The 237,121-nt window shown below is 43.8% G+C and overlaps 2 long non-coding RNA genes across 3 annotated transcripts; both read right to left on the reverse strand.

Moving 5' to 3' along the window:
* Positions 1-6,898: 6,898 nt before the first annotated feature.
* LOC141125916 (uncharacterized) lies at positions 6,899-15,623 on the reverse strand. The gene is made up of 3 exons (XR_012241403.1): positions 15,513-15,623; positions 11,092-11,152; positions 6,899-7,762 (listed from the first exon to the last, which is right to left on the reverse strand). It is a non-coding gene; the product is annotated as an uncharacterized lncRNA (long non-coding RNA).
* Positions 15,624-58,335: 42,712 nt separating this feature from the next.
* On the reverse strand, positions 58,336-202,033 carry LOC141120215 (uncharacterized). Of its 2 annotated transcripts, none has more exons than XR_012239552.1 (7): positions 201,901-202,033; positions 166,356-166,442; positions 156,934-156,994; positions 152,940-153,565; positions 141,491-141,576; positions 135,923-135,983; positions 58,336-59,090 (listed from the first exon to the last, which is right to left on the reverse strand). It is a non-coding gene; the product is annotated as an uncharacterized lncRNA (long non-coding RNA). The 2 variants fall into 2 exon arrangements; XR_012239546.1 differs by lacking the exon at positions 58,336-59,090 and adding an exon at positions 129,638-130,606.
* Between the last annotated feature and the right edge of the window lie 35,088 nt (positions 202,034-237,121).

Below are 237,121 nucleotides of genomic sequence, written 5' to 3' on the forward strand. Positions count from 1 at the left end.
ATATAAAACAAAGGCAAACTATAGTGCTCTCTGCTAATAACATTTATTAAAACTATAACTTAGGGATAAAATACTCACATACAAATGTGAAAAATATGCATATCATCAATCATGATGTGAACGGAGAAAACATTCTGAATGGTGACACCTCACACCTGAACGTGTTACGATCTCTGATGAGCTTCTTCTTCTTCTGTAAGGACGTTTTCTCCATACTCGGTCTCAAACAAATGGTATCGGTGCAACCCTAATGTCATGTAATAAAATATACAGGGAAATCACTTCACAGTTCCTATATGTAAATCAGAAAACGTGCCAATACCCCCTGCATAGACATCAAGTACAAAATCATTATAGGTGTCACATAGTGAAAGTTGTTTTTACCTCAACTGTCAAACATTTCCTGTGATCCTTCATAGGAGGCAGGTATACAGTACTCCAATGTCCATCAATCGCACAGAAGATGACCTCACCACAAAATACATATATGAATAGAATAAAATAGAACAGGATCTAATGCTCTCTGTTTGACTCAATTTATTGAAAAAAAAAATGGTAAAAGCACTTACAAATAAAGCATTTGTCCCTAGTGCATGGATAAATTGCTCTGGTATACAAATTGAAACCAATAAGATGGCCGCGGGTGATGTCATATGTAGCTCCTCCTCCGTACACGTCATGTCCGTAGGCGGAACTTCGTCAACCCTGCGCTGCTGACGAAGTCCTGCCTACGGACGTAATGCATACGGTGGAGGAGCTACATATGACATCACCCGCGGCCATCTTATTGGTTTCCATTTGTATACCAGAGCGATTTATCCATGCACTTGGGACAAGTGTTTTATTTGTAAGTGCTTTTACCTTTTTTTAAATAAGTCAAACAGAGAGCATTAGATCCTGTTCTATTTTATTTTATTTATATACTAATTTCATGGTGAGATCCTCTTCTGTGCCATTGATGGACATTGGAGGACTGATATCCCGACTATGTGGGAAGGCTTATCCAGATCTTTGGCTCATTATTGTGAGGTGAGCGTCTACTCATGTCTTTGGTGGATGGGCTGGACTCACTCTGACACCTGCATGCTTGGTTTGGATGCACATTATCACTGTGGCATTGAGTCTTTACCATAAATTGTTCATACAATATATGGACTTTTTTTAGCTGTTTATGAATTATTATCATTTACAGTTTTTGGTTATTTGCGTTGCACTGTTTTGAGCTTAAACTACTGTTGAGGTGTTGTGTATTGACCTTAGCATTCAGCTTGCATATTAACTATAATAACGCATTGAGGTCATTATTTGCGCTGAATACTTATCTTTTTTTAAGGTATACAGTACATAAGAATATTTTTCATATCATTGTAAAACCCAACTCTACTTTAAAATGAAAAACAAAAATCATGTGAACAGTCAGTATAAAAAAGCAGCTTTTGCCACAATATGTACCTGCTCTGTGGTGCTGTCCCTCAAAGACCTAGGGATCTGTATGTATAAAACGCTCATTGTGTGGATGTAAAAAACTTCAGCACACTCAGAACAAACATTTCTGTACTTCTCTATAATGTGTTGTTCCTATATTGTCAGCGCCATCTAGTGACCACAATACACTTTTTTTGTTTCCTGATTGCGATATTTCTGGAAAAAAGCACATTATGGCAAAGGGGGTGCTGACAATATAGGAACTACACATATTAGAGAAAATATTGTCATTTTCCAACTAACTGTCTAGATGTTTGTTAGAAAATTGTATACATAGATCCTTTAACCACTTGCATACTGGGCACTTTTACCCCCTTCCTGCCAGTCCAATTTTCAGCTTTCAGCTCTGTCACACTTTGGCTGACAATTGTACCCATATGAAATTGTTATCACCTTTTTCACACAAATAGAGCTTTCTTTTGGTAGTATTTAATCACCACTGGGTTTTTTTATTTTTTGCTAAACAGATGAAAAAAGACCGAACAATTTTGAAAAAATTTGTTTTAACATTTTGCAAACAGGTAATTTTCTTCTTCAGTGATGTGTGTTGATGAGGCTGCACTGATGGGTACTGATAGGCTGCACTGATGTGCATTGATGAGGTGGCACTGGTGGGCACTGGTGGGCACTGATGAGGCTGCACTTATAGGCAGCACTGATAGGCACCAGTAGGTGGCACTGAAGGGCACTGATAGGTGGTACTGCTGGGCACTGATAGGCAGCACTAATGGGCAATGATAATTAGCATTGATAGGTGACACTGATGAGGAGGCACTGCTGGGCACTGATTGTCAGCACTGTTTGGACTGCACTGATAATCAGGATACTGATAATCAGTACCCTGATTATCAGTGTAGATGTCCCTTTAACACAAGCTGGTTATCGGCTCTCTTCTCCCTTCCTCACTGTCAGCGTGACGAAAGGAATGCCGATAACCAGCTTGTGTTTACATCGTGAATAGGAATGAGCTTTATGTTCGGGTCGCATATGAGTTTGACTCGAACATTGGCTGTTCGCCTAATAGCGAACAATTTGGGGTGTTCGCAGCAAATTCGTAAGCCCAAAGCCCAGAACACCCATTAAAAGTCTATGGGAGAAATCAAAAGTGCTAATTTTAAAGGTTAATATGCAAGTTATTGTCATAAAAAGTGTTTGGGGACCTGGGTCCTACCTCAGGAGACATGGATCAATGCAAATAAAGTTTTCTAAACGGCCGTTTTTTCGGGAGCAGTGATTTTAATAATGCTTAAAGTGAAACAATAAAAATGAAATATTCCTTTAAATTTTATACCTGGGGGGTGTCTATAGTATGCCTGTAAAGTGGCGCATGTTTCCCGTGTTTAGAACAGTCCGAGAGCAAAATTACATTTCTAAAGGAAAAAAAGTTATTTAAAATTACTTGTGGCTATAATGAATTGTCGGTCCCGGCAATACACATAAAAGTCAATGAAAAAAACGGCATGGGATTCCCCCACAGTCCATTACCAGGCCCTTTGGGCCTTCAGGTCTGGTATGGATTTTAAGGGAAACCCCACGCCAAAAATGTAAAAAAAAATGGCATGGGGGCCCCCCCAAAAATCCATACCAGCCCCTTATCCATGCACGCAACCTAGCAGGCCGCAGGAAAAGAAGGGGGGACGAGAGAGCGCCCCCCTACCCTCCTGAACCGTACCAGGCCACATGCCCTCAACATGGGGAGGGTGCTTTGGGGTAGCCCCCCAAAACGCTGTGTCCCCATGTTGATGGGGACAAGGGCCTCATCCCCACAACCCTTGCCCAGTGATTGTGGGGGTATGCGGGCGGGGGGCTTATCAGAATCTGGAAGCCTTTAACAAGGGGACCCCCAGATGGAGGCAGGACTTTGTCTGAGGACAGCGGCTGTGCTAGGTAAACAGGAGATCCCCTCTCGGTGTAATCCGTCTGCTCTTCAATCACTATGCACTGGTCAGACTGCATTGATGACCACAGCTAAGGCTGTGCTGTTGGGCACTGAACACGCTACATTTATGGGCACTGAACAGGCTGAGCTGATGGGCACTGAACAAGCTGAGCTAATGGGCACTGATCAGGCTGCATAGATGGGCACTGTACAGGCTGCATTGATAAGCTGCATTGATAGGCATTGAACAGGCTGCGCTGAAGGCCACTGAACAGGCTGAGCTGATGGGCACTGAACAGGCTGAGCTGATGGGCACTGAAAAGGCTGCATTTACAGTGCCTTGCAAAAGTATTCACCCCCTTGGCATTTTTCCTGTTTTGTTGCCCACAACTTTGAAGCTGTTTTTTTATTTTTTATTGTGAAGCAAACAACAAATAGAACAAAATAACAGAAAACATAAATGTGCATAACTATTCACCCCCCTAAAGTCAATACTTTGTAGAGCCACCTTTTGCGGCCATCACAGCTCCAAGTTGCTTTGAATAAGTCTCTATGAGCTTGCCACATCTTACCACTGGGATTTTTGCCCATTCCTCCTTGTAAAACTGCTCTAGCTCCTTCAAGTTGGATGGTTTGTGCTTGTGAACAGCAATCTTTAAGTCTGACCACAGATTTTCTATTGGATTGAGGTCTGGGCTTTGACTAGGCCGCCATTTACATGTATCCCCTTAAACCACTCAAGTGCTGCTTTAGCAGTGTGTTTGGGGTCATTGTCCTGCTGGAAGGAGAACCTCCATACTAGCCTCAAATCACACACAGAGTGGTACAGGTTTTGCTCAAGAATATCCCTGTATTTTGCACAATCCATCTTTCCCTCAAATTTGACCAGTTTCCCAGTCCCGACTGCTGAAAAACATCCCCACAGCACGATGCTGCCACCACCATGTTTCACTGTGGGGATGGTGTTCTTTGGGTGATGTGATGTGTTGGGTTTGCGCCAGACATAGCGTTTTCTTTGATGGCCAAAAAGATTAATTTTAGTCTCCTCAGACCAGAGCACCTTCCTCCATACATTTTGGGAGTCTCCCACATGCCTTTTCGCAAACTCAAAACGTGACATTTTTTTTTGCTGAAAGTAATGGCTTTCTTCTGGCCACTCTGCCATAAAGCCCAACTCTATGGAGCGTACGGCTTATTGTCGTCCTATGTACAGATACTCCAGTCCCTGCTATGGAACTCTGCAGCTCCGCCAGGGTTACCTTAGGTCTCTGTGCTGCCTCTCTGATTAATGCCCTCCTTGCCCGGTCCGTGAATTTTGGTGTGCGGCCGCCTCTTGACAGGTTTACTGTTGTGCCATGTTCTTTCCATTTGGTTATGATAGATTTAATGGTGCTCCTAGGGATCATCAAAGATTTGGATGGTTTTTTTTTATAACCTAACCCTGACTTGTACTTCTCAACAACATTGTCCCTTACTTGTTTGGAGAGTTTCTTGGTCTTCATGGCAGTGTTTGGTTAGTGGTGCCTCTTGCTTAGGTGTTGCAGCCTCTGGGGCCTTTCAAAAAGGTGTGTATATGTAATGACAGATCGTGTGCACTTAGATTGCACACAGGAGGACATCATTTCACTAATTATGTGACTTCTGAAGGTAATTGGTTGCACCAGAGCTTTTTAGGGGCTTCATAACAAAGGGGGTGAATACATACGTACATGTCAATTATCAGTTTTAAATTTCTGAAAAATTGTTTTATGTATATATTTTTCTAATTTTACTTCACCAACTTACCGACTATTGTGTTCTGGTCCATCACATATAATTCAGATTAAAAAAACATTGAACTAAATGTAATGTAACAAAATAGGTAAAAAGCCAAGGGGGTGAATACTTTTGCAAGGCACTGTATGGGCACTGAACAGGCTGCATTTATGGATACTGAACAGGCCACATTTATGGATACTGAACAGGCTGCATTGATGTGGCACTGAACAGGCTGAGCTGATGGGCACTGAACAGGCTGCATTTATGGGCACTGAACAGGCTGAGCTGATGGGCACTAAACAGGCTGCAGAGATGGGCACTGAACAGGTTGCATTGATGAGCACTGAACAGGATGAGCTGATGGGGACTGAAAAGGCTCCATTGATGGGCACTGAACAGGTGGAGCTGTTGGGCACTGAACAGGCTGCATTGAGGGGCACTTAACAGGCTGCATTGATGGGCACTGAACAGGCTGCACTGATGTGCACTGAACAGACTAACCTGATGGGCACTGAACAGGCTGCATTTATGGGCACTGAACAGGCTGAGCTGATGGGCACTGAACAGGCTGAGCTGATGGGCACTAAACGGGCTGCAGAGATGGGCACTGAACAGGCTGCATTGATGGGCACTGAACAGGATGAGCTGACGGGGACTGAAAAGGCTCCATTGATGGGCACTGAACAGGTGGAGCTGATGGGCACTGAACAGGCTGCATTGAGGGGCAATTAACAGGCTGCATTGATGGGCACTGAACAGGCTGCGCTGATGTGCACTGAACAGGCTAACCTGATGGGCACTGAACAGGCTGCATTGATGGGCACTGTATAGGCTGAGCGCATGGGCACTGAACAGGCTGAGCTGATGGGCACTGAACAGACTGCATTTATTGGCACTGAAAAGGCTGCATTGATGGACACTGAACAGGCTGCGCTGAAGGGCACTGAACAGGCTGAGCTGATGGGCACTGAACAGACTGCATTTATTGGCACTGAACAGGCTGTATTGATGGACACTGAACAGGCTGCATTGATGGGCACTGAACAGGCTGAGCTGATGGGCACTGAACAGGCTGAGGTGGTGGGCAATGAACAGGCTGCATTTATGGACACTGAATAGGCTGCATTGATGGACACTGAACAGGCTGCATTAATGGGCACTGATAAGACTGAGCTAATGGGCACTGAACAGGCTGCATTGATGGGCACTGATCAGGCTGCATTGGTGGGCACTGGTGAGGCTACATTGATTGACACTGGTGAGACTGCATAAATGGGCACTGATGAGGCTGCACTGATGGGCACTGGTGAGTATAATACACTCTTCAAACATGCTTTAAAATGCATGGTTTTCCTTTTTATGAACAAGAAAATAATGACGTTATGCAGTTGGGCTGGTATAATAAAGCTATGGGGCTGATATAAAATTATTTCCAGAAATAACGTAAATATCATACAATCATTACTTAAACACATACAACATACATTAAGATAAAAAACCTTCTGTGTGTAGCAGCCCCCCCCCCCCCAGCACCCTCCCCAATTACCTACCTGAGCCCCTTCTCTCTCCAGCTTTGTCCACGATCCCCTCAGCCATCCAGTACACTCCTCCTGATCGGCTGAGACAGAGCAGTGGAGCAATTGGCTCACACAGCTGTCAGTCAGCCAGTCAGGGGAGAGAGGGGGAAGGGCAAGGTCGTGGCTCTGTGTCTGAATGGCTACATGGAGCTCTGACTCTGCTTGGGTGCCCCCTGTAGCAAACTGCTGGCTGAGGGGACACTCAAAGGAAGGAGGGGCTAGGAGCAGCAAAGAGGCGCCCAAGAAGAGGAGAATCCAGGCTGTTCTGTGCAAAACCCACTGCACAGAGGAGGTAAGTATAACATGTTTGTTATTTTTTTTTTTTAAAAGAGCCTTTACAATCACTTCTTACAATTCTAGCTCTTCCTGGACTCAAAATTCTGGCTATGAATGACTCTCGAATTGCAATGCCTAAAGGTTTATTATAACCCCTGAGGGTGCCTGTTATACAGTGAGATTAGGTGGTTGGCTATTTTCTATGTATTTACTGATGACAGGTATGTTCTAAATCTTCCTGTCTCATAAAGTACATAGTACAGTAATTGAGTTGGAGACAATGCGTTAGGGTCATAGTCTCCAGTATAGCTTCACTTCTCTACATGGCTCAGGGATCACCTTCCATTTCATTCTAGGTGGATAACTGTAAGATGAAGATCCTTAGGTTTAGGAAGTATATACAGATTTCATGCATACTAATACACAGGCACACATGCAGAAGGTGTTTGTACAGCTCCATATCACTGTGTGTTCGGACGTTCTTTGCGCTGCTGGCAGTAATAGTCACCTGCATCCGGTATTTCAGAGTTGGCAATTTTAAGAATGACATCAGGTATAGATACAGTGTGACTGTTTTGGTCTGGAACCCCGGTATTTTGGCGATAGGCATGATATATAATTAGAGGTGGAGATTGTTCCGGTTTCTGATGGTTCCGGGGTAAGACACGGAACTTTGGATTTGCATCATTTACAGCTTCATGGGTTCTACAGGAGAGGGTGACTGTCACTCTTGGTAATGTAGAGATGACATTTGGAGTCTTAGCCATTCTAATCTGTCCAAGGGATCCTAAAAAATAAACCATTATATTATTTGCTTTACCTGACAAGTAATAAATACATACATAACAGAGGTACATACTTCTAATACTGAGTCAGTTGAAGTTTTATACCATTTCACAATACCTCATATGTAAAGACAAAACATACAGATCAGATACAATGAAAGCATCCTGAGATTTTTGGATTGCCACATGCAGATTGTTGGCTTTTAAGATTAACAGATCTTTTTCTTTTTTATCTCCAGTAATGAGGGCGGTTTATGTAAAGTAGAATAATATGCAAAATGATGGGAATTCCTTTGGTAATGTAAAGAGAGGGACTATGGTACAGAGTTGGTAGGAAGTATACTGTGTGTAATAAATTAATACACAATGTTTTTAGAAAAATCCAATAAATCAAACATTTAATCAAAAATAAGTGAAGCCTTCATGTGACATTTCTCCATTGTATTCACTGATTTTCTGTCCACTCCTTCAAACCCTATAAAGTAATTGACCACCTATTATAGTTCTCTTGTACTTTGTAGACAGAGAACTGACCCAACTAATGGTAGTCATATATGCTTCAGTTTTATTATCCGATCAATGTGTGATTCAACATCAACAGTCAAATCGCCATGACTTCCCTTCCGATCGGTGTAGGCTACTTTCACACTGCTCCTTTACAAAAATGTAATTCCCAGCATTCCCTTTTAATCAGGGTTCCCAGAGCCCCTGTTAGTTCGGAGTCTGCAGAATTTCCACTTGCACTATAAGGGCATGTGCAAAGTGATCGGACAACCCCTTGTTCTATGCGGGGAGGTGGATGTAAACCGACATGTCTCCATTTACACCTGCCTGCATCCGATCCAATGAAACAGATAGATGGAGATCAAGTCACCATCCATCTAGTGGATTGGATGACAGTCAGACCGGCCCATAGAGAACAGTGAGCTGTGTCCGTGTCCACTCTGCACAAGTGGAGCAGACACGCACCTATCATCTGCCTGCTCGGGGGGGATCAGTGAAGAGATCTCCTGCTGAGCAGGTGGATCCGATTGGCAGAGTCCAGCCATGTGAAAGGGCTCTAAGGGGGAGCTCTGTGGATTGTAATATAAAGGGGAACTCTGATGTAAGGGGTACTCTGGGAATCCTGATGTAAGGTGGTCTCTACTCACCAAAGCCCCCACTTACATCAGAGTCCCCCTTTACATTACAGCCTCTCCCTTACATTAGTGTGCTCAAAGGCTGGTGAGATAAGAGAGGAAGGGAAGGACGCTTCACTCACCATTGATGGAGGCTTGGGCCCTGGAGTTCCACCACTGTGGTCAGCAAGCAAGGTCTACCAGCCTGTGCTATACATACACATAGGATAGCAGAGCATGCTGGGGCTTGTAGTGCACCACACCAGGGAAACCCCAGCAGAATGCTGTGTTGTTAGAGGGGCTCTGGAGGTGACAATGCACTCTCTTCAGTCCCCTCAATGACTGACCCACCTGTGTGTTGCTTTCTTTTCAATCACTGAGAAGTTTGATTAGGAAGGAAGGCTGTCCTGGAGAGCTGTGGATCCCCTGTGGAGGGTTGCAGCATCCATAGTACATGCTGGCCTTTCCTCCACTATCTAGCTGCTGGCTGTTTGATTTTCACTTTGCAAGGCATTGAGCTGCCAGGGATTGGCATGTGAGCGGGGCCATGAGGACACACAGGAGGAGGGGAGCGATATGAGGAGGAGGAGAAGATCCTGCTCTCTCTAGTTCTTTCCTCTCCTGTCTGAGTGTCTGTGTGAGGAGGATAGGGGCAGGCTGTCAGTGCGGGGTCTGGGCAGTGTGAGAGAGAGTGTAATAGACACTCTGTGCTCATAACTGCGGCCAGAAACCCTGGAGCCACATCCCAGGCTTTTGGACCTCCCCCACAGTGGTGAAACTCCAGGGCTCAGTCGCAAGTACAAAGAAGAGAGAAAAAAGGTTTCTCCCAAGGGGGCCAATTAGGACACTAGAATTGAATTAATGTTTTATTGTAGAAAAAACACACAACAACAATTTAATGAAACAGTAATAGACCTGATGTGTACCTCATAGATTATTAAAAAAGACAACGTTGTCATATTAAAACTGGGGGACGCAGCTGCGCATGCACCATACACTCACTCACACACACTGTCATACGCACAAATTGATCATCAAAAGTTTCCAAAGATGAATTAAGCAGGAATACAGTCCTCTGGATGGTATGATAATTCCTTAGTGCTAAGCAGCATTTTTTGCTAATGGGTATGGATAATCAAATGGCGATATTCGGCGTTTGTGGTGTCTGGAGCAAAGCGATCAATACCTGTGGACGTACTATTTGAATTCCATGACACTGTCAGGTTTGAACATTGAGTGCAATTTACAGTCCTTTTTGCCCAAATAATATCTGAGTAACTATGCACTATTAGCTATATATTGTCTCATTGTCATTAGTCTGTTGTTCAAAGTCCATCTTCTCTCTTTCTCTTCGTCTGTTTATGACTAAAAATATTTTTAAAAAATGCCTATGCATTCATGTAGTTCCCTGCTGAAAGTTGTGTATGGGAGGTAGTATGGTTGGCATCTTGTGGCCAAATTTTGGTATTAATAATAATAATAATTAATAATTTTATGGTTATTTAAGCCATCTCCCCCAAACTCCTCCCAGGTTTGAGGAAGATAGCGTTCTGATTGGCTAGCGAAACGCGTCAGTGCTGCTAGGACTGCAGCTCTGGGGATATTCCCAGAGTTGAATGATTGATTAAACTATCGAACCTATGAATTAATATCTATACTTTGGTTAATCCGGGCATCCAATCCATTTTTTTCTCAGTCGCAAGTATGACTGCTGCGACCCTGGTAGTTCCGCCACTGCCACATACTGAACATTGCTACCATTCAAGAAACATTTTTCAACCTGCTTCTTCGAATTTTCTTATCACTGTGGTCGAATACGAACATCTATTTGACCCCACTAATGATTAGAAAAACGAACAAACTTTTTTAAAACCTGCTTTTCCTAATTTTCATTCGAAATTCTGGCAAAATCACCAGGTCAAAAAAGAAAAAAAAAAAACCTTGAAACATTTTAAAATTATTGGTGAGCTGCAGTATATTACGTTTTAGTTTTTTTGAGGTTTTTAGATATGTATTGTAAAATCTCACTTTTGTGAGATACTGAATGATCATAAATCCAGGCTGGGCCTGGTAAACGCTAAACTTTTTTTCTAATTTTCCAAAATTGGACACAGATAAATATAAGTTTTAAAGACAGAGTCCATGTATGCTTTAGTCTTTGCTTTTACATTTGGTGTTCCCTGCAACTAAGTCATTTGGTTAGGAAGACATACCTAGAGAAAAGAGCAGGAAAAGTAGGAAGAATCCCGCAGACATTTCCATTTTAGCACCCTCCTGTGAAAATAAAAAATATAGCAGAAAACTGAAATTCGGTATAACATTATTAAATGACAGAGCTGACATACAGCAGACATATGGGACTAAACCACTCATCTGCAATCTATCTTCTTCTTTGATGCTATTCATGGTAGCCCTTCAGCAGCTGGTTAATACCTTTGTATCTGAAAATCTGCTGCATTATATACTTTTTGCAAGCATATTTACAGGCATACGTTAATAATAACGTTGTCACTGTCTTCATCTCTTGCGTTGGTATTGGCCTTGTAAAGTTGTCTGCAGAACATTTTATGGAAATAGCAACTTCAAGGTGAGTGTTGTTTGTCCGCATTCCTTATTATTGTTTGGCAGCCCCTGTCATTCAGTTTCGGTGTTTGGCCATTATTTGGTGGCTCTAATAAAGGCTTGCCATGCTTTGTGTATGCAGTCATTCCTATGGACACTGTTGCTTTTGAAAAAAAATTAACTTTGGACTAAACTAAAATTTTGAATACATAAGCTCTATATGAACAATTATTATAGTTTTTTTTTGTTTTTTCAGTGTAGCCTACACTAATGAAAGGAAGCTTGCCATGTGAGTCTGAAGAGCAAAAAAATGTAATATACTCGATGGACAGATATATCAACTGTAGTGGGGATGTTGCAAAATTTTATTGTAAGTAAAATAGAATGCAGAATTTGAACTTACAGTAAAACCTTGGTTTGAGAGTAATTTGGTTTGAGAGTACTTTGCAAGACAAGCAAAATGTTTTAAAACATTTGACTTGATATACAAGTGATGTCTTGATATACAAGTAGCATCATGTCACAACTGAGTATAAAAGAGAAGAGAGGCGCCTCTAGGTGTAGCAATATGGTTACATTTAATGAAGGTAAAACATTTAGCAACTCACATGGTTGATGATTAAAACAGGCACATCTAAGTATGCAGGCATCTGGGGTAAAGCTGTCCACATAGACCATCCTCCTCACCACCATCAACCTCCCTTCCACGCTGCGCTCCATGAGCGGTTCAAGCTTTCAGATCACTCTACTGCAGGGTAGTCTTCCCCGTCACGATTGCAGACTGACATCGGTGAGAGCCGGCGGTGTGGGGGATGCCATGTGCCTCTTTTAACCATCAATCATGTGAGTTGCTAAATGATGTAGCTTCATTAAATGTAACCATATTGCTACAGCTCCTGATGTATTTTGCTCCTAATCCACTTGTGGAGGCTTTCATTTGTGGATGGACTTTTTATGGTTAAGCAACCCATCACATTGCTATAATCTTTTTATATGGACTATAAACTGAAGGAATTATGAATAAATGGTTGTGGAATGAATCATCTGAGTTTCCATTATTTCTTATGGGGAAATTTGCTTTGATATACTAGTGCTTTGGATTACAAGCATGTTTCTGGAATGAATTATGCTCGCAATCCTAGGTTTTACTGTATTATGGTATGGTATTTTGGAAGTTGAATATTGTTCAGCACAGAAGAATGCACTAAATAAACTCTTTTGACAATCAGAAGGCACTCAAAGCTCTCTCTTTTTGCAAACATCGACCTGATCTATATTTTTTGTGTCTCCATCATCCTGACAATGGTGGTGTTCTTGTCTGAGGATGACCAGAATGATTTTGAAAACATGGAGTTTGCTGTAAAAATATCAACTACTAAAACTTTGCTAAACTAAAAACTCAGTTTCTCTCATTAAGCTGCTTAGGTAAATTTATTTCCAAAAACAATTGCTCTTCTATATTAGATTATGCCGTTATCTCATTGCAGAGCTGTATTATGATATGTGATCAAATGTGCTCAAAAACATAACATGCCAAACCAACATCAAAATAACAAATTCCATTCATAAAATATTCACTTAAATAACATGCATAATGTCCTTCTTTATAAACGAATGTCATTAATCAATCAGTGCTGTATAGTCCTCCTATGTCACCTGTGTGACTCAAAGTATTGGTGCTGATATATAAACGTGCCAAACATGTTATTCATGTCCTAATTAATTCATGCAAGTTGATTGATTAATGTGCAATCCTTATATTTCACTTGTGATTGTTCCACCAACAAATGGAAGATGGAAGATTATATTTTTTGCCACAAGTTTTTGGAAAATGCCAAATTTTTTTTTTTAGACAAAGTTGTGAGTTTGAATTGCACTCCAAAACACATTTTGCTACTTCTCCCGAGTATGGGGATACCATATGTGTGAGACTTTTTGACAGCCTAGCCACATACCCAAAATCCAATGACCACCTTCAGGCTTTGGGCTTTAAACCTTCAGGCTTTCAAGGGGATTGAATTTCCTGACTACCTATCACATTTTTGGAGGCCCTAAAATGCCAAGACAGTAGAAACACCCCCAAATGACCCCGTTTTGGAAAGTAGACACCCCAAGGTATTAGCTGAAAGGCACATTGAGCCTTTAGAAGATTTTATTTTTGCCACAAATCTTTGGAAAAATTACAAAAAAAAGATGTTTCACACAAAGTTGTCACTTTAATGAGATATTTCTCACATCATGGGTATATGTGGCATTACACCCCAAAACACATTCTGCTACTTCTACTGAGTATGGGGATACCACACGTGTGACACATTTTGGGAACCTAGCCACTTACAGGGGCCCAAAATCCAATGACCACCTTAAGGCTTTCAAAGGGTGTAACTTGCACATTTCACTTCCTGATTACCTATCACAGTTTCAGAGGTCCTAAAATGCCAGGATAGTACAAACACCCCCCAAATTACCCCTTTTTGGAAAGTAGACCCTCTACGGTATTTGCTAAGGGGCAGTATTTCGCAGATCTTTGCTGCTACAAGTTTTTGGAAAATGAAGAAATAAAACGAAAATGTATTTTTCATCTTCTTTTTTTTCATTTTTCAAAACCTCTCTGCTTGCTGAAAACTGAAAAATGAGTGATCAGCAGTCTTTTATTGGTAATTTCTTGGTGTAGAGCTGGCGGGGGACAGCTTCAGCATCGGGTCGATGCTGCAGCTATCTAGGTGAGTATGTATGTTTATTTTTTGTAAACCCACACTTCTCTTTTAAGAAATGACAAGGCTATTGCTGAATAAATAGGCCCATAGCATACATGTAAAATGTGCTTTTGTTTATACGGAATGTACAGGTGACCGACAGGAAGTGTTTAAAGGGAATGCTATCACAAGGAGTAGGGGGATTCTTAGCCTTGTTTAAAGTATAACTAAGGGCAAAACTTTTTTGTTGAGTGGAGAGAGATTAGAATACCTGTCAGGTTTTCCTTACTGCCTGTGCCCCCATTAGGGAGATTCACCTGTGTTATTTGTCCTATTTATCGTTATTACTGAAGATGAAAAATATTTGGGTTGTCCCCAGAGCAGGAATAGAGGGGAAATCATCCAATGGGGACACTAGTTCTGGTGATGACCAGGGATTCCCTTTTACTTTTGAGGGATTTCGTCTGACTTTCTGTTTTTGGCAATGGGACAGTAAATAAAGGAAAATCTCCCCAATGAGACATAGATGGCAAAAAAAATTGACAGGAATTATAACCCTCGCTTACTTTATCCAAATGAAAAAAAAATGCTTTTAGTTCTCTGTTAAGTTCCGATTTATTGTTGGCCCATAAATTACATTTAAAAAAATGTGATGGACTTCCGATGATAAGCAGTGTGACAGGGGAACTCATGGAAAGGAAAGTTTGCATCCTCCCTGCTCTAAAGCAAAGATCATCATCATTTATACTGATTAAAATGCTAGTTTTCTTGAAAGTCAAACTGAATAAATCAGTATATGCATAATGTATAGAGCTACTGCTAACATTAAGGCTGCTCTCACACTGGGGCGGCAGGTCCGTTAGCAGTAAAGCGCTTACCGCTGTTTAAGTGGCGCTTTTCGGCTGCTAGTGGGGCGCTTTTAACCCCTGTTATCTGCCAAAGAAAGGGTTAAAACTGTGCATGTTGCGACGTTTCCGAAGTGCTGCCCATTCATTCCAATGGGCAGCGGCGGTGTAGGAGCGCTGTATACACTGCTCCCAACCCGCCCCAAAGATGCTGCTTGCAGGACTCTTTTTCCCGTCCCTCAAGCGCACCGCCTCAGAGTGAAAGCACTCGGGCTTTCACACTGGGAGGCATGAGAGGTGCTTTACAGGTGCTATTTTTAGTGCTAAAATACCTGAAAAGCGCCTCAGTGTGAAAGTAGCCTTAAATATAAGTATGTAAAAGTTATCACGCCTGTACAGAAACTGACACTTAAGTGAAAATTGGCAACACGTTAATGTAAGGTATAGTGGGCTTTTAAATTAACCTAATATCCCATTTACTAAATCATATATGACTGTATATAATACAACAACAAATATGAAGGTACTTACCACTACCAGTTTGTACTTTACGGATTACCAAAAGGTAGTTTGTTTCAGTAAAATATTCTGATTCCAGAGAGCAGCTGACTTGCAGACTGTCAGATGATATAATAGGACAACATCACATTTTACATTCAAAATCCTCAATAATAATACTGTTAGAAGAAACATAAACAGTTCTGTTTGGAATGACAGCCCTGAGGGGTCTATCGATACTTTATTATGTGAACTGTCACGTAGGCACGCCGGGGCCACGGACCCTATCCAGAAGTGCTGGATCACATATCTAGTACAGGATCAAGCGCAGGAGAGCCGATCTGCCGTCGTAGTCGTACACCTATGTCAGGCTGTCAGCAAGCAGTTAATGTATGTTTCATTTCACAATTAGAAGCACACATCTGCCATTCTCAAACCAATCATTACAATTCCCATTCATGCGAGCAACATGACCAGCCAATTACATAATTTTCTTTTTTCTTTTTTTTTACAAAGAAACCTTGAGGTACAGTAATACATGCAGGGAGAGAAGATCACTCATCATCATCAATACGGTGCTGTCACCTTACTTAAAGTAAAACTATAGGAAAATCATGTGTCCCCAGTGGAGTCCCTCTTAAATCATGTGTCCCCAGTGGAGTGCCTCTTACATCATGTGTCCCCAGTGGAGTGCCTCTTACACCTCTTACATTATGTGTCCCCAGTGGAGGGCTTCTTACATCATGTGTCCCCAGTGGAGTCCCTCCTTACATCATGTGTCCCCAGTGGAGTGCCTCTTACATCATGTGCCCCCAGTGGAGTGCCTCTTACATCATGTCTCCCCAGTGGAGTGCCTCTTAAATCATGTGTCCCCAGTGGAGTCCCTCTTACATCATGTGTCCCCAGTGGAGTCCCTCTTACATAATGTGTCCCCAGTGGAGTGCCTATAACATCATGTGTCCCCAGTAGAGTGCTTCTTACATCATGTGTCCCCAGTGGAGTTCCTCTTACATCATGTGTCCCCAGTGGAGTTCCTCTTACATCATGTGTCCCCAATGGAGTGCCTCTTTACATCATGTGTCTCCAGTGGAGTGCCTCTTACATCATGTGTCCCCAGTGGAGTGCCTCTTACATCATGTGTGCCCAGTGGAGTGCCTTTTACATCATGTGTCCCCAGTGGAGTACCTCTTACGTCATGTGTCCCCGGTGGAGTCCCTCTTACATCATGTGTCCCCAGTGGAGTGCCTCTTACATCATGTGTCCCCAGTGGAGTCCCTCTTACATCATGTGTCCCCAGTGGAGAGCCTCTTACATTATGTGTCCCTAGTGGAGTCCCTCTTACATCATGTGTCCCCAGTGGCGTGCCTCTTTACATCATGTGTCCCCAGCGGAGTGCCTCTTTACATCATGTGTCTCCAGTGGAGTGACTCTTTACATCATGTGTCCCCAGTGCAGTGCCTCTTTACATCATGTGTCCCCAGTGCAGTCTGCTCCTCACAGATCGGCATTCTGTCAAAAGCTCCAACCTGTCAAAAACTCCAACCAAGACAGCACGCCATGGGATGAAGGCTTGGCGGCAGCTACATGTGTCTGTCTCGTTCCCCTGTGTTCAGTGGAGAGGGGCTAATCCGTGCAGCTAAACCCCGGCTTTAGTGTACAAGAGAATTGTGAAGAGAGAAGCCGATTCATTGGCTCCCCTCTCTACTGAACACAAGGGGAAAGAACCTGCTAGCCCGGAAAGAGATCTCGCAGAGGTGTCGCCGGCCATTTTTTTGGAGCCAGCTACGGTGGCAAAAACATTTCCCGGGACAAAAGCAAAATCCCAGGATTTTAATCGGGACAGCCTCCGATCGGGACGAGGGTCCCATAATCGGGATTGTCCCAGGAAAATCGTGACTCTTGGCAAATATGAGCATTGTGCCTGAGTGGCCACAGGCCAGATATCAGTCCTGAACACAAAGATGGATGGGGTCTGTACTTAGCCTTGTCTAAGCTCCTACTGAGTATATGAGACTGTGATAAGGTTGATGGTACTTACCTCTAGCACTTTGCCCTGTAACGATGTTCAAGGCATACAGGTAGTATATCAGTCAGTGTCAGTATATAATGACCAATGTACTGTTTGCAGAGAGCACCTGACTTGCAGACAATGGGGGTGATTTACTAAGAAGAAGGCACTGCACCAGTTCATACATTAATTGGTACGCCGGAAAAGTCATTAATCGGACGGGCGAACCGACACACATTGAAGTGCAAATAGCGATAATAAATACCCGCATATGTAAACTGTAACTGTCGCTAGGGTAACTGCAGTTTTCTCATTGATAATAGCGCACGCTCAATACAATTAGTTAATTTCATCTCATTGGATGTATCTTGTTAGGCAATTAGTAGGTGTTCTCAGTTAATTAACCCTTTTGTCGCTAATTTCATTCCTATCACTTTTAATATATCTTTGAAATGTGTTTTTTTTTCTTTTTTTATCCAAATCTTTCAATACATTACAAAGAACAGAGAAGTGTTTCTAAACCCAATACATTTTTTTTCCAATCTTGATCTTTAAAGGTGACAATACACTGCAATTATTTAGATCTTAAATAAATTAGATTTAGTGCAAGAGCCTGTTTGATTTCCTATCATTTTAATTAATCGTTCAAGTACGTCTTCCTATTTTGCTTAAATATCAAGTTGTACAGAGATCGGCCAATCAGATTGCATAGTGCATGACTATCCTCAATGCCAAATTTGGAATGTAGATGTGCCATGACCCACTTGTATTTTCCTAACTATATTTCTTGGGCATTATACAAGGCACATGAAAAACCACCTTTTTTCAAGACATGCTAGAGTGATCAGGAATCTTCAACCTACGGCACTCCAGCTGTTGCGGAACTACACATCCCATGAGGCATTGTAAAACTCTGATATTCACAGACATAACTAGGCATGATGGGAATTGTAGTTCCTGAACAACTGGAGGGCCGTAGTTTGAAGACCCCTGTGCTAGACCATTATTATGCCTCCAGAATTGGAGTGTGGCATCTACCCAACTTCTCTCTATCTATACATCTATAGATATATCTATATATACATACACACATGACCCACACAAACACCACCCCATGTAAAAATAAATAAAAAATGATCTTAATTTGCAAATAAAGATCATCTCTTTCTCAGAGAACAGTGATCAGGGCATGGTGGTGGGAAGAAATTAGCAGCAGCACAAGCAACTTCCTGGAGGGGCTTGATGTCATTCCTGTGTGCTGGCCACCACTTCCGGGAAACAGATATGCGCCACAGGTACATACCTCCGCGCACACAGCAGTTGCGCATCTCACATACACAGCGGTCACGCATCTAGATGCATTTGGCGCATCTAGCTGCAGGAACCCAATTTTTATGGGAATTAATAGTAAAGCAGATGCAGATTTCCAGGACTGGACTAACAAATGTTTCTAGTGAAAGGCAACTGGTATTTTCTATTAAACAAGGTCTAAATGGGCCATTGACATGCATCACAGTTGAACTTAGGAATGTGTCTTTGCAGAGTTAAGCTAAATTAAATCCTTTCTTATTTTTCTTGTGGACAGAGTGCAGAGGGATTAGAAGTCTTGTCAGTTTTTGTGAAGACGTCTCACAAATTTTGCCACTTTCTCCTTTAAATTTATTCACATAGCCAAACAGGAAGTGAGGGTAAAACCCTACCAATGTCTTTCCTTGGAGACACACAGGTCAATCTAAATAGTTTCCCCATTAGGTAAATTGCACTATAGCATTTTGCTCTGTACACCCCAAATTATTAGGTATCTTGGACTTCGGGGTTTATTTACTAAAGGCAAATCCACTTTGCACTACACGTGCACTTGGAAGTGCAGTTGCTGGAGATCCAAAGGGGGTCATGCAAGGTAAATAAAAAAAACATCATCTTTGCTTCTACATGATTGTATGATGAAATCACCAGTGCTTCACCTCAGATTTACAGTGAGTACACTGCAAACCACCATTGCAAATCAATGCAGCCTCACCATTGCAAATCAATTCAGCCTCACCATTGCAAATCAATGCAGCCTCACCATTGCAAATCAATGCAGCCTCACTGCAGTCAATGCAGCCTCACTATTGCAATCAATGCAGCTTCACCATTGCAATCAATGCAGCCTCACCTTTGCAATCAATGCAGCCTCATTGCAATCAATGCAGCCTCACCATTGCAATCAATGCAGCCTCACCATTGCAATCAATGCAGTCTTACCATTGCCTTGAATGCAGCCTCACCATTGACATGAATTCAGCCTCACCATTGACATGAATGCAGCCTCACCATTGACATCAGTGCATTCTGATCAATACCCATCTGCAGCCTAGAAGGGGACAGGGAGGGGGGTGTTACGAGCGCCAACAGATTATATACAGGAAAATCTCCTGTTTACTCATGGGCCTCTTTAATACAAAGTCTCGCCTCCTATGATAGACAGAACAGTTGTCCAATGGCAGCCCAGGACACAGGACTTCCTATTACAGACGCCCCTGAGTAAACAGAAGATTCTCCTGTATGTAATCTGACGGCACTCGCCCCACCCCCTCCAAGGCAGCACCAATAAATGCGGTATATATCTTTTGTGGCCCTGGGGGCCACAAAAGGTATATATAGCCAAATCACCAGGGGGGCCGTATTAAACCGGAACACAGGCCGCACTTTGGACATGCCTGCTGTAGACTCAGATGTAACGGAGAACACTGGGGACTCTAATATAAGGGGGAACACTGATGTAAGTAGGAATACTGCAGACTCTGGTGTAAAGGGGGCACTGTCATATAAGGAGTTCCCAGCAGTCCCCTTTAATCAGGGTTCCCAGAGCCCCCCCTCCCCTTACCTAGGCAGGCAGCATGACAGAGCCATAGAGCTGGTGGGCGGGCAGCACAGGAGATCTGGAGAGTCGGCGGGCAGCATGACAGCCGTAGAGCCGGCGGGCGGGCAGCATGGAAGAGCCGGAGAGCCAGCGAGTGGGCAGCACTGGAGAGCCGGCAGGCCAGCAGATGGATGAGAGAGCAGAGGGATGACATCATCTCTCACCACCCGCCCTGCATCACTGCAATTCTGCCCTCACTTTGCACCTGCAGGCAGCAGAGAGATTTCATCATCTCTCACTGCCCGCCCTCTCTCTGGGACTCAGTCAATGCACATGTGCTGCATCTGGTGACAGGTGATACAGCAAGTGACAATCCGCATTTGGTGGCAGGTGACGTGGCAAGTGACAAGCTGCATCTTTTGGCAGGTGGCATGGCAAGTAATGTGGCAAGGGACAATGCGCATCTGGTGGCAGGTGACGCGGCAAGTGATAATCCTCATCTGGTGGCAGGTGACGTGGTAAGTGACAAGCTGCATCTTGTGACAAGCGACATGGCAAGGAACAATCTGCATCTGGTGGCAGGTGACGTGGCAAGTGACAATCCGCATCTGGTGGCAGGTGACTTGGCAAGTGACAAGCTGCATCTTGTGGCAGGTGACGTGGCAAGTCATGTGGCAAGGGATAATCTGCATCTGGTGGCAGGTGATGTGAAAAGCTGCATCTGGTGGCGGGCGACGTGGCAAGTGACAAGCTGCATCTGGTGGCAGGTGACGTAGCAAGTGACAAGCTGCATCTGGTGGTAGGTGAAGTGGCAAGGGACAATCCGCATCTTGTGGCAGGTGATGTGACAAGCTGCATCTGGTGGCAGGTGATGTGGCAAGTGACAAGCTTCATCTGGTGTCAGGTGATGTGGGGCTCTCTGGAGACCCTGATGTAATGAGGGGGGCTCTGGACCCACATGTAAGTGGGGGGGCTCTCTGGGGACCCTGATGTAACAAGGAGGGCTCTTGGGATCCTGATGTAAGGAGGGTCAATAATAACAATAATAACAAACCATGGGATCCGCACCCAGATATGTAACAATTATATATATATATATATATATATATATATATATATATATATATATATATACACACACATATACAGTATCTCACTAAAGTGAGTACACCCCTCACATTTTTGTAAATATTTTAATATATCTTTTCATGTGACAACACTGAAGAAATTACACTTTGCTACAATGTAAAGTAGTGAGAGTACTGCTTGTATAAAAGTGTAAATTTGCTGTCCCCTCAAAATAATGCAACACACAGCCATTAATGTCTAAACCGCTGACAACAAAAGTGAGTACACCTCTAAGTGAAAATGTCCAAATTGGGCCCAATTAGCCATTTTCCCTCCCCGGTGTCATGTGACTCGTTAGTGTGAATGGGGAGCAGGTGTGTTAAATTTGGTGTTATCGCTCTCACTCTCTCATAGTGATAACTGGAAGTTCAACATGGCACCTCATGGCAAAGAGCTCTTTGAGGATCTGAAAAAAAGAATTGTTGCTCTACATACACCCTGTTCCAAATTATTATGCCAATGATATTTCTCTCATTTACCTAAAAAATTTATGTAAACAACAGTCAGCATAATTCTCATGTTATCAACTATTAAGAGTACAATTCAAATTTTATTGAACAAACCTCCTAATGATTTTTTCTAAATAAAAAACTTACAATGCACTGTTCCAAATGATTACGCACAATAAGTTTCAAAACACTTTATAGGTTGTAAAGAACTGAAAATTGTCATTTGTTGTGTTTGCAGCATATTTACTGAAATCAAAAGCTATTTCAATCAAACTTTGAACAACATTTTAACTTTTTAAACATTTTAACAGGTCACGTTACATTTTAACATAGGACCCCTTATTTGATAGCAGCTTCACAAGTCTTGCATCCATTGAACTTGTGAGTTTTTGGACAGTTTCTGCTTAAATTTGTTTGCAAGATGTCAGAATAGCCTCCCAGAGCTGCTGTTTGGATGTAAACTGCCTCCCACCCTCATAGATCTTTTGCTTGAGGATGCTCCAAAGGTTCTCGATAGGGTTGAGGTCAGGGGAGGATGGAGGCCACACCATGACTTTCTCTCCTTTTATCCCCATAGCAGCCATTGACACAGAGGTATTCTTTGCAGCATGAGATGGTGCATTGTCATGCATGAAGATGATTTTATTATGGAAAGCATAGTTCTTCCTTCTGTACCAGGGAAGGAAGTGGTCAGTCAGGAACTCCACATACTTTGCAGAGGTCATCTTTACACCTTCGGGGACCCTAAATGGGCTGACCAGTTCTCTTCCCATGAATCTGGCCCAAAACATGACTCCACCACCACCTTGCTGATGTTGCAGCCTTGTTGGAACAGGGTGGCTGTCCACAACCATCCACTACTCCATCTATCTGGACCATCCATTGTTGCACGACACTCATCAGTGAACAGGACTGTTTAGTCTTCATGTATTTTTCTGCCCAATGCAGCCGTTTCTGCTTGTGAGCATTGGTTAGTGGTGGCCGAATGGAAGGTTTATGCACAGTTGCAAGACTCTGGAGGTCTCTACACCTTGATGTCCGTGGGACTCCAGAGGCACCAGCAGCTTCAAATATCTGTTTGCTGCTATGTAATGGTGTTTTAGCAGCTGCTCTCTTGATCCAGTGCATGGATCTGGCAGAAATCTTCCTCAATGTGCCTTTATCTGCACGAAACCGTCTGTGCTCTGAATCAGCCAAAAATCTCTTAATAGTGCGATGATCACACTTAAGTTTTCGTGAAATATCTAATGTTTTCATACCTCATCCAAGGCATTGAACCATTTCACTCTTTTTGGCAGCAGAGAGATCCTTTTTCTTCCCCATATTGCTTGAAAATAGTGCTCTGCTTAATAATGTGGAACACCCTCCTTTAGTAGTTTTTCCTTTAATTGGGCTCACCTGGCAATCTAATTATCACAGGTGTCCAAGATTGTTTTCAGTGATCAAAAGAGCCCTGAGACACAATGCCATCCATGAGTTAAACTGAAAAACAAAATATTTAATCTTTGTGACACTGAAATAGAATTTGAATAATAATGTGGAACAGGGTGTAAAGACGGTCTAGACTATATGAAGATTGCCAAGACCCTGAAACTGAGCTGCAGCATGGTGGCCAAGACCATACAGCGGTTTAACAGGACAGATTTCACTCAGAACAGGCCTCGCCATGGTCAACCAAAGAAGTTGATCGCACATGCTCAGCGTCATATCCAGAGGTTGTATTTGGGAAAAAGACATATGAGTGCTGCCAGCATTGCTGCAGAGGTTGAAGGGGTGGGGGTCAGCCTGTCAGGGCTCAGACCATACACCGCACACTGCATCAAATTGGTCTGCATGGCTGTCGTCCCAGAAGGAAGCCTCTTCTAAAGATGATGCACAAGAAAGCCTGCAAAGTTTGCTGAAGACAAGCAGACTAAGGACATGGATTACTGGAACCATGCCCTGTGGTCTGATGAGGCCAAGATAAACTTATTTGGTTCAGATGGTGTCAAGCATGTGTGGCGGCAACCAGGTGAGGAGTACAAAGACAAGTGTGTCTTGCCTACAGTCAAGCATGGTGGTGGGAGTGTCATGGTCTGGGGCTGCATGAGTGCTGCTGGCACTGGAAAGCTACAGTTCATTGAGGGAACCATGAATGCCAACATGTACTGTGACATACTGAAGCAGAGCATGATCCTCTCCCTTCGGCGACTGTGCCGCAGGGCTATATTCCAACATGATAACGATTACAAACACACCTCCAAGATGACCACTGCCTTGCTACGGAAGCTGAGGGTAAAGGTGATGGACTGACCAAGCATGTCTGCAGACCTAAACCCTATTGAGCATCTGTGGGGCATCCTCAAATGGAAGGTGGAGGAGCACAAGGTCTCTAACATCCACCAGCCCTGTGATGTCGTCATGGAGGAGTGGAAGAGGACTCCAGTGGCAACCTGTGAAGCTCTGGTGAACTCCATGCCCAAGAGGGTTAAGGCAGTGCTGTAAAATAATGGTGGCCACACAAAATATTGACACTTTGGGCCCAATTTGGACATTTTCACTTAGGGGTGTACTCACTTTTGTTGCCAGCGATTTAGACATTAATGGCTGTGTGTTGAGTTATTTTGAGGGGACAGCAAATTGACACTGTTACACAAGCTGTACACTCACTACTTTACATTGTAGCAAAGTGTCATTTCTTCAGTGTTGTCACATGAAAAGATATAATAAAATATTTACAAAAATGTGAGGGGTGTACTCACTTTTGTGAGATACTGTATATATTTAGATCTATATCTATACATAGATATATATATATCTATAGATATATAATATCTATAGATATATATATTCACACACACGTATATTGTATACATGTGTATGACCGCCCAAGTGTATGACTTTCTTGGCTTCGCTGCTATAGGCTCTAGCCCTAGATCTTTTGTAGACCTAGCAATGCCCCTGGTGACCTTAATGCTGAGAAATACAAGCAGATACTAACCCATCATGCCATACCATCAGGGAGGTGTGTGATTGACTCCAAATGTATTCTGCAGCAGGACAACAAACCCAAACACGCAGCCAATGTCATTAAGAACTATTTTCAATGTAAATAAGAACAAAGAGTCCTGGAATTGATGGGTTAGCTACCACAGAGCCCTGATCTCAACATCATCCAGTCAGATGAACAGAAGGATTTGATACAGCCTACATCTACAGAGGATCTGTGGCTAGTTCTATAGGATGTCTGGAACAACCTACCTGCTGAGTTCCTTCAAAAACTGTGTGCAAGTGTACCTAGAATAACTGATGCTGTTTTGAAGGCAAAGGGCGGTCACACCGAATATTGATTTGATTTGGATTTCTCTCCGTTAATTTATTTCCATTTTGTTAATTTATAAAAATAAAATTTGACCCTTTCTATTTCTGAAAGCATTCTTCATTTACAGAATTGTTTTACACCTGCCTACAACCTTTGCACTGTACTCTATATAATATAGGTATGTCATTTTGATGTTTGTTTTGTTTCACATATTTTAAGAATGTGTGTTGTATAATTTTAACGTCACACTTTTTTCACATTATGTTTTTTTTTTTTTTAACTGTTCTCCAAAGAATGGAGGTGGTGAAGTGGACTTTTTTACTTTTGGGTGAAGCACCATGCTGGGGTTAATTTACTAAAAGGCAAATAGACTTTTCACTTTGGAAGGAAATCTTCCCTTAGAGAATGAGACGTTCTTATCCATCCATTATCCAACGACTTTGCAAGGGACGTTTCCCCAGTAATTAGCGAATGAGGTGAAGCTGTGCTGACTTCCATCGTCCAATCCTGTGCAAACAAAAATAATTTTATTTTTTATCTTTCTTGCGCGTCATTGGATATTATTTGCAAAGTGAAACTTCGATCCAATTCACTAAGTTCTGGGGAAAATTCCCTTGTAAGGTCAGCAGCCTTGACTTTAGTAAATCAACTCCTTTGCCTTGAGAATTGTGGACTATATTGTGTCACTATATTATTCATTCACATAACACTTTTTATGTAATGATAAGCTGAATTTTTAATTTAGCATTATTTATGTGTGGATATAGATAGCTTCTTATGTTGTCAGTCCCCACCAAAGATAAAGTATATTATATATACTGTATATATCACTGTTATGTGAACAATGCTTTGAACAATCACTACTAGCTCAATGCAGCAGAGTAGATTATACAACTTTACATACTATAATAGCAGTACCATCATTTCTGTATGTAAAAAGATGCATAAAAAAATCATCCGCACAGCAAAATATAAAAGAGGAAGGAGGTTTTTGTACGGCTCTGTATCACTGTGTGAAAGGTCTGCTCCAACTCTGCTGACAGTAATAGTTGGCTTCATCTTCTGCCAGAGCTCCATTGATTGTAAAAGTGAAATCTCTATATGGAGATCCGGATCTACTGCCACTGATCCTGTCCGGGACTCCAGATTGGCGATTGATTGCCCGATTGATAAGAAGTGTTGGGGGCTGACCTGGTTTCTTCTGGTACCAATGTATGTAACTTACATCAGAGCTACTAGTAACATCAGAACTTGATTTACAATGTAGGACCACATTCTCTCCTGGAGACACTGAGATAGATCCCGGGGTTTGAGTCGTTGTAATCTCTCCATAACAGGCTTGGGAAACAGAAAAACATCTGGTTAGTTACAATTACAACACACTGAAAAATAATTATAATCATATATCATCCAATGGCAACAAAAAAATCACCTGCATTTTATATAAATATAAAAGAGACCGAGCAGATAAGTCAGATAAACCATCTTGTATCTGGACTGTCACACACACATATTATAGGCTGTTACAAGAGCCTATTTATATCAGAAATTACAATAAAATGTACAGGAAAATCACTTTACAGTTTCAATATGTAAATCAGAAATCATGCAAATACCCCCTGTATAGACATCAAGTCAAAGAAATCATTGTAAGCATCAAATAGTGAAAGCTGTTTTTACTTAAATTGTAAAACATTTCCTGTGATCCTTCATACTGAGGTTGGTATATATAAGAATTATCATAGTATTGTAAAACCCAACTCTACTTCAAAATAAAAGACAACAATTTTTATTTATGTGACCAGTAAAAAAATCATCAGTCAGCAATAAAGCAGATTTTTGCATTAATACTCACCTCCTCTGCGGTGCTGTTCTTCAGGCTGGGTTCACACCAGGGGCGGACTGACAACTCATGGGGTCCCCGGGCAATAGAAGATCATGGGGACTCCGTGGGGGGACGACACAGGGGAATGCCGGGGGGACATGGGGACACCATGGGGGGGGAGGACACAGGGGGATACCATGGGGGGGGACGCCATGGGAGGGACACAGGAGGACGCCTTGGGGGGGACACAGGGGGATACCGTGGGGGGTACAGGGGGATGCAATGGGGGGCACAGGGGGGTGCCATGGGGGGGCACAGGGTGACGCCATGGGGGGAGGACACAGAGGGACGCCATGGGGGAACACAGAAGGATGTTGTGGGGGGGAACACAGGGGGATGCCATGGGGGGACACAGGAGAATGCTTGGCGGGAATGCAGAGGGATGCCGTGGGGGGGAAGAAACAGGGGGACACAATGGGGTGGACACAGGAAGACACCGTGGGGGGAGAACACAGTGGGATGCCATGTAGGGGACACAGGAGGACACCGTGGGGGGAGGACACAGGGGGATGCCATGGTGAAGACACAGGAGGACGCCGTGGGGAGGAGGACACAGGGGGATGCCATGGGGGGGACACGGGGACACCATGGGAGGAGGACACAGGGGGATACCATGGGGGGGACACGGGAACACCATGGGGGGAGGACACAGGGGGATACCATGGGGGGACACCATGGGAGGGACACAGGAGGACGCCTTGGGGGGGACACAGGGGTATGCCGTGGGGGGCACAGGGGGATGCAATGGGGGACACAGGGGGGTGCAATGGGGGGGCACAGGGGGACGCCATGGGGGGAGGACACAGAGGGACGCCATGGGGGAACACAGGAGGATATTGTGGGGGGGAACACAGGAGGATGCCATGGGGGGACACAGGAGAATGCGTGGTGGGAATGCAGAGGGATGCCGTGGGGGGGGAGAAACAGGGGGACACAATGGGGTGGACACAGGAAGACACCGTGGGGGGAGAACACAGTGGGATGCCATGTAGGGGACACAGGAGGACGCCGTGGGGGGAGGACACAGGGGGATGCCATGGTGGGGACACAGGAGGACGCCGTGGGGGGAACACAGAGGGACGCTGTGGGGGGTGGGACACTGGGGGACGCCATGGGGGGGAAGGTCCTCTGTGGCAGGCGGCATCTCTTTGATTTGGGGGAAGAGGATTTGTGCTGGGAGTACTTTGGGAAGGGAGAGGACCTAAAATCTCCCCACCTCCCAGCACAAATCCTCCCCCCATCATCAGTCCTTCATGTGTGCTGTGCATATAGAGTGACAGTTCTCACATCATCAGCCAGCTCCAGCAGTGCATTGTCCCTTGTCCCTCCTCCCCCTCCTATCTATGAGAACACCGGAGCTGAGGAGGGGGAGGGGGGTTTTCTCAGTAGCTTTGTGTGTTGTGCAGGCTGTCCTGTTGGGGCCCAGGCCCCCTACACCTGTACTGGCTGCCCCTCACCGATGGTGGCCCTGTTGTCTCACCTGATGCCTGTAATAATTTGAACTGTCAATGTGTGGTGCACGTTGCTCGCCACCGGCCCCTCCGCTCTTCTCGTCCATCCCAGGTGATGTCATGTACAAGTACCTGGGGTGGACAAGAGGGAAGGAGGAGCCGGCGGGGAGGAGCCGGTGGGGAGCAGCGCACGCCACGTGGTGACAGTTCTTATTATTATAGGTGCTTCCTGCGCTAGAGTTGATGTGTGTTTAAGAGCCTCTCAGGCAGTGCCCGATGGGTCAGCCCGCCCCTGGTTCACTCTATCTACGCATGCAGCTCTCAGCAGGGGTCCGGTGCGTCCCTGTTCACCGTTTCAGGTCCTATTTCAGCCAGAATTTTTGGCTGAATTTGGACCTGAAATGGACCAAAAGACACACAGGGCTCCTGTGCAAATTCGCACCAGAGCCACAGCGGAGATATGTGAACTGGCTCCATAGACAGCCAGTCAAAAATTACTGCTATTGCGAATTGGATGCGGGGCACCTGCATCCAATTCGCAATAGTGTTAACCCAGCCTCAAAGACTTCGGGGTCAGTATGTATAAAACATTCATTGTGTGAATGTAACAAACATCCACACAATCAGAATGAAAATTTCTGTACTTCCTCTATTATGTGTGGTTCCTATATCATCAGCACCATCTAGTGGCCACAGTAGGTTTTTGTTTCCTTATTGAGGTATTTCTGGAAAAAAACACATTATGGCCACTAGGTGGCACTGAAGATGTAGGAACCATACATATTAAAGAAAATACAGCAATTTTCATCCTCACTGTGCAGATGTTTGTCAGAAGACATTTACACATAGATCCCTTAAAGGGGTTGTAAACCCTTTGAGTTTTTTCACCTTAATGCATTGTATGTATTAAGGTGAAAAACCTCCTGTACTGCAGCAGCCCCTCAGAGACCCCCTTTTACTTACCTGAGCATGATCGTTTCAGCGACAGGGACGAGCAGCTCCAGTCTCTGTCTCGGGTCCTCATTGGATAGATTAATAGCAGCAGGAACCATTGGCTCCCGCTACTGTCAATCAAATCCAATGATTCGGGATCCTGGGGCGGAGCCGAGTCCTGCTGTCTGTGTCAATGGACGCTGCAGCAGGACTCGGGAGCGTGCCTGCATGTGTGCCCCGAGGGAGATTGGCTCTCCAACAGGGCACTCGAGAAAAGGAGGAGCCAGGAGCGCTGCTGAGGGACCCCAGAAGAGGAGGATCGGGCCACTCTGTGCAAAACCAACTGCACAGAGGAGGTAAGTATAACATGTTTGTTTTTTTTTTTTTCGTTTTTTAAAAACAGACCTTTACATATCCTTTAACCCTTTCACTGCCAGAGGCGTTTTTGCATTTTTTGCAATCATTTTAGTCCTGAAGGTTACATGAAACCCCCAAAACTTTATATATTTTCTGAAAGCAGACACCCTAGAAAATAAAACAGTGGTAGTTCCGATTTTTTATGTTACACAATATTACTGCAAAGGTCTAGTAAAAGTTCTAGTCTAGGTTCAGTAAAAAATACAATTAATTTTAGGGCACACAAACGCAATAAATTACCCAATTTTTGGTAAAATATAAAATACGAGGTTGCACCAAGTATGCTGATACCCAGTCAAAACCTTAACCTCTTCCAGACCGCCCACTGTATATATACGTCATTACTTTGACATTATATAATGTTGTTATGGCAGCAGCTAGCTGCCATAACCCCAGCATTTTTTTTTATACAGTGGGTGATTCGGCATCTGATAAAAGTAGTCCCAGTGGCATATTCCTTACGGGATCACTTTTATAGGCAGCAGGAGAGGTGCTCCACCCCCCGTGCTCGCTTCCCGGACGTTTCCCCGCCTACCGGAGTCATAGGGAAAGGGGGACTGATCCAATCCCCCTTGGAGCGATGGACAAGATGGCCCCCACTCAGCTCTATGCCCTTGAAGGACCAGAGCGACGTCTGACGTCACTTCCTCCTCTAGGCCTTAAAGGGCCTTTTTTTTAAGTAAATGTAAAAAAAAAAAATTTCTTTCATTTTTGTTTTTTAAGTGTAAATGTGAGATCTGAGGTTTTTTTATTTTGCAATAAGGAGGACCTGTCATGCTTATTTCTATTACAAGGGATGTTTACATTCCTTGTAATGGGAATAAAAGAGATTAAAAAAAAACAAAAGAGACAGTGTAAAAATAAAAAATAAAAAGTAAAAGAAATAAGAAAAAAAGAAAAGAAAAATCTAAAGCGCCCCGTCCCTCCGAGCTCACATGCAGAAGCGAGCGCATACATAATTTGTGCCACGATTGATAGTACAAAAGCAATAATTCTAGCACTAGATCTCCTCTGAACCTTCATGGTTCAGATGGTAGACGCATCAACTGGAAATAAAGTGTTACTGGATCTACTGATTACCAACAATACAGACATGATCACGGATGTGGAAATACGGGGCAATTTAGGAAACAGCGATCACAGGTCAACTGGCTTCAGTATAAATCACACAAATAAGAAACACAAGGGGAATACAAAGACACTGAATTTCAAAAGAGCCAACTTCCCTAAACTACGAACCTTGCTAGAAGGCATAAACTGGGATAAAATCTTAGGAACAAAGAACACAGAGGAGAGATGGGTTTGCTTTAAGAGCATATTAAATAAAGGCATTAGCCAATTCATCCCATTGGGCAATAAATTTAAAAGAACGAACAAAAGTCCTGGATGGCTTAACTCCAATGTAAAAATGCATATAAAAGCAAAGGAGAAGGCCTTCAAAAAATACAAGATTGAGGGATCATCTTCAGCATTCAGACTTTATAAAGAATGCAACAAGAAATTTAAGGGTGCAATTAGGGCGGCTAAGATAGAACACGAAAGACACATAGCGGAGGAAAGCAAACAAAAAACCCAAGAAATTCTTTAAGTATGTAAACAGTAAAAAAGGGAGGACAGACCATTTTGGCCCCATAAAGAATGAGGAAGGTCATCTAGTTACAAAGGACGGGGAGATGGCGAAGGTATTGAATTTATTCTCCTCAGTCTTCACAAGGGAATCGGGGGGCTTCAATAACCAAAACTGCAGTGTTTATCCTCATGACACATCACAGGAAGCACCTCCATGGTTAACAGAGGACAGAATTAAAATTAGACTTGAGAAACTTAACATTAATAAATCACCGGGACCAGATGGCTTGCACCCGAGGGTACTTAGGGAACTCAGTCAAGTAATTGCAAGACCATTGTTCCTAATTTTTACTGATAGCCTATGGTACCAGCTGATTGGAGAAAATCCATTGTAGCACCAATATTTAAAAAGGGCCCAAAATACATCCCTGTGAATTACAGATCAGTTAGCCTAACATCAATAGTATGCAAGCTCTTGGAGGGGATGATAAGGAACTATATACATGATTTTAGTAATGAGAACGGTATCATTAGCAGTAATCAGCATGGATTCATGAAGAATTGTTCTTGCCAAACCAATTTATTAACCTTCTATGAGGAGGTGAGTTGCCATCTAGATAAAGGAAGGCCCGTAGACGTGGTGTATCTTTGCAAAAGCATTTGACACAGTTCCCCATAAACTTTTACTGTACAATGATCCGTTGACATGGACCATAGGGGGAGTACATGGATTGAAAACTGTCTTTACAGGCGAGTTCAGAGGGTAGTGATAAATGGGGAGTACTCGGAATGGTCAGGGGTGGGTAGTGGGGTTCCCCAGGGTTCTGTGCTGGGACTAATCCTATTTAATTTGTTCATAAACAACATGGAGGATGAGATAAACAGTTCAATCTCTGTATTTGCAGACGATATTAAGCTAAGCAGGGCAATAACTTCTCTTTTCAGGATGTGGAAGCCTTGCAAAAAGATCTGAACAAATTAATGAGGTGGGCAACTACATGGTAAATGAGGTTTAATGTAGAAAATTGTAAAATAATGCATTTGGGTGGCAAAAATATGAATGCAATCTATACACTGGGGGGAGAACCTCTGGGGGAATCTAGAATGGAAAAGGACCTGGGGTCCTAGTAGATGATAGGCTCAGTAATGGCATGCAATGCCAAGCTGCTGCTAACAAAGCAAACAGAATATTAGCATGCATTAAAAAGGGGATTAACTCCAGAGATAAAACGATAATTCTCCCGCTCTACAAGACTCTGGTCCAGCCGCACCTGGAGTATGCTGTCCAGTTCTGGGCACCAGTCCTCAGGAAGGATGTACTGGAAATGGAGCGAGTACAAAGAAGGCCAAAAAAGTTAATAAAGGGTCTGGAGGATGTTAGTTATGAGGAAAGAATAAATAATGATATTTGAAGCGCTTCACAATGTGCATAAAAATGAATATATATGAATAAAAATAAATAAATAAATATAAAAAATTTTATATATATAAATAAATATAAAAAATTTTAGTGCCACCAAATGTGTAAAAAATCCACATAAAAAATCAACATAAAAATAAATATATAGGGATGTATTCAGAAGGTTCAATTATACAAGTGTAGAATCCGATTGGTATAAAGCTTTGATCCAGTCCCACTAGCAAAGCTGTTTAAAAACACTTGCTTAATTAAGGTGCTCATTGACATTTATAGTAACAATATTTCTTTTGCTTCTGTTCACAACCAATGTGAGAATCATAAACAGATCTCATTTAACAGGCAGATAAGAGAAAAAAACAATCATTGTGCAATAGTTAGGATACCAAGGTACACAGGCAAACTTCAATCCACTCACGTGTGCCTTATAATGATAAGGCATATGCAGGTTTTACTATAGCAGTCAGCCGCCTTAGACAGGAGCAGATTCACTGCAGTACACTGTGTGATACTGCTGATCTGCACAGAGCTTCCTTGGCTCCTCCTAAATTATATATAAATATTTTTATTTATTTATTTTTATTCATATATATTCATTTTTATGCACATTGTGAAGCGCTTCAAATATCATTATTTATTCTTTTTTAAGTGACTCTGAAAACACTCTCTTTTGATAGCAGCCTCACTTGGTTTTATGTGTAATTATCAGCTATTTAGCATCACAGCGCTTTGTGTTTTATATATTCTTTTTCAGTTATGAGGAAAGGTTGCGAGCACTGAACTTATTCTCTCTGGAGAAGAGATGCTTGAGAGGGGATATGATTTCAATTTACAAATACTGTACTGGTGACCCCACAATAGGGATAAAACTTTTTTTGCGGAAGGGAATTTAACAAGCGCATGGCCACTCATTAAAATTAGAGGAAAAGAGGTTTAACCTTAAACCACGTAGATGGTTCTTTACTGTAAGAGCGGCAAGGATGTGGAATTCCCTTCCACAGGTGCTGGTCTCAGCGGGGGGCATCGATAGTTTAAAAAAACTAATAAATAAGCACCTGAACGACCACAACATACAGGGATATACAATGTAATACTGACAAATAATCACACACATAGGTTGGACTTGATGGTGTCTTTTTTCAATCTCACCTACTATGTACCTATGTAGCTCTAAACAGGCAACCTGTAAACATTTTTAAAGCATTGCCAATGGAGATTTTTAAGTACCGTAGTTTGTCGCCATTCCACGAGCGTTAGGTATCTATTTACTTGGCATAACATCATTTTTCACAATATATAGAAAATTGGGCTAACTTTACTGTTTCCTTATTTTTAAGTTAATTTTTTCAAAAAAATTGTGTTTCTTAGACCGCTGTGCAAATACGATGTGACATAAAATATTGCAATGATCTCCATTTTATTCTCTAGGGTCTCTGCAAAAAAAAAAAAATATATATATATATATATATATATATATATATATATATATACTGTTTGGGGGTTATAGGTAATTTTCTAGCAAAAAATACAGATTTTAACTTGTAAACAACAAATGTCAGAAATAGACCTGGTCCTTAAGTGGTTTTGTGCGCTGGTGAAATGGGTTGGGATTTTACGTGCTTGAGTGAAACTTACATTTTTAGAATTTAATTTTTTTTAATTTTAATTATTTTTTTTCTTATCACATAGGGGACAAAAGGTCCCCAATGGTCGTTTTAACCATCCTGTTTCAGCCTTATGGATGTGGATCATCTAGGACGCTCACGTTCACTGCAGTCTGTCATTCGGCTTTGAACTGCAGCGATCTATCTCTCGTCCACAGCGGCTGACTGCGGCTGACTGCAATCTGCATAGCTATATGTCTTTCTATAACGGGGCGCACGTGAGAGTAATTCTAAGTGGTTTGCTGGTGTCCTACAATTTAGTTCACTGCGCAATGATGGTTTTTCCCTGTTTGTCTTACATATAATTGCCGGTATTGGGAATCAGGTGATCCAAATCCATAAGGCTGAAACAGGATAGTTAAAACGTTCAGGAATTGCGAGTGAACACTCCAATTAAGTAAATAGGATACCAACCAATCATATATCCTCTTTTAATAACTCTCTCCTATATATTTTTTACTTAGTAGCACTGACATCAGAGTGGCTGTGTATTTATTTTGATATTGTGTTTTTAAGTTCACATATATTAGGTATATGGCACGTTTTAGTATGTTATTCACTGATTAATTTCAACATTTTTTAAATTCCTTTGGGCGGACTGCAGCACCGGCTTTTTATTTAATATTTTTATTTTATCTAATTCACTTATGTGCCATATTATTCCACATTCCACAGAGGGGGGCGGGGCCACTCTGTGACCCCGCCCCCCTCTGACGCATGGTGACTTGACGGGACTTCCCTGTGACGTCACTGGGAATGCCACAGGGAAGTCCCATCATGTCCCGTGCGTCATTTAAGAACCGTCAGAAGAGGAGACGCGTCACACAGCGGGAGCCTCCCTCCATGCCAGCATGGACGCGGAGCGGCCCAGAGAAGAAGATGAAGAAGAGAAGAAGAGAAGAAGAGAAGAGGATGAAGAAGAGAAGAAGATGAAGAGAAGAGCGGGAGCCTCCCCCCATGCCATGGGTGCGGAGCGGCCCGAGGAGAAGAAGATAGAAGACGAAGCGGAGGAGATGCTGGACGAGAACACCGGAGGAAGAACCAGGAGAGCCAGAAGAACCAGAAGAAGTAGAAGAAGATGAAGGAAGATAGAAGAAAGAAGAGGCATTTAAATAAAGGAATTGTCAAAAACTGTCTCTTGTCATTTTTAACATTTTTGACAGTTTTTTAGTGAAATGGTAGGACCCCCTTACCATTTCACACAGGGGGGCGGGATCTGGGGGTCCCCTTGTTAAAGGGGGCTTCCAGATTCCGATAAGCCCCCCGCCCGCAGACCCCCACAACCACCGGCCAGGGTTGTGGGGATGAGGCCCTTGTCCTCATCAACATGGGGACAAAGTGTTTGGGGGGCTACCCCAAAGCACCCTCCCAATGTTGAGGGCATGTGGCCTGGTACGGTTCAGGAGGGGGGGCGCTCTCTCGTCCTCCCCTCTTTTCCTGCGGCCTGCCAGGTTGCGTGCTCAGATAAGGGTCTGGTATGGATTTTTGGGGGACCCCACGCCGTTTTTTTTTTTTAATTTTGGCCGGGGTTCCCCTTAATATCCATACAAGACCTGAAGGGCCTGGTATGGAATTTAGGGGGACCCCCATGTCATTTTTTTTTTAAATTTTAGTTCGGGGTTCCCTGTGGGGAATTCCCATGCCGTTTTTATCAATGAACTTTTATGTGTATTGTCGGGACCGGCAATTCATTAATAGCCGCAAGTAGTTTTAAATGACTTTTTCCTTTGAAATGCCATTTTGCTGTCAGACTGTTCTAAACACGGGAAACATGCGCCCCTTTACAGGCATACTATAGACACCCCCAGCTACGAAATTTAAAGGGATATTACACTTTTATTTTTTCACTTTAAGCATTATTAAAATCACTGCTCCTGAAAAAACGGACATTTTTAAAACTTTTTTTGCATTGATCCATGTCCCCTGGGGCAGGACCCAGGTCCCCAAACACTTTTTATGACAATAACTTGCATATAAGCCTTTAAAATTAGCACTTTTGATTTCTCCCATAGACTTTTAAAGGGTGTTCCGCACCCCAAATTGTTCGCTGTTCGGCGAACTTGCGAACAGCCGATGTTCGAGTCGAACATGAGTTCGACTCGAACTCGAAGCTCATCCCTAGTTACTACTGGGAATACCATAGCTTTGATTATACAGCACTTTGTCGGTAGGGTGATATCTCTGCTTTTTATAATGTTGTCTAGGCTCTAGATGCTTGTTTTTTGGGAGGAAAGCAATGGCAAACCTAGGAGGGTTTAGTTCCACTTTTAATTTAGCATTATTTTTGGCGTTGTTTCTTCGCAATTCGTTTTTTTACATGCAAACACTGCACACAGAAATATTATTAAACTGTGAAAACTTCTAGGGTGCTTTCATTCACAGAACAATCTTCCGCTGGAGAAATGTTACAATTTATTTTCATTTCTGAGCTCAGGGCAGAACATTTCCACACACACATTGGGGTTGATTTACTAAAACTGAAGAGTGCAAAATATGGTGCAGGTGTGCATAGAAGCCAATCAGCTTCCAGGTTTTTTTGTTGTTAAAACTTAACTTAACAAGCTGATTGGCTACAATGCACAGCTGCACCAGACTTTGCACTCTCCAGTTTTAGTAAATCAACCCCATTGCATTCATTTAACTGACTGGCCAGTGCAGAGTTCTCCTCATTGTTATTTTGTACTACAACACCAACTGCCTACGGGCAGGTGATAAATAAGGAATGTGTGTGTTCTTAGTGAATTGGCTTTAGGCTCCATTCACACTAGTGCGACTCCAAAGTCTTGCAATTTGGATAGCCACTTAGATGTTTCTTTGATGCGACATTACACTCTCTGGCACTTAAGTCATATCAAAGTAGTGCTGGAACTACTCACTGCAAGTTTACGTCGTATAGATTGGAAAGTGTGCCTTTGAAATCAATGGGCTGCGACTTGTCATGGACTTTATGTGTCCAAAGTCGCACTAGTGTGAATGGAGTCTAAATCATTTATCTCTTTTTTTTTTCGGTATTCACCTCACATTCAATATTTTACTTTGGTAAATTTACCCTTTTTTTAATCTCATGCGATATTTCTAAAAAAAAATGGGTCACGTGACCTTCATATCGCATGTGAAATTCTTTAGTGAATTGACCCCAATGTGTCCTATTACATTGATGGTCAGTGAGAGAAGAAATCCCCTCTTGCACCAAAACTTTGCTTGTACTGTTAAGCAAGAAATCAATCCCACCAGCTTACTTTTTAAATTACATTCTAAATTCCAATCTGGAACCACTAAGAATATTATTAGGCATGGATGGCTTGACAATTAAGGATGCTAGAGAGTGTGGGGAGGCTTACTGCCTCTTTTCTTAGGACTTAACTAGATTCAGGGTTCAGGTACATAGACATCTATCCACTTGTAATTTTAAAAAATAAACATTTTCACACACATCTTAAAATCTGCTAGAAAATTGCTTAGAACCTCAAAACATTATATGTTTTCTGAAAGAAGAGGCCCTAGCGAATAAAATAGTGGTGGTTGCAAATTTTTTTGTGTCGCACAATATTTGCACAGATATTCATTAAACACAAACGTTTAGGAAAAAATGCACTAAAATGAATTTTAGTGCACATAAATCCAAATAACACCCAATGTTTTGGTAAAATCTAAAAGATGACGTTGCATCGAGTAAATAGATACCAAACCTGTCAAGATTCAAAATTGCATTCACCCGAGAAATGATGACAAACTACAAGACCTACATTTTTTCATAGGTGATGTTTTAAAAGCTTAAAGTGGAGTTCCACTGCCATATTACAATTTATTTTCTAAAGGCATCTGTTAGTATCATCCTAATAGCGCCACTATATTTCTTATTTTATTTATAAAACTAACCTTATATTTCTCTCTGTTCCATCTTACTTGTGGGCATGTGAAGCCCACTAGGACACTCTTCCAGATATGGTGCTGCTGAATAACCAGCATGCACTACCAGATCTCACGCATGCGCATTATCCACAACTTGCAGCGCAGGAAACTTCTCTTTTCCCATCACAATGGGTGGCATTACGGTCGTCGTCGTAGGAAATGCCCAGCCCGTTGTTATGGCAAACAAGGTAACCTCGCGATGATGAGAATCGGCGATGGCCACTGACTCCTGGGAACTATGACAAACCTCTCCCAGGAGCCAGTGCGCGGCCAGATATTGCGCACATAGCCGTGGGTGGGAGACACAGGAAGTGCTGAAGAATGCCTTATAAACAAGGTAAAAACAGTGGGGAGAATAAAAAAATGTCTGGCAAGGTCTGAAGCGGGTGATGTGGAGATCGAAAAGTGGGTGGAGCTCCGCTTTAACAGGTTAACAGTGTGGAGTTAATCATGAATGATGTCCTTAACATTATTGTTCTCACTTGTATTTGGAGATACCTCACAAGCATGGGGAAATTGCTGTTTACATAGACATGCAGGATCTATGTGCATCTTTGCATTTGTGTGTATGTGCGGGGGTGGGGGTTACTTTAACATTTTTTTTAATCATTTTTATTTATTTTTTTAACCCCTTGAAGACTAAGCCTTTTTCTGCCACTTGTTGCTTTCAAGTTAAAATCAGTATTTTTTGCTAGAAAATTACTCAGAACCCCAAACATTATATATTTTCTTAGCAGAGACCCTAGAGAATAAAATGGCAGTTCTCACAATATTTTATGTGAGAAAATAAGTGCAGCGCTATACCTGTGTACAATATCCAGAACTTAAACCGGATAAACCAAAACTCAGTGTTAAACGAAATATGAGTGGTAAACAATGTTGTGAACAGTGTGAATCAAATACAAATGAAGTGTCCTAAAAACAATATAAATCAAATACTAAGCGCCCTAAAAATTAGTGCAATAATGAGATGCCAAAAAGGTCAGTGTCTTGAACATCAGATGGTTGTGATACCATGCAAACATATATATAGTCCAAAACAAACAAAATATAATCACAAAATTTCTTAGTGAATAAAATGTCGCCCAAATGCATTTAAGGCATAATGAAAGTCCATCCAACATTGAATAGCAAGGTGTGCTCTTCCACATGTGTATCAACAAGACTTTAAGGACAATAGTATTGCCGTGTAGTTCAACCACCAGGGATAAGTGCTTCCACCACCAAGGGAGAGGGGCAGGTACTCTTACCAGAAGACGTGGACCCACAAGCCAGCGGCGGTGAGTCAAACAAGCAAATACCGATATCCAAAATCCTAGATGGCGGTCTCCAACAGAAGAGAGGTTCAGGCACACCTGCTCAGCAGAAAGATGGATGGACTGAACAGAAGACGACCACAATCTCTAATGCCCCGTACACACGGTCGGACTTTGTTCGGACATTCCGACAACAAAATCCTAGGATTTTTTCCGACGGATGTTGGCTCAAACTTGTTTTGCCTACACACGGTCGCACAAAGTTGTCGGAATTTCCGATCGACAACCACGCGGTCACGTACACCACGTACGACGAGACTAGAAAAGGCCGGTTCAGAACCAAGCGTGGCACCCTTTGGGCTCCTTTTGCTAATCTCGTGTTAGTAAAAGTTTGGTAAGAGACGATTCGCGCTTTTTCAGACTCGTGGCTTTCAGATCGTTTTCTGCCGTTTGGTTTGTGCTTGTGGGTTTGTATCTGCTCTTCAGTGCGTGCAGTGAGTTCATATCAGAGTTTTCTGTGTGATCTTGCCTGCTCGTTGCTGTTTTTCAGGTCGCTCTTCACAGGCCTTGCTGTTCTTCAGTGCGTTCTGTTACTTCGTTCTGAGCAGCCGACCGTTTTCTAGCCATGTTTCGTATGCGTACTCCTCGTAGAGTTCGTGCTGTGCGGGGGCTTGGTGTTGGGGTCCTGACCTTGACACAAGTCCAGTCCATGAACAGGGTGGGGAGGAGTTCATGGACCAAGAATTGGTTGCTTCAGCGTGACCAGTTCTCTCATATGCCTTTGCTCCGTGAGATCCGTGAGAATAATCCTGATGATTTCAGGAACCTTCTCAGGATGACGGACCCTGTATTTCACCATTTTTTGGCTTCGCTGACCCCCTATATTAGCAGGCAGGATACCTGCATGAGGCAAGCCATCACTCCGGAGCAGAGGTTGGTCGCTACCCTGCGGTATTTGGCGACAGGGAGAAGCCTGCAGGACTTGAAGTTCTCGACAGGCATCTCCCCCCAGGCTCTGGGTATCATTATCCCAGAGACCTGTTCTGCCATCATCCAGGTCCTACAGAAGGAGTATATGAAGGTAAGATTTTTATCCTTTTATATCACATTTTATTGTATTGAATGTTTGATAATATATTGTATTTCTCTCCTCATTCCCTAATTACCATGATTGGAATATGCTGTGAATGTCCCCTTTGTCCTCATGCATGCTGGATTTTTATGTAATTATTATTTTCGGTCCTTCATACATATTTGCTCTTCAATAACCTCCCCAGCATGGTGTCTCCTGCCCTATATTCACCTCATGTAGTCACTTAACAATGTATTTTATCAGCTCTATAGTAGTGCTTTACCCCAAACACCCCCTAAAATGTTTGCTAATGTTATTTTTGATTTAAATTCAGGCAGAGTGGCAGAGGCTTTTTTTTGTGGTGTCCCAAAATAATTTTTAGTAACCCTCCCTCCCCCCAACTGCTAAGTCAGCTGATCCCAATTCTCTATCCTCAATCATCTATCTGCTGACTTTGCCAAACCCATACACACTATACCCATCTCTTTAGTGCTCAGATGTATGGATGAATTCCCCAAAGCATGTAGTGCAAGGGCCTGCCTGTATACTTTTCAATGGTACTGTTTAAAGTTTTTGTAATAGCAGAATGTCCAAATGTCCTCAAATGTGTACAATGTGTATTTATATCTTTGTATTATGACACTTCTTACCTGTCCAGTGGTCTGCCAATAGTGTAACTAAGGAGGGGATGTTCCAAGTAATACCCTGTATTTAGGCATTCATCTCTCAATGAAGTGAAGAGGGTTACCTGTCCAAGAGTCCCCCCCCTATAATGTTAGAAATGGCCCATGAGAGGGGGGGAGGAGGAATATGATAGGTGTACCTTATACTTTGGCCTTGTTAAATTCCCCTTAATAAATGCTATCTGGAGGTTGCCCCATAATGTTTGTGTATAATCTGCTTGCCATGTTTACTGTGAAAAAATAGTAATGTTTATTGTTTTTTCCTCAACAGTTTCCTTCCACGCCACAGGAATGGCAGACTGTGGCCTCCCACTTTGCCCAGCGGTGGGACTTTCCTAACTGCGGAGGGGCAATTGATGGGAAACACGTCCACATTGTCCCACCACCCAACTCGGGGTCGTACTATTATAATTACAAGGGGTTTAATAGTATAGTGATGTTGGCGGTGGTGTCGGCTAATTACGACTTCTTGTATGTGGACATGGGGAAGAATGGCCGGATGTCCGATGGTGGAGTCATCGCCCAGACGGAGTTCTACAGGCGTCTCCAGAATGGCAGCTTGGACTTGCCAACTCCAGAGTACAATGTGGAAGGTCTCCCATTTGTGTTCGTTGCTGATGAAGCGTTTGCGCTGGGGGACCACCTGATGCGGCCATTCCCGATGAGGACCCTCACCCCGGAACAGAGGGTTTTTAATTACCGGCTGGCCATAGCCCGAAGAGTGGTGGAGAACACATTTGGAATCCTGGCCAGCCGGTTCCGACTATTTCTGACACCCATCCATATGGCGGAGTATAAACTGAACCATATAATACTGGCGTGCCGTGTTCTCCATAATTTTTTAAGAAAACATTCTGCCAACTATGCTGGCTCAGTTGGGCCTGAGGCCGGAATCCTACATCCAACAACACTGACGGCGCTTGAAAGTGGCCGTCCTGGCTTGCCCTCCATGAGTGCCCGTGATGTCCGGTTACGATACCTGGAGTTCTTTGCGGGTAGGGGGGCTATCAATATGCCAGACAATATGTGAAGCCTTTTTCAAATTAAAAAAAAAAAAGAAATTCTTTGTGGACATTTACTGCTTGTGTTTGTTTTAGCTGACCCTGACAGAAATGTGTGGAGTCCAGAAAATGTCGTGATTGTGTAACCTTATTATACAAAGCACTGTTGGCTGGTATTTCCTAAATGCAAAAACACATTTCACTCCAAGTGCACTTGCAACTGCACTGAAACTGCACTTGTAGTGCAAAGTGGATTTGCCCTTAGAAAATAACCGCCATTTTTGCATAAAACAGCAATTACATCACCCCAAAAGTGTTGTAGTGTTGAGACAATAATCCACACATTCTTGAGTAAGCCACTTTTTTATACCTGCACAATCACATGTGCATTTACCAAAGGTTTTTAAAACAAAACAACATGTTTGTTGTATAACAATTTTTGCAGTAGCATTATCAAAAATCGAAATATCCATTTCAGATAAAACAGGCCTGTGTAAAACCAACAAGAAAGCCAAAAAACTTGAACTTACAAAGTTCACATTAGGTAAAACCTGAAGGCTATATCAGACATCAGTATTTAGGAACTGGGTTTGATATAGCGTTCAGATGGGGGAAAATCACCCCTGGAAAAGCCAAATTTGGAAGATGCACACCAAGTTCAGAATGTCAATATGTGCTATCTGCCATCAGGGGGGATCAAGGGACGTGTTTTGGGGGAGCAAGCCCTTCCTCACCGCGACTTTATAATTGAGGAAGGGGTTGCACCCCCAAAACGCGTCCATTGATCTCCCGTGATGGCAGATAGCACATGTTGGCACACTGTGTGCATCCTCCAAATTTGGCTTTTCAAAACATTGAAAAAAATTTTTAAAGATTGGACCACAATAAAACAAGTGATTTTGTGGGGTTTAAATTCGCCCCAAAACATCAATGATGTTATTATTTTTTTTAATCACATCATTGATTTTTTGCTGGATGTTTTGCAGTTCGGCATTACACCCCATGATCTCCCCGATCAGGATCTGGGCACTTTCAGAAGTAAAGCGTTCTCTATCCCTCACATCACGATCACCTAAAAAGAGATAAAGAACAAAAAAAAAGGTCTCAAAAATCTGCCACCATCCATCTCTTTTACCTGAGCCTGTGGTCGCAGACACTCACCTGTTGTGGTGCCAATCTCCACCACATCTTCTTCTTCCTCCTGCTCTTCTTCTTGGGTTTGGGGTATTTCACCTTCTTCCATAGGTGGGGGGTCTATGTTCTCCTGGGATGAGGGGTGTCCTCCGAGTCTTTTCTCCCCTATGTAAAACAAAAATGGTATAATTAGCACACAGATATTTGATGGCAGAACTAGAAATAGGAAACATTGCTTGGAAGTGGGGTACAATTGTCTATTTTAGCCGAGTTCCAAGATGTATATTTTTTATTGCCCTTTGTCAAGCTGCAATACTTTACCTGTTTAGTACAAGCTTCACAGATGTAGCCCCCCCTATAGTATACACTGGAGCACCTGTGTGGCCCCCCTAATAAAAATGGTGTTCTGGGGTCCCACACTAGTGCTCCAGTGTCCAGATGTGAAAAAAGCTGCTCAGTGTCCTCTCCTTACACACAATCTAGTTGGCATTTCATTCTAGTAACAAACCCATCTACACAAACAAATATTTGGCATCCAAGTAGGCCCCAAAAAATGTGTGAAAATGCATATGGCCTAAACAATGGTGTTCTAGAGGACGAAAGAAAAATGTTTGATACGAACGAATAATGGGCCCATGAACATTAAAGTTGCCCTTTTAAACGTTACAATTAATAAAAGCATATGGAGCAGAACGAACGGAATAAAGACAGAAAGAATAGAAACACAGCACAACCACTTACTTTTTTGCAGCACTCTCCGGATCTTTCCGTACTGCTCTGGCTCTCTCAACTTCAGGTCCGACCACCGCTTCCTGAGCTGATCTTTAGATCTTCGTACCCCGAAATTCCTGTGAAGGCTTTTGATCACTTTAGCAATGATTTTTGCCTTTCGGATGTTGGGGTGTGGGTAAGGCCCATATTTTCCGTCATAGTCGGACTTCCTCATGATGTCGACCATCTCCAACATCTCCCCAAAGGACATATTTGTGGCCTTAAAACATCTCCTTCTGGATCGGGACGTGCCTGGATCCGGGCTTTCCTCCTCCTCCTCCTTGTTGCTATAATTAGCACACACCTGCTCTAAATCCGCCATCATGCTCTTCACCCACTGCGCCAAATGAAAAGGGGCGGGGAATAGACTAGAAAGAACGTCAGGGGCGGGCGGAGTTACACGCATGCGCAGTGTGTATGAAGCGTAACACGCGTGCGTATTACGTACAATCTATGAGCGGAGGAAGGAGCATTGGACGCGCCGATCGTAAGAACGAAGGTAAGAGACAAACTTGTGCCTATACTGCTTCTAGATTGAGGCCTATATTGTAACAAGATTAGGAGAGTTTTGTCTGACATTAGGCTTTGTCTTGTGTTGTGTCTTGCAGTGAACATGGATATGCTACTCAAAGATAATGACTTCATGTCAGTATTCCTAGAGATGCTAAGGGAGCTGCCCTGTCTGTGGGAGATTAAACACCCCCATTTCAAGAACCAAGCAAAGAGGAAGGCAGCACTGGAGCAATTGTGTGAAATTGTGAAGCAGGTGATCCCCACGGCAGACATCACCTATTTAAAGATATTTATTGGTGGCCTGAGGAGCACATATCTAAGGGAGCGCAAGAAAGTCCAGGATTCACAGAGATCCGGAGCAGCAGATGACATCTATGTCCCCAGGATGTTGTACTACAACAGGCTGCACTTTCTGGCAGGCCAGACTGAACCCAGGTCATCCCTCTCCAGTCTTCCTTCCACGCTTCCTTCCCCCCCGGCTGAGGCTTCTGACGCCCAACCTGGGCCTTCCAGGCCGCATGTGGAGGAGCCCAGATTGAGCCAGGTATAGCATTTCTGTAAATATTTCTGCTTGTACAATCAATGATGTTAACTAGATGTTAGTTTGGAGTAGTAATTTAGGATTGTGATTGATGAAGCAAAAACTAAAACCATGTCCCTTTTTCATACACAGGGAAGTCTCAGCCAGGAGGTGGCCAGCCGGCTGGCTGATCTGCAGGTCCCTCCACCCCCCCTAAAAAGAGAAAGTGGCAGTAGGAGGAGTACCCTAGAGGAGGCTGCTATAGGATTCTTTTGGAGGGCTACAGAGGTCCTGGGAGCACCCCACACCATGGAGGAGAACATTGCTGCCTTCATAGCATATAAAATGCAGTGGATGGAGGAGGGCCAAAAAGTCATGTGTGAGGCCCTCATATCGGAGGCTCTGGAGAAAGGTATGAGGGGCCAAATTACGCCTCAGACACACCTTCGCGTTGGTCCTCCTCCTCCTCCTGCAGGTCCTCCTCCTCCTCCTCCCTCTCCTCCAGGTCCCCCCAGTCCTCCTCCAGGTCCCCCCAGTCCTCCTCCTCCTCCAGGTCCTACTCCTCCTCCTGCCACATCTCCAACTGCACAGCCACAGCCCGGAAGGAAGCGTGGAAGGAAGACCAGACAGTGATTGCCCTGAATCCAGTCTGGTCAGCCAAAAAATGCAGCCTCTTGTGGTACCACAGCCTGGGAACATAGATGTCATCAGCTGCTTTCCAGATCTCTGCGAATTCTGGACCAGACTGCCCTCCCTTACATATGGACTCCTCAGGCCACCAATTTTGATGTTCAAGAATTGATGTCTGCCGTGGGGATCCCAGGCTTCGCTAATTTCTCATGTTGATCCAGTGTTGCCTTCCTCTTTGTTTGGTTCTGATCCCTTAATAAAGGATTTTTGTTTTGAATTATACTCTCCTATGTGTTTTACTTCAAAAAGGACAGTTTGTTTGTGAGGATTCAGGTACATTTCAAATATACAATGTGAAATGAACAAGGGACACCAACACCAAACAATCTCCTGGAGATTAAATAATACAAGATATCAATGGTGTTGGGGTAACTTGACACACAAAACACACACAAAAATATTCTGGAGTAAAAATAAAAATAACATTAAACAAAGATCAGCCTTGGAAAAAATCCAAACATTAAAGAAAAAAAAAGGCTGAAAATACAAAAAAAAAAAAAAAAAAAGTCAGATGTGACAACTAATAACAATTTATTCAGGGAATCCCACTAAAAAAACACAAATAAAAGTTTGTGAGAAGTGTGTGTGAATATGAGCAACAAAACGACTTAATTCTTGTCACATTATAAAGAAGAAGAGAGTGCGCTGTATTAAACCATTTTGAACATTGCAGCGTGACGAAAGTGCTGTATCCATTGCGAACGCTAAGTTTACCAGAACGAGCTGTCCCATCTCGGAATTTCTTCTGAGCATGCTTGGCACTTTGTGCGTCGGAACAGGCCACACACGGTCGGAATTGACGCGATCGGATTTTATCTCCTGCTGTCCAACTTTGTGTGTCGGAAAATCCGATGGAAAATGTCCGATGGCGCCCACACACGGTCGGAATTTCCGACAACACGCTCCGATCGGACATTATCCATCGGAAAATCCGACCGTGTGTACGGGGCATTAGTGTGGTGTCTATGTAAAAAGTTCTCCAACGGTGGATCAGAGTATTCATGAAAAACAAAAAGAAGGCTTCCACATGGTGTACATCAAAATTGGCAAATTCAGTAATTAATAAAAAATACAGACATCATAGGGGATGTATGCAAATAAAAAATAATCATAAAAATTATGTAAAACTCCATGAAAGTGGGCACAGTGTGTATGGCTCAGCAGACAATGACCTGATGCGTTTTGTCCTTTTGGACCTCTACTCACTACTCAGGGAACCACCATGGTCAACAGTGAGAGGGGTGACAGCCTTTCTCTGTACTATAAGAGTGATTGGGCGGCTGTAGAGCCACCCAGATCACTTTTACTAGACAACCAATTGCCATCTGTAAGAAACAATTCCAACATCATAGCTGCAGTTGCAACCATGCTCTTGGTATAACCACTTGATGACATACCTATAGATATATATACATATCTATAGATATATATATACTATATTACCAAAAGTATTGGCACACCGACCTTTACAACCAAATGAACTTTAAAAGCATCCCAGTTTTAGTCCGCAGGATTCAGTATTGAGTTATCCCACCCTTTGCAACTATAACAGCTTCAATTATTCTGGGAGGGCTGTCCACAAGGTTTAGGAGTGTGCCTATGGGAATTTTTGACCTTTCTTCCAGAAGTACATTTATGAGGTCAGGCACTGATGTTGGGGAGAAGGCCTGGCTCGCAGTCTCCGCTCTAATTCATCACAAAGGTGTTATATCGGGTTGAGGTCAGGACTCTATGCAAGCCAGTCAAGTTCCTCCACCTTTGAATGAATGATTTGAATGAATGATTTGTAAAGCGCTGCAATTGCGAACTGAATCGCCTCAAGGCGCTAGATGTATTCTCTGTAGCCAGCTTCTAGAAAAGGAAGGTCTTTAGTTTTTTCCTGAAGGCCTGGTGGTTTTCTTCCAATTATTTGGTGGAGGGGGGGATGTGTGGGGTCGTTTTTCAGGGGTTGGGCTTGGCCCCTAAGTTCCAGTGAAGGGAACTCTTAAGGCATCAGCATACCAAGACATTTTGGACAATTTCATGCTCCCAACTTTGTGAGAACAGTTTTTTGGGTTGACCCTTCCTGTTCCAACATGACCAGTTCACAAAGCAATGCGCTTCTGGAAGAATGGTCAAACATTCCCATAGACACACTCCTAAACCTTGTGGACAGTCTTCCCAGAAGAGTTGAAGCTGTTATAGCTGCAAAGGCTGGGCCAACTCATAATCGAACCCTACGGACTAAGACTGGGATGCCATTAAAATTCATGTGCGTGTAAAGGTAGGTGTTCCAATACTTTTGGTAATATAGTGTATATACCTATGGCAGCCAGTAAGTGGTTAAAGAGGTCCTCTCATTGGTTGTGATGTTATACAAATGTGTTTTCTGTCATTGCATATTGTTTTTGCCATTCAGAATGTTCTCTTTCTTTAGCCTTTGTGTGTCAGAGGGTGTGACATTACCAGAAAGTAAGTTGTCATCTGGAATCAGGGGACCCATTCATCAGCAGATCCTTTAGGGGTAAGCGCTACATACTATAATTGCAGTACAATCATATCTGCTAATATAATGCTAATAAAATAATCATCTGCATAGAAATATATAAAAGAGGAAGGAGGTTTTTGTACGGCTCTGTATCACAGTGTGAAAGGGCGATCCCAACTCTGCTAACAGTAATAGTCGGCTTCATCTTCTGCCAGAGCTCCATTGATTGTAATGCCCCGTACACACGGTCGGACTTTGTTCGGACATTCCGACAACAAAATCCTAGGATTTTTTCCGACGGATGTTGGCTCAAACTTGTCTTGCATACACACGGTCACACAAAGTTGTCGGAAAATCCGATCGTTTTAAACGCGGTGACGTAAAACATGTACGTCGGGACTATAAATGGGGCAGTGGCCAATAGCTTTCATCTCTTTATTTATTCTGAGCATGCGTGGCACTTTGTCCGTCGGATTTGTGTACACACGATCGGAATTTCCGACAACGGATTTTGTTGTCAGAAAATTTTATCTCCTGCTCTCCAACTTTGTGTGTCGGAAACTCCGATGGAAAATGTCCGATGGAGCCCACACACGGTTGGAATTTCCAACAACACGCTCCGATCGGACATTTTCCATCGGAAAATCCGACCGTGTGTACGGGGCATAAGAGTGAAATCTCTGTATGGAGATCTGGATCTACTGCCACTGAACCTGTCCGGGACTCCAGATTGGCGATTGATTGCCCGATTGATAAGGAGTGTTGGGGGCTGACCTGGTTTCTTCTGGTACCAATGTATGAATCTTGTATTAGAGCCACTAACATCAGAACTTGATATACAATGTATGACCATATTCTGTCCTGGAAACACTGAGATATATTCCAGAGTCTGAGTCAGCACAATCCTCCCATAACAGGCTTGGGAAACAGGGAAAAAAAATCTAGTTAAATACAATTACAGCACATTGAAAAATTAATAATAAAAATAATGTCTCATCACTGGCAACAAAATAATCACATACATTCTATATAAAAGTAAAAGATTCCGGAGTAGATAAGTCAGATAAACCAAAAATAGTGAAAAAATATATAATCAGCACAATAATCAATATAATAATATGAAAACAATATATAATGTAATTAGCCTATTAATAAGCTTAATGTGATTGCTGCCCACACCACTTATCCACATGTGACTCTCAATATATTAAACAAAACAAAATATAGTGTAGCACAACCGTAAGTCCAAATATAACAGTGACAGTTCTTAAATTTCCAGTAACTACAGTGACCACCACCTCTAGCTGGAATGCCTGCTCACCTCCAAAGCACACGCCTGTGATTATATCTCTCAGGATGCCTTTGGGAAAACAACTCCTCCTCCTGGTGTTCCTGGACAAGACAGACCTCCTCCCGTGTTCTCCCTATGTAGACCCCACTGTAGAGTCACACACGCTTAGTGTAATATCTCTCAGGATCTTTCGGGAACACGAATCCTCATCACAGAACACTTATGCTCTGTACACACGGTCGGATTTTCCGACAGAAAAAGTGCAATCGGATTGTGTGTGGGCTCCATCTGACTTTTTCCGTCGGAATTTCCGACACACAAAGTTTGAGAGCAGGCTATAAAATTTTCTAACAACAAAATCCGATCATTTAAATTCCAATCATGTGTACACAAATCCGACGTACAAAGTGCCACGCATGCTCAGAATAAATTAAGAGACAAAAGCTATTGGCTACTGCCCCATTTATAGTCCCGACGTATGTGTTTTACGTCACTGCGTTCAGAACAATCGGATTTTCCGACAACTTTGTGCGACCGTGTGTATGCAAGACAAGTTTGAGCCAACATCCGTCGGAATACCAATAAGATGGCCGCGGGTGATGTCATATGTAGCTCCTCCTCCGTACACGTCATGTCCGTAGGCGGAACTTCGTCAACCCTGCGCTGCTGACGAAGTCCTGCCTACGGACGTAATGCGTACGGTGGAGGAGCTACATATGACATCACCCGCGGCCATCTTATTGGTTTCCATTTGTATACCAGCGCGATTTATCCATGCACTAGGGACAAGTGTTTTATTTGTTTGTCTGAGTCAAACAGAGAGCATTAGATCCTGTTCTATTTTATTTTATTTATATACTAATTTCATGGTGAGATCTTCTTCTGTGCCATTGATGGACATTGGAGGACTGATATCCCGACTATGTGGGAAGGCTTATCCAGATCTTTGGCTCATTATTGTGAGGTGAGTGTCTACTCATGTCTTTGGTGGATGGGCTGGACTCACTCTGACACCTGCATGCTTGATTTGGATGCACATTATCACTGTGGCATTGAGTCTTTACCATAAATTGTTCATATATGGACTTTTTTTAGCTGTTTATGAATTATTATCATTTACAGTTTTTGGTTATTTGCGTTGCACTGTTTTGAGCTTAAACTACTGTTGAGGTGTTGTGTATTGACCTTAGCATTCAGCTTGTATATTAACTATAATAACGCATTGAGGTCATTATTTGCGCTGAATACTTATCTTTTTTTAAGGTATACAGTACATAAGAATATTTTTCATATCATTGTAAAACCCAACTCTACTTTAAAATGAAAAACAAAAATCACGTGAACAGTCAGTAAAAAAAAGCAGCTTTTGCCACAATATGTACCTGCTCTGTGGTGCTGTCCCTCAAAGACCTATGGATCTGTATGAGCCCTTGCACACTGGGGCGGTTTGCAGGCGCCATTGCACTAATAATAGCGCCTGCAAACTGCCCCGAAAGTGCCGCTACTTTCATTCCAGTGTGCAAGCCCCGAGGGCTTGCACACTGGAGCGATGCGCTGGCAGGACGGTAAAAAAAGTCCTGCTAGCAGCATCTTCGGAGCGGTGAAGGAGCGGTGTGTATACCGCTCCTTTACCGCTCCTGCCCATTAAAATCAATGGGACGGCGCGGCTATACCACCGGCAAAGCGCCTCTGCAGAGGCGCTTTGCGGTGGTATTAAACCGCCCCGCTAGCGGCCGCATACCGACGGTAAAACGCCGCTAATAATAGCGGCGTTTTACCGCCGACGCCGCCCCCCGCCCCAGTGTGCAAGGGCTCTTAGTATAAAACTCTCATTGTGTGGATGTAAAAAACTTCAGCACACTCAGAACAAAAATTTCTGTACTTCTCTATTATGTGTTGTTCCTATATTGTCAGCGCCATCTAGTGACCACAATACACTTTTATGTTTCCTGATTGCGATATTTCTGGAAAAAAGCGCATTATGGCAAAGGGGGTGCTGACAATATAGGAACTACACATATTAGAGAAAATATTGTCATTTTCCACCTAACTGTCTAGATGTTTGTTAGAAAATTGTATACGTAGATCCTTTAACCACTTGCATACTGGGCACTTTTACCCCCTTCCTGCCAGTCCAATTTTCAGCGTTCAGCTCTGTCACATTTTGGCTGCCAATTGTGCGGTAATGCTACACTGTACCCATATGAAATTGTTATCACCTTTTTCACACAAATAGAGCTTTCTTTTGGTAGTATTTAATCACCACTGGGTTTTTTTATTTTTTGCTAAACAAATGGAAAAAGACCGAACAATTTTGAAAAAATTTGTTTTAACATTTTGCAAACAGGTAATTTTTCTTCTTCAGTGATGTGTGTTGATGAGGCTGCACTGATGGGTACTGATAGGCTGCACTGATGTGCATTGATGAGGTGGCACTGGTGGGCACTGATGAGGCTGCACTGATAGGCAGCACTGATAGGCACCAGTAGGTGGCACTGATGATCACTGATAGGTGGCACTGAAGGGCACTGATAGGCGGTACTGCTGGGCACTGATAGGCAGCACTAATGGGCAATCATAATTAGCACTGATAGGTGACACTGATGAGGAGGCACTGCTGGGCACTGATTGACAGCACTGTTGGGACTGCACTGGTAATCAGGATACTGATAATCAGTACCCTGATTACCAGTGTAGATGTCCCTTTAACACAAGCCGGTTATGGGCTCTCTTCTCCCTTCCTCACGCTGTCAGCGTTACAAAAGGAATGCCGATAACCAGCTTGTGTTTACATCGTGATTAGGAATGAGCTTTATGTTCGGGTCGCATATGAGTTTGACTCAAACATTGGCTGTTCGCCTAATAGCGAACAATTTGGGGTGTTCACAGCAAATTCGAAAGCCCAAAGCCCAGAACACCCATTAAAAGTCTATGGGAGAAATCAAAAGTGCTAATTTTAAAGGTTAATATGCAAGTTATTGTCATAAAAAGTGTTTGGGGACCTGGGTCCTGCCCCAGGGGACATGTATCAATGCAAATAAAGTTTTATAAACGGCCGTTTTTTCGGGAGCAGTGATTTTAATAATGCTTAAAGTGAAACAATAAAAATGAAATATTCCTTTAAATTTTATACCTGGGGGGTGTCTATAGTATGTCTGTAAAGTGGCGCATGTTTCCCGTGTTTAGAACAGTCCGAGAGTAAAATGACATTTCTAAAGGAAAAAAAGTAATTTAAAATAATGAATTGTCGGTCCCGGCAATACACATAAAAGTCAATGAAAAAAACGGCATGGAATTCCTCCACAGTCCATTACCAGGCCCTTTGGGCCTTCAGGTCTGGTATGGATTTTAAGGGAAACCCCAAGCCAAAAATGTAAAAAAAAAAATGGCATGGGGGGTCCCCCCAAAAATCCATACCAGACCCTTATCCGAGCACGCAACCTAGCAGGCCGCAGGAAAAGAGGGGGGGACGAGAGAGCGCCCCCCTCCCCTTCTGAACCATACCAGGTCACATGCCCTCAACATGGGGAGGGTGCTTTGGGGTAGCCCCCCAAAACGCCGTGTCCCCATGTAGATGGGGACAAGGGCCTCATCCCCACAACCCTTGCCCAGTGGTTGTGGGGGTATGCGGGCAGGGGGCTTATCGGAATCTGGAAGCCTTTAACAAGGGGATCCCCAGATGGAGGCAGGACTTTGTCTGAGGACAGCGGCTGTGCTGGGTAAACAGGAGATTCCATCTCGGTGTAATCGTCTGCTCTTCAATCACTATGCACTGGTCAGACTGCATTGATGACCACAGGGAAGGCTGCGCTGTTGGGCACTGAACAGGCTACATTTATGGGCACTGAACAGGCTGAGCTGATGGGCACTGAACAAGCTGAGCTAATGGGCACTGATCAGGCTGCATAGATGGGCACTGAACAGGCTGCATTGATAAGCTGCATTGATAGGCATTGAACAGGCTGCGCTGAAGGCCACTGAACACTGAACAGGCTGAGCTGATGGGCACTGAACAGGCTGCATTTACAGTGCCTTGCAAAAGTATTCACCCCCCTTGGCATTTTTCCTGTTTTGTTGCCCACAACTTTGAAGCAGTTTTTTTATTTTTTTATTGTGAAGCAAATAACAAATAGGACAAAATAACAGAAAACATAAATGTGCATAACTATTCACCCCCCTAAAGTCAATACATTGTAGAGCCACCTTTTGCGGCTATCACAGCTCCAAGTTACTTTGAATAAGTCTCTATGAGCTTGCCACATCTTACCACTGGGATTGTTGCCCATTCCTCCTTGTAAAACTGCTCCAGCTCCTTCAAGTTGGATGGTTTGTGCTTGTGAACAGTAATCTTTAAGTCTGACCACAGATTTTCTATTGGATTGAGGTCTGGGCTTTGACTAGGCCATTCCAACACATTTACATGTTTCCCCTTAAACCATTTAAGTGTTGTTTTAGCGGTGTGTTTGGGGTCATTGTCCTGCTGGAAGGAGAACCTCCATCCTAGCCTCAAATCACACACAGAGCGGTACAGGTTTTGCTCAAGAATATCCCTGTATTTTGCACAATCCATCTTTCCCTCAAATTTGACCAGTTTCCCAGTCCTGACTGCTGAAAAACATCCCCACAGCATGATGCTGCCACCACCATGTTTCACTGTGGGGATGGTGTTCTTTGGGTGATGTGATGTGTTGGGTTTGCGCCAGACATAGCGTTTTCTTTGATGGCCAAAAAGATCAATTTTAGTCTCATCAGACCAGAGCACCTTCCACCATACATTTTGGGAGTCTCCCACATGCCTTTTCGCAAACTCAAAACGTGACATTTTGTTTTTTGCTGAAAGTAATGGCTTTCTTCTGGCCACTCTGCCATAAAGCCCAACTCTATGGAGCGTATGGCTTATTGTCGTCCTATGTACAGTAGGGCTGTTGAAATTAATCGCCGAATCGATGTATCGGCATTCGACCGTCCACGATGCGGCATCGATGCTATAGCTTTAATGCAACGATTGAGGATGACGTCATCCTCGGGCCGCGTTATGCCCCTCCTCTGCGACCAAATGGAGCCGAAAGCCGCCGAAGAGCCGCGGGAGTAAGCCGCGCCAGCTTTTCCCGCTTGCTGCCCCTGACTAATGTCATCCCCCTGCTGCCCTGTGAGGAGTGATGCTGTGTGCATGTTTGCGGGGACATGGAGCGCCGGTGGCTGGAGCTGCTGCTGCTAAGACTGGCGGCGGTGGCAGCCGGCTTGTGGAGCACGGAGCTCCGAGGAGGAGGGAGGAGCTGCGGAATGTCAAGCGGGTGTGAAGGAGACGAGGAAGAGAGTGGAGCTGCGACATATCAAGCCAGGTGAGGGGGCCGCATGAAGGACACCTCTGCTCTTCCCCCACCTCTACACAATGAACATGCAGATAGGGCAATAAAACAAAAAATTGTGTGCAGTGCTTTGTGGTGATAATAAATGCACAAAAAAAGTCTCATTAAGTAGTGAATAAATATAGCCCTGAAATATATAATCTGTGATCTGATTAAAAGAAATCTTTTGTGTATTCAAAGCAATTCCAGTGCTGAGTGTTCTCTGCTGTGTTCAAATCATTCACCAGAAATCAGGAATGACACAGCAGAGAACACTCAGCACTGGAATGACTTTGAATACACAAAAGATTTCTTTTAATCAGATCACAGATTATATATTTCAGGGCTATGTTTATTCACTACTTAATAAGACTTTTTTTGTGCATTTATTATCACCACAAAGCACTGCACACAATTTTTTGTTTTATTGCCCTATCTGCATGTTCACTGTGTAGAAGTGGGGGAAGAGCAGAGGACTGTGTGGATGCTGGTCGAGAAGGATGGGAATTGGTCCTTGGTGACACTGGGCAGGGGAGAGCTATGGTAATAGTATTATATGGGGCAGGTTAGTGGTGAGGGCGGCGGGGTATTAGTCATCTTGGATAGGACAGTCTGACACCTCCCTTACCACGTCCAGCAGGTCTGCAGTCTCTGACCATCTCCTGTATCATGTCTGCAGTCTCTGACCCTCTCCTGTATCATGTCTGCAGTCTCTGACCATCTTCTGTAGTCATTTGGGGGCAGTCTGGAGCTCCTCTTTAAGTTGTCTGCTGTGTTTACACTTTGCTACATGCAGGGAGTGTTGTCTTTTTTTTTAAGAACAGATAAAATTTTAAAAATTTAAATTCTTCTTTAAGTTCTTCTGACTACTTACATTTTTTGGATGAAAACCGCACGCAGTAATCGTGATGCATCGTGAATCGTGGACCTGATAATCGTAATCAAATCGAATCGTGAGGCCAGTGAAGATGCGCACCCCTAATGTACAGATACTCCAGTCCCTGCTATGGAACTCTGCAGCTCCTCCAGGGTTACCTTAGGTCTCTGTGCTGCCTCTCTGATTAATGCCCTCCTTGCCCGGTCTGTGAGTTTTGGTGTGCGGCCGTCTCTTGACAGGTTTGCTGTTGTGCCATGTTCTTTCCATTTGGTTATGATAGATTTGATGGTGCTCCTAGGGATCATCAAAGAATTGGATATTTTTTTTATAACCTATCCCTGACTTGTACTTCTCAACAACATTGTCCTTTACTTGTTTGGCGAGTTCCTTGGTCTTCATGGTAGTTTTTGGTTAGTGGTGCCTCTTGCTTAGGTGTTGCAGCCTCTGGGGCCTTTCAAAAAGGTGTGTATATGTAATGACAGATCATGCGCACTTAGATTGCACACAGGAGGACATCATTTCACTAATTATGTGACTTCTGAAGGTAATTGGTTGCACCAGAGCTTTTTAGGGGCTTCATAACAAAGGGGGTGAATACATACGCAGATGTCAATTATCAGTTTTACATTTCTGAAAAATAGTTTTATGTATATATTTTTCTAATTTTACTTCACCAACTTAGACTATTGTGTTCTGGTCCATCACATATAATTCAGATTAAAAAAACATTGAACTAAAGGCTGTAATGTAACAAAATGGGTAAAAAGCCAAGGGGGGTGAATACTTTTGCAAGGCACTGTATGGGCACTGAACAGGCTGCATTTATGGATACTGAACAGGCTGCATTTATGGATACTGAACAGGCTGCATTGATGGGCACTGAACAGGCTGAGCTGATGGGCACTGAACAGAATGCATTTATGGGCACTGAACAGGCTGAGCTGATGGGCACTGAACAGGCTGAGCTGATGGGCACTAAACAGGCTGCATTGAGGGGCACTTAACAGGCTGCATTGATGGGCACTGAACAGGCTACATTGATGGGCACTGAACAGGCTACATTGATGACGCTGAACAGGCTGCATTTATGGGCACTAAACAGGCAGCATTGATAGACACTGGTGAGGCTGCATTGACGGGCACTGATCAGGCCAAATTGATGGACACTGGTGAGGCTGCATTGATGGACACTGGTGAGGCTACATTGATGGGCACTGGTGAAGCTGAGCTGATGGGCACTTGTGAGGCTGCGCTGATGGGCACTGGTGAGGCTGCATTGATGGGCACTGATCAGGCTGCATTGATGGACACTGGTGTGGCTGCATTGATGGGCACTGATCAGGCTGCATTCATGGACACTGGTGTGGCTGCATTGATGGGCACTGATGAAGCTGAGCTGATGGGCACTGATGAGGCTGCATTGATGGGCAAAGGCGGGGCTGCATTGGATGGGAACTGGTGAGGCTGCATTGGATGGGCACTGGTGAGGTTGCATTGGATGGGCACTGGTGAAGATGCATTGATGGACACTGGTGAGGCTGCATTATTGGGCACTGATCAGACTGCATTAATGGGCACTGGTGAGACTGGATTGATGGCCACTGGTGAGGCTACATTGATTGACACTGGTGAGACTGCATAAATGGGCACTGATGAGGCTGCACTGATGGGCACTGGTGAGTATAATACACTCTTCAAACATGCTTTAAAATGCATGGTTTTCCCTTTTATGAACAAGAAAATAATGACGTTATGCAGTTGGGCTGGTATAATAATGCTATGGGGCTGATATAAAATGATTTCCAGAAATAACGTAAATATCATACAATCATTACATAAACACATACCACATACATTAAGATAAAAAACCTTCTGTGTGTAGCAGCCCCCCAGCACCCTCCCCAATTACTTACCTGAGCCCCTTTTCTCTCCAGCGTTGTCCACGATCCCCTCAGCCATCCAATACACTCCTCCTGATTGGCTGAGACAGAGCAGTGGCGCAATTGGCTCACATAGCTGTCAGTCAGCCAGTCAGGGGAGAGAGGGGGAGGGACAAGGTCGTGGCTCTGTGTCTGAATGGCTACATGGAGCTCTGACTCTGCTTGGGTTCCCCCTGTAGCAAACTGCTGGCTGAGGGGGCACTCAAAGGAAGGAGGGGCTAGGAGCAGCAAAGAGGCACCCAAGAAGAGGAGGATCCAGGCTGCTCTGTGCAAAACCTACTGCACAGAGGAGGTAAGTATGACATGTTTGTTACAATTCTAGCTCTTCCTGGACTCAAAATTCTGAATGACTTTCTAATTGCAATGCCTAAAGGTTTACTATGGCCCCTGAGGGTGCCTGTTATACAGTGATATTAGGTGGTTGGCTATTTTCTATGTACTTACTGATGACAGGTATGTTCTAAATCTTCCTGTTTCATAAAGTGGTAGCTCACATAGTACAGACATGGCAGAGAAAATACAATTTCAAAAGTATGCCTTTGTTTAATTTGGAGTTGGAGACAATGCGTTAGGGTCATAGTCTCCAGTATAGCTTCACTTCTCTATATGGTCCGGGATCACCTTCCATTTCATTCTAGATGCATAACTGTAAGATGAAGATCCTTAGGTTCAGGAAGTATATACAGATTTCATGCATACTAATACACAGGCACACATGCAGAAGGTGTTTGTACAGCTCCATATCACTATGTGTTCGGACGTTCTTTGCGCGGCAGGCAGTAATAGACACCTTCATCCGATATTTCAAAGTTGACAATTTTAAGAATGATTTCAGGTATAGATACAGTGTGACTGATTTGGTCTGGAAACCCGGTATTTTGGCGATAGGCATGATATATAATTAGAGGTGGAGATTGTTCCAGTTTCTTATGGTTCCAGGGTAAGGCATGGAACTTTGGATTTGCATCATTTACAGGTTCATGGGTTCTACAGGTGATGGAGATTGTTTCTCTTGGTAATGTAGAGATGACATTTGGAGTCTTAGCCATTCTAATCTGTCCAATGGATCCTAAAAAATAAACCATTATATTATTTGCTTTACCTGACAAGTAATAAATACATACATAACGGAGGTACATACTTCTATTACTGAGTCAGTTGAAGTTTTATATCATTTCACAATACCCCATATGTAAAGACAAAACATACAGATCACATACAATGAAAGCATCCTGAGATTTTTGGATTGCCACATGCAGATTGTTGGCTTTTAAGATTAACAGATCTTTTTCTTTTTTATCTCCAGTAATGAGGGAGGTTTATGTAAAGCAGAATATTATGCAAAATGATGGGACTTCCTTTGGTAATGTAAAGAGAGGGACCATGGTACAGAGTTGTTAGGAAGTATACTGTGTGTAATAAAGTGATACACAATGTTTTTAGAAAAATCCAATAAATCAAACATTTCATCAAAAATAAATGAAGCCTTCATGTGACATTTCTCAATTGTATTCACTGACTTTCTGTCCACTCCTTCACACCCTATAAAGTAATTGACCACCTATTATAGTTCTCTTGTACTTTGTAGACAGAGAACTGACCCAACTAATGGTAGTCATACATGCTTCAGCTTTATCTGATCAATGTGTGATTCAACATCAACAGTCAAAGAACCATGGCTTCCCTTCCAATCGGTGTAGGCTTCTTTCACACTGCTCCTTTGCAAAAATGTGGCTAAAACACATATGTGTTTTTACCGCTTCTTTGCCGCATTTCTGGTGTATTTTTCACCTGTGAAAAAAGGACATGAGACTCAAACACCGCACCAAAAATTTGCATTTTGGGTGCATTTTTTACATCATTTTGATGCGTCTTTCATTAATGTCTTTGGGGAGGTGCATTTCTAGAGCTTTTTTTTTTTTTTTTTTTTTTACAAATGTTTATTGAAAAAAATCAGACTGTTACGTAGAAAAGATATCACAAATACATTGATCAGAATTGAGAGTGTTATGCAGATCTAGAATTTAGGCATTTATGTCTAGTCAGCAATAAAGAGAGCTAATATACAAATGTTGTGTAGTTAGCACTCAAAATGTATGAATTCTTGTATTGCTCTACGTTAACTTTTTTACAAATCAAGGATTTAAAAACAATAAAGTAAAAATAAGATACTGCTACTAGTGCAAAAAGTTTTATATTAAGTTTACTTCTCATTTATCAAGACTACTTTATCTGCATAAGTTCACTTATAGGCAAAGCACTATTGGTGTGAATCATGAAAGAGAGCAGGTCAACCACCAATCCTGCTGCCAACCCTATAGGTGCCCTCTGGTGCACTTGGGGCAAGGACCGTCTCCCGAGCCCGCTAAGATGTTGGCCAGGAGTCCCACTTTCTATAAAAGATTCGCATAGAGTCCGTAAGAGTGTGGTGGATACGTTCCATCAGTCTCCCCAACTCCATGCGATGAAGCACTTGGGACCATGGGGCCGTGCGTTTACGCCAGTTGAGGGCTATTGCCCACTGTACAGCTCCTAACAGCGTGTGGACCAGCTTTTGTTCTGGGGGTATGACCTCAGGGAGGTCTGCAATCAGAATACACATTTGAAATGTCAAGGTGATGTTTGAACCTGTTATTTGTAGTACTTTCGTAGTTGTCTGCTGCCAGAGGGAGCTCAACTCCCTACAGCTCCAGAAAGTATGGAGTAGAGTACCCCTCTCTCCACAGTCTCTGAAACATCTATCTGGAATGGTGGGGAACATTTTGTGAATTCTAACTGGCGTATAATACCATCTAGTATGCAATTTCATTACAGTTTCCTTAACAGCTACTGAGCGGGTACATTTATGCATATTATCAATCATATCACGCCAATCCTCTGCTGAAAACTCCAGGCCCACCTCTGCCTCCCATCCCAACATTGCCTGGGACTTAGCCTCTGTGTGGTGATCATTCAGTTACATATATAATGTTGATATTGTCCCTCTATCACTGGACCCCTCGTGGCACAAGTCCTCAAAAGGTGTTCTAGCATCCCCCTTAATTTGAGAGATAGCCTTTTGGAAGAAGTGTTGTATCTGTAGGTATTTATATAGATCCGAGTTGGGTATGGCAAAGTTATAGGTTAGATGTTCAAATCAGCAGAATGTGGTGCCCTGTAGAAACGAGAGCAGCGTCGCCAGTCCTTGTAAGGACCATTGTGCAAAGTCTATTTCTGTGTTAAATGCCACAGGGAAGCCAGGGTCATCCAAAAATTAAGTCAACAGGGATGGTTTAGAGAAGAGCTCAAATCTCTCTTTGTATAAGGTCCAGAGATACAGGGACTGCCCAACAATTCCATTGAGCTGGGAGATCATTCTATAGTTTACTGCATTAGTCAACAGAATGCCCAGAAGAAAGTATGGTTTAATGGAGGCTCTCTCAAACTGCAGCCATGGTATGTGAGACGGGGAAGTGTGCCATTGGGCTAGTTGTACCAACCTGGACGCCAAGTAATACTTCCATAGGTTTGGGCAGCCCAGGCCCCCTCTATCTCGGGACCTAAACATTAAAGGCCTGCCCATGCGTGGTTTTTTACCCTGCCATATAAATTTTAATAGAGCTAGTTGAATGGCGTGTATGGTGGATTTGGACACATATAATGGCAGGGCCCTGAAATAGAACAATAATTTTGGTAGGACCGACATTTTGACTGCCTGTATGCGGCCCAAAAATGAAATGTAATATAGGGACCACTGAGCTAGTAACCGTTTGATATTAGAGAAGGCTTGGGGATAATTATGGGTATATAATAGTTTCAAAGTTGGTGCTTGTCTTATACCCAGGTACTGTAATGATTCCATGTTCCAGGAGAACTCAAAGCTGCTCTTCAGGGATGAGACCAAGCAGGGGCGTCGGGAGGGGGTGGCTAGGGGGGCTGAAGCCCCGAATTGGTCCCCAAAAAGCCCCGAGTGTCAAGAAGGCACCGTTCAATTGTTAGCCCCGAGCGCCGCCGGCTGCTGACGAGCGGGGACCGATCTGATCTGCCGAGTGCGGCCGAGTGTGGCCGAATGACATACAGGTCCCGCCTTCTGGAGCTATGATGGACGTCCCACTGGTCCAATGCTAGGACTGCGGGACGTGTGACGTCCATCATAGGCGCTGCAGGCTCCAGAAGGCGGGAATTACAATCCGCCGCGCCACATGACTGCGATCCCCACTCGGCGCTCAGATAGATCAGGGCAGCGGAGGAGCAATCTGGCGAGATGTGCCAGTGACTGCACTGATGATTGTAGAGGAGGGGATGAGGATAACCTGAAGAGGAGCCAGGTGCTGGGGTGTGTTGGTGACCTGAGCTGTGCTGGTGCGGACGGCAGAGTGAAGAGCTCCGGATCTCGGTGTGTCTGATCATCGGCACCGGAGTGTGCAGCAGGAGGCAGAAGAGTCTTCTCCATACCGCCTTGTGCCTGCTGGCTGTGCTGGGACTGGGAGGCAGGCTCTACTTTGTATAACTACATACAGGACAAAGCCCGGAGCTCCAAGGTCCAGGCAATGAAATTCAAGCAGTCTCCTCTTCTCTGGCTGCCTGCTGTGCCACATGATGCGTGGGCTGCACACCGCACACTACGGCTGAACTAAACTGCAGGACACCTGGACACATGAAGTCTGTCTCCTGTTCAGGTAGGTGAGTGTATTATGTATGTCACGGTATGTTAGGTAAGTCAGTGTATGTCAGGTCAGTGTATGTTAGGTAGGTCAGTGTATGTTAGGTAGGTGTATGTATGTATGTCAGGTCAGTGTATGTTAGGCAGGTCAGTGTATGTTAGGTAGATGTATGTATGTATGAATGTCAGGTCAGTGTATGTTAGGTAGGTGTATGTATGTATGTATGTCAGGTCAGTGTATGTCAGGTAGGTGTATGTATGTCAGGTCAGGTCAGTGTATGTTAGGTAGGTGTATGTATGTCATGTCAGGTGAGTGTATGTATGTCAGGTAGGTGTATGTAGGTCAGTGTATGTTAGGTAGGTCAGTGTATGTTAGGTAGGTGTATGTATGTCAGGTCAGTGTATGTTAGGTAGGTGTATGTAGGTCAGTGTATGTTAGGTAGGTCAGTGTATGTTAGGTAGGTGTATGTATGTCAGGTCAGTGTATGTTAGGTGTACGTCATGTCCGGTAGGTGTATGTATGTCAGGTAAGTGTATGTTAGGTAGGTCAGTGTATGTTAGGTAGGTCAGTGTATGTTAGGTCAGTGTATGTTAGGTAGGTGTATGTATGTCAGGTCAGTGTATGTTAGGTAGGTCAGTGTGTCAGGTACCTGAGATTAGTGGTCAAAATTGATGGGCACTGCTAAGCCCCAGGCAGCAACCAGCAAGTAAGCTTACCCCCCGCCACACAACCCCAGCGCTCAGCCAAAAAACCCCATGCCATGACCACTCTCAACCCCCCCCCCCCATCGGTGCCAGCATCGGACTTCGGGCTGAAGCCCCTGGTCTTTTTGCCACCTAGCAACGCCCCTGAGACCAAGGGATGCACGGTAAGTTTATAGGCATAGCTACGCATTTAGAGGGGTTAACCCCCAGACCTGATATATTACTAAATGTGTCTAATGTTGTGAAAAGATTGGGCAAAGAGATTATGGGGTCGGTAAGAAACAGGAGGACGTCGTCCGCATATAGACTTAACTTATATTCTTGATTATTATTGCAGTATCCTCTAATGCTGGGGTTGTTATTAATATATCTAGCCAAGGGCTCTATTGCGACTGCAAATAAGAGAGGGGATAGGGGGCAGCCCTGTCTAGTCCCCCTTCCCAGGGGAAAGTATCCTGATGAACAGCCAGGTAGATTAAATCTGGTTTGAGGTTGGCGATACAGAGCTCGGAAACCGCTTACAAATTCCCCATGCATCCCAAATTTGGATAGGATAGCATCCAAATATGGCCAGAGGACACTATCAAAGGCCTTGTTAATATCTAAATTCAGCATCAAGACTTGTGTGTGTGTAAATCAGCATCTTGTATAATATTCGATGCGAGGCGTATGTTATCAGTGATTTGTCTAGTAGGGATAAATCCCGTTTGATCAGGGGATATTAATGTTGTGATGATGGATGCTAGGCGGTCTGCTAACAGGCGGCTAAATATTTTTAAGTTATTATTAATGACTGATATGGGTCTATAGTTCTGGGGAAGAGAGTGATCTTTTCCTGGCTTTGGGATCAATGACATGTTGGCCATAAGTATATCAGTAGGAAATGACTCTCCAGCTAAAACCCTACTAAAAAGCTTTGTCAACTTTGGGGTCAGCAATCCAGAAAACTTTTTATAATAAAGGGCTGTAAAGCCATCTGGGCCTGGGGCCTTTGAAGGTTTTAGTTTGGATATGACAGAAGAAACCTCCTCCTCTGTGCAAGGGGCATTCAGGGATTGTAGTTGCTCTTCTGTAAGCTTAGGTAGGGGAATGACCTCCAACCATGATAGGGATGCTGGAGCAACAGGAATCCGAGGGTCAGCAAGTAATGTCTGATAGTATGTGGAGAACAGTTGTAAAACCTCCTTCGGATGAGAGGTGAGGTTCCCTGTCCTATCCCTCAGCTTGTAGCCATGTGTGGGTTGTAAGGATTGTTTTAATTTCCTTGCAAACATCGTCGAAGCCGAACCGCTATACAGTAAGAAACGAGCCTTGGACCATGTAAGTGATTTTTCCGTTTGTTCTGATAGGATAGTGAGGCCCGGAATGATGGAAAGAAGAGGAATAGTGCAGGGCCGGGCATGACAGTGTGTCTAGTGACACACATAGGGTTAATGTTTCAAGGAAAAGTGTGGGAGGAGATAACAGGAAAGTAAGGAGGAGTGGCCTTATAAAAGAGGGGAGGAGCAAAAACGGAACAGTGTGCTGGGAAGGAGACACGAGGAGGCAGAATTTCTCTGCTCCTCAGACACAATGGCGGACGTTGAGGCGATTTTGGCGCGGTTGCGGCAGGCGGCGGCGAACGGATCCGACTGGCTTCGCAGCCAGGTCACAGCGATGCTCGGGGGAGAAGCAAGCCATGCAGGGGGTGAAGGTGAGCCGTCTGTGCGTGCGCGGAGATCGCGGCCTCCGGCGCGCTATTCACCAGGGCCAGGACATGGACAGGGTCGTCTGACACGGAGCCCAAGGGGGGAACAATCGGCACCGCCGGCCAAGAGGAGCCACACTGGTGATTCGGTGGGGCCCGGGCGGGTTACACGCCGCGGTCACGGAGCGGTGGGCGGGGCCACGGGCCAACATGGCGCCACTTCCCCGCACGCTGGCACTGCACGGAGGATTTTGAACAGCCCCTCAGTACCTCTGCACGAGTGTGAGCGGGTGGACAGAAGGGGGAGAACGGCGCCGAGAGCAGCAGCGTCCGGGTCGCGTGGATCGAGCGGCACCGCGGGTGGGCGGAGCTTACCGGGCGAGGGGGACGTGTCCCAAGATGGCGATGGAAACAGTGCCCAGGCTGGCCCGGTAGCTGGAAGTTCAGGGCAGCAGGGAGCAGCAGTGACTCATCGCACGGTGCAGGCCTCACACCAGCGTGGGCTTCCGGCCTCCAGGAGGGCTTCTCCTGGGGGGCTACCTCTAACGCCAATCCCAGTGCAAGGGGAACAGTCCGAAGACGAGGTGTCCGATGAGGAAGATGGGCTACAGCAGCCGGAACCAGCAAGAGAGAGCAGCACAGCGGCTGTTGGGAGGAATCCTGGTCAGCCCGGTAAGTCTAGTGATAACTTTTCCTTTACCAATGCTTTGCAGGGCTTGCTGGGGGGGATAGCAACAACTGCAGGAGGGATGGTGACACCTTTGCAGAGCAGGGTGGGTCAGGTTACTGACCAACAACTGGCGAGTACTGCACCCGCCAGTTCGGGGTCAGGGGGACAGCTCCAGGAGCTATTGGAGGGTTTAAGGGCCCTGGTTGGTCGCTTTGGAGAGGGACCAGGGCAGGCTCCGCAAGGGGATGCACAAAGGGCGACAGGGGCTGCGGTTACAGAGGTGCCAGCTACCACAACGCCAGAGAAGGGGGCAGACAAGGAAACAGCAGGTGAGAAGGGGGCTGCAGAAACAAAAGGCAGGACTGATGTGGTTAGGCTGGCAGATGCTGCAAAATGTGAGATATATGTTTGTTTTGAAGGCCCGTTAGGGGCACACTTGAAACCTGAAGTGAGAGAAAAAATTCATAAAGGTGAGTACGTGGAAATTTTCTCCTTGTTGCCATTGGAAAAGTTTAACCTGGATAGGGTTAAACCCGACGATTCCAAGAAGGAGGATGAGGAGAAGAGGAGATATAGATTGATACCGCGGACGTTTGTGAATTGGTTGCAAGCGTTCGCTATCATGGCTAGTGTCATTGGCGAAAAGAACCCTGAACATTGTTCGGGGTTGTTTTGTTATATGGATGCTATAGGTGAGGCACATAGAGTGTACGGGGGAACTGCGTGGTTACGTTACGATGAGCAGTTTCGTCAACGCAGAGCGGTGCGTCCGGCTCTGCGTTGGGACCATAAGGATATTAGCCTATGGATGAAGCTGATGTCGTCGGCTAGGACCCCGCCTCAGTTATTTCAAGGGGGGGCCGGGGGTACTAACTCCTCAGGACTACCGGCCGGCAGAAAATGGGGGGTATGCTGGCAGTATAATGAAGGATCCTGTAAATTTGGGGGGTCCTGCAAATTCAAGCACGAGTGTTCAGGCTGTGGGGGAGCCCACACCCTGTCTCGGTGTTTCAAAAAAGGTAAACGTACCGGGGAGTTTGCTCACAAGAGGGATGACGCCGGTGAAGGTGGAAAGGATGCAACCTTTCCTAAGTAAGTATCCGGATAGGAAAGCGGCGTTACTGATCACTGAGGGTTTTAGAGAGGGGTTCAAAATTCCATGTTCATTGGCGGTGGTTCCTCCAGTAGCACGGAATTTAAAATCTGCGTTGCAACACCCGGGGGTGGTGGGGGAGAAATTGGAAAAGGAAGTGGCTTTAGGACGGATGGGGGGGCCATTTGAGGCAAAACCATTGAATGACTTGGTGGTGTCCCCTCTGGGGGTGGTGCCCAAGAAAGAGCCGAATAAGTTTTGGCTCATTCACCACTTATCATTTCCAAAAGGGGGTTCGGTTAACGATTTCATTGACCCGGACGTCTGCACCGTGTCATACACTTCGTTTGATGCGTCGGTTCGATGGGTCAGGCGCTATGGAAAAGGGGCACTGATGGCAAAAGCTGATATTGAGGCAGCGTTTAGGCTGCTGCCAGTACACCCGGACAGTTTTTGGCTGCTGGGTTGCAAGTGGCAGGAACAATTTTATGTGGACAAATGCTTGCCTATGGGTTGCTCCATTTCCTGCGCCATGTTTGAAGTTTTCAGTTCCTTTTTGGAGTGGGTGGTAAGAGATTTGTCCGGCCTTGAATCTATGATACACTATTTAGATGATTTCCTATGCATAGGCCCACCGTCTTCCAGTGTGTGTGCGATTTTATTGTCAACGTTGCAACACACTGCAGAACGGTTTGGTGTTCCCCTGGCTGCTGACAAAACTGAGGGCCCCACCACGGAGATTAGCTTTTTGGGCATTGTTATTGATTCAATGGCAATGGAATGTAGGTTACCGCAAGGAAAGTTACTGGATCTGCAGACGGAAATAAGGCGGGTCCATGGGATGAAAAAAAATACAGCTGAGGGATCTCCAATCTTTGCTTGGTAAGTTGAACTTTGCTTGTAGAATCATATCCATGGGTAGGGTTTTTTGCCGACGGCTGTCTGCAGCTATGGCTGGGGTAAAAGCACCGGCCCATTTCATTAGGCTTACTAAGGATCATCGTGAGGATTTAAAGGTATGGTATCAATTTTTGTCGGAATACAACGGGAGGTCAGTGTGGATGTCTGGTCCGGTAAGCAACTTCGATGTAGAATTAGTTACTGACGCGGCGGGATCTACTGGATATGGGGCGTTCTTTAAGGGTCAATGGAGTGCAGAACCATGGCCAAAATCCTGGGTTGAAGCAGGTTTCCTTCGTAACTTGGTACTATTGGAATTGTTTCCAGTAGTTCTGGCTATGGAATTATGGGGCAAGGCTTGTCAGAATTTAAAGTTGCGGTTGAACTGTGATAATATGGGAGTGGTGCAGGTAGTCAATCGCTTGTCAGCGTCTTCTCAACCTGTCATAAGACTATTGCGACAGTTGGTATTACGGTGCTTGCAATTGAATATTTTTATATATGCTGTGCATATACCTGGGATTGAAAATACGCTGGCTGATTCACTGTCTCGCTTTCAGTGGGACAAGTTCAGGGAATTAGCTCCGGCTGCAGAGAAGGAAGGGATTCCTTGCCCGGGTTGGATCTGGGAGCTGGCATTGGAGTCATCGCAGGATGGATACAACAGTCTGTGAGTGAGTCCACGTGGTCGGCCTATGTGAAGGTATGGGGAGAATGGTTGGGACTTGTACGGGAATCCGGAGCAAAGGATGACGGGGGAGAGTTGAGATTATTGGTCATTTATTTTGTGTCCAGGAATATGGAAAATGGGGTGGGGGTATCGTCTATTGGTAAGAAATTGGCGGCGCTGTCGTTTCTGTTTAAGTTACAGGGGATGGAGGATTGGACGAAGGAATTTTGGGTACGGCGGGCATTAAAAGGGTACCGGAAAGGGCACAAGAAAAAAGATAACCGTAGACCGGTCACTTTTGCCAACCTGTTGGCAATTTGTGATCAGCTAGGGTTGGTGTGCAGCTCAAGTTATGAATGTTTACTTTTTACAGCGGCTTTTTCGCTGGCGTTTTTTGGGGCGTTTCGGGTAGGGGAGTTGGTCAGCCCATCCAAAAAGGAAGCGGGGGGTATTTTGGTGCAAGACGTGCGGGCACGCACGGGAAGTGTGTGTTTACGGCTGAGGAGGTCGAAAACAGACCAATTGGGAAAGGGCATAGATGTGTGGCTGCATGCATTACCGGGATCGCCAGTATGTCCGGTGAGGACGGTTAATGAATTTGGGAAGATTAGACCGGTAGGTGAGGGTCCATTTTTATGTCATGAGAATGGTGCTTACCTTTCAAAGTTTCAATTTGTGGCGGTGTTTCGAAAATGCTTATCGATGATAGGTTTGGATGAGAAAGCATACGCCTCACACTCCTTCCGCATTGGGGCGGCCACAGAAGCTGCCAGATGCGGGTTGGATGAAGCAGCGGTGCGGAGGATCGGTAGATGGGAATCAAAGAGATTCCGTTCATACATTCGCCCTCAATTAGTAGTGGAATAATAAAAAAAAAAAAAATAATAATATATATAAATAAATAAATAAATGAAAAATAAATGAAACCCGTATGTTGTATAAGTTGGGTTTTCACATATAGGTAGTGGGTGTTTTTGGTCTGTTGCGTTGGTGATATCACCCTGCCTTGTTGTCTTTTCGTTTCAGATGGAGTGTCTCCACGCCTCGTCTGGATACTGGGACACTCCTACGTTTGTTGGGGGGCAAGGAGAGGTGATGCGAGACCAGATGGGCGCCAGTTAGGCATATCGAGAAGGGAGGCTTTTATCAAGTGGCTGGGGAGACCAGGAATGATGTGGGGCAGAGTGGTTTCAGAGGTGGAACGATTTGCCTGGCTAGATAGACCTCCGGATGTGTTGGTCATACACGCTGGAGGTAACGATTTGGGGGTGAGGACGGTCCGGGACCTGATAGAGGATGTAAAAGCAGATTTGTTGCACTTGCACACTAATTATCCGAACACTTTGTTACTATGGTCTGATATTGTGGCACGAACTTCGTGGCGCAATGCTAGGTCTGTGGTAAGGATTAACAAGGCTCGTATACGTGTCAACAGGGTGGTGGGGAGGTTTTTGGTTCAACAAGGGGGCATGGTGATTCGGCACAGAGAGCTTGAGATAAATGTAGGCCTCTATTTGAGGAGGGATGGGGTCCACCTCACAGATGTGGGGACGGATCTTTGGACCATGGGTTTGCAGGAAGGAATAGAACGGGCCTTGAGGGTGTGGAGGGGCCCTTAAGGATAAGGTTTCATCCTTTCGGCTGTGGCTGGTTTGTTGTTGTTGGTCGGTGACGGTAGCGGTAAATAAAAGGTTAAAAGGGGTGGGGGGTCAGCAATAGTATGGCCCCTCCTGTGTATTCCTGAAAGGAATACCGGTATGTTGCACTGCGGGAGGGGGTTGTCTCCGAGCGGTACAGCTGGAGGCCTTATCAGTTTTGAAACATGTTCCTGCAGTGCCCTCTTGTGGATATGTGGTAAACTGGGGTAGCTCCGTCATTGACCAACAGATTGTTTAAAACATGTTGTTTTATCTGAGTTTATATGTTATTCATATTGAAGTTAATATTGGAGGTAATTTTATACAGTTGTTTAATAAAAGGCTGTTATGGCCATTTATACTCCAGATGAAAGGTGTGGTCTCGTTATTTAAGTTGGTAAGAGGGTGGAGTATGGTGGCTAACAGTATGGGTAAAATTGGGGTACATCTGGACTACACTAGTCAAGTGAGGCCCGGAATGATGGAAAGAAGAGGAATAGTGCAGGGCCGGGCATGACAGTGTGTCTAGTGACACACATAGGGTTAATGTTTCAAGGAAAAGTGTGGGAGGAGATAACAGGAAAGTAAGGAGGAGTGGCCTTATAAAAGAGGGGAGGAGCAAAAACGGAACAGTGTGCTGGGAAGGAGACACGAGGAGGCAGAATTTCCCACCCTCCCTCCCTGGGTAATGTGTTGTTGGTGTTGTTAATGTGTGTGTTTATTTTTCAGGTTTGGAAGCATTTGGTCGTCATGACAGCTGGATGGTTGGCTGGTTTGTTGTTGTTGGTCGGTGACGGTAGCGGTAAATAAAAGGTTAAAAGGGGTGGGGGGTCAGCAATAGTATGGCCCCTCCTGTGTATTCCTGAAAGGAATACCGGTATGTTGCACTGCGGGAGGGGGTTGTCTCCGAGCGGTACAGCTGGAGGCCTTATCAGTTTTGAAACATGTTCCTGCAGTGCCCTCTTGTGGATATGTGGTAAACTGGGGTAGCTCCGTCATTGACCAACAGATTGTTTAAAACATGTTGTTTTATCTGAGTTTATATGTTATTCATATTGAAGTTAATATTGGAGGTAATTTTATACAGTTGTTTAATAAAAGGCTGTTATGGCCATTTATACTCCAGATGAAAGGTGTGGTCTCGTTATTTAAGTTGGTAAGAGGGGGGAGTATGGTGGCTAACAGTATGGGTAAAATTGGGGTACATCTGGACTACACTAGTCAAGCATCTAGTGTTTTCCTTTTTTGAGTAATCTGATTAAGCAAATCTTGTGTTGGAGTCCGACCATGTTGATGATAGAGTTTTTCTAAATCAGCTGTGAGGGAGGTAATATCTAAAAGCTTTTGGCGTTTACGCTCCGAGGCTAACTGCATAAGCCGTCCCCTCAGAACCGCCTTGTGTGCTGCCCACAACGACGCAGGGGAAATCTCCCCTACATCATTGTGTGCAAAGTATTCTGAGATGTATTCTGTTATCTGGGACAATGCTATGGGGTCCGTGAGCATGGAGTCATTGAGCCTCCAGGCCCCTGCCTCCCTGGAGAGTCCAATGTGAGAAAAGACACAGGATACTATATGATGATCCGACCACGGGCAAGCATGAATTCTGGCTGAGGTGGAATTGGCCATCAGTACTGCTGTGGAGAATATGTGGTCCAACTTGGAGTAGCTGTTGTGGGGGTGGGAGTAAAACGTGTACTCCCTGCTCCCCACGTTATGAGCCCTTCAGGTGTCCAGCAGCTGATGGTATTTCAATTGGTACTGAAGCGATTTTGGGAAGGCATTTGTGGTCTGGCCCCTGCTACTCCTGTCTAGCTCTGAATGCGCCACCAGGTTAAAGTCCCCTCCTATGAGCATATGTGGAGAATGGTATTTTTATAGTGTTAGGAAAAAGCTTTTAAAAAAGGAAGCCTGAGAGTCATTAGGTGTGTAAACTGATGCCATGGTGATGCTTTTACCCTGAATACTTCCCTTAACAATCACATAATGGCTATCTGGGTCTCTATAGATATGTTGTACATCAAACATTACCATATTCCTAATAAAAATTGCAGCTTCACGTGTCCTGGACTCATATGTGGTATAATATCCTTGTTGGAAGGCCCTGTCAAAATAGTGTAGGTGGTTTTGGGATGAGAAATGCGTCTCCTGGAGAAGCAGGACATCCGCCCCCAATCTCTTGTACTCCCGAAAGGCTTTTCTCCTTTTATTGGGGAAGTTAAAACCTTTCAGGTTGTGGGAAATTATTTTAATACCCATAATTTGTGGGAACTGGGAAGCGCATGGTTAAAGATAAGTCCAGGACACGTTGGCGGCTGTGGTTTAAACATTGCAAACCGATCTACTATGACCATGTGCATTAAGTGTCTGGCGCCATAAGCAATATAAGAAACTTTACATATCCACTCAAACCTATATAATATGGCAGAGTTACCATCAGATAGCTTATTTGTATAAAATGATGTGTGCAGCAGTATAAGGCACAAACACAAATTCTTGCAACAGTTAGTCATGTCAGCTTTTCTGCTATGGGGGTCAGGGGAAAAACAATCGCCCTGACCAGAAGAAACCTCCTAAATCAGACCAAATGGTCTACACCTCCAATCAAGTGGTGAACACTATCCCTGCGATCCATTGATCGCACGGCCAAAACTTGAGCAGGGTTCTCAATCTCGGACCGACTTGATTGAAGTGAGGGGTAAATCAAACGGGCACAACAGAACTTCAGCCGGGGGTAGAGACTGAACGTGGGAAAATGTATATGTGGGCAATTTGTTGGTCAAATCTGCCAGCGTGGGCCCGATTGGGCCTAGTGTTGGTTGCAGCGCTCCCTCCTGGGATATGGGGTAGCCCGTATGGCAGACGAGCGCGGGGTAGATGGCATTCTAGGGTGATCCGCTGCATCCAAGAGACCGAGCTTCACCAGCAGATCTTTCCTCTTTGGTATCGTGGTGACCGTATAGGTGGTGCCATTATGTGGGACTTGCAGCTTGAAGAGGAAGCCACAATGGTATCTAATTCTGGCAGCTTGAAGCAGTGTTGTTATCTCCTTCATTCTCCTGCGTTTGTCAAGGGTGGTGGGAGATATATCCAGATATATCTGAATAGCAATGCCCTCCAGCTGGATATTCGGAGTGTTTCGCGAAGCACAACAATATCCCTGGGAGGCCTGTCAGGGGGACGCTTCGGGTGCAGGGCTCTGTGTATTCTATCACAAGTAAAGGAGGCTGCTGGTGGAGAAGTGACAAAAACAATTTCTGCATGGCTTGGGGGAGGTCTGTCACTGTCTCTGGGACCCCTCACGCTCTCAAGTTATTCCTCCTATTTCGGTTATCAAGGTCCTCAAGGTGGGCTTGCAAAAGCTGTACCGATTCAGTGAGGGATTCATGATCCTTTCTCAGGACTGAATGAGAGAAGCTCATCATGCTTGGTTTCTAGTAGATCAGCTCTGGTACCAAGAGCCGCTATCTCCAGGGATAGGGTGTTTGTGGACTTGTGCAGCTCGGATTGAAATTTTCTAGCAAGTCGGTCATACATGCAGGAGAGGCTGTCCTCCAGATCAGCTTTTGTAAGCTGTGTAGTATACTCACAGTCCCTCGTGCAGTGCTCCGGAGATAAGGCTGCAGTCTGTGTGCATGCTGGAGCAGTCTCTGACTGAGCGCCATCTTGAGACATCCTGCTCTGCTCCCTCATGTGGAGTAAATAGTTTGTTAGTGATCTTTGGGCCGATTTACCACGGCGGTTCTTTGGGCCCGGCATGCACTATGTGTCCCTCCAGGGGTGCTGGGTCTTTTAGTGCTTGTAAAGCTGTTTAATAGCCCCGGGGAATCGGCTTTAATCTCTGGTCCTTGCTGAGCTCTTATCCCCTGCTTCCGTCCAGGATCGCACTGCGCATGCGCCCCCCTTTAGGGCATTATTTTACCATGCCAAACATGTACCAAAAACATAGCAAGCAGGACTATGGAAATGCAACAGACCTGAAACTGACCAGTGTGAAGAGTTCCATAGGATTTAATGGTCATGTGTTTTTCTTCCCCATTTTCTTCCAGAAGAAAAGCTGATCAGTGTGAAAGAAGCTTTAGATCAGAAGCGATCAAGCTGAGTCAATCGCTTGGGGAGGAAAATTCATCTGAAAATTCTGAGAACATTTATTTGTCGTTTGAGATTTTTTTTGTTGTTTTTAACATTTGATTTTGGAATGAATGATCTTTACTGAACAAAAACCTCATACCAGACACCATACAATCCTGGGGTCCAAGAACAGTGACAACTCTGATGTAAGGGGGAGCTGTAAGAGCAGTCTGGCTAACAGATGCGCACCTGCACACAAGCACGGGCACACCAGTGTGTGTAAAAAGGACTTGTATTGGCGCGCACAGGCACGTGCCAATGCGCACACCCAGACGTGCGCCAATGCGCACACCCAGACGTGCGCCAATGCGCACGTCTGGGCGCCAAATAGTTTATTTAAGCTGAGCACTGACACAAAAGCTTTGCTGAGTGGTCTTTCAGCTAGTACCTGTTACCTGAATCTGATCTGTTCCTGTGTTTGACCCGGCTTGTACCTGAGACGCCTCTTGGTCTTCTGCCTGCCTTCCTGTGACCCCGGCTTGTGTTTTGACCTTGTCCCTGCTTCATGCTCCTGTACCGCGCTGCCCAACTGTGTACCGAACCTGGCCTGTATCCTCTCTTTGATCCTGTCTCACGTTCCAGCACCTGCTCTGCTCGGCTGTTGATGACCTCCTGGCTTTTGTGCCGACCATGACTCAGCCTGCTGTTCCAGCAACACGGAGTTCCAGTCCTCGGTGCCCGTCCGGTAATCTGCAGCTATCGGGCTCCTGCCAAGACCCGTCCTGAGCCACCTGCTACATCGGCCCTCGTGCCACTCTGTGTCTTTCACTCCCTGTCATCTCTATCAGGGGTACTAGACAGGAGGTGCAAAAGAAGCCCTCTCTACAGCTCAGTCTCCACCAGGTACATGACAGGAACACTGCAGACTCTGATATAAGGGGATCTCTGGTAACTGGAGCATCCATTTACATCATCATTCCCAGCATTCCCTTTTAATCAGGGTTCCCAGAGCCCCTGTTACTTCAGAGTCTGCAGAATTTCCACTTGCACTATAAGGGTATGTGCAAAGCGTTTGAACAACCTCTTGTTCTATGCGGGGAGATTGAAGTAAACAGACATGGGGGGCAGGAGGCGGAGCCTAGCGGAGCAGACATGCATTGTTAGAGCTCCACACCGCTGAGGAGAGAAGAGAAGGACAAAGCGGAGCCTGCAGGCTCAAAAGGTATCCATTTGAACCTTTTTGCCCCGGGGAACAAACTGTGAAAGTTTGGGCAGGAAATATGGTACTGGGAGGAAACCGTGGCAGAAATAAAAATCACCTCACAAAGAGCTCACAGGCACTCACTGCAGCTGAAGCAGCTCCAGTCACCTCACAAGATACAGCATCAGGGCGCTCTCACAGACAGAAAATGTCACAGCAAGACTCTCCATTTGAGTCAGATACAGAACAAATCCTCTCACAAACTTCTCCACAAGCCTCCTCAGTATCCCCAGTAATATTATTACAATTTGAAAAGATGCTTCATAAGGCTTTAAAACAAACCTCAGACCAAATAACAAAAAGCCTAACCAAAGAAATAAGAGAGCTGGGAAATCGCACCACAGCCTTAGAAATAAAAATGGATGAAATTGAAATTACAACCCAAGAAAATATAACAGAATTGGAACAATTAAAAAAAGAGAATTTAATACTTCAAACTAAGCTCGAAGATTACGAAAATAGAGCCAGACGTTCAAACTTGCGCATAAGGGGAATACCTGAAACTGTGACAGACCTGCAATCTACTATTACTGCTCTATTACAAGAACTAAAGCCAGATATCCCTATTGAACGTTTAGAACTGGACAGAGTACACAGAGCCCTCACAGACAAAAAGAAAGATGGACCCCCACGTGATATAATCACAAAATTTCATTATTACAGAACGAAAGAACAAATACTAAATGCTGCAAGAGAAAAAAAAGGAACTTAATTTTCAAGGACACAATTATCAAATTTTTGCTGACCTATCCCAACTTACTATTACTAAAAGACGATACATGAAACCCCAACTAATGGAACTGCAACGCCACAACATTATGTATCAATGGGGCTTCCCCTTTTCAGTCAGATTTAACTACCAAGGTACAATTTACAGAAGCAGATCAGCAGATGAACTACAACAAACCCTTTTAAAATTAAATCTGACAGAACCCACAAGCAGCAACACTCCCACACGCAGAAGAATGGCATCATCTTCACCTTCAGGCAGCACCCAGAAAATTTCAGAACAAAATGGGAATCATCATTCTCACAAAAGAGGCCGTTATGCCACATCATCCATGGACCAAGAAGATTCAATGGACTGACATCCTAATTCCTGATATCTCTTCATTTATTATACTAAGAGATGGTTCTCTATAAAAAACCTGTATTTATAACTGAATGTAACTGCATTCTGATAGTCACACACTGTGTGGGATCATGTTACATTCCAGTTATATTTCTTATTACTTCTGATTCATATAGCCTTAAAATATATAAGTGAAATAAGGAAATTCTTGTTCAATAATCCAGAAGTAATGGAAGCTTTTTCTTTCTTTTCTTAAAACAAATATATTATTACCTAACTAGTTCCTAGAATTATGTTTTTGTTTATTCTAATCTGAAGCAATACAACCTCAATTTTATGAGTTAACATATCTAAACAGTTACATATGAATAAAATATGTAATTGTTTACTCTAAAAGGGTTAAAATCCCAAAATAATTCAAACTATCTTCATCAATACCAAAGTTATTAACAGTACCTTTCTAACTGAATTATTTAGCCTAGGGCAAGAATAACCATATACAACCACCCTGGAATAAATAATTTCAACAAAAACTATATTCTGCACTCCAATTAATGAAACATCATTTTGATGTCTTTTGACATAGCACTTCTCTCCTGTAAGCGGAAGATCCGTGTACCCCCATTAGCCCTCCTCATTCTCCCAACCATATTATGTGGGAGTGTGACGAAGGCACTTATTCCCCTGAGAGAGATATTTATTCTCTTTCACGGGTAAATTGTGATTACTTGCAAAAAATAATTTATACAATGTATCATCTAATCTCATATGTTTTTTCTTTACTCTTTACTCCAGAATTCACTGGTTTCTTTTCTATCTATTCATCTCTTCAGTCCACACAGGTTGATCTGCACAGTCAGCTCTGCTTAACAAAAAGTAAGTCAAAACTATTTGATCTATTGCCATGGCACCACTGAATACACTTTCCCTGAATGTTCAGGGAATAAATGTCCCTCAAAAAAGGACCAAAGCCTTCCGTACTTTCCATAACAAGAAGGCTCACATAGTATGCCTCCAAGAAACACACTTCACCAAAGATTATACTCCAAAATATATTTCTCCTTTTTATCAACAAATTTACACGGCTTCTGCCTGTACCAAGCAAAGGGGAACTCTAATTGCATTTCACCGATCCACACCATTCACCTTATCATCAGAAATTAAAGACCCAGAAGGTAGATACCTGATACTCATGGGTTATATAATGGATACAGCAATCACGGTGATTTCCTACTACGCTCCTAACAAACAACCTACACCATTCCTCTCACATATATTACAAGTGATTAATACACACAAAATAGGAACAGTGATAATGTGTGGGGATTCGAACCAGGTCCTCCTCCCATATCTAGATAAATCACCTTTTACACCATCCAAAATAACCTCTAGATTACCTTTTTCTCAACTTCTTTCCAAATACAATCTGGTAGATTCATGGAGAGAAAGTAACCCAATGAAAAAGAAATTCACTTATTTCTCGCACCCTCATCAAACCTTCACCAGAATAGATCATATTTTTCTAACAATAGGAATGATACCAGAAATTATTGCATCAGATATAATTCCGATTCCGTGGTCTGACCATAATGCAGTATACACTACTATAGCCTCAGCCATACCAAAAGCGCATGACCCAACGTGGTACTTACCAGACATAATGCTCAAACACCCACTACATCAGATGGCCATTGAACAAGCTTTAAAGGAATACATATCAATTAATAATACAACAGACATCTCCCCAATAACACTGTGGGAAGCTCATAAGCCTGTCTTGCGTGGTACAATACAAAGACAAATGGCACTATTTAAACGGGAACGCAAAAATCTAGCAAAAAAACTAGAACTCAATTTTAATGCAGCCTACATATCATTTCAAGATAATCCATCCCAGAGTACAAAATCTCATCTGGAAAAATCTAGATTGGAATACGATCTATTTCTCACTGAGTCAGTTGATAAATCCCTCAAACGCTCCAAACACAATTTCTACATGAATACAAACAAACCAGGTACATATTTGGCTCGGGCATTAAATTCAACTAACAAATCTTTCAAACCAATACGTTTGAAATTATCAAAAAATGTTTACACTTGTAATCCAGTTAAAATAGTCCATAAATTTCACTCACATCTCGCAACTTTATACAAGACAAACAATGAATTTAATCCTACAGAGGCTGAATCCTTCTTCTCAAAAATAACCTTACCTGAGTTACCTCAGAATCAAAAAAGCAGTTTGGATGAGCCTATAACTATAGATGAAGTTGCTAACGCCATAAAAGACCTAAAACTTAACAAAAGACCAGGCCCAGACGGCTACTCGGCTTTATACTATAAAACATTCTCAGAAATACTCTCTCCCATTCTCACTGAAACTTTTAACAAACTTCTAGATGGACATTCTTTTCGGCAAGAAACACTAATGGCAATTGTTTGTATGATCCCAAAACCCCTTTCTGATGATACTTCCTGTGTGAATTATCGGCCTATCTCTCTGTTAAACCTCGCTATTAAATTATTAGCAAAAATAATAGCAAAACGCCTCAATAGCATTATAGGAAAATTAATACATAGAGATCAAGTAGGCTTCATGCCAAACAGACAGACAGGCGATAATATACGCAGGGCAGTGTTATTGGCACATATTGCTAAAAAACGGAAAATCCCTTTATGTTTTCTATCTCTCGATATTAAGAGGGCATTTGACACAGTATCCTGGCAATATATGCAATATTCATTACAAAAATTAAAGTTACGTACCGGTAACGTCTTTTCCTGTAGTCTTTCAGGACAGCCACAATAGAGAGATAGTCTCCTCCCCTTCCTCTGGAAACACTGCGCCAGCCCATAAAATCTCTCCTCCCCTGCCAGACCTCAGTTCTTTCAAGAGTACCTCCGGCCAGCTGGGGAGACACAAGAACACATTAATAACATACCAATCAATATCATTACCATATTGCGTTCTGGTCTTTAATAAGACCCCCCCAAGCTTAGGGTGGGTAACTAGGGCTGTCCTGAAAGACTACAGGAAAAGACGTTACCGGTACGTAACTTTAATTTTCCCTTTCCGTCATTTCAGGACAGCCACAATAGAGAGGATAATCGAGCACTTACCAATTAGGGTGGGACTACGGCTTGCAGAACTTTTCGCCCAAAAGCCTGCTCACCTGCCGCCACCAGGTCCACTCTGTAACGTCTAACGAAAGTGGAGTAGCTGGACCATGTCGCTGCCTTGCATATTTGCTCTGGCGTTGCTCCAGCCTTCTCTGCCTGGGAAGTTGCCACTGCTCTGATGGAGTGTGCCTTTATGCCTCTAGGGACCTCCTTCCCTGCTAAAGAATATGCCTGCCCAATAGCTAATCTAAGCCACCTGGCAATCGTGCGTCGGGACGCTCTGAGACCCTTTCTGGCCCCAGAAAATAAAATAAATAGAGAATCAGACTTCCTTATTGTTTTAGTCATCTCTAGGTATTGTAGGATACACCTCCTTACATCTAAAAAATGAAATTTTAGTTCCCTTTCACCTGAAGGATTGGGACAAAACGAGGGTAGGACTACTTCCTGGCTTCTATGAAAGCCTGACGCCACCTTAGGCAAAAAAGCTGGATCAGTCTTAAGGACTATCCTGTCTGGCAAAATAACACAAAAAGGAGGTCTAATTGATAACGCCTCAATTTCGCTGACCCTCCTGGCAGTTGTCACTGCAACTAAAAATACTGTTTTTAGGGTAAGTTCCCTTAACAGGCACTTGCCCAATGGCTCAAAGGGACTTCCCGTAAGGCTCTGTAAAACCAGAGATAGGTCCCACCCGGGAAAGGGAGGACCCCTGGTAGGTCTCTGTCTTGACAGTGCCTTAAAGAATCTGACCACCCATGGATTGGTAGCCAGAGACTTCTCCAGGTAAGCACTGAGTGCTGAAACCTGACTTTTAAGGGTAGCTACAGATAAACCCTTGTCCGCTCCACACTGCAGAAATTCCAACACAGCTACGGGACTCTGCACCGAGAAGGAGTTTTCTATGCACCATTTGTTGAAAAGGAGCCAGACCTTTTTGTAAATCTTACGGGTCTCCTTTTTCCTACTGTTGAGGAGGGTAGAGATCAAGCTCTCTGAAAACCCCTTGGATCTTAATATACCCTCCTCAGTAGCCAGGCCGCTAATTTCCACTGCTGCACCTGTGGGCAGAGGACTGGACCCTGCGACAGAAGATCCTTTCGAGGTGGAAGGAAAAGGGGAGGTTCCGCTGCTAACTGACTGAGGATTGAAAACCATGCCCTTTTCGGCCAATGTGGAGCTACCAGAATAAGAGAGGTGCTCTCTAATTGAAACTTCCTCAGAACCGCCGGTAATAGTACCGGAGGAGGGAAGGCATAACATGTCCTGAAATGCCAACTCTGAGATAATGCGTCCACTCCCAGTGCTCCTTCCCCTGCGTTTAGGGAGAAAAAACAGGGGGTTTTCGCGTTGTCTTTTGAAGCGAAAAGATCCACTTCCGGGGGTCCCCATTTCTCGGATATGAGATTGAAAACCTCCTGGTTGAGGGCCCAATCTCCTTCCTTTAGACTCCTCCGGCTGAGAAAATCTGCGATTATATTCCTCTCCCCTCTCAGAAAAACCGCTGAGAGTGAGAGAGTGTTGGACTCGGCCCAGCTTAGAATGTCTTCTGCTAGGGCCAGCAGACTTCCGCTCCTGGTGCCTCCCTGCTTGTTTATATAGGCCACGGTGGATGAGTTGTCCGACCGTACCTGTACATGGTGGCCCTGGAGTTCCTTTTTGAAGAATCTGAGGGCTAGGCCTACTGCCCTCAGCTCTTTCCAATTGGAAGACCTCTGCAGCTCGTCGCCCTTCCATGTGCCCTGCGCTAGAAGGGATCCCAGATGTGCCCCCCAGCCCTTGCCACTTGCATCCGTGGTTAGGATCTGTGGGACTGGGATGAGCCACAGACGTCCCTGTGACAAGTTCACTTCCTTCCTCCACCACCAAAGAGATCTCTTTATTTGATGGGGAACCTGTACTAAGGTGTCTAGATCCCTCTGACTGTGGTCCCATACTCTTAGTACATATGATTGTAGGGGGCGAAAATGTAATCCTGCCCACTGTACTGCTGGAAGAGTAGAAGTTAGAAGGCCTAATGTTGACATTATGGACCTCTTGGACACCAGATGGTTGCACTGGAGGGAGAGAACTGCTCTGTCCAGTTTTAGAATTTTTTCCCTTGGAAGAAAAACTCTCGAGAGCGTAGTGTCCAACAGGTACCCCAGGTACACAATGCGCTGTGAGGGAATGAGACTGGACTTTTCTAAGTTCAGCAGCCACCCCAAACCTGTTAGAACCCTCTTGGTTAGATCGAGGTCTCTGATCAACTGTTCTGGGGATACTGCAAAAAGAAGCAGGTCGTCCAGATAGGCTATAACTGATACCCCCTGGAGTCGCAGGAAAGCCAACGCCTCTGCCAGTACCTTTGTGAATATGCGGGGCGAGGAGGATAGCCCGAAGGGCAGCGCTTGAAACTGCAGATGCAGTATTGTGCCCTGCAGGTCTACTGCTAAACGGAGGAACCTCTGGGAGGTTTCTGCGATAGGGACGTGTAAATATGCGTCTCTGAGATCCAGAGACACCATATAACAGTTGTGTGGTAGCAGGGCCCTGACCGTAAAGATTGACTCCATGCGGAACCTTTTGTAGCAAATTGACCTGTTTAAGGGTTTTAAATTCAGAATCAGTCTGAATTTTCCCGAGGGCTTTTTCACCACAAATACGTGGGAATAGAACCCCTCTCCTTCCTGCCCCCTTGGTACTCTGTGAACTACGTTCTGAATCTCCAGTTCCTTCAGGGCGTCCACCAAAGCTTCGGCCCTTGCTGTGCAGCTGGGAAGCTTCGTAACAAGGAACCTTTGCGGGGGTGGTCTTGAGAATTCCAAGAGATACCCCCTTCTTATGACCCCCAGGATGAATCGATTGGGTGAGAGGGTCTCCCAATGTGGAAGGAAGGCCCCCAGTCTTCCTCCCACCGTCCCTAGAGAGTCATTGATCTTTACGGGCCTTCTCAGGAGGGCGAAAAATCGCCCCTCCTCTGCCCTTGCCTCTTTGGCCCCAAGTTTTCTTCCCTTGCTTGGGAGATTCCCTGCCTTTTTTCGGACGAAACCCCTTTCTCGTCTGAGCTGGGGCTTTCCTCTTAGGCGGAAAGGACTTCTTTTTGTCCGCTGTACGGTCTAAGACCGTCTCTAAACCAGGGCCAAAGAGTAGATCACCTGTCAGGGGTATCCCGCACAATTTGACCTTGGAGGCGGTGTCCCCCGGCCAAGTTTTCAGCCAGAGCGCTCTTCTGGCCGAATTCGCCAGTGCCGCTGATCTGGCCGACATACGGACTGACTCTGCTGAGGCGTCTGCAATGTATGCGATTCCTCGCAGAATCGTGGGGAACGAGGCTAGGATAGTCTCCTTGGCTGTGCCAGCTTCAATGTGCTCCTGAATCTGGAAAAGCCAGTGCTCTAAATTGCGGGCTACGACCGTAACAGCCATTTCTGGCTTTAAGTTACCCACAGTTGAGTCCCACGTCTTTTTTAGAAGTGAGTCTATCCTTTTGTCCATGACATCCGACAAAGCCCCCATACCCTCGAATGCCAGGTCTGTGTGTCTAGAGACCTGAGAGAAGGCGGCATCCAACTTGGGATTTTTATTCCAAATGGACGCTGGATCCTCTGAAAATGGAAACCTTCTCTTAAGGGAGCTAGAAAAGAAGGGTTTCCTCTCAGGATCCTGCCACTCCTTCTTAATCGTTTCCACCAGCACTTCATGTACTGGAAAAACTTTTCTTTTTTGATCTCCCAAGCCCTTATACATAAGGTCATGGAGAGATAGGGGTTTTTTATCCTCGTGTATCCCGAGGGTTGTATATATTGCCCCCAAGAGATCTTCCACCTCATCCAGGGACAATTTATACCTGGAGATTTTCCTGGACTCCCCGTCCTGGTCCTCCCCTTCTGATTCCTCATGGGAATCAGACGTGCCACTGTCCGGTTGCCTCTGCTCCACCCCGGAAGGGCCTGACATCTCCTCTGCCATAACTAAATTGGTAGATCTGGCAGGTGCAGAGCCCTGAGCATGAGGCGGGGTTGTGTCCTGCTGAATGGGTTTAGAGGGAAGCTTGAACGTCTCAAAAAAGGTTTTAAAAGATGAAAAGGTGGATGACAGCTCTTTCACAGAAGCTGCCAACCCAGACTGCTGTTCAGATTCCCTTTCCTTAACCAGGGAGTCTATGCACTCCTTACATAAAACTTTAGTCCATGCTTCCCCTAAACTGTCTCTACAAGAGGCACACTTCCTTTTAGAGACATGAGTGGACTTTGTTTTTTCTGTAGATTTCTGAAAATACATACAAAAAAACCATATTACTTCCAGCAAGTTTAAGTGGAAACAACCCTGGGGGAGTACCAGATCCATCTTAAGGGAACTGCGCTCACCCCCCCACCCCCTGACCACCCAGGGGGACTGCCCTCCCTCTAAGTAAGGAACCATACAAGAGGGAGAGCAAACCTTAGATAGAGAGGACCCCTCCCCAGGGAACTCTTACCTTTGGAAGGCTGGAGACAGCGTCCGAATGAGCTGCAGCATCTGCCTCAGACATGACTGCAGGTGGTTGCCTGTGTAGAGTCTCACACTGTGTACATGTGAAGCGACTCACTCCAGCCTGAGCCCGGCCCCCTATCAGCCCCGCGACCCGGAACCGGAAGTCGCGGTTCAAAGGGAAAGCGTCCGCCCCCCCGCCGGAAATGACGTCACCCGTCGTCCGGCCCGCTGGTTCCAAATTTTGCGGCCTGTATGGATACAGGGGAGAGCGGACTGTCTCCCTGCTGCGGCCCTGTGGACGCGATAGGGGTCCCCCACGACCTGATGCCGCGCTCGGCAAGGAAGGGGTGGCTTTCAGCTGCGGTATGTACCGCCACTCTTCATCCTGGAAGCCCCTGCTTCCCTAGGGATGATTTTCTTAGAAAGAGGCCACAGTCTCCCTGACTGCACCCGGCCTGGTTCCTCTGCACAGTGTCTCCCCACCGGAGGAAACACTAATAACTGAGGTCTGGCAGGGGAGGAGAGATTTTATGGGCTGGCGCAGTGTTTCCAGAGGAAGGGGAGGAGACTATCTCTCTATTGTGGCTGTCCTGAAATGACGGAAAGGGAAAATGGGGTTTTGGACTCCACTTTTTAACATGGATCAAAGCATTATATAATAAACCCAAAGCCTATATAAAATATGCTGGATACAAATCTGAAGCCTTTAATATCGAAAGAGGTACCCGACAGGGTTGCCCATTATCTCCCTTATTATTTGCCCTTATACTCGAACCCATGGCCCAATACATCAGAACAAACCAAACTATAACTGGCATTGAAGTAGGAGGTATTACACACAAATTATGTATATTTGCAGACGATATATTACTTTTTCTATCATCACCACAGGTCTCGGGTCCTAACTTAATACCAGCTCTTGATGGATTTGCAGCCCTATCCGGCCTTATGATTAATCCTAAGAAATGCCTAGTGCTTAATATTTCACTCACAAACATGGAATTGATCCCGGCTAGGGCTGCACTCCCATTCACATGGGCAGAAAAATCAATCCCATATCTTGGATTTCATTTAACAGCATCTCATTCTGACTTATTCTCAACCAATTATCCTCCTGTATTAAGACAGATCACAAATCTAATAAAACAATGGTCGCAACTTCCTTTATCCTGGATAGGGAAGATTAATGCAATCAAAATGACTATTCTACCCAAATTGCTTAATCTATTCAGAGTCCTCCCTATTCCAATTCATTCCTATTTTTTGAGAATAGTACAAAAAAGAGCAACTTCGTTTATATGGGGCTCTTCTAAACCACGTATACCTATACACACACTACATCTTCCCAAAAATAAAGGAGGCCTGGGATACCCTAATTTTACTAACTACTACAGAGCAGCACAATTGGCCAGTCTGTCCAAATACCATGCAAAATAGGAAATCCCATTATGGGTATTTATAGAGGCTTCAGAAAATGACCCTCTATTAATATCAAATTTATTATGGCTTGATCCTAAAGACCGCTTTAAAATTCATAATCCCATAACTAAACACTTCTTATCTCTCTGGGATAAACTAAAAACCAAATATCAGTTACAATCTCCACACAATCCTCTCCTTTCTTTTATCAGAAATCCGGCCTTTTATCTGGCATGGATCTACCCAAATTCTTTTAAAGCTTGGACAACATCAGGCATTCAGACACTAAATGACTTCATAGCATCTAAATCATTCCTTTCATTCCCATCGCTTAGAGAAAAATATGATCTACCAAACTCTGAGATATTTAGATATCTCCAAATCAAAAATTTCTATACACTATTCCTAAAGGGGGATACACCATTATCCCAATTATCCATTTTTGAATCAATCTGTACAAAAGATCCATTTGCTAAAGGTACAATTTCATCACTTTATAATCAATTATATGGAGTAGCAAATCTTAATAGACCCTCTTACGTTCAGAGGTGGGAGGAGGACCTGGGACGAACTTTAGAAGACACGGACTGGTCTAACATATGGCTCACATCTAAGTCATCTTCACCCAACATCTTAGCACTGGAGACAAATTATAAAGTCCTAACTCGCTGGTACCTTGTACCCGCTAGAGTGGCAAAATATTCACCTAATACCTCAGCTCTTTGTTTTCGAGGATGCCCAGAAATAGGCACATATTTACACATATGATGGACGTGCCCAGTAATCCAAACCTTCTGGAAGGAAGTCTTCGTGATTGCATCTAAAATATTTAAAAAAATAATACAACCAGATCCATATTTAACTTTACTTAATCTAAAACCGGAATTGTTAACACTCTCTCAATTCAAACTTATGATCCAACTAATAACGGCTGCAAAACAAACAGTGGCCAAGGCATGGAAATCTCCTACATTGGTGCTAGCAGAAACAATTCACAGAATGAATAATACAATGTCCCATGCTAAGATGGTAGCCATCGATCAAAATCAAATTCCAAAATTTGAAAAACTTTGGCATCCTTGGATAAAACAACAGTTCCTGTCAAACTTCAATAACTCTGTCCTGTTGCCATGGTAACAGATTAAATGACTTACAGAGACACCCATTCTAAGGCTTCAAAGAGAACTAAAAAGAATAATAAACTGACGAGCGGGACAACCTTGTGGACCATACCTCTACCTTTCAACCCTTTTTCTTCTTTCTCTTTCCTTTTCTCCACCTTACGATTAAAGCTCATTATCAGAATTTATTTGACCTATATACACTCTACTTGTAAACAATATGTATAGTAGGTATAAATCATTTAAATACCTACAAAAGTAACTAAGGAAATTATATATATCTTTAATTTAGGTTTACATGAACCCAATGTTTAATATTTGAAATTTCATGATATTTACCTATATAAACCCTACTGTAAAACAATGAGCTTACTTTATAGATCCTTGTAATCTTACTTTATGTATCTTTGTAACATTGTATACTCAATAAACTTCTTTTGACAAGGAAGTAAACAGACATGTGTCCATTTACACCTGCCTATGTGAAAAGGCTCTAAGGGGGAGCTCTGTGGATTGTAATGTAAAGGGGAACTCTGATGTAAGGGGTACTCTGGGAATCCTGATGTAAGGTGTCTCTACTCACCAAAGCCCCCACTTACATCAGAGTCCCCCTTTACATTACAGTCCACAGAGCTCTCTCTTACATTAGTGTGCTCAAAGGCTGGTGAGATAAGAGAGGAAGAGAGGGACGCTTCACTCACCATTGATGGAGGCTTGTGCCCTGGAGTTCCACCACTGTGGCCAGCAAGCAAGGTCTACTAGCCTGTGCTATACATACACATAGGATGGCAGAGCATGCTAGGGCTTGTAGTGCACTACACCAGGGAAACCCCAGCAGGATGCTGTGTTGTTAGAGGGGCTCTGGAGGTGACAATGCACTCTCTTCAGTCCCCTCAATGACTGACCCACCTATGTGTTGCTTTCTTTTCAATCACTGAGAAGTTTGATTAGGAAGGAAGGCTGTCCTGGAGAGCTGTGGATCCCCTGTGGAGGGTTGCAGCATCCATAGTACATGCTGGCCTTTCCTCCACTATCTAGCTGCTGGCTGTTTGACTTTCCCTTTGCGAGGCATTGAGCTGCCAGGGATTGGCATGTGAGCGGGGCCACGGGGACACACAGGAGGAGTGGGGTGAGATGAGAAGGAGGAGAAGATCCTGCTTTCTCTAGTTCTTTCCTCTCCTGTCTGAGTGTCTGTGTGAGGAGGATAGGGGCGGGCTGTCAGTGCGGGGTCTGAGCAGTGTGAGAGAGAGTGTAATAGACACTGCGGCCAGAAACCCTGGAGCCACATCCCAGACTTTTGGGCCTCCCCCACAGTGGTGGAACTCCAGGGCTTAGTCGCAAGTATGACTGCTGCGACCCTGGTAGTTCCGCCACTGCCATATACTGAACACTGTTACCATTCGAAGAACATTTTTCAACATGCTCCTTCGAATTTTCTTGTCACTGAGGTCGAAAACGAACATCTATTTGACCCCACTAATGATTAGAAAAATGAACAAACTTTTTTAGAACCTGCTTTTCCTAATTTTCATTTGAAATTCTGGCAAATCACCAGGTCAAAAAAGAAAAAAAAACCTTGAAATAAAATAAAATTATTGGTGAGCTGCAGTTTTTGTTTTTTGGGGGGGGTTAGATATGTATTGTAAAATCTGACTTTTGTGAGATACTATATGATCATAAATCCAGGCTGGGCCTGGTAAACATTAAACTTTTTTTCTATTTTTCCAAAATTGGACACAAATAAATATAAGTTTTAAAGGAAGAGTCCATGTATGCTTTAGTCTTTGCTTTTACATTTGACATTCCCTGCAACTAAGTCATTTGGTTAGGAAGACATACCTAGAGAAAAGAGCAGGAAAAGTAGGAAGAATCCCGCAGACATTTCCATTTTAGCACCCTCCTGTGAAAATAAAAAATATAGCAGAAAACTGATATTCGGTATAACATTATTAAATGACAGAGCTGACATATAGCAGACTTATGGCAGTAAACCACTATTCATGGTAGACTTCAGCAGCTGGTTAATACCTTTGTATCTGAAAATCTGCTGCATTATATACTTTTTGCAAGCATATTTACAGGCATAAGTTACCTAAACTGAAGCAGGTCAGAAAAGCAAAATATTGTTTTAAAACTTTTGAGACTTTGCCAGCAAACAAAAATCGAAAATTGAAATTAAATGTTGTCACTGGCTTCATCTCTTGTGTTGGTATTGGCCTTGTAAAGTTATCTGCAGAACATTTTATGGAAATAGCAACTTCAAGGTGAGTGTTGTTTGTCCGCATTCCTTATTAGTGTTTGGCAGTCCCTGTCATTCAGTTTTGGTTTTTGGCCATCATTTGGTGGCTCTGGCTTGCCATGCTTTGTGTATGCAGTCATTCTCATTGACACTGTTGCTTTTGAAAAAATATAACTTTTGACTAAACTAAAATTTTGAATACATAAGCTCCATATGAACAATTATTATTGTTTTTTTTTTTTCAGTGCAGCCTACACTAATGAAATTAAGCTTGCCATGTGAGTCTGAAGAGCAAAAAGTCAGAAAAAAATGTATTTTACTTGATGGACATTTCAACTGTAGTGGGGATGTTGCAAAATTTTATTGTAAGTAATATAGAATGCAGAATTTGAACTTACAGTAAAACCTTGGTTTGAGAGTACTTTTGCAAGACAAGCAAAATGTTTTAAAACATTTGACTTGATATACAAGCGATGTCTTGATATACAAGTAGCATCATGTCAAAACTGAGTACAAAAGAGAAGAGAGGCGCCTCTAACTGTAGCAATATGGTTACATTTAATGAAGGTACAACATTTAGCAACTCACATGGTTGATGATTAAAACAGGCACATCTAAGTATGCAGGCATCTGGGGTAAAGCTGTCCACATAGACCATCCTCCTCACCACCATCGACCTCCCTTCCACACTGCGCTCCACGAGCTGTTCAAGCCTCGCTTTTCAGATCGCTGTACTGTAGGGTAGTCTTCCCCGTCACGATTGCAGACTGACAGTGGTGAGAGCCGGCGGTGTAGGGGATGCCATGGGCCTCTTTTAACCATCAACCATGTGAGTTGCTAAATGTTGTACCCTCATTAAATGTAACCATATTTCTACACTTCAAGTCGCCTTTCTTCTCTTTTATACTGTGCAGCTCCTGCTGGATTTTGTTTCTAATTCCTTTGTGGAGGCTTTCATTTGTGGATGGATATTTTATGGTTAAGCAACCCATCGCATTGCTATAATCTTTTTATATGGACTGTAAACTGAAGGACTTATTATGGTATGGTATTTTGGAAGTTGAAAATTCTTCAGCACAGAAGAATGCACTAAATAAACTCTTTAGACAATCAGAAGGCTCTCAAAGCTCTCTCTTTTTGCAAACATCGACATGATCTATATTTTTGCGTCTCCATCATCCTGACAATGATGGTGTTCTTGTCTGAGGATGATCAGAATGATTTTGAAAACATGGAGTTTGCTGTAAAAAAATCGACTACTAAAACTTTGCTAAACTAAAAACTCAGTTTCTCTCATTAAGCTGCTTAGGCAAATATATTTCCAAAAACAATTTCTCCTCTATATTAGATTATGCCGTTATCTCATTGCAGAGCTGTATTATGATATGTGATCAAATGTGCTCAAAACATAACATGCTAAACCAACATCAAAATAACAAATTAATAAAATATTCACTTAAATAACATGCATAATGTCCTTCTTTATAAACTAATGTCATTAATCAATCAGTACTGTATAGTCCTCCTATGTCACCTGAGATACAGTATATCTCACACATGCTATTGGTATACATGGAATTGCACCCCAAAACACATTCTGCTACTTCTCCCGAGTATGGGATACCATATGTGTGAGACTTTTTGGCAGCCTAGCCACATACCCAAAATCCAATGACCACTTTCAGGCTTTGGGCTTTAAACCTTCAGGCTTTCAAGGGGATTAAATTTCCTGACTACCTATCACATTTTTGGAGGCCCTAAAATGCCAAGACAGTAGAAACACCCCCAAATGACCCCGTTTTGGAAAGTAGACACCCCAAGGTATTTGCTGAAAGGCACATTGAGTCTTTGGAAGATTTTGTTTTTGCCACAAATCTTTGGAAAAATTACAAAAAAAATGTTTCACACAAAGTTGTCACTTTAACCGATTCCTGACTGGCGCATGCCAATGTACGTTGGTAGAATGGCTTGGCTGGGCAAATGGGCGTACCTGTACGTCCCTTTAAATTTTCCGCCGTGCCAGTGTCAGACACTGGCAGTTCCCCCTTCACTGCCAGTGTCATTTACACAGGAATCAGTGCATTTGTATAGCACTGATGATCCCAAAAATGTGTCAGAAATGTCCAATGTATCCGCCATAATGTCGCAGCCATGATAAAAATTGCTGATCGCCGCCATTGCTAGTAAAAAAAAATGTATTAATAAAAATGCCACAAAACTATCCCCTATTTTGTAAACTCTATAACTTTTGGCAAACCAATCAATAAACACTTATTGCATTTTTTTTTTACCAAAAATATGTAGAAGAATACGTATCGGCCTAAACTGAGGTAAAAAGATGTTTTTTTATATATTTTTGGGGGATATTTATTATAGCAAAATGTAAAAAAATAATTCGTTTTTTTCAAAATTATCGCTCTTTTTTGTTTATAGCACAAAAAATAAAAACCGCAGGGGTGATCAAATATCACCAAATGAAAGCTCTATTTGTGGGAAAAAAGGGATGTCAATCTTGTTTGGGAGCCACATCGCATGATCGCGAAATTGTCAGTTAAAGCGACGCAGTGCCGAATCGCAAAAAGTGCTCTGGTCTTTGGCCAGCAAAATGGTCCGAGACTTAAGTGGTTAATGAGACATTTCTCACATCAAGGGTATATGTGGCATTACACCCCAAAACACATTCTGCTACTTCTACTTAGTATGGAGATACCACGTGTGACACATTTTGGGAGCCTAGCCGCTTACAGGGGCCAAAAATCCAATGACCACCTTCAGGCTTTCAAAGGGAGTAACTTGCACATTTCACTTCCTGACTACCTATCACAGTTTCAGAGGTCCTAAAATGCCAGGATAGTACAAACACCCCCCAAATTACCCCTTTTTGGAAAGTAGACACTCTACGGTATTTGCTAAGGGGCATGGTCAGTATTTTGCAGTTCTCGTTTGCTGCTACAAGTTTTTGGAAAATGAAGAAATAAAACAAAAATGTATTTTTTATTTTCTTTTTTCATTTTTCAAAACCTCTCTGCTCGCTAAAAACTGCAGCTATCTAGGTGAGTACGTATGTTTATTTTTTGTAAACCCGCACTTCTCTTTTAAGAAATGACAAGGCTATTGCTGAATAAATAGGCCCATAGCATAAACGTAAAATGTGCTTTTGTCTATACGGAATGTACAGGTGTCAGACAGGAAGTGCTTAAAGGGAATGCTATCACAAGGAGTAGGGGGGATTTTTAGCCTTGTTTAAAGTATAACTAAGGGCAAAACTTTTTTGTTGAGTGGAGAGAGATTAGAACACCTGTTAGGTTTCCCTTACTGCCTGTGCCCCCATTAGGGAGATTCACCTGTGTTATTTGTCCTATTTATCGCTATTACTGAAGATGAAAAAAATTTGGGTTGTCCCCAGAGCAGGAATAGAGGGGAAATCTTCCAATGGGGATACTAGTTCTGGTGATGACCAGGGATTCCCCTTTACTTTGGAGGGATTTCGTCTGACTTTCTGTTTTTGGCAATGGGACAGTAAATAAAGGAAAATCTCCCCAATGGGACATAGATGGAAAAAAAAATTGACAGGAATTATAACCCTCCCTTACTTTATCCAAATGAAAAAAAAAAATATGCTTTTAGTTCTCCGTTAAGCTCCGATTCATTGTTGGCCCATAAATTACATTTAAAAAAATGTGATGGACTTCCGATGATAAGCAGTGTGACAGGGGAACTCATGGAAAGGAATTTGCATCCTCCCTGCTCAAGCAAAGATCATCATCATTTATACAGATTAAAATGCTACTTTTCTTTAAAGTCACACAGTATAAATCAGTATATGCATAATGTATAGAGCTACTGCTAACATTAAGGCTGCTCTCACACTGGGGCGGCAGGTCAATTAGCGGTAAAGCGCTTTACCGCTGTTTAAGTGGCACTTTTCAGCTGCTAGCGGGGCACTTTTAACCTCTGCTAGCTCCCAAAGAAAGGGTTAAAACCACCCGTTTTGCGACGTTTCCGAAGAGCTGCCCATTCACTCCAATGGGCAGCGGCGGTGTAGGAGCGGTGTATACATTGCTCCCAAACCGCCCCAAAGGTGCTGCTTGCAGAACACTTTTTCCAATCCTTCAAGCACACCACCTCAGTGTGAAAACACTTGGGCTTTCACACTGGGGAGACATGAGAGGCGCTTTCCAGGCTCTTTACAGGTTATATTTTTAGCGCTAAAATGCCTGAAAAGCACCTCAGTGTGAAAGTAGCCTAAAATATAAGTATGTAAAAGTTATCACACCTGTACGGAAACTGACATTTAAGTGAAAATAGGCAACACATTAATGTAAGGTATAATGGGCTTTTAAATTACCCTAATATCCCATTTAGTGAATCATACATGACTGTATATAATACAACAACAAATATGAAGGTACTTACCACTACCAGTTTGTACTTTATAGCTTACCAAAAGGTAGTTTGTTTCAGTAAAATTTTCTGATTCCAGAGAGCAGCTGACTTGCAGACTGTCAGATGATATAATAGGACAACATCACATTTTACATTCAAAATCCCCAGTAATAATACTGTTAGAAGAAACATCAACAGTTCTGTTTGGAATGATAGCCCTGAGGGGTCTATCAATACTGTATTATGTGAACTGTCACGTAGGCACGCCGGGGCCACGGACCCTATCCAGAAGTACTGGATCACGTATCTAGTACAGGACCAAGTGCAGGAGAGCCGCTTTGACGCCATAGTCGTACGCCTATTTCAGGCTGTCAGCAAGCGGTTAATGTATGTTTCATTTCACAATTAGAAGCACACATCTGCCATTCTCAAACCAATCATTACAATTCCCATTCATGTGAGCAACATGACCAGCCAATTACATAATTTTTTTTTTTTTTACAAAGAAACCTTGAGGTACAGTAATACATGCAGGGAGAGAAGATCATTACGGTGCTGTCACCTTACTTAAAGTAAAATTATAGGCAAATCATGTGTCCCCAGTGGATCATGTGTTCATGTGATCAAATCATGTGTCCCTCTTACATCGTGTGTCCCCAGTGGAGTGCCTCTTACATCATGTGTCCCCAGTGGAGTGCCTCTTACATCATGTGTCCCCAGTGGAGTGCCTCTTACATCATGTGTCCCCAGTGGAGTGCTTCTTACATCATGTGACCCCAGTGGAGTGCCTCTTACATCATGTGTCCCCAGTGGAGTGCCTCTTACATCATGTGTCCCCAGTGGAGTGCCTCTTACATCATGTGACCCCAGTGGAGTGCTTCTTACATCATGTGTCTCCAGTGGAGTGCCTCTTACATCATGTGTCCCCAGTGGAGTGCTTCTTACATCATGTGACCCCAGTGGAGTGCCTCTTACATCATGTGTCCCCAGTGGAGTGCTTCTTACATCATGTGACCCCAGTGGAGTGCCTCTTACATCATGTGTCCCCAGTGGAGTGCCTCTTACATCATGTGACCCCAGTGGAGTGCTTCTTACATCATGTGTCTCCAGTGGAGTCCCTCTTGCATCATGTGTCCCCAGTGGAGTCCCTCTTACATCATGTGCCCCCAGTGGAGTGCCTCTTTACATCATGTGTCCTCAGTGGAGTGCCTCTTACATTATGTGTCCCCAGTGCAGTCTGCCCCAAACAGACCGGCATTCTGTCAAAAGCTCCAACCTGTCAAAAACTCCAACCACGGCAGCAGGCCATGGGACGAAGGCTTGGCGGCAGCTACATGTGTCTCTCTCATTCCCCTGTGTTCAATGGAGAGGGGAGGGGCTGATCCGTGCAGCTAACCTCGGCTTCAGTGTACAAGAGAATTGTGAAGAGAGAAGCCGATTCATTGCTTCCCTCTCCACTGAACACAGCCAGCTACGGTGGCAAAAACATTTCCTGGAACAAAAGCAAAATCCCAGGATTTTAATTGGGGCGGCCTCCGATCGGGACGAGGGTCCCAAAATCAGGATTGTCCTGGGAAAATTGGGACGGTTGGCAAATATGAGCAATGTGCCTGAGTGGCCACAGGCCAGATATCAGTCCTGAACACAAAGAGGGATGGGGTCTGTCCTTAGCCTTGTCTAAGCTCCTACTGAGTATATGAGACTGTGATAAAGTTGATTGTGCTTACCTCTAGCACTTTGCCCTCTAACGATGTTCAAGGCATATATCAGTCAGTGTCAGTATATAATGACCAATGTACTGTTTGTAGAGAGCACCTGACTTGCAGACTATGGGGGTGATTTACTAAGAAGAAGGCACTGCACTAGTTCATACATTAATTGGTGCGCCGGAAAAGTCAATAATCGAACATGCGAACTGGCACACATTGAAGTGCAAATAGCGATAATAAATACCCACATATGTAAACTGCAACTGTCGCTAGGGTAACTGCGGTTTTCTCATTGATTATAGCGCACGCTCAATACAATTAGTTAATTTCATCTCATTGGATGTGTCTTGTTAGGCAATTAGTAGGTGTTCTCAGTTAATTAATCCTTTTGATGCTAATCTCATTCCTATCACTTCTAATATATCTTTGAAATGTGTTTTTTTTGTCTTTTTTTATCCAAATATTTCAATACATTACAAAGAACAGAGAAGTGTTTCTAAACCCAATAATTTATTTTTTTTTCCGATCTTGATCTTTAAAGGTGACCATACACTGCAGTCAGATCTTAAATAAATTAGATTTAGTGCAAGAGCCTGTTTGATTTCCTATAATTTGAATTAATTGTTCAAGTGCGTCTTCCTATTTTGCCTAAATATCGAGTTGTACAGGGATTGGCCAATCATATTGCATAGTGTATGACCATCTTAAATGCCAAATTTGAAATGTAGATGTGCCATGACCCACTTGTATTTTCCTAACTATATTTCTTGGGCATTATACAACACACATGACATGCTAGAGTGATCAGGAATCTTCAACCTACGGCTCTCCAGCTGTTGCGGAACTACACATCCCATGAGGCATTGTAAAACTCTGACATTCACAGACATGACTAGGCATGATGGGAATTGTAGTTCCTGAACAACTGGAGGGCTGTAGTTTGAAGACCCCTGTGCTAGACCATTATTATGCCTCTAGAATTTGGAGTGTGGCATCTATCCAACTTCTCTCTACTGGTGGCCACAAGAACCTACATCTATAGATATATCTAAATATATAGATATATCTATATATACACACACTGAAGCAGGAAGCAATATACATTGGCCCGGAAGTGAATTTGTACACAGGAAGTAGGTGTGTGTTTTGAGGCCAAATCATTTAGACATACACACATGACCGACACAAACACCACCCCATGTAAAAATAAATAAAAAATGATCTTAATTTGCAAATAAGGATCATCTCTTTCTCAGAGAACAGTGATCAGGGCATGGTGGTAGGAAGAAATTAGCAGCAGTACAAGCAACTTCCTGGAGGAGCGTGATGTCATTCCTGTGTGCTGGCCACCGCTTCCGGGAACCAGATATGCGCCACAGGTACATACCTCTGCGCACACATCAGTTGCACATCTCACATACACAGCGGTCGTGCATCTAGATGCATTTGGCACATCTAGCTGCAGGAACCCAATTTTTATGGTAATTATTAGTAAAGCAGATGCAGATTTCCAGGACTGGACTAACAAATGTTTCTAGTGAAAGACAACTGGTATTTTCTATTAAACAAGGTCTAAATGGGCCATTGACATGCATCACAGTTGAACTTAGGAATGTGTCTTTGCAGAGTTAAGCTAAATGTAATCCTTTATTATTTTTCTTGATTATTTTCTATTTTTCTTGACAGAGTGCAGAGGGATTAGAAGTCTTGTCAGTTTTTGTGAAGACACCTCACAAATTTTGTCACTTTCTCCTTTAAATTTATTCACATAGCCAAACAGGAAGTGAGGGTAAAACCCTACCAATGTCTTTCTATGGGGACACACAGGTCAATCGAAATAGTTTTCCCATTAGGTAAATTGCACTCGAGCATTTTGCTCTGTACGCTCCCAATTATTAGGTATCTTGGACTTCGGGGTTTATTTACTAAAGGCAAATCCACTTTGCACTACACGTGCACTTGGAAGTGCAGTTGCTGGAGATCCAAAGGGGGTCATGCAAGGAAAATAAAAAAACAGCATCTTTGCTTCTACATGACTGGATGATAAAATTATCAGTGCTTCACCTCAGATTTACAGCAAGTACACTTGTATTGCAGAGTGGATTTGCCTTTAATAAACCCCAAAATACCTAATAATTTGGGGTGTACACAATGAAGTGCTAGAGTGCAATTTGCCTAATGGGGACGCCAGTTAGATTGACCTATGTGTCCCCAAGGAAAGACATTGGTAGGTTTTTACCCTCACTTCCTGTTTGGCTGTGACAGGAAGTGAAGCCAATTTTCAGAAAAGGAACACAAAGCCCAACCTATAAAAGACAAGCAGGGGTTCTAACACTCACTTGGTTTCCCTCAAATGCCCACAATTAGAATAGGATTGTCTTGAGCTAGATTGTAGCTCAGTGCTCTAAATCAGTGGTTCTCAACCCCGTCCTCAAGTACCCCCAACAGGCCATGTTTGCAGGTTTTCCTTCATCTTGCCCAGGTGCTTTAAATCAGAGTCAATGGCTTGGTATTTTGGACAGCTATTTTAGCTAAGATAAATTCCCAAAACATGTCACGTCGGGGGTACTTGGGGACTGAGGCTGAGAACCACTGTGCCAAAATGGAAAATCGAATACTTACCTCTCTGTAATTTTCCTTTCCTGGTGCCTATCCATGGCAGCATATGCAGAATCCATACATATGCTACCATGAAGGCACCAGGAAAGTAGCCTTTAGACAAATTACACCTTGTTTTGCCATGCCAATCAGCCTAGTTAAGCTGCAGCTGTGAAATATGTTGCATGAAAATTGTTTAAGGGGGATATGTAAAATGCATTACTTGGATTGAGCATGCATCTGCAAAACAAATTATTAACAAAACACATAAAACAAAAATTTGCTACACATTTTATTGGTCAACAAAACAGGACTTGGAAAAAAGCAAGGAAAGCAAAAAACACATGTATGTTAATTTAAGATACTATCACAATATGGTTTTGAGGTCTGAAGATTTTGCAGAGGAAATGAAGATTAGTTAAAAGGACTGTGCCACAAACGGACAGTCTCTTAGGCTCCATTCACACTAGCGCGTTTTTTGATGCATTTTGCATTTTGCAGAAATGCACGGGAATTTTTTAACATGGGTTCCTATGGAACATGTTCACATCAATGCCTTTTTGTTTCTCTGCATTTTTGGAAAGGGTCGGGGACTTTTTTTCATGCAAAAAGCAGCGTTTTGCATGTAATGGATTTCAATGGACAAGCATCAAAAACGCAAGTGCACCGTTTTTGCAGCATTTTTGCAGCGTTTTTGATGCGTTTTTACCATTTTTTTTTTTTTATTTTTTTTTTATTTTTTTTTTGGACTGTAAAAAAAAACTGTAAAAAAAAAAAAAAAAACGCAAATCGCGGCAAAAACGTGGCAAAAACGCCGCAAAAACGCTATAAAAATGCTGCTCAAGTATGAAAAAAAAACCTCCAAAAACGCTCAAAAGCAACATGCATAGGTGTGAATCGAGCCTTAAGGATTTAAACATTTATTAGTCACAACATCTTGAGGAAGATTTTGCAAAATAATTCAGCACAGAAAATGAAATCAAAGTGAAACTAACAACCTACAAACAACAAACATTGACAGCATCAAAAATATTTCAGTGAAAAATATCCCCCCCCTCCAAAAAAAAAATAAAAATAAACAAAGGTAAAAAATACTTGCTCTAGAACACATCTGTTTTTAGACAAGACACACACACCGGGGGGGGGGGGGGGGGGGGCTAACATGGGCAAAAGTTATACAACAAATACCATTGCAGTCTATGGGAACTAAATTGTCAATTTTGCTAGTCCCCACTTGGCTGGCTTATATTCTATTCTAGTTATTGGCCTTAAAATGGGTATGGGGGCCCAAGTCCCACCCTGAGGGACATATATCAATGTCACCAATTTGGACAACCACAAAAACGAAACAAGGAGAAGTGCCTTTGAAAATGCAATAATGCTTAAAAGCTAGTAACTGGGGGGGAGGGGCTTTCTCTGCCTGTAAAGTGGTGCATCTGTAGCATGTATCCAAAATGCTGCTTCAAAGATGTATGGCTTTAGAGAAAACTTACAAATCTACATTGCAGCTGCAAGATTTTAACCCAAAACATAAAATAGCCTGCCCCCCACCCCCCCCAATACATACAAGGCCATTTGGGTCTGTTAAGGCTTAAACTGAGGACCCCCACGTGAAAAATACCACCACAAACTAAAAAAATATTGTGCCCTCCCATACACTAGCAAACCCCTAGCCAAACACACAGCAAGCCAGCCCATGAAAGGGGGTTGGATGCTTGGGGGCAGAAGGGGCTCTGGCACCCCAAAAGTCAACCACCTTGTTCCCCTATTCAGGGGGACAAGGGCCTCGTCCACACAACCCTAGGCTGGGGTTGTGGGGGGCTGCAGACAGGGGGTTTTACAAAATGTAGAAAGACCCTTTAAACTAGTGGGTACAAGGTGTTTTGTGGTTGGTATTGGGATGAGCCCAACATGCCCCAAAGGTAGCCAGCTATGTTGAGTGCATGTGGTCTTGTATATTTCAGGGGGGGGTTGGGCAATCGCTCTTCCCTTTCCTAGCTGGCCCTGTTGTATGCTCTGAAAAAGGTTGTGGTTTGGATTGGTGAAGGCAGCTCACAGCCTTTGGAGAATGGAGTGGAGTGTGGAGTTCCCCTTTAAAAGCAAAGGCAAGCCCATGGAAATCCAAGGGGTTAAAGGGGGGAGACAAGAGCATTGGAGAATGTAGTATGGAGTTCCCCTTTAAAAGCAAAAAGCTAGCCCAAGGAAATCATGTGCTTTAGATGGGGAAGGTTAAATGCCTTTTTAGGAGGAGCTAGAGGAGCGAGAGTCTTTTTACACAATTTTAACAAGGTCACATGTGTTAGCGAAATTTGGTTGTACGCAAAGCACACAGCCAAATCTCCTGTTTCTAATCATAATAGCAATTTCGTCTAATGATATAATACCAGTGCATCTCACCTTTTGATCGTATCCATCCTCTGGTGTGTGTGTGTGTGTCTCATGCTCACAAATAATCACATCCTCCTCCTTCAGGTTCCAAAAACCCACTGCTCGCCAGCCACCCTTAGCTGTCTGCGTGAGCCACTTTATTAGCATATCAATAGGAGGTCCCAAAAGCTCGAGGGTTCCGCCTCCAACAGCCAAACACCTCTTACAAAGCTTGTGACCTCACAGGATGTGAGTGACCATATAAGGATTTAACACAGGAAAATGCAACAACCAATGAACAATGACTACAGGAGTCTTATGGGTGTGTTCGAGCAGAGACAGGGTGCATGTATGTTTTTAGAAGCCACATGGCTTTCAAACATTAACCCTGTCTCCAACCAGAACCCAAAAGACTCCCGTATTTCCGTTGATAGAAATCCTTATTATACATTGTTCCAGAGAACAATGTATACCTGGATTATTCTACTGTCTTTGTGGACGAGAGATTATCGGCAGGTGTACACTCATTGGGCCACAAATGTGTTGATCAGGCACACAGGGGCAACATGAGAGCACACTCGTTAAACCGACAATGTCTTTGCAGAGCGAACACATCCCCACCAGACGATCGTTCTGTGCATCGCACAGGGGCCCTTAGCTGGCGGACATGTCCCCACTCCACAAACATTTCTCTACATCCCCAAAGAGCTTTTCACTACCAAACGGATCTCAACCAGGGTTGGCCTGCCCCAGTCAGCTATTAGAGCGGGCTGTGGTTGATCAGACACTGGGAGACTTATGACAACACATTAATATAAAATTTTCCACAACACATGTTGGCAACGTAACATGCTAACATGACCTGTTTGAAAATCTCCTTAAAAAAATACATAAAGGTGAACCAGCGTAGAGGTGCGCCTATTCAACCCATGCAATTGCATGTACGTTGCTTAACATTTACTAAGATTTTGGCTGTGCAGTGAACAAACTCATGTGAACTAGTGCAAGAGCCGCTTGCACATGCGCACTGCTTACATTGATCTCACACAGTTCTAAACGTACTTAAAGGCACAGCAGGCTTTCTCTGAAAAAGTTACTTTGTGATCCATATGATTAGAAATGTTATTTAGCGTTCCCCCTTTACATCTGAATCCACAGAGTTCCCCCTTACATCTGAATCCACAGAGTTCCCCCCTTACATCTGAATCCACAGAGTTCCTCCTTATATCTCAATCCATAGAGTTCCCCCCTTACGTCTGAATCCACAGAGTTCCCTTCTTACATCTGAATCCGCATAGTTCCCCCCTTACGTTTGAATCCACAGAGTTTCCCTTTACATCTGAACCCACAGTTTCCCCTTTACATCTGGACCCACAGAGTGCCCTTCCACTGTAAGTGGCGACTCTGTAGACCAGAGGTGTCCAAACTTTTTTCAAGGAGGGCCAAATTTAATGAAGTGAACATGAGTGAAGGCCGTCCATTTGCCTGACATTCTTTGAACCATTAAAATTCGGGTCTAAATTTGTTAGTCTGAGCACTAATACGCTGCTTAACAAGAACTCTCTGGCCTTTGTGGTTCTGTGTGGTGAACAGATGAGCTTGGGCATGTTATTTGGATATATATATATCTTTTGTGGCCCCAATGAATCCCCGAGTGCCGCTCTGGACTAAGGATGAGCTCGGGCGTGTTATTTAGATATCGGTGTATAACACGCACCTTCACTTTAAGAGGGAAGTTTCAGGAAAAACTTAAATTTTAAATAAAGAACTGTGAAGTAAAATAAGGGTCAGTGCCCATCAATGCAGCCTAATCATTGCCCATCTGCAGCCTCACCATTGCAATTGATACAGCCTAATTTTTGAAAATCAGTGCAGCCTAATTTTTGTAAATTAATGCAGCCTCACCATTGCAAATCAATGCAGCCTCACCATTGCAAATCAATGCAGCCTCACCATTGCAAATCAATGCAGCCTCACCATTGCAATCAATGCAGCCTCATTGCAATCAATGCAGCCTCACCATTGCAATCAATGCAGCCTCAACATTGCAACCAATGCAGCCTCACCATTGCAATCAATGCACCCGCATCTTTGCAATTAATGCAGCCTCATTGCAACCAATGCAGCCTCACCATTGCCATGAATGCAGCCTCACCATTGCCTTGAATGCAGCCTTACCATTGCCTTGAATGCAGCCTCACCATTGACATGAATGCAGATTAACCATTGACATCGGTGCATTCTGATCAATGCCCATCTGCAGCCTAGAAGAGGACAGGGAGGGGGCGGGACGAGCGCCAACATACAGGAGAATCTCCTGTTTACTCGGCGGGCTCTTTAATACAAAGTTCCGCCTCCTATGATAGACAGAACAGTTATCCAATGGCAGCCCAGGAGACAGGACTTCCTATTACAGACGCCCCTGAGTAAACAGGAAATTCTCCTGTATGTACTCCGATGGCACTTGTCCCACCCCCTCCAAGGTAGCACCAATAAATACGGTATTTATCTTTTGTGGCCCTGGGGCAGGTCTTGTCACAAGATGCAGCTTGTCACTTACCACGTCACCTGCCACCAGATGCAGATTATCACTTGTCGCGTCACCTGCCACCAAACGCAGATTGTCCCTTGCCACATTGGCATGAAAAGCTGCATCTGGTGGCAGGCGACGTGGCAAGTGACAAGCTGCATCTGGTGGCAGGTGACGTGGCAAGGGAAAATCCTCATCTGGTGGCAGGTGATGTGACAAGCTGCATCTGGTGGCAGGTGACGTGGCAAGTGACAAGCTGCATCTGGTGGCAGGTGATGTGGGGCTCTCTGGAGACCCTGAGATGGGACTTCCTATTACAGACACCCCTGAGTAAACAGGAGATTCTCCTGTATGTACTCTGATGGCACTCTTCCCACCCCTTCCAAGGCAGCGCCAATAAATATGGTATTTATCTTTTGTGGCCCTGGGGCAGGTGGCATGGCAAGTAATGTGGCAAGGGACAATCCGCATCTGGTGGCAGGTGACGTGGCAAGTGATAATCCGCATCTGGTGGCAGGTGACGTGGTAAGTGACAATCTGCATCTGGTGGCAGGTGACTTGGCAAGTGACAAGCTGCATCTTGTGGCAGGTGACGTGGCAAGGAACAATCTGCATCTGGTGGCAGGTGACGTGGCAAGTAACAATCCACATCTGGTGGCAGGTGACATGGCAAGTGACAATCTGCATCTGGTGGCAGGTGACTTGGCAAGTGACAAGCTGCATCTTGTGGCAGGTGATGTGGCAAGTCATGTGGCAAGGGATAATCTGCATCTGATGGCAGGTGACGTGAAAAGCTGTATCTGGTGGCGGGCGACGTGGCAAGTGACAAGATGCATCTGGTGGCCGGTTGACGTAGCAAGTGACAAGCTGCATCTGGTGGCAGGTGACTTGGCAAGGGAAAATCTTCATCTGGTGGCAGGTGATGTGACAAGCTGCATCTGGTGGCAGGTGACGTGGCAAGTGACAAGCTGCATCTGGTGGCAGGTGATGTGGGGCTCTCTGGAGACCCGGATGTAATGAGGGGGGGCTCTGGACCCAGATGTAAGTTGGGGGCTCTCTGGGGACCCTGATGTAACAAGGAGGGCTCTTGGGACCCTGATGTAAGGAGGGTCAATAATAAAAATAATAACAAACCATGGGATCCGCACCCAGATATGTAACAATAATATATATATATATATATATATATATCTATATATATATATATAGATATATATATATATATACAGTGGGGACGGAAAGTATTCAGACCCCCTTAAATTTTTTAATTTTTCACTCTTTGTTATATTGCAGCCATTTGCTAAAATCATTTTAGTGATATTGACAGAAAAACACAGAATTATTGACATTTTTGCAGATTTATTAAAAAAGAAAAACTGAAATATCACATGGTCCTAAGTATTCAGACCCTTTGCTGTGACACTCATATATTTAACTCAGGTGCTGTCCGTTTCTTCTGATCATCCTTGAGATGGTTCTATACCTTCATTTGAGTCCAACTGTGTTTAATTATACTGATTGGACTTGATTAGGAAAGCCACACACCTGTCTATATAAGACCTTACAGCTAACAGTGCATGTCAGAGCAAATGAGAAGCATGAGGTCAAAGGAACTTCCTGAAGAGCTCAAAGACAGAATTGTGGCAAGGCACAGATCTGGCCAAGGTTACAAAAAAATTCTGCTGCACTTAAGGTTCCTAAGAGCACAGTGGCCTCCATAATACTTAAATGGAAGACGTTTGGGACGCCCAGAACCCTTCCTAGAGCTGGCCGTCCGGCCAAACTGAGCTATCGGGGGAGAAGAGCCTTGATGAGAGAGGTAAAGAAGAACCCAAAGATCACTGTGGCTGAGCTCCAGAGATGCAGTCGGGAGATGGGAGAAAGTTGTAGAAAGTCAACCATCACTGCAGCCCTCCACCAGTCGGGGCTTTATGGCAGAGTTTCCCGATGGAAGCCTCTCCTCAGTGCAAGACACATGAAAGCCTGCATGAAGTTTTCTAAAAAACACCTGAAGGACTCCAAGATGGTGAGAAATAAGATTCTCTGGTCTGATGAGACCAAGATAGAACTTTTTGGCCTTAATTCTAAGCAGTATGTGTGGAGAAAACCAGGCACTGCTTATCACTTGTCCAATACAGTCCCAACAGTGAAGCATGGTGATGGCAGCATCATGCTGTGGGGGTGTTTTTCAGCTGCAGGGACAGGACGACTGATTGCAATCGAGGGAAAGATGAATGCGGCCAAGTACAGGGATATCCTGGATGAAAATCTTCTCTAGAGTGCTCAGGACCTCAGACTGGGCTGAAGGTTTACCTTCCAACAAGACAATGACCCTAAGCACACAGCTAAAATAATGAAGGAGTGTCTTCACAACAACTCTGTGACTGTTCTTGAATGGCCCAGCCAGATCCCTGACTTAAACCCAATTGAGCATCTCTGGAGAGACCTAAAAATGGCTGTCCACCAACGTTTACCATCCAATCTGACAGAACTGGAGAGGATCTACAAAGAGGAATGGAAAAGGATCCCCAAATCCAGGTGTGAAAAACTTTGCATCTTTCCCAAAAAGAGTCATGGCTGTATTAGATCAAAAGGGTGCTTCTACTAAATACTGAGCAAAGGGTCTGAATACTTAGGACCATGTGATATTTCAGTTTTTCTTTTTTAATAAATCTGCAAAAATGTCAACAATTCTGTGTTTTTCTGTCAATATGGGGTGCTGTGTGTATATTAATGAGGAAAAAAATTAACTTAAATGATTTTAGCAAATGGCTGCAATATAAAAGAGTGAAAAATTTAAGGGGGTCTGAATACTACCCGTCCCCACTGTATATATGTATATATATATATATATATATATATATATATATATATATATAAGAATAAAGTTCCAGAGGTTTCTGCACTTAAAAATTGTTGCTTTATTTCATCAAATCTTTGGAAAAAGATTACAAAGTAAGTAGAATCATTCCAGACAAATTCGTTACAATCATCTGTTCAGACAAAGATTATGTTTTGGGCTGATTTGTTCACGCTCTTCCTTAGATCAGTCAGAACACACATATATATACAGTATCTCACAAAAGTGAGTACACCCCTCACATTTTTGTAAATATTTTAATATATCTTTTCATGTGACAACACTGAAGAAATTACACTTTGCTACAATGTAAAGTAGTGAGTGTACAGCTTGTATAAAAGTGTAAATTTGCTGACCCCTCAAAATAACGCAACACACAGCCATTAATGTCTAAACCGCTGACAACAAACGTGAGTACACCCCTAAGTGAAAATGTCCAATTTGGGCCCAATTAGCCATTTTCCCTCCCCGGTGTCATGTGACTCGTTAGTGTTACAAGGTCTCAGGTGTGAATGGGGAGCAGGTATGTTAAATTTGGTGTTATCGCTCTCACTTTCTCATAGTGGTCACTGGAAGTTCAAAATGGCACCTCATGGCAAAGAACTCTTTGAGGATCTGAAAAAAGAATTGTTGCTCTACATACACCCTGTTCCAAATTATTATGCCAATGATATTTCTCTCATTTACCTAAATAATTGTTGTAAACAACAGTCAGCATAATTCTCATGTTATCAACTATTAAGTACAATTCAAATTTTATTGAACAAACCTCCTAATGATAACAGTTTTTTTTTTTCTAAATAAAAAACTTACAATGCACTGTTCCAAATTATTACGCACAGTAAGTTTCAAAACACTTTATAGGTTGTAAAGAACTGAAAATTGTCATTTGTTGGGTTTGCAGCATATTTACTGAAATCAAAAGCTATTTCAATCAAACAACATTTTAACTTTTTAAACATTTTAACAGGTCACATTACATTTTAACATAGGACCCCTTATTTGATAGCAGCTTCACAAGTCTTGCATCCATTGAACTTGTGAGTTTTTGGACAGTTTCTGCTTGAATTTGTTTGCAAGATGTCAGAATAGCCTCCCAGAGCTGCTGTTTGGATGTAAACTGCCTCCCACCCTCATAGATCTTTTTCTTGAGGATGCTCCAAAGGTTCTCAATAGGATTGAGGTCAGGGGAGGATGGAGGCCACACCATGACTTTCTCTCCTTTTATCCCCATAGCAGCCATTGATGCAGAGCTATTCTTTGCAGCGTGAGATGGTGCATTGTCATGCATGAAGATGATATTATTATGGAAAGCATAGTTCTTCCTTCTGTACCAAGGAAGGAAGTGGTCAGTCAGGAACTCCATATGCTTTGCAGAGGTCATCTTTACACCTTCGGGTACCCTAAAGGGGCCTACCAGCTCTCTTCCCATGATTCCAGCCCGAAACATGACTCCACCACCACCTTGCTGACATCGCAGCCTTGTTGGAACAGGGTGGCCGTCCACCAACCATCCACTACTCCATCCATCTGGACCATCCAGGGTTGCACGGCACTCATCAGTGAACAGGACTGTTTGAAAATTAGTCTTCATTTATTTTTCTGCCCAATGCAGCCGTTTCTGCTTGTGAGCATTGGTTAGTGGTGGCCGAATGGAAGGTTTATGCACAGTTGCAAGACTCTGCAGGACTCTACACCTTGATGTCCGTGGGACTCCAGAGGCACCAGCAGCTTCAAATATCTGTTTGCTGCTATGTAATGGTGTTTTAGCAGCTGCTCTCTTGATCCAGTGCATGGATCTGGCAGAAATCTTCCTCAATGTGCCTTTATCTTCACGAAACCCGTCTGTGCTCTGAATCAGCCACAAATCTCTTAATAGTGCTATGATCACGCTTACGTTTTCGTGAAATATCTAATGTTTTCATACCTTGTCCAGGGCAATGAAATATTTCACTCTATTTGGCAGCAAAGAGATCCTTTTTCTTCCCAATATTGCTTGAAAATGGTGCTCTGCTTAATAATGTGGAACACCCTCCTTCAGTAGTTCTTCCTTTAATTGGGCTCACCTGGCAATCTAATTATCACAGGTGTCCAAGATTGTTTTCAGTGATCAAAAGAGCCCTGAGACACAATGCCATCCATGATTGAGGCTGGGTTCACACTGGTCCGACAAACGCTCCGACATTGGGAGCTCATGTCGCATGACGTGTGAAATTTAATGTTTCCCTATGGGAGCCGTCCTAACTGGTCCGACACAAGTCGTTCCGACTTTAGAAATGCTCCCTGTACTACTTTGGTCTGACTTTGATCCTACTTCAGCCTATTGACTATCATTGAAGTCGGATCAAAGTCGGATTGCCGTCTTGCATGATCCGACTTCGGCACGCGACTTGTGCTCAGATGTTCTTGAGGGGGAACTCCGCGCCAAATTTTAAATAAAAAACCGGCATGGGTTCCCCCTCCAAGAGCATACCAGGCCCTTGGGTCTGGTATGAACCTTGAGGGGAACCCCCTACGCCGATAAAAACTGCGTGGGGGTCCCCCCAATCCATACCAGACCCTTATCCGAGCACGCAGCCCGGCCGGACAGGAATGGGGGTGGGGACGAGCGAGTGCCCCCCCCTCCTGAGCCGTACCAGGCCGCATGCCCTCAACATGGGGGGTTGGTGCCTTGGGGGAGGGGGCGCGCTGCGGCCCCCCACCCCAAAGCACCTTGTCCCCATGTTGATGAGGACAAGGGCCTCTTCCCGACAACCCTGGCCGTTGGTTGTCGGGGTCTGCGGGCGGAGGGCTTATCGGAATCCGGGAGCCCCCTTTAATAAGGGGGCCCCCAGATCCCGGCCCCCCACCCTATGTGAATGAGTATGGGGTACATGGTACCCCTACCCATTCACCTAGGGAAGTGTCAATAAAAAAAACCACAGTACACAGGTTTCAAAATTAATTTATTGGGCAGCTCCGGTATCTTCTTCCGACTTCTCCCGGTGTTCCGCCTCTTCTCCCGGGCCCCGCCGCTATCTTCTTCCAGCTCTATTGCCAGCGAGGGGCCCGGTCTGCTGCCGCTGTCTTGTCGCCGCTGTCTCGCCGCTTCTTCTCTTCATCTCTTCTTCCGATGTTGACACGACGCTCTCCCCGGCTGGAATGCTCTCTGTGCGCTCTGCTCTGACTTATATAGGCGGTGACCCCGCCCCCTTATGCCGTCACAGTCTCTGGGCATGCTGGGACTGTGACGTTTTAGGGGGCGTGGTCATCGCGATGACCACGCCCCCTAAAACGTCACAGTCCCAGCATGCCCAGAGACTGTGACGGCATAAGGGGGCGGGGTCACCGCCTATATAAGTCAGAGCAGAGCGCACAGAGAGCATTCCAGCCGGGGAGAGCGTCGTGTCAACATCGGAAGAAGAGATGAAGAGAAGAAGCGGCGAGACAGCGGCGACAAGACAGCGGCAGCAGACCGGGCCCCTCGCTGGCAATAGAGCTGGAAGAAGATAGCGGCGGGGCCCGGGAGAAGAGGCGGAACACCGGGAGAAGTCGGAAGAAGATACCGGAGCTGCCCAATAAATTAATTTTGAAACCTGTGTACTGTGGTTTTTTTTATTGACACTTCCCTAGGTGAATGGGTAGGGGTACCATGTACCCCATACTCATTCACATAGGGTGGGGGGCCGGGATCTGGGGGCCCCCTTATTAAAGGGGGCTCCCGGATTCCGATAAGCCCTCCGCCCGCAGACCCCGACAACCAACGGCCAGGGTTGTCGGGAAGAGGCCCTTGTCCTCATCAACATGGGGACAAGGTGCTTTGGGGTGGGGGGGCCGCAGCGCGCCCCCTCCCCCAAGGCACCAACCCCCCATGTTGAGGGCATGCGGCCTGGTACGGCTCAGGAGGGGGGGGGCGCTCGCTCGTCCCCACCCCTATTCCTGTCCGGCCGGGCTGCGTGCTCGGATAAGGGTCTGGTATGGATTGGGGGGACCCCCACGCCGTTTTTATTGGTGTAGGGGGTTCCCCTCAAGGTCCATACCAGACCCAAGGGCCTGGTATGCTCTTGGAGGGGGAACCCATGCCGGTTTTTTATTTAAAATTTGGCGCGGAGTTCCCCCTAAAGATTCATACCAAACACAGTGCCGGGCATTGGCGGGGATCCAAGTCGGATCCCCGTTCATTGAAAATCGGACACATGCCGGCTTCATGTCGCAGGGCAAAGTCGGATCCAAAGTAGGACGGCTGTCGTGTCGCACCAGTGTGAACCCAGCCTTAAACTGAAAAACAAAATATTTAATCTTTGTGACACTGAAATAGAATTTGAATAATAATTTGGAACAGGGTGTAAAGATGGCCTAGGCTATAAGAAGATTGCCAAGACCCTGAAACTGAGCTGCAGCATGGTGGCCAAGACCATACAGCAGTTTAACAGGACAGGTTTCACTCAGAATAGGCCTCAGAATGGTCGACCAAAGAAGTTGATCGCATATGCTCAGCGTCACATCCAGAGGTTGTATTTGGGAAAAAGACATATGAGTGCTGCCAGCATTGCTGCAGAGGTTGAAGGGGTGGGGGGTCAGCCTGTCAGGGCTCAGACCATACGCCGCACACTGCATCAAATTGGTCTGCATGGCTGTCCTCCCAGAAGGAAGCCTCTTCTAAAGATGATGCACAAGAAAGCCTGCAAAGTTTGCTGAAGACAAGCAGACTAAGGACATGGATTACTGGAACCATGTCCTGTGGTCTGATGAGGCCCAGATAAACTTATTTGGTTCAGATGGTGTCAAGCATGTGTGATGGCAACCAGGTGAGGAGTACAAAGACAAGTGTGTCTTGCCTACAGTCAAGCATGGTGGTGGGAGTGTCATGGTCTGGGGCTGCATTAGTGCTGCCGGCACCGGGGAGCTACAGTTCATTGAGGGAACCATGTATGCCAACATGTACTGTGACATACTGAAGCAGAGCATGATCCTCTCTCTTCGGCGACTGTGCCGCAGGGCTGTATTCCAACATGATAACGATTCCAAACACACCTCCAAGATGACCACTGCCTTTCTACGGAAGCTGAGGGTAAAGGTGATGGACTGACCAAGCATGTCTGCAGACCTAAACCCTATTGAGCATCTGTGGGGCATCCTCAAACGGAAGGTGGAGGAGCCCAAGGTCTCTAACATCCACCAGCCCTGTGATGTCGTCATGGAGGAGTGGAAGAGGACTCCGGTGGTAACCTGTGAAGCTCTGGTGAACTCCATGCCCAAGAGGGTTAAGGCAGTGCTGGAAAATAATGGTGGCCACACAAAATATTGACACTTTGGGCCCAATTTGGACATTTTCACTTAGGGGTGTACTCACTTTTGTTGCCAGCTATATAGACAATAATGGCTGTGTGTTGAGTTATTTTGAGGGGACAGGAAATTGACACTGTTACACAAGCTGTACACTCACTACTTTACATTGCAGCAAAGTGTCATTTCTTCAATGTTGTCACATGAAAAGATAGAATAAAATATTTACAAAAATGTGAGGGCTGTACTTACTTTTGTGAGATACTGTATATATATAGATATATAACTATGTATAGATGTATATCTATAGATATATATATATCAATAAATATAATATATATATATATATATATATGTAGGAAGGCCAGTATGGTGGCCTGAATTTATGGGAGGAGCCCGGGGGGTATTTAAGCAGCCCGCTCACCTGTGGTGCTTGTCGGTTTTCTGTGCGCGATATACGTCACTAGGCCGACTATTCCGATTTTAGCGTTCGCAAATACTTGGCTCACAAGTTCCCGCATTCGTGATCTCCGTGCCCGAGAGTTTTTGAAGTCCGCGTTTACCGATTCGTTCGCACCACGCGTCTGGCTGGGCTGTCGCAGGTAGGGTCCCCTCGGATTTTTGTTTTTACGTACGTTATGTCATGTCACTAAACCGTGGTATCAGAATTACGAATCACTCGCAAATTTCACGAACGTAACCGCATGTGTATTACTCGCACTGTCGTCATGTTACCATTTCGCGTTATCTGAGGAAACCATAGCGACGCAAGCGTCGCTTCATTTCAGACAGGTCTTAATTGTTAAACATGTGTCAGCAGACAGCCATAGCGATTCGTAAATGCATAAATCTTTTCGAACCACGTCAGTTCGATACCAATCATTTCTCATTTCTGAAACATTTCTAAACTCATTTCTAACATTTCAAATCATTTCAATCATTTCTCATTTCAGTCACCTACCGCGCTCCGATTCGAATCCAGTCGCACCTAAAAGATGCACCGATTCGCTCCGGTGTGCCCCAGTAGTCACGGCCTCATTTCAGTACATGCTCCAGAGTCACGTTATTATCAGTCATTCGTACCTCTGTCATGGTTATCATTTCATTACCACGTATCACGTTCCGACATGAATTCAGTCGCATGGAAATGCACCGATTCATCTCGGCGTGCCCCAGGATTGGCCACATTTCAGTACATGCTCCGGAGTCCGAGTCGTAGTCAGTCGCTACAACAGCACGACCGATTCGCGCCTCCGTCATGGCAAACGATATGTTACACCTGCACTTACCGTGCTCCGCTTCGAATCCAGTCGCATCCTCCTTGCACCGATTCGTTACGGCGTGCCCCAGGGCTCGGCCTCATTTCTGAAACATGCTCCAGAGTCCGGATCATAGCTAGTCGCAGATATCGGGCGACTGATCCGCATCTCTGTCATGCCATTACTACCATTTCACTCCCACAGCGCATCACTGTTTCGAAACCAGTCGCATCTGAGATGCACCGATTCGTCACGGAATGCCTCACTTGTTTCGGCCGTATCCATACCTATACCAGAGCTCGGTTCGTTGCCAGTCGCAAAATACGGCACAACCAATTCGAGCCTCGGTCAAGGTAAACATTTCTCTCATTTCATTTCATACTGCGCTCCGATTCGAATCCAGATGCATCAAACAGGCACCGATTCGTCCTGGTGTGCACCAATGTTTTTCAGTTGCCTCATTTCAGTACATGCTCCAGAGCCCGGTTCACGGTCGGATCAATCACGACACGACCGGGCCGGGCCTCTGTCATGGAGTTCACTCATTTCATAATCAAGGCAAACATTTCAAATCATTTCATTGTCACAAAGATTGCAAGCACCATGCAAATTGTTGCTTCAAGTTAGTTAGCAATCCCTTCACGAATTATCACCTTTCATTTTCCACTAGGTCAGTCAAAGTTCAGTAGGTCCACCCTGCACCAGGTTGGACGATATCCCCCCAGGTAAAAAAAAAAAAAAAAAAAATGGGAGAATAAGTCGGGTAAGTATGACTCAGGGGATCAAAGAAAAACTTGAAATTCATGTCACCCCCAATAGGTTACAGTCAACTGGAAAATAAGAGCTCAAGACAGGAGATTCTCACCAGATCAACTATGTCTCAGGCCGGCAGCGAAGACTTCACGGCCCCCCTGTCACCTTCCCCGGTCTCAGAGAGCGGCAGCGTGCAGTCCCTCAGGGGATGGACTATCCCCAAACTGACGGCAGAGCTCAGACGCAGAGGTGTCCCCTTCCCCGCCACAGCGAGGAAAGGCGAGCTCTTCAAACTCCTCTTCCCCCCACCAGCAGCAGGACCCAGTACCCAACAGGTATCCCTCCAGTCAATATCATCAGCTATCTCACAATTACACACGATGGTGTCATCCTTGTCTACCTCGGTTACAGACGTCCAAACCAGGGTGGCACTCCTGGAGGCTCGACCGGCCACGGCTGTCCCTGACCCAATCGCAACTCAAACCTTGACACCCCTTCCTGCAGGTACCTCAGGCTGGAGCCCCATTGTCTACCCCTCCCATTTGGTCCCAACCAGTATCAGGAAGGACATTTTGGACGGCAGGGACATCAACCTGGCCTCTCTCCTTATTTCCATGCACAATCTGGCAGAAAATAAGGCCTACTCCTGGGGTGACATATCGGTGGTCCTTAAAGCCAAAGACCCCAGATTGAACCGCAAGTTATCGGTCCCAGAATTTACCCTGGCCTTTGGCATCCTCAGAGACGTCCTATGCTCAGCCACCCCCAGCAGACGGGAAGAGCTGGACTTATATCTCCATACGGTAGTAGACTTGGGCTACAAGTATGGAGGATTTGCATTTTATGACTACCACCGTTCTTTTTCCGCTAAGGCCGCCGCCAGACTCACACAGTTCCAGACTACGACAAATTGGAGTCTCATGGACACAGAGCTCTTCTGTCGCCACTTTGCCGGCTTACGCTCACCTCTGTGTGCGATTTGTCAGTCCTCCACCCACACTGCCACCTGGTGCGCCAATGCGGCGATCAGACGGCCCTTCGAGTTTCCCTCTACCTCGGGTACAATTCAGGGTCAGTCGCCCCCTGAACAAACGCCTCAGGTGGACAAATTCGGACGCCCAGTCCGAACCATGGGAGGGGCAGCCATCTGTAATAACTACAACTACGGGTCCTGCAACTTCAGCCAGTGCCACCTACTCCACATCTGCACCTTATGCCAAAGAGCACACCCAAGAAACTTGTGCGAAGTCAAACAACACAAGAGGGCATGACTAAGCCGGATCAACTTCTTATGGTTAGGACTGTACCTCACCTCACATCCCATCCCTTCCCTGGCCACCTACCTTATCCAGGGCTTCACAGCAGGCTTTCACACTGGCCTCATTTCACTTCCCCACAGTACTCACGAATGTGCCAATCTTCGTTCAGCAGCCATTGACGAACAAGCCATAGATCAGCTCTTACAAACAGAGGTAGATTGAGAGTTCGTTATAGGCCCTTTTACTCGCCCCCCTTTCAGCACATGGAGAGTCAGCCCTATTGGGCTTGTCAAGGGCAAGTTCACAAATAAATTGCGTTTGGTGTACGATCTGTCTGCGCTTCATTCTTCCCACATCCCCAGTCTCAATTCCCTGATACCCTCCGAAGAATTTTCCCTAAAATATTCCTCCGTCGACATGGCAATACAAGCAATCGTCAAAGCAGGTACAGGTGCCTGGCTCTCCAAAGCCGACATCTCGGATGCCTTCAAGCTCCTGCCCATCCACCCATCCCTTTGGTGCTGGCATGGCATCAAGTGGAAGGAGGCATATTATTTTGCCACTAAATTAACCTTCGGTTCGAAGAGTATTTCTTGGCTCTTCGACACGTTCGCTCAGTCCCTTGTTTGGATACTCTTACACAAGGGTCAATGCCAAGAAGTCATCCATTACCTGGATGACTTTCTACTAATAGAACCTCCCAGCAAGCCCCCAGGAGACCTCGACAAACTCAGAGTGATATTTGGAAACCTCAATGTTCCCATCGCCGAGCACAAAGTCGACGGCCCAGCACACATCATCACCTTTCTCGGGGTCAGCTTGGATACCTGCGCTATGCAAGCCAGTCTCCCCCTCGACAAACTAACCCGCATTAGGGCGGTCCTTCACGAGTTTACACACACCAAGGGCTGTACCAAAAAGCAGTTGCAGTCTCTCCTGGGAATGCTTAATTTCGCCATGCGAATTATTCCACAAGGCCGCACCTTTGTATCACGTCTGCTTAGATTCCTGCCAGAAACTCAGGACCCCGATCAGATCTTAAATCTAGATTCCGCGGCTATAGCGGACCTATCTATGTGGGAGGAATTCTTGTCCACCTGGAATGGTATATCCCTATTTATACCCATGGTTTCGCCCCGGTCACCCCAGGTGGTGACGGACGCTGCAGCCTCCACAGGTTTCGCGGCAATTTTTGGCCACCATTGGTTTTCAGGACTCTGGCCTCAACAGATTCTGTTGATACCCGGCTTTACTCAAACATCTTCCCTCTTTGAACTTTATCCCATAGTGGCAGCTGCACAGCTCTGGGGCCACCACTGGACAGGACAAACCGTAGTCTTCACCACCGACAACCAGGCCACAGCAGACATCATCAACAAAGGCAGGTCCAAGTCCCTAACAGTCATGTCCTTCCTGCACAGATTGGTACAACTGTCTTTACAGCATCAGTTTAACATACACTGTGCATTTATTCCCGGCAGATACAATTTAGCTGCTGACGCACTGTCACGTTTTAATTATACCTCCTTTTTTGAACAGGTTCCCGAAGCCGAACCAATGTCGGCCCCTATCCCTGTCTGGTCACAACTGACCCTGGACTAGTTCAACATTTACACGGAGCAACACAACTCATTAATCATTCACTCTCGCACAACACACTCAAAGCCTACCAGACAGCTTGGAAGGCGTTCAATAAGTTTCTCACATCCTGCCGTAAAGGACCAACAGATGTCAAACAGGTACTGGCCTTCACTGCGCACTGTCACAATCAGCTGGCCTTATCCTACAATACCATTCGGCTATATCTAGCCGGCATCCAACATTTCTTGACGCTTGAAGACCCCACGAAATCTTCACTGTTCTCATCACACGCTATACGAGCCATCCTAAGGGGCATTCAGAAACAACAACCAGTCATCAGCACCAAGCGCTTACCCATTACGGGGCCTATCTTTAGGGACATGTCAACTATTCTGGCTACTTCGCCATTCGGTCTGCTCCCCAGCACGGTCTTACAAGCAGCCATATATTTAGCTTACTATGGGTTCTTGCGACCTGGCGAATTCACCTCTAACAAACCCACAGACCAAGTACTATGCAGACGGCACTTGCTTCCACACCAAGACCATTTCATCCTGCACCTCGAGGTCTCTAAAACCCAGCAAACGGGCTCAGGAGTGAACATTCACCTCTACAAAACCAACAACAGCTGGTGTCCAGTCACGGTACTCAACCGACTCTGGTCACTCCTGCCTGAGCAACCAGACACCAGTCCCCTTCTACCATTCCCAGTTAAACCCTTAAGCGCCTCTCAGTTTATGAAACACATAAGGATACTTCTCCGCAATCTTCACCTTGACCCTAGTCAGTATTCCGGACACTCCTTTCGCATCGGAGCAGCCTCCGCAGCATCCCGCCACGGGGTTCCAGACCACATCATCAAAAGACTAGGCAGATGGAAATCAGCCTGCTTCGCCCCGGTATATCCCCAATCCGCAAATAGAGATGGCACAGGCATTCTCCAAATTGGCTCCATAAATAACTGAAAACCAATAAATATTATAACCCTACCTGAATGTTTTTGCCCCCTTATTTTGGCATACCGGCCATTAGACCAAGGCACACTTTCAGGTCCATTTCATATGGTAAGTCCACACTTTTAGGTCTATTTCCAATGGTAAGTCTCATCTTTACTATAAGTGTTATCTATGTCCATATCGGACATAGGGCTCCAACCATAAGTAGGAAGGCCAGTATGGTGGCCTGAATTTATGGGAGGAGCCCGGGGGGTATTTAAGCAGCCCGCTCACCTGTGGTGCTTGTCGGTTTTCTGTGCGCGATACCCACCCTCCCATCCCCATTTCACAACATTTCTCAACTATTCATTTCATTCATTTCTCTTTACAGAAAAATCATTTCTTAAACCAGGGTATGCCCCCTTATTTTGGCATACCGGCCATTAGACCAAGGCACACTTTCAGGTCCATTTCATATGGTAAGTCCACACTTTTAGGTCTATTTCCAATGGTAAGTCTCATCTTTACTATAAGTGTTATCTATGTCCATATCGGACATAGGGCTCCAACCATAAATATATATATATATATATATACACACACACACACGTATATTATATACATGTGTATGACCGCCCAAGTGTATGACTTTCTTTGCTTCGCTGCTATAGGCTCTAGCCCCAGATCTTTTGTAGACCTAGCAACGCCCCTGGTGACCTCAATGCTGAGAAATACAGGCAGATACTAACCCATTATGCCATACCATCAGGGAGGTGTGTGATTGACTCCAAATGTATTCTGCAGCAGGACAACAACCCCAAACACACAGCCAATGTCATTAAGAACTATTTTCAATGTAAATAAGAACAAAGAGTCCTGGAATTGATGGTTTGGCTACCACAGAGCCCATATCTCAACATCATCCAGTCAGATGAACAGAAGGATTTGATTCAGCCCACATCTACAGAAGATCTGCGGCTAGTTCTAAAAGGTGTCTGGAACAACCTACCTGCTGAGTTCCTTCAAAAACTGTGTGCAAGTGTTTCTAGAATTACTGATGCTGTTTTGAAGGCAAAGGACGGTCACACCAAATATTGATTTGATTTGGATTTCTCTCCGTTCATTTACTTTCCATTTTGTTAATTTATAGAAATAAACATTTACCCTTTTCTATTTCTGAAAGCATTCTTCATTTACAGAATTGTTTTACATCTGCCTACAACCTTTGCACAGTACTCTATATAATATAGATATGTCATTATGATGTTTGTTTTGTTTCACATATTTTAAAAATGTGTGTTGTATAATTTTAGCATCGCACTTTTTGCACATTATGTTTTTTTTTTTTAACTGTTCTCCAAAGAATGGAGGTGGAGCTGGTGAAGTGGACTTTTTTTACTTTTGAGTGAAGCACCATGCTGGGGTTACCGTATTTATCGGCTTATAACACGCACTTTTTTCCCCTGAAAATCAGGGGGAAATTGTGGGTGTGTGTTATACGCCGATCCCCCGCCGATTGTAAGCTTTTCGGCCGCTCTCAGCGGCTTTTAGCTTTTCTCGGCGGCTTTGAAAATGGCGCCACCGTTCTCGGCTGTTTTCGGCCATTCTCGGTGGCTCTCGCCTGCCTTCGGCCATTCTCGGCGGCTCTCGGCCGCTTTCGGCAATTCTCGGCGGCTCTCGGCCATTCTCCACGGCTTTCGGCCATTCTCGACGCCTCTCGCAGTCCCACGGGAGCCGCCGAAAGCCGAGTGTGTCCGAGAGCGGCCGAGAGCCGCCGAGAATGGCCGAAAGCAGCCGAGAGCCGCCGAGAATGGCCGAAAGCGGCCGAGAATGGTGGCGCCATTTTCAAAGATGCACAGACTACAGATGGACACTAACAAGGCTGCAGTGGGGACAAGGCTGCAATGGGGGACAAGGCTGCAATGGGGACAAGGCTGCAAGGGGGGACAAGGCTGCAATGGGGGACAAGGCTGCAGTGGGGGACAATGCTGCAATGGGGACAATGCTGCAATGGGGGACAAGGCTGCAATGGGGGACAATGCTGCAATGGGGGACAAGGCTGCAATCAGGGACAACACTACAGATGGACACTGACAAGGCTGCAGATAGACACTGATGAGGCTGCATTGATGGGCATTTAAATGTAAGTTTTTTTCCTTAAACTTTCCTCCTAAAAGTTTTTTTCCTTAAAATTCCCTCCTAAACTTGGGGTGCGTGTTATACGCTGTCGCGTGTTATACGCTGGCGCGTGTTATATGCCCATAAATACGGTAATTTACTAAAAGGCAAATAGACTTTCACTTTGGAAGGAAATGTTCCCTTAGTTTAGAGAATGAGACGTTCTCAAAGTTTGCTCCCAGCCTGGCCAATCTGTTCATGGCCAAATGGGAGGAGGATGTCGTCTATGCCATGGATAACCCACATCTCCTGCTGTGGGCCCGGTACATAGATGACATCCTCCTCCTGTGGACTGGCACCCACAAGGGTTTGAAAAATTTCTTTCAGGTACTTAATGACAATGATAGGGGTATCACCCTGACTTTTGAAGCAAGTAAATCTTCAATCCATTTTTTGGATCTGATCATTGAGAGAACCGAACAGAAATTTGTATTTAGTACCTATTTTAAACCAACTGACAAGCAAGTAAATCTTCAATCCATTTTTTGGATCTGGTCATTGAGAGAACCGAACAGAAATTTGTATTTAGTACCTTTTTTAAACCTACTGACAGCTGCCACCACAGATCGTGGATTAGATCAGTCCCTAAGAGCCAATTCCTGCGGCTGCGCAGGAATTGTACGGATTTAGATACCTTTAGAGTTCAGGCTAATATTTTAAGAGAAAGATTTCTTGAAAAGGGTTAGGACCCTTTTGATATAGATAGGGAAATTGCCAACACCTGTGTTATTGACCGCTCTTTACTGTTGGAGGACAAACCTCGACAGGAAAGTGATGGCTTCAAGTGGTCTTTTTTAACATCTTTTTCTATTCAATTTAAACAGATCAAGAAAATCTTTGAACATCATTGGGATGTCCTAAAGACGGATAAGGTCTTGGGCCCCTTATTGCCTGAAACTCCTAAGGTGGTTTTCAGGGGTGTACCTTCACTCTGGAATAAATTGTCAACCCTCCGAAAAATACATATTTTTTCCATGATTGGACTGGATTCCATCCATGTAGAAAGTGTTTGGTGTGCCAGTTCAACACGTGTGGTGGGAGAGCTAGTCATAGCTTCCTTTCCACCGTCACCGGCCGTTCATATAAAATAAAAAATTCTGTACCTGTGCCACTACAGCAGTAGTATATCTGCTGACTTGCTCGTGTGGCAAACAGTATGTGGGCCGGACTATCAGATCTTTTTCAACACGAGTCTCTGAACATATTAACTTAATTAAGGCGGGTAGTACTAAGCATACTGTTCCTCGGCACTATAGGGAATTTCACGATCGGAACCCTATGGGCACACAGTTCCTTATCATCGACAGATATGTTGCTCCATGGCAGGGTTGGTCTATTTTAAGGGGTGTCTCTCGTTTAGAGACATACTGGACATATGAGTTGCAGTCCCACTTTCCACTGGGGATTAATGTGAAGTGGGACATTAACTCATTTATTAATCAAGCCTAATATGAGTGTTATCTCTCTTTCTTTTTTATTTCCCCCTTTTTAATACTTATAATCTACTATTTTTTTTATATTTATTGTTAATATTTTCTATTGGTACATTATCTGCTAATGGTATTGTCATTCCAATCATAAGTGACCCCTACTGGCTGTGTCATCTAGCTATTTTTTTGACCCCTAGTCAATTTAGATTTCGGTTTTTAATATATATCTTGCCTGGATCTTATTCCGAAATAATTATTATTTTTTAATATTACCATATTATTATTTAATATACCATTCTTAATTTTTAATTTTTGGCTTCCAGCTCTGGATGTGTTTACATCCAATTGCTGGATCTAATTAGTAAATTCTTCTTTATGAATTTCAATTACTATTTGTTGTCCCAGTGAACATTACGGTTTCCCTGCCAGTCTTATGACTAGTTGTAAAATGAGGCTTGGTTTGTGTCTTATTCTAGAGCCGTCACGCCGGTGTGGTGACCAGTGACGTCACGACGTACTGTACTGCGTGGATGCTAATTGGTTCCGCTTGCTGTTCTCTCTGCACGCTTGACACGTCAACGTCAGCGTGTCACATGACTGACCTCAGTTCGAGGCTTGGTCCAGTGTGTGGAACGCTGCGACGCCGCACTATCTGTGCGGGTCGTGATGTCACACCGTTGTACAGGAGCGAGGCTTGGTCTGTGCAGCCTCTTACTACCTGTATGGAAACGAGGCTTGGTGCTGATTTTATTTAATTACGGCTACACCCAGCCTCTTTAGACATCTAGCATATTTATTTAACTTTTTAATTACATTTTTCTTGTGGGATAAAAACCTCCTGAGTCTATTTATATATGAGCCAGATTATAAACTAGATGTCTCTCTAAACCGGAAGTAATACAATCCCATTGCACTTCCGGTATTATGACACTTTCATGAGGGGTCATTATTGGTTTATATAGCGGTGAGGTGGGGGTGTTCCGCACCCCAGATGATGACTCTTTAGCTGAAACGTGTTGGGTGGATCCCTCACGATTACCGCTACTTGCATTTTATAATCTTCTAACATGTGAGTCTATTTTTATTATTATTTTAATAAACCAGTGTTAACGTTATCACGCTATGTGAATTTTTTCATTTCTTGTATGGCATATGAATATTCGTATGGCCCCTGTTGGATTGTTTATGCTGTATGAAAAATTGTGGAAGTCGTATTGCCATCTCCATTTGCTAACTATTGAAGACATCTGAAGAGACGGATTATCCAGACCTGTTGGCCATTAAGCCTTTTTGACTTGTATGACGTATGTCTTCTCAAGTCAATATGTTCTGGTAAGCCTCTTGATGCCTTCGGTGACGGCTTCTGAACCATCAACAGTTCTTCTGCTCACCTATGGTGTTTTTACACTTCCACTTACCTGCCTGATCTAGTTGATCCCTTTTATTGTAACGTTTGGGTGGACTTTGGTCCTCTGCCTTTGGTAAGCCTCCATAGACCGCTGGTGGCAGATTTTCTTCACTTTTTCATTTCTGCAATCAACATTTGGACTTTCTTTTTAAGAACTTTTAATGGTGTCAATTCCATTGGGTTTCCTTTTGGACTTTATCTTTGTTCTTTACAAATTATTTTTTAAAACGTATTTAATATTTTTTTGGCACACAAAGTAATGGTTTTAGTTCACAGCACATCACTTTGTTTTATTTTGTACTTTAAAGGATATATCATAAATTTGTGATATCAGTTTAATATACACTTTATACTATATTTTTTATTCACCATATTTTTTGGGGGTTTATAGCGCTACACTTTTTTGTATATTGTATGTAGTCTGTGACAGACCAAGCCGGGACAGAGGCTTTTGGAGAGGACTGAATGCTGCTATAATGTAAATTAGTCTAGTATGACTTGTCACAGCTTCTAAGAGTCTTTCACTCATTGTGCTAATTAACCCTGCAATTGTATGAAGGAGTTCTGAAGGATTAGATCATTAGCTCATGTTAATTAGGTTTCTGATTACAGGTTGTATTTTCATCTTGCTGTATATATTTGTGTGAGATCTCAAAATAAGGAGTCTGATTCCTGTTTGACCCTCCATACAGAGCCTCATCTCGTATTTGGGGGAAGAATTATTCGTATGGGTTTCTTGTTCGGCTGATTGGAGTGTTCGGTAGCTGCCTTTGTGTTTGGGAGTGGAATGTCCTAAACGGCTTTGACCCCTTTCATACTCGGGGTGTCGTTACATAGTCCAAGTCAGAAGAGAAGCCCGGGGTGCTTCTCCATAGATATAGTAGGGTGAGTGAGCGTTATCACCCTATGACAGGAAGTATGTCACAGGCAGGATCACCAAGTGATCATAATGGAATACAGGGATCGATCCCCCAAAGGGGTCACAAAAGATTAGACAGGTTCTTTCCCAAAACAGTACAAAGGCAGCTAGGCACACAGCAACAGTCTATTCATTATGGCTCAGAAATCAGTGTAGGGAATGTCTTTTTGTAACTTATTGCTGAAGAAACTTGTAACAGGAGAGGATAGAGGGGTGTGGGATATTTCAAAATGCCAAGCACAACTTGCAGAGGAATTTTTTTTTATCAGTGGCAGTAGCACAAGGACAGTTGACTAGCAGGATCTGTAGGTGCACAGCTGAAGAAAATATAGCATGAGTAGTATTAGGCTAGGACAGTACAGTATATGGGTGCAGAGCTAAAGACCATGCAAACAGTATAAGCACAAATAGTGGCAGAGTGAAACAGTCCTGGGTTCACGGCTGAGGACCAAGAAGTAGGTTTTAAGCACAGATATTGATAGACTAGAACAGTCTGCATTCTTGCAGCTAGGGACCACAAGATAGTTTGCAGCACAAAGGCAGGCTAGAACAGTTCACGCATCCACAGCTGGAGACCATAGATAAACTGCAGCTCTGGAATTAGACTCTACATACCGATCCCGGGGGCAGGGAACAAGTCTATGGGCTCTGTCCATAGGAGAGTAGTCCAACAGCCAATCCAGAGGTGCATCAGGGCAGACAGATCAAAGGGATCAATAGATCAAAAACGTGTGTTGGAAAATGCAAAATGCACCTGGAATATGCAAATTGCAACCTGCATTGGTGTGAATCAGGTCTGAGTCTATGATTAGTTCATTTATCATTCTGTGTATGGCCACTATATAGTAGGGTGACCAGACATTCCCGGTTTGTTCCTTTACAGGGCCAATTCTGGGTGGGTGAACTGCGAGCTGGGGCAGAGGGGGTGCCCAGGGCCAACCCTGCCATGGGTCCCGTTGGACCCATTGGGGTGTGGGCTGTCTCGGACATGGAGGGGGGGCGAATGCCACCATATTATACAGAGTGGGGATCTCGTGCTTACCCGCCTGTCAGACAAAGTCCCGCCTCCCGGTCCGGCTTCTACGATATCATTGGAGGCGGGACTTCGTCTGAGGACAGCGGCTGTGCTGGGTAAACAGGAGATCCCCTCTCTGTGTAATCTGCCTGCTCTCCAATCGCTATGCACTGGTCAAACTGTATTGATGACCACAAGTAAGGCTGTGCTGATGGGCACTGAACAGGCTATATTTATGGGCACTGAATAAGCTGAGCTGATGCGCACTGAACAAGCTGAGCTGATGGGCACTGAACAGGCTGCATTGATAGACATTGAACAGGCTGAGCTGATGGGCACTGAACAGGCTGCATTTATGGCCACTGAACAGGCTGCATTTATGGGTACTGAACAGGCTGCATTGATGGGCACTGAACAGGCTGAGCTGATGGGCACTGAACAGGCTGAGCTGATGGGCACTGAACAGGCTGCATGTATGGGCACTGAAAAGGCTGAGCTCATGGGCACTAAACAGGCTGCAGAGATGGGCACTGAACAGGCTGCTTTGATGGGCACTGAACAGGCTGAGCTGACGGGGACAGAACAGGCTGCATTGATGGGCACTGAACAGGAGCTGATGGGAACTGAACAGACTGCATAGATGGGCACTGAACAGGATGCATTGATGGGCACTGAACAGGCTACATTTATGGGCACTGAACAGACTGCATTGATGGACACTGGTGAGGCTGCATTGATGGGCACTGAACAGGCTACATTGATGGGCACTGAACAGGCTGCATTTATGGGCACTGAACAGGCTGCATTGATGGGCACTAATCAGGCTGCATTGATGGACACTGGTGAGGCTGCGTTGATGGGCAATGATCAGGCTGCACTGATGGGCACTGGTGAGGCTGCATTGATGGGCACTGGTGAAGCTGAGCTGATGGGCACTGGTGAGGCTGCACTGATGGGCACCGATGAGGCTGCATTGGTGGGCACTGGGGAAGCTGCATTGATGGGCACCGATGAGGCTGCATTGGTGGGCACTGGGGAAGCTGCATTGATGGGCACTGATGGGTCTGAGCTGATGAGCACTGGTGAGGCTGCATTGATGGGCACTGAACAGGCTACATTGAGGGGCACTGAACAGGCTACATTGATGGGCACTGAACAGGCTACATTTATGGGCACTGAACAGGCTGCATTGATGGACACTGGTGAGGCTGCATCGATGGGCACTGATCAGGCTGCATTGATGGCCACTGATGAGGCTGCATTGATGGACACTGGTTAGTCTGCATTGATGGGCACTGATCAGGCTGATCTGATGAGCACTGGTGAGGCTGCATTGATGGGCATTGAACAGGCTACATTGATGGGCACTGAACAGGCTGCATTTATGAGCACTGGTGAGGCTGCATTGATGGACACTGGTGAGGCTGCATTGATGGACACTGGTGAGGCTGCATTGATGGACACTGGTGAGGCTGAATTGATGGGCACTGATCAGGATGCACTGATGGGCACTGGTGAGGCTGCGCTGATGGGCACTGATGATGCTGCATTGGTTGGCACTGGTGAGGCTGCGCTGATGGGCACTGATGATGCTGCATTGGTGGGCACTGGTGAGGCTGCATTGATGGGCACTGATGAGTCTGAGTTGATGAGCACTGAACAGACTGCATTTATGGGCACTGAACAGGCTGCATTGATGGGCACTGAACAGGCTGCATTGATGGGCACTGAACAGGCTGCGCTGATGGGCACTGAACAAGCTAACCTGATAGGCACTGAACAGGCTGCATTAATGTGCACTGATCAGGCTGAGCTGATGGGCACTGAACAGGCTGCATTCATGGGCACTGAACAGACTGCATTGATGGGCTCTGATCAGGCTGAGCTGATGGGCACTAAACAGGCTACATTGATGGGCACTGAACAGGCTGCATTTATGGGCACTGAACAGGCTGCATTGATGGACACGAATGAGGCTGCATTGATGGGCACTGATCAGGCTGCATTGATGGACACTGGTGAGGCTACATTGATGGGCAATGATCAGGCTGCACTGATGGGCACTGGTGAGGCTGCATTGATGGGCACTGGTGAAGCTGAGCTGATGGGCACTGGTGAGGCTGCACTGATGGGCACCGATGAGGCTGCATTGATGGGCACTGATGGGTCTGAGCTGATGAGCACTGGTGAGGCTGCATTGATGGGCACTGAACAGGCTACATTGATGGGCACTGAACAGGCTACATTGATGGGCACTCAACAGGCTACATTTATGGGCACTAAACAGGCTGCATTGATGGACACTGGTGAGGTTGCATCAATGGCCACTGATGAGGCTGCATTTATGGGCACTGAACAGGCTGCATTGATGGACACTGATCAGGCTGCATTGATGGGCACTGATCAGGCTGCATTAATGGACACTGGTGAGGCTGCATTGATGGGCAATGATCAGGCTGCACTGATGGGCACTGGTGAGGCTGCATTGATGGGCACTGGTGAAGCTGAGCTGATGGGCACTGGTGAGGCTGCACTGATGGGCACCAATGAGGCTGCATTGGTGGGCACTGGTGAGGCTGCATTGATGGGCACTGATGGGTCTGAGCTGATGAGCACTGGTGAGGCTGCATTGATGGGCACTGAACAGGCTACATTGATGGGCACTGAACAGGCTACATTGATGGGCACTGAACAGGCTGCATTGATGGACACTGGTGAGGCTGCATCGATGGCCACTGATGAGGCTGCATTGATGGACACTGGTTAGGCTGCATTGATGGGCACTGATCAGGCTGTAGTGATGGGCACTGGTGAGGCTGCATTGATGGGCACTGGTGAAGCTGAGCTGATGGGCACTGGTGAGGCTGCACTGATGGGCACTGAACAGGCTGCATTTATGGGCACTGATCAGGCTGATCTGATGAGCACCGGTGAGGCTGCATTAATGGGCACTGAACAGGCTACATTGATGGTCACTGAACAGGCTGCATTTATGGGCACTGGTGAGGCTGCATTGATGGACACTGGTGAGGCTGCATTGATGGACACTGGTGAGGCTGAATTGATGGGCACTGATCAGGCTGCACTGATGGGCACTGGTGAGGCTGCGCTGATGGGCACTGATGCTGCATTGGTGGGCACTGGTGAGGCTGCGCTGATGGGCACTGATGATGCTGCATTGGTGGGCACTGGTGAGGCTGCATTGATGGGCACTGATGAGTCTGAGTTGATGAGCACTGGTGAGACTGCATTGATGGGCACTGAACAGGCTACATTGATGGGCACTGAACAGGCTGTATTTATGAGCACTGAACAGGCTGCATTGATGGACACTGGTGAGGCTGCATTGATGGACACTGATGAGGCTGCATAGATGGACACTGGTGATGCTGCATTGATGGGCACTGATCAGGCTGCACTGATGGGCACTGGTGAAGCTGAGCTTATGGGTACTGGTGAGGATGCATTGATGGACACTGTTGAGGCTGCATTGATGGGCACTGATCAGGCTGCATTAATGGGCACTGGTGAGGCTGCATTGATGGGCACTGATCAGGCTGCATTAATGGACACTGGTGAGGCTGCATTGATTGACACTGGTGAGACTGCATGAATGGGCACTGATGATGCTGCGCTGATGGGCACTGGTGAGTATAATACACTCTTCAAACGTGCTTTAAAATGCATGGTGTTCCCTTTCATGAACAAGACAATAATGATGTTATGCAGTTGGGCTGGTATAATAATGCTATGGGGCTGGTATGAAATGATTTCCAGAAATTCCGTAGATATCATAAATCATTACATAAACACATACCACATATACACTGCATATATCATTTGAGGAAAATATGCTTATAAAATATTTTACTATTTGCCAATAAAATAAATATATACACTGTATATGTCCCCAAATTTCATTTTAAAAATCTGGTCACCTTATTATATAGGGCTCACTGTATTCCACCTGTTAAACGTGGGGCATCAGATTTAACTGAAGGAAGAAGGTATTCCCTCGAAACGCATCGGCCGGCAGTGGCCCCTGAAATCTCCTCTGTTACCATCTGGTGTCTGTTGTCATAGACCAATTGCTGTGAGATTATTTGTACCGCAAGTTTTCTTCTATACGTTTGTGAGTAGCTTTTTAACTTAATTTTTAATAAAATTATATCCAAGGATAATGCACAAGGTTGGTGCCCCCTTTTGTTCTTTCTTCTCTTTTGACTGTTAGGATACCCCTATCCCTGAGGGCAGCAAGGCCTGAGGCATTATCCACCACAAACTCTAGTTCACCTGGTAACTCATTTGTGCGCAGAAGTGTTTGTTTTCTGCTATCAAAAATCTGGTTCTGTGCACAGCTTCTACTTCAGAATGTGTTCCAAGTACTAGAAAGATTTGTATGTATCTTACCTTGCAAAAATAACTCAACAGCTATTCAATATCTATCTATCTATCTATCTATCTATCTATCTATCTATCTATCTATCTATCTATCTATCTATCTATCTATCTATCTATCTATCTATCTATCTATCTATCTATCTATCTATCTATCTATCTATCTATCTATCTATCTATCTATCTATCTATCTATCTATCTATCTATCTATCTATCTATCTATCTATCTATCTATCTATCTATCTATCTATCTATCTATCTATCTATCTATCTATCTATCTATCTATCTATCTATCTATCTATCTATCTATCTATCTATCTGTCTGTTCAGTTATCTATTATGTTTTTTAGGAGGGGTGCAGCTAGAACTTGACTTATATAATTTATCAATATGTATCTATTAGTTTACTATTCAGTATCTATCTATCTATTTATGTACCTATCTATTTATTAAAGTTGTAGTTAAAGTTCTCCTAAAGTGCCGCTGCCCATTGAAATGAATGGGCAGCGCCGCCGAAGTGCCTGCAAAGTGATTCTGCAGCGGTGCTTTTAACCCTTTTTCGACCGCTAGCGGGGGTCAAAAGTGTCCCGCTAGCGGCCGAAAAGTGCCGCTAGAAATGATGATAAAGTGTCGCTAAAAATAGCATCACTTTACCGCCGACGCCCCCAACGCCAGTGTAAAAGTGCCCTTAATATTATTTGTTACTTCAACACTGCCAGGTACCACAGAAAGAGATCATCAGGAGGCCCCATCAAAATTTTGATATGGTGCCCCATGATCTGTAGTTGTGCCCCAGGCCTCCAGAGTCTTTTAAATACTACAAGATTTTACATTATACACTGACTTTTTTTCATCTTCCATATTCCCTTCCATTCATATTCCATAAATACACTTGATGGAAATATCTAAAAGTAAAAAGTTGAGAGGTAAGAAGCTGGGACATAAGGAAAATGCTTACTAGGTCAACTCTCCCTTTTACGGGAAGGGTGTTATACACTCAAACCTTGGAACTAAATGTGTATATGTATATATTTTTTTAGATTATGATCCTTTGTATTCAATTTTCAGGTATTGTGATGGATGGCTGTGTAGCACAACTTCTCAATACTTTGCCTTGAACCTTTCCTCACCCCTGGGGATCCCTTCTACCACTTCCCAGGTCCCATAGTATTACTATTGTTATATAGTACACACATGGCTTCAATGGTGCTGGTCCCATCCATGGGGTCCAAAACTGTGTTACATTGTTACATATATTAAGATCTCTTCTTGTATCCCACATCAAATTTTTTAAAGGAGTTGTAAAGGCAGATGGTTTTTTTATCTTAATGCCTTCTGTGTGTAGCAGCCCCCCCAGCACCCCCCCCCCCCATTACCTACCTGAGCCCCTTCCCTCTCCAGCGATGTCCACGATCCCCTAAGTCATCCAGTACACTCCTCCTGATTGGCTGAGACAGAGCAGCGACGCAATTGGCTCACGCGGCTGTCAATCAAAATCAGTCAGCCAGTCAGCGGAGAGAGGGGGAGGGGCAAGGTCGGGGCTCAGTGTCTGAATGGATACATGGAGCTCTGACTTGGCTTGGGTGCCCCCTGTAGCAAACTGCTGGCTGAGGGGGCACTCAAAGAGGGGCTAGGAGCAGCAAAGAGGCACCCAAGAAGAGGAGGATCCAGGCTGCTCTGTGCAAAACCCACTACACAGAGGAGGTAAGTATAACATGTTTGTTATGAAAAAAAAAAGAGCCTTTACAATCACTTCTTACAATTCTAGCTCTTCCTGGACTCAATATTCTGGGTTTGAATGACTCTCTAATTGCAATGCCTAAAGGTTTACTATGGCCCCTGAGGGTGCCTGTTATACAGTGAGATTAGGTGGTTGGCTATTTTCTATGTACTTACTGATGACAGGTTTGTTCTAAATCTTCCTGTCTCATAAAGTGGTAGCTTACATAGTACAGACATGGCAGAGAAAATACAATTTCAAAAGTATGCCTTTGTTTAATTTGGAATTGAAGACAATGTGTTGGGGTCATAGTCTCCAGTATAGCTTCACTTCTCTATATGGTCCAGGGATCACGTTCTATTTCATTCTAAGTGGATAACTGTAAGATGAAGATCCTAATGGGGCGTACACACGGTCGGACTTTTCGTCTACAAAAGTCCAACGGACGCCGACGGACTAAAGCTGGCTGGTAATCCGATCGTGTGTGGGCTTCTCCGGACTTTCAGCAGACTTTTTCAGCCTCAAATCCGACGGACTTTAGATTTGAAACATGCTTCAAATCTTTACGTCGTAACTACGACGGACCCCGAAATCCGCTCGTCTGTGTGCTAGTCCGACGGACAAAAACCCATGCTAGGGCAGCTATTGGCTACTGGCTATGAACTTCCTTATTTTAGTCCGGTGTACATCATCACGTACGAATCCGTCGGACTTTTGTGTGGTCGTGTGTAGGCAAGTCCGTTCGTTAGAAAGTCTGCTGCAAGTCCGCCGAAAGTCCGCCGGAAGTCTGTCGGACAGGCTGTCGGACTTTTGTAGACGAAAAGTCCGACCGTGTGTACGCCCCATTAGGTTTAGGAAGTATATACAGATTTCATGCATACTAATACACAGGCACACATGCAGAAGGTGTTTGTACAGCTTCATATCACTGTGTGTTCGGACGTTCTTTGCGCTGCTGGCAGTAATAGTCACCTTCATCCGGTATTTCAGACTTGGCAATTTTAAGGATGACATCAGGTATGGATACAGTTCTACTGAATCGGTCTGGAACCCCGGTATTTTGGCGATAGGCATGATATATAATTAGAGGTGGAGATTGGTCCAGTTTCTGATGGTTCCAGGGTAAGGCATGGAACTTTGGATTTGCATCATTTACAGCTTCATGGGTTTTACAGGTGATGGTGACTGTCTCTATTGGTGATTTAGAGATGACATTTGGAGTCTTAGCCATTCTAATTTGTCCAAGGGATCCTAAAAAATAAAGCATTATATTATTTGCTTTACCTGACAAATAATAAATACATACATAACGGAGGTACATACTTCTATTACTGAGTCAGTTGAAGTTTTATATCATTTCACAATACCTCATATGTAAAGACAAAACATACAGATCAGATACAATGAAAGCATCTTGAGATTTTTGGATTGCCACACGCAGATTGTTGGCTTTTAAGATTAACAGATCTTTTTCTTTTTCATCTCCAGTAATGAGGGCGGTTTATGTAAAGTAGAATAATATGCAAAATGATGGGAATTCCTTTGGTAATGTAAAGAGAGGTACCATAGTACAGAGTTGGTAGGAAGTATACTGTGTGTAATAACGTGATACACAATGTTTTTAGGAAAATCCAATAAATCAAACATTTCATCAAAAATAAATGAAGCCTTCATGTGACATTTCTCCATTGTATTCACTGATTTTCTGTCCACTCCTTCACACCCTATAAAATAATTGACCACCTATTATAGTTCTCTTGTACTTTGTAGACAGAGAACTGACCCAACTAATGGTAGTCATACATGCTTCAGTTTTATTATCCGATCAATGTGTGATTCAACATCAACAGTCAAATCGCCATGACTTCCCTTCAGATCGGTGTAGGCTAATTTCACACTGCTGCTTTACAAAAATGTGGCAAAAACATATATGTGTTTTTACCGTGTCTTTGTCAGGTTTATGGTGTATTTTGCACCTGTGAAAAAAGGACATGAGACTCAAAAACCGCACCAAAAATGTGCGCTTTGGATGCATTTTTTTACATCATTTTGATGTGCTTTTCATTAATGTCTTTGGGGAGGTGCATTTTTAGAGCATTTATTTACCACACCAAACATGTGCCAAAAACATAGCAAGCAGAACTATGGAAATGCAACAGACCTGAAACTGACCAGTGTGAAGAGTTCCATAGGATTTAATGGTCAGAAGAAAAGCTGATCAGTGTGAAAGCAGCTTTAGATCAGAAGTGATCAAGCTAAGTCGATCGCTTGGGGAGGAAAATTTGTCAGAAAATTCTCAGAACATTTGTTTGTCGTTTGAAAGATTTTTTTTTTGCTTTTAACATTTGATTTTGGAATGAATGAACTTTACTGAACAAAAACAACATACCAGAGACCATACAACTAGAACCTACAGGGCCCCACTGCAAGGAACCCACGAAGGGCCCCCCTGACTAGAATTCGAGAAAATAGAAAACGATTTTTAGAATAGAATAGAAAATAAAATAATAGAATATAAAATAATAAAGCAATAGAATATATATATATAATATTTTTTTATTATTCTGTTCCATTGTTTTTCTATGCTTTTCTTTTCTATTATTTTCCATTCTATAATAGTCTTTTCTATTCAAATTAAAATTCATTCTATACGAAATTCGAATTTCAGAACATGGCTTCTGAAGTTCGAATTTCGTATAGAATGAATTCGAATTTGAATAGAAAAGATTAGAATAGAAAATAATAGAAAAGAATAGACTAGACAAACAATAGAACAGAACAGAATAAAATATAATATGATATATATATATTTTATTCTATTCTGTTCTATTGTTTTTCTAGTCTATTCATTTCTACTCTATTCTAATCTTTTCTATTCAAATTCAAATTCATTTTATACAAAATTCGAATTACTATATATGTATATCTATATCTATATATAGATATCTATATCTATATATAGATATCTATATATATTCTTTTCTGTTTTATTGTTTTGCTATTATTTTCTATTTTATTCTAATCTTTTCTATTTGAATGCAAATTCATTCTATACGAAATTCAAATTTTGGAAAATGGTTATACAGAAATAGAATGAAAACGAATTCTAATAGAAAAGACTAGAATAGAAAAAACAATAGAACAGAATAGAAAAAAATATATTATATAAAAAATCATCTTCCGAAATTGGAATTTGGTACAGAATGAATTTGAATTCCAATACAAAAGATTAGAATAGAAGAGAAAATAATATAAAAGAATAGCATAGAAAAACAATAGAACAGAATAGAAAAAAATCTAATATATTCTATTCTAATCTTTTGTATTCAAATTCATTCTGTACCAAATTCCAATTTCAGAAGATGGTTTTATATATATATATATATATATATATATATATATATATATATATATATATATATATCAAATATTTTTTTCTATTCTGTTCTATTGTTTTTTTCTATTCTAGTGTTTTCTATTAGGATTCGATTTCATTCTATTTCATTCCATTTCTATATAACCATTTTCTGAAATTCAAATTTCGTATAAAATGAATTTGAATAGAAAAGATTAGACTAGAAAAACAATAAAACAGAATAGAATAAAATATAATATGTATATTATATTTTATTCTGTTCTGTTCTATTGTTTTTCTAGTGTATTCTTTTCTATTATTTTCTATTCTAATCTTTTCTATTCAAATTCGAATTCATTCTATACGAAATTTGAATTTCAGAGGCCATCTTCCGAAATTCGAATTTCATATAGAATGAATTCAAATTCGAGTAGAAAAGTTTAGAATAGAATAGAAAAGAATAGCATAGAAAAACAATGGAACAGAATAGAAAAAAATAATATATATATAACCATCTTCCGAAATTGGAATTTGGCACAGAATGAATTCGAATTCCAATAGAAAAGATTAGAATAGAATATATTATATTTTTTTTTCTATTCTGTTCTATTGTTTTTCTATGCTATTCTTTAATATTTCTATTCTGTTCTAATCTTTTCTATTGGAATTCAATTTCATTCTATATGAATTTAGAATTTCGCAAAATGGTTATATATAGTTTACTTTTTCAAATTCGGTTCATTTTTTTTCGAATGCGGTAGAATGTTTAATGAAGTTGGTTTTTAATTCAGTCAGATTTTTTCGAATGCGGGCAAATTTTTTTCGAATTCGAATATGAAACTAAACAAATTCCGAAAACGAGTGTAACTAATGCAACGAATTTAACTAAACTAATTTAGTTAAATAACGAATCAAAACGAAACAAAACTAATTTTTTCATCCTGCACATGTCTACCCCTGATCTCTGGTCCCATGACCCTTTCCAAAGATCCTGGGGTCCTTGTCAGTGCGTGGCCCTTGATTATGATCCTGCAGCAGGACCACTTTCTGACATCTTGGACAGGGTTGCCACCTTTTCTTCAAGCCAAACCCGAAGACTTTAGCAGTTTACGGCAAATTCTGTTTTGTAGTATACACTATACATATATTTTGTGATTAAATAACAATTCTAATTGTATATATTTAATCACAAGAGTCCCCCCTTACATCAGAGTCCACAGAGTTCCGCTTTACATCTGAACACGCAGAGTTTCCCATTTACATCTGAATACACAGTTTACCATTTACATCTGAACTTGCAGAGTTCCTTTACACTGTAAGGGGGACTTTATATACTCTGATATTAGGGAGAACTCTGGGGACTTTGATATAAGTAAGAACAGTGAGAACTCTAATGTAAGGGGGAACACTCCAGACTCAGATATAAGGGGATCTCTGGTAACTGGGGCCTCTACTTACATCATCATTCCCAGCATTCCCCTTTAATCAGGGTTCCCAGAGCCCCTGTTACTTCAGAGTCTGCAGAATTTCCACTTGCACTATAAGGGCATGTGCAAAGCGATCGGACAACCCCTTGTTCTATGCGGGGAGGTGGATGTAATCAGACATGTGTCCATTTACACCTGCCTGCATCGATCCAATGAAACAGATAGATGGAGATCAATTCACAATCCGTCTAGTGGATTAGATGACAGTCAGACCAGCCCATAGAGAACAGTGAGCTGTGTCCGTGTCTGCTCTGCACAAGTGGAGCAGACACAAATCTATCATCTGCCTGCTCGACGGGGATCAGTAGAGAGATCTCCTGCTGAGCAGGTGGATCCGGCCATGTGAAAGGGCTCTAAGGGGGAGCTCTGTGGATTGTAATGTAAAGGGGAACTCTGATGTAAGGGGTACTCTGGGAATCCTATGTAAGGTGGTCTCTACTCACCAAAGCCCCCACTTACATCAGAGTCCCCCTTTACATTACAGCCTCTCCCTTACATTAGTGTGCTCAAAGGCTGGGGAGATAAGAGAGGAAGGGAGGGACGCTTCACTCACCATAGATGGAGGCTTGGGCCCTGGAGTTCCACCACTGTGGTCAGCAAGCAAAGTCTACTAGCCTGTGCTATACATACACAAAGGATGGCAGAGCATGCTGGGGCTTTTAGTGCACCACACCAGGGAAATTCCAGCAGGATTCTGTGTTGTTAGAGGGGCTCTGGAGGTGACAATGCACTCTCTTCAGTCCCCTCAATGACTGACCCACCTATGTGTTGCTTTCTTTTCAATCACTGAGAAGTTTGATTAGGAAAGAAGGCTGTCCTGGAGAGCTGTGGATCCCCTTTAGAGGGTTGCAGCATCCATAGTACATGCTGGCCTCTCCTCCACTATCTAGCTGCTGGCTGTTTGACTTTCCCTTTGTGAGGCATTGAGCTGCCAGGAATTGGCATGTGAGTGGGGCCACTGGGACACACAGGAGGAAGGGGGCGAGATGAGGAGGAGGAGAAGATCCTGCTCTCTCTAGTTCTTTCCTCTCCTGTCTGTGCATCTGTGTGAGGAGGGGAGGGGCGGGGCAGACTGTCAGTGCGGGGTCAGGGCAGTGTGAGAGAGAGTGTAATAGACACTCTGTGCACATAACTGGGGCCAGAAACCCTGGAGCCACATTCCAGGCTTTTGGGCCTCCCCCAAAGTGATGGAACCCCAGGGCTCAGTCACAAGTATGCCTGCTGCGAGCCTGGTAGTTCCACCACTGCCGCATACTGAACACTGTAACCATTCGAGAAACATTTTTCATCCTGCTTCTACGAATTTTCTTGTCACTGTGGTCAAAAACGAACATCTAATTGACCACATTAACGATTAGAAAAACTAACAAACTTTTTTAGAACCTGCTTTTCCTAATTTTCATTCGAAATTCTGGCAAAATTACCAGGTCAAAAAAGAAAAAAAAACCTTGAAATAAAATAAAATTATTGGTGAGCCGCAGTATATTACATTTTTGGGTTTTTTTGGGGGGGGGGTTAGATATATATTGTAAAATCTCACTTTTGCGAGATGCTGTATGATCATAAATCCAGGCTGGGCCTGGTAAACACTAAACTTTTTTTCCATTTTTCCAAAATTGGACACAAATAAATATAAATTTTAAATACAGAGTCCATGTATGCTTTAGTCTTTGCTTTTACATTTGACATTCCCTGCAACTAAGTCATTTGGTTAGGAAGACATACCTAGAGAAAAGAGCAGGAAAAGTAGGAAGAATCCCGCAGACATTTCCATTTTAACACCCTCCTGTGAAAATAAAAAATATAGCAGAAAACTGAAATTCGGTATAACATTATTAAATGACAGAGCTGACATACAGTAGACATATGGGAGTAAACCACTCATCTGCAATCTATCTGCTTCTTTGATGCTATCTGCTTTCATGGTAGCCCTTCAGCAGCTGCTTAATACCTTTGTATCTGAAAATCTGCTGCATTATATACTTTTTGCAAGCATATTTACAGGCATAAGTTACTTAAACTGAAGCAGGTCAGAAAAGCTAAATATTGTTTTAAAACATTTGAGACTTTGCCAGCAAACAAAAATCGAAAATTGAAATTAAATGTTGTCACTGGCTTCATCTCTTGCGTTGGTATTGGCCTTGTAAAGTTGTCTGCAGAACATTTTATGGAAATAGCAACTTCAAGGTGAGTGCTTGTCCGCAATCCTTATTAGTGTTTGGCAGTCCCTGTGATTCCATTTCGGTGTTTGGCCATCAGTTGGTGGCTCTAATGAAGGCTTGCCATGCTTTGTGTATGCACTCATTCCCATGGACACTGTTGCATTTGGAAAAAAAAATAACTTTTGCTAAACTAAAATTTTGAATACATAAGCTCTATATGAACAATTATTATTGTTTTTTTGTTTTTTTCAGTGTAGCCTACACTAATGAAATTAAGCTTGCCATGTGAGTCTGAAGAGCAAAAAGTCAGAAAAAAATATAATTTACTTGATGGACATTTCAACTGTAGTGGTGATGTTGCAAAATTTTATTGTAAGTAAAATAGAATGCAGAATTTGAACTTACAGTAAAACCTTGGTTTGAGAGTACTTTGCAAGACAAGCAAAATGTTTTAAAACATTTGACTTGATATACAAGCGATGTCTTGATACACAAGTAGCATCATGTCACAACTGAGTATAAAAGACACAAGAGGCGCCTCTAAGTGTAGCAATATGGTTACATTTCTTGAAGGTACAACGTTTAGCAACTCAAATGGTTGATGATTCAAACAGGCACATCTAAGTATGCAGGCATCCGGAGTAAAGCTGTCCACATAGACCTTCCTCCTCACCACCATCGACCTCCCTTCCACACTGTGCTCCACGAGAGGTTCAAGCCTCGGTTTCAGATCGCTCTACTACAGGGTAGTCTTCCCGGTCACGATTGCAGACTGACAGTGGTGAGAGCCAGAGATGTGGGGGATGCCATGTGCCTCTTTTAACCATCAACCATGTGAGTTGCTAAATGTTGTACCTTCATTAAATGTAACCATATTTCTACACTTCGAAGCGCCTCTCTTCTCTTTTATACTGTGCAGCTCCTGATGGATTTTGCTCCTAATCCACTTTCGGAGGCTTTCATTTGTGGATGGACATTTTATGGTTAAGCAACCCATCACATTGCTATAATCTTTTTATATGGACTGTAAACTGAAGGACTTATGAATAAATGGTTGTGGAATGAATCATCTGAGTTTCCATTATTTTTTATGGGGAAATTTGCTTTGATGTATAAGTGCTTTGGATTACAAGCATGTTTCTGGAATGAATTATGCTCGCAATCCAAGGTTTTACTGTATTATGATATGGTATTTTGGAAGTTGAAAATTCTTCAGCACAGAAGAATGCATTAAATAAACTCTTTAGACAATCAGAAGGCTCTCAAAGCTCTCTCTTTTTGCAAACATCGACCTGATCTATATTTTTTGTGTTGCCATCATCCTGACAATGGTGGAGTTCTTGTCTGAGAATGACCAGAATGATTTTAAAAACATGGAGTTTGCTGTAAAAATATCGACTACTAAAACTTTGCTAAACTAAAAACTCAGTTTCTCTCATTAAGCTGCTTAGTGCCGGTTCACACAGGGGCGGCACGACTTGCAGGTCGCCTCAGCGAGGCGACCTGCAAACGACTTCTGAGGCGACTTGCAAAACGACTTCTGTATAGAAGTCTATGCAAGTCGCCCCAAGTCGCCCCCAAAGTAATACAGGAACCTTTTTCTAAGTCGGAGCGACTTGCGTCGCTCCGATTAGAACGGTTCCATAGCACAGAACGGGAGGCGACTTGTCAGGCGACTAGGTCGCCTGACAAGTCGCCCCAGTGTGAACCGAGCCTCAGGCAAATTTATTTCCAAAAACAATTGTTCTTCTATATTAGATTATGCCGTTATCTCATTGCAGAGCTGTATTATGATATGTGATCAAATGTGCTCAAAACATAACATGCTAAACCAACATCAAAATAACAAATTCCATTAATAAAATATTCACTTAAATTACATGTATAATGTCCTTCTTTATAAACGAATGTCATTAATCAATCAGTGCTGCATAGTCCTCCTATGTCACCTGTGTGACTCAAATTATTGGTGCTGATATATAAACGTGCCAAACTTGTTATTCATATCCTAATTAATTCATGCAAATTGATTGATTAATGTGCAATCCTTATATTTCACTTGTGATTGTTCCAACAACAAATGGGAGATGGAAGATTATATTTTTCACCACAAGTTTTTAGAAAATGACATTTTTTTTTTTTTAGACAAAGTTGTGACTTTAATGAGATATGGTATATCTCACACATGCTATTGGTATACATGGAATTGCACCCCAAAACACATTCTGCTACTTCTCCCGAGTATGGGGATACCATATGTGTGAGTCTTTTTGGCAGCCTAGCCACTTACCCAAAATCCAATGACCACCTTCAGGCTTTGGGCTTTAAACCTTCAGGCTTTCAAGGGGATTAAATTTCCTGACTACCTATCACATTTTTGGAGGCCCTAAAATGCCAAGACAGTAGAAACATCCCCAAATGACCCCGTTTTGGAAAGTAGACACCCCAAGGTATTTGCTGAAAGGCACATTGAGTCTTTGGAAGATTTTATTTTTTCCACAAATCTTTGGAAAAATTACAAAAAAAAATGTTTCACACAAAGTTGTCACTTTAACCGATTCCTGACCAGCGCATGCCGATGTACGTTGGTAGAATGGCACGGCTGGGCAAATGGGCGTACCTGTACGTCCCTTTAAATTTTCCGCCGTGCCATCGCGTGCGAGCCTCCGCCGGCGCGTGCACTGGCCGGGACCTCCGTGAGTCGGGTCGTAGGTCCCATGGACTCGATCGCTGCGGGGATAATGTGTCAAAAATGTCCGATGTGTCCGCCATAATGTCGCAGTCATGATAAAAATCGCTGATCGCCGCCATTACTAGTAGAAAAAATGTATTAATAAAAATGCCACAAAACTATCCCCTATTTTGTAAATGCTATAACTTTTGGCAAAGCAATCAATAAACGCTTATTGCATTTTTTTTTTTACCAAAAATATGTAGAAGAATAAGTATCGGCCTAAACTAAGGAAAAAAATGTTTTTTTATATATTTTTGGGGGATATTTATTATAGCAAAATGTAAAAAATAATGCGTCTTTTTCAAAATTATCGCTCTTTTTTTGTTTATAGCGCAAAAAATAAAAACCGCAGGGGTGATCAAATATCACCAAAAGAAAGCTCTATTTGTGGGAAAAAAGGGACGTCAATCTTGTTTGGGAACCACGTCGCACGATCACGCAATTGTCAGTTAAAGCGACGCAGTGCCGAATCGCAAAAAGTGCTCTGGTCTTTGGCCAGCAAAATGGTCCGGGGCTTAAGTGGTTAATGAGACATTTCTCACATCAAGGGTATATGTGGCATTACACCCCAAAATACATTCTGCTACTTCTACTGAGTATGGGGATACCACGTGACACATTTTGGGAGACTAGCTGCTTACAGGGGCCAAAAATCCAATGACCACCTTCAGGCTTTCAAAGGGTGTAACTTGCACATTTCACTTCCTGACTACCTATCACAGTTTCAGAGGTCCTAAAATGCCAGGATAGTACAAACACCCCCCAAATTACCCCTTTTTGGAAAGTAGACACTCTATGGTATTTGCTAAGGGGCATGGTCAGTATTTTGCAGATCTTGTTTGCTGCTACAAGTTTTTGGAAAATGAAGAAATAAAACAAAAATATATTTTTTATTTTCTTTTTTCATTTTTCAAAACATCTCTGCTCGCTGAAAACTGAGAAATGAGTGATCAGCAGTCTTTTATTGGTAATTTCTTGGTGTAGAGCTGGCGGAGGACAGCTTCAGCATCGGGTCGATGCTGCAGCTATCTAGGTGAGTATGTATGTTTATTTTTTGTAAACCCGCACTTCTCTTTTAAGAAATGACAAGGCTATTGCTGAATAAATAGGCCCATAGCATAAATGTAAAATGTGCTTTTGTCTATACGGAATGTACAGGTGTCATACAGGAAGTGGTTAAAGGGAATGCTATCACAAGGAGTAGGGGGGATTCTTAGCCTTGTTTAAAGTATAATTAAGTGCAAAACTTTTTTGTTGCGTGGAGAGAGATTAGAACACCTGTTAGGTTTCCTTTACTGCCTGTACCCCCATGTGGGAGATTCACCTGTGTTATGTGTCCTATTTATCATTATTACTGAAGATGAAAAAAATTTGGGTTGTCCCCAGAGCAGGAGTAGAGGGGAAATCTTCCAATGGGGATACTAGTTCTGGTGATGACCAGGGATTCCCCATTACTTTGGAGGGATTTCGTCTGACTTTCTGTTTTTGGCAATGGGACAGTAAATAAAGGAAAATCTCCCCAATGGGGCATAGATGGAAAAAAATTGACAGGAATTATAACCCTCCCTTACTTTATCCAAATGAAAAAAAAAATATGCTTTTAGTTCTCCGTTAAACTCTGATTCATTGTTGGCCCATAAATTACATTTAAAAAAATGTGATGGACTTCCGATGATAAGCAGTGTAACAGGGGAACTCAAGGAAAGGAAAGTTTGCATCCTCCCTGCTCTAAAGCAAAGATCATCATTATTTATACAGATTAAAATGCTAGTTTTCTTTAAAGTCACACAGTATAAATCAGTATATGCATAATGTATAGAGCTACTGCTAACATTAAGGCTGCTCTCACACTGGGGCGGCAGGTCAGTTAGCGGTAAAGCGCTTTACCACTGTTTAAGTGGCGCTTTTCAGCTGCTAGCAGGGCACTTTTAACTCCTGCTAGCTGCCAAAGAAAGGGTTAAAACTGCCCATGTTGCGACGTTTCCGAAGCGCTGCCCGTTCATTCCAATGGGCATCGGCGGTGTAGGAGCGGTGTATACATTGCTACCAAACCGCCCCAAAGGTGCTGCTTGCAGAACACTTTTTCCAGTCCTTCAAGCACACCACCTCAGTGTGAAAGCACTCGGGCTTTCACACTGGGGAGACATGAGAGGCGCTTTCCAGGCTCTTTACAGGTTATATTTTTAGCGCTAAAATGCCTGAAAAGCACCTCAGTGTGACAGTAGCCCTAAATATAAATATGTAAAAGTTATCACACCTGTACAGAAACTGACACTTAAGGGAAAATAGGCAACACATTAATGTAAGGTATAATTGGCTTTTAAATTAACCTAATATCTCATTTAGTGAATCATACATGACTGTATATAATACAACAACAAATATAAAGGTACTTACCACTACCAGTTTGTACTTTATGGATTACCAAAAGGTAGTTTGTTTCAGTAAAATTTTCTGATTCCAGAGAGCAGCTGACTTGCAGACTGTCAGATGATATAATAGGACAACATCACATTTTACATTCAAAATCCCCAATAATAATACTGTTAGAAGAAACATCAACAGTTCTGTTTGGAATGACAGCACTGAGGGGTCTATCGATACTGTATTATGTGAACTGTCGAGTAGGCACGCCGGGGCCACGGACCCTATCCAGAAGTGCTGGATCACATACCTAGTACAGGACCAAGTGCAGGAGAGCCGCTCTGCCGTCATAGTCGTACTCCTATGTCAGGCTGTCAGCAAGCGGTTAATGTATGTTTCATTTCATAATTAGAAGCACACATCTGCCATTCTCAAACCAATCATTACAATTCCCATTCATGTGAGCAACATGACCAGCCAATTACAGCATTTTTTTTTTTTTTACAAAGAAACCTTGAGGTACAGTAATACATGCAGGGAGAGAAGATCATTATAATGCTGTCACCTTACTTAAAGTAAAACTATAGGCAAATCATGTGTCCCCGTTGGAGTCCCTCTTACATCATGTGTCCCCATTGGAGTGCCTCTTACATCATATGTCCCCAGTGGAGTGCCTCCTTACATCATATGTCCCCAGTGGAGTGCCTCCTTACATCATGTGTCCCCAGTCGAGTGCCTCTTACATCGTGTGTCCCCAGTGGAGTGCCTCTTACATTGTGTGTCCCCAGTGGAGTGCCTCTTACATCATGTGTCCCCAGTGGAGTCCCTCTTACATCATGTGTCCCCAGTGGAGTGCCTCTTACATCATGTGTCCCCAGTGGAGTCCCTCTTACATCATGTGTCCCCAGTGGAGTCCCTCTTACATCATGTGTCCCCAATGGACTGCCTCTTTACATCATGTGTCCTCAGTGGAGTGCCTCTTACATTATGTGTCCCCAGTGCAGTCTGCCCCTCACAGATCGGCATTCTATCAAAAGCTCCAACCTATCAAAAACTCCAACCACGGCAGCAGGCCATGGGACGAAGGCTTGGCTGCAGCTACATGTGTCTCTCTCGTTCCCCTGTGTTCAGTGGAGAGGGGAGAGGCTGATCCATGCAGCTAACCCCGGCTTCAGTGTACAAGAGAATTGTGAAGAGAGAAGCCGATTCATTGCCTCCCCTCTCCGCTGAACACAGCCAGCTATGGTGCCAAAAACATTTCCTGGAACAAAAGCAAAATCCCAGGATTTTAATTGGGGCGGCCTCCGATCGGGACGAGGGTCCCAAAATCAGGATTGTCCTTGGAAACTTGGGACGGTTGGCAAATATGAGCAATGTTCCTGAGTGGCCACAGACCAGATATCAGTCCTGAACACAAAGAGGGATGGGGTCTGTCCTTAGCCTTGTCTAAGCTCCTACTGAGTATATGAGACTGTGATAAAGTTGATGGTACTTACCTCTAGCACTTTGCCCTCTAACCATGTTCAAGGCATATATCAGTCAGTGTCAGTATATAATGACCAATGTACTGTTTGCAGGGAGCACCTGACTTGCAGACTATGGGGGTGATTTACTAAGAAGAAGGCACTGCACTAGTTCATACATTAATTGGTGCGCTGGAAAAGTCAATCATCGAACAAGCGATCGGGCACACATTGAAGTGCAAATAGCGATAATAAATACCCACATATGTAAACTGCAACTGTCGCTAGGGTAACTGCGGTTTTCTCATTGATAATAGCGCATGCCCAATACAATTAGTTAATTTCATCTCATTGGATGTGTCTTGTTAGGCAATTAGTAGGTGTTCTCAGTTAATTAACCCTTTTGATGCTAATCTCATTCCTATCACTTCTAATATATCTTTGAAATGTGTTTTTTTTCTTTTTTTATTAAAAATATTTCAATACATTACAAAGAACAGAGAAGTGTTTCTAAGCCCAATAAATTTTTTTTTTTTTCCGATCTTGATCTTTAAAGGTGACCATACACTGCAATCAGTTAGATCTTAATAAGTTAGATTTAGTGCAAGAGCCTGTTTGATTTCCTATCATTTGAATTAATTGTTCAAGTGCGTCTTCTTATTTTGCCTAAATATCGAGTTTTACAGAGATTGGCCAATCAGATTGCATAGTGCATGACCATCTTAAATGCCAAATATGGAATGTAGATGTGCCATGACCCACTTGTATTTTCCTAACGATATTTCTTGGGCATTATCCAAGGCACATGAAAAACCACCTTTTTTCAAGACATGCTAGAGTGATCAGGAATCTTCAACCTATGGCTCTCCAGCTGTTGCGGAACTACACATCCCATGAGGCATTGTAAAACTCTGACATTCACAGACATGACTAGGCATGATGGGAATTGTAGTTCCCGAACAACTGGAGGGCTGTAGTTTGAAGACCCCTGTGCTAGACCATTCCTGGAGGGGCGTGATGTCATTCCTGTGTGCTGGCCACCGCTTCCGGGAACCAGATATGCGCCACGGGTACATACCTCCGGGCACACAGCAGTTGTGCATCCCACATACACAGCGGTCGCGCGTCTAGATGCATTTGGCGCATCTAGCTGCAGGAACCCAATTTTTATGGAAATTAATAGTAAAGCAGATGCAGATTTCCAGGACTGGACTAACAAATGTTTCTAGTGAAAGGCAACTGGTATTTTCTATTAAACAAGGTCTAAATGGGCCATTGACACGCATCACAGTTAAACTTAGGAATGTGTCTTTGCAGAGTTAAGCTAAATGTAATCCTTTCTTATTTTTCTTGGGGACAGAGTGCAGAGGGATTAGAAATCTTGTCAGTTTTTGTGAAGACACCTCACAAATTATATATAAACGTGCCAATATGTTATTCATGTCCTAATTAATTCATGCAAATTGATTGATTAATGTGCAATCCTTATATTTCACTTGTGATTGTTCCACCAACAAATGGAAGATTATATTTTTTGCTAAGTTTTTGGAAAATGCCAATATATATATATATATATATATATATATATTTATATTTGTTTTTGTGACTTTAATGAGATACAGTATATCTCACACATGCTATTGGTATACATGGAATTGCACCCCAAAACACATTCTGCTACTTCTCCCGAGTATGGGATACCATATGTGTGAGACTTTTTGGCAGCCTAGCCACATACCCAAAATCCAATGACCACTTTCAGGCTTTGGGCTTTAAACCTTCAGGCTTTCAAGGGGATTAAATTTCCTGACTACCTATCACATTTTTGGAGGCCCTAAAATGCCAAGACAGTAGAAACACCCCCAAATGACCCCGTTTTGGAAAGTAGACACCCCAAGGTATTTGCTGAAAGGCACATTGAGTCTTTGGAAGATTTTGTTTTTGCCACAAATCTTTGGAAAAATTACAAAAAAAATGTTTCACACAAAGTTGTCACTTTAACCGATTCCTGACTGGCGCATGCCAATGTACGTTGGTAGAATGGCTTGGCTGGGCAAATGGGCGTACCTGTACGTCCCTTTAAATTTTCCGCCGTGCCAGTGTCAGACACTGGCAGTTCCCCCTTCACTGCCAGTGTCATTTACACAGGAATCAGTGCATTTGTATAGCACTGATTGCTGTATAAATTACAATGATCCCAAAAATGTGTCAGAAATGTCCAATGTATCCGCCATAATGTCGCAGCCATGATAAAAATTGCTGATCGCCGCCATTACTAGTAAAAAAAAATGTATTAATAAAAATGCCACAAAACTATCCCCTATTTTGTAAACTCTATAACTTTTGGCAAACCAATCAATAAACACTTATTGCATTTTTTTTTTACCAAAAATATGTAGAAGAATACGTATCGGCCTAAACTGAGGTAAAAAGATGTTTTTTTATATATTTTTGGGGGATATTTATTATAGCAAAATGTAAAAAAATAATGCGTTTTTTTCAAAATTATCGCTCTTTTTTGTTTATAGCACAAAAAATAAAAACCAATGATACCAATGACCACCTTCAGGCTTTGGGCTTTAAACTTTCAGGCTTTCAAGGGGATTAAATTTCCTGACTACCTATCACATTTTTGGAGGCCCTAAAATGCCAAGACAGTAGAAACAACCCTAAATTACCCGTTTTGGAAAGTAGACACCCCAAGGTATTTGCTGAAAGGCACATTGAGTCTTTGGAAGATTTTATTTTTGCCACAAATCCTTGGAAAAATTAAAAAAAAAATGTTTCACACAAAGTTGTCATTTTAACCGATTCCTGACCGGCACATGCCGATGTACGTCGGTAGAATGGCACGGCTGGGCAAATGGGCGTACCTGTACGTCCCTTTTAATTTTTCCGCCGTGCCACTGCGTGCAAGCCTCCTCCGGCGCGCCCGCGATCGCCTCATGGAGAGGAAGAATGGGGAGATGCTAATGTGCTAATGTAAACAAGCATCTCCCGTTCTGCCTAGTGACAGTGTCACTGATCTTTGCTCCTTGTGATTGGGAGCAGAGATCAGTGACCTGTCACACGTAGCCACCCCCCCCCCCACAGTTAGAAACACTCCCCAGGACATACTTAACCCTTACACTGCCCCCTAGTGGTTAACCCCTTCACTGCCAGTGTCATTTACACAGGAATCTTAGAGTGTCTTACATTGTGTGTCCCCAGTGGAGTGCCTCCTTACATCATATGTCCCCAGTGGAGTGCCTCTTACATCGTGTGTCCCCAGTGGAGTCCCTCCTTACATCATGTGTCCCCAGTGGAGTGCCTCTTACATCATGTGTCCCCAGTGGAGTGCCTCTTACATCATGTGTCCCCAATGGAGTGCCTCTTACATCATGTGTCCCCAGTGAAGTCCCTCTTACATCATGTGTCCCCAATGGAGTGCCTCTTTACATCATGTGTCCTCAGTGGAGTGCCTCTTACATTATGTGTTCCCAGTGCAGTCTGCCCCTCATAGATCGGCACTCTGTCAAAAGCTCCAACCTGTCAAAAACTCCAACCACGGCAGCAGGCCATGGGACGAAGGCTTGGCGGCAGCTACATGTGGTGGTTTACGACAATGGCACCAACCTCCTCTCTACCCTCTGACAGGGACAAATGACCCATGTGCCCTGTTTGGCTCACGTCCTTAACTTGGTGGTGCAGCGGTTCTTGGGCAGGTACCCGGGCTTACAGGTTGTCCTGAGGCAGGCCAGGAAAGTCTGTGTGCATTTCCGCCAGTCATATAATGCCAGTGCTCGGCTGGCAGACCTTCAAAAGGAATTTAACCTGCCCAAGAACCGCCTAATCTGTGACATGCCCACCAGGTGGAACTCAACATTGGCCATGCTGCAGCGGCTGCACATTCAGCAGAGGGCCATCAATGAGTACCTATGCGACTATGGCACCAGGACAGGGTCAGGGGAGCTTGTTTTTTTTTCCCCACGCCAGTGGGCCATGATCAGGGATGCATGCACTGTCCTATCACCATTTGAGGAGGCCACAAGGATGGTGAGCAGTGACAGTGCATGCATCAGTGACACTGTCCCCCTTGTCCACCTGTTGGAGCACACGCTGCGTGGAATAATGGACAGGGCACTTGAGGCAGAACAGAGGCAGGAGGAGGACTTCCTTAGCTCTCAAGGTGCCCTTTATCCAGACAGTGTTCCTGCATGCACACCGATCACACAGGAAGAGGACGAGGAGGAGGAGGAGGATTGTGTCAGTATGGAGGTGAAGCCTGGCACTCAGCATCAGCAGCAGTCTTTAAGGGATCATTTACAGTCCCAAGAAACACATGGACTTGTACGTGGCTGGGAGGAGGTGACTGCGGATCATGTCATCCTTAGTGACACAGAGGACTCCAGACCGAATGCCTCAGCAAACCTACGTTGCATGGCCTCCCTGATCCTGCAAAGCCTGCGGAAGGATCCTCGTATTCGTGGTATCAAGGAGAAGGAACAATACTGGCTGGCAACCCTCCTTGATCCACGTTACAAGGGTAAGGTTGCGGACCTTATCTTGCCGTCGCAGAGGGAGCAGAGGATGAAACATCTTCGGGAGGCCTTGCAGAAAGGTCTGTGCAACGCGTTCCCAGAGACTGGGAGGTTACAAACTCCTGTTTCTGGACAACGTGTTGCTGAGGCTTCGGTCAGTCAAAGAAGGAGCGGTGGAGAAGGTAGCCGTCTGACCGATGCGTTCAGACAATTTTTTGGTCCGCAGCCCCAAGGTATGATCGGTTCCAGCAACCATCGCCAGCGTCTGTTTTACATGGTGCAGGAATACCTAGGGGCAAGATCTGACTTGGACACCTTTCCCACCGAAAATCCTCTGGATTACTGGGTCTTGAGGATGGATCACAGGCCAGAGCTTGCACAGTATGCAATTGAGCTACTGGCCTGTCCTGCATCCAGCGTTCTTTCAGAACACACATTCAGTGCTGCTGGAGGCTTTGTAACCGATCACAGGGTGCATCTGTCCACCGACTCGGTCGATTGACTGACCTTCATAAAAATGAAACAGTCTTGGATCACCACCAGCTACCAAGCACCTGATGCCGATGTAACCGAATACATTTTTTTGAAATGTCAGATCCCTTCAAAGACTGCCTATGCTGAGTGACTATCCTGTTATACTGAGTAATTATCCTCTTCCTCCTCAATGATCATGATGATAGCTTGTAAGAACATTTTTGGTTCTGGGCGCCGCCAGTCCCGCCACCAGTGCCTAAGGCCCAATTTTTCAGCCCCCGTTTAACAGGGGCATGTAATTACAATTTTTGATGCAATTCTTTGCAGCAGAGCTAGTTCCTGCGCTCCAACTAGAGTATCTGTGAGGGGCTGAAGTGTTTTGGCACCAGCACCAGTGCCTAAAGCCCAATTTTTCAGCCTCTGTTTAACAGGGGCGTGTAATTACAATTTTTGATGCAATTCTTTGCAGCAGGGCTAGTTCCTGCACTCCAACTAGAGTATCTGTGAGGGGTTGCAGTGCTGTGGCACCAGCACCAGTGCCTAAGGCCCAATTTTTCAGCCCCTGTTTAACAGGGGCGTGTAATTACAATTTTTTATGCAATTCTTTGCAGCAGGGCTAGTTCCTGCGCTCCAACTAGAGTATCTGTGAGGGGTTCCAGTGTTGTGGCACCAGCACCAGTGCCTAAGGCCCAATTTTTCAGCCCCCGTTCAACAGGGACATGTAAATAGAATTCTTTATCTAATATTTCACAGCAGGGCCCGTTTCTGTGCCCACAAAGAGTATCTGTGAGGACTTACAGTGTTGTGGCACCAGCACCACCACCACCACCAAAGGCCCAATTTTTCTGCCCCTGTTCAACAGGGGCATGTAATTACAATTCTTGATCTAATATTTCACAGCAGGGCCCTGTGAGGGCTTACAGTGTTGTGGCCACAACAACACCTAAGGCCCAAATTTCTGCTGAGTATATAGGGCAGGCCCCTACTTTCAAACATCCAACTTACAAACGTCTCCTACTTGCAAACGGAAGGAGACAACAGGAAGTGAGATGAAATCTACCCCTAGGAAGGAAAATTCTCTCCTGTAAGAGTTAATATGGGAAAAACTTTTCTCCTTTCCACTGATGCTTTATCGCCAATCCTTGTTTCACAAAAAAAAACACATTTTCAAAAAACATTTGTCATTGGGACAAAAAGTGAGGTGAAATCTTCAGTTTAAAATAGATTTTTTGGCTGGAGCTAAACACGTTAAAAATGTACCAGTTCAAAATTACAAACAGATTCTACTTAACAACAAACCTACAGTCCCTGTCTTGTTTGCACTGCCTGTATACTGCTGTTCAGAGTATATAGGGCCTGGGGGCCCCACACCTTTCCTTTTTTAATTTGGGTGCAGGGTTCCCCTTAATATCCATACAAGACCCAAAGGGCCTGGTAATGGACTGGGGGGTACCCATGCCATTTGTTTCACTGATTTTCATCCATATTGCCAGGACCCAACATTACATTAAAGCCGCAAGAATTTTTAAATGACTTTTTTTCCTTTAAAAATGACATTTTGTGCAGGGACTGTTCTAATCACGGGAAACACGTGCCACTTTACAGGCATACTATAGACACCCCCCAGGTACACTATTTAAAGGAATATTTCACTTTTTTTTTTTTTACTTTAAGCATCATTAAAATCACTGCTCCCGTAAAAATGGTCGTTTTTAAAAGGTTTTTTTTTCCATTGATACATGTCCCCTGGGGCAGGACCCGGGCCCCCAAACCCTTTTTACGACAATACCATGCAAATTAGCCTTTTGAAATGAGCACTTTTGATTTTGAATGTTCAAGTCCCATAGACATCAATGGGGCTCTAACGTTCGTGGGAATTTTCGGTCCGGTCGCAGGTTATGGTGCGAACCGAACCGGGGGGTGTTCGGCTCATCCCTACTCAACAGCTATGCAATATCTATCTATCTATTCAGCTATCTATTATATTTTTTGGAAAGGTGCAGCTAGAACTTGACTTATATAATTTATCAATATGTATCTATTAGTTTACCATTCAGTATCTATCTATCTATTTATGTACCTATCTATTTATTAAAGGAGTTGTAAAGTTTCAAGGTTTTTCACCTTAGTGCATTCTATGCATTAAGGTGAAAAACCTTCTGTGGTGCAGATGCCCCCCAGAGCCCCCTTTTTCTTACCTGAGCTCCATTGTTCCAGCAACGAGCGTGAGCCCAGCAGCTCCAGCCACTGTCTCGGTCCTCATTGGATAGATTGATAGCAGCTGGAGTCATTGGCTCCTGCTACTGTCAATCGAATCCAAAGACACGGGAACCGGGGGCAGGGCCGAGTTCTGCTGTCTGTGTCAATGGACGCAGCAGCAGGACTCGGGCGCACGCCTCACGCCCACATGAGTGCCCCCATGGAGTGCAGCTCTCTGTGGGGGCACTCGATGTGAAGAAAGGGCCAGAAGCACTGCTGTGGGACATCAGAAAAAGAGGATTAGGGGCCACTATGTGCAAAACCCTTGCACAGAGCAGGTAATTATAATATGTTTGTTATTTAAAAAAAAACAAAAAAAACCTTTACCTTTATCACTTTAAGTATGTATCTATCTATCTATCTATCTATCTATCTATCTATCTATCTATCTATCTATCTATCTATCTATCTATCTATCTATCTATCTATCTATCTGTGGTGGCCAGTCCATAAGGGGCGTTGCCCCCCTATTTTGCATGCAGATTGCCGGACTGTCTTTCTATGTCTTTCTATGAGGTCTGTTTTTTTTTTTTTTTTCAAACACACGATTAGAGCCTGAGGCTCTGATTATTTTGAAAAAATTTGTGCTTGGAAAGTAGAGCCCCGAACTATCCCATTTGTGATACTGGTGAAACAATATTCGCTATTGGTTTCCGTCTTCTCCCCCCAGCCAATCAGGACAGGACAGGAGGCGGATCTAAAGAAGACCGGGTTAGCTGGGAGGAGAAGCGGAGGAAGCCGCGGCACCATGATCACTGGAGGGGTGAATGCGGGCCTGAGGGTGTTTGTTTGCCGCCCCCCCAAAAATGTTTAGCACCAGCCACAATTGACCAGCAACCTATCTAGGAGGGTGCTACAGTGTATATTTTGAGGCTACTTTCACACTGAGGTGCTTTACAGGCGCTATATCCAGTGTGAGAGCCCGAGTGCTTTCACACTTGAGCGGTGCGCTTGCGAGATGCTAGAAAAAGTCCTGCAAGCAGCATCTTGGGGGTGCTTTAGGAGCAATGTATACACCGCTCCTAAAGCGCCCCTGTCCACTGAAATGAATGGGCAGTGCCGCCGAATCGCCTGCAAAGCGGTTCAGTGGCGGCGTTTTGCAGGTGCTTTTAACCCTTTTTCTGCCGCTAACGGGGGTTAAAAGTGCCCCGCTATCAGCCAAAAAGCGCGGCTAAAATGACAGTAAAGTTTCGCTAAAATAGCGCCACGTTACCGCCGACACCCCCAACGCCAGTGTGAAAGTGCCCTTAATATTATTGTTACTTCAACACTGCCAGGTACAGCAGAAAGAGATCACCAGGAGGCCCCCATCAAAATTTTGATATGGTGCCCCATTATCTGTAGCTGTGCCCCAGGCCTCCAGAGTCTTTGAAATACTGCAAGATTTTACATTACACACTGGGGTTGATTTACTAAAGGCAAAAAAAACTGTGCACTTTGCAGAGTGCAGTTGCCCTCTGCAAGTGCAATTGCTCCAGAGCTTAGTAAATTAGGTAAGGCTTCACTTTGCAAAGAGTACCTAATCCTGTGCAAGGAAAATTTAAAAAACTGCATTTTTGCTTGCACATGATTGGATGATAGAAGTCAGCAGAGCTTCTGCTCATTTACCAAGCTCTGGAGCAACTGCTCTTGAAGAGGGCAACTGCACTTTTCACAGTGCACAGTCTTTTTCCCTTTAGTAAATCAACCCCACTGACTTTTTTCATCTTCCATATTCCATTAATACTAAATACACTTGATGGAAATATCTAAAAGTAAAAAGTTGAGAGGTAGGAAACTGGGACATAAGGTAAATGCCTACTAGGTCAACTCTCCATTTTACGGAAAGGGTGTTATACACTCAAACCTTGGATCTAAATGTGCACATGTGAATTTTTTTTTAGATTATGATCCTTTGTATTCAATTTTCAGGTATTGTGATGGATGGCTACGTAGCACAACTTCTCAATGCTTTGCCTTGAACCTTTCCTCACCCCTGGGGATCCCTTCTACCACTTCCCAGGTCCCATAGTATTATTATTATATAGTACACACGTGGCTTCAATGGTGCTGGTCCCATCCCTGGTGTCCATAACTGTGTTACATTGTTACATATATTAAGATCTCTTCTTGTATCCCACATCAAATGTCTTAAAAGAGTTATAAAGGCAGAAGGTTTTTTATCTTAATTCATTCCATGCATTAAGATAAAAAAAAACTTCTGTGTGTAGCAGCCCCCCTGCCCCCCCCCCCCCAATTACCTACCTGATCCCCTTCCCTCTCCAGTGATGTCCACAATCCCCTCAGCCATCCAGTACACTCCTCCTGATTGGCTGAGACAGAACAGTGGCACAATTGGGTCATGCGGCTGTTAATCAAAGTCAGTCAGCCAGTCAGGGGAGAGAGGGGGAGGGGCAAGGTCGGGGCTCTGTATCTGAATGGATACATGGAGCTCTGACTCAGCTTGAGTGCCCCCTGTAGCAAACTGCTGGCTGAGGGGGCACTTAAAGGAAGGAGGGGCTAGGAGCAGCAAAGAGGCACCCAAGAAGAGGAGGATCCAGGCTGTTCTGTGCAAAACCCACTGCACAGAGGAGGTAAGTATAACATGTTTGTTATTTAAAAAAAAAAGAGCCTTTACAATCACTTCTTACAATTCTAGCTCTTCCTGGACTCAAAATTCTGGCTATGAATGACTCTCTAATTGCACTGCCTAAAGGTTTACTATGGCCCCTGAGGGTGCCTGTTATACAGTGAGATTAGGTGGTTGGCTATTTTCTATGTACTTACTGATGACAGGTATGTTCTAAATCTTCCTGTCTCATAAAGTGGTAGCTCACATAGTACAGACATGGCAGAGAAAATACAATTTCAAAAGTATGCCTTTGTTTAATTTGGAATTGAAGACAATATGTTGGGGTCATAGTCTCCAGTATAGCTTCACTTCTCTATATGGTCCAGGGATCACCTTCTATTTCATTCTAGGTGGATAACTGTAAGATGAAGATCCTTAGGTTCAGGAAGTATATACAGATTTCATGCATACTAATACACAGGCACACATGCAGCAGGTTTTTGTACAGCTCCATATCACTGTGTGTTCGGACGTTCTTTGTGCAGGTGGCAGTAATAGACACCTTCATCCGGTATTTCAAAGTTGGCAATTTTAAGAATGACATCAGGTATAGATACAGTGTGACTGATTTGGTCTGGAACCCTGGTATTTTGGTGATAGGCATGATATAAAATTAGAGGTGGAGATTGTTCTGGTTTCTCATGGTTCCAGGGTAAGGCATGGAACTTTGGATTTGCATCATTTACAGCTTCATGGGTTCTACAGGAGAGGGAGACTGTCTCTCTTGGTAATGTAGAGATGACATTTGGAGTCTTAGCCATTCTAATCTGTCCAAGGGATCCTAAAAAATAAACCATTATATTATTTGCTTTACCTGACAAATAATAAATACATACATAACGGAGGTACATACTTCTATTACTGAGTCAGTTGAAGTTTTATATCATTTCACAATACCCCATATGTAAAGACAAAACATACAGATCAGATACAATGAAAGCATCTTGAGATTTTTGGATTGCCACACGCAGATTGTTGGCTTTTAAGATTAACAGATCTTTTTCTTTTTTATCTCCAGTAATGAGGGAGGTTTATGTAGAGCAGAATAATATGCAAAATGATGGGACTTCCTTTGGTAATGCAAAGAGAGGGACCATGGTACAGAGTTGGTAGAAAGTATACTGTGTGTAATAAAGTGATACACAATGTTTTTAGGAAAATCCAATAAATCAAACATTTCATCAAAAATAAATTAAGCCTTCATGTGACATTTCTCCATTGTATTCACTGATTTTCTGTCCACTCCTTCACACCCTATAAAGTAATTGACCACCTATTATAGTTCTCTTGTACTTTGTAGACAGAGAACTGACCCAACTAATGGTAGTCATATATGCTTCAGTTTTATTATCCGATCAATGTGTGATTCAACATCAACAGTCAAATCGCCATGACTTCCCTTCCGATTGGTGTAGGCTACTTTCACACTGCTGCTTTACAAAAAAAAGTGGCAAAAACATATATGTGTTTTTACTGTGTCTTTCTCGCATTTCTAGTGTATTTTGCACCTGTGAAAAAAGGACATGAGACTCATAAACCGCACCAAAAATGTGCGTTTTGGATGCATTTTTTACATAATTTTGATGTGTCAATGGGGAGGTGCATTGGGGAGATGCATTTTTAGAGCATTTTTTACCACCCCAAACATGTACCAAAAACATAGCAAGCAGGACTATGGAAATGCAACAGACCTGAAACTGACCAGTGTGAAGAGTTCCATAGGATTTAATGGTCATGCGTTTTTCTTCCCCGTTTTCTTCCAGAAGAAAAGCTGATCAGTGTGAAAGCAGCCTTACATCAGAAGCGATCAAGCTGAGTCAATCACTTAGGGAGGAAAATTCGTCCGAAAATTCTCAGAACATTTGTTTGTTGTTTGAAAGATTTTTTTTTTTGCTTTTAACATTTGATTTTGGAATGAATGAACTTTACTGAACAAAAACCACATACCAGAGACCATACAACTAGAACCTACAGGGCCCCACTGCAAGGAACCCACAAAGGGCCCCCCTGACCTCTGGTCCCAGGACCCTTTCCAATGATCATGGGGTCCTTGTCTCCCAGTGCGTGGCCCTTGATTATGATCCTGCAGCAGGACCACTTCCTGACGTCTTGGACAGGGTTGCCACCTTGTCTTCAAGCCAAATCCGAAGACTTTAGCAGCACACAGCAAATTCTTGTTTGTAGTATACACTATACATATATTTTGTGATTAAATAACAATTCTAATTGTATATATTTAATCACAAGAGTCCCCCCTTACATCAGAGTCCACAGAGTTCCGCTTTACATCTGAACACGCAGAGTTTCCCATTTACATCCGAATACGCAGTTTACTACTTGCATCTGAACTTGCGGAGTTTCTTTACACTGTAAGGGGGGACTGTATAGACTCTGATATTAGGGAGAACTCTGGGGACTTTGATTTACGAAAGAACAGTGAGAACTCTAATGTAAGGGGGAACACTGCAGACTCTGATATAAGGGGATCTCTGGTAACTGGAGCATGCACTTACATCATCATCCTTTACAAAAATGTAATTCCCAGCATTCCCCTTTAATCAGGGTTCCCAGAGCCCCTGTTACTTCAGAGTCTGCAGAATTTCCACTTGCACTATAAGGGCATGTGCAAGGCGATCGGACAACCCCTTGTTCTATGCGGGGAGGTGGATGTAATCAGACATGTGTTCATTTACACCTGCCAGCATCCGATCCAATGAAACAGTGGATTAGATGACAGTCAGACCAGCCCATAGAGAACAGTGAACTGTGTCCGTGTCCGATCTGCACAAGTGGAGCAGACACGAACCTCATCTGCCTGCTCGGCGGGGATCAGTAGAGAGATCTCCTGCTGAGCAGGTGGATCTGAATGGCAGAGCCCGGCCATGTGAAAGGGTTCTAAGGGGTGTGCTGTGGATTGTAATGTAAAGGGGAACTCTGATGTAAGGGATACTCTGGGAATCCTGATGTAAGGTGGTCTCTACTTACCAAAGCCCCCACTTACATCAGAGTCCCCCTTTACATTACATTATCCACAGAGCTCTCCCTTAGATTAGTGTGCTCAAAGGCTGGCGAGATAAGAGAGGAAGGGAGGGACGCTTCACTCACCATAGACGGAGGCTTGGGCCCTGGAGTTCCACCACTATGGTCAGCAAGCAAGGTCTACTAGCCTTTGCTATACATACACATAGGATGGCAGAGCATGCTCTAGTCCCCTCAATGACTGACCCACCTGTGTGTTGCTTTCTTTTCAATCACTGAGAAGTTTGATTAGGAAGGAAGGCTGTCCTAGAGAGCTGTGGATCCCCTGTGGAGGGTTGCAGCATCCATAGTACATGCTGGCCTTTCCTCCACTAACTAGCTGCTGGTGTTTGACTTTCCCTTTGAGAGGCATTGAGCTGTCAGGAATTGGCATGTGAGCGGGGCCACAGGGACACACAGGAGGCTCTCTCTAGTTCTTTCCTCTCCTGTCTGTGTATCTGTGTGAGGAGGGGATTGGCAGACTGTCAGTGGGTCTGGGCAGTGTGAGAGAGAGTGTAATAGACACGCTGTGCTTATAACTACAGCCAGAAACCCTGGAGCCACATCCCAGGCTTTTGGGCCTCCACCAGAGTGGTGGAACTCCAGGGCTCAGTCGCAAGTACGACTGCTGCGACCCTGATAGTTCCGCCACTGCCGCATGCTGAACACTGTTACCATTCAAAAAACATTTTTCAGCCTGCTTCTTCAAATTTTCTTGTCACCGTGGTAGAAAACGAACATCTATTTGACCCCACTAATGATTAGAAAAACTAACAAACTTTTTTAGAACCTGCTTTTCCTAATTTTCATTCGAAATTCTGGCGAAATCACCAGGTCAAAAAAGAAAAAAGAAAACTTGAAATAATATCAAATTATTGGTGAGCTGTAGTATATTACATTTTTGTTTTTTAGGGGGGGGTTTAGATATGTATTGTAAAATCTCACTTTTGTGAGATACTGTATGAACATAAATCCAGGCTGGGCCTGGTAAACACTAAACTTTTTTTCTATTTTTTCCAAAATTGGACACAAATAAATATAAGTTTTAAAGGCAGAGTCCATGTATACTTTAGTCTTTGCTTTTACATTTGACATTCCCTGCAACTAAGTAATATGATTAGGAAGACATACCTAGAGAAAAGAGCAGGAAAAGTAGGAAGAATCTCGCAGACATTTCCATTTTAGCACCCTCCTGTGAAAATAAAAAATATAGCAGAAAACTGAAATTCGGTATAACATTATTAAATTACAGAGCTGACATACAGTAGACATATGGGAGTAAACCACTCATCTGCAATCTATCTTCTTCTCTGATACTTTTCATGGTAGCCCTTCAGCAGCTGGTTAATACCTTTGTATCTGAAAATCTGCTGCATTATATACTTTTTGCAAGCATATTTACAGGCATAAGTTACCTAAACTGAAGCAGGTCAGAAAAGCTAAATATTGTTTTAAAACATTTGAGACTTTGCCAGCAAAAAAAAATGGAAAATTGAAATTAAACGTTGTTAGTGGCTTCATCTCTTGCATTGGTATTTGCCTTGTCAAGTTGTCTGCAGAACATTTTATGGAAATAGCAACTTCAAGGTGAGTGTTGTTTGTCCGCAATCCTAATTAGTGTTTGGCAGTCCCTGTCATTCCGTTTCGGTGTCTGGCCATCATTTGGTGGCTCTGGCTTGCCAAGCTTTGTGTATACAGTCATTCTCATTGAGACTTGAGAAATTTTGAATGCATAAGCTCTATATGAACAATTATTATTGTGGTTTTTTTTTATTTCTACACTTCAAGTCGCCTCTCTTCTCTTTTATACTGTGCACCTCCTGCTGGATTTTGCTTCTAATCCCTTTGTGGAGGCTTTCATTTGTGGATGGACATTTTATGGTTAAGCAACCCATCACATAGCTAAAATCTTTTTATATGGACTATAAACCAAAGGACTTATGAATAAATGATTGTGGAATGAATCATCTGAGTTTCCATTATTTCTTATGGGGAAATTTGCTTTGATATACAAGTGCTTTGGATTACAAGCATGTTTCTGGAACATATTATGCTCGCAATCCAAGGTTTTACTGTACGGTATGGTAAGGTATTTTGGAAGTTGAAAATTCTTCAGCACAGAAGAATGCACTAAATAAACTCTTTAGACAATCAGAAGGCTCTCAAAGCTCTCTCTTTTTGCAAACATCGACCTGATCTATATTTTTTGTGTCTCCATCATCCTGACAATGATGGTGTTCTTGTCTGAGGATGACCAGAATGTTTTTGAAAACATGGAGTTTGCTGTAAAATTACTGACTACTAAAACTTTGCTAAACTTTGCTAAACTAAAAACTCTGTTTCTTTCATTAAGCTGCTTGGTCAGTTTTGGCGGGAAAATGCGCCATTTTGTTGTGGTCTGGCTTTTGTTGTGGTCACCATGTGCATGGGCAGCCATTTTGAAGACCTGTGAGACTTCCTATAGGGGAAACTGCTCCATTGTGTATTCCTTTGTGTGTGCAAAGCCATGTGCTTTAAGCTACAATCTGGCTTCTAGGCACCATTTTGTGAATTTTATTTTTGTACTGTTTACATACTTTTCAAGGAAACTATTGCGTTTTCTGTATTGAATATTGGTTTTAAGTTGAAATGCCTGTCGCATATCCAAGTGCCCATGCATTGTTAGGACATCACAATAGGAGCTGTTTACACCCTGTGGGGGTCTCTGGTTTCTAGGTAATAGCATGGGGGGGAGTTCCAACTCTGAGTCAAATATTGTGTTATATTTGCGACAAGCGTGTATTGTTTAAGTAACTTTGTCTCTTGTCATTTGTTAATGTGGCCATTTTTCTGTAGTCCTGGTTTCATTCACCATTTTTTCGTGGACCGATTTTCGATTGCTGCAACTGCCTTTTTGTTTATGCTGATTTTAGTCTCCAGCGAAATATCTCTGGTTTTGTACTGAATTCCATTTCCAGTAGAATCATTTAGGTTTTTATTCCAGTTGTTTTAAAAAAAGTTTGTTTCTAGTGAAGATTTCTAATGTCTTGATAGACAAAATATGAAGCTATTCAAGGCTTCCCCTCCCCCTCCCTCTTCCTACTCAGGTTTGCAACAGGAAGTTGGTGGGAGGGGCTTGGGGTCTTTTGACTTGTGTTTGGAAGGACAAAATCATTTTTATTTTTAAATTAAGGTTTATACTATAATACAGTTTTGGGTAGAGAGCAAACAGGAGGCATTCAAGTTATTGTTGTAATATCGAGGTACAGACAGAAGCCATAAGTTTGTTTTTGTTTTGAATAGCGGAGGATTTCATGGTGTTTTTGTAGTTGTCGGACAAACACGTTTAGAAGGCTGTATATCATGAGACTGGTCGGGCCGTGTATAATAGTCAGAATTCCAGTTCGCGATTGTATTAGCATAAACGTGAGGAGTAGTACACTAACAGCCCCGCTCAGGCCGTGTATAATAATCGGAATGCGGGGGTCGATTATGGTGATAAAGGCGCAAACCATAATCGCTCTGAAAATAAAGCGCAGGGTTCTCTGGACGCAGAGTTCGCCAAAAAAAGCGATTTGAATCGTCATGGGCAATGGGTTGTCCATGCACCCCAGTCAGACAGCTACATAATACATGAAATCTGAGTTCTGAGGAAAAGCCATTAAACCCCAGAAAGATTGACATAGGTGGTCCAAGGATACTATTTTGGGTATCCCTCTGGAGTTGATGTAGCGCGACTGTGGCTTCAGAAATCTGTAAAGTTGAGTGAGTTGATGGATGTGTAGTACACATTTATGTGATTAAAAATACACATTCCTGTTTTTGAACTTTGTGTGGCTGGTCCATGCAAAGATTTTGAAATGCTCTCGTGCTTTTCAAATTGTATTCTTTTCTATCGCTAAAAGAGTGATGGCAGCATTCCATCTGGTCGTTTTTATTTTTTATTTTTTTCGTTTTTGGGAACTATGAAATATCTCCCCCACATTTGTTTCTAAATGTTTGTCTTGGTTTCATTGTTTGTATGTGGTAACAAGATGTTTGAACCTCCCGTGACAGCCCTCTTGCGTGTCGCGGCTGTTGTATTTTAGAAAAAAAACGTACAGAGGGTTTAGTTATTATCGGTTTTGTGGAATGTCAGTGACAATTTACCAATGTACATGAATATTGTATTGTTTACCATTCTTTGAAGGATAGAGTAATAACTTTTGTTTATAAGTATCTTTTTAGGTGCAAAGAGTTTCTGGAAGTGTGTGTACAGGTGTATAAGAAGGTAAAAGTATCATAGGCTATTTCACTGTTTTATCCTGCACCATTCTAAACCCTACATGTCTTCCTCCAGTTTGTAATGAGGAGGGAAGAAAAGGGGGGATGAGAGTGGTGAGAATAACACATTTTCAAACCAACAATACTAACCTTTGTAATTCTAACCAAGTTTGTGCCAAGACTGTCTTTCTTTGATAGAATTTGAATCAGCAAGCTGCAGTCTGGTGAAGTAGGCTCCCATCCCAGATGCTAAGAACCTTTTTGTCACTGGTTCCAGGTATTACACCCCAAATAGTAAGCCACGCACAGGTTATGCAGTGACCACAGTCCCGATGTCTGGGTTATTGTCATATGAGGTTTGTTTGAAGGTCAACCAAAAACAGAATTGTACTTTCCTCATTAGCTGTCACCTACATTCTCAGCTGATGGGGTGGGTGCAATCACTGTAACATGAACTTCAAAAGGTCCACCACAGGGTTCATGAGTCCATCCTGGACCCTGACACAATAACCAGTTTACATTCTTTCCAACCAGGTGACTGGGTCATTGTAAAGAAGCTTGAGGGATGAGACCACGTCAGCCACTTCAAGAAGCTGATCAACCACAAAGAGTAGAGGAGTATCTTTGTTCATTTATATTTTTTTGTTTGATAAATTTTGGCAAGGGTAATGATGAAAAGCATCCCAACTGGTTAATAAAGAGAACAGGACACATGGTCCGGTCTACTAGTGCCCCAGCGATGACGGCGGTATATGCTATATGTGACGTTCATATTGGTGTGAGGAGTTTTGACAGACTAGTAAAATCCAAACAGAAACCTGTCAATAGAACTTAACAAAACATTTCTAGAGGGTAAAATTAATTATAATTTTAACAATAGCTCTGGATCTTGCCAGCTTTGGTATCGGGATAACTAGGTAGCCCACAAGTGTGATACAACTGAAGTTTGGTATTAATGTGGATCTACAGCTTATAAGGTAATTTCCCGTAAGGCAAGAGGTTCATGTGTGCTGGTGAAACTTGTCCCAGCATCTTATGTCACGGGCGATCGTGAGGATCTGATGGAGCGAGAGAAGGTAAGAATGGCAGGGACAGCTGGAAGGCTTGAGCTTATGAAACGCTTGAACAATTTCTCATTCATTGAGGATGGGATGTTTTCATGTAACTGTTGAAGCTACAAGGAAGTTCCCACATTCCAAGGGTTTCTGGGAATTCATAAGTAAAGATTGTTATATCTGTATCAGGGATAGTAGTGACAAAGTTCAGGCCCATATGGATAAGGTTTAGATCCCTACAAGGCAAAGCCAGAGCTATAGATAGTGAAGGTTGGAATCCTTTTTAAGGGTTTGGGAATCGTTGGAGATTTAATTTTTATCTTGCAGCGGATCATAGTGAAGGAAGTAGGGGTATATATACTCATGTTGTTTTTGTTTCTATTCCTTCTATATGCCATGATGAGGTGCTCCTGTTGCCTGATTGGACGCGTGACCAGAGCCTGAGCAGATGACCACATCTTCCCTGATGAGATGCTCCGAAGCCCGACCCACGTACAAGACACAGAGGATCCCAGACAGACCGGCGACTACTACAGCTCACCACGTCATCTCCAACAGAGTCTACATGTCAAGCCGTGTTTTACATTTTATGGACTAAGAAGAAGATCAGGATTCATCGAGGGACACATGGGATCATATGACAAGAGGAGAGACTGTTGTGGAAAATTTTATATTAATGTATTGTCATAAATCTCCTAGTGTCTGATCTCTCGCAGCCCGCTCTAAAGAGCTGACTGGAGCAGTCCGATGCTGGCTGAGACCTGTTAGGTAGTGGAAAACTTCCTGATGTTTGGAGAGAAGTGTTTGCGGAGAGAGGACATGTCCGCCAGCAAAAGGGCCCCTGTGCAATGCACAGAACGATCGTCTGGTGGGGATGCGTTCACTCTGCAAAGACATTATCGGTTTAGAGGTGTTTTGCTCTTGTCACCCCTGGTATGCCTGATTAACATGTTTGGGGTGCCATGACGTATACCTGCAGATAATCTCCCATGCACAAGGAACTTTAGTCATCATCATTTAGTATATTGTATCATGTCCTGTAGTCATTGTTCATTGGTTGTTTTGTGTTCTGTTGTTAAATCCTTATATGGTCACTTACATCCTGTGAGGTCATATCCTGTGAGGCTGAGGTCATACCCTGTGAAGGAAACGATTGGCTGTTGGGGCCAGGGCTTCCTGTTTGTGATTGCTTTGGTGGTCTTTTGAATAAAGGAGGCAGACAGAGCTGTAAGGGCCGTCTTGCTGAGATGGGAATGTAAGAAGGATGTGTTGTGATTCTATTTGTAAGCATGGGGCACACACCAGAGGATGAGCTACACCAGGGGAGAGACATATGATCAAAAGATGAGATGGTATTATATCATTAGACGAAATTGTTATTATGATTAGAAACAAGAGATTTGGCTGTGTGCTTTGCGTACAACCAAATTTCGCTGACAATGACTACATAAAATAGATATAGCGCAGTTATGCAAAATGGTCACTAGGTGGCAGCATAGAGCAATCTAATTAAATCAAAGAGTCAATAGGAAAATCACAAGCCTTATTAAAGAAGGCATGACAGTGCTCAAAACATAACATGCCAAACCAACATCAAAATAACAAATTCCATTAATAAAATATTCACTTAAATTACATGCATAATGTCCTTCTTTATAAACGAATGTCATTAATCAATCAGTGCTGTATAGTCCTCCTATGTCACCTGTGTGACTCAAAGTATTAGTGCTGATATATAAACATGCCAAACATGTTATTCATATCCTAATTAATTCATGCAAATTCATTGATTAATGTGCAACCTTCACTTGTGATTGTTCCACTAACAAATGAAAGATGGAAGATTATATTTTTTGCCACAAGTTTTTGGAAAATGCCAAAAAAAAAAAAAATATATATATTTGACGTGACGTGGTAAGTGACATGCTGCATCTTGTGACAAGCGACATGGCAAGGAACAATCTGAATCTGGTGGCAGGTGACGTGGCAAGTGACAATCCGCATCTGGTGGCAGGTGACTTGGCAAGTGACAAGCTGCATCTTGTGGCAGGTGACGTGGCAAGTCACGTGGCAAGGGATAATCTGCATCTGGTGACAGGTGATGTGAAAAGCTGCATCTGGTGGCGGGCGACGTGGCAAGTGACAAACTGCATCTGGTGGCAGGTGACGTAGCAAGTGACAAGCTGCATCTGGTGGCAGGTGACGTGGCAAGGGACAATCCACATCTTGTGGCAGGTGATGTGACAAGCTGCATCTGGTGGCAGGTGATGTGGCAAGTGACAAGCTTCATCTGGTGGCAGGTGATGTGGGGCTCTCTGGGGACCCTGATGTAATGAGGGGGACTCTGGGTCCAGATGTAAGTGGGGGGGCTCTCTGGGGACCCTGATGTAACAAGGAGGGCTCTGGGGAGCCTGATGTAAGGAGGGTCAATAATAACAATAATAACAAACCATGGGATCCGCACCCGGATATGTAACAAAAATATATATATATATATACAGTATATCTCACACATGCTATTGGTATACATGGAATTACACCCCAAAACACATTCTGCTACTTCATTCTCCCGAGTATGAGGATACCACATGTGTGAGACTTTTTGGCAGCCTAGCCACATACCCAAAATCCAATGACCACCTTCAGGCTTTGGGCTTTCAACCTTCAGGCTTTCAAGGGGATTTCATTTCCTGACTAGCTATCACATTTTTGGAGGCCCTAAAATGCCAAGACAGTGGAAACACCTCCAAATGACCCCGTTTTGGAAAGTAGATACCCCAAGGTATTTGCTGAAAGGCACATTGAGTTTTTGGAAGATTTTATTTTTGCCACAAATCTTTGGAAAAATTACAAAAAAATATTTTTTTTTCACACAAAATTGTCACTTTATTGAGATATTTCTCACATTTGTCATGGGTATATGTGGCATTACACCCCAAAACACATTCTGCTACTTCTACTGAGTATGGTGATACCACGTGTGTGACACATTTTGGGAGCCTAGCAACTTACAGGGGCCCAAAATCCAATGACCACCTTCAGGCTTTCAAAGGGCGTAACTTGCACATTTCACTTCCTGACTACCTATCACAGTTTCAGAGGTCCTAAAATGCCAGGATAGTACAAATTACCCCTTTTTGGAAAGTAGATACTCCACAGTATTTGCTAAGGGGCATGGTCACTATGGTCAGTATTTTGCAGATCTCTTTTGCTGCTACAGGTTTTTGGAAAATGAAGAAACAAAACAAAATTTTATTTTTTCTTTTCTTTTTTCTTTTTTCATTTTTCAAAACATATCTGCTTGCTGAAAACTGAGAAATGAGTGATCAGCAGTCTTTTATTGGTAATTTCTTGGTGTAGAGCTGGCGGAGGACAACTTCAGCATCAGGTCGATGCTGCAGCTATCTAGGTGAGTATGTATGTTTATTTTTTGTAAATCCACACTTCTCTTTTAAGAAATGACAAGGCTATTGCTGAATAAATAGGCCCATAGCATAAATGTAAAATGTGCTTTTGTCTATATGGAATGTACAGGTGTCAGACAGGAAGTGGTTAAAGGGAATGCTATCACAAGGAGTAGGGGGGATTCTTAGCCTTGTTTAAAGTATAACTAAGGGCAAAATTATTTGTTTAGTGGAGAGAGATTAGAACACCTGTCAGGTTTTCCTTACTGCCTGTGCCCCCGTTAGGGAGATTCCCCTGTGTTATTTGTCCTATTTATCGTTATTACTGAAGATGAAAAAAATTTGGGTTGTCCCCAGAGCAGGAATAGAGGGGAAATCTTCCATTGGGGACATTAGTTCTGGTGATGACCAGGGATTCCCCTTTACTTTGGAGGGATTTCGTCTCACTTTCTGCTTTTGGCAATGGGACAGTAAATAAAGGAAAATCTCCCCAATGAGACAAGAATTACAATCCTCCCTTACTTTATCCAAATGAAAAAAAAATCTGCATTTAGTTCTCCGTTAAGATCCGATTCATTGTTGGCCCATAAATTACATTTAAAAAAATGTGATGGACTTCAGATGATTGTGATCAGTGTCAGTGTGACAGGGGAACTCATGGAAAGGAAAGTTTGCATCCTCCCTGCTCTTAAGCAAAGATCATCATCATTTATACAGATTAAAATGCTAGTTTTCTTTAAAGTCACACTGTATAAATCAGTATATGCATAATATATAGAGCTACTGCTAACATTAAGGCTGCTTTCACACTGGGGCGGCAGGTCCGTTAGTGGTAAAGCGCCGCTAGCGTTAGTAGCGCTTTACCGCTGTTTAAGTGGCGCTTTTCGGCTGCTGGTGGGGCGCTTTTAACCCCCCACGTACAGGCAGATTAACGTACCTGTACTTTGCCCTTTAAGAGGCGGCTTGCGGGTGCCAGGAGCTCCGTGAGCGTGATCGTGGGTCCCGCGGACTTGATGTCCACGAGGATACCCGCGATCGTCTCACGGTGAGGAAGTAAACTAATGTAAATAAGCATTTCCCCGTTCTGCCTAATGACACTGTCACTGATCACCGCTCCCTGTAATCGGGAGTGGTGATCAGTGTCATGTCACACAAAGCCCCCCCCACAGTTAGAATCACTCCCTGGGACACACTTAACCCCTACAGCGCCACCTAGTGGTTAACCCCTTCACTGCCAGTCACATTTACATAGTAATCAATGCATTTTTGATTGCACTGATCCCTGTATAAATGTAAATGGTCCCAAAATCGCACCAAAAGTGTCCGATCTGTCCACCATAATGTCGCAGTCATGATAAAAATCGCTGATCGCAACCATTACTAGTAAAAACAAAAATTAATAAAAATGCCATAAAACTATCCCCTATTTTGTAGACGTTATAACTTTTGCGCAAACCAATCAATAAACGCTTATTGTGATTTTTTTTTACCAAAAATAAGTAGAAGAATACGTATCTGCCTAAACTGAGAAAAAAATGTTTTTTTTATATATTTTTGGGGGATATTTATTATAGCAAAAATAGGTGATGAAATACCACCAAAAGAAAGCTCTATTTGTGGGGAAAAAGGGACGTCAATTTGGTTTGGGAGCCACGTTGCACGACTGCACAATTGTGAGTTAAAGCAACGCAGTGCCGAATCGCAAAAAGTGCTCTGGTCTTTGGCCAACCAAATGGTCTGGGGCTTAAGTGGTTAATGTAAGGTATAGTGGGCTTTTAAATTAACCTAATATCACATTTAGTGAATCATATATGACATGTTTATAATACAACAACAATATGAAGGTACTTACCACTACCAGTTTGTACTTTATGGATTACCAAAAGGTAGTTTGTTTCAGTAAAAAAATTCTGATTCCAGAGAGCAGCTGACTTGCAGACTGTCAGATGATATAATAGGACAACATCACATTTTACATTCAAAATCCCCAATAATAATACTGTTAGAAGAAACATCAACAGTTCTGTTGGAATGATAGCCCTGAGGGGTCTGTTGAGTCGATACTGTATTATGTAAACTGTCACATAAGCACGCAGGGGCCACGAACCCTATCCAGAAGTGCTGGATCACGTATCTAGTACATGATCAAGGAGAGCCGCTCTGCCGTCATACTCCTATGTCAGGCTGTCAGCAAGCGATTAATATATGTTTCATTTCATAATTAGAAGCACACATCTGCCATTCTCAAATCAATCATTACAATTCATTACAATTCCTATTCATGTGAGCAACATGACCAGCCAATTAGACCAAATACATACATGGAGATAAGATCACTACTGTGCTGTCACCTTACTTAAAGTAGAACTATAGGCAAAACATTTTTTTTTATTTTGGATAGAGTAAGGGAGGGTCATAAGCCCTGTCAGTTTTTTTGCCATCTGTATCCCATTGTGGAGATTTCCCGTCACTTCCTGTCCAACAGCCAAAACAGGAAGTTAGAGGGGATGTATGTGTGGCCAAATTCGTCACACAAAAAGCACTAAATACACAGTATCAGTGAATATATAAACCATCTGTGTGGTGATATATCACAATCAGTGCAAACAAATCGCAAAAATAATCAGTAAAAACATAAATCATCAGTGCAATAATATATCGCAATCAGTGCAAACAATTGAAAAAATAAATTCCAAACAAAATATACTGAAAAAACCATGTGGAAGAATCAAAAATAGTCCATAAAAGCAACCCAAGACAAGGTGAGTTGGCAATTACAGGTCTTTCAACCGCATGGAACCTCAAATGTGTAGAACCACCACCAAAAGTAAGAGCCTGGCCGCTTACCAGAACCCCATGACCCCCCGTTACAGAGGGTCTAAAAGGGCTTTTGAGATCCTAGTAGTCCGGACTTCCCAGGAACGGAGATGGAACTGAGATGGGAGTGAAAACTGGAAAAGGGCGTCAGGTGCTGGAGTGGGGATGGATGGATCCACAAGAAGGGGCCTCAACCCCCAGCATAGTGGTGTCATCATAGGAGAGAAGAAAGGGAGGGCTCCCATAGTGTAAAATCAGATGGTAATTTATTGTAGAAAAAAACATAAACACTCACATGTAGGTAAGACAATCAACATCATCAATTGGAAAAACGAACTGTGGCACCGACCGGATGACCACAGATAGCTCGTCCTGTTGAAATTACAGCTTGAGGAAGATACTCAGTGAGAAGGATGGAAGAGCTCAGGAGATCCAGTGGCAGTGGATCAGCATGTCTAGTGAGAGAGACTGGGAGCTCAGTGGAGTGAAGATACAATAACTCTTCCAGGTCCACAACACCACACTGTCACATTTAGACATCGCTGCTTTTTTTTTTTTTTTTTTTTTTATTATAATTTTAAACACCTTGAAGCGCAATTATTTTTCCATTTTTTCAGTTAGAGGGGATCCCTGCAAATTAAGGGAATTCATTGGGGACCCCCATCTCACAGAACTAGTATCCCTTATTGGAAGATTTCCCCTCTATTACTTTTCCGGGGACACCCCAAAATTTGGGATTTTCCTTTACTATCACTATGAAAAATGTAAAGAGGACAAATAGAGATTGTGAATTTCCTTAATGGGGACACAGACAGCAATAAAAGCTGAGAAGCATTCTAATCCCTCTCCACTTATAAATACTTTAATACTAAACCCCAACCACAAATGTGATTGCCATTTTGGTGCTGTCCAGGGTAGTCATTCAGCAGCTGGTGGTGACCTTTCTATCTGAACATTGTATCAACACAAGGCGATCATAGTTGCCAATAGGGATGAGCCGAACACCCCCCGGTTCGGTTCGCACCAGAACCTGCGAACGGACCGAAAGTTCGCACGAACGTTAGAACCCCATTGACGTCTATGGGACTCGAACGTTCGAAATCAAAAGTGCTCATTTTAAAGGCTAATTTGCATGGTATTGTCCTAAAAAGGGTTTGGGGACCCGGGTCCTACCCCAGGGGACATGTATCAATGCAAAAAAAACTTTTAAAAACGGCCGTTTTTTCGGGAGCAGTGATTTTAATGATGCTTAAAGTAAAAAAAAAAAAAGTGAAATATTCCTTTAAATATCGTACCTGAGGGGTGTCTATAGTATGCCTGTAAAGTGACGCGTGTTTCCCGTGTTTAGAACAGTCCCTGCACAAAATGTCATTTTTAAAGGAAAAAGCTAATTTAAAACTGCTTGCGGGTTTAATGTCATGTCGGGTCCTGGCAATATGGATGAAAATCAGTGAGACAAACGGCATGGGTACCCCCCAGTCCATTACCAGGCCCTTTGGGTCTTGTATGGATATTAAGGGGAACCCCGCACCCAAATTAAAATAAGGAAAGGTGTGGGGCCACCAGGCCCTATATACTCTGAACAGCAGTATACAGGCTGTAGGTTTGTTGTTAAGTAGAATCTCTTTGTAATTTTGAACGGGTACATTTTTAACGTGTTTAGCTCTAGCCAAAAAATCTTTTTTAAGCTTTTTGGAAAACATAGGGAAGGGTTATCACCCCTGTGACATTTGTTTTGCTGTCTTTCCTCCTCTTCAGAAGATTTCACCTCACTTTTTGTCCCAATGGATTGGAAAGCATCAGTGGAAAGGAGAAATGTTTTTCCCATATTAACTCTTACAGGAGAGAATTTCCCTTCCTAGGGGTAGATTTATTCTCACTTCCTGTTGTCTCCTTCCATTTGCAAGTAGGAGTCGTTTTGTAAGTTAGTTGTTTGAAAGTAGGGTCCTGCCCTATATACTCAGCAGAAATTTGGGCCTTAGGTGTTGCTGTGGCCACAACACTGTAAGCCCTCACAGGGCTCTGCTGCGAAATATTAGATCAAGAATTGTAATTACATGCCCCTGTTGAACAGGAGCTGAAAAATTAGGCCTTAGGCACTGGTGCTGGTGCCACAACACTGCAACCCCTCACAGACACTCTAGTTGGAATGCAGGAACGAGCCCTGCTGCAAAGTATTGCATCAAAAATTGTAATTACACGCCCCTGTTAAACAAGGGCTGAAAAATTGGGCCTTAGGCACTGGTGCTGGTGCCACAACACTGCAACCCCTCACAGACACTCTAGTTGGAATGCAGGAACGAGCCCTGCTGCAAAGTATTACATCAAAAATCGTAATTACACGCCCCTGTTAAACAGGGGCTGAAAAATTGTGCCTTAGGCACTGGTGGTGGCGCCCAGAACCAAAAATGCTCTTACAAGCTATCAGCGTGATGATTGAGGAGGAAGAGGATAATTACTCAGGAATAGTCACTCAGCATCAGCATAGGCAGTCTTTGAAGGGATCTGAGATTTCAAAAAAAATTATTCGGTTACATCAGCATCAGGTGCTTGGTAGCTGGTGGTAATCCAAGACTCATTCATTTTTATGAAGGTCAGTCGATCGACCGAGTCAGTGGACAGACGCACCCTGTGATCGGTTACAAAGCCTCCAGCAGCACTGAATGTGCGTTCCAAAAGAACGCTGGATGCAGGACAGGCCAGTAGCTCAATTGCATACTGTGCAAGCTCTGGCCAGTGATCCATCCTCAAGACCCAGTAACCCAGAGGATTTTCGGTGGGAAAGGTGTCCAAGTCTGATCTTGCCCCTAGGTATTCCTGCACCATGTAAAACAGACGCTGGCGATGGTTGCTGGAACCGATCATACCTTGGGGCTGCGGACCAAAAAATTGTCTGAACGCATCGGTCAGACGGCCAGCTTCTCCACCGCTCCTTCTTTGACTGACCGAAGCCTCAGCAACACGTTGTCCAGAAACAGGAGTTTGTAACCTCCCAGTCTCTGGGAACGCGTTGCACAGACCTTTCTGCAAGGCCTCCCGAAGATGTTTCATCCTCTGCTCCCTCTGCGATGGCAAGATAAGGTCCGCAACCTTACCCTTGTAACGTGGATCAAGGAGGGTTGCCAGCCAGTATTGGTCCTTCTCCTTGATACCACGAATACGAGGATCCTTACGCAGGCTTTGCAGGATCAGGGAGGCTATGCAGCGTAGGTTTGCTGAGGCATTCGGTCCGGAGTCCTCTGGGTCACTAAGGACGACATGGTCCGCAGCCACCTCCTCCCAGCCACGTACAAGTCCATGTGTTTCTTGGGACTGATCCCTTAAAGACTGCTGCTGATGCTGAGTGCCAGGCTCCACCTCCATACTGACACAATCTTCCTCCTCCTCCTCCTCCTCTTCCTCCTCGTCCTCTTCCTGTGTGATCGGCGGGCACGCAGGAACACTGTCTGGATAAAGGGGGCCTTGAGAGCTAAGGAAGTCCTCCTCTTCCTGCCTCTGTTCTGCCTCAAGTGCCCTGTCCATTATTCCACGCAGCGTGTGCTCCAACAGGTGGACAAGGGGGACAGTGTCACTGATGCATGCACTGTCACTGCTCACCATCCTCGTGGCCTCCTCAAATGGTGACAGGACAGTGCATGCATCCCTGATCATGGCCCACTGGCGTGGGGAAAAAAAACCAAGCTCCCCTGACCCTGTCCTGGTGCCATAGTCGCACAGGTACTCATTGATGGCCCTCTGCTGCGTGTGCAGCCGCTGCAGCATGGCCAACGTTGAGTTCCACCTGGTGGGCATGTCACAGATTAGGCGGTTCTTGGGCAGGTTAAACTCCTTTTGGAGGTCCGTCAGCCGAGCACTGGCATTATATGACCGGCGGAAATGCACACAGACTTTCCTGGCCTGCCTCAGGACATCCTGTAAGCCCGGGTACCTGCCCAAGAACCGCTGCACCACCAAGTTAAGGACGTGAGCCAAACAGGGCACATGGGTCAGTTGTCCCTGTCGGAGGGCAGAGAGGAGGTTGGTGCCATTGTCGCAAACCACCATTCCTGCCTTAAGTTGGCGTGGCGTCAACCACCTCTGAACCTGCCCCTGCAGAGCTGACAGAACCTCTGCCCCAGTGTGGCTCCTGTCCCCCAAGCACACCAGCTCAAGCACCGCATGGCATCTTTTGGCCTGCGTACTTGCGTAGCCCCTTGAACGACTACGGAGCACCGCTGGTTCCGAGGAAGAGGCCATGGAGGAAGAAGAAGAGGAGGGGGTGGAGGAGAGAGGTGTGTCACAATCATTAGCATTTTGGAGGCGTGGTGGCGGAACAACCTCCAACACTACTGCACCTTGTCCTGCATCCTTCCCAGCTGCCAGCAGAGTCACCCAATGCGCCGTGAAACTTAGGTAACGTCCCTGTCCATGCCTGCTGGACCATGAGTCAGCGGTAATATGCACCTTACCGCTGACCGCCCTGTCCAGCGAGGCATGGACATTGCCTTCCACATGCTGGTAGAGAGCCGGAATCGCCTTCCGTGAGAAAAAGTGGCGTTTGGGTACCTGCCACTGAGGAACTGCACATTCCACAAACTCACGGAAGGGGGCAGAGTCTACCAACTGAAAAGGCAGCAGTTGAAGTGCTAGCAATTTTGCCAAGCTAGCATTCAACCGCTGGGCATGTGGATGGCTGGGAGCAAACTTCTTTCGGCGGTGCAGCAGCTGGGGCAGGGAAATTTGCCTGGTACAATCTGACGTCGGTGTACCAAAATCAGTTTCCCACAAGTACGTGGCTGTGACACACCTAATTCTACACCTTCATTCCTCTCAGTGCAGGTCTCAGAGAGGACTGAAGGTCTAGTGGGGTTGGAAATCTCAGCTGATGAGGAGCAAGCAGAGGTCCTCTTTGTTCTTTGGTGTGGGTCTTTTAGATACGCTTGCCAACGAACTGCATGGCAGGTCAACATATGTCTGGTCAAGCATGTGGTACCCAAGCGGGAGATGTTTTGGCCACGCGAGATACGCTTGAGACATATGTTGCAAATAGCAGCGGTGCGATCTGATGCACTCGTCTCAAAAAAGGCCCACACCAAAGAACTTTTTGAATAACGCGCAGAGACTGCAGCGCCCTGCACATGTGGAGCTTTGGGGTGTGATGCAGTCAATGTGCTGCCCTTAGGCTGGCCCCTGGAGGGCATCCTGCCTCGTTGGTGATGTGCCGCCTCCTCCTCCTCCTCCTCCTCCTCTCTCCTATCAGGCACCCACGTTGAGTCAGTGACCTCATCATCCCCTCCCTCCTCATCACTGGAGCAAACCTGGCAGTATGCTGCAGCAGGGGGAGCATGACTGCCAGATTGCTGTCCTTCTTGGGCACCCCCTCTGTCCGTGCTCGTGTTACTGCCTTCATCGAGCTCAGTATCATCATCAGAGCCTTCCAAACGCTGGGCATCCTCCTGGAGCATGTACCCAACACTGTGGTCAAACAGTTCGAGGGACTCCTCAGGAGGACATGGTGGGGCTAGGGAAGGAGTCACTGATGACATTGAGCCGAGGGAAGAGGCCGCTGCTTTGCCAGACAAAGTACCCTGGGCATGGGTGAGAGAGGATGAGGAGGATGAGGACGGCTTGGTCATCCACTCGACCAAGTCTTCCGCATGTTGCGGCTCAACATGGCCAGCTGCCGAAAAAAAGGCCAAGCGTGTCCCATGGCCACGTGCTGATGAGGATGCACCGTCTCCACGACCAGCACTAGACACAGAGCCTGCTTGCCCTCTCTTATTGGCTTGTGACTGTCTGCCTCTCCTTCTTGGCCTTCCAGACATACTAATGGCCTGTAGCTGCACTAAGCTGGGATATATATATATATATATATATATATATGTACTGATACTGCAGCTAGCAAAATCAACTGCCTGCCTGTAGTATGAGAACACCACCAACCTTCTACAGGTAGCTTTAGCTGAACACTGTGAGGTGGACGCACCCCACTAACTTGTAGGTTTAGCAGAACACTGTGAGCAAGACGCACTGCACTAACTGTAAATAGTCTAGCTGCCTGACTGTGGTACTAATAGGATCAAAAGAACACCAGCAATTTTCTTTAAAATACTGTAACAAGACAAGCCTGCCTGTCAGTAAGAAGATAACAGGAACGGATCTAGCTGAACACTGTGAGCAGGACGCACCCCACTAGCTTGTAGGTTTAGCTGAACACTGTGAGGTGGACGCACCCCACTAACTTGTAGGTTTAGCTGAACACTGTGAGCAGGACGCACCCCACTAACTTGTAGGTTTAGCAGAACACTGTGAGCAGGACGCACTGCACTAACTGTAATTAGTCTAGTTGCCTGACTGTGGTACTAATAGGATCAAAAGAACACCAGCAATTTTCTTCAGGTAGCTGTATTTACTGTAACAAGACAAGCCTGCCTGTCAGTAAGAAGATAACAGAAATGGATCTAGCTGAACACTGTGAGCAGGACGCACCCCACTAGCTTGTAGGTTTAGCTGAACACTGTGAGGTGGACGCACCCCACTAACTTGTAGGTTTAGCTGAACACTGTGAGCAGGACGCACCCCACTAACTTGTAGGTTTAGCAGAACACTGTGAGCAGGACGCACTGCACTAACTGTAAATAGTCTAGCTGCCTGACTGTGGTACTAATAGGATCAAAAGAACACCAGCAATTTTCTTCAGGTAGCTGTATTTACTGTAACAAGACAAGCCTGCCTGTCAGTAAGAAGATAACAGAAATGGATCTAGCTGAACACTGTGAGCAGGACGCACCCCACTAGCTTGTAGGTTTAGCTGAACACTGTGAGGTGGACGCACCCCACTAACTTGTAGGTTTAGCTGAACACTGTGAGCAGGACGCACCCCACTTACTTGTAGGTTTAGCAGAACACTGTGGGCAGGACGCACTGCACTAACTGTAAATAGTCTAGCTGCCTGACTGTGGTACTAATAGGATCAAAAGAACACCAGTAATTTTCTTTAAAATACTGTAACAAGACAAGCCTGCCTGTCAGTAAGAAGATAACAGGAACGGATCTAGCTGAACACTGTGAGCAGGACGCACTGCACTAAATGTAAATAGTCTAGCTGCCTGACTGTGGCACTAATAGGATCAAAAGAACACCAGTAATTTTCTTCAAAATACTGTAACAAGACAAGCCTGCCTGTCAGTAGGAATATAACAGGAACGGATCTAGCTGAACACTGTGAGCAGGACGCACTGCACTAAATGTAAATAGTCTAGAAGATAACAGGAACGGATCTAGCTAAACTGAATACAGTGTATATATATATATATATATGCAACACCTGGGATGCATATATATACACAATACACTTTAAGTGCAGCTAACTAACTGACTGTCCTGCCTAATCTAGCTAACTCAAATGAAATGACACTGTCTCTCTCTCTCTCTAAGCACACCGGAACACACTGCACAGGGCCGCCGTGCAGGCGGCCTTATATAGTGTGGGGCGTGTACTAAATCCCCTGAGCCATAATTGGCCAAAGCCTCCTTGGCTTTGGCCAATTATGGCTCTCTGTTAAGGCGGCGCTGTGATTGGCCAAGCATGCGGGTCATAGTGCATGCTTGGCCAATCATCAGCAAGCAATGCACTGCGATGCCGCAGTGAATTATGGGCCGTGACGCGCCACACGAATTTGGCGCGAACGGCCCATATCGTTCGCAATTCGACGAACGATCGAACAGCCGATGTTCGAGTCGAACATGGGTTCGACTCGAACACGAAGCTCATCCCTAGTTGCCAACATTGTAAAAAAAATTATAGGGACACTTTTATGTCTGTAGGCGGAGTCTTATTATAATTGGGGGGGCATTTGTTTTAAGGCGTGGTTTCGAGGAAAAAGAAAAATGTAGGGTGTGGCCCGAGTCTGAGATGAACGAGGGATGGAGGGAGAAAGAAAGAAATAGGGAGGAAAGGATGGAGGGACAGCAGGCCCAGATCCTACACCACAATAGAAATATGTGTACTGCATAAAGTTTAACAATCAGCAGATAAAGATGCTCCAAACACCTGGTGTTAGCGCTTCAATCATCCCACCACCATAGTTGTTATGGTGTCAGGATAATTGAAGCGAATTATTACTATTATTACATTGTAATATAAAATTAAATTGTTCATCTCACCGTAATGTAGAATCAGTGGGAGCCCTGAGTGTGTCTTTTGCCACATCTCCTGCTGCCAGATGCCATCAGGCATTCCCAGCAAAGTCCCTCCTTACATCAAGCATCCCCAGCGGAGTCCCTCCTTACATCAGGTATCCCCAGCGGAGTTCCTCCTTACATCAGGCATCCCCAGCGGAGTTCCTCCTTACATCATGTGTCCCCAGCGGAGTGCCTCTTACATCATGTGTCCCCAGTGGAGTCCCTCTTACATCATGTGTCCCCAGTGGAGTACCTCTTACATCATGTGTCCCCAGTGGAATGCCTCCCTCTTACATCATGTGTCCCCAGTGGAGTGCCTCCTTACATCATGTGTCCCCAGTGGGAGTGCCTCCTTACAAAATGTGTCCCCAATGGAGTCCCTCTTACATCATGTGTCCCTAGTGGAGTGCCTCCTTACATAATGTGTCCCCAGTGGAGTCCCTCTTACATCATGTGTCCCCAGTGGAGTGCCTCTTACATTATGTGTCCCCAGTGGAGTGCCTCCTTACATAATGTGTCCCTGGTGGAGTCCCTCTTACATCATGTGTCCCCAGTGGAGTGCCTCTTACATCATGTGTCCCCAGTGAAGTGCCTCTTACTGTACATAATGTGTCCCAAGTGGAGTGCCTCCTTACATCATGTGTCCCCAATGGAGTGCCTCTTACATCATGTGTCCCCAGTGGAGTCCCTCTTACATCATGTGTCCCCAGTGGAGTCCCTCTTACATCATGTGTCCCCAGTGGAGTGCCTCCTTACATCATGTGTCCCCAATGGAATGCCTCTTATATTATGTGTCCCCAGTGGAGTCCCTCTTACATCACGTGTCCCCAGTGGAGTACCTCTTACATCATGTGTCCCCAGTGCAATGCCTCCTTACATCATGTGTCCCCAGTGGAGTCCCTCTTACATAATGTGTCCCCAGTGGAGTGCCTCCTTACATCATGTGTCCCCAGTGGAGTGCCTCCTTACATCATGTGTCCCCAGTGGAGTGCCTCCTTACATAATGTGTCCCCAGTGGAGTCCCTCTTACATCATGTGTCCCCAGTGGAGTGCCTCTTACATCATGTGTCCCCAGTGGAGTGCCTCCTTACAGCATGTGTCCCCAGTGGAGTTCCTCTTACATTATGTGTCCCCAGTGGAGTGCCTCTTTACATCATGTGTCCCCAGTGAAGCCCCTCTTACATCATGTGTCCCCGGTGGAGGGCCTCCTTACATCATGTGTCCCCAGTGGAGTGCCTCTTACATTATGTGTCCCCAGTGGAGTCCCTCATACATCATGTGTCCCCAGTGGAGTGCCTCTTACACCATCTGTCCACAGTGGAGAGCCTCATTAAATCATGTGTCCCCAGTAGAGTGCCTCTTTACATCATGTGTCCCCAGTGGAGTCCCTCTTACATCATGTGTCCCCAGTGGAGTGCCTCCTTAAATCATGTGTCCCCAGTGGAGTCCGTCTTACATCATGTGTCCCCAGTGGAGTGCCTCTTACATCATGTGTCCCCAGTGGAGTCCCTCTTACATCATGTGTCCCCAGTGGAGTATCTCTTTACATCATGTGTCCCCAGTGAAGTGCCTCTTACATAATGTGTCCCAAGTGGAGTGCCTCCTTACATCATGTGTCCCCAATGGAGGGCCTCTTACATCATGTGTCCCCAGTGGAGTCCCTCCTACATCATGTGTCCCCAGTGGATTCCCTCTTACATCATGTGTCCCCAGTGGAGTGCCTCCTTACATCATGTGTCCCCAATGGAATGCCTCTTATATTATGTGTCCCCATTGGAGTCCCTCTTATATCACGTGTCCCCAGTGGAGTACCTCTTACATCACGTGTCCCCAGTGGAGTACCTCTTACATCACGTGTCCCCAGTGGAGTACCTCTTACATCACGTGTCCCCATTGGAGTACCTCTTACATCATGTATCCCCAGTGCAATGCCTCCTTACATCATGTGTCCCCAGTGGAGTCCCTCTTACATAATGTGTCCCCAGTGGAGTGCCTCCTTACATCATGTGTCCCCAGTGGAGTGCCTCCTTACATCATGTGTCCCCAGTGGAGTGCCTCCTTACATAATGTGTCCCCAGTAGAGTGCCTCCTTACATCATGTGTCCCCAGTGGAGTGCCTCTTACATCATGTGTCCCCAGTGGAGTGCCTCCTTACAGCATGTGTCCCCAGTGGAGTTCCTCTTACATCATGTGTCCCCAGTAGAGTGCCTCTTTACATCATGTGTCCCCAGTGGAGTGCCTCTTTACATAATGTGTCCCCAGTGGAGTCTCTCTTACATCATGTGTCCCCAGTGGAGTGCCTCCTTAAATCATGTGTCCCCAGTGGAGTCCGTCTTACATCATGTGTCCCCAGTGAAGTGCCTCTTACATCATGTGTCCCCAGTGGAGTGCCTCCTTACAGCATGTGTCCCCAGTGGAGTGCCTCTTTACATCATGTGTCCCCAGTGAAGCCCCTCTTACATCATGTGTCCCCGGTGGAGGGCCTCCTCACATCATGTGTCCCCAGTGGAGTGCCTCTTACATTATGTGTCCCCAGTGGAGTCCCTCATACATCATGTGTCCCCAGTGGAGTGCCTCTTACACCATCTGTCCACAGTGGAGAGCCTCATTAAATCATGTGTCCCCAGTAGAGTGCCTCTTTACATCATGTGTCCCCAGTGGAGTGCCTCTTTACATAATGTGTCCCCAGTGGAGTCTCTCTTACATCATGTGTCCCCAGTGGAGTCCCTCTTACATCATGTGTCCCCAGTGGAGTGCCTCCTTAAATTATGTGTCCCCAGTGGAGTCCGTCTTACATCATGTGTCCCCAGTGGAGTGCCTCTTACATCATGTGTCCCCGGTGGAGTCCCTGTTACATCATGTGTCCCCAGTGGAGTACCTCTTTACATCATGTGTCCCCAGTGGAGTGCCTCCTTACATCAAGTGTCCCCAGTGCAGTGCTACACATTATCATTATATCAATATAGTGATAATGTGTAGCCCGCACTAAGACCGTATAATATTGAGCAGACTTGTAATGTAACTGTGTGCAGGGAGAGAGAGGAGCTGTCAGAATTCATCGGTGATGTTGGGGGTGGGCAGAACCGAGCAGCTATCGAACACCAGCCAATTATTGGGCTTCTTAAGAAAGGGGGCGGAGCCGCATACACGTAGCACCCGCCCTGACCCCATCCTATTGGCTGGTGTTCAATAGCTGCTCAGTCCCGCCCACCCCTGACATCACCGATGAATTCTGACAGCTCCTCTCTCTCCCTGCAGAAAGTTACATTACAAGTCTGCTCAATGTTATACGGTCTCAGCGCGGGCTACACATTATCACTATATCAATTATATATATATATATATATATATATATATATATATATATATTTATGGTCGTGGCCCTAAGACCGAGACAAATGTGGATCACATAAACACGCGACAAGACTCACAACATAAATAGACCTGAGGTGTGGCTTTTGGTCGTCTGGTAGGTATGGCAAGAAAAGGGGCCATACCCAAGATAAGTAATGGATGATTGTGGAGGAGAATTTGCTGAGAAGTGCTGTAAAAAGGGAATGGGAGGGAGGGTATCGTGCACTGAAACTGACAAAGAGGAAGGGGAAGTGGTCAGCTTAAATACCCTCCGGGCTCCTCCCATAAATTCAGGCCAGCACACTGGCCTTCTAACTTATGGTCGTGGCCCTAAGACCAAGACAAATGTGGATCACATAAACACGCGACAAGACTCACAACATAAATAGACCTGAGGTGTGGCTTTTGGTCGTCTGGTAGGTATGGCAAGAAAAGGGGCCAAAAATAACCAGGTAGGGAAGTATCTTTATTGCCTCTAACCTCATTGAGTGAGCTTGGAGAAAGGGCCATCTTGAGGGAATATATATCTGGTAAAGCAGGCAGACTTTCACCTGCCTAGCTTCTTGGTTACATGGTCTGGTACTCCTTGCTGAGATGTGGCTGAGGCTGCGCCGATCCAAAGGAATATCCAGAATACCACCCGGGGTCTAGGCCTAAGTTGACCAGTAGGACCCAAACATGTTTAATAAACTGATTTCCACTCAGGGGGTTGACCTGAAAAGGCAGTAACGGGCTGGAGACTGGCTGGGTAGGTGAAAGAGCAGACGGTCAAAAGATCATTGCTGGGCACCAGGCGTTGCTGGTTCGAAAGAAGTTTATATCCACTCCGGGTCCGGTTTGTTGCGTTTTCCGTAAGATAAAGGACATAGTGGCTTGGATACCGGCCAGGTACAGCCTGATAGGGGTATGAGGGAGAGCCAGCTGTGTGTGGCAATAAGATATGAAGGCTAGGACATGAGTGACGTCATCTACTGTGGTTCTGGGACAAGTGGCAAGGAACCTACGGTAGGTGTACCAGGCCGTGGGATAAGCCTTTAGTGTGTTGCTAGACAGTGAGTGGTTGATGAGCCGGGTTGCATTGGCAAGGTGTGGCTTCAATCCATTGTTAGTTGAGACCAAGGTGGGATAGGAGTGGATGATGGGTCGGCTCCGGGTTCCTGCTGGAAGAATGAGACAAAATTGGAGCGGGACAGTGCATCGGCTGCGGTATTGCACTTGCCAGGGATATGCTTACAGTAACTGTTAAATTTGGTGATGTAGTGACAATTGCAGCAGACTGCGCAGGAAGGACATGACGGGGAGCGACTTGGATCTACCCTTATTAATGATGTCAGCTGTAACCTGGTTGTCTGATCTGTCCACGTGTGGCCCCAGACTTGGGCTGCTGCCGCGATGGGGTACAGCTCGAACAATGACAAAGATCGAGGGAAGCCAGGAATCAGGCAGATTTCCGGGGGCCAAGGTCTGGAAAACCAGTGATGGCCAAAAATTGCAGCAAACCAGTGGAGGCTGCAGCATCTATGACTACCTGGGGCGACTGAGCTGATACTGAGGGAAAAACATTGATATGTCATTCCAGTTGAAGAGGAACTCGTCCCACAAAGCCAAGTCTGCTATTGCTGCTGGGTCTAGTCTGAGGACTTGGTCGGGTCCTGCACTCGGGCAAGAAAGACTAAGAGCCTTGAGATGAACGACCGCCCCTGAGGAATTGTTCTCATAGCGAAATTGAGCATCCCTATCAAGGACTGCAGCTGTCTTTTAGTACATTCCTGTGACCGGGTAAACTCTTGAATGACCAACCTAACACAAGCTAATTTGTCAGAAGGCAGGCTAGGCTGCATGGCATGCGTATCCAGGACGATGCCTGAGAAACTTATGAAATGTGTTGGGCCTTCCACTATGTGTCCATTGAGATTGATGAAGACCTCTTAGCTCGTCTAGATCTACCGGGGGGGGTATGTCTAGGTGTTCGATAAGCAGAAAATCGTCCGGATTATGGATAACCCTGTGACATTGGGCCTGGTGTGACAGGTTCAAGTGAGGGATTGGGCGAAACCATCAGCTTTGTGAGCAAAGTGGCGACAAAAGAGTTCCGTGTCTGTGAGGCTCCAGTCAGAGCTTATCTGGAACTGGGCAAGTCTCGCTGCTGCTTTGGCTGAAAAATGGCCGATGGTCGTAGACGGCAAAACCTCCATATTTGTAAGCAAGATCTGTCACTGCATGAAGGTATAAGTCCTGCTCCTCCCTCCTGCTGAGGGTGGCTGAACAAAGTACATCTCTGAACATCCCGAAGGCCAGGGAGAACTCAGTGGCTGACAGCTTACGACTGAGGCTGGGGTCTCTCGACTTGACAACCACTGAGACATCCCCCCAGGCGTATGATTTGTTGTCCGCCAAGTCATGGACTGAGATGAGCAGGGATGCCAAATGACATCTTTTCCCTCCAATATATCCTCCCTGATGCTGGTCGGGACAAGATGAACGGGGAGGATGATAGGTGCAGAGCCTGGTGTACCTGCAGAAGGAGAAGCTGTCATCGGGACCATGACCAGGTCCGGGAGGGCCATGGATGGGCGAACTTTCAAAGGTGTGACTCTGGTCTGGACGTCCAAACTGTTGCGGCTAAGGGGGAGACCAAAGAGTGCAGCTGGGCCCCGTGGATGCATTGTAGGGATGCCTGTTGGGCCCAGCTGCAGCTGGAGGCGGGAAGAGGAGCCTGAAAAGCTTTGCCTTCCTGGCCGTTAGCAGGAAAGGGAATATCCCTGCGACTCAGCTATGAGTTTGGGGATGTTCCGTCCCCTGAGGGACTGCAGGCAGCCGCGCTCTGAGCCGTTTGGGGGGGTAACAGAGGGGCGGGTGTGAAGTCCTCGCTGCCAGAAGACAAAAAGGGGGCTGGGTGCTCATATTTAAGAGGAGTCATAGCCATAGGATAGAGAGCGGAGTGGTAAAGAGAAAACTCAGAGAGGAGGAAAAAGGAAGAAGTACAGAAAAAGGAATGATAGGCATAGACAGGAGCTGACAGAGTTCTGTTGTGCAGAACTTATGTTGAGTGGAAATTTAGAAAACTCAGAAGAGTGCGTGGCGACCGAGGTGGGCCAGGAGGTGACTGGCCAGATAACCGATAGCTCGGGTGCCTGTCTGTGGCAAGAACAAACCTGAAGACCAGAAGCCCAGGGCGTACTGGGGCGAGAAGTAGAAGCCTGGTACGGCCTACGTAGGAATGTTGCGGTCTGTAGGGGGTGACGTGTGCTCGGCCTGCTAACACTTGCCCTGCCAGCAAGTCTACTGTTAAGCGACCTTGTCTGCGAGGTGAAGGGTCGCCCTTCGAAAACAGAGTGTCATGTGTAGACATATGTGACAGAACTAACGCCTGGAGATCACGTCCAATGATGTATGTGAAGTAACAGTATAGTGAAAGGGTGTTGCAGAATGATGTGATAGAAAAGCCCATGAACTAGACCCTGACTGACGCTCTAGTAGCGAGGTCCTGGTTATGATCGAAACTCGGTCGACCAGGAGCACCTGCAGTAGGGGTGACATGAGTGCAACAAGATTTCTTTACTTTTTTTTTTTTTTTCCTTTTTTTTTTTCTTTTTTTTTTTTATGTGTCCCACTTGTATGCGACTGGCCCTGGTGAAGATGCAAACATAGCGTTTTTTTTGTTTTTTGTTTTTTTTTTTTGTTTTTTTTTACCTGGGAAATAACGTCCAACCTGGTACAGGATGGAACCTGAACTCGACTGACCTGAGGGAGAAAAGATAGACGAAAACAATGAGTGGCTCGTATGAATGCCACTGGAGACGAGTGACCGATTAAGTGCCACTAAAAAATGAAGTGGGCTGTATGAGCACCACTGAGTGTGCTTGCAGGGATTGCAAGGAGTATATGTTGAGATGCATGTTTGCAGCGATTGCAAATGGGTATATGCTGAGATGCGTGTTTTGCAGTGATTGCAAAAATGAGTAAATGCTGAGATGCATGTTTTGCAGCGATTGCAAGTGGGTAAACACTAAGATGCGTGTATTTGCAGCAATTGCAAGGAGTTTATACTGAGATGCATGTTTTGCAGTGATTGTATACGGGTAAATGGTAAGATGCGTGTATTTGTAGCAATTGCAAGGAGTTTGTACTGAGATGCATAATTTTACAGAGATTGCAAAATGGGTATATGCCGAGATGCGTGTGTCTTGCAGCGATTGCAAGGAGTTATGATGAGATGCGTGTCTTGCAGCGATTGCAAGGAGTTATGATGAGATGCGTGTCTTGCAGCGATTGCAAGGAGTTATGATGAGATGCGTGTCTTGCAGCGATTGCAAGGAGTTATGATGAGATGCGTGTCTTGCAGCGATTGCAAGGAGTTATGATGAGATGCGTGTCTTGCAGCGATTGCAAGAAGTTATGATGAAATGCGTGTCTTGCAGCGATTGCAAGGAGTTATGATGAGATGCGTATCTTGCAGCGATTGCAAGGAGCTATGATGAGATGCGTATCTTGCAGCGATTGCAAGGAGCTATGATGAGATGCGTATCTTGCAGCAATTGCAAGGAGCTATGATGGGATGCGTATCTTGCAGCAATTGCAAGGAGCTATGATGGGATGCGTATCTTGCATCGATTGCAAGGAGCTATGATGAGATGCGTGTCTTGCAGCGATTGCAAGGAGCTATGATGAGATGCGTGTTCTTGCAGTGATTGCAAAATGGGTATATGCTGAGATGCGTGTATTTGCAGCAACTGCAAGGAGTTTGTACTGAGATGCATGTTTTGCAGAGATTGCAAAATGGGTATATGCTGAGATGCGTGTATTTGCAGCAACTGCAAGGAGTTTGTACTGAGATGCATGTTTTGCAGAGATTGCAAAATGGGTATATGCTGAGATGCGTGTTTTTGCAGCAATTGCAAGGAGTTATCACGAGATGCGTATCTTGCAGCGATTGCAAGGAGTTTATACTGAGATGCATGTTGCAGCAATTGCAAAAATGGGTAAATGTTGAGATGCGTGATCTTGCAATGATTGCAAGGAGATTATACTGAGATGCATGTTTTTTGCAGCGATAGCAAATGGGTAAATGTTGAGATGCGTGATCTTGCAATGATTGCAAGGAGATTATACTGAGATGCATGTTTTTGCAGTGATAGCAAATGGGTAAATGTTGAGATGCGTGTTCTCGCAGCGATTGCAAGGAGTTTATACTGAGATGCATGTTGCAGCGATTGCAAATGGGTAAATGTTGAGATGCGTGTTCTTGCAGCGATTGCAAGGAGTTATGATGAGATGCGTAGCTTGCAGCGATTGCAAGAAAGGTCACCTACTGGTAGGTGAAAAAGAAAAGGATAGCAGAAATTGTATATGTAGGAAGGAACTGCGAAGTGGCATACGTAACGACTCGTAGATTTGTTATAGGGACTGTTACGTATTGGTGTGTGGGATACTCGTGACGCGAACCGTTGTGCCGCTTGTGCGACTAGGTTCGGAGTGGACTGTGATGCATGTAACTGCTGAGGTGATGTGAATCGGACAAAAAATAAATAATGAATCGTAGGGTATGGTAAGAACCACTACAAATTGGTGTGCAGGATAAGACCGATGCAAACCGTTGTGCCGCCGAGGCGACTAGGCTTGAATCCGACTGATTCGTATGACATGAAAGCAATATGAAACAGTCAGTAGAAAATTACATAAACAACGAACCATTTGTGGGGTACAACAGGGACTAATAAGAATCAGTGAGCGGGATGCATCCGATGCGAACCGTTGTGCTGCCGATACGACTAGATTCGAATCGGATTGTAGCAGGTATGCAATATGAATCGGTTGTAAAGAGATGGCACTGATACAAATCGGTTGTAAGATGTATGAAGTGAATCCAATACAAATCGGTTGCAGCGTGTATACCACACCTTACTTCTAAAACCGAACACATTCCAACCACCCAGCCCCCCAGGCTAATCAAAGTGCAGACAAGGCCCCATGTGGGTCTAATTACCACCTCAATCAGACACAAAACCCTTGCAAATAATACATGCTGATCTCCAAATGGATGAGATGGCAACCCCATAGACAGTGAATCCTATGAGAAAATGAAGCCTGTATCGAGTGATATCAGAGAACAACCGACAATGGCTCAGAGCCTTGGATCTACGAACGAATCGTATGTTTGTGGATAGGATGACAAGCAAGGCAGAGCGAGCCTGCAAATCCAAGTTTGCAGGTATAGGAAACATATCCAATGGTAACACTGCATATGAACAAAAAGGTTTGAACCCTACCTGCAACAGCAAGCGAGAACCGCCGACGAAGACGCCGCAACCCACTTGTAATCGAACGCACAGACTTATGAACACAAGGTAAGCTGGGAAGAGTCAGCACAGTGACATGTAGTATCGTGCACTGAAACTGACAAAGAGGAAGGGGAAGTGGTCAGCTTAAATACCCTCCAGGCTCCTCCCATAAATTCAGGCCAGCACACTGGCCTTCTAACATATATATATATATACATACATATATATATATGTATAGATTATATAGAGGCAATACTGAGCATGTGCGAGATTTGGTTTTGGTGGTGCATGATGGGTAGACAGCTGCACAGAAATCCAGGAAATTAACACGAGAGGGCTTCAGATGCCCACAATTAAAATGGAACCTGCCTGCTTCCGAGATCAGTAAGTAACTATTAACTAACTATTTTTAAAGAAAGTAAAAGCTCAAAAAATATGACAGGTTAGAAATGTTCATTTACAGGTTGAGACAGTTACAGAGTAGTCTTTACAAAATAAAAATGTTTGGGGGACTGGAACTCCGCTTTAAGGATTTAAACATTTATTAGTCACGACATCTTGAGGAAGAGTTTTGAAAAATAATGCAGCATATAAAATTAAATCAAAGTGAAACTAACAACCTACAAACAACAAACATTAAAAAGTTGGTGTTCAAGTGCCGCGCAACAAGACTATGAAAAACCACCACTGCGTTCCTGTGCAAAACCACAAAATTCCCTAAAGCTGCCAACTTGTGTAAAGTAATATGTAAAAGATATTCCAAATAGAAATAGTGGCACTATATATCACATTGATGTAATGATGCCAAAAAGTATAAATATAAATACAGTGAATAAAGAATAAATGACCTATAAGTGAATAAAATGAATCACCCACTAGTGCTAGTGGGTCTGTGAAATGATCAACCAGTATCCCCTTCCAATGATGAACGGGGAACCATTTAACTCATAAACATAAATAACGTAAAAAATAAATATCCTGTGAAGAATTCGATATGACGAAACATGTCGGGGGCGTGGCTGTACGGCAACCTATCATCTGCTTGTGACGTGTGACGTGTTACGCTGAGTACCGGTCGGTTGAGACTACCTCGCGCTGCTGAGGATCCAACAAGGGTAAGGGTGAGGTTCAAACACTGCATCCCGGGTCCGCCGTGACCATGATACATTGCCACAGCTTGTCACATGAAGCTTTCTTTTTATGCCTTAAATTATTGGAAGAGTGTGAGTACAATGATTGAAGACCTTGGTTGTGTATTTTAATAAATGTTTTTTACGGTATCACACTATTGGAAGCATTATTTCTTTTCATGTGGATACATTTCCTCACGATGAGTATTGCTGTAAATTGAAGAACTTCACTCGCCTTGATTACAGCTTCATTTATCTTGATCAGCCCGGGGGGGGCTGTGTTACTGCTTATTTGCTGAGCATGAGAGTGCAAGGCAATATTTTCTGGTGAGTGCGGCTCCATAAGAGTGGATCACAATCACAGACGGTGTGGTGGAAGACAGTTTTACTGCATAGGAAGATTGCTTCATTCACTCTTTGACACTTAGTACTTTGCATGGACTTTTTTTCATCGTTTTTCCATTTAATATTGCACTGATTGATGTCATTATTATTAACTCTTGTATCCAATACTGTTTCATCACATATTTATTTATGTATTTTTTAAGTTATTTATGTTTATGAGTTAAATGGTTCCCCGTTCATCATTAGAAGGGGATACTGGTTGATAATTTCACGGACCCACTAGCACTAGTGGGTCATTCATTTTATTCACTTATAGTTCATTTATTCTTTATTAACTGTATTTATATTTATACTTTTTGGCATCATTACATTGATGTGATATATATCGCCACTATTTCTATTTGGAATATCTTTTACAATCAAGAAAACATTGACAAAATCAAAAATATTCCAGTCAAAAATATCCCCCCCCCAAAAAAAATAAAAATAAACAAAAGTAAAAAACACTTGCTCTAAAACACATCTGTTTTGCTAAGACATGACACACACACCGAGGGGGGGGGGGGGGGGGGGAGGGGCAAACAAAGAGCCTAACATGGGGAAAAGTTATACAACAAATACCATTGCAGTCTATGGGAACTAAATTGTTAATTTTGCTAGTCTCCACTTGGCTGGCTTATATTCTAGTTATTGGCCTTAAAATGGGTATGGGGGCCCAGGTCCCACCCTGAGGGACATATTTCAATGTCACCGGTGCCCGAGGCGGTCGTTTCTGGTCCCACGGCGATCGGAGATGAGGGGGAGGCCATCCGTTCGTGGCCCCCCCCTCGCGATCGCCGCCGGCCAATCACATCATTCCTTTGCTGCTGTATGCTAAACAGCAGCAAAGGAAATGATGTCATCTCTCCTCGGCTCGGTAATTTCCGTTCCGGCCCGAGGAGAGAAGACAGGTATGTGAGTGCACAACACTACACAACACAGTAGAACATGCCAGGCACACTAAACACCACGATCCCCCCCCCCGATCACCCCCCGATCCCCCCCAATCACCCCCCCCTGTCACAAACTGACACCAGCAGTTTTTTTTTTTTTTTTTTTTTTTTTCTGATTACTGCATTGGTGTCAGTTTGTGACAGTTACAGTGTTGGGACAGTTAGTATTACCCCCCTTTAGGTCTAGGATACCCCCCTAACCCCCCCAATAAAGTTTTAACCCCTTGATCACCCCCTGTCACCAGTGTTGCTGTATTAGTGTCGCTGGTGACGCTAGTTAGGGACCTAAATATTTAGGTTCGCCGTCATCGTTTTATAGCGACAGGGACCCCCATATACTATCTAATAAATGTTTTAACCCCTTGATTGCCCCCCAGTTAACCCTTTCACCACTGATCACCGTATAAGTGTTACGGGTGACGCTGGTTAGTTTGTTTATTTTTTTTAGTGTCAGGGCACCCACCGTTTATTACCGAATAAAGGTTTAGCCTCCTGATCGCCCGGCGGTGATATGCGTCGCCCCAGGCAGCGTCAGATTAGCGCCAGTACCTCTAACACCCACGCACGCAGCATACGCCTCCCTTAGTGGTATAGTATCTGATCGGATCAATATCTGATCCGATCAGATCTATACTAGCGTCCCCAGCAGTTTAGGGTTCCCAAAAACGCTGTGTTACCGGGATCAGCCCAGATACCTGCTAGCGCATAGGCGTGCGCACAGGGTGTGCCAGGTGTGCCCAGGCACACCCTAATCACCCTGTGCAGCACAAATTCCCCCTACTGCCCTGCCCCCTCCCTTCTCCCCAAAGTGCTTCTGGCTTCTCTCCTCTCCTCTCCTGCTGACTGATGCTGCGGGGATGAGTGGGGGAAGTGGCCGGTAAACATGTAATTTACTGGCCCCTTCTATTTCTGAGTAAACATCGTGAGCGATCGATAGTGTGTGTGTTTGAGCTTTGGGGTGCACACCCTAACGCAATAGGCTGCGCACACCTATGTGCTAGCACCTGCGTTTTGTCCCTCCGCCCGGCCCACCCAAGTGCAGTATCGATCGATCACTGTCACTTACAAAACACTAAACGCATAACTGCAGCGTTCGCAGAGTCAGGCCTGATCCCTGCGATCGCTAACATTTTTTTGGTAGCATTTTGGTGAACTGGCAAGCACCATCCCCAGGCAGCGTCAGATTAGCGCCAGTAGCGCTAACACCCACGCACGCACCGTACAGCTCCCTTAGTGGTATAGTATCTGATCGGAGCAATATCTGATCCGATCAGATCTATACTAGCGTCCCCAGCAGTTTAGGGTTCCCAAAAATGCAGTGTTAGCGGGATCAGCCCAGATACCTGCTAGCACCTGCGTTTTGCCCCTCCGCCCAGCCCAGCCCACCCAAGTGCAGTATCGATCGATCACTGTCACTTACAAAACACTAAATGCATAACTGCAGCGTTCGCAGAGTCAGGCCTGATCCCTGCGATCGCTAACAGTTTTTTTGGCAGTATTTTGGTGAACTGGCAAGCACCAGCCTCAAGCAGCGTCAGATTAGCGCCAGTACCGCTAACACCCACGTACCTCCCTTAGTGGTATAGTATCTGAACGGATCAATATCTGATCCGATCAGATCTATACTAGCGTCCCCAGCAGTTTAGGGTTCCCAAAAACGCAGTGTTAGCGGGATCAGCCCAGATACCTGCTAGCACCTGCATTTTGCCCCTCCGCCCGGCCCAGCCCACCCAAGTGCAGTATCGATCGATCACTGTCACTTACAAAACACTAAATGCATAACTGCAGCGTTCGCAGAGTCAGGCCTGATCCCTGCGATCGCTAACAGTTTTTTGGTAGCTTTTTATTGAATTGGCAAGCGCCAGCGGCCTAGTACACCCCGGTCGTAGTCAAACCAGCACTGCAGTAACACTTGGTGACGTGGCGAGTCCCATAAGTGCAGTTCAAGCTGGTGAGGTGGCAAGCACAAGTAGTGTCCCGCTGCCACCAAGAAGACAAACACAGGCCCGTCGTGCCCATAGTGCCCTTCCTGCTGCATTCGCCAATCCTAATTGGGAACCCACCACTTCTGCAGCGCCCGTACTTCCCCCATTCACATCCCCAACCAAATGCAGTCAGCTGCATGAGAGGCATTTTCTTTATGTCCTCCCGAGTACCCCTACCCAACGAACCCCCAAAAAAGATGTCGTGTCTGCAGCAAGCGCGGATATAGGCGTGACACCTGCTATTATTGTCCCTCCTGTCCTGACAATCCTGGTCTTTGCATTGGTGAATATTTTGAATGCTACCATTCATTAGTTGAGTATTAGCGTAGGGTACAGCATTGCACAGACTAGGCACACTTTCACAGGGTCTCCCAAGATGCCATCGCATTTTGAGAGACCCGAACCTGGAACCGGTTACAGTTATAAAAGTTAGTTACAAAAAAAGTGTAAAAAAAAAAAAAAAAAATATATAAAATAAAAAAAAATAGTTGTCGTTTTATTGTTCTCTCTATTCTCTCTCTCTTGTTCTGCTCTTTTTTACTGTATTCTATTCTGCAATGTTTTATTGTTATTATGTTTTATCATGTTTGCTTTTCAGGTATGCAATTTTTTATACTTTACCGTTTACTGTGCTTTATTGTTAACCATTTTATTGTCTTCAGGTACGCCATTCACGACTTTGAATGGTTATACCAGAATGATGCCTGCAGGTTTAGGTATCATCTTGGTATCATTCTTTTCAGCCAGCGGTCGGCTTTCATGTAAAAGCAATCCTAGCGGCTAATTAGCCTCTAGACTGCTTTTACAAGCCGTGGGAGGGAATGCCCCCCCCCCCCACCGTCTTCCGTGTTTTTCTCTGGCTCTCCTGTCTCAACGGGGAACCTGAGAATGCAGCCGGTGATTCAGCCAGCTGACCATAGAGCTGATCAGAGACCAGAGTGGCTCCAAACATCTCTATGGCCTAAGAAACCGGAAGCTACGAGCATTAGATTTAGACTTAGATTTCGCCAGATGTAAATAGCGCCATTGGGAAATTGGGGAAGCATTTTATCACACCGATCTTGGTGTCATCAGATGCTTTGAGGGCAGAGGAGAGATCTTGGGTCTAATAGACACCAATTTTTTCAAAAAAGAGTACCTGTCACTACCTATTGCTATCATAGGGGATATTTACATTCCCTGAGATAACAATAAAAATGATTAAAAAAAAAAAAATGAAAGGAACAGTTTAAAAATAAGATAAAAAAGAAAAAAAATAATAAAGAAAAAAAAAAGAAAAAAAAAAGCACCCCTGTCACCCCCTGCTCTCGCGCTAAGGCGAACGCAAGCGGCGGTCTGTCGTCAAACGTAAACAGCAATTGCACCATGCATGTGAGGTATCGCCGCGAAGGTCAGATCGAGGGCAGTAATTTTTGCAGTAGAACTCCTCTGTAAATCTAAAGTGGTAACCTGTAAAGGCTTTTAAAGGCTTTTAAAAATGTATTTATTTTGTTGCCACTGCACGTTTGTGCGCAATTTTAAAGCATGTCATGTTTGGTATCCATGTACTCGGCCTAAGATCATCTTTTTTATTTCATCAAACATTTGGGCAATATAGTGTGTTTTAGTGCATTAAAATTTAAAAAAGTGTGTTTTTTCCCCAAAAAATGCGTTTGAAAAATCGCTGCGCAAATACTGTGTGAAAAAAAAAATGAAACACCCACCATTTTAATCTGTAGGGCATTTGCTTTAAAAAAATATATAATGTTTGGGGGTTCAAAGTAATTTTTTTGCAAAAAAAAATAACTTTTTCATGTAAACAAAAAGTGTCAGAAAGGGCTTTGTCTTCAAGTGGTTAGAAGAGTGAGTGATGTGTGACATAAGCTTCTAAATGTTGTGCATAAAATGCCAGGACAGTTCAAACCCCCCAAATGACCCCATTTTGGAAAGTAGACACCCCAAGCTATTTGCTGAGAGGCATGTCGAGTCCATGGAATATTTTATATTGCGACACAAGTTGCGGGAAAGAGACAAATTTATTTATTTATTTTTTTTTTTTTTACACAAAGTTGTCACTAAATGATATATTGCTCAAACATGCCATGGGAATATGTGAAATTACACCCCAAAATACATTCTGCTGCTTCTCCTGAGTACGGGGATACCACATGTGTGAGACTTTTTGGGAGCCTAGCCGCGTACGGGACCCCGAAAACCAAGCACCGCCTTCAGGCTTTCTAAGGGCATAAATTTTTGATTTCACTCTTCACTGCCTATCACAGTCTCGGAGGCCATGGAATGCCCAGGTGGCACAAAACCCCCCCAAATGACCCCATTTTGGAAAGTAGACACCCCAAGCTATTTGCTGAGAGGTATAGTGAGTATTTTGCAGACCTCACTTTTTGTCACAAAGTTTTGAAAATTGAAAAAAGAAAAAAAAAAAGTTTTTTCTTGTCTTTCTTCATTTTCAAAAACAAATGAGAGCTGCAAAATACTCACCATGCCTCTCAGCAAATAGCTTGGGGTGTCTACTTTCCAAAATGGGGTCATTTGGGGGGGTTTTGTGCCACCTGGGCATTCCATGGCCTCCGAAACTGTGATAGGCAGTGAAGAGTGAAATCAAAAATTTTCACCCTTAGAAATCCTGAAGGCGGTGCTTGGTTTTCGGGGCCCCGTACGCGGCTAGGCTCCCAAAAAGTCCCACACATGTGGTATCCCCATACTCAGGAGAAGCAGCTAAATGTATTTTGGGGTGCAATTCCACATATGCCAATGGCCTGTGTGAGCAATATATCATTTAGTGACAACTTTGTGCAAAAAAAAAAAAGTGTCACTTTCCCGCAACTTGTGTCAAAATATAAAATATTCCATGGACTCAATATGCCTCTCAGCAAATAGCTTGGGGTGTCTACTTTCCAAAATGGGGTCATTTGGGGGGGTTTTGTGCCACCTGGGCATTCCATGGCCTCCGAAACTGTGATAGGCGGTAAAGAGTGAAATCAAAAATTTACAGAAATCCTGAAGGCGGTGCTTGGTTTTCGGGGCCCCGTACGCGGCTAAGCTCCCAAAAAGTCCCACACATGTGGTATCCTCATACTCAGGAGAAGCAGCTGAATGTATTTTGGGGTGCAATTCCACATAGGCCCATGGCCTGTGTGAGCAATATATCATTTAGTGACAACTTTTTGTAAATTTTTTTTTTTTTTGTCATTATTCAATCACTTGGGACAAAAAAATAAATATTCAATGGGTTCAACATGCCTCTCAGCAATTTCCTTGGGGTGTCTACTTTCCAAAATGGGGTCATTTGGGGGGTTTTGTACTGCCCTGCCATTTTAGCACCTCAAGAAATGACATAGGCAGTCATAAACTAAAAGCTGTGTAAATTACAGAAAATGTACCCTAGTTTGTAGACGCTATAACTTTTGCGCAAACCAATAAATATATGCTTATTGACATTTTTTTTACCAAAGACATGTGGCCGAATACATTTTGGCCTAAATGTATGACTAAAATTTAGTTTATTGGATTTTTTTTATAACAAAAAGTAGAAAATATCATTTTTTTTCAAAATTTTCGGTCTTTTTCCGTTTATAGCGCAAAAAATAAAAACTGCAGAGGTGATCAAATACCATCAAAAGAAAGCTCTATTTGTGGGAAGAAAAGGACGCAAATTTCGTTTGGATACAGCATTGCATGACCGCGCAATTAGCAGTTAAAGCGACGCAGTGCCAAATTGGAAAAAGACCTCTGGTCCTTAGGCAGCATAATGGTCCGGGGCTCAAGTGGTTAAAAATGCAAAAATGCTTAAAAGCTAGTAAATTGGGGGAGGGGCTTACTCTGCCTGCAAACTGGTGCATCTCTGGCATGTATCCAAAATGCTGCTTCAAAGATGTATGGCTTTAGAGAAAACTTACAAATCTACATTGCAGCTGCAAGATTTTAACCCAAAACATAAAATAGCCTTCCCCCCATACATACAAGGCCTTTTGGGTCTGTTTAAGCTTAAATTGAGAACCCCCACGTGAAAAATACCACCCCAAACTAAAAAAATATTGTGCTCCTCCCAAACACAAACAAACCCCTAGCCAAACACACAGCAAGCCAGCCCATGAAAGGGGGTGGATGCTTGGGGGCAGGAGGGGCTCTGGCATCCCAAAAGCCAACCACCTTGTTTCCATATTCAGGAGAACAAGGGCCTCTTCCACACAACCCAAGGCTGAGGTTGTGGGGGGCTGCAGACAGGGGGCTTTACAAAATGTGGAAAGGGGGCTTTACAAAATGTGGAAAGCCCCTTTAATGTAGTGGGTACAAGGTGCTTTGTGGTTGGTATTGGGCTGAGCCCAACATCCCCCAAAGGCAGCCAGCTATGTTGAGTGCATGTGGCTGAGTATGGTTCAGGAGGGGGTTGGATGATCGCTCTTCTCGCCCATTCCCTAGCTGGCTCTGTTGTATGCTCTGAAAAAGAATGTTGTTTGGATTTGCGAAGGCAGCTCACAGCCTTTTGAGAATGGAGTGGAGTGTGGAGTTCCCCTTCAAAAGCAAAAGCTAGCCCATGGAAATCCAAGGGGTTAGAGGGGGGAGACAAAAGCATTGGATAGTGGAGTGTGGAGTTCCCCTTTAAAAGCAAAAGCTAGCCCAAGGAAATCATATGCATTAGAGGGAGAAGGTTAAATGCTCTTTCAGGAGAAGCTAGAGGAGCGAGAGTCTTTTTACATAATTTTAACAAGGTGCATGTCACATGTTGGCAACGTAACATGCTAACATGACCTGTGTGCAAATCTCCTTAAAAAAATACATAAAGGTGAACCAGCGTAAAAAAAGTGTCAAGTTTAGAGGTGCGCCTGTTCAACCCATGTACGTTGCTTAACATTTACTAAGATTTTGGCCGTGCAGTGAACAAACTCGTGAACAAGTGCAAGAGCCGCTTGCGCATGCGCACTGCTTACATTGATCTGACGCAGTTCTAAATGTACTAGCGGGCACAGCAGGCGGTTTATGAAAAAGTTACTTTCTCATTCTATTTTGAGCATATTTGTTACTTGGGCAGTTGTTACTAAACTTTCTCACATCACCCCATAATATTGGCACCTCCATCTTTTGTCAATGTTGAATTGGAGATGACTTGTGCCATGTCCATAGTGGCGCACAGATTGTATTCTCCCGTGCGCTGAGATCGCTATGGTATATGGGGGATTCATGCTCTCTCACCTTTTCACAAATGCCCACCCCCCAGGTCTCTCACCTTTTGACAAATCCTTCCACCTCCCACAGCATTCTCTCACCTCTCATACTGCTCTGTTAGGTATGCTCAGGCTTTTTTTTCCAACACAGTGCCGTTTCATGCAGTTCTGCCTATTAGGTATGCAGCACAGAGCCGAGGATGAGTTTCACACAACTTAACTTGGCTCCTTGCTAAAGAGTCAGGACCAGTGGCAGATGAGGAAAGGAGCCGCCTCCCAAATCCGCATAAAAAATGTGGGTGGATGCGGCGTCACGACCCAGGAACCTTCCTGCAAATGTGGGGCGTCATATACTCCGGATGCTGGCACTTGCACGCAGAAGCTGGTGGAGGAAGTAAGTGGGAAAACATCCTCTACCAGCTTCTGTGTTACGTGACAATTGTGAGAGGTCAGGGCTGCCGGAGCTGCAACATTTCTTTTAGAACCCTAAATAATGGGACCCATTGGAGGGGGTGGCGGGATGAAGAAAAGCTACATGATGAAACAGGTACTCACTTGTATGCTTCCCACACCGTTCATATCCCCTGCATGTATGCCGTTCCCAAGGGGAAGTGACATACCTGTATAGTGAACGTGCTGCGCTAATAATAAATTATACGGTCTAAAGACCATAAAATTTACATATTGCAAATACTAAACATTAGAATAATTCAGTGCAATGATATAACAAAGTGCCATGTGCAAAAATAAATAAAGTGGAAGATGCAGAAAAAGTCCAAATAGTGCAAAAGTCCCAATAATTGAATCAAATGATGCTCCAGTAATTGTGTAAATCACCACGGTGAAGATTATCCACCACCATAGGGGGTCAAATGTGCTTACCAAAGCTTGTGGACCCAGTCACCAGCAGTGCTGGCTCAAACAGGCCGATATACACATATATCAATGGGGAAACACTCCAATAGCAGCTTCCATGGGGACAATCCAATGGCATCTTCCAGGGGCAACAACTTCACCGCTACAGCCAGGTCACCCAGTTGCATAGAAATGGTCACCCATCCTTTAAATATTCTTCTTGCTTGACCTTTATGATGGCTTCACAGGTCTCAGGTATGATGCACCCTAGCGACTTGGACAATATTTTTAGTGGTGAACTTGAGGTCTTCAAAACTTCTTTTCATAAGCCGTCATCTCTGGAATGCCAGATAAGATCCAGCACATTCCCGGCAAGTAGGAGGGACAGTCATTAAACTGAGAGGAATCTATAGACAGGAACTGCCAGTTTCATCCTGTTTCAAAACAGGATGTTGTAGTGCACAGTATATTTACCTTTAGTAAATCAACCTCAATGCTCTGTCTGAGTGGCCAATGGCCTGAACAGAAAGGGGAATGGGGTATGTCCTTAACCTTGGGGTTGATTTACTAAAAGCTGAGAGTGCAAAATCTGGAGCAGCAGTGCATAGTAGCCAATAAGCTTCTAACTTCAACTTATTTAAGTCAGCTTGTTCAAGTCAGCTTTGACGGAAAACCTGGAATCTGATTGGTTTCTATGCAGAGCTGCACCAGATCTTGCACTCTCCAGTTTAAGTAAATCAACCCCAGTGTCTCCTACTGAGTATATTAGACAGTGATAGTTGATGGTACTTACCTCTAGCACTTTACATTGTAATGATCTTCAAAGCAAACAGGCAGTTGTGTACATTGAACTTTGGGGGGTTATTTACCAAAGGCAAATCCAGGGGAACATACAAGGAAGATAAAAAAAACAGCAGTTTTGCTTGTACGTGATAGGATGATAGAAATCAGCAGAGCTTCCCCTCATTTCAGATCTTCCCCTCAGATCTACAGCGACTGCACTACCAAGTGCACTTTGCCTTTAGTAAATCAACCCCAATGTACTGTTTGCAGAGGGCAGCTGACTTTACTAAAGGTCAATAGTCTGTGCACTGCAGTTGCTCTAGTTCTAAGGGGAACATGCAAGAAAATAAAAAAAAACCTACATTTTTGGTTGCACATGATTGTAAGATAGAAATCAGTAGAGCTTCCCCTAATTTCAGATCTTCCTCTTAGATCTAAAGCCTTCAGGAATTCAACCTCTGTGTTTGCTGTCCTCTCACCAGATCCAGTAAAACAGCGTCACACTTCAAATTTCTTGGGTCAATATTGCCAGAAGCATATGAATAGTTCTGCTTGAGGCAACATATCTCCAGGTGATCCTGTGTACACTGTCACACAAGCGTGAAGATCAATTCTCAGAATCACAGAGTCCATCAAGTAAGGATTGAATCAAATGGTCCTGTTCCACCTGAGTAGCCAGTGCATGCTGCCCATTTTACACAATCTGAAAAAGCCAAACATGCAATGGGGTTGATTTACTAAAGGCAACTACACTGTGCACACTGGAGCAATTGCACTTTGCAAAGTGCATAGCCTATTTGCCTTTAGTAAATCAGCCCCAATGCTTGGCCAAGCTAGTCTAGGTTTACATTTTATACTACAGTTTAAACCGTTCCTTTAAATAATGCTCCTCCTAAGCAAGGTGCTGCATGCTAAGAAAACCTTAACCACTTGACCTCCGCAAGATTTATCCCCCTTCCTGACCAGGCCATTTTTTTGCTTTTTGGCACTGCAATAAGTTAACTGACAATTGCACGGTCATGCAACGCTGTACCCAAATGAAATTTATATAATTTTTTCACACAGATAGAGCTTTCTTTTGGTGGTATTTGATCACCATTGGGGTTTTTTAACTTTTTTGCACTATAAACTAATAAAATAACGAAAATTTTGAAAAAGAAAAACAATATTTTTAAATTTCTGCTATAAAACATCCAATAATTAAAAAAAAAAAATCAATGTACTTATAGAAAAATAAAACAGAAATCTTTTGAGCAGGGAGATCGTAATGGTCGTTTTTTGGCCATAATGGCTAAACATGAACAATCTAGTATTCCGATCTCGGAAATACACACCTCCTCTGGAGATATGGACTGTACACAGCCTAAAATTCTGGAGACTTTTTGGCAATTTTATCAGACATTATATACATCTCAGTTGCCTTCTGACTTCCAGCCGACTGAATTGGCAGCTTGGCTGGATTCAGTTGCACTGGCCTGGGTAACGGATAATGAAAGGGAGATGCTAGTATGTCCTATAACATCGGAGGAGGTCCTCTCGGTCATCGGTTGCTTTCCATTGGGGAAGTCACCGGGGGCGGATGGTCTTCCTATTGAATTCTATAGGGCTCATGGAGAGCTTTTAGCACCTGTATTGGCTTCTCTTTACTTTGATTGTCTGAAGGAAGGAGCTTTGCCAGACTCAATGAGTCATGCTCATATGGTTTTAATTTACAAGCACCCAAAAGATCCATCCTCATGTGCCTCATATAGGCCTATTGCTCTTTTAAATGTAGACTTTAAGATTTTGATCAAGCTCATTTCCCGACAACTACAGCCTTTGATGTCTAATATTATTGACTCAGATCAGACAGGGTTCATGTCGGCAGGGCTACTGATGTGAATTTGCGGAGATTATATACTAATATTCATGCTTCACATTTTAATATAGGATCTAGGGTCATTACTTCCCTAGATGTTGAAAAGGCCTTTGATACCTTGGAGTGGCCCTTTTTGTGGGAAGTACTCTGCAGAATGGGCTTTCCAATGATATTTATAAAATGGTTACAGGTCTTATATAGGAATCCCACAGCTGCCATAAAAATGAGGGGAGAGTTGTCATTTCCTTTTTCATTATTTAGGGGAACTCAACAGGGCTGCCCTCTCTCTCCAAACCTTTTTGCGATTGCTACGGAGCCGGTGGCGGTGGCTTTACGTACTTCCTCTAATATTAAGGGATTTGCGGATTGGCTGGTTGGAGGAGAGGGTAGTTTTGTATGCAGACGACCTTATTTTTGAACAATGCTGGACCCTCGCTCCAAGGAGCCTTAGAGATACTAGATTCATTTTGAACAGTTACAGGGCTAAAGGTAAATTGGACTAAGTCCTTGTTGTTTCCAATAGATATGGAGGCCCGTAGCATGGCTTTGAATGATATTCCACTGCAGTGGGTAGAGAATTTTAAGTATTTAGGAGTTGTAATTTCTTGCCAAGCTTCTGAATTTATTTCTTTGAATTTGACTCAGATTATAGGAGACATTGGGTTAAAATTGAAAGCATGGAAGTCTCTACCATTGCCCTTTATGGGACGTATCAATCTTTTAAATTGAAAATTATACCAAAATGTATGTATTTATTTAGACATTTTCCTCAGTGGCAAAATTAAATCAGCTTTTTTCATCTTTTTTATGGGGATCAAAGAACCCCAGGTTTAAATTAATCACGCTGATGCACCCTTGCGAACAGGGAGGCTTAGCTTTCCCAGATTTATATAAATACTTTTTAGCCTCTCAGCTGGTTACGGCCGTATGGTGGTTAAACCCAGTTTTATATAATTCATCTACTCAGCTGGAAGCAGCAGTGGTAGGTTCCATAGAAGCTCTTAAGGCACTTTTATTTAGGGGCCTTAGGGCACCCTACCAGATGACTACTCTCATGCTTAATACTATTTGAGCCTGGGAGGCTGGTCTTCGATGCGAGTGTTATCCAAAAGGTGCATTTTCTCCAAATGCCCCTTTATGGATTAATCCAACTCTTCCTCATTTTTTTAAGTACCAGAGCCTACTGCATGGACCAAATACAATATTAAATCACTTTTTCAAGTGGTTACTGATCGGAAATTATCTACTTTTTCTACACTTACCTCAGCTTTTAATCTACTTAGTTCCTATCTATTTAGATATTTCCAGCTTCTCCACACTTTTAATGCACAGTTTCCCCAGGATTGTCGAATGAGGATACAATCCACTCTGGAATCAGTACTTAGGTCCAAATGCCTGGATAAGCCTACCTCAAGACTGTACTCTCATCTTACTTTTATTTCTATTTTGCCACTAGAGGGTCTTCGAGCTAGGTGGATGCGAGATATACCACATTTGGATATGGAGTATTGGAGTGGTGTGTGGGATTTCCCTCTGCGATCTCTGGTATCCTTGAGAGACCGCATGGGCCAATTTAAATTGCTACATAGAGCATATATTACGCCTTATAGACTTCAAAGGTTAAATCCTGGGTGCTCTTCTAAAGGTTGGAGGTGTGGAGCATCTCAGGGGGATTTCACACACATCTTTTAGACTTGCCCATATATAGCTAATTTTTGAGTGGAAGTGATAGATTTATTGAATTCTATCACCTCTGCCCCTTTACCGGTTTCAATGTCTGTTTGCCTGCTGGGTTTGGTAAAGGCTATTATTCCTACAGTGACTTAGTGAGTATTTGTTAATACAACATTTTTCTATGCAAGAAAAGCCATTGCTTTGCATTGGAAGAAAACTTGTTCTCCTATGCTTTTATATTGGAAACAATTGATAAATACTGTAATAATCTCCCATTGTATAGAGACACTTACATGAATAGGGGTTGCCCTACTAAGTACGATAAAGTCTGGGCAAAGTGGCTGGACAAATCGTACACAGCATCTAATGCAGATGTGGGTAATCAATCATAATTTGGGTGTTTCCTTATAGGGGATGCTTGGGGCTATTGGTGATAGAAGGGACTAATGTTTGCTTCCTCCTTTTTTCCTCAATATATGGGGGAGGCTTGACATTTGAATGGACACATGGGACGGCCTAGATCTAAGACTAGATAAAATATTCTCTCTGTTAATTATTATTTTCTTCCATTTTTGAATTAAAATTTTTGATTGTTAGTTGCTATGCAATGTGATTGGATCTTGACATTTAAGTAATATATTTTAGGTTCAATGTGCATGATGTTTTGTTGTGTTTTGTTTTGTTATGTTTGTCTAAAGAAATTTAATAAAAATATTTTTGGTAAAAAAAATTGCAATAAGCGTATATTGATTGGTTTGCGCGAACATTATAGCATCTAGAAACTATGGTATATATACTATAATTTTATTTATTTTTTTAATACTAGTAATGGCGGCGATCAGCGACTTATAGCAGGACTGTGATAGTATGGCGGGCAGTCTGATACTAACTGACACTTTGGGGGAACCAGTGACAAATACAGTGATCGATGCTAAAAATATGCACTGTCAGTGTACTAATGACACTGTCTGGGAAAGAGTTCACATCTAGGGCGATCAAAAGGTTAAATGTGTGCCTAACAGTGCTTGGTGTGTTTCCTGTGTGCTGCTTTTACTAAGGGATGTGGCAGTAAAACCAGTAAATCCTCAATGACAAGGCAGAGCGCTGTATTGTTTACATGCACGGAGCTCTGTTCTGTCATCCTTTTCGCTGATCAGCAGGTGCCGGCGGTCAATCATTGGCCGGGACCCACTGATCGGCTTGTGCTTTGACTAATCACAGCACCACCAGAGTGGCAGCCTCGGACCCTACCCGGAAGTGCTGGATCACGTATCTAGTACATGATCAAGTGCAGGAAAGACGCTCTGCCACCATACTCCTATGTCAGGCTGTTAGCAAATGGTTAATGTATATTTCATTTCATAATTAGAAGCACAAATCTGCCATTCTCAAATCATTCATTACATTTCCCATTCATGTGAGCAACATGACCAGCCAATTACATCATTTTTTTTTTTTTTTTTACAAAGAAACCTTGAGGCACAGTGATAGATGCAGGGAGATAAGTTCACTACTGTGCTGTCACCTTACTTACTGTAAAACTAGAACTAGTGTCCCCACTGGAAGATTCTCCCTCTATTACTTTCCCGGGGACAACCCAACATTTGGGATTTTCTTTTACTTTCAATGAAAATAGTAAAGAGGACAAATAGAGAGGGTGAATCTCCTTAATGGGGACACAGACAGCAATAAAAACTGACAGGTATTTTAATCCATCTCCACTCTATCCAAAACAAAAAAAAAAGTTTTGTCTTTAGTTATACTTTAGTACTAAACCCCAACCACAAATGTAATTCCCATTTTGGTGCTGTCCAGGGTAATCATTCAGCAGCTGGTGGTGACCTTTCTATCTGAACATTTTATTAACATAAGGCGATGTGCCTCAGTGGCCACAGGAGAGATATCAGGCCTGAACACAAAGAGGGAAGGGGTCCATCCTTAGCCTTGTCTAAGCTCCTACTGAGTATATGAGACTATGATAAAGTTAATGGAACTTACCTCTAGCACTTTGCCTTCTAACGATGTTCAGGCAGTAGTATCAGTATATAATGACCAATGTATTGTTTGAAGAGAGCACCTGACTTGCAGACTATGTTTGCTATCTTCTCATCTCCTTCAATTAAACAACGTCATACTTCTAAACTCCTTGGATAAATAGAAGCACATGAATAGTTCTGCTTGAGGCAATATTTCCGCAAAAGGCCCTGTACACTGTCAAACTGGCATGAAGGTAAATTCTCAGAACCACAGAGTTTACCAAGTAAAGGTTTAACCACTTGACCACTGGGCACTTAAAGCCCCTTAACCCCCCTGGCGGTATTCCCGAGTCTGGCTCGGGTTGGATTTTTCATACCAAAAGCGGTAACCCCGAGCCAGACTCGGGCTTGCATCGCAGGATCCAGGAAGAGCATACTTACCTTGTCCCCTGGTTCCTGCGATGTCTCCCCGCTGTGATCGGCGAGCCGCTGTGTCTCGCTCGATTCACAGTGCCGAGCTCCGTTCCCTGCGAGCGTTGCGACGCACGGGGACGGAGTTCGGCGGTAAATTCAAAAGTGAAACACACAGTATAGATACAGCATACTGTAATCTTACAGATTACAGTACTGTATCAAATAACTACACATCCCCTTTGTCCCTAGTGGTCTGTCCAGTGTCCTGCATGCAGTTTTATATATATAAAACTGTTCTTTCTGCCAGGAAACTGGAGATTGTCCATAGCAACCAAAACTGTCTCTTTACATCAAAAGTGGTTTTAGAGCAGCTAGAAAAAAGCGATAATAAATTAGAATCACTCGCAGAATTGAGCGATAGTGATTTGTGAGGAGATCCGTCATCAAACACTAAAAGTAACAAAAGCTAAAATTCTGCAACTGAGCAAATTTCAGTGTTTTTGATTTGATTACATTATTGAATAATTTTTATTATTATTATATTATTATTTGTTATAATTATTTATAGTTATTTATTATATTATAATTTTTTATTTCGTTTTTCAAACTTTATCATACCCGGGATGTCTACTAGACTCTTGTTTGGACAGATTCAAGTGAACTATTCCTAAGAATTACAGGCCTACAATATAAAACGCCAAATTTCTGTGCAAAATAATTGTACCGCTTTCAGCACCTAAAATCAGAAATAATCATACCGCCAGGGAGGTTAATAACCAGACCAATTTTCAGCTTTCGGTGCTCTCACAATTTGAATGACAATTACTCAGTCATGCAACGCTGTACCCATATGAAATTTTTGTCCTTTTTTTCACACAAATAGAGCTTTCTTTTGGTGGTATTTGATTACCTCTGGGTTTTTTATTTTTTGTGCTATAAATAAAAAATTCAGAAAATATTGTAAAAAAATGCATTTTTCTTCATTTCTATTAAAAATTTTTGCAAATAAGTAATTTTTCTTCATAAATTTGGCCAAAAATGTATACTGCTACATATCGTTGGTAAAAATAACACAAATTAGTGGATACTATTTAGTCTGTGTGAAAGTTATAGGGTCTACAAGGTATGGTGCCAATCACTGAAAATGTATCAGTTTGATCACACCTGATGTACTGACTGCCTATCTCATTTCTTGAGACCCTAACCAGCCAGTAAAGTACAAATACCCCCCAAATGACCCCTTTTTGGAAAGCAGACATTCCAAGGTAGTTAGTATGAGGCACAGTTAGCTTTATGAAGTTGTCATTTTTTTCCACAATTCTTTGCAAAATGAAGATTTTTTTTATTTTTATTTTTTTTCACACCAAATTGTCATTATAGCAGGGTATTTCTCTCACATGTCATGTACATTCCACAAATGAAACCCCAAAATATATTCTGCTGCTCCCCCTGAGTATGGCGATACCAGATGTGTGAGACTTTTACACAGCCTGGCCACATACAGAGGCCCAACATTGAAGTAGCCCCTTCAGGCGTTCTAGGAGCATAAACTACACATCTCATTTCTCAACCGCCTATTACACTTTTGAAGGCCCTGGAGCGCCAGGACAATTGAAATGCCCACAAAGTGACCCCATTTTGGAAAGCAAACACCCCAACGTATAATCTATGAGGCATAATGAGTCTTTTGAATGGTTCATTTTTTTCGAGAAGTTTTTGGAAAATGTGGAAAAAAAATGAAAACGCATTTTTTTTTCCACAAAGTTGTCCATTTATAAAATATTTCCAACACATAGCATGTATATAGCAAAAATGACACCCCAAAATATATTCTGATGTTCCTCCTGAGTATGGTGATACCACATGTGTGAGACTTTTACACACGACATAAATTACGCATCCAATTTCCTTACAATCTATCACATTTTTTAAGGCCCTTCATATTTCTAACACAGCATGTACACACCAAGAATTACACCCTAAAATACATTCTGCTGAGTAAAGGGTAAACAAAAGATTACCTGTGGTTTTAGTAGTGCAATTGTCCACAGGAGGAGAGCCCTGATCCAGGCAGCAGGCAGGGATGTGGTCAGCGACAGTGAATGGAATTGTCCTGGCAGCAGGCATGAATATTGTCCATAGTCAGTACAGGCAGGGATACTGTCCATATACAGTCCAGGGTCAGTGCAAGTAGAAACGTTGCCAGCAGTGCCAACATATTGGTCCTGGTAGTAAGCAGGAACACGATCCAAGTAGCAGGCCAGGAAAGAATAGGGACAGGGGTAGAGGCTTCTCCCACCCAAACCTCTTTGAAGCCTTCGAGTCTCCAGACCCTAATCTGGGAATGAGAAAACTAAAAAATTAGTTTTCTTCATCCACAAAAACAATTCTAGAGCCCCTCACATACGTGAGACCCCTGTGTTCCCACTAGCATAGCAGGGTAGAAGATCAATCCAAGAGGCAGGCAAAAAACGTGGTCAAACAGTCCAGGGTCAGTTCCAGAGCAGGCAGAGGTAGGTACAGTTTAGCGTTACGCAGAAGCGTGGTCATATAACAGGCCAGGGTCAGTTCCGGAGAAGGCAGAAGTATGTTTAGCGTTAGGCAGAAGCTTGGTTGTATAACAGGCCAGGGTCGGTTTCCGGAGAAGGCAGAGGTATGTTTAGCGTTAGACAGAAGCTTGGTCGTATAAAAGGCCAGGGTCGATTCCGGAGAAGGCAGAGGTATGTACAGTTCAGTGCAGTGGCATAAGGGGTGTGGAGGAAAATGACAAGAAATGAGAATTACGTTTGCCATACTTCCCTAATAATGTAGAGAAGTATGGTAACAGCGGAATCATTCACCTATACAGAGGCCTGGTTGGGAAGGACAATCGGGGCAATAATACGTTGTTTCTCTTCTAATTCCTCCTCTGGAGCACACCCGGCATTTCTTCTGACATCTGTGGCCTGTTTCACGGAGGGGGGGTTTTGTCAGGAAAGTGGCACTCCTGGGGTCTGCTCACGGAATCAGAGCGAATAGTTGCTGGTGGGCTTTCAGGGTACAAAAGGGCGGAAATAACGTCTTCTTGGTAGTGCAGATAGGATACGGGGTTCTCTGTAGATTTTTGGTAAATAACATAAGTGTTATATATGGCCAAACTGAAAAAATAAATGGACACTTTTTTATACCAGTCGTGGGATTTTCTTGTGGGAAGGTATGGGTTCAATCATCTGATCGTTGAAGTCCACTCCCCCCATAAACAAATTATAGTCATAAACACAAGCTGGTTTCTGGATCGGGCCGTTTCTTCTGGAGACTTCTACGTAGGTGTCATTACGTATTGTCGTGAGCATGTGGACGTTTCGTCTGCCCCTCCACTTGATAGCCAATAGCTCCTGGTTCTGCAAAGATGTTGTCTCCCCTCATCGTAGCCTTTCATTGACGAGTTTTTGCGGGAAGCCCTTTCTATTGGCTCTTACTGTACCACATGCTGGGATGTCTCTCCGGTGAAGATTGCGAAAGAGGGAAAGGCTAGTATACAAATTATCCACATAAAGATGGTATCCCTTTCCAAGGAGTGGATAGACAAGCTCCCAGACCACTCTTCCGCTGGCTCCGATGTACTCTGGGCATTCAGGGGGATGCAGTTGGGAGTCCTTCCCTTCGTACACCAAGAAGGCGTAGATGTACCCAGTGGCTCGGTCATAAAGTTTGTACAGTTTAACCCCATATCGGGCCCTTTTGCTGGGGATAAACTGTTTGATGCCCAGACTGCCTGTGAATTTTTCAAGGGACTCATCCACGGAAATATTCTGTTTGGGGGTATATAACTGGGGATATTTTTCAGAGAAATAATTTAGGAGTGGCCATATTTTAAATAGTTTGTCAAAAGCTGTGTCATTTCGGAGAGGGCACTGGGTGTTGTCATTGTAGTGGAGGAAGCACATAATCATTAGGTATCTGGATCTTGGCATAAGGGATGAGAAGAGTGGCATGTGGTGGATGGGTTTGGAAGACCAATAGGAGTACAATTGTTTTTTTTTGTAAGTCCCATAGTAAAAGTTAGGCCTAAGAAAATGTTTAATTCCTCTACAGTTAGTTCTCCCCACTCAAAGGGATGGGCGTAACTAGAGCCAGGGTTGCTTACTATGTGCTGCTGTGCTTAGAGGTTGCACTGGGCCACAATGGATGATAGTAAGTCTTCGGTGAAAATCAAATGAAAAAAATCAAGCATGGCAAAATCATCGGTGTTCACCTGGACACCTGGCTGGGCAGTGAAAGGGGGGATATTTGCTGCTCCAGAATTAGGGGGAAGCCACAGGGGGTTTTGAAGGGCATAGGGAAGGCTGGCATGGCCCCTATCCCTTTGGGGCTGAGATGACACCCTACTGGTGCCTGGCCTTTGTTGTAGTGGCTCTGCTCTCGAGGTGGACGTCTCTACTCTTGAGGTGGATGGCACTGCTCTCGAGGTGGACGGCACTGCTTCGAGGTGGATGGCACTGCTCGCGAGATGGATGGCCCTGCGCTGATGGTAGTAGGCTGCTGCTCCACGCCAGAATGCCTTCTTTTCATGGGCACACATTCCTCTTCCGATTCTGTATTAGACCCGCTGCTTGTAACGGGTTCATAGGCCGAATCCGAATCGGACTGAGACTCAGAGAGCTCCCCGCTGCTCTCATGTTTAGACGCTGGTAGGCCTCCATACTGGTGGCTGGTGAGGCTACACTGCAGAGCACTGTGGTGGCACTGGTGGGCACAGGTGGCACTGGTGGGCACAGGTGGCATTGGTGGGCACAGGTGGCACTGGTGGGCACAGGCAGCACTGACGTGGCACTGCAGTGGCGCAGATGAGCACTGATGGGCACAGGTGGCACTGAGGGGCACAGGTGGCACTGGTGTGCACTGTAGTGGCACTGGTGTTGCTCTGGTTGCACTGGTGTGGCTCTGGTGGCACTGATTAGCACACAGGTGGCAATGGTGGACACAGGCAGCATTCGTGGCACTGGTGGGCACAGGCGGCACTGATGTGGCACTGCAGTGGCGCAGATGAGCACTGATGGGCACAGGTGGCACTGATGGGCACAGGTGGCACTGGTGAGGCACTGGTGTGCACTGTAGTGGCACTGGTGTGGCTCTGGTGGTACTGGTGTGGCTCTGGTGGCACTGGTGTGGCACAGAGGTGGCACAGGTGGCACAGGTGGTACAGATGGCACAGATGGCACTGTTGTGGCACTATTGGGCACTGTTGGGCACTGCTAGATAAATTGAAACTCACAGTTTGGCACACGATCGCTCTCCTCTCCTCTCACGCTGCATCGGTGTGAGGAGAGCGATGAACTTGTGATGACCCTGCTTGACTGTCTTTTTGACAGTTGTGATCGCTCCGTCATTGAAAGGAACAATCACGTGGTAAAGGGCCGCTGTCATTGGCCCTTTACCGCGATCCGTGTTGCGCCGGGTCCTGTGAACACGGAGAGCATGGATGTTCCTGTGTGCGCGCCCGGGGGGGGGGCACGCGGGAACGATTCTCCGGGAGGAGGTAATAGTACGCCCTCCCAGAGTTAACAAACCGCTCTGTAGCCGTCATTCGGCTATGGGCCGGTTACTAAGTGGTTAAAATGGTTGTAAACCCTCTTACACCACTTTTCACTACAGGTAAGCCTATATTAAGGCTTACCTTTAGGTACCATGAATATCTCCTAAACTTGCACCGTTTAGGAGATATTCACTGTATAGGCATGTGCCGACATTATCGCACGGCTTGTTCGGCTCCCTCGCGCATGCACGGGACTGACATCATCGCAGCTCCAGCCAATCACAGCGCCAGAGCCCGCGTACCTGGAAGTAACATTCCGGAGACATGTTGTCGGCCAAAGCCGATGCATACTAGCTCATTATGCCTTTGTCTTGCAGGGGTTTTTTTCCCCAGGTTTACATCCACTTTAAGCAAATGCAGTGGCGTACCAAGTGGGGGGCGGGGGGGGGTGGGCCACCCCGGGTGCCACACACTGGGGCGGTGTCAGGCCGGCACCCCCCTGTGACTTTAGCGGTGCCAGCGCCACGGGGTGGCTTTAGGCAGCGGCAGATAAGAGCAACAGGGAGAGGCAGCTAAAGTGGCAAAACAAAAGGGGAGGGGGGGTGCGGGGTGGCAGTGCTGCACCATCCATCCCCTCCTCTTGTGGCCACGGGCTGTCTGAGCAGTCCCAGTTACCGGTGTTCGGCACTTCTTGATAGAACACCTGACGTCACACAGGCACAGCCGAGTGAAGCCACATCCCCCTCTTCTCTGTTTATGTGTACAGAGGGGGAGGGGACCTTCTGTGCATGTGTCGCCACGCTGATCTGAGGTACTGATTGGGGAGGGGGGTTTGCACTGAGTGGGGGTGTCTGCACTGGGGGGGGGTGTCTACACTGAAGGGGGGGTCTGCACTGAAGGGGGGTGTCTGCACTGAAGGGGGGGTCTGCACTGATGGGGGGTTTGCACTGAGGGGGGTCTGCACTGAAGGGGGGGTCTCTGCAGATGGAAGATTATAGTTTTCGAAAAATGCCGATTTTTTTTTTTAGACAAAGTTGTGACTTTAATGAGATACAGTATATCTCACACATGCTATTGGTATACATGGAATTGCACCCCAAAACACATTTTGCTACTTCTCCCAAGTATGGGGATACCATATGTGTGAGACTTTTTGGCAGCCTAGCCAAATACCCAAAATCCAATGACCACTTTCAGGCTTTGGGCTTTAAACCTTCAGGCTTTCAAGGGGATTACATTTCCTGACTACCTATCACAGTTTTGGAGGCTCTAAAATGAAAAGACAGTAGAAACACCCACAAATGACCCTGTTTTGGAAAGTAGACACCCCAAGGTATTTGCTGAAAGGCACATTGAGTCTTTGGAAGATTTTATTTTTGCCACAAATCTTTGGAAAATACACAAAAATTAAAAAAAAAAATGTTTCACACAAAGTTGGCACTTTAATTAGATATTTCTCACATCATGGGTACATGTGGCATTACACCCCAAAACACATTCTGCTACTTCTACTGAGTATGGGGAACACATTTTGGGAGCCTAGCCGCTTACAGGGGCCAAAAATCCAATGACCACCTTCAGGCTTTCAAACAGTGTAACTTGCACATTTCACTTCCTGACTACCTATCACAGTTTCAGAGGTCCTAAAATGCCAGGATAGTACAAACACCCCCCAAATGACCCCTTTTTGGAAAGTAGACACTCTACGGTATTTGCTAAGGGGCATGGTCAGTATTTTGCAGATCTCGTTTGCTGCTACAAGTTTTTGGAAAATGAAGAAATAAAATAAAAATGTATTTTTTATTTTCTTTTTTCACTTTTCAAAACCTCTCTGCTTGCTGAAAACTGAGAAATGAGTGATCAGCAGTCTTTTATTGGTAATTTCTTGGTGTAGAGCTGGCGGGGGATAGCTTCAGCATCAGGTTTTGTTGAGTGGAGAGAGATTAGAACACCTGTCAGGTTTTCCTTACTGCCTGTGCCCCCATTAGGGAGATTCACCTGTGTTATTTGTCCTATTTATTGTTATTACTGAAGATGAAAAAAATTTGGGTTGTCCCCAGAGCAGGAATAGAGGAGAAATCTTCCAATGGGGACATTAGTTCTGGTGATGACCAGGGATTCCCCTTTACTATGAAAAAAAAAATCCTTTTAGTTCTCCGTTAAGTTCCGATTCATTGTTGGCCCATAAATTACATTTAAAAAAATGTGATGGACTTCCGATGATAAGCAGTGTGACAGGGGAACACATAAAAAGGAAAGCTTGCATCCTCCCTGCTCTAAAGCAAAGATCATCATCATTTATACAGATTAAAATGCTAGTTTTCTTTAAAGTAACAATGTATAAATCAGTATATGTATAGAGCTACTGCTAACATTAAGGCTGCTCTCACACTGGGGCGACGTGTCCGTTAGCAGTAAAGTGCTTCACCGCTGTTTACGTGGCGCTTTTCGTATGCTAGCGGGGCGCTTTTAACCCCTGCTAGTTGCCAAAGAAAGGGTTAAAACCGCCCGTGTTGCGACGTTTCCAAATCGCTGCACATTCATTCCAATGGGTAGGGGTGGAGTAGGAGCGGTGTATGCACCGCTCCCAAACCGCCCCAAAGGTGCTGCTTGCAGGACTCTTTTTCCCGTCCCTCAAGCGCACCACCTCAGTGTGAAAGCACTCAGGCTTAAATTAACCTAATATCCCATTTAGTGAATCATATATGACTGTATATAATACAAAAATAAATATGAAGGTACTTACCACTACCAGTTTGTACTTTATGGATTACCAAAAGGTAGTTTGTTTCAGTAAAAAATTCTGATTCCAGAGAGCAGCTGACTTGCAGACTGTCAGATGATATAATAGGACAACATCACATTTTACATCCAAAATCCCCAATAATAATACTGTTAGAAGAAACATCAACAGTTCTGTTTGGAATGATAGCCCTGAGAGGTCTGTCAATACTTTATTATGTGAACTGTCACGTAGGCACGCCGGGGCCACGGACCCTATCCAGAAGTACTGGATCACGTATCTAGTACAGGACCAAGTGCAGGAGAGCAGCTCTACCGTCATAGTCATACTCCTATGTCAGGCTGTCAGCAAGCGGTTAATGTATGTTTCATTTCAGAAATAGAAGCACACATCTGCCATTCTTAAATCAATCATTACAGTTCCCATTCATGTGAGCAACATGACCAGCCAATTACATCATTTTCTTTTTTTTTTTTACAAAGAAACCTTGAGGTACAGTAATACATGCAGGGAGATAAGATCACTACTGTGCTGCCATCTTACTTAAAGTAAAACTATAGTCAAAAGATTTTTTTTAAAATTTTGGATAGGGAGGGTCATAAGCCCTGTCAGTTTTTTCCCATCTGTATCCCATTGGGGAGATTTCCCGTCACTTCCTGTCCCATAGCCAAACAGGAAGTTAGAGGGTATCTCTGCAAATTAAGGGAATTCATTGGGGACCCCCATGTCATCAGAACTAGTATCCCCATTGGAAGATTTCCCCTCTATTACTTTTCCGGGGACACCCCAAAATTTGGGATTTTCTTTTACTATCACTTTCAATGAAAAAGATAAAGAGGACAAATAGAGATTGTGAATCTTCTTAATGGGGACACAGACAGCAATAAAAGCTGACAAGCATTCTAATCCCTCTCCACTTAGTTATAAATACTTTAATACTAAACCCCAACCACAAATGTGATTCCCATTTTGGTGCTGTTCAGGGTAGTCATTCAGCAGCTGGTGGTGACCTTTCTATTTGAAGATTGTATCAACACAAGGCGATCATAGATGCCAACATTGTAAAAAAATTTATAGGGACGTTTTTGTCTGTAGGCGGAGTCTTATTATAATTAGGGGGCATTCGTTTTAAGGCATGGTTTAGAGGAAAAAGAAAAATGTGGCGTGGTTTCAACGGAATAGTGGACGTGGCTTAAAGGGGTGTGGCTCAAATGGGTGTGGTCCGAGTCTGAGATGAACGAGGGATGGAGGGACAAAGAAATAAGGAGAGAAGCATAGGTGTGCGCACAGGGTGTGCTGGGTGTGCCTGGGCACACCCTAATCACCTTATGTGCATTAGCATTATCCAGGAGCAGCACCAGGTGGGTGGTTGGGGGTGCCAGTGGCCAATGTAAATGCCCCATTATATTAAAGTCTAAGTTCAACTTTAGGAACATGTTACACTCGTATTTAGGGTGTGCCATAATATGCTCTCAATCAACTGTCTCCCAACCTCAGAGGCCCCTTCCTGTGACAGCAGGTGGCGTTCATGTGTGTTTGAACTTTGGGGTGCACACCCTAATACAATAGGCTGCGCACACCTATGGAGAGAAGGAAGGAAAGAAAGAGGGATGGAGGGACAGCAGGTCCAGATCCTACACCACAATAGATAAAGATACTCCAAACACGTGGTGTTAGCGCTGCAATCATCCCAGCACCATGGTTGTTATGGTGTCAGGATGATTGAAGCACATTATTACTATTATTACATTGTAATATGAAATTAAATAGTTCAACTCACCATAATGTAGAATCAGTGGGAGCCCTGAGTGTGTCACTTGCCACGTCGTCTGCCACCAGATGCCATCAGGCTTTCCCAGCAAAGTCCCTCCCTACATCAAGCATCCCCAGAGGAGTCCCTCCTTACATCAGGCATCACCAGCGGAGTTCCTCCTTACATCAGGCGTCCCCAGCGGAGTTCCTCTTACATCAGTGCCCCCAGCGGAGTTCTCCTCCTTACATTATGTGTATCCAGCGGAGTTCCTCCTTAAATCAGGTGTCCCCAGTGGAGTCCCTCTTACATCATGTGTCTCCAGTGGAGTGCCTCTTACATCATGTGTCCCCAGTGGAGTGCCTCTTACATCATGTCTCCTCAGTGGAGTGCCTCTTACATCATGTGTCCCCAGTGGAGTGCCTCTTACATCATGTGTCTCCAGTGCAGTCTGCCCCCCACAGATCAATGTTCTGTCAAAAGCTCCAACCTGTCAAAAACTCCAACCACGGCAGTAGGCCATGGGACGAAGGGTTGGCGGCAGCTCCATGTGTCTTCTCGTTCCCCTGTGTTCAGTGGAGAGGGGAGGGGCCGATCCGTGCAGCTAACCCTGGCTTCAGTGTAGTGACACTGCACCGGTTCATACATTAATTGTTGTGCCGGAAAAGTCATTAATCGAACGTGCAAACCAGCACACATTGCAGTGCAAATAGCGATAATAAATACCAGCATATGTAAACTTGCAACTGTTGCTAGGGTACCTGCGGTTTTCTCATTGATAATAGTGCACGCTCAATACAATTAGTTAATTTCATCTCATTGGATGTGTCTTGTTAGGCAATTAGTAGGTGTACTCAGTTAATTAACCCTTTTGATGCTAATCTCATTCCTATCACTTCTAATATATCTTTGAAATGTGTTTTTTTTCTTTTTTTTTTATCCAAATCTTTCAATACATTACAAAGAACAGAGAAGTGTTTTTAAAACCAATAAATATATTTTTTGCGATCTTGATCTTTAAAGCTTACCATACACTGCACTTAGTTAGATTTTAAATAAATTAGATTTAGTGCAAGAGCCTGTTTGATCCCGTATAATTTTAATTAATTGTTCAAGTGCGTCTTCCTATTTTGCCTAAATATCGAGTTGTACAGAGATTGGCCAATCAGATTGCATAGTACATGACCATCTTAAATGCCAAATTTGGAATGTAGATGTGCCATGACCCACTTGTATTTTCCTAACGATATTTCTTGGGCATTATACAAGGCACATGAAAAACCTCCTTTTTTCAATAGGAGAGGAGGAAGGGATGGAAAAGGAAAAGGGGTTGTAAAAGAAAAAAGGAATAAAGGAAGGGAAAAAAGAAAAAAACATTTTTTAAATTTTTTTTTATTTATTTTTTTTTCCCTCCCCTTCCCCTTCCTCCTTCCTCCTCCCCCCCCCCCCCGCTTTCTTTTCCAACCCGTTTCCCCTCCCCTTCCCCTTTCCATTCCCCTTCCCCTTCCTTCTTCCTTTCCTCCCCCCTCTCCCCTGCTTCCTTTCTCTCCCTTCTCACTTGGTTTTTCACGCTTTTTTTCTTCTATTTCATGCTGCCATAAACTCCTTATATGCTGAATTTATTTTAAATAATTCCCTAAAAAATCTTTGTCTATGACACATTTGGAATTATCCTAGTCATCATGTTATATATGCCCCAGTTTACTGGTTAATTTCTGGTGCCTTTACCCCTCCTCATGTTACTGGTCAGCTCTCCTCTCGCTAGGGCACTCCACAAGAAGGGATGGTCGAACGGTTCAGCCCGTGCATAAGTTCAGGCCGAACTTTGGTTGTTCGGATGTTCTGCAGAACACCGAACAATATGCGGTGTTCGGGGCAAATTCGGAAGCCGCTGGAACACCGTTAAAGTCTATGGGACATTCACATGAATAATCAAAAGTGTTCATTTTAAAGGCTTATATGCATAAAAAATGTTTGGGGACCAGAGGTCCTGCCCCAGGAGACATGTATCAATGCAAAAAAAGTTCTAAAAACGTCAGTTTTTTTGGGAGAAGTGATTTTAATAATGCTTAAAGTGAAACAATAAAAGTGAAATGTTCCTTTAAATTTCGTACCTGGGGGGTGTCTATAGTATGCCTGTAAAGTGGCGCATTTTTCCCATGTGATACATCCCAGGCTCTGGAAACGCATAGGTTTGCTGAGGCATTCGGTCCAGAGTCCTCTGGGTCACTAAGGACGACATGATCCACAGCCACCTCCTCCCAGCCACCAACAAGTCCATGGGTTTCTTCAGACTGTAAATGATCCCTTGAAGACTGCTGCTGATGCTGAGTGCTAGGCTCCACCTCCATGCTGACACAATCCTCCTCCTTCTCCTTGTCCTCTTACTGTGTGATCGGTGGGCACGCAGGAACACTGTTTGGATAAAGGGGGCCTTGAGAGGTAAGGAAGTCCTCCTCTTCCTCCCTCTGTTCTGCCTCAAGTGCCCTGTCCATTATTCCATGCAGCGTGTGCTCCAACAGGTGGACAAGAGGGACAGTGTTACTGATGCATGCACTGTCACTGCTCACCATCCTCGTGGCCTCCTCAAATGGTGACAGGACAGTGCATGCATCCCTGATCATAGCCCATTGGCGTGGGGAAAAAAAACAAGCTCCCCTGACCCTGTCCTGGTGCCATAGTCACATAGGTACTCATTGATGGCCCTCTGCTGCATGTGCAGCCACTGCAGCATGGCCAACATTGAGTTCCACCTGGTGGGCATGTCACAGATTAGGCGGTTCTTGGGCAGGTTAAATTCCTTTTGGAGGGCAGCCAGCCGAGCACTGGCATTATATGACCTGCAGAAATGCACACAGACTTTCCTGGCCTGCCTCAGGACATCCTGTAAGCCTGGATACCTGCCCAAGAACCGCTGTACCACCAAGTTAAGGACATGAGCATAACAGGGCACATGGGTCAGTTGTCCCTGACGGAGGGCAGAGAGGAGGTCGGTGCCATTGTCGCAAACCACCATACCTGCCTTAAGCTGGCATGGCGTCAACTTGTAAATACTGCAGCTGCCTGCGGTACTACCCTGTTTCCCCGAAAATAATATCTAGCATGATTGTCAGTGATGGCTGCAATATAAGCCCTACCACCCAAATAAACCCTAGTTAAAGTCCTTGTAGGTCTTATTTTCAGGGTAGGGCTTATTTTCGGAGAAACAGGGTAGGGCTTATTTGGGGGGTAGGGCTTATATTGCAGCCATCACCGACAATCACACCAGGTCTTATTTTGGGGAAAACAGGGTAATAGGATCAGAAGAACACCACCAATTTTCTTCAGGTAGCTTTAGGTGCACACTTTGCAGAGGACGCACTACACTAACTTGTAAATACTGCAGTTGCCTGCGGTACTAATAGGATCAGAAGTACACCACCAATTTTCTTCAGGTAGCTTTAGGTGCACACTGTGCAGAGGACGCACTACACTAACTTGTAAATACTGCAGCTGCCTGCGGTACTAATAGGATCAGAAGTACACCACCAATTTTCTTCAGGTAGCTTTACGTGCACACTGTGCAGAGGACACAGTACACTAACTGTAAATACTGTAGCTGCCTGCCTGTGGTATTAATAGGAGCAGAACAACAGCAATTCAGGTAGCTTCAGGTGCACACTGTGCAGAGGACGCACTACACTAACTTGTAAATGCTACAGCTGCCTTCAGTACTAATAGGATCAGAAGAACACCACCAGTTTTCTTCAGATAGCTTTAGGTGCACACGGTGCAGAGGAGGCACTACACTGACTGTAAATACTACAGCTGCCTGCGGTACTAATAGGATCAGAAGAACACCACCAATTTTCTTCAGGTAGCTTTAGGTGCACACTGTGCAGAGGACGCACTACACTAACTGTAAATACTATAGATAATAGGACTAATAGGATCAGAAGAGCACCAACAATTTTCTTCAGGTAGCTGTAAATACTGTAAAAACACCTGCCTGCCTGTCAGTAGGAAGAGAATAACAGGAACGGATCTAGCTAAAATGAATACAGTGTATATATATATATATCTATCTATATATATAGATAGATATATATATATATATATATATACACAACACCTATGATGTATATATATATATATATATATATATATATATATATATATATATATATATATATATATACACAATACACTGTAAGTGCAGCTAACTGACGCGCCTGCCTACTCTATCTAGCTTAAATCAAATGACACTGTCTTTCTCTATCTCTATCTGTCTCTCAACACCGGAACACACTATACAGGGCCGATGTGCAAGCGGCCTTATATAGTGTGGGGCGTGTACTAAACCCCCTGAGCCATAATTGGCCAAAGCCTCCCTGGCTTTAGCCAATTACAGCTCTCTGAACAGACGGCATTGTGATTGGCCAAGCATGTGGGTCATAGTGCATCCCTACTTGGACTTTATGTGTCCAAAGTCGCACTAGTGGGAATGGAGCTTAAATTATTTATCCTTTTTTTTTCGGTATTCACCTCACATTCAATATTTTACTTTAATGAAATTTACTCTTTTTTTTATCTCATGCGATATTTCTGAAAAATGGGTCACATCACCTTCATATCGCATGTGAAATTGTGAAATTCTTTAGTGAATTGACCCCAATGTGTCCTATTACATTGATGGTCAGTGAGAGAAGAAATCCCCTCTTGCACCAAAACTTTGCTGGTACTGTTAAGCAATAAATCAATCCCACCAGCTTACTTTCTAAATTACATTCTAAATTCCAATCTGGAACCACTAAGAATATTATTAGGCATGGATGGCTAGACAAGTAAGGATGCCAGAGAGTGTGGGGAGGCTTACTGCCTCTTTTCTTAGGACTTAACTAGATTCAGGGTTCCGGTACATAGACATCTATCCACTTGTAATTTAAAAAAATAAAAAAATTCACACACATGTTAAAATCTGCTAGAAAATTGCTTAGAACCTCCAAACATTATATGTTTTCTGAAAGCAGAGGCCCTAGAGAATAAAATAGTGGTGATTGCAAATTTTTTGTGTTGCACAATATTTGCACAGATGTTTATTAAACACAAATGTTTAAAAAAAAATGCACAAAAAATTTTTTTATTGCACATAAATCCTAATAACACCCAATGTTTTGGTAAAATCTAAAAGATGACGTTGCATCGAGTAAATAGATACCAAACCTGTCAAATGATGACAAACTACAACACCTACATTTTTTCAAAGGTGATGTTTTAAAAGCTTAAAGCGGAGTTCCACTGCCATATTACAATTTTTTTTCTAAAGGCATCAGTATCATCCTAATGTAATGCTGCAATCACTAATCTTATTAATAGCGCTGCTATATTTCTTATTTTATTTATAAAACTAACCTTATATTTCCCTCTGTAGCGCTGTTCCATCTTGCTTGTGGGCATGTGAAGCCCACTAGGATACTCTTTCGGATACTGTGCTGCTAAATAACCAGCATGCACTACCGGATCTCGCGCATGCGCATTATCCACAACTCGCAGTGCAGGAAACTTCTCTGTTCCCATCACAATGGGTGGTATCACGGGCGTCGTAGTAAGAAATGCCCACCTCGTTGTTATGGCAAACAAGGTAACCTCGCGATGATGAGAATCGGCGATGCCCACTGACTCCTGGGAACTATGACAAACCTCTCCCAGGAGCCAGTGCGTGGCCGGATATTGCGCACGTAGCCGCGGGTGGGAGACACAGGAAGTGCTGAAGAATGCCTTATAAACAAGGTAAAAATAGTGGGGAAAATATAAAAAATGCCTATTGCAGTGAGTCTGGCAAGGTCTGAAGCGGGTGATGTGGAGATCGAAAAGTGGGTAGAACTCCGCTTTAACAGGTTAACAGTGTGGAGTTAATCATGAACGATGGCCTTAGCATTATTGTTCTCACTTGTATTTGGAGATACCTCACAAGCATGGGGAAATTGCTGTTTACATAAACATGCAGGATCTATGTGTGTCTTTGCATTTGTGTGTATGCGTGGGGGTGGGGGTTACTTTTACATTTTTTTAAATTATTTTTATTTATTTTTTTAACCCCTTAAAGACTAAGACTTTTTCTGCCACTTGTTGCTTTCAAGTTAAAATCAGTATTTTTTGCTAGAAAATTACTCAGAACCCCAAACATTATATATTTTTTTAGCAGAGACCCTAGAGAATAAAATGGCAGTTCTCACAATATTTTATGTGAGAAAATAAGTGCAGCGCTATACCTGTGTACAATATCCAGAACCTAAACCGGATAAACCAAAACTCAGTGATAAACGAAATATGAGTGGTAAACAATGTCCTGAACAGTGTGAATCAAATACAAATGAAGTGTCCTAAAAACAATATAAATCAAATACTAAGCGCCCTAAAAATTAGTGCAATAAAGAGATGCCAAAAAGGTCAGTGTCTTGAACATCAGATGGTTCTGATACCATGCAAACATATATATAGTCTAGAACAAACAAAATATAATCACAAAATTTCTTAGTGAATAAAATGTCGCTCAAATGCATTTAAGGCATAATGAAAGTCCATCCAACATTGAATAGCAAGGTGTGCTCTTCCACATGTGTATCAACAAGACTTTGAGGACAATAGTATTGCCGTGTAGTTCAGCCACCAGGGATAAGTGCTTCCACCACCAAGGGAGAGGGGCAGGTACTCTTACCAGAAGGCATGGACCCACACGCCAGCAGCGGTGAGTCAAACGAGCAAATACCAATATCAAAAATCCTAGATGTCGGTCTCCAACAGAAGAGAGGTTCAGGCACACCTGCTCATCAGAAGGATGGATGGACTGAACAGAAGATGACCACAATCTCCAAGTGTGGTGTCTATGTAAAAAGTTCTCCAACAATGGATCAGAGTATTCATGAAAAACAAAAAGAAGGCTTCCACATGGTGTACATCAAAATTGGCAAATTAATTTATTAATAAAAAATACAGACATCATAGGGGGTGTATGCAGATAAAAATAATCATAAAAATGATGTAAAACTCCATAAAAGTTGGCGCAGTGTGCATGGCTCAGCAGACAATGACCCAACGTGTTTTGTCCTATGGGACTTCTACTCACTACTCAGGGAACCACCATGGTCAACAGTGAGGGGTGGCAGCCTTTCTCTGTACTATAATAGTGATTGGGCGGCTGTAGAGCCACCCGGATCACTTTTACCAGACAACAAATTGCTATCTGTAAGAAACAATTTCAACATCGTAGCTGCAGTTGCAACCATGATCTTGGTATAACCACTTGATGACATACCATATATATATATTCTATATATATATATATATAGAAGAAAAGTCCAAGAGGTTGCTGCACTTAATAACTTCTTTGCTTTATTTCACAATATCTTCAGGAGAGATTTACAAAGCAAGCATAATCATTCCAAGCAATATCAAAGGCAACAAATGCCTGCACAGTTTCAGATATGAGTAGATTCAGATATGAATGGATTACGTTTAGGGCTAGTATGCTTACGCCCTTCCTGAGATCCGTTGAAGCACATCTGAAGGTTTCATTTCAATCATTCATTTAAATACAGGTTTAGTGAAGTACTTCACACATGGAATCAATATGGCTAATTAATTCAAATCGCATACCATTTAACATCTATATATGCATATGTTTATCTATAACATGCCATTAAAGCAAGGATAAGCAGCAGGTGTCAAATCTCTCAATCTCCTCACTCCCATTTTAATATATTCAAAATACCTATAAAGATGCAGGGAAATTATACATTCATGAGTAAAAACAAAAAGATATCCCCATCATAGAGTTGCTTTATCTGGCTACTTTTAAATGCTTATTCCAACAATTAAACAAATAAATAAAGATCCAAATCAACATTTAAGCCATATGGAACAATAGTATTTAAAAAATGTATCCAGTATACTTCTCTTTTCCTTAGAATCAATTCACGGTTGCCCCCTCTCCTATTTTTCTCAATACCTTCTAGGACCATATATTTTAATTGTGATACATTGTGGCCAAATTCCAAAAAGTGTCTCGCCAACGGTAATTGGGTTAGTTTATCACGTATTGAGTATTTGTGTCTCGCTATCCTGTCTTTAATTTTTTGTGTAGTTTCCCCTACATAAACTAAACCGCACGGGCACTTTATGGCATAAATTACATATGAAGATTGGCATGTATAGTAACCCCGTATGGGGATATTAAAACCCCTATGTGGATGTGTAAAGTATTTACCTTTAATCATAGAGTTACATTGTATGCATGACAAGCAGGGATATGATCCCAGGTTTTTTGGTCCCAGAAAGGCTTAAATGTTGATTTGGATCTTTATTTATTTGTTTAATTGTTGGAATAAGCATTTAAAAGTAGCCAGATAAAGTAACTCTATGATGGGGATATCTTTTTGTTTTTACTCATGAATGTATCATTTCCTTGCATCTTTATAGGTATTTTGAATATATTAAAATGGGAGTGAGGAGATTGAGAGATTTGACACCTGCTGCTTATCCTTGCTTTAATGGCATGTTATAGATAAACATATGCATATATAGATGTTAAATGGTATGCGATTTGAATTAATTAGCCATATTGATTCCATGTGTGAAGTACTTCACTGAACCTGTATTTAAATGGATGATTGAAATTAAACCTTCAGATGTGCTTCAACGGATCTCAGGAAGGGCGTAAGCATACTAGCCCTAAACATAATCCATTCATATCTGAATCTACTCATATCTGAAACTGTGCAGGCATTTGTTGCCTTTGATATTGCTTGGAATGATTATGCTTGCTTTGTAAATCTCTCCTGAAGATATTGTGAAATAAAGCAAAGAAGTTTTTAAGTGCAGCAACCTCTTGGACTTTTCTTCTATACATAAGGTCGGTGGGAAGACCTGATTGCTGGCACTAAACTGTTAGCAGAGTGCGGTTCTCCTCCAAAGTATTGGGATGCCTGCCTTTACACCCAAATGAACTTTAATGGCATGCCAGTTTTAGTCTGTAGGGATTAATATTGAGTTACCCCCCCCCTTTGCAGCTATAACAGCTTTAATTCTTCTGGGAAGGCTGTCCACAAGGTTTAGGAGTGTGCCTTTGGGAATTTTTCACCATTCTTCCAGAAGTACATTTATGAGGTCAGGCACTGATGTTGGAGAGGAGAGGAGAGGCTCGCAGTCTCCACTCTAATTTATCACAAAGGTGTTATATCGGGTTGAGGCGCAGGCCAGTCAAGTTCCCCCAAACTCACTCATCCATGTCTTTATGGACCTAGCTTTGTGCACTGGTCAAAATTATTTGGCGGAGGGAGGGATTATGGTGTGGGGTTGTTTTTTCAGGGGTTGGGCTTGGCCCCTAAGTTCCAGTGAAGGGAACTCTTAAGGCATAAGCATACCAAGACATTTTGGACAATTTCATGCTCCCAACTTTGTGGGAACAGTTTTTGGGGTTGGCCCTTCCTGTTCCGACATGATTGTGCACCAGTTCACAAAGCCATGCGCTTCTGGAAGAATGGTCAAACATTCCCATAGATACACTCCTAAACCTTGTGGACAGCCTTCCCAGAAGAGTTGAAGCTGTTATAGCTGCAAAGGCTAGGCCAACTCAATATTGAACCCTGCGGACTAAGACTTGGATGCCATTAATGTTCATGCGTGTGTAAAGGCAGGTGTCCCAATACTTTTGGTAATATAGTGTATATACCTATGGTAGCCAGTAAGTGGTTAAAGAGGTCCTCTCATTGGTTGTGATGTTCTACAAATGTGTTTTCTGTCTTTGCATACTGTTATTGCCATTCAGAATGTTCTCTTTCTTTGGCCTTTGTGTGTCAGAGGGTGTGGCATTACCAGAAAACGGAAAATTGTATACTCACCTTTCCATAATTTTCCTTTCCTGACGCATCTTCATGGCAGCACACACTGGATTGTGACTCCACCCCCACAACCCGACAGGCGGGGGTCATCATACAAGCAACACAGGCTACAGAAGATATCCAAGGAAAGCCAAGAAGACACAGAACTAGGTACAGACAACAATGTATTGAACCTGTCAGGCATTAAATTAAACAAGCATGAACTTTCTGTTTTGTCCAAAGGCTTGTCTTTTGTCCCTAGTACACATTTTTGTCTTTTTTCCACCATACTGGATATCAATCGTTTTGTAAGAAATCTAATGCTTAGGAAACATTTCAAGGATATACCTTCTGATAGCGAATCCACAGTGTGTCACAATGTTCAAAATGAGACCAACTCCTTCAGATTTGATTATTTAGTAGCAAGGTCTGCATTGGAGAGTCTTCAAGCAGAATCAGAGGGGGGATCTTTTCGTATAAAGGAATCAAACATCAACATGGGGGATAAATATTTTTACCCTGTTCAAAACAGGAATGACATTGTGGATTCGTTTCAGAATATTGTGGAATCAGAATTGGTTAAATTGCAGGAATTGTGTCAACAAGACAGTAATAGAAATAAAATTAATTTGACCAAGCAAGAAACCACAGCCTTAAAAGCCTTGAAAATGAGATCTGACATAGTGATTTGCCAGGCAGATAAGGGGGGTACTGTAGTGATTCTAGATACTGCTAGTTACATACAGGAAGTACTCAGGCAGCTGGAAGATCACATCACATATCGCCCCCTCAGTTCTGATCCCACAGTAACTATACAACAAAAATTGTTACACTTATTGGATGAAGGCAAGGAGATGGGTGTTTTAGATCAAAAAACTGTAGATTTTCTCATGGTGACACATCCCATTACTCCGGTTTTTCACCATCTCCCCGAAGTGCACAAGCAAGACAATCCAGTGAAAGGTCGCCCCATAGTTGCCGGCATAGGATCACTATTGGAGAGATTAGAAGAATGGGTTTATCAATTTCTTCAACCGCTTGTTGTCCGTCTACCTGGGTTCATAAAGGACACTGGACATTTGTTAGCCCACATGCAGGAAATTTTTTGGTCCACAGAATGCATTTGGATCACCATAGATGTTAGATCTCTGTATTCCTGCATTCCTCACTCTCTAGCACTGTTAGCCATCAAACATCATCTTTCATGCTACAGTAGTTACAGTCCTAATGTACGTGAGTTTATTTGTAGAGCAGTAGAGTTTCTCCTGACACACAATTTCTTCATGTTTGATGAACAATACTACATTCAGAGTCAAGGTGCGTCCATGGGGGCTAAATTTTCCCCCTCTTTGGCGAATCTTTACATGGGCTGGTGGGAAGAATCCACTTTATTTGCCCATGGTAACCCATTCAAAACCAACATCGGTTGGTATGGTCGTTTCATTGATGATCTGATTGTAGTATGGCATGGATCGAGTGGTGACATAGGTGACTTTATGAAATATATTAATACCAACTCCCTAAACCTGGAGTTCACCTGTGTGCACCACCCGACCCAAATAGACTATTGGATTTGACCTTGATGGGGTACCCAGATAGCAACACAGTGACCTCCAGAACTTTTAGAAAGCCCTGTGCAGGAAATTCCCTTTTATTGGCCAATAGCTGTCACCCCAGTCACACCATCAAGTCTTTGCCTACTGGTGAATTCATCAGGGCCAGGAGAAACTGCTCTACAGATAAGCATTTCTTGCAAGAATGCACAGCAATTCAAAAGCGACTCAAAGAAAGGGGCTATTGTACACGTTCAATAGCTAGAAGTCAAAATATAGCATTTCATAGAGATCGGGTGGAGATGATTCAGAATAGTGGCACAAATAAACACAAACAGTGTGGGGATTACAATAGAAATAAAGTTAATTTGGTCACTACTTTCTCTTTAGAATACAACAAAATCATTGCGATTCTTAAAGCGCATCTCCCCATCTTGTATGCTGATAAGGATCTGTACTCTGTTATCCAGGGCGGTTGTCAATTTTCCAGTAGAAGGGCCCCCAGTCTGGGAAGTATGTTGTCACCCAGCTTGTTTTGCTCCCAGAAGTCAAACAAATCGCAGACCTGGCTTTCCATTGTAGGTTCCTACATGTGTGGCCATAACACCTGTAGGCAGTATCATAAACATAAAAAAAGCACCTCAGTTTTTTCTTTTTCTACCAAGAAAACTTATACCATCAAACAGTATATAAAATGCAACTCTAAATCAGTGGTATATGTTATTCAGTGTAGTGCCTGCAGTCTACAATACGTTGGGTGCACTATACGCCCGTTGAGAGTTAGAATCTCGGAACATGTGAATGACACTATAATGCTAAAAATATCTCAAATGTGTCAAAACATTTCCGGGAATTCCATCATGGTAATCTTGACACTTTTTCCTTTTTTGGTGCTGAACAGGTTAAAAAACACCCAAGAGGAGGTGACACTCATCGTATTTTGCTCAAGCGTGAAGTATGGTGGATACATACCCTCAATACTAGAAAACCGTATGGTTTGAACGATAGGATGGATATAAATCTTTTTTTAACATAATCGCATTTTTCAACATAGTCGCATTGTTTGATACATTTATCGCACCATTTTGAATATGCTTTATTTGTTCATGATATGTTTCTCATATGCCTGCTGTGCTTCTCTTTCTTTTCTCCATGTGTTTTTAATTGTTTTGATTGCTCTGATTAGGATGCACCCGCCCTATTTGGAGTGCTTACTCTGTTATAAATATCAGTTTTTAAATCAAACATGTATGCTTTGATGAAGGCTTCTTAGCCGAAACGCGTCAGAGTAGCCTGTATCTGTGTATCCATGTAACCCAATAAAGGACTTTTATTCAAGAGCATCCGAGTCGCCAGCCCTTTTCTGATTCAAACAGGATTGGTTAGCTATAAATTTGAAGGGGAGACACCCCGCTGCATTTTCTGTAAATATATCACCATAAAACGGGGTGGGAATCTGTGTGCTGCCATGAAGATGCGTCAGAAAGGAAAATTACGGAAAGGTCTTCCTGACACCTTCATGGCAGCACACACTGGGAAATAACTCGCCAGTCGGGTGGGTGCAAGAAAATAATATTTATTCCTTATAATGCGGAAGAATTGGCTCTAACAATGGATCTACCGAAGTCTGCCATAGCCAAGTAAGCAGAGTCCACTCTATAGTGAGAAATGAAAGTGTGCCTGGAGGACCAAGTTGCTGCAATATGCTTCCCAGGAGGTAGCCACTGCCCTGGTCGAGTGAGCCCTGATGCCTTCAGGAATTGCCAGATGGCGAATGGAGTATGCCTTCTTGATGGATTTGACTAACCAGGAGGCGATAGTACGTGAAGTAGCCGCTTGACCTCGTCTGTTTCCATGGTGGATGACCATAAGGGCATCCGTCTTCTTAAAAGGAGTTGTAGCCGCAAGGTAACTAATGATGGTTGTTTTAACATCCAGTGGATAAGGTTCACCTTGATCATTAGTAAAGGATGGTAAGACAATGTTGTGGAAGGAAGTTGCTACCTTTGGGATAAAGTGGTCTGAAGGTCAGGGAAGAATACTAAGTAAGGTTCCGATGCCATCAGTGCTTGGATTTCAGATACCCTCTTTGCTGATGTAATTGCAATGAGAAAAGACAGTTTCAGAGTTAGATCCCACAGTGAGATTGATTCAGATGGAGTAAAAGGAGGATTGGTGAAGGCATCGAGGACTACTGAGAGGTCCCATGATGGAAAAGCTGGTTTCTTGGGAGGTCTGATTTTCAGACAGGCTCTCAGGAATTGGATTACCAGAGGATGTAATGCTCATCTAGTGCCTGTTTTGGCCGACAAAGGGGATACTTGTACCTTAAGGGTACTTGAACTTAAGCCTTTGGCGATTCCTGCTGCTCCCCTGCCGGGGTAGGCTTGGACTTCTGCATCCTCAGGAAGGAAGGTCGTGTATTTTTCCAGTCCCTTCGAAACTCCCTACCGGGGCGGTAGGATCTAGCTTCTTTGTATTTATCAGGAAGGTTGCGTCTGTAGGATGGACCCTTTTGGGCTTTGGGTCTCCTGTCGGAGGGAATTAATCCCGACTTCCCTCCTGTTACCTTGGAGATGGCGGCGTCCAATTTAGACCCGAACAGGTTTGAGCCATCGTATGGGATCCTGCACCAGTTTGTTTTAGATGCAGTATCGGCCATCCATGGTTTCAGCCACAAGGCCCTTCTTGCCGTGACTGAGGATTTTTCAGTTCTAGATCCAATTTCCGATCGAGAACCTCCCGAAAGGAAACTGCGTCCTTAATAGGCAGAGTGACATGCCGTGCAAGACGCATCAAGGATGAGTCGACGACGGGGGCGTTCATCAATGAATTGACTTTCGACTCTTTCAAAGGATACATCTTTGCCAGTCTGTTGGTGAGACTGGACCGCTTATCAGATCTTTCCCACTCATCTTTAATTAGATCTTCCAGTTCACCTATAAAGGGGAAGTTTTCTGGATCTTTTCTTAAATTTGGGAAATATTTCCGAACTTTCTGCGGTTCCATTTTAACTTCTTCCCAGCCGATCGCTTCCTTAACTGATTTTGCAAAAGGTTCAACTAGGGAAAAATCAAAGCCTGCTGACATCTCCTGGTCCTCATCTCCGGAGGAAGATTCTGATGCCTGGGGTTGATGGAAATCTGCTGCCGATGTGCTGGGTGTAGGCCTATCCGTTAGTGGTGCCGTTGTCTCCATTATGGATTCTCGTACAGATTCTCTTATGAGCTCCGTAGCCGCTCATGCATCTAATTCTTTTTCCTTTGTTGCCTCATTGAAGCATGAGTGGCAGGCTACTTTATCTGGCAAGGCCGACGCACCACATACCCAGCAAGTATTTGCTGCAGGATGGGTGTGGCGGCTCTGGCGGTGTGATGAAGGTGACCGTCTGCAGTGTGACCGACTATGACGGGAGTGGCTTTGGTGTGAGCGGCTATGTCTTCGGTGGCGGGAGGAAGATCTTGAACGGCTTCTGCGGGACCTCCTGCTTGACGCATTACTTGATCTTCTTCCATGCCTTGAACTTGCGGCTCTTGACCTGGTAGGGCTGCCAAAAACGCAGCGTTAGTGGTCCGGCTCTCTTTTTCTCTCCCCTTCTTCAATACTTACCAATGACGGACGGCCTCTTACCTAGTTTGCTGATGGTGGTCTGCGCGGGCAGTGGTCTCCATAGCAATAGTGACAGGAAGTCTGAAGAGGAATAAGGGGAAAAAATTGTATTTATTTATTTATTATTATTATTTTTTTTTTTTTAAAGGCTGGAGAGAGACTGGAGCAGTTGATCAGACTTACCTGAGTTTGCTGAGTTAGTTCTGCAAAGCAGGTGAAACAGACAGTGAAATTCAGCTTTTTTGGTTAGCTCCAGCAAAAACACAGAGAAAGACTGTGTTTTTAAATCTGGCACCACAAAATGACGCTCCCGCGCATGCGCAGAGCGTCCCGAACGTCTTGGCGCCATCTTGGAAAAGGGCACAGCCTTACCTAAGGCAGTAACCTGACTCTGGACACAATAGAGAAGCGTGCAGAGTGGAGGAGGAGCATCGGCGGCCATGAAGGTTCCACAGTGGTGGACAACAGGTACCAGCAATCCCTTTAAGCAGGGAAAAAACCTATCGGACAAAGAAAAAAGGACAGGCATAATAGAGAGGAGGCCACTGCAATATATCAAGCTTCTTTAAAGCTTACTGTGCCAGACATCCAGACGCCCCCTAAGACCACCAGAACGGGGGTTCCCTCCATAGAAGCTCCTTTAGAGACTGTACAGGTGGGACTTCCAAACAGGAGAGGCTTGAACCTGCTGGGGCGAGTGCGGTAAGAGGCTTTTTCTTTAATCTTGTAAATAGGAGCAACCATGCTTATCCCAATCTGTCAGGTGAGGATAGAAAAGAGAATGCAGCAGGGTGTCTCCCTTTTAAATTTATAGCTAACCAATCCTGTCGGGTTGTGGGGGCAGAGTCACAACCCAGTGTGTGCTGCCATGAAAGCGTCAGTAAAGATAGTTGTCATCTGGAATCAGGGGACCCATTCATCAGCAGATTCTTTAGGGGTAATCACTACATACTATAATTGCAGTACAATCATATCTGTATGTAAAACATTCACACATGATGCTAATAAAATTATCATCTGCATAGAAATATATAAAAGAGGAAGGAGGTTTTTGTACAGCTCTGTATCACTGTGTGAAAGGGCGATCTCAACTCTGCTGATAGTAATAGCCGGCTTCATCTTCTGCCAGAGCTCCATTGATTGTAAGAGTGAAATCTCTGTATGGAGATCCACATCTACTTCCACTGAACCTGTCTAAGACTTGGCGATTGATTGCCAGATTAATAAGGAGTGTTGGGGCTGACCTGGTTTCTTATGGTACCAATGTATGAAACTTGTACTAGAGCCACTAACATCAGAACTTGATTTACAATGTATGACCATATTCTCTCCTGGAAACACTGAGATATATTCCGGAGTCTGAGATAGCACAATCTTCCCATAACAGGCTTGGGAAACAGAGGGAAAAAAAATCTAGTTAAATACAATTACAGCACATTGAAAAACGAATAAAAATAATGTCTCATCCACTGGCAACAAAATAATCACGTAGATAAGTCAGATAAACCAAAAATAGTGAAAAAATATATAAGCGGCGCAATAATCAATATAATGATATGAAATCAATATATAATGTAATTAGCCTAATAATAAGCTTAATGTGATTGCTGCCCACACCACTTAGAGCGTATCCACGTGTGACTCTCCATATATTAAACAAAACAAAATATAGTATAGTGCAACCATAAACAAATACAAATAAAACAAGTCCAAATATAACAGTGACAGTTCTTAAATTTCCAGTGACTTCAGTGACCACCACCTCTAGCTGGAATGCCTGCTCACCTCCAAAAGTTGACCCCACTACAGAGTCACACACGCCTGTGATTATATCTCTCAGGATGCCTTGGGAAAACAACTCCTCCTGGTGTTCCTGGACAAGATAGACCTCCTCCTGTGTTCTCCCTATGTAGACCCCACTGAAGAGATACACGCTTAGTGTAATATATCTCAGGATTTTTCGGGAACACAAATCTTCATCACAGTACACCTAGACAGCTCAGACCTCCTCCCGGGATCTCATTCATTCATGTGTGGCCATATAAAACAAAGGCAAACCATAGTGCTCTCTGTTAATAACATCTTTTAAAACTATAACTTAGGAATAAAATACTCACATACAAATGTGAAAAATATGCATATCATCAATCATGATGTGAACGGAGTAAACATTCTGAATGGTGACACCTCACACCTGTACGTGTTGCGCTCTCTGATGAGCTTCTTCTTCTTCTGTAAGGACGTTTTCTCCATACTCGGTCTTAAAAAAAGTGGTATCGGTGCAACCCTAATGCCATGTAATAAAATATACAGGGAAATCACGTCACAGTTCCGATATGTAAATCAGAAAACATGCAAATACCCCCTGTATAGACATCCAGTACAAAATCATTATAGGTGTCACATAGTGAAAGTTGTTTTTACCTCAACTGTCAAACATTTCCTGTGATCCTTCATAGGAGGCAGGTATACAGTACTCCAATGTACATCACAGAAGATGATCTCGCCACAAAATACGTATATGAATAAAATAAAATAGAACAGGATCTAATGCTCTCTGTTTGACTCAATTTATTAAAAAAAAAATGGTAAAACACTTGTCCCTAGTGCATGGATAAATCACTCTGGTATACAAATTGAAACCAATAAGATGGCCACGAGTGATGTCATATGTAGCTCCTCCTCCGTACGTGTTACGTCCGTAGGCGGAACTTCGTCAACCCTGCCCTGCTGACGAAGTCCTGCCTATGGAGCATTAGATCCTGTTCTGTTTTATTTTAATTATATACCGTATTTATCGGCGTATAACACGCGCCGGCGTATAACACGCACCCCAAGTTTAGGAGGGAAGTTTAAGGAAAAAAAACTTACATTTAAATGCCCATCAATGCAGTCTCATCAGTGTTCATCTGCAGCCTTTCCCCAGTGTCCAGTGCAGTCTTGTCAGTGCAGCTTTGCCCCAGTGCAGTCTTCTCAGTGCAGCTTTGCCCCAGTGCAGCTTTGCCCCAGTGCAGCCTTGTCCCCAGTGCAGCTTTGCCCCAGTTCAGCTTTGCCCCAGTGCAGCCTTGTCCCCAGTGCAGCCTTGTCCCCAGTGCAGCTTTGCCCCAGTGCAGCCTTGTCCCCAGTGGTCCGTGCAGCCTTGTCGCCGCCGACATACAAACGTTTAGTTTGTATTTTTAAACATGGCGCCGCGGAGTTCGGAGGGACTCGGGGGCGCTCGTTCAGCTGAACACAGGATACACATAGCCGAGGCTTCTCGGCTATTCTCGGCGCCGTTCACAGTCACGCCCAGTCCCTATGATGGACATAACACAGGTCCAATGGCGGGACTGGGCGTGACTGTGAACGGCGCCGAGAATAGACGAGAAGCCTCGGCTATGTGTATCTCGGCTCCGCCCAATCACTGTGTCCTCGGCGGCGCTCGTTCAGCTGAACGAGCGCCGCCGAGTCCCTCCGAACTCCGCGGCGCCATGTTTAAAAATACAAGCTATGTGAATGTCGGCGGCGATCGCGGCGATCACTCCGACAGATCACAAAATAGCGGGGATCGGCGTATAACACGCACCCACGATTTTCCCCTTATTTTAAGGGGAAAAAAGTGCGTGTTATACGCCGATAAATACGGTACGTATTTCATGGTGAGATCCTCTTCTGTGCCATTGTATGTGGGTAGGCTTATCCAGACCTTTGGCTCTTTGGTGGATGGGCTGGACTCACTCTAACACCTGCATGATTGATTTGGACACACATTATCACTGTGGTATTGAGTCTATTTCCCATGAATTGTTCATATATGGACTTTTTTTAGCTGTTTATGATTTATTATCATTTACGATTTTTGGTTATTTGTGCTGCACTGTTTTGAGCTTAAACTACTGTTGAGGTGTTGTGTATTAACCTTAGCGTTTAGATTGCATATTAACTATAATAACGCATCTCTACCCAACTGTACTTTAAAATGAAAAACAAAAATCATGTGAACAGTCAGTAAAATAAAAAGCAGCTTTTGCCACAATATGTACCACAATATGTACCTGCTCTGTGGGGCTGTCCCTCAAAGACCTAAGGATCTGTATGTATAAAACTCATTGTGCGGATGTAAAAAACTTCAGCATGCTCAGAACAAAAATTTCTGTACTTCTCTATTATGTGTTGTTCCTATATTGTCATCGCCATCTAGTGACCACAATACACTTTTATGTTTCCTGATTGCGATATTTCTGTAAAAAAATGCATTATGGCAAAGGGGGTGCTGACAATATAGGAACTACACATATTAGAGAAAATATTGTCATTTTCCACCTAACTGTGTAGATGTTTGTTAGAAAATTGTATACATAGATCCATTAACCTCTTGCATACTGGGCACTTTTACCCCCTTCCTGCCAGTCCAATTTTCAGCTTTCAGCTCTGTCACACTTTGGCTGCCAGTTGTACCCATATGAAATTGTTATCACTTTTTTCACACAAATAGAGCTTTCTTTTGGTGGTATTTAATCACCACTGGGTTTTTTTATGTTTTGCTAAACAAATGAAAAAAGACCAAAAAATTTGAAAAAAAACATTTTCCATAGTTTGTTTTAACATTTTGCAAACAGGTAATTTTTCTTCTTCACTGATGTGTGCTGATGAGGCTGCACTGATGGACATTGATGAGGTGGCACTGGTGGGCACTGATGAGGCTGCACTGATGAGGCTGCACTGATAGGCAGCACTGATGATCACTGATAGGTGGCACTGAAGGTCACTGATAGGCGGTACTGATGGGCACTGATAGGCGGTACTAATGGGCAATGATAATCAGCACTGATAGGTGACACTGATGAGGAGGCACTGCTGGGCACTGATTGACAGCACTGTCAATCAGAGAAATCAGAGAATGAAAATTCATGACTGAACTGAAGAATGTTACGATATCATAGGTTGGAGATCTAGGGAATGTTCTGATTGTTTTTTGTTTTTTCTTTCCACATCAGTGAGCGCTTTTGAGAGACTTATTTCAACTTGTCGTTTAAATGTTGTCCCTTCTCAGTTTCACATCATTGTGGCATCGATAAAAAGGAAGTATTTATTTAGAAAAATTGTATTTATGTTTATACAAAAATTGTAAAAGTTTTTCCCATCCCCCAATCTACCCTACCCGCCTACCATCCCCCCTCCCTTCCCTCGGCCCACCTCACCCCCCTTTCTCCCCTTTAGTATGTTTCTATCTTCCCCTACTATTTTCTGTCTTAAGACCCTTTGCTTTCCAACATCTTCTGCCAGTAATTGTCTGAGGTTCTACATTTTCCCACTCACTCCAAATACTATTGTGTTTGTCTATTTGCCCCTATCCTTACTGCTTAGGAGTTCCATTTTACTATAAAAATCCACTTGTTTAAACCAATCTCTCAAATCTGGTCTTTCACTATTCAACCAGTTTTTTGGGATCAATCCCTTTGCAGCATTCAAAAGTTTAGGCATTACAATTTTCGTATATTGCTTTTTAGGGTTATTAGAATCGTGAAACAGACATGTCAATATGTTGTTATCTATCTTTTCACCTGTTATTTCCTTTATACAACTAATTATTTCCTGCCAGAATACTCTTATTTTCGGGCAATCCCACCATATGTGTACCATTGTGGCTTTTTGTCCAGTTTCTCCAGCACCATGGTGATCCATCTAGGTTAATTTTATGGATTCTAACCGGGGTCAAGTACCACCTAACCAGGAATTTATAGTTCATCTCGATGGTGTTCATGTCCCATGCTTGATTATATCCTGCTTCTATCATCCTATCGACTTGCTGGTCTTCTAAATTTACTTCCAGCTCTTTTTCCCACTTTTCTATAAAGGAAGGTCTTCCCTGTCGTTCAAGGTCTGTCAATATTTCATAAATTTTCGAAATATCTTTTTTCAATGCCATTGATGTTGTACAAAGCTTTTCAATCTGATTTAATCCTTCTCCGTCTCTAAACAAGTGTGGTGATGTGTTAACTAAGTGATTTAATTGAAAAAAATCCCACTCACGCAAATTCCCTCCAAATTGAATCTGCCCCTTCCTTATAATGTCTTTGATTTGTGGATTCTTTATTCTAAGTCTACGGAATATATCTTCTTCAGGTGTAAAAAAATGTGTTCCCATGAGGGGAATTAATGGTGAGTTGTATACCCATTTTTCTTTCTGGTGTATTGCATCCCATATTTTAAATACATTTTTGGTCAATTTGTGAGAATCCGAATTTAGCGTTCTATACTTGCTTGAAACCCAAATATTTTTGTGAAGCGTGGTTCTACTTAAAGTGTTTTCTATCTCAACCCATTTTTTTTCTTTATTTTCTTTTGTCCATTCAATCATGCGTGCTAATATTAACGCTTTGTAATACCTAGAAATATCTGGTGCTGCCAGTCCCTGTGCTGCCTTTTCCTAGAAATTAATGCAAATTTTATTCTCGGTTTTTTATTTTGCCAGATGTAATTTGACAATACTTTTTGTATACCGGTAATTTTGAAAAAGCTTTATGGAATCCCTATTGGTAACATCTGGAATTTATACAATATTTTTGGTAATATTACCATTTTAAGCACATTGACTCTACCAATCCATGATATTGGTTGTGATTGGATGCTATAGGGTCATATTTTCATCTTGTCATTATTTCATCTACTTTCTAGATACACAGTTAGTTTCGGACTTGACCTTAAATTACTGTTTAATTTTCATAGAGTTTTGTGCCATGTTAACCATAATGGTAAAAGTTTGATGCCTAGTATTTTTTTGGCTCACTTAAAACGTATCTAAACTCAAAAACTAAAATGTTATATATTTCCACTTATCACTCCATAGATTGGGTGGCTGCATTAGTTTTCACTTTTCAGGCTAAAAACTTTTTCAGCAAGTACAGAAAATACCTGTTCATCTTTCCAGAAATGTCATGTCCTTGTCCCCTTTGAAATGTTTTGAAATCATAAAAATATGATATCTTCCTCCCAAGCTCTCCTTGGTAAACCACAAATTCCCCTGTCTCCTATGTAATGGAGATAAAGAGAAGATGTGTTTGTAGTCCAAGTCAGAAGAGAAGCCTGGGGTGCTTCTCCATAGATATAGAAGGGTGAGTGAGCGTTATCACCCTAGGACAGGAAGTATGTCACAGGCAGGATCACCAAGTGATCATAATGGAATATAGGGCTCGATCCCCCAAAGGGATCACAAAATATTAGACAGGTTCTTTCCCAAAACAGTGCAAAGGCAGATAGGCACACAGCAACAGTCTATTCATTATGGCTCAGAAATCAGTCTAGGGCAGGGGTCTCAAAGTACCAGCCCGTGGACCGGTTACAAATGGCCCGCAGGCAGGGCTGATCCTGGGCGGGTGGCAGCGGCTGGGGGCTTTCTCTCTCTGATCCTCCCTCCGCTGCTGCAGCCCAGCGCGCACAACACAGGAGAGCAGAGCTGAGGGAGGATCCGCCCATCACCCCACCCACCTGTTCTGTCGAGAAATGCCCCATAGAATAGTGCCCGGGCTGAAGGCGCATGCACCGTACGTAACATCACAACAGGCGCACAATAGCCGACAGAATTTTTTTTATCTGTCAGATTGTGCTCCGCACTCCTCCGCGCTCCCCCGCGCTCCCCCGCGCTCCCGTGGTGAGTTCATATCCATGATGGGTGGATTTCTACATGTTGTGGGGGGATTTATGGGCACTTGGGGGCAGAATTACATGGCCAGTGCTGCAAAACTTTGTGATGGGTGGATTTCTACATTTCTTGTGGGCGGATTTATGGGCACTTTGGGGCGGAATTAGATAGCCAGTGCTGCAAAAAAATAAAAGTTTGTGATGTTCCGCCCCAAAGTACCAATAAATCCGCCCACAGAAAATGTAAAAATCCGCCCATCAGAAAGTTTTATTTTTTTGCAGCACTGGCCACCTAATTCTGCCCCAAAGTACCCATAAAGCCACCCACAAGAAATGTAGAAATCTGCCCATCACAAAGTTTTGTTTTGCAGCACTGGCCATGTAATTCTGCCCCCAAGTGCCCATAAATCCACCCACAACATGTAGAAATCAACCCATCATGGACATGAACTCGCCACCGAAGCGCGGGGGAGCGCGGGCCACAATCTGACAAAAAAAAATTCTGTCGGCTATTGTGCGCTTGTGCCGTCTCGCGTCACAACAGCTGATGGTAAAATCAGCTGTTGTGATGTTACATATGGCGCATGCATTGCGCCGTACGTAATACCACAACAGCTGATTTTAGGATCAGCTGTTGTGTGGCGAAACAGCGCCTGCGCACAATAGCCGACTGAAGACATTTTTCAGTCAGATTGTGCCGAGGCACGTTCATGATGGTGAGGGGTGGAATTTAAGATGAAGGGGCGGATGTTTTCATTGAAGGCCAGTGCTGATCAAACATGAAGGGATGGATGTTTTCATTGATAGCCAATGCTAATCTAACATGATGGGGGCAGATGTTTTCAAGGATGGCCACTGCTACAAAGATGGGGGCAGAATTGTAAACGTTTAGCTAGCTAAATAGGCCCCCAGGAAGAATAGCAGATAAAAATTTGTTTAACAGATTTATTGGGCATCGTTAAAAATTCTGCCCGCTTCTTTGCAGCACTGGCCATCATTGAAAATATCCACGCCCTTCATGTTAAATTCCGCCCCTCACCTACATGAACACTCCTCGAGGCACAATCTGAATAAAAAATGTCTTCAGTCGGCTATTGTGCGCTATTGTGATCGTAGAATCAGCTGTTGTGCTATTACGTACAGCGCGTGCGGCACTATTCGATAGCGGGCACTTTGACAGAACACTGGCCCCGGATCCAGGGTCCTGCTGCCACCTCAAGGCAGAAGATTGTGGTGTTCTCAAGGTGCCCTGCCACTAGGCCTGTGATGAAGCCAGGACCTGAAGGAAGGAGAGGACTCGGGAGGCAGAAAATCAGGCCACCAGCTGACTGCCAGGAGGAGAGGTAAGTGAGCCATCACACAGAGGCTGAGCAAAGTCCTTAGTTGCGTGACCGGGGTTGAAATTTGTGAAGAGGGGGTATTTGTGGAGTGTGTGTGTGTGTGGGGGGGTTGGTATTTGTGGAGTGTAAGGGGGGATATTTGTGAAGTGAAGCGTGGGGGGTATTTGTGGAGTGTAAGGGGTAATGCTGGAGTTTAACATTGCATCCACTGACAACAGTGCTGGGGGTTAATATTTTGTCTGCTGACACCAATGCTGGGGGTTAATATTTCGTCTGCTGACACCAATGCTGGGGGTTAATATTGTGTCCACTGACACCAGTGCTGGGGATTAATATTGCGTCTGCTGACACCAGTGCTGGGGGTTAATATTGTGTCCGCTGACACCAGTGCTGGGGGTTAATATTGCGTCCACTGACACCAGTGCTGGGGGTTAATATTGCGTCCACTGACACCAGTGCTGTGGGTTAATATTTCGTCTGCTGGCACCAGTGGTGGGGGTTAATAGTACATCTGCTGACACCAATGCTGGGGGTTAATATTGCGTCTGCTGACACCAATGCTGGGGGTTAATATTGCGTCTGCTGACACCAGTGCTGGGGGTTAATATTGCATCCGCTGACACCAATACTGGGGGTTAATATTGCGTCCGCTGACACCAGTGCTGGGGGTTAATATTGCGTCCACTGACACCAGTGCTGTGGGTTAATATTTTGTCTGCTGACACCAGTGCTGGGGGTTAATAGTGCATCTACTGACACCAATGCTGGGGGTTAATATTGCGTCTGCTGACACCAATGCTGGGGGTTAATACTGCGTCTGCTGACACCAGTGCTGGGGGTTA

Source organism: Aquarana catesbeiana, linkage group LG01 (genome assembly GCF_042186555.1).
Source record: "Aquarana catesbeiana isolate 2022-GZ linkage group LG01, ASM4218655v1, whole genome shotgun sequence".
Taxonomy (NCBI): domain Eukaryota; kingdom Metazoa; phylum Chordata; class Amphibia; order Anura; family Ranidae; genus Aquarana; species Aquarana catesbeiana.